We start from the raw sequence: 237,950 nt of genomic DNA on the forward strand, positions 1-237,950 counted from the left end.
ATAACCTCTACTTGCTAGGGGTGGGATTGGGGGAGTTCCAAACTCATTCTGCTCCTTCCTGAGGCTGCTAGGTTGCTGGTTTTCATGGTTACCAGGTATAAACCTGTCATTTTCCAAGGCTACTATGGGGAGAGCAGTGAGTAGGAACAGAGCAAGTTGAAATGCCACAAACTCACTGTTCTTTACTGAGACTCAGTCATATTCCTTGAATAAATACTCCATGAATTGTTGCAAATCTTTGAGTAGTTTATGGAGTTCTGAAAAAGTTGTTTTTGACAAATTTTGCCAGTTTCTCATTGTCTTGATGGAGACTTTTTGGAAGGCCTTACTCTTGGACTACATTGGAGGTGCTTCTCCAATGCTGACCTTTTCAAAGGGCTTTTTAGAGATTGTACCTTAACTCACAGAGGAAATTGTAGTCATATGATGTTTCTTAGGCATCCTGGCAGTCCTCTGTGGGCAGCAGTTTTAGGAAGGGGATGCTTAGTGCCTCTGGGATCAGTTAAAAGTGTTAGATACTGGCTCAGTCAGTAGAGCGCAAGACTCTTGATCTCAGGGTCATGAGTTCAAGCCCCACATTTGGTGTAGAGCTTATTTAAATAAATAAGTAAGTAAATAAATAAATAAACAATAGCATTTTTTAACAATGAAAACAAAACAATAACATTTTAAACAGCATTAGATAGTTATTGCACTTATTTTTCACACCCCCAGTAGGCTTTTATTACTTCCTTGCCGTTGCATATAGTCACTGAATGATTACAATTGATATTACCTGAATAATAAAAGATAATGGTTTACATATCCAAAGTAGATGAGTCAGTAAGAGGCAGAGTTTTAAAAACTGGTGGTAATGAAGTACAATGGGAAACGATTAAGAGTGAGTTTATGAGAGGAATCGTTTAAATATAAGATTATTCGAAGGTAATTAATCAGGGAGCCCAAACTTAGGGTCTGTTGGAAATGGGCTAATAGAGCATTATGTAGAAAAACACACCAGGGAATATTCTCTATTGACCTCTGGCTCTTGGAAACATATTGTTCTATTGATATACTAGTTATTCCCTTTCAAACTACCCCATGTTTGGCAACCTAACATCTCTACATGTTGTAAGCTGTAATTTATAAAGAAGGCAGCCATTTTGAGTAATCATATTGAGGTGTTTTTATGTGGGCTTTTATACTCCATAGACTATTATGTGGACTTAGTGAAAAAGCTAGTAAGAATGAAAAGATTGCTTGGGTAAGATTGAAGCACTAACATTAAGTTGAATTTTTAAATGTTTGGTATCTGCTCATTAACAGTAAAGATGACCATTTCCTTTCAAATAGAATCTGAGAGCACAGTAGCAGACCGGGATAATTAATCTTATTTTTCTAGAGCATCCTGGTAAAAACAGTAAGAGTGATCACATTTTTTAGCAAGGTCCCATTTTACTTGAATTATTTTCCAAAGCAATAAAAAATCCACCCATCTTCCCACCAGACCCTAACAACAACAAAAAAAACAACAACCTATATTTCATAGGGTTAAAAGGTCAGCCTCACTGAGAAACATCAGTGGAATCTGCTGTCTCTCACTGTGACTGAGTCTGGTTTCAAATATATTATATAAAGGGTGAAAATAATGGTCTTTGGGTTCACTCAAGCTGGTCATTCTTCCTGAATTGAATAAAAGTCAGCAAATGCGGAAATTCATTTGCCATTCACCAGTGTCTCACTGTTCTATGCCGTTAGGAATGCAAATACTCTACAGCAATTTGCCAGTTTTAGAAGAGACCTTATAGTTAGTGATCCAGGTTTTCTTAAGGTATTTACCTGAAATTTGAGATGGACCTTCAGAAGAAACAGTCTACCAAGTGGCTCCAACAAAAATGCAAATTTCAGGCACATTTCAGATATATCACAAAGAACAGCCAAAAGGTCTGGCCCAAATGCTCCTTTGAAATCAGATTGACTTGTCTCTTTTCTGCTAAATGGAGCAATTGTGGGAAAAGGCAGTATCACATAGAAGAAGTAGAAGCTTTAGCTTGGTGGCTATGAGGAAACTGCTAAATAGGTTTGTTTTAAATCTTTTGAATTTTTTGTAATGTTACAATTTTAAGAAAAACCTGGCTGCTTTAAGAACTAAGAGTCAAGATTCTAACATTACATAAAGGGCAAGTGTATAAGGAAAGAGCCAGGCTGTGCTAATAATACTTTGAACACTGTTTCTCAAGGTGCACGGGTCACAGAACTGTATGAATCAGCCAGGATGCTTGTGAAAGTGCAGCTTCCTGGGGTCTTTCCCTGCCCTAATAAATTGAAATTTAGGACTTGGGATTTGAATTTTAAGTCAGAATTTTGTACACTGTAAAGTTTGAGAACCACCAAGAACTCCTATTTTCCACTTATAAGCAACTTAATATCCCAGTTAGCACAAGAGTTAAAAATAAAAACTAGCTTCTAGCAAAATATTAAACGTTTCTCTCCTTTCTTAACTATTATAACCTCTATTTGCCAGGATGTTTTTCTTTATGCAACTCTCACTTGGGGTCCTTTAAACTGTATTCCTAACTCTTGGCTGGTCTTCTCTATAAAAATGTTCATTCTTGGGGCACCTGGGTGGCTCAGTTGGTTGAGACTCCAACTCTTGGTTTCAGCTCAGATCTTGATCTCAGGGTTGTGGGATGGAGCCCTGCACTGAGCTCCCCGCTTAGCAGGGAGTCTGGTTGGGATTCTCTCTCCCCCTCCCCTTATACCCTGCCCCCTCAAATAAATAATCTTTTTTTTTTTTTTTAAAAGGAAAAAATGTTCATTTCTCTGTGATTTTTTAGAACTTTTTTATTGTTCATTTGTCTTCTCAGACTAGAAGAAAAAGCAAACTTCATTTCTTGCTGTGCTTGATGCATGACAAAAGATAAGGGCAGTTCTAGAATCCCCTACAACTAGAGCTGGGAACATTTCTGTCTATGCTAATATTAAAAGGACAAGTAGCTAAGTACAGGTCCCTGGATCTCTCAATTACCCACATATAAACTGAGCTAAGTCACTGCATCTAAACCAGTTCATCACACGTCATCTTTCACCTCATGGCAACCACCTTAAGTGTAGAGCTAAGGCACAGATCACTGCATCTGGGTGCCTGGGTGGCTCAGTCATTAAGCGTCTGCCTTCGGCTCAGGTCATGATCCCAGGGTTCTGGGATCGAGCCCCATATCGGGCTCCCTGCTCCGCGGGAAGCCTGCTTCTCCCTCTCCCACTCCCCCTGCTTGTGTTCCTTCTCTCGCTGTGTCCCTCTCTTGCAATGTCAAATAAATAAAATCTTAAAAAAAAAAAAAAAAAATCACTGGATCTTAAACATCCATAGGTATAGGAATAACCTGGGTTCATTCAAAATAGATATTCCTGGGCTCCAACCACCCAGCTTCTGATCAGTGACTATGGAGTAGGAGCCAGGAATCTGCCTTTATCAGGCACATCTCCCACCCCAGGTGATTCTAGAATCTGGACCCAACCTTTGGGCAAACTTTCATAGAGGAATTTAACTCCCACATTCAAGGGTAGCTTTGCAGCTCTTACCAAATTTAGCATTGAAAAATTGCAGTGGAGTAAAGAGAATCTACTTCACACACCCAATAGCCATCTGAGAACAGGTCTATGAGGAGAAATCAGGCACCCCTGCATCACAACACATGAAACTCACAGGACAAATGTGACCTGAGAGTCACAATTCCAGTGAGTTTAAATGAGATTTAGTGAAGCTTGTATCTCGCTGGTGATTGATATGTGTGATGAAGAAAGATGTACTTGACAAGTTGGATTTATTAGGACATTAATAAAAATCTGTGCTTAAATTTTTGGTGGGGTTTTTGACACAAGTAGCTCTGCTCCTCCCCTTTGCCCCATACAACCTTCCAGGCCCCATTCCCAGACATGCTCACATCCACTATATTCACATGTGTACTTTCATATTTTGATAGTTCTAGATGCAAAATGAAAGATATTATTAAGAACTCTGAATTTAAGCAAGTGGAGATGGCTCTTCAGTAAATGTTTCTACTGCTCGTAAGAAACAGACCAGAACCCATAATCATTTATATTGCAAAAGTATATTTTGTCATTCAGTGAAGTCTAAAGAAACATTTGCTTTTTTTTTTTTTTTTTAGATTTTATCCATTTATTTGACACAGAGAGAGAGAGAGCACAAGCAGGGGGAGCAGCAGGTAGAGGGAGAGGGAGATGCAGGCTCCCCGAAGAGCAAGAAGCCCGATGTGGAGCTCGATCCCAGGACCTTGGGCTGAGCCAAAGGCAGTCGCTTAACCAACTGAGCCACCCAGGTACCCCGAAACATTGGCTTTTAAGTAAAATGCCAAAAAATTGGAAGATTTCTTGTCTGCTTGAGATTTTAACAGAGATGTAAAAAACAAGTAGTTGTATTTTCTTGAGGGGTTTTAATAAGAAGAGCTGGGTTATTTTCTTATCTTAGCCAGTCACTCAGTACCCATACACCAGGGTTCCTCGAGAGAGTCTGACATCCTCTGGAGGTATTAAACCATTTCCACACCATGCTCTCCTAGGCCCTGTCATGTGTGTTTTTGTCTGGTGCTCCCAGCATTTGGGTCTCACTCTTGATGAGGTATACATGCAAGCCTTAGGGGAGGCAAGGGGACCTGATATGGCCCCAACTGCGCTCAGATGGCCTCTTCCCATCCCAGATGTTGCCCTATGGTGCGGGTCCACTCTTTGGGGTGCAGATGTAAATAGTGGATGACAGCAGAGGCCAGACTCCCCAGCTCCAGGAAAATTCTGGAACAGACCTAGGACGTAAGGTTTTGGAGAAGAACACAAACAGGGTTGACACGGACACCTTTTGGCTGACAAGCTATTATTCCAACCTGTCCCAAAGCACTATTGTGTTGCAGTTTTTCAGTCACAGAGATGTCTGTGAACCTCTAGGTAGCATGATCATGAGGACTTTGGAAGTGCATGGTGTCTAGTAGTGGGAACTTGAAGTTAGCCCAGAAAATTCAGGTTTTGTTACATTTAATGATTCTGCATAAATAGTTCTTCTTGCTCAAATAGTTGTGAAAAAACACATGAACATTTTTGGAGAGAACTGGATAACTTGAAAACTCTCCCAGTACAAGATATCTTAAAATCATGAGTATGGAGTAGGATACAGCAAAGTAATGCGATCTGACAAAGTTAAGAGGTGGGTGCACAGATGTTTGCTGCTATAGTCCCTATTCTTTCAGTATGCGTAAAATATCCAGAATAAATAAATAAAACTCACATTTGTGAGAGCCTTTTCAAACTCATTGTGTAATCCACCTTATTGCCCCATATACGTTAGGGTTATCAAAAAACAGAAAATAACAAGTGTTGGTAAGGATGTGGAGGAATTGGAACCCCAGTGCACTGCGGTGGGAAAGTGAAATGGTGCAGTTGCTATGGAAAAGAGTATAGCAGTTCCTCAAAAAATTAAAAATAGGGGCGCCTGGGTGGCTCAGTCATTAAGCGTCTGCCTTTGGCTCGGGTCATGATCCCAGGGTCCTGGGATCGAGCCCCGCATTGGGCTCCCTGCTGGGCGGGAGGCCTGCTTCTCCCTCTCCCACTCCCCCTGCTTGTGTTCCCTCTCTCGCTGTGTCTCTCTCTGTCAAATAAATAAATAAAATCTTAAAAAAAAAAATTAAAAATAGAACTACTGTTTGATCCAGCAATTCTACTTCTGGGGATCTACCCAAAAGAATTTGAAAAAGGGTCTTAAAGAAATATCTGCACACTCATGTTCACAGCAGCATTATTCACGATAGCTAAAAGGTGGAAGCAAGCTAAATGTCCATCAGTGGGTGAATGGACAAAACAAAATGTGGTCTATGCCTACAATGAAATATTATTTAGCCCTAAAAAAGAAAGAAATCCTGTCACATGCTAAAAGATGGAGAAATAAGAGAAATAAGCCAGTCACAGAGGGACAAATACTGCATAATTCCACTTATATGAAGTACCTACAGTATTTCAACTCATAGAGACAGAAGGTGGAATGATGGTTGCCAAGGGCTGGGTCAAAGGGGGATGGGGATTATTGTTTAATGAGCACAGAATTTCATTTTTGCAAGATGGAAAGAGTTCTGGAGATTGCTCACACAACAATGTGAATGTACATAACACTACTGAGAACTGTATGCCTAAAAATGGGTAAGATGGTAAATTTTATGTGTATTTCATCACAACTTAAAATTATAATAAAATTTAAACCCACCTTAGATAGTCAATAAAATTATACTGGCTATTGGATGAATCCAAACTCTTCTCATCTGGGGATACAGAGCTCAAAACGGCAGACTTGAAACATGCCCTCCTTTCCCTACATAAAAATTTGGCTCCCGAGGTTAACTTTCCCAGCTATACTTTCCCAAATGAGTTTTCCCTTCCTAGAGAATTGCTTTTGATCAGTTCACTTGTGGAAGTTAACATTCCTGTCTTTGAAATGGGTCTTGTCTGGTGGTACCAGACCCACAACACTGCTTTGTCAACCATGTTCTCAGGACAAGAGCCTAGATGTCAGGGCTCAATCCAGAGCTCTTTATTCCAGAAGAAATATATCGTGATAACTACGCCTGCCTCTGAGAAGCTGCATGGGTGATTTTCCATCCTATCCTTTTTTAAGTGTACAATTCAGTAGTTTTAGTAGATTCACAAAATTGTACAACTATCACCACAGTCTGACTCCACAACATTTTCATCACCCCCAATGGAAACCCAAACCTATTACCAGTCACTCCACACTTCTTCTCACCCCAGGCCCTAGCAATCACTAATATATGTTCTGTCTCTATGGATTTACCTATTCTGGATGTTTTATATAATTGGACTCATACAACATATGACCTTTTGTGACCTGTGTCTTTCACATATTTTCAGGTTTCATCCATATTATAGCATCTATCAGCACTTCATTCCTTTTTATGGCCAAATAATATTATTGCATGGATATATCACATCTCATTTATCTATGCATCTGTTAATGGGTATTGGGTTGTTTCTACTTTGGGGCAATTATTAGTAATGCTACTATAAACATCTGTTTACAAGTCTTAAAGTAGGCACATATTTTCAGTTCTACTGGGTCTGTATCTAGGAGTGGAATCGATGGGTGATATGTTAACTCTATGTGTAACCTTTTGAAGAACTGTCAAACTGTTTTACAAAGCAGTTGTACATTTTTCCATTCCTACCAGCAATGTGTGAGGATTCCAACTTCCTATCATCCTTATAGACACTTGTTACTGTTCATCATTTTGATTATAGTCATCCTAGCAGGTGTTGAAGTGGTATCTAGCAGTGGCCTTGATTTACAATTCCCTAATGAGTAATGCCATTGAGCATCTTTTCATGTGCTTATTGGCCATTTGTATACCTTCTTTGGAGAAATATCAAAAACTTTGCCTATTTTTTAATTAGGTTATTTGTCTTTTTATTATTGAGTCATAAATCTTCTTTATGTGTTCTGGTCACTAGTCTCTTATCAGATATATAATTTACAGGTGCCTAGGTGGCTCAGTTGGTAAAGCGTCTGCCTTCGGCTCAGGTCATGATCCCAGGGTCCTGGGATCGAGTCCCATACTGGGCTCCCTGCTCAGCAGGGAACCTGCTTCTCCCTCTCCCTCTGCTGCTCCCCCTGCTTGTGCTCTCTCTCTCCCTGACAAATAAATAAATAAGATCTTTTTAAGAAAATTTTTAAAAAAGAAAAATCCAGATTTGGGGGAATTCTATGGGTCAAATGACCCAAGTTTCTAAACAAATAAATTAGAAGAAAAAGAATGGGATCAGGAGTAACCTGCAGATTCAAAGAATTTTTAAATTGTCAAGATGAAATTACTGTGTCTGTGAATGGACACTTGGAAGAAAAAGTGACAAAGAAATGCAAATAAATGATTACTGTGAAAATCAGGAAAACTGTTACAATGGTGGAAGGGCTGTGATTGGCACAGGGCCCAGTGAGGGGCTTCTGGTGTGGCCGGCAAAATTCCATTTGTTGAGCTGGGTGCTGATTATAAGCATTCACCTTATCATAATTCACTAAGTCATATTTTGTAATGGCTTTCTCTATCAGTGTTTTATTTTATAATTTAAAAAGTTTTTTTTTTAAAGGAACCTACGAGTACCTCATCAGAGCACGATGCCTCTGACAAGATAATTTCTTATGATCTATGATCTTTAAATTTCCTTACCAAACCTCTTTACTAAGTGACATCTGTATTCCCCACTGCATTAACATTTAAGAAGATTACACTCTGTTCGCTCTGAGGTACCGAGGAGCTCTATAAAGGAGAAAAAAGTTACTTTCCATCTTATCCTGCTGTCAGCCTGTGCATTTCGCTTTCAGGTGAATTTACTTTTGTATAGCTCACCCGTCTTGAAATGTGCTCGAGGAGACCTTGTTCTCAACCCTTTCTCTCCACTATTTCCAATGGAGCATGTCACTTTTTACATTTCTCTGTCTTGTAATGATAGAATGTTCTGCTGAAGACTCATGAAGATCACTGATTCCAGTCAACCCTCCTTAATATTCACTTCTGAGAACTGGGGGCCCTGAGAAGGACGGGACTGTTTGCCAAAAGTCATAGAAGTCAATTTGGAACAAGGCTGGGGCCAGAACTTTGATTTTCTAGTCCCACAGCTCTGTTTCTCTTCAAAAAACCTACATCCAGACCAGGGCAGATTTCAGGTAAACTGAGCTTCTCCCTTCTGGGTTGCTCATAATTTTCACCTTTGTTGTTAAGATTCATCTTTACTGTGCACCTTCATCCCCGTCTCCCATCCCCTTCAAGGAACTCCTGCCTTTGAGAAACTGTTTTGTTTTGTTTTGTTTTTAAAGATTTTACTTATTTATTTGAGAGAGAGAGAGAAAGCACGAGCAAGGGGAGGAGGAGAGGCAGAGGGAGAGGGAGAAGCAGACTCCCTGCTGAGGAGGGAGCCCAACAAGGAGCTCAATCCCAGGACCCCAGGATCAAGACCTGAGCCAAAGGCAGATGCTTAATTGGCTGAGCCACCCAGGTGCCCCAAGCAAGTGTTTTGATAGTAATTTCAGTGATGCATTCATGCATTCTTTTGATTTCAATGGGTTTTATAGCATTGAGAAGGAGAAAACATCTATTTATGTGACCGACAGTATCACAGCATTATTAGTGGGAAATATGACTACCATAAGAATGCATGAGTAATATGCAATAAATACCTGCTGGATGCTCTTAAAGGGAAATTCACATACATTTGGGGATCCACGTGAAATTGTGCAACTAAAGTTTAAGTGTGATTTTTGGTGCCTCCACTCCTTTCGGTGGCCTTGGCCCCTTTTCCCCCTCCCCCCCCCCGCCATATAGGCGGTCCTGAGCTCCTGTGCCCACACTGTGCAGTTGCTGTTCCCATGGGCCAGTCCCCACCGATGACAGGTACTTCCCATCCCGGTGCATCCTTCTTTTCCCTGAAGATTTAATCTGATATAATTCTTAATTTAAAAAGCCTTTTTTGGGGGCACCGGGGTGGCTCAGTCAGTTAAGCATCTGCCTTCAGCTCAGGTCATGATCCCAGGGTCCTGGGATGAGCCCAGCATAGGGCTCCCTGTTCAGCAGGGAGCCTGCCTCTCCCTCTCCCTCTGCTCCTCCCCCTGCTTGTGCTCTCTTGTTCTCTCTCTGTCAAATAAATAAATAAAATATTTTTAAAAAGCCTTTTTTTCTGGCTGTTGAAATACATACCTATTATAAAATCTTGAAAAATACAAAGACCCACTATTAACACCCAACACGATTTTTTTGTTTATCAATGCCTGCCATTGCTTTCCTTCTGTTCTTTACTCCACTTTGCTCTGCTCTTTCCTTTTCCCACCTGTTCCCTTCTTTCCCCCACCTCTCTCCCTCTCTCTTTCTCTCTCTCTCTCCACACACACACATGCACATACTCAAATATAATTTTCAAAAATACTCTTAAGTTTAATACTATGACATGATGATAAATATATGTTTAGTCTACCCGCCTTCCTTTCCTGGTACACAGCTCCTAAAGCCCTTGAAATCTCCAAAATGTTAAGTGTCTTTTGTATGCTAATGAGATATGACTGGTGGCTGGTCTCCTGGATAGCCTCAGGATGGAGGCTGATAACAGGGGAATCAGCCTGGTGCTGAGAGCCTGGGAACTTTCAGCCCTACCCCTGGGAGGGGAGAGGGATTGGAGACCGGGCTAATCATCAATGGCTGTTGATTTTATCAGCCAGGCCTACATAATAGAGCCTCTGAAGTATGGGGTTTGGAGAGTTTCCAGGTTGGTGGAGGTGTGAGCTGGAGGGTGGCCCACCCAGAGAGGAGCGTGGAAACTCCATACTTGGTCCCATGTGTCTCTTCCATTTGGCTATTTCTGAGTTTTGTTTTGTTTTGTTTTTTAATTTAAATAAACTGGGAATCTAGTAAATAAACCTTTCCTGAATTCTGTGAATCTTTCTAGCAAATTATCAAAAGGAGTTGTAGGCACCTCCATTTTATACACAATCGGTCAGAAGCACAGGCGACAAGCTGGACTGGCCATGGCCTTTGAAGTTGGGGTGGGGGCCAGTCTTGTGGGACAGAGCCCTTAATCTGCAGGGTCTGTGCTAACTCCAGGTAGATAGTGTCAAAATAGAATTGAGTTGTTAGACACCCAGCTGGTCTTGGAGAATTGGTCAGTGTGGGGAAAAACCTTTATTTCTTCATACAGATGTGCCTTGAGCATTTTCTACATTTGGTTAAGTAGTTTATTCTCAATTTGAGAGTACTGTGACCATTGCTATGCTTGATTTTTTCATGTTTTATTGCTACTTGTGGTTCGCTTATGTTTTGCTTTCAAACTACATTTTTGTTTATTTATTTAACCTTGTTTAATACTGCTATGTGTTCAGGTCATCTATTTGTGTATGTATGTGCGTGTGGTAAAAGACATATGAAATTTAACCATCTTAACCGTTTTAAGTGCACAGTACAGCAGTGTTAGCTATATCACATTGTTATGTAATGGATCTCCAGAACTTCTTTATCTTTTAAAGTTGAAACTCTATACCCATTGATTGACCAACCCTCATTTCCCTCCCTTTTACCCCAGCCCCTGGTAACCACATTGCATTTTCTGTTCTTATAAGTGACCACTTTAGATAACTCAGTAAAGTGGAATCATGCCATATTTGTCTTTTTGCAATTAGCTTATTCCATTTAGTATAATGTCCTCAAGATAATATCCATGTTGTAGGATAACCGGGATTTCCTGCTTTTGTAAGGCTGAATCATGTTCATTATATGTGTATACCACATTTTATTGATCCAGTCATCTGTCAAGATGGACATTCAGGTTGCTTCCACCTCTTGGCTACTGTGAATAATGTAGTTCTATGTACACGGGAGTGGACATATCTCTGAGATCCTGGTTTTGATTCTTGTGGATATAGCCCCAGGAATGGGAATTTGACATCATATGGTCATCCTATTTTTAATTTTTTGAGGAATCCCCACTGTTTTTCATAGTGGCTGCACCATTTTACATTCCCACCAAGAGTGCACGAGGGTTCCAAGTTCTTCACAACTTCCTAGCACTTATTATTTTCAGGGTTTTTTTGGTAGTGGCCATACTCACAGGTATAAGGTGATACCTCATTGTGGTTTTGATTTGCATTTCTCTGATGATCAGTGATGTTGAGTGTCTTTTCATATGCTTTTTGGCCATTCATTTATCTTCTTGAGAGAAAGATCTATTCAAGTACTTTGTCCATATTTTAATTGGGCTATTGGATATTCAATGTTGAGTTGTAGGAGTTCTTTTTATATTCTGGACATTAACTTCTTTTCACTCTATTTATTGTTTCCTTTGTTGCACAGAAGTTTCCCCCCTCAGCTTTATCGAGATATAACTGACATATAATTTTGTGTAAGTTTAAGGTGTACAATGTGGTGATTTGACATATGTATGTATTGCAAAATGATTACCACAATAAGGTTAGTTGACATATTCATCATCATACAGTTACCATTTTTGTGCGTGATGAGAACTTTTAAAATCTGCTGTCATAGTAACTTTCAAGTATACAGTACAGTATTGTTAACTGTGGTCACCATGCTGTACATTAGATCTTCAGAACTTACTCAGCTTATAGCTGGAAGTACTCCTTGACCAACCATTTTTACCCATTTTCCCCACCCCCCTGCCACTGGCAACCACCAATCTATTCTGTTTCTATGAGTTGTTCTGTTTTGTTTCTAAGATTCCACATATAAGTGAGATCATACAGTATTTGTCTTTCTCTGTCTGACTTATCTCACATAGCATAATGTCCTCAAGGTCCATTTATGTTGTCACAAATGGCAGGTTTTTCTTCTTTCTGTGGCTGATATATGTATGTATGTATGTGTGTGTGTGTGTATATATATGTATATATATAATCTCACAGTTTCTTATCCATTCATATGTTGATCTGTTGATGGACACAGGTTATTTCTGTGCCTTGGCAATTATAAATAATGCTGTGATGAACATGGGGCTGCAGATATCTCTCTGAAATAGAGATTTCATTTCCTTCAGATATATACCCAAGTGGTATCACTAGGCCATATAGTACTTCTATTTCTAATTTTTTGAGGAACCTCCATACTGTTTTCCAAGGTGGCTGCACCAATTTACATTCTTACCGACAGTGCATGAGGGTTCCCTTTTCTCTACATCCTCACCAGCGTTTGCTATCTTTCATATTTTTTATAATAACCATCCTAATAGGTATGAGATGATATCCTGTTGTGATTTTAATTTGCACTTCCCTTAGGATTAGTGCTGTTGAGCGCCTTTTCATGAAATGTTGGCCATTCATATATCTTTAGAAAAATGTCTGTTTTTGTCTTTTGCTCATTTTGTAATCAGATTATTTGTGTTTTTTCTATTATATTATTTGTATATTAACCCCTTATCAGATTTTTGGTTTGCAAATATTTTCCCCATTACATAGGTTGCCTTTTCATTTTGTTGATTATTTCTTTTGCTGTGCAGAGACTTTTTAGTTTGATATAGTACCACTTGTTTGTTTTTACTTTTGTTGCTCGCACTTCAGGTGTCATATCTGGAAAATCATCATTAAGACCAATATCAAGGAGCTTTTCCTCTATGTTTTCTTCCAGGAATTTTATGGTTCAGATCTTACATTTAAGTCTTTAACCCATTTCAATTTAATTTTTGTGAGTTGCTTAGGATGGGGGTCCAGTTTCATTCTTTTGCCTATTAAAGATTACCTCTTCCCCATTGAGGATTCTTGGCTCCCTTGTCAAATACTTGTTGACTGCATATGCATGGGTTTGTTCCTGGGATCTTGATTCTGTTCCACTGGTCTGTGTGTCTGTTTTTATGATTTGTAATACAGTTTGAAATTAGGATGCACTTTGTGTGGCTCCATACTAACTTTAGGATTATATTTTCTATTTCTGTAAAATATGTCAAATTGGATAGGGATTGCATTGAATTGGCTTTGGTAGCATGGACATTTTTTTAAGATTTTATTTATTTATTTGCCAGAGAGAGAGAGAGAGCACAAGCAGGGGGAGCAGTAGGCAGAGGGAGAAGCAGACTCCCCGTTGAGCAGGGAGCCCAACACTGGACTCGATCCCAGGACCTCAGGATCACAATCTGATCCGAAGGCAGATGCTTAACCGAATGAGCCACCCAGGCATCCCTAGCGTGGACATTTTAACAATATTAATTCCAATGATCCATGAGCATGGGATATCTTTCCATTTATTTGTATCTTTTTCAATTTCTTTAATCAATGTCTTACATTTTTCAGGGTACAGGTCTTTCACTTCTTTGGTTAAATTGATTCCTAAGTCTCCCACTCCCCCTGCTTGTGTTCTGTCTCTTGCTGTGTCTCTCTCTCTGTCAAATAAATAAAATCTTTAAAAAAAAAAATTGATTCCTAAGTATTTTATTGTTTTTGATGCTGTCAAGAATGGGGATTATCTTCTTTGTTTCTTTTCAGGTAGTTTGTTGTTAGTATATGAAGGCACAACTGATTTGGGTATGTTGATTTTGTATCCTGCTGCTTTACTGAATTTGTTTATTAGTTCGTTCTTACAGTCTTTTGGTGAAGTCTTTAGGGTTCTCTGTATATGAGATCATCTATTCTGCAGAGACACTCTGTGATGAACATCTCAGAGAAATGGGTTCATTTATTCTCCAGATGAGATTCAAATGTTGTGTGTGGGGGGAAGAGAGGAAGGATTAGAGGAGGAATGAGATAAGATTTTCCTGTAGGAAAACCCACATGTATCTGTATGTGTATATATCTGTAATGGAGAAATTTCATCCCTTTTCATGGTTGTAGCATCCAGAACTGCCACTTCATTATTCTTGTAGGGGAAAAATAACAAAGGTGTTCCCCTTCTTCTGCATTTCCATTTTTTCACTTCTGGTTATTAACCGAGTAGGAGTTACTCTAAGTAGGGCTGATTTCAGCACTTTTCAGTGATTACTTAGTCTGTTTCCTGCAGCCTTTCTAATCTCAGTGGCCTTAAATAATCCTGCTATATTAAAAAAGAACACACTGGAAATGAAACTCCCTCTCAGCTAAATTCTGCGTCAGCATGTCCACTACCTACCTGCTAATGATATTTTATTTTGCAGCATCAACTTACCACCTTCCTTACCCAAGTACCAGCCAATCCCTTAAGGAATCTTTAGATTCTAGACTTCTAGAGTATAACCGGATTTGATAGAATCAAATTTGATTAACTAGTGGATAGAATCTAAATTTCAGTTTTCCAAAAAAAAGGGCATCCATACAGTTTTAAGCATATCTGCTGTTCTACTTAGCACTTACAGAAGTTTTAGGGCATTAAAAAAATTGCAGCAGTTTTTGGGTACAACTTTATACTGTAGTTATAGCACAAAAGCACACCACTAATAGTAGTGACCATGTGACAGTCATCCTCCATGTGACCTCCCCAGGTCACCTCTATACACAGCCTTAAGCAGGGACTGGAGTAAGGGCTCCTTTCTTGTATCACGGATCTCATCAAAGCACAGAATAAGTACAGCTCACTGACAACTTGCTTTATGAACACATATTCTCCTATGAAGGATTTCGTGCAAATCACTTCTGGCAAATTGAATTTAAATTTAAATTAGCTGCTGAAGTCCAAATTAAATATGACCTGGCTGGGTCAACAACTTTTCTGATTTCCATTGCATCTCTGCCACAGAAAGCTTTTCTGATAAAATCTAATGCTCCAGAAGAATCTTTACCCCCCAGAAGGTCTTGCTTTGATGTGAATTTTCTCCAAGACTTTAATGGCATTTCCATTAGGTAGTAAATGTTGACACAAAGAGCTGGACTCCTTCAGGTGCTAGAAATGCCCCCATCTAGATCTGGGCACAAAGCTGTTCTATAAAAATGTGTCCCATTTTGTTTGTTTTTCTTTTATCTGTACTCTCATTTTATTTTATTTTTTTAAAGATTTATTTATTTATTTTAGAGAGAGAGTGCAAGGGGAGAGGGAGAGAGAGACTCCCCACTGAGCATGGAACCTGATGCGGGGCTCAATCCTAGGACCCCAAGATCATGACCTGAGCTGAAATCAAGAGTCAGATGCTTAACCGACTGAGCCACCCAGGAACCCTGTTCTCTCATTTCAAATTATTTATTTATTTATTTTGGCTAGAGTATTTTAGGGTTGGCATCTTATTATTTCACTGTAAACACTTTATTGTACATCTCTAAGAAATAAAGATTTTTTTAAAGATTTTATTTGTTTATTTGACAGAGAGAGACACAGCGAGAGAGGGAACACAAGCAGGGGGAGTGGGAGAGGGAGAAGCAGGCTCCTGGCAGAGCAGGGAGCTCGATGCAGGACTCGATCCCAGGACCCTGGGATCATGACCTGAGCCGAAGGCAGACACTTAATGACTGAGCCACACAGGCATCCCTCTAAGAAAAAAAGATTTAAAAGAAAATACATAACCACAATGCCATTTTATTCCAGAAAAAAATTAACAGTGAAAAAAAAATTTTTTTACTATGTGTCGTGGATACTTCCATCTATAAGGGAAGAGAGAAAAACAGATAAACCGGGGCTAAAGTGGGAGGATGAGAGAGGAGGGGCCAGAAGGGGAATGCGGGGGAGAGAGGAGGTAGAGGAGGAAGAGGAGGGCTCTTCTGTGTACAGCTGCTTGACGTTAGCCTCTGAGCCTCACTTTTCTAAGTGGGAGATGAGTTCCTACTGCTTAGGGTTGCCCAGAAGATTAAATGAGACCATGCAATATAGCACTTGGCCTAGTGCCTGCTGTAGGGTTCAATAGACGGTAGCTATTATTATGAATTATATCTATCCTTCACAGTTTTAGAAAAAAAAATTAAAAATTATAACCACCATTCTCAATTTATATTCTCTTTGAGCCATGTTTATAAAAACAAAAGCCTCTTGGTGATGTATCTGCTGGCACATAGGGAGAAGAAAGCAGGACATTGTCTCTTCCCTTGCCACCCCGAGCCACACACACAGGTCTTTTGACCTTGTACAGCTGTGCTGGGAGGCAGAGCTGTGGGGCCCGGGGCGGTGGAATGCATTGCCAGGCACTGTCCCATGAGATGAGCACTTTGCTGCCTTCTTATCCAGCAGCTGCATGAGTTCAGTGAGGAATCCGACCTGTCAATAATCTGGGGGCTCAGATGATGGACTGATTAATAAACTAATATTTATGAAACCTTCTTGACTAACATAACAAGGATCAAGACGTCAGACTCTACAACCAGACTCGGCTCAAATCCCACCTGCCACTTACATGTCATGGCTCTTGGGACGAGTTGTTTGACCTCTTTGGGCCTCCGTTTTTACATCTTTAAAATAAGGATAATAATGGCACATACCTCATGGATTATTATAAGAATTAAAGGAGTCAATTATACATAAAGTATCTGGCACTATATACCATGTTTGTCATTATTATTTTCTGTACTCCAGGCCCTGTGGTGATAGGGGGATACAAATGTACTTTTAATTATTTTTTTTTTAAGATTTTATTTATTTGAGAGAGAGAGAGAGAGTATGAGGGGGGGGGTGGGGCAGAGGAAGAAGCAGACTCCCTGCTGAGCAGGGAGCCCAATGTGGAGCTCAATCCCAGGACCCCGGAATTATCACCTGAGCCAAAGGCAGATGCCCAAGCAACTGAGCCACTTTTAATGATTTTATAAGAGAAATTATTCACATGAAACTGTTAGAGAGCAATATATAACAAGTTTGAGAATGTCCACTATATATGTAAATGCTAAGAAAATTCCAGTAGGGAAAGTCCACCTTAAGGTGAATAGTTTTGTTTTGTTGAATGGTATAATGATCAAATGGAACCTCTTTAGGGAAAGAGTTTGGTGTTTGACAAAAAGGATGAGTTGATTTCACTTCATGTTAAATTAAAGAGATCCTTCCTTGTTCCATCGGTCTGTAAAATCAAGAAGTGATTTGGTCTACCCAATTTTTAAATAGGTTTTGAGGAAAATACTTAAAGCAGGCATAAATCTACCCATCCTTACAAAACTTTCCCTTAAATATACATATAAGGGAAAGTGTTTTATATGTGCCTACATATGCAAGGATCTTGATCTTCATGGATAGACATTAGGCATAGAGACAATAGTTTCTGAGAAAGAAAAAACTATTCCTTTTTTTCTTTGTAAAGATTTGATTTATTCATTTGAGACACAGAGATACAGAGAGAGAGAGAGAGAGCATGAGCAGGGGGAGAGGCAGAGGGAGAGGGAGAAGCAGGCTCCCTGCTGAGCCAGGAGCCCGATGTGGGGTTTGATCCCGAAGGCAGATGCCTAACCATTTGAGCCACCCAGGCGCCCCAGGATTCCTTTTTTTTTCTTCAATCATTTATTCACTCATAGTGATGATGATAGGGACATATGGAATGCAAATAAAGTATGAGATAAAGGTCCTATCATTGATGAGCTAAGAGTCCAGTTGTCAAGGCAGAATTAATTGAGCCTCTGTCTAGATAACATAAAAACAGTACTTTGCACATAGGTGCTCAGAAACCTGTATTTTAATATTAATTTATTAGTTAATTAATGTGTTAAAATATTGATTGGCTTCCTCTGCCTACAGTCCTAATTTCTTCACCTGGCTCCAACCTACCTCTCCAGCTTCATTTCTATTTGCTCCCTGTCGTGAGCCCCCCAGCTTATAACCAAAGACTATGCCATACTCTGTACTTTGTGTTTTCTAGTCCTGTCTTCTAGAATGATCTTATCTCTGTTTTCTCTTCCTAATGAACTCATATTCATTATTTTTTTTTAAGATTTTGTTTATTTATTTGACACAGAGAGATACACAGCGAGAGAGAGAACACAAGCAGGGGGAGTGGGAGAGGGAGAAGCAGGCTTCCTGCAGAGCAGGGAGCCCGATGTGGGGCTCGATCCCAGGACCCTGGGATCATGACCTGAGCCGAAGGCAGATGCTTAACGACTGAGCCACCCAGGCGCCACCTCATATTCATTATTTTAAGAGCTTCTTCATTGTCATCTTCTCAGCTCAAACTTGCTTGCTCCCAGGTGGAAGCCACTGGTCTTTTGAGCTCCCACAAAATGTCATTCAAACCCCCATGACAGTATTATTGGCCTGTTTACAGTTTTTTTGCATGTTAACTTCTGCTCAGAGGCAGGAGCCACCCTGGGATCTCCAGCACCAAGCCCAGTGTAAGGGAGCATTATGGAAACTCAATAAATACATGTTGAGGAATGGAAAAAGCAATGGGTGGTATATGAAATCAGAGCTAAAAATAAGCCCACAGAGTATGTGTTGTAGGAGAATAGAAATGAAAAGGATAGAAGTGTAAAGAACATGCAAGCTCTCTGTTACAGGCTGGATTAGGTCTCCTCTCCCCCTCAAATTCATATGTTGAAGTCCAAATGCCCAGTATCTCAGAATGTGACTATATCTGGAGATAGGGTCTTTGAAGAGGTCATTAAGTTAAGGTGAGGTCATTAGGATGGGCCCTAATCCAATATGACTGGTGTCCTTATAAGAAAAGGGGATTAGGACATAGGCACACACAGAAGGAATGCACATAGTCTTTAGGCATAAAGAGAAGGTGGCCCATCTACGCCCCAAGGAAAGAGGCCTCAGAAGCAACCAACCCTGCTGACCCCTTAATTTTGAACTTGTAGCCTCTGGAACTGTGAGAAAATAGATTTCTGTTGTTTAAGCCCCCCAGTCTGTGGTTAACACCAATTAATAGAAATCTCCCATCTTTCATCTTTCATCTGCTAGACACCGGGAGTTATTTTTTCTCTAAACTCAACTTTTCTTTGTATATGAAAATGTGAGCCATTCCGCCATTGAAGTTGGTGGGAATCATGATGGATTTTTTGTTTCCTGTACTTCCTCTCACTTGGCTTGAGCAGTTGTGCAGCAGAGACCAGCCCTGTTGGTGGATAAGTTAGCAGTCAGTCAGCTAGTGGCATTCACAGAACAACACCCGCATTGTGTTTCACTGGGTCTAAGTACCAACAATTCAATAATTGTTCATTTCCAACATGGACTCTGCTGGTGCTGGGGCCCATAGAGTTGGCTCTCACTCTGGAGCAAATTTCACAAACAAGTTCAAGGTGAGGGCCATGTCCACTTTACAGAGATTCCACATTGCAGGTATAAAACCAAGGAGCTGCTAAAAGAAATGGGGATAGTAGGTAATCTTGTACAGAAAGAGACAACAAAAGAAAAATCTTGTTCCTAAATTCATTACAGATTCCAGATAAAGCAGATCAGGTGCATTTGAACAAATGTGGGAACCTGAATTCAAAAGGTAACCATGTGCTAAATGTCTGTGGGCCATTCTGAACATTTGAGGAATTGACTGATAGGATTTTAGTTGCATTTCCTCTCTGAAAACTATATTTCTGGGAACCTTCAGATTAGAAACAAACATGAAAGGAAGATAAAGGCAGAAAAAAAGGGGGAAGGGAGGGACTTTACGCTTGCCAGAGTAGTGGAGGGAATAAATAAAGCTTTCACAACTGTATCAGGGGAAGGAAATACTAGAAATTAAAGCAGATATATTAAGTAAAGGAGGAGAATGAAATATGAGATCACAAAATGGCTGGGTGCTCAGATGCTCCTTTGAAGTGTCCCTTTCACAACAAAATATTCTAAGGCCCTGGGTCTCTGTTCAGCCCCAGTTCCCTGGGTAATGACAGTGAAAATGTCCTATGTGCATAGCGACAATGAAAGCAGGATCCAGAGAGAGGAGCATTCATAATCAAAACCTCTACTGTGTAGTCCCAAGAAGCCAGGAAAATGGTTTGCCAAACTGAAAAAACCAACCTAAGGCCCCAGTAAGGAATAAAAGCAAAACTAAATGCGCTAGCTTTTGATTTAAGTAAGCTGGCTCTCTTGGAAAAAAACTAAAAACAAGTGATGTCAGTTCTGTGTTTCTGGAAATTCATAGAGAAAAATCATCCTCTCACCAAAGGTACTTCAATGCGGACTCCAGCATTTTTATATTAACATGTCTCTGAATTCCACATGAGAAATAGAAAAGCCCAATGATAATCTCTGTATGCACTTCCTTCCCTTTACTTTCAAAATTTTACTGAAGCTGTATATATATGTGGTAAAAAAAAAAAAAAAAAAAAAAGCAGTGAGTAGGGAAGAGGAAACTTGTAGTCATTTCTGATTTAGACCTTTCGGCGGTAACTCTCATAACTCTATAAACAAGATGCATAAGTTGTTCATTGACTGATAACATTAATATATCAGTTCAGGTGGTATCTTTTCAATGTCTAGTATGAAAGAGGTTCATTTGCATTCTCCTTAGTTCTTCTCTCCTTTTTAACGACTGCTATGTTCAGTCCTTCTGTCGGTTACCTTTGCACCTTTGTTTGTACCTAGAAAACCTCAATTTCTTGTTCCTTCAACATTGAACTTGACCACTCAGTGAGATGTCGCCTGTTGATATGTCAGAATAAAGGCCTCAGTTAATCATTCTGGATGCTTGGAGCTGAGGCGCTGCCTCTCTTGTTAGGCAAACCGTCTATGGGGAGTTTGCCTTTGGGGCAGGGACTTGCTTCCTGATGAGTTTGTGCAGACACTCACCCTTGGAGAGGGAAGTCTCCCTCCACGGTTCATTTAATTTCTCTTTAGAAGAGCCCTCCTGTTGGAGGTGGGGAGTAATGTCGGCTCCTCTCCAGTAACACACAGGACTAGGGGAGACGTGGGCTGTGGCTCTGTAGGCAGACTTCCAATTTGTTCCTGCTTTTCAGCACCTTCCCTTGTTCTTACTCTGTAAGCCCACTGGCCCCAAGCCCAGAGCTTCCCTGGGGCTTTGCCAGAAAGACTGGCTCCCACTTCCCACTACCTCACTCCCTCACTCCCTCACTCCCTCACTCCCTCACTCCCTCACTCCCTCACTCCCTCACTCCCTCCTGTGAGTATTCTGGGCTGCAGTTTACTCCACTCAGAGTTTTTTGTCTTGTTTTGTTTTGTTTTTAGGATTTTATTTATTTGAGAGAGAGAGAGCACGAACAGGGGAGGGGGAGGGGCAGAGAGAGAGGGAGAAGCAGACTCCTTGTTGAGCAGGGAGTCCGACTGGGGACTCGATCCCAGGACCCTGGGATCATGACCTGAGCCTAAGGCAGACGCTTAGCTGGCTGAGCCACCCGAGCACCCTTTCTCCACTCAATTTTAAGCAACAACATGCTAGCATTTGCTTTGCCTTCCAGAAATGTTTAAAATCTCTCTCCTGCCAATGACAATCCCCTCTCCAGTACATCTACATGATGTACTTGTCCTGAGTCAGCCGTCTTGAATTGGAGCTATAACCTATGGAGCCCTGAAAAAGAGAGCTCACATTATACACACCCTTTCGGAGCCTCTTTCCCCCCATTTAGCCGTATGTTTTGAAGTATTTCCTACATCATTATTATCTTTTTAAATGTGCATAGTATTCCATTATATGGATAGACTGTAATTTACTTAATCAGCACCCCAAAACTGGGCATTTAGGTTGCTTGTAAATTTTACTCTAGTAAATTAATCTGCATTGAATATCTTTGTTAGTATCATTTGCAAACGTCGCTGACCATTTCCCGGGAATACATGTCTAGAAGTGAAATCACTACATCAAAGGGTTGCACATTTGTAAGACTTTTGATACACATTGCCAAATTCCTTTACAGAAAATTTATATCAAATTTCACTCCCATTCAATCCTAGTACTAATTTTCTTCCAACCGTAGATGTTATTATACTTTTAAACTCACAAATTTGATGGGCAAAAATGCCTTATTTTAATTGTTTGCTGACTTTGTTGTTAACTATGTAATTCTAGCTATAGGAGAATAATGGCACTCAGTTTCTTTCTTGTACTGGGGGCCCACAGAGGAAGTGGGGAGGAGTCAAAATTGGAGCATATAGAATCAGTGCAGCCATGTTCTGCTGGCTAAGCCTGCCTCTCCTAGAGCCCCCTCAGTTCTTCCAGGCTTGCGAGCAGTGGTCAAGGAGAGGGAACGAAGGGAGGAAGATGGGTCTAGATCAGACTTCATTCCCCTTTATCCGGTAGTATCTACAGGAATAAGGGAAAAGTGAGAACGAACCTGAGGAGTGGACTGCATCTTAGGGCCAGGACTGATGGAACTAGATCCCAACTCACTTAAGATTGAAGTAAGTCTGTGGGTCAACTGCACACTCTTGGACCTTCCTGAGCTTTTGTAGAGACTAAGTACTTCCCTTGAAATGCATTAGCCCTAAGATTTGTTACCCCTGATCTAGGCTTAAACTTTGCTAAGACAGAGAAGACGGTGGGAGAGAAACAAGGTTTGAGAATAAATTCCTATTTTTTGTTCGTCAAGCCTTTACTGAGCTCCTACCATGTGCCAAGCATTGTGCTAGATCCTGGGGACACAGAAATGAAATAAACACATTCTTGCTGGTGAGGTGCTTAAAAGCTATTTAAGGAATAAATATTTAATGTCTGATAATACAATGATAATTTGATAGCCCATAAACTAATTACACATAGGAAGGGCAAATCTTTCTGATCAATAACCAACTTGAGGTAAGGATGTGAAGAATTGAGTCAGCGAACACCGAGGCTTTTGGACCTCTGCTAAAGAATGAATACATTTGTATTATCTGTGATTATAACATAATTCTTGACTCTTTTATTAATAAGAATAAGAAAAGAGACTAGGGAAAAAAACATTTCTAATTCTGACAAAACAAACTATAATATCTTGCATCCCTTCCACCTTTATTGCTGTTATTTTAATTCAGGCACCCATTATTTTATCTCTCTAACATGGATCTTGCCCCCTTGGAAGCCATCCTTACATGGGGGCTGTATCAAATCTATCATTTTTTTTCTCTGTCATTTGTGCTTTCTTTGTCTTATTCAGAACCCTCTTTCCTCAACCCCACTGTTATGCACATTCCATTTGCTTTAAAAGTTTTATTAAAGTTTCAGTTTTAAACATTTAATTATGTCTCCATTTGGCTAGAATTATTTTTATTTATGGTATAATTATTTCTACTAAGTTCTAATGCCATCTTGCCATGCACTAACTTATCAAATAAACATGGGTCCATTTTGGATTCTCCATTTATTTCGTTGGTCTAATCGTCTCTTTCTATCACCATACTGTTTTATTACTACAGCTTTATTGTAAATCTTAATTTCAAATAAGACAAGTCATACTCACTGCTTTTTCAAAGTTGTCTTTGGTCCTTTACTTTCTACATCCATTTTAAGAGCCTGTAAACTTCTTCAAAATATCCTGTTAGCCTTTTGATTGAAGTTGCACTGAATTTTAGACTATTTGGGAGAAAATTGCCCTCTGTGTGATATTACGTCTTTCCATCCAGGAACATTGTAAATCTTACTGGGTTTTGGTTTTTTTTTTTGGTCTTTTTAAATTAGGCTATCATTTTCTGTGAGTAATGACACCTGTCTCTTCCTATTCAATTTTTGTCTTTTTTTCCCTCTTCTCATCTTATTCTGCTGGCGAGATCACTTTTATAATTTTGAAAAGAAGTGGCGATAAGGTATCTTTGCTATTTTCTTTAAAGGGAAAACTCCTAATATTTTACCTTTAAATACAGTGTTTGCACTAGGCTTTTGATGGATGCCCTATATAAAATTCATCAACATTGCTCGTGTTCCTAGTTTGCTAACAGTTTTTATGGTGAAATCAGTGTTCAAATACTTTTGCTGCATTTAGTGAACCATGCTTTTTCTCCCCCTTTATCTCTTAATGAGGTGAATTGCATACAAATTTTCTAATATGAAGCTATTATTACAACTCCTACTTGGTCGTATCTTTTTTTTTACTGAACTATCGTTGGCACACGATGTTATGTTAATTTCACGTACACAGCCTAGTGATTCTGTGAGCTCTGCTCACAAGTGTAGTTCCCATCTGTCACCATACACCACTATCACAATAATGATAGCTTTTTAAAATACATTTTTGAAATTTATTTGCTAATATCTTATTTCTGCTATTTTGCCTGCATGTTCCTAATCCAGAGCGACTCATGATTTTATCATTTATATTATCCTTGTTTGAAATTGTTATTCAGGTTTTATAAGATTTATCCAATTAATGGAAGAGCATTCTCACTTTTTCCATTCTCTAGATCATTTTTATATAAAGATTTTATTGATGTTTCTTAGAGAGAGAGAGAGAGAGCGTGTGTGCCCATGAGTGGGGGGAGGGGCACAGGCAAGGGAGAAGCTCAGTGGAGAGCCCATTGCAGAGCTCAATCCAAGGACCCTGAGATCAGGACCTGAGCCAAAGACAGAGGTTTAACCGACTGAGCTGCCCAGGCCCCCCTCTCTCGATCATTCTGAATTACTTAAGGATTACTGTCCTTGAAGACTTGCTAAGTGATAGTTCTTGGGTCTCATCTTCTATCACTTAGCCGCAACAGTGTAGATGGTTGGTTACACTTTTCTCCTTGGCCTCCAGGATGCTCTTATTTAAAGTAGCAGCGTTTCTACCTTTCTGTGTTCCTTTCCACTGTGCCTTCTTGCAGACCCGTGACCACCTTCATGGCAGGACACCAGTGAAGACAGGTTGGCTTCTCCTCTGGCACTGCAGACAAAGCCATATGGTTTGGCCAAAACATCTTCTACTCCCAAAGAAAACCTCCCCAGAACTTGTCAGGTCAGTGGGCTACTCTGCTCTTGTTGCTCCCACAGCACTTCATACCTCTGCAGCACTTACCATGCTGTGTTATAATTAACCGTACACATGTCTTATCTCCAAGCAGTATGTCAGTGCTAGCACACTGTGTCTTATCCATCTTCGCGATTTCCATGCCTGGCATTGCACCAGGCACCAAAAAAGGCAGGCGATGTTTGTTGAATAAATGAACTAAACGTTCTGATCCGTTAAACATGAATAGCTCATTACAGATCTAACATATGGTTTGCTGTCCTCCCAGTTTCTAACCAGGATGTTCCACTGCCACCTTGCCATAGATGAATTTGTCCCATAAACAGGGGTCAGTTTTGGAGTCCTTATTTATTCCCTTGGTCTGATCGTCTCTGTTGTTGTTACCATACTGTTTTAATTACTGCAGCTTTATAGTAAGTGTCGATCCTACACACTGTTTTCTCACTTGTGATCTGCAGTCTCTCTCTGTTCCCTGTCTCCTTGGGCTGGGGGCTCAGACTCTCTCTGCAAGTTCTTCAGTGTCTAGTTGTGGTATCTGATCTTGGCGGCTCTTGCTCCCAATCCTCCCCCATGCATTTCCTCTCTTATGCTATTTCTGCTGCTCTGTCGCTAAGGTCTCCTCTTTATGGTTCAGATATCCTGAGTGCTTTCTAGAATTCTCCTCTTTTATAGTGAGTTCATTCTCACAGATGCCGCCTAACAGGATGGGCTACTAACTGTGATGACATACAGACAAGGAAGTCTGACTTCTTGGAGGCCTGGGTGCCTGGGGACGGCATCTCCCAGGAAGCAGGACAGATGCTGTCTCTGAGGTCCTTCCTGGTTCTCGTCCCTAATGTGTTCCTGGAACGCTCCTGCAGAGGTCATCTGGACAACATCCATTTTAAGTTTTAGTTTTGTAAGCCAATTTGTGCATATACCAAAACATTTTTACCTCAGTTATTGCATATTTTAGGCAAAAGTTATTTTGGTTCAAACCATTGTTAATGGTGACATCAACTCTTTTTTTTTTTAAGTGAGTGTTTAATAAATTACTTCTGTAAAGTAACTCTGTCATCTTTTTAAGTAAAACAAGAAAATAAAGCAAATTATATAAACACCAGCTCAAGGATGGAGGATGTGTTCTAAGTTTGCAAAGCATTCTCTGCGGTTATGGGTTTGATCTTTCATGCAGATGGCTTGAGTCATGAAAACGTTTTCTACGTGCCTGAATGTGGAAGAATAATTTAACTTCTCACAGGGCTCACTTGAGAAGCGCACAGTTCATATGGGGCAAATGCAGACTTAGGTTAGGTTTTCTGATTCAGATGTGCTACAAGACTAGCATGGTCTCCAGAAATAGCTTTTGGACTGGAATAGCTTTTGAACCGCTAGTCAGTTCCTTGAAAGTCTACAAAAGGATGATTGTTGTTCCTCTTTCTGGTGGTCTGTCGAATCTGATCGTGAATTTTCCTCATTGCTCCCTCAGTGCTGGAACTGACTGGAAAGTAATATGCGAGGATATGGAAGGTAATTCAGTGTGTGTGTGTGTGTGTGTGTGTGTGTGTTTATGTAGCAAGTCAGTGCTTTACCTCAACACAGGAATATAGTACTTTTACGTCAGGAGACCATTTAGTGAACAGAAAAGAAGGAACAGCACACACTGGGGCCGGGGCCTCCCTCCAGTACCCCCTCCTGGTGCATCAGGCTGCTACACTGCTTGAAGAACACTGCTACATCAGTCGCATTTTTATGTTTTAGATTCACATGATTTCTTTCATTTTTGATTTCTCCTTTTGGGGAAGCCACTCAAGATTAGTTATACTTTTCTTGGTTTGCTTTTGAGCCCAGCCCAGGTTGGGTCCTGGAGACTGACCAAGAAGTTTCTAGAGACATTCTCTCAGGGGAGAAGGTAGACATTTTGCCATGTAGGACATGGAAAAGGAAATGATCATGAAGGTCCTCTTGGTCTGCACTTTGGGTATGGTAAAAATCAATAAGTACATTTTTTAAAAGACACTTGAGAATTTTTCTCATCGAAAATACCGCAGAGCAACAAACTTAATTTCAAATATGAGATAGGTCGATCCGGTACCTCTCCTAGTAGTGATCATGGCACTGGTGACAGGAAACTAAATTCCCTGAGTGTAGAATCATTACCAAATACACATCATATGTGTCCCATTCATTCTGTCTTGGCCCTCAGGCTTCAGTGGGCACCTGGGGGCTTGTAAATGGCAGAATGCTGGCCCCGGCCCCCACGGGTTCCAAGTCAGTGGGTCTGGGGTGGGGCCTGGGCATTTGCATTTTCAAGTTCATATTGTTGCTGGTGATGCTGCCTTGGGGACCAGACCTTGGGAAGCACTGTGTTCGTCTGTTTCTTGAGAGGAGGGGCCACACTGTGGTCTTACCCATCTCTAGCCCTTGGCCTAGTGCCCGGCACATAATTACCTCTCGATAACTGACAATATAGCAACATTACCGAGAACTTTTATTTGGAATTCACCATGCACTAGTCCCACATTAAGAACGTTACAAGGATTCTCATCTAATTCTCACGGTTCCATCGGGGATATTCCAACCTATATTCCCATTTTACAGAGAGAGCCATGGAGACTTGGAGAGAGAACGGTTAAGTCACTAGCCTACAGTCACATGGCCAGTGTGTGGTGGGGCCAGGAAAGATGTTGGGGTGGGGGTTGAGTTGAAACACTAAGAGCCTTAAGCAGTGTTCTCTTTTTTTGTGATCATTTTCAAGTTCTTTTTTTTTTCTTTTTTTTTAAATACCTTATTTATTTATTTGAGAGAGAGAGAGAGAGCACATGAGATGGGGGGAGGGTCAGAGGGAGAAGCAGACTCCCTGCTGAGCAGGGAGCCCGACGCGGGACTCGATCCCGGGACTCCAGGATCATGACCTGAGCCGAAGGCAGTCGCTTAACCAACTGAGCCACCCAGGTGCCCCATTTTCAAGTTCTTATCAAATCCCTGACAAAGATAAACCCAGAACTATTTTAAAAGAAGATAATTCTATTCAAATTCAACAGAAAAGCTCTCAAATTGATATCAAAAGAAAAAAATATTGACCAAATTTGCCTTTGCAAATACTCATTTTTTTTCTCAGCAGCTGCTAGACATTTTCTCATGGACCCAGACGTCTAGGAAATCACCTTTGTGGGCCATTTATCAGAACCTCTTCTAAAGACTCCTTTTGCTCCAACTGCGGTGAAGGTCATGATAACCTTTGCTTGGTGTGAGCAGCTGTCACTAGAAAAAGGTCCTTCAAAAGCAACCGATGAGTCACTCAGCAAAACAGAACCTCTTTGCAAGGTTTTCTCAGTCTGTGCCTTCTCATTCAGCCAGGAATCTGAATTTGTCCCTATTGTGGAGTCTTATCTCCTGTCTTCACTATAAATAGTTCTCCTGAGATCTGAACCACCACCAACTGGTCAGAGCTGGGGAAGGCGACCTCAAAAGCCCAAGACAACTTGGGCTTGCAGGGCAGATAAACTACCTCTCTGTGTCACTAGAAGAACGCTCTGAGAAACTGTCCTGCTGGGAAATACCAGGGTGTTTAGACAGAATTCCCTTTAGCATGATGAGTATGGATCAAATGCCCAAGTTCTCTTTCAACAGCTTGTTAGTCTCTTACTTATTTCCCCCTCCAACATAGCAACTAGAAACAATCACCAAATGGCCCCTTGTTCTGTTGATTTGTTTATTCCAGCTGTCTTTAGTGGGAAACTGATCAGATCCAACCCTGCTGTAATCTGTAGCTGGCCCTAAGGCAGTTGGGAACGCTAGCCTCCGTCTGTTCCTCCCTCCCCACAAACTCCTGGGATTCTGTCTGTTCCTCCTTTGTAAAAGTCAGGCTTCTACTTTTCCACTGTTTAATTTCCTAGTTAATGATTGTCAAGAAATTGGTGTGTGATGGCAAGGAAACTTTGCAGAATGCAAAGAGCTTCTTGCCTTTGCAGATGAGACCTCCAGGTGAGTCGCCTAGGTTACTCACTTTGGTCCTGTTTTTATTTAGACTCTGGGAAGATTTATAGTATAAGTGGTTTTTCCTTGCCTTTGTCCCTACTATGCAGAGCCGCAGTAGGAGCCTCAAGGAAAGTAAATGAAGTTTATGTACATTTTCTACATGTAGAACATGGTCTTTGGGGTCAGACTGGATTCAGACTCTGGCTCTGCTGCTAATTACTATATTGTTCTCTGCCTCAGTTTGCCCACCTGTAAAATGGGGATCATAGTAGTACTCAGTTCCTAGGGTTCCACGAGGAGTGTTAATGCTTATGAAGTGCTTAGACAGATTCTGACCTAAATACTCCATAAATGCTTGTTATTATTACTACAAATGCTTGAAATCAGAATCAAAGTATCAGCTAGAAAAACTGTGCGTATTTAGGAGCTGAAGGGACTACCCAGCTCCCGTGTCCTGGAATCCTTGCCCACCGGGCATTTAGAGTTTAATAGGAGAGACAGGACCAAACGTGTAATGAGAGAAAGTTCACTGAGTTCTTCCTAGCGATGGGAATTAGGTGCTGCCCCGTCCTGAAAATGAGTGACACTGACTGTGGGAACCTTCCTGGGGCCGAAAATTGCAAGATAACAAATGATAAAGAGGAAGTAGGAGTCGTTCTCCCGCACCTGGTTTTTTTGCTTTTTTAATTTATTTTATTTTTAAAAAATTACAAAAGCAATGAAGGCCCCCTGGGGAAAGTTTAAAACAGAAAATAAGTCACTTAAAACTCCTCCACCCAGAGATAACCATTGTTAATTCCTTAACAAATTTCCTGTTCGGGCTTTTGAGATAACTGGGGCAAATTAGTTATGGGAAAGGAAGGCTCCAGTGCCAGTGCCCCTGAGATACATCCCCCGGCCGCCGGCCACCGCCCTGGGTGCGGTGGGATGCGCCTGTGGCTCGGGATCCTGGGCGGACGGGCGGGGCCGCACCAGCGCGCCTGCGCGGAGGGGTGGGATGTGTCAGAATTGTCACCAATTACAACCAATCTCCTTTGCCGAGCACAACCTGCTGAGGCGGAGTCATCTTAGCATCAGATCACCTGTACCTTCACCAAAGAAAGCAGTTACCTGAGTTCTTAGAAAATAGCCAATGATAAACAGGGCTTTGGTTTTTAAGAAATTGGCGGGGGGGAGTTAAATTTTGGGGTATTTTATCTATGCTGCGGCAGAATCTCTTTCTCATTCCCCATCTATAGGCTTAGGAGGACCACGACCACTCTTTTCTCTAAGTTACAGACTACCAGGAGGGGCGGGCTGTGGAAAGCCCTCTCGGAATCCGGTCTAGACCAACAGCCCCTATTTAGGTCTGAAATAACAGAAAGACGAGGGGCGTAGGAAATGCTGGGCCCTGCCTTTCCAGTGCAGCAGCTGGATATCTGATCTTCTCCCCTCTTAGGCTGTGCTTTTTCATAGACTCTGCTGAAAATGGCAGTCCTGGGAGTGGATTGTTCAAAGTCTAACAATATTGGGCACTCAACCTCCTCAAAAGCTAAATAAACCATTTGACTAAACTTCCCCAGTTTTGTTTGGTTGTTTTGTATTGTATACATCGTACTTTGTCCCCTGAAACAAACAAGAGGGTGTTTACTCCAATTTTTGCCTTTTTTATTTGCATCTTTATATAATCACTGGTTGGCCCATTTTGTTAGTTTCTAACATTTTATACAGACTTGTCCAAATGTTTGCAGTGGGACCAGATGTTACTAGAATGTTATCACTTTTTTTTTTTTCTTTCTCATCCCAGCCTGTCTGCCCAGGTTTGTAAGAGTGAGTCCCTCATTGGGGCCAAGGATCTGAAAGGAATTGAAACTCATAGTGCAAGAAAGGGTGGGGGCAAAGGGAGGTCTTAGAGGATCTCTCCACCCTATGCCCCATATGACTCCACTGTCTCCTTCTTCCTCCTCCCTTCCTGCGTCCACTGTAAGGCTCCTCCCGGTTTTTGCTCGTAGCTTGAGCTTGCACAGTGTGTAGAGGTGGCCACAAAGGTATTGGCTCTGGGGCTGGTGTTTGATGGCTCAGAACCTACCTCTTCTGGAATCTTCAAGAGAAGTCTGTAGGCTCCAGATGAGGGAGCTGCTTCCTCTAACAGAAGTGGGGAGACAGGACCCTTGATGCAGAGTAGGGAAACATCCTCTCATTCCTAATGAGAGTCTCCTCATTGCTCTGGGAAAAGAAAATTGGAAGGGATATTTGGAGCCTCAGGATCCAGGGAAGGGGCAGAAGAGACAGGGGTGAGAGGAAGAGTGGTTTCCCTGTTTAACAGAAGCTGGTGAGTGATCAGGTTAGGAAAGGGGGGAGGAGTGTCTCCTTTTCATTTCTCCTTCAGCACAGATAAAGAATGTAAATGATCCCTGGAGGGCGGCACATGGAGCAACCAACTTTCTCCCATACTTTGTAATGGTTACCAGTTAGACATCCAGTAGGTTTAAGGTCCTCCCAGATGAATTAATTATCAGGGAATTTCTTCCTCATATGTGGCCAGGATCTTCAAGAGTCAAGGGATGGGAGTTTTTCCTGCTGGGAGGAGGAAGGGAGAGAGAGGTCATTTTGGAGATGCGGAATAAGGAAGAAGGCAGAAGTGCTTTGGGCTACCTAAGGGAAAGGTGCCAGAAGGCAGGAGAAGGACACGGGAAGCCCAGCACTGTTCTTGAAAATAACAGATGCTCAATAAACATCTGGTCAATTAATTGGCAGAGTCAATAAAGGATGAGTAAGAGGTGAAAGGGAGCCCACTCTGGAATGTGGATTTCACATGCTCGCTTTTCCCAGAGAGGAATGTCCCCGCAGCTGGGAGCAACCATCTAGTTCTGCTTGAGGCCCACCCTGTGGTTCCTGGAGAGGCAGGGATAGAGCAGGTGCCCTGTCTCGGGCAGATGACAGTCTTGCACCTTCCCCTCTGACCCAGCCTAGAAATGACAGGAGGGCATCCTTCCCTCCACCCCGGGTCTATTGTAAGATCCTGCTGCAATTCTGCCCCCTTCTCTGCCCTCTTGTGCTGCAGGGGCTGCCTTGAGGGGTGAGGCAGTGGGGGGCAGGTCAGGAGGGCCGTGAGGAGGTCAGGAGCTTTTGCTGCTGTGAGTGGGTCTGGGAGAGGCATCTAGAGGTGGATGCAGCCTAGAGCCTCTGAAACACTTTGTCACAGCATTAAATTAACTAGAAACAGAGGGGCTTGAGGTCAGATCTTGGTCTCATGACTGCCATGCTCTAAGCAGCTGGGGACACTGACAGATTACTCCTCCATAAATGTTGGACTTGAGTCATTGTCTAAAGCTGGTGACAGGGTTCATTCTGGAGTTTCCCTGGACAGGAACAGGGGACGGGGGGCAAAAAATAGACTTATTATTTTTATTATTAATTTGGCAGCTCTTCACTAATCTGTACCACGAAGCTTCTCTCTCTCTCGAGATTCTAATAGGAAGACCAGAGGTTATGAAGCCAAACAGAAATGGGTTGGAATGCCGGCACTTCCATTATCTCTTACCCGTGGCCTTGGGAAAATCCCCAACTCACCTGAGACTCAGTTCCAGGATCTGTAAAGTTAGTAATGCTTACTTCATTGTGTTGTTTGACGATTTAATTAAATAATACTCAAGTCGCAGTAGAAATGCTAGTCATGTCATGGCAGGAAAGAAGGACACTTGAGAATGTTTCATAATGGAGTTATTTACAAAGGTGGAGGGAAGCCTACCCAGGCCAATAACAGCGGGGACACCATCTCCAGGCCAGAGGAGGGACCTGAGAGGTCATTGCCAGAAGCTGCAGGCAGAGAGGGATGCCTTGTAGGTGCTGTGACCTTTAGTCAAGGGCAGCCAGCCCACAGCGCCTCCAACCTGACCTCATCCCTTCCCTCCCTCCCTCCTTCCAGTCTGGGCTGTGCTCCCATCATGCAAACCCAACCAGAAGCCCGAGGGCTTGGAGCCCCTGAATGTCGTCCATATAGGCCAGCCATTAGAGACACAGCAGGCTGGAGAAGGGGAAACTGTAGGTGAACCCAGGAAGGAAACAGAAGATATCCAGCACAAGAAGGGTTCAAGAAATGAAAGCCACTGTGACAAGTCCCTTCAAGTTCAGTTTAGACCCCTTTACACCCGTTTTCCAAAAAAGCCTTAGTCAATCCCCGCACATATAGGATGTGCCTGCCAATCAGTGTTTGCTGAACAGTAGTTAGGTTCCGGAAAGGACATAAAATATTGACTTGTGAGCAAACATAACATTTGCATTGAATGTAATGTTAAAGCATGATGATTTAAATTGCACATCACAGATGGAGATAAAACAGAAAAGCATCAAGTCTGTCATGGCTTTATTCATTCCTTCCTTTTCATTCTGAGTTGAGTTTGCATCCAAGTACTTCTTCCTCTCTTGGTAATATGACAGTGTAATTAACTGACAGCACTTAAATAAATGGCTGTAAATTGCTTTGTAGTCAGAGGGCTAACCCCTGTTGCACATGGTCTCTGGTGTCTGGGATTCTCTTTGAAGTTGTAGGGGGAGGTTCTGGATGGACGGAACCTCTAACAGATCAGTTGCAAACTCTAGGGTCCTGGGGTGTCAGAAGAATAAAATGCCCCTCAACAGGCAACACTGTAGGGGTCCATTCCAGACAGGTAGCCTTGACTATAGAATTGGCAACTCCTCAATGGTCAATTGGGCATTTTTCCCATGCTCTGGGAAGTGATCTACATATGTGCACTTGTCGAGCCCTTAGATCTACATATGTGCCCTTGTTGAGCCCTGGAGAGGAAATGACATCCGGGGCCTGTTCTGACCTCTGCCTCTGCCTGTTCTGTTCCCTGGGAACTTACCTAACCTGCTCTGTAAAGATTTCAAAATATTTTAAAGCATCGACTTAAATTGATTCTAACCTCAATGCTTGGTCAGATTTTCCTGGTTTCTGGGTAGCTGTTTGAAGGGAGGAATAAAGCCGAGTGGTAACTCAATAGTGGGGCAGAGCAATCAGGAGGGTCCCTTGGGTGCTGCTCAGGCCTCAGGTAGCTTATGACCAATGAGCCTGTTCTTCCCTGTCCCAAACTAAGGTTTTACAAACTAGCTGGTCCCAGGTCCAGGAATCTGCACTCTTAAAGCTCCCCGTTGATGTGGACCTACAGCTTGTTTTGGAAACAGGATCTCTGGGAGTGAAAGAAGCGCAAAAAATTAAAAAAAAAAAAAAGTATTCAAGGAGGATTTAAGCATCAAAATGTCCTACCTTCTAAGAACCTGCTTACTTCCCACTAAAAACATAAACTAAAGGCTAGCCTTTAGTTTACCTTATTTCTGGAATGATTAATTTTGTGCTTACCTTTCCAATACAATGACATTTTTACTTTATGCATTGATCTTTAAAACCTGGTAGGAAAACAAGTGATCTAAACACTTTTTTTACCTTTTCTGCCAGCCAAAATCAAATCATATTCTTTTTTTTTTTTTAAGATTTTATTTATATATTTGAGACAGAGAGAGCACAAGTGGGAAGGAGGGCCAGAGGGAGAGGGAGAAGCAGACTCCCCACTAAGCAGGGAGCCCAACATGGGGCTCGATCCCAGGACCCTGAGATCACGACCTGAGCCAAGGCAGACTCTTAAACGATGGAGCCACCCAGGTGCCCCCAAATCATATTCTTTATTTAGGATAATGAATAAGTGGTTACAGTAAAGTTTCAGTAGCGCAACCATCTAATGTGACTGCTGCAGATTCTGTGCTAACTCAATACCAGGGTGGCAGCAACCCCCTTTCGTGTCACCCCGAGGCCCCCAGCCATCCATCTACTGAAACCCTCTAACAACCATTTATGTTATTTTTTTTTTAAAGATTTTTTATTTATTTATTTGAGAGAGAGAGAATGAGAGAGAGCACATGAGAGGGGGGAGGGTCAGAGGGAGAAGCAGACTCCCCGCCGAGCAGGGAGCCCGATGCGGGACTCGATCCAGGGACTCCAGGATCATGACCTGAGCCGAAGGCAGTCGCTTAACCAACTGAGCCACCCAGGTGCCCCATTTATGTTACTTTAAAAGGTGACTTCTGCATAGCAGGCCTGACATCAAAGTCTGGGCGGGGCCAGCTGAAAAGAGAGACTGTCTGGGCTTTGGTGCCCGGGTCCACGTGGCAGAGCCCACGCTAAAACGCGGAGGGTCAGACGACTATCCAGTGATCAAAAAATTTAGTGAGAAATCTGTCCTATTTGGGAGGGCGGGAACAAGAATCCAGCCTGGCTGTAATCCTTAAATTCGCACTGTCTATCCTTTTAACCTTCTGTGTTTTAGGATTTAAAAAAAAAAAAAAAAAATCCCTGCTAAATACACAAATTAGGGCTGGTATGGAGAGATGTTGGGGATGTGACAGAAGAGCCCTCAACCTCCAGGGCTGGGAGTGGCAGGGGCTCTAAAGACCTGCCATTCGATGGAACCCTAAGGAAATGAGAAACTTCATTAGAAAGTGCTGGTTTGTTTTGCTAAACTGCCACCTGTTTGATTCCCCTGCTATTTGCTGATGTTCCAACACATGAACAGTGCTCTGTGGCTGGGACAGAGGGAAGAGCTAGTGGCTTCTGATCCCTGCAAGGATTTCTGGCTGTTTCTGCTCTATATACTCAAGTGTGCCCAAAGGCTGTGTGCTGGATATATATTTAGCATTCAGGACTTAGGACAAATTTTTGTCAGGCAGAACTCCCAGGAATTGAGCCCAGTCCCACCCAACTCCTGGTTGGGAATGACACTGTCTGTGTCCCACTCCTTGGGACTGAAGACCATCAGTAGCTCTGGAACCAAAGTGGTGGGTTAATAGTCCCATGACCCAGGGCACCTGGGTGGCTCAGTGGGTTAAGCGTCTGCCTTTGGCTCAGGTCATGATCCCAGGGTCCTGGGATTGAGTCCCGCTTTGAGCTCCCTGCTCAGCGGAGAGCCTGCTTCTCCCTCTCCTTTAACTGCTCCCCCTGCTTGGGCTCTCTCTGTGTCTGTCTCGCTCTCTGTCAAATAAATAAATAAAATCTTTAAAAAACCCCAAAAGTCCCATGACCCTGGGCCAAAAGGTCAGGACCCTAGAGTCCTAGCCTCTGGTTCCCTGTGCTGCTTCCTGATGATTTATTGTCTTTTCCTGATGCAGAAAGTCACCTCCGGCTCCCCAGCATTTTAGGAAAGTGCTAAGAGGTGGGTAAGGTGGCCTGGAGGCTACTGCACCCCACCCTTTCCTTCAGGATGTTTTCTTTCTGCCCAGTGCTGGCAGTGAACCCTCAGGCTGACCTCATCCCCTGTTTTAGGGCCTGTCATTGCTGGAGGCGTGTTTGCACCAAGTTTCGTGTGTGCCCAGCGCCTTGTGTGAGAGAATCATGCCACGGAAATAAGTCCCTGTAAGTTCCCAGGAGTCTACACTGGAGAGCCACTGGCTGATGCAACAGAGGGTGGCTTTGCACAAACAGGCTAATAGTTCTGGTGACTAAGTGAACAGAGCCCAGACCTTAGGTAGTCAAACGGAAAAATCCTGCCCATAGCCAGTATGAGCCAATATGGACACCTACCTATAACTGCATTAAAAAGGAGACTGCTTAGCAAACATGAATTGACACACTGTCCCAGGGTCCAGCTGGGAGGAGGGAAAGCACATACAGAGAAGAGACAATATGAGAAAAGGTCAGGCATACAGGCAAAAATAAAGCTGAGAATTCTAGAAGCACATGGAAGGAACAGTAACTTTTCTGATTCCCTGGCTACATTTCAACTCATCATTGAGTGTCAAGAGAACAAGAGGTTTATCAGACAAGATGAAAAGCTTGTTGGATTAATCATTCCAAATCCACGTTCCCTAAACAAATAAGTAGATAGTTCCCTGTGTTGACAGCATGCTGAAGGTTTCACCATTTTTTCAGGATTCTTACCACATTTGAAGAAGTAACCACTTCTCGTGTGATTGAGGAGACAATCAACAGGACTTGTAAACGCACTGATGTCCTGGACCTAAATAAAGGCCTCTTCAAATTTGGACTGCTTTTTACATTCTTTACTTTTTTCTCTATAGGTTTTACATACGTAATTAAGGAGTTGGGACTCTGAGCAGGTGAACTGGCTGGAAAGAAAGCTGGGGTAAGCTTTGGAGCAATGTGCTGTCTTGCTTCATCCCGATTCACATGTTTGTCTCCATATGAGTCACCGTATGTTCAGAAATAAAACCCGTCCTAAAGGACAAGGATTTTTCAGTGAGCAAATTCAACAAATTTTTAAATACACTTGAAAGTAATCCAGAAAAGGAACTGCATTTGAACATACTGCATTTGAGAAGAATGCTTTGAATAAAGGCTGCATTATTAAAGTCCACTGAGGGGGGCGCCTGGGTGGCTCAGTCGCTAAGCGTCTACCTTAGGCTCAGGTCATGATCCCAGGGTCCTGGGATAGAGCCCCGCATCGGGCTTGCTGCTCCGTGAGAAGCCTGCTTCTACCTCTCCCATTCCCCCTGCTTGTGTTCCCTCTCTTCGCTGTGTCTCTGTCAAATAAGTAAAATCTTTAAAAAATAAAAAATAAAAAAAAATAAAGTCCACTGAGGGGCTGCTTTGAAAAGACCAACGTCTATGTGGGTTTTTAAGTTCTCATGCACTTACTTACAACAAAAAAGAGTAGAAGTCATACCACGTTCTGAAAGAGTAGAAGTCATACCACATTCTGGACTACCTGTCCATGTCGGATCAAAAGGTCCTCTTGCCTGTTCCCACAATGCTTCCTGGATTCCTGCAGACGCCCCTCCTCTCCCTGGGCCCGTGAAGCATGGACTAACTCACAGAACCATCTCTGCTTACCTGACCGGGATGCTGGACCATCTTCCCGCCCAGCACCTGGAATGCAGGGGTCTTGTCTCATTCATCTCAGCATCCCTGGGGTCTGGAAAGAGCTCAATATCAAGACATGTCAGAGAGAGGGAGTTTGTGCTACTTCCAGAGATCCAGGAGGTAAAGTTTGGATGCAGAAATGTTGGGATTTACAAGCCATTCCAACGGTTTATGAGAACGTGTATTTTGGTTTATGGAAGACCACATATTTGAAATGGGAAATATAACAAAATCCAGGGTGAACCCAGCTTTCATAGAGTCATATTAGTTACTTTAATAGAGTGTTGGCTTTTTAACACTTCTCTGAGGAATTAGAAGTTTTGTTGAAAAACAGGGGCAACAGTTACGGAGCCTGGCTCTCTTGGGATAGTGTAACACATTTAGGGGTGGGGAACTGGGGTGGGAGAGGACAAGGAAATGAGGAGGCTGGACTACCATGTGGCCACCTAAAATAAGGGAAGGCAGAGTAGAGACGAAGGCTGTCACAGCAAACACAGTGGACCATCTGCTCCTTAGAGTAGCTCTGATTTGGGTCAAGGTGGCAACGTGCCCAGCTTAATACCCCATGCCCCCAGACTCCTTTGCTGCTAGGGTTGACCAGGTGACACCGTTCAACCAATGAGGTGCAGGAGGGGTCACTGGGCGGACTTCCAGGGAAGCTTCTTTAGGGGAAGAGTAACTGAGAGCTATCATTTTGACTTTTGCTCTTTGCCCTTCGTGGAGCACAGAGCTTAGAGGTGGGAATCATTTTGCCACTGCAAGGATGAAAACCACATGCCAGGTATGACGGAAAAGAAATACAGAAAGAGCCTGGAACCTGATGACATCGTGGGGTTGCCATGTCAGCCTTGGGTGGCTTATCTCCAAATTTCCAGTGATGGGAGAGAAATAGACCACTCTTTGGTTAAGCCACCATTCCCCGTCTCCAGTTCCGCATGGCTGGCCAAATGCAATCCTGATTTATGCTGGGCTGTACCGAAAGGACAGAGGGCCCGAGTTCCACTCCTGCCTCTGGCCCTTATTGACAGGTGTGCGACCTCAGGCCGTCATTTCCCTGAATGTGAAACTGGGGATAAAATCGCTGTCTTACCAGCTCACAGGCCATGTTAAAGACCAGAAATTATTTGAAAACATTTCAAAAGCATAGAGAGTTTTATATAAAGTGTTATTAATACCTTTACTAATAAGGTACAAAAAGGGATTAATGTGAGGAGGCCAGGCTTGGAAGATATTAAGAAAACGTGGTATTTGGGATTCAAAGTCTAGGAAAGGAAACTTAAGGGGCTTCAAGGGATTTCCATAAAGGGAAACTTCTTAGAAGTCAGGGCCAGAATTCTTTTATTTTTATTCCCTCTCTCATGACTATGTGCCAATCGCAAAGTAGGCACTAATAATTTTCAGAGGCAGAAATGGGTACTTGCCACTGTTGGAAGGCAGGACAAACCTAGGACTTGCCTGAAGGACAGGAGACACCCTGGCAGGAAGTCCTGGGAAAGGAGGTGGGCGGGAGGCAGAGGAAGAAGTTGCTAAAAGGCTAAGGACTGACAACAGAACCTCTGCAGGTTCTTGAGCAGGAAAGGGAGGGCATAAAGGAAATGACGTTCTAGAACTGCAGTCTGACAAAGGGTAACCAGTTCCTAGAAGAGAGCAGAGAAAGGGGGGAAAGTCAGAAGGTAAACTAGGCCATTAGCATTTGCATGTGGATTCACAGCTTACAAAACTGTGTTAGATAAAAGGTAACCCGTTCCAGGGAAGAAAAGCTTATAGTTGGACATACGGTAGCTAGGTTTTGATGCTGAGATCTAGGGAAAGTCACTGATGGACCCAAATCATGCTCTGTGTTCTTCTGGCCCTATTCTTGGGCCTCAGTTCTAGGAGCAGGCCTCTGTCTTTATCTTGAGGTCTAGGATTCACACTAGACCCTAGTTTTATCAAACAGTCCCTGTACCTCGGTCCCTTTTTTGATAATTAGCCAAGCACTGGAGTCAGAAACCTTGCCTCTGATCCCCAGTCCCATGGCAGGTGCCTGGCAGCCCTGCCAACTTTCCTGATGTTCACTGCCTGCCTGCCTGTCTGAATCAAAGAGCACTTCCAGCTCTGGGAGGCCCCATCATGGGGTCTGTCTGCCTTGTCTGTCTGCCCAAGAGCTATGAAAGGGGACTGAAACACCCTCAGTGTAAGAAGCAGATATTTAGAAGCTCCAAGGAGGTCAGAGAGGGATCTAAAAAGCAGAGAGGGCTCTGGTCCCAATTCTCATTTGTGTGGCTGTCTGAGGGTAGAGATGGGGGGGTCATGGCTTCCCTCATGTCACATGTAGGTTCCCATGGCTCGTAATTGAGGCTGGGGGAGGGAGGATCCAGAAGTTGCTACATCAAAGCATGTAGAGAAATAAAGAGAGCTAGTGGGACCATGAAAGATTAAATGTTGGGACAAGGAGGGGATGTTACCACTGAGGCGAAGGAGGGAAGCCAACATCATCGATGGACTCCCGCACATCCCAGTGGACAGGTGGATCCAGCAGCAAATGTAACCGAGAGACATGGGTACCCAGAGACCCAGGGGATAAGACTTAGTGAGGCCTTTGTGGACCAGATGGTAGCACAAAGATCAACCACCCCTCTGAAACTTGCCCTGTACCCAGATGCTGCACAGGGAATGGGAAAGAGAAACTTAAAAGACTGAGGATTTGCCCCAAGGAGACTGAGTTAACCTGGTAGGCCCAATTAAAACCACAATAACTATGCTACACTCTTTTTTCCCTCTAAGTGGAGATAACAGCTCTTAGGACATTTGAGATCAATTCTAGGAAATAAAGTTCTATTTCTATATGTCGGCAACATTGCATGTAAATTTCAACACTAGCACCCACAGCTTCAGAAGGGTTCATTTCAGTGGGCACAGGGAAGATGGAGTTAGAAATGGAACCAGATACTCCTACTGAGGTGGGGCAGGTGCTAGATATACCTGAAGGTCGGGGAAGAAAAGCAGGTCATGTGGGTACAGTACAATAGCCAGGGATAAGCAACAGGTGGTAGGCAGACCAAAAGGTGTCCTAGGATTCCATAACAGGTGGGGAGGTGGAGAGGCTGAGCAGAGAGCTCTAGCAACTTTAGCAGATGGCTGGGGCTGGGGGGCTGGCCCCACCCACAGAACTGGGGCACAGGGCAAATAATAGCTCCAGGGCCACACAAAGAAAAATGGGAAAAGGAAGCAGAGGTTTGGTCTGAAGGGGCAAGGGAACAAGACAAGTTATCAAGCCAGGGACATAAGAACTACATCTTGTATGAATGTGGCTTGCAGGAGAGGCTACAGCCCAGTGTTGGACTAGACAGCACATCCACTGGGTGTTTCATTAGAGCTGCTTAGTTTTTCTGGCCTAGGAGGCAGCTGGTTCCAGAACCTGGTGTAAGACTGATTCCACATACTTTCCAGGGGCATGTGGAATTTGTGGTGGCCTGCAGGAAGTCGAGAGTGGGTAAGGAGAGGTATCAAATGGTTCACAAATGGTCCAAAGGGAAGAGAGAGGTAGAACAGTGCTGGGTGGGACCCTGCCTGGCAGAATAAGCAAAGAGAACTTCAAAAGCCGTGTGACTGGGGCGCCTGGGTGGCTCAGTTGGTTAAGCGACTGCCTTCAGCTCAGGTCATGATCTCAGGGTCCTGGGATCGAGCCCCACATCGGGCTCTCTGCTCGGTGGGAAGTCTGCTTCTCCCTTTCCCACTCCCCCTGCTTGTGTTCCCTCTCTCGCTGTCTCTCTCTCTGTCAAATAAATAAATAAAATCTTAAAAAAAAAAAAAAAAGCCGTGTGATTGGTTGTGGCTTCAGGCCCGATGAATTTCCCTCCTGTCCATGAGGATGTCTGGGCCTTTTTCCGAGCAGTGAGTAGGCAGACAATGCCTGCTGGAGTTGTTATGTTGGTCTCAGGTATCCAAGCCATGAATACCCAAGTGCCCAGCCACCTTCCCAGTGAGGAGTTCTGCTGTGGCATCCCAGGGATCTGGAATGCAGCTCAGCGGACAGATGAACGCTGGGGCTAACTTCCGGCTGGGATTTATCACCGAAGCAGATGGGGTAACACCTGCTGCATGGAGGTTGAAATGATACCCAGAATGGCAGGTCTCTTTTTGGCAGGCCTAGATCAGCACAGGGATCCCACTGGGAAATGCTTCCAGGAGAGAGGAGACGAGATAGTTTTTAGGGGGAGAAGAGTAAAAGGGACTGACGGACATGCCGTTCTGAGAGACCAGAGGTTCTCACTGGCTTAAGGACCACTGACCTCTACGAGAAGCTGATGAAACACTAAAGACCTTTTCCCAGAAAAGCAAGCACATTCACTCGCTCACTCACTCACAAATTTCAGTGGGGTCGGAAACATTCTGCGGAGGATCTTCACTCACCAAGAGACAGTGTACTTGAGCAAGGCAGTTAGCCATCCAAACTTTTCTGCCTCATGTTGCCATTACAGATAGAATAAGTAGGGTCAGGAAAGAGGCTCAAATTTTCACCCACGTTCATGAGAAGTTAGATGTGACATTACATTTTGAGCTGAAAGTGACTTTTGCAATCTGCAGGAAACCTTTGTCTTCGAGTTGGAGAAGTAAACCCTGGATGTGGAGTTGGGCGGTAGAAGCTGTGGGTCATAGTCTTGGCCCTGGTACTTGTTGACGCTAAGACCTTGGCTGGTCACTTGACCTCTCTGGGTCTTAACTTCCTCACCTGAAAGATGAAGCTACTCTCTCATTTATTGGGTCCTTTTCAGGTTTCATTGAGATGACACAGATGACAGTGAAACTCTTGGTAAAAGGTAATGTTCTGTGGAAAATGTAAATTGATATCACCCAAGTCACCTGCTAGCTTGTGGCACCCTGGGACAGAGCTTGGTCCTTCTGAGCCCAGCAGTGTTTCCTGCCTCCCACCTTGTTCCTCAGGCAGCCAGAGGAGAAACCCTGCATTTCCTAATTGAAAGTCACTGTCCTAGCCATTTGTAGCCAACATTGCCTCCTGAGCCTATAAAATACAAAGCTTCGGTTCAGTGGTTTTATGAGCCTCAGGATAGCTTTACTCATTGTTATGTGTTGAATTGTGTCCCCTAAAACCTCACATATGGAAGCCCTAACCTCCAGGACTTCAGAATGTGACCTTATTTGGAAATAGAGTCGTTGCAGGTGTAACTAGTTAAGATGAAGTCCTTAGGGTGGGCCCTCATCCAATATGACTGATGTCCTTATAAAAGGGGAAGATTTGGACAAAGAGATAGACATGTAGAGAGGGAAGAGGATATAAACAGACACAGGGAGATGGTCATCTATAATCCAAGGAGAGAGGCCAGGAACAGATGCTCCACTCATGGCCCTCAGAAGGGACCAACACTGCCAACACCTTGATCTGATCTTAGACATCTGGCCTCCAGACTGGGAGAAAACAAATTTCTGTTCAAAACTTTAGCCATTCAGTTTGTGGTACTTTATTACGGCAGCCTTAGCAAACTACTACACTCATTATCAGCATCATAAAAAAGGGGGGGGGGGTTGCGCAAGCTACTTTCCCTTTTTGCCTTTCTTTCCCTCAGATTTACAATAATTGGCTAGGAAACAGCACATCCACCTTAAATGAGTATGTATTTTCAATGGAGGTTTAAAGTCCGTGTATCCTATAAAATCCTGTTGGTTCAAGGTTAAAATAATCTAAATTAGGAGTTCAGCTCCTTTTACAAAAGACCATCACTCAAAATTGCAGATTACATCCTGTGCTTCACTTTCCCACTTTCTCAGTAATGTCAGATAGAACTCCTTTTCCCCAACCAGGAGCTTTTTGCTTAATCCTGAGAATTACTGCGGGGTAAAGGGAACATAATGAAATGCTAATGGTATTTACTGAGGGTAAATACTCGCGAGTTTAGGAGCCTCTGGCTTGATTCCTTCCCTGACTGAGACAAGCTCATTTTTCTCACTAAAGTTTGCAAACCTAGCACAATCTGAAAGACAATGGGGACAGGGATACTTCTTTTTAGATAAATCTTTTGATCTGCAAACAATGTGTTCACTTTCCTGAGCCAAATTAAGAAGTTCTGGGTTGCCTTTAAACAGCAGTCGGCCTCAGAAGCTGTGCAGGGAGCGTTAAACTCAGCTGGGCTGGTGTGTGGGAGAGAAGTTTTCCTAAGCAGATTATTAACAGGAAATTATTTGCCTGAGGTTCCAAATGGTCTTTCATTGCCAGGCCACAAAAATGCCTTATTTTTAAATAAATGATCCTGGGCAGAAATAACTAGAATACTCAGAAAATTCATTAGATAAATTCTAATTCTAGACCTCCCAAAGCTAAGTTGACAGGCTCGGCTTTGGGGACCACAGCGTCCACCAATGTTGTTGACCTCTGAGTCCACTGGGCTTGGACGGAGAGCCCTCAGTGCAAGGCTGGTGCCCAGTAGGTCCAGATAGATTGGTTTAAGGAACGCTGGATGGATTTAGGTGCAACAAATCCGTGTGAGCTGATGGAAATTGGGTGGAATATGTTTCACTACCTATGAGAGATGCAGTCATGCGGCACAGAGACAAGATTGCACACTTTGTCATTGCCACGTGAACCTGGCAACATTATCTAGTCTCCTTGGGCTTCAGTTCCTCGTCTGTAACTTTGCTTCTAAGTCTTTTTTAACCTTGAAAAAGTCAGGGCAGAGATTTTCCCTGTGTCGTGGGGGAGTGCAAGACGGCTATGAACTGAAATGACAAGATGTGGGTTCTAGTCCTGGCTTTGCCACTAGTGAGCCCAGAGGCCTCCTTCAAGCTGCAAAATGTTTCTGTGCCTCAGTTTCCTCTTTGGTAAAATTGGGAGGATTTCTGTGAGAAATTAATTCTATAACAGAGGAAATAGCTTTTACTATAAAGGCTGGTAGAGGGGCATCTGGGTGGCTCAGTCAGTTAAGTGTCTGCTTTCAGCTCAGGTCATGATCCCAGGGTCCTGGGATCGAGCCCTGAACAGGGCTCTCTGCTCAGTGGGTTTTCCTGCTGCTCCCCCTGCTTGTGCGCTCTCTCTCTGTCAAATAAATAAATAAATCTTAAAAAAAAAAAAAAAAAAAGGCTTGTAGAATGTAATGTGTATTATGAGTTTTAAGACCAGATTGGGAATTTTGGAACAAGGCCTCTTTAAAATTCAGCTTAAGTATTATCAGGAAGGGATATTAAATAATAATAATATTCTCAAGAAGTAATGTTAAGTATTATCAAGAAGTGCTGTGCTCTTGGACTTTGTTTGAGAATTTTCCATGCCTCATCAGAGAGTGGGTCCTCGGATCCAGATGGGTCACATGTTATATTTTATAAAGTCTGACACAGATGTGTCCCCCTGTCTGTTGCTACTGTGTGTTCTTGAAATTGTTTCTCACGAGGGTTTTACTGATTCTACACTTCCTCTAGGACCGGTGTAGCCTGTCATTTTTCCCACGACTGGGCCTGCATTGACTGTTGACATTAGGCTGAATTTTGCTGCTTGAATAAAAGAATTACCACACTGGTCTTTTAAGGGGCATTTCTTTAATAAATAGCAAGGTTGAATATATTTTTTTCTTTTTTTTTAAGATTTTATTTATTTGACAGAGAGAGATAGCGAGAGAAACCACAAGCAGGGGGGGCAGCAGGCAGAGGAAGAGGGAGAAACAGGCTCCCCGCTGAGCAGGGAGCCCGACATGAGACTCAATCCCAGGACCCTGGGATTGTGACCTGAGCTGAAGGTAGACGCTTAACCAACTGAGCCCCCCAGGCGCCCTGAATATATTTTTTTCAATGGTTGTTTTAATAGTTGTTTTCTTGTTTTGGTCATAAAATACCTTTTTATTTCCTTTACCCATTGGGGTATTAATGGATTTTAGCATCTTATTTAATAACATGCTTGTATTAATTTCCAAGGGGTGTCAAAACAAGTTGCCATAAACCGGGGGCCTTAAATAAGCAACATACATGTATTCTCTCACGGTTCCAGAGGCTGGAAGTCTGCATTAAAGTATCAGCAGAGCCACACTGTCTCAGAAGGCTCAAGGCACTTTCCTTCCTTGCCTCTTCCAGCTTCTGCTCGTTGCCAGCAATCTCTGGTGCTCCTTGACTTGTAGACATATCACTGCAATCCCTGCTTCCATCTCCACACAGCCTTCTCCTTGTGTGTCTCTGTGTACAAATTCCCCCCTCTTCTTTGCAGGACACCAGACAGATTAGGACCCACCCTAACCCAGTACGACCTCATCTTAATCTTACTGCATTTGTAAGGACCCTATTTCCAAATAAGGTCTAAGACATTAGGACTTAAATCTATTTTTTTAGAAGGGGGGGAGTACACGCGAGCGGGGGAGGGGGCAGAGAGAGAGGAAGAGAGAATCTTAAGCAAGCTCCATCCTCAGCATGGAGTCCAACACATGGCTCGATCCCACGACCCTGAAATCATGACCTGAGCCAAAATCAAGAGTCAGATGCTTAACGGACTGAGCCACCGGGGCACCCCTAAACCTATTTTTTAAAAATTTTCTATTGTTATGTTAATCACCATACATTACATCATTAGTCCTTGATGCAGTGTTCCATGATTCATTGTTTGTGCATAACACCCAGTGCTCCATGCACTACGTGCCCTCTTTAATACCCATCACCAGGCCAACCCATCCTCCCACCCCTCTCCCCTCCAGAACCCTCAGTTTGTTTTTCAGAGTCCGTCGTCTCTCATGGTTTGTCTTCCCCTCCAATTTCCCCCCTTCATTCTTCCCTTCCTGCTATCTTCTTTTTTTTTTTTTCTTAACATATATTGCATTATTTGTTTCACAGGTACAGATCTGTGATTCCACAGTCTTGCACAATTCACAGCGCTCACCATAGCACATACCCTCCCCAATGTCTATCACCCAGCCACCCCATCCCTCCCACCACCACCCCCACTCCAGCGACCCTATTTGTTTCCTGAGATTAAGAATTCCTCATATCAGTGAGGTCATATGATACATGTCTTTCTCTGATTGACTTATTTCGCTCAGCATAACACCCTCCAGTTCCCTCCACGTCGTTGCAAATGGCAAGATCTCATTCCTTTTGATGGCTGCATAATATTCCATTCTATATATATACCACATCATCTTTATCCATTCATCTGTCGATGGACATCTTGGCTCTTTCCACAGTTTGGCTATTGTGGACATTGCTGCTATAAACATTGGGGTGCACATACCCCTTCGGATCCCTACATTTGTATCTTTGGGGTAAATACCCAGTAGTGCAATTGCTGGATCATATGGTAGCTCTATTTTCAACTTTTTGAGGAACCTCCATACTGTTTTCCAGAGTGGTTGCATCAGCTTGCATTCCCACCAACAGTGTAGGAGGGTTCCCCTTTCTCCGCATCCCCGCCAACATCTGTCGTTTCCTGACTTGTTAATTTTACCCATTCTGACTGGTGTGAGGTGGTATCTCATTGAGGTTTTGATTTGGATTTCCCTGATGCCGAGCAATGTTGAGCACTTTTTCATGGGTCTGTTGGCCATTTGGATGTCTTCTTTGGAAAAATGTCTGTTCATGTCTTCTGCCCATTTCTTGATTGGATCATTTGTTCTTTGGGTGTTGAGTTTGATAAGTTCTTTATAGATTTTGGATACTAGCCCTTTATCTGATATGTCATTTGCAAATATCTTCTCCCCCTAAACCTCTTTTTTTGAGGGGGGGCAACTTCCAGCCCACAACAAGACTTAAAAAGAAAATATGGGCAGAAGTTTCTTCTGATGGGGAAGGAGCAAAAAACTGGCAGGTGGGTGATAACTCAGAGGAAAATCTGTGTAGGTTTATTACCATCTGTTACCTCAAGGTACTGGAGAAAGTCATGCTTTCCAAATTATAAATGATTTGAATTTGAAAAACATAGAAATTAGGTCTTAAGATTTCAGAATACTGGTTGCTACCACTGGAACTATAAAAATCAACTCTGGCGGGGTGCCTGGGGGGCTCAGTCGTTAAGCATCTGCCTTCGGCTTGGGTCATGGTCCCAGGGTCCTGGGATCGAGCCCCACATCGGGCTCCCTGCTCGGCGGGAAGCCTGCTTCTCCCTCTCCCCCACTCCCCCTGCTTGTGTCCCCTCTCTTGCTGTGTCTCTCTCTTCAAATAAATAAATAAAATCTTAAAAAAAAAATCAACTCTGGCAATCCAGTAAAGTAGAAAGCACAGGCTACATAGAGTCAAGCACTTGGGGGTTTTTCCTGGTTCTGGACTGCTCTGCTGTGTGACTTCAAATCATTTACTTGACATATCTATTCTTGTTCCAAAATCTGTAACATGCTGGATAGAGACCACCTTTAAGACTTTTAATTCTAACCCCAGTCTAATAACCTATGGCTGCAAAGTCCATAATAAGTTAAATCCATTTACTTCAGTTTCCACATTATATTTGTAGTGGTAAATGGCTCTTCAGTTTTATGTTTAGTAAACAAGCCTAGTAGTTTAGGTTAAAATTAGTTTATATTTAAGCCATTGGTATCCTTGAATACTGTGTTGGATTTGGGGAAGGTCAAGAGCTCTGTCAGATGCTGAGATGCTCAGATAATCCACACTTTGTTCTTTCTACAGGAAGAAAGGATATTTTCCAAATATAAAAGGCTCATTGATGTTGGAAGTGTAACTAGTGATTCAACTATAGAGTTTTCATCTTCAAAGCCCTTTATAAATCAGAGATTTGGTGGGACCTGGGGTAAGAGATTCCGGAACCCAACACAAATAGGGTCAGATGTAGAAGGATCTAGAGCCAGCCTCTCTCTGCTGAGGTCAAATGTGCTTGTTCAAAAGTTTGGTTTTATGTGTATTTCTGTTTGTGTGTAGGTCCTTCTGCAACAACTATCTGTGGTTAATTAAACATTCAGGACTAAAATTAAGCTAGATGTTGTTTGTAGATCTCTGCAGTTCACTCATGTGAAAAAGCCAAGAATGATAATATAAAATGAGGGGGGTGGGCCCACAAAATCTGGGTTAATTTTCTTTTTTTTTTTTTAAAGATTTTATTTATTTGACAGAGAGAGACACAGCAAGAGAGGGAACACAAGCAGGGGGAGTGGGAGAGGGAGAAGCAGGCTCCCAGTGAAGCAGGGAGCCGGATGCGGGGCTCGATCCCAGAACCCTGGGATCATGACCTGAGCCGAAGGCAGATGCTTAACGACTGAGCTACCCAGGTGCCCCTGGATTAATTTTCTAAGTGTTTTACTGGTAAGGACCAGGATTCACTTCTCTGATGAATTTCTGCCACATTTTTAACTCTACGATCACAAAAGCTTCTCTGTTTCATGGAATCTTGAAGAGAAGTGGTGATAATATTTTTAAAATGAATTAATTTGGTGCGTGTGGGTGGCTCAGTCGTTAAGCGTCTGCCTTCAGCTCAGGTCATAATCCCAGGGTCCTAGGATCAAGCCCTGCATTGGGCTCCCTGCTCAGCTGGGAGCCTGCTTCTCCTTCTCCCTCTGCCTGCCACTCCCCCTGCTTGTGCTCTCTCTCTCAAATAAATAAATAAAGTCTTTTAAAAGAATAAACAAAATGAATTCATTTATTGTTCCAAGGAAATCTAATGAAGGTCACTTTGTTATGTTGGGCCATGGTAATGCTGTTTTTTTTTTTAAGATTTTATTTTTTTGAGAGAGAGATTGCATGCAAGCGGGGGGGTAGGGGGGTGGGGCAGAGAAGCAAACTGCACTGAGCACAGAGCCTGAGGCGCGTGGGACGCACTCCCAGGACCCTGAGATCATGACCTAAGCCCGAACTAAGAGTCTGATTCTTAACCGACTGAGCCACTAGGCACCCCCATGGTAATGCTTTTGAATCTTCCACCATTCCCTGCTTGCCTGAACATTCTAGTCACCCTCGACTTTTGAACATGTCACAAGTCCACACTCCCTTCTGTACCCGACAAACTCCTCCTTATCCCTCAAAGCCCTACTTGACCCCTCTAACTGAACTAATTCTTCTCTCTCCTAAGTACCAAAAATACTTTACATGTTCGTCTCTTAAAGAGATTATCTAAAGACATGTATCATATGATCTCACTGATATGAGGAATTCTTAATTGCAGGAAACAAACTGAGGGTTGCTGGAGTGGGGGGTGGGGTGGGAGGGATGGGGTGACTGGGTGATAGACACTGGGGAGGGTATGTGCTCTGGTAAGCGCTGTGAATTGTGCAAGACTGTTGAATCTCAGATCTGTACCTCTGAAACAAATAATGCAATATATGTTAAGAAAAAAAAAAAGAAGAAGAAGGTAGCAGGAGGGGAAGAATGAAGGGGGGGAAATCGGAGGGGTAGACGAACCATGAGAGACGATGGACTCTGAAAAACAAACTGAGGGTTCTAGAGGGGAGGGGGGTGGGAGGATGGGTTAGCCTGGTGGTGGGTATTGAGGAGGGCACATTCGGCATGGAGCACTGGGTGATATGCACAAACAATGAATCATGGAACACTACATCTAAAATTGATGATGTAATGTACGGGGATTAACATAAGAAAAAAAAAAGAAATAAAAAAGACCAAATATTAAGTCCCAAAAAAAAAAAAAAAATCATATCCTTACACCTATTTTTTTTCAGATATCCTTTTGCTGCTCAATTATTTTTGATCATTTGCTGGCTAGGTATTATAATTTATAAGGGCAGAAAAAAATGTTTTTTCCTTTATTAATTCTTCCTGATTTGGGGATCAATCCTAGCTCAAAATGTCATAACAGAGATCTAAGTCAAAACTCTTTTCAAAGCCACATGATTTTTAAATGTCAAATAAACATACAACCAAATTATAATTTTTAATCTCTGATAGTCAAGGGCTGAAGGAAATGTTAGGATAAATGAAAGGGGTTTTGCAAGATATTCCTGAAGGTGGTATTTTTAAATGTACTAACCCTGTAATATCATATGTCAAATGTATCATAAGCATTGCTGCAATCTTCTCTGAACACTACTTGTTAAATTTACCTCCATTAAAGCATAATCTGCTGGAGGATTGGCTAATTATAAATAAAGGCAGAAAGTAAAAAAAAAAAAAAGAAAGAAACTTAAAAGAGATTATCTATATAACATAATTAAGGTAGTCTCTGTTAGAACCTGAATACTTCAGAGGTGCCTGGCTGGCTCGATTGGGGTCATGAGTTTGAGCCCTGTGTTGGGTACAGAACTTACTTAAAAAAAATAAAAACCCCTTAATACTTCATGAGTGAGTAGTCTGAGGTTTTATTTTTGCAGCCTAAATGCCTTGTATACAGGTGGTATTTAATGGATGTTTGTTAAGCAGGTAAGAAATAGGGCAACCTATTAAAGTTGTTGCTTTTTTTTTTTTAAGATTTTATTTATTTATTTGACAGAGAGAGACACAGCAAGAGAGGGAACACAAGCAGGGGGAGTGGGGGAGGGAGAAGCAGGCTTCCTGCTGAGCAGGGAGCCCGATGCGGGGCTCGATCCCAGGATCCTGGGATCGTGACCCGAGCCGAAGACAGACGCTTAACGACTGAGCCACCCAGGCACCCCAAAAGTTGTTGCCTGTTGTCTCACTAACTGTGGAGCCTCAGTTGGATAAGAAAAAGAGATCCAGATATATCATTAAGTGAACATTGTCAATTATTTTTTTCTAATTCCTGTATCACTTCAAGGGCAATAATGTGCTGTTTCAGAGCAGACTAACCACCACTTTGGGAAAGTCTTGTATTTTCCTTTTCTTCAAAACTGCCATTTAACTTGGGGGAGCTAATGGGGTATTAGGTCTTCATGTAGCTAATTACCCACCTGGCTCAAGTATCTCAGGTGAACCTTGTAGAAACAACCCCTTAAAAACACTGTTTCCCAGAATGAGCTAAATATGACTTAGAAATACTACTATGGATGTTCCAGCTTATGTGGTTATAAAAGATAGACCAGGCAGTGTTTTTCCCCCTTTTTTTTTTTCACTTTTTACCAGAAATAATCCAGCAAGTTTTTCCCAATTATGATTCACAGCTCTGACATTAGAGCAATTTTGGACAGTGTTAATCATTTGTAGGGAAAGATTTTTTAGCCTTTATGTTAAAATAATTTTATACTTACAGAAATGTGGTAAAAATAGAACAGTTCCTGCATGTCCTTCACCCAGCTTCCCCTAATGTTAACATGTAGCATAACCACAGTGCAATGACCCAAATCGGGATATTAACATTGATTCATCTACAGGCTTTATTCAGAATTCACCATTTTTCTCACTCATGTTTTTCTGGTTCAGGATCCAATCCAGTACTGCTCATTACATTTTGTTGTCAAACTAAACTGTTTTCTCCAAACTGTTACAGTTCTTCAGTCTTTCTTTGTCTTTCATGACCTTGACACTTTCAAAGAGCAGCAGCCACTTATTCCCTCAATTTGGATTTCTCTGATGTTTTCTTTTTTTTTTTTTAAGATTTTATTTATTTATTTGACAGAGAGAGACACAGCGAGAGAGGAACACAAGCAGGGGGAGTGGGAGAGGGAGAAGCAGGCTTCCCACCGAGCAGGGAGCCTGATGTGGGACTCGATCCCAGGACCCTGGGATCATGACCTGAGCCGAAGGCAGATGCTTAACAACTGAGCCACCCAGGCGCCCCGTCTCTCTCTGATGTTTTCTCATATTAGGCTGAGGTTATGCATTTTGGGCAGAAATACCCATGATACCATGCCCTTCTCTGTATATGTAAAAAATTTTCACATTCACATTTTGTGTGAATGTTGAAATTTGCTCCTTAAAAGATAATGACTTCATTTTTTTTTTAAGATTTTTTTAAATTTTTTTTATTTATTTCAGAGAGAGAGAATGAGAGACAGAGAGCATAAGAGGGAAGAAGGCAGAGGGAGAAGCAGACCCCCTGCTGAGCAGGGCACCCAATGTGGGACTCCATCCCGGGACTCCAGGATCATGACCTGAGCGGAAGGCAGTCGCTTAACCAACTGAGCCACCCGGCGCCCCAATGACTTCATTTTTTTAAAGATTTTATTTCATTTATTTGTCAGAGAGAGAGCACAAGCAGGGGGAGCGGCAGAGGGAGAGGGAGAAGCAGGCTTCCCGCTGAGCAGGGAGCCCGATGCGGGACTCGATCCCGGGACTCTGGGATCATGACCTGAGCCAAAGGCAGATGTTTAACCGACCGAGCCACTCAGGCATCCCAGTTACTTCATTTTTAAAAAAGATTTTATTTATCTAATTTGAGAGAAAGAGAGTACACATGCACACGTGTTGGAGAGGGGCAAAAGGAGAGAATCTCAAGCAGACTCCAAACTGAGTGTGGAGCCCCACTCAGGGCCAGGTCCTATCACCCCGAGACCACCACCTGAGCCAAAACCAAGGGTTGGACGTGACTGAGCCACCCAGGTGCCCTGAGAATCACTTAAAAAAAAAACCTATATGGGGTGTCTGGGTAGTTCAGTCAGTTAAGCATCTGACTCCTGATTTCAGCTGGGGTCATGATCTCAAGGTCATGAGATTAAGCCCCATGTCAGGCTCCATGCTCAGCAGGGAGTCTGCTTGAGATTCTCTCCCTCTCCCTTTCCCTCTGCCCCTCCCCACTCTGGTACTCTCCCCTCTCCCTCAAATAAATAAATAAATCTTTAAAAAAAAAAAAACATATAGTCTCTGTATTTCTCAGGAATTTGACAGCCCCTTCAATGACTTCGAGTTTGGAATCATGATTTATGGAAAGATTCCCTTAGAAGACTATTTGTTTCCCTACCTCTGGGGAATTTGAGAAAAGATGGGGCTGGCAGTTCTTCTCTTTATCACAATAGCAGAGACTCATGGTCAAGCAGGGACCTTCTGCTGCTGAAACGCTGGCGGTCCATTTCCAGGCTTTGGCTGATTATAAACTGCTTTTTAGTTTGGGCTCGTCCAGAAGCCAACCCTGAGATGATGATTTGAGTGTAGGTCACTTATCTGGTGGGAGAGCAGGCAAGAGAAGGGAGAAGCCTGGGGCGTTTAATCTGTAGCCCCCAATAGTCATTCAACGAGAGCTGCTCCAGGGCACTTTTTTTCTGGCATTCTGACCCATTCCAAACCAGAGATTACCTCCTGGTAGAGAAGAGCCTGCAGTAGAATGTCTAGAAAGTCCTTAGGGTTAAAGGCAATTGCAAGAGTCTAGAGATCTGGGAGGGACACCCCAATGCCCTTTCTGCTTTCCCCTTCTTTCTCTTTTTTCCCTCCCCCCATTCTCCAATATTAAAAAAAAAAAAAAATCCCAAGTGGTGGATGGAGTGGGGATGGCATCAGAATAGAAGTGTTGTGTAAGTAAAAATCCTCAGCAACTGGCAGGGCTACTATCATTAATATACTCTTACATTTTTGGATTAGTCGATGCTGAGTTCTATTTTTAAAAGATGAATGACCCAAGGCAGAAAAAAAATGCATGTCTTCTAAACTTAAAAAAAAAAGCCATTGTTTTCCAAGTTGTGGTTTTTCTTCCCAGGCTTTAAAACAGTAAGATCAGGGGCGCCTGGGTGGCTCAGTTGTTAAGCATCTGCCTTCGGCTCAGGTCATGATCCCAGGGTCCTGGGATCAAGCCCTGCATCGGGCTCCCTGCTCCGCAGGAAGCCTGCTTCTCCCACTCGCCCTGCTTGAGTTCCCTCTCTCGCTGTCTCCCTGTCTGTCAAAAAAATAAATAAAATCTTTAAAAAAAATGTTCAAAAAACTGTGAGATCAGTTATAAAGAGAGATGCATTACCTGAGCTTGGGGATGTCATGGTACCACCCACACTTCATTTAAAACACCCTACAAATGAAAGCATAGAACACCCAACACTGGGGGTTTACTGTTTTCAGAAGTTTTCTGGCGACTTGATGTCACATCTTGTAGTGGGATAGTCCCAGAAGTTCTGAAATGGCCCCCCAAACTAGAGGAAGGGCCTAAAATGGGGGTCGGAAACATGGAACTTCAATATTTTTCTCTCTGGTCAGATGTCTTTATGTGAGTTGTTTATCCGATCCCTCACCCGTAAGATGGCAATAATCATACCTATTTCATGTGGTGGCGCTGAAATTAGATACGGTCACGTCAGTGAGAAGTGCCTGGTCTGGGCTTGGCCAGAGTAGGCTCTCTGCATGTGCGAGTTGGGGTGGGGTGGAGAGGCCACTCCTCCCTGAATCTCAGATATGTCATCCATGTGCTGCGCGTGTTCTATCCCAGTGACCCTCATACTACCCTTATGAGGCCATTAGTATTATCCTCAACTTTGCAGTGTAGAAATTCAGTTCCCAGAGAGGTTGAGCCCCCTGACTCTGGTCACACAACTTTCAGGGGGTGAGTTAGGATCTGAACCCAGATCTGTCTGATTCCAAGATCTATTTTACCACACATTTCCCATACGTTAGGTACATCATACCAACATGAAGAGAGCAGGTATTCACCTTCCTCCAACCTCCTCCCACATCAAAATGGAAGAATAAAGAATGCCTGTAAGCTCTACATCCTAAGCCCAAAGGATAAGAGGATAGGAAGTGAACAGCATCACTCAGCACCGAGGCCCAGGTATGATGCTGGTGCTCCACACAAGGTATCTTGTTTAAGAAGCATGGGAGCCCAGTGAGCAAGCTCTCCATTCTGCCTCCTGCACGGCTCCAGCCGTGCCAGGCTGGCCCAGGAAGGCTTTGTTGAGCACAGTTGAGTAGCTCGTGGAGGTCCTTTGGTCCTTGCAGGTTGTTGCAGTCCAGCCCCTCATTGCCCGGCTCGGGCAGCAGCCGCTGAAGTTCTAATCCCCATTCCCAGGCTAGCCCAGGGCAGGGAGGCACAGAGCCTGCAGGTCCAGCTTCCGGTGGTGGCAGTGTTTAGAACATGGATGACAAGCCAACTTCTGGCTCTTGACCTCTGTGCCCTTGTCTTCCAGTTCCTGCCCAGAGCTTGCTTTCAGATTTAAGGTGCTGACCCCTTCCTGAAATCCTTTATTCCTTCCCAAATTTGGACTAAGATTTTAGTAGACCTGTGACCTCATGGAAGATGAGGAAATGGATGTCCTCTGGGTAAGAAGGAGGTGACAGAAAGCAGAGAGGAAAGGGGCATTGGAAGAGAGACAGCATGGAAGGTACAGCAACTCACCACGGAGAGCCACTATTCAGAACCAGGCAAGTCAAAGGAAACCTATGCCAACCACTTTCTTCTCGACTCCTGGCAATGCTGACATCACTTAGAATTTGGGTGTTGGTGATACGCACGAACAGACCGTGTGGAAAGGCATGGACACGTTACTTGATTAAAGTGTATAAATCTCGGACACCTGGGTGGCTCAGTCGGTTAAACGTCTGCCTTCAGCTCAGGTCATGATCCCAGGGTCCTGGGATCCAGTGCTGTTGGGCTCCTTGCTCAGCGGGGAGTCTGCTTCTCCCTCTCCCACTCCCCCTGCTTGTGCTCTCTGACAAATAAATAAATAAAATCTTAAAAAAACAATAAAGTATGTCCCTTCAGAAGAAAAGACTTACGTCCGAAGAAGCTGACTGCCGCATTCCTTGGTGTGTTCCTGGAGGGTTCTAGGTTAATTTGAGGACAAGGAGGACATAAACCCAGTGAACTGTTAGCAGCCGTAGGGAAAATAATCACAGACTCCCAGAAGAAGAGTCAGAGGGCAGAGGTTGGCATCTGGACAATTTGTGTAGCTAGATTTTGTGCTCGGGGCAGAGAAAGACTAGGAAGTACTTCCTATAATCCTTAATTTATGGGGTCAGAGAAGAAAGGCATTAAGAGCCAAGATGGGATTTGTTAGAATGGGGAGGAGCTGCCTGGAAAGTGGAAAGAAAGTCAGTGCTTGCTGAGGAAAACGGTTAGAGTACCATGTGCTCTTAAAGACTAATAGAATGTGGCTTTGCCTTTTATGTGACACACACAAGAATAAAAAAAGAAAAAGAGAAAAGTTAATGCAGTGAGAAGAGATACAGATGACTTAATCCATATTTCCGGAAGGTCCTTGTCCAGTGCGGGAAGGCTCCCCTCATAATCTAGGTGGAGAAAAACGTTCATGAACAAAAAAAATAAGGAACCACTAAATGCCAAATTGGTGGTGCTAGCCAGGAGGGCATGAGGAAGACTAAGAAGGGAAAATCCTTGTAGATGGCATTGGCCAAGACCTCGCGGAAGACAGAACATTACCTGGTCTTGGAGGAGAGAAGGTTTTATGTTGGCGGAGCGGAGGAAGAGGCTATTCCAGATGCAAGGAAGAAGACTGAACAGGTGGTGTGGGGTCACTTTCTGGAGAGCTTTGGAAGCTAGGAAGAAGAAAATAGATTTGGGAACCTTGGCAGACTAGGCAGGAGGGTGGCGGGTGGGTTAATGGTATTTTAGGCAGTACCTATCCACAGTTGGTTTAGAGTAGAGGGAGCCTCAGGCAAAGATTAGGTTCCCTGATCTCAGTGACAAAGCCTTCCCAGCCTCTCCTAATTCAAAAATGATTGCTAGGGATTCCAGCCAATCAAGTGTAAGCATTCTGGCCCCAGCACTGAGGCCGTTCCTATTGTGGACAGGAGCATCCGATTCTTTAAACTCCATACAGTGAATCATCTAATTCCGCCAACTCCCCTTATCTCCATGCTGACCAAGCCCCCCTGTGATTGTTAGTGTGGGCGACACAGGAAATGTGTCTCGGTTTTAATTCAAGGATAGGAACTGATAACTATAATTGCCAAGGAGATATATAACTAAGTAGTTTATAGTTTTATCTACATAGCCTTAATAAGATAAATAACCTATAAACCGGCATGACAGTTAACATACAGGAATGTAGGCTATAAAATGTTCTTTTATAGATGTCATTATATAAAGTGTATAGAAATTTTTTTAAATTGTCAGTAATTGGGGCACCTGGGTGGCTCAGTCTGTTAAGCGTTTGCCTTCGGCTCAAGGTCATGATCCCAGGGTCCCAGGATGGAGCCCCGTGTCAGGCCCCCTGCTCAGTGGGGAGTCTGCTTCTCCCTCCCCCTCCCCCTGCTCATTCTGTCTCTCTCTCTCTCTTTCTGTCTCAAATAAATAAATAAAATCTTAAAAAAATTAATTGCCAATAATTTTCTTACTTGCCCATAGGCATCTTTAAAACATCACGATTATGTTATACATACAGTTAGCATATCCCCTTGTCCCTAGAGCCCTTCCCACTGTGGTTGGCAATGTGCTGACAGTCCATGTGCCCTCTGCAACACTGTAGGGCAGCCCATCCCCCGAATTTTGACCGTTTGTGCTAGTTCCTCCTTTAAGAGACCTTGTTCAGACATAAAATGCTCTCTTCCTAGAAAAACTATGCGCTCCACATGGAAATAGAGGGAGGGAAACACTTTGGTGTTTGGTCCTTTCCCTTAGGCCTCCCAGGTGAGTGTGTTATCTTCCAGGGTCTGTAACACCAAGCATGTGTTGGGTACAAGATGGTACCTGCTAGATAATGATGTTTTTACCACTAAGAGTGGAATGTTTTCTCCATAAAATAAAAACTGCTTCAAGAAGACCAGTCCGCTTAATGGGCATGGGGCTTGATGCCTCGACACGCGGCTTTTCTAGTAATTTAGGCTGAACCCAAGGCAGGGAAGGTAGAAGGAGGTGGAAGGATGAGTCAGTTGAGTAACTTGGTCATGACAGCGTAGTAGAGTCCGCTTTGCTACGGGTTGAGTTTCTGTAAAATGGTTCAGCTCAGGGCAACTGGCCAGCAGGGAAAGGAGGTCAGTATAATGCAGAAGTTGCCCGGTTCATGGAGATTCCTGACGGGTAGTGTTTGGTGCCTCCAAGAGCAGCAGCTTGTTCCCCAGCCTCCTTCATCCACTGCCTTCTTCTGTGCTCCATGCTTTCATTTTGTTTTTAAGATTGTATTTATTGGGGCACCTGGGTGGCTCAGTCGTTAAGCGTCTGCCTTCGGCTCAGGTCATGATCCCCGGGTCCTGGGATCGAGTCCCACATCGGGCTCCCTGCTCGGCAGGAGGCCTGCTTCTCCCTCTCCCGCTCCCCTGCTTGTGTTCCCTCTCTCGCTGTCTCTCTCTCTGTCAAAAAATAAATAAAATCTTAAAAAAAAAAAAAAAAAGATTGTATTTATTTATTTGTCAGAGAGAGAGCACGAGAGGGAACACAAGCAGGGGGAGTGGGAGAGGGAGAAGCAGGCTTCCCGCTGAGCAGGGAGCCTGATGCGGGGCTTGATCCCAGAACCCTGGGGTCACAACGTGAGCCAAAGGCAGACACTTAACCGACTGAGCCACCCAGGCACCCCTGCTCCGTTCTTTCAATCTGTGTGCATTTTGCCCCTGTTCCCATAACTCATCAGTGTCAAACCCTTACACCCCTTCTGTGAAGCTACCCATTTCTTATTTTTTAATCGTAGTAAAATACCCAGAAGATAAAAACTTACCATCTTAATCATTTTCAAGTGAACAGTTCAGTGGCATCAAGTACATTCACATTGTTGTGCAACCATCACCACCACCCACCTCCAGAAGCCTTTCATCTTGCAAAACTGAAACCCTGTATTCATTAAACAATAACTCCCTTCCCGGCGCTCCTCCCTCTAGGCCCTGGCAAACCCTGTGCTACTTTGTGCCTCTATGATTTTGACTCCTGTAGCTCGTATGAGTGGAATCATACAGTATTTGTCCTTCTGTGACGGGTGTATTTCATTTAGCTTCATTTCCTCAATGTTCACCCATGTCGTGGGCTGTCAGGATGTTCTTAAAGGCTGAATGATATTCCATTGTATGGATAGATCACAGTTGGTTTATCCCGTGATCTGTCAGTGGGCACTTGGGTTGCATCCACCTCTTGGCTACTGTGAATAATGCTGCTATGAACATGGGGGTACGGATGTCTGTTTGAGTTCCCACCCTTCATTCTCCCCCATTTTTAAAGATGAAGTCCTATATTTTCTGTTGTATTTCTTTTTTTTTTTAAGATTTTATTTATTTATTTATTAGAGAGCGAGCGAGCGAGAAACAGCATGAGAGAGGAGAGGGTCAGAGGGAGAAGCAGGCTCCCCGCTGAGCCGGGAGCCCGATGTGAGACTCGATCCCAGGACCCTGGGATCATGACCTGAGCCGAAGGCAGTCGCTTAACCAACTGAGCCACCCAGGCGCCCCTGTTGTATTTCTTTACTTGGAATCTACCTTGCTTTTCATTGTGTAAGTCTCTTGTTTAGGGTTATTACTATTTCGTTCAGGCTCTGGTAATAAAGCTGTGAGGGTTTGAGTGGTCTGCCTCAGCCCTGCCTCTCCTGTGAACCCTGCTATCTTTTGTGCACAACTGAAGACAACAAGGCGGGGGGTGTTTGTTTAGAAATGTGCGCGTGTGTCACCTCCTGGTAGAAATGCCCATCGAGTTAAGAGAGAATAAGCTGGGGTGCACTGGGTACCGCGCTACCCAACTACCTGGCAAGCTCAGAAATGTAACCAAGCCCAGCTTTCTCCCAGTAGCGCCGCCTGCCAGGGCTGCCGGAGGAGCACCTGACGTGAGGCAGCAAATCCAAGCACCTGGTCCCCACATCATAGGAGGTCAAAGTGCCATCATCTGTCACAGGATCGAGCAGAGGCTGACAGCCAGAGAGAGAACCTGGGTGCAGAGTTGAGCTCTGTAGGCAACTGGCTCGGCCCTTCTCTTGTGCCTACACCTGTTTCCGTCGGACACAGGCTTGATTGACCAAACAGATTAGATAAGCAAAAAAGCATGACATTCTGTTCTAACACGAGTGTGCTGCAGAGACTTGGAAAGCTTGAGGAGGCCAGGGAGGGGCGGATGGAGGGAAGGAGGGTCACGGGAGTTGCTGTCAATTCGGGTAGAGTTGCTTGTTTATTATTCATGGTTTCCATGAGTGTTTCAATCATAACGAAAGGCTCTTCTCAATGTGCTGCAGAAAGGAGCCCTGCGATTCACTGGTGCTGGCTAGTCGTGCTGGAATGTAAACTCAGTCTGCAAAGGAGTAGAATGAGGATTCGAATGTTATATTTGACCACTCGGTGAAATTATTTGTGACTGAGGTAGTAAGGGGCCCAGAGACCCACATGCGAGTCCAGGAGTTAGGTTAACCCTTATAATCCTGAGGGCCTAATAAAGATGTCAGTCTCATCCTCACGTAGTTAGGCCCGAACAGTCACCAAAATTGAGTTCTTGGGCTTTCTGTTTTATGGAAGTATTAAGACAAAATTGAAAAAGAGCCCCCTTTTTTGGGTTTTTCAATGATACAACATAGAACCTATAATGTCAGGGTTATTGTATAAATGACATTTCCAGTAGCTTCAAGTTACAAGTAGAACTTGCCAGAGAAAAGGAAACAATACCTATTTGTTAGGAAGGCAAGACGTAAGAGGATCGCTGGCTGAAACCAACTGTGTTTGCACCAGAGGAGGGAGAGAGTGGGCTGAAAAGGGAGAAGGAAGAAAAGGAGCAGAGGGAGGGGATGTCAGGTCTGTGCCCTGTTTACCGGCACACTGTGTGAGTTTTACATTCCCGAGCACTAGAGTTTATCCCGCTATGGGAGTCACCCCTTAGAGAGTCTATCAGAACCGAAAAAAACAGTAACAGATGGGATAGAGTATCAGAACGTATTGCATGTGCTAAGGGTCAGCATTGTTTGTATTTCCTCCGCGTGTCTATATTCATGAAGGTGTTTACTGGATTATAATGTAAAATACTTTTCTCACTGTGGGCTGTGGTAGAAGTTTGAGGAACATTCTGACATTTTGCCTGTCTTCTGCTCCTGGACCTTCCTTCTCAGTCAGTGAAAACTTTGTGTCTAGATTTGGCTACTGTTAGACTTGAAATAGACGGCCCCTGTTTGCCTCAGGTGCTTGTTACGGGTCCACCATCATCACCTCCTCAGGAATCGGGGGATTGCCCCGAGAGCGCCCCACAGTGCTGGCATGTCCATCAGCTGTGCTATGGTGGAAAGCCCCCTGAAATTAAAGCTGAAAACTTGGATTTGAAACTCAGTTCAGCCATTTATCAGTCATATGATCATCAATATTGTTGCTTCAGAATCTCCCCAATCCAAGTCAGTCTTTTCCAGCCCAATTTCATTCAATGAACACTTATTGAATGCCTACTAAATGCGGGGTATGATACTAGGCACAAGGAACTGAAGAAGCTGCAGGCCGATGATGACAATAAACACATAATTCTAAGAGAAGTACGGGAAGAGAGATGAGGGGATACTTAATTCTACATGTAGGAAAGGTGGCGTGTGGTGTGTGAACTGAGCTGTGAATAAAGAATAGTGTTGAATTGCCAAGTGGAGAACTGCAGAGCTGGCTTTCCAGGCGGAGGGACCCCCAGAAGTAGGTCACAGGCATGGGGGAAGCTCCTGAAGGGAAGTATGGCCCCAGGTAATGCTGAGATTTCAGGCAGATGAATGGACAGATGGTCATGTCAGAAAATGGCAGTGAGTAGAAGCATAGGCTGTGAGAAGGCCTAGGCCCTGCCTTCACTGAGTGCCTCTGCTCTAAAATGTCTTCTGTCTCTTCCTCCCTCCCCTACCACAGCTTCGGCCTCTCCAAAAACAACCCGCATTCCCTCCCCTCCCCAGCCCCTGCTCCAGGTACACCCCCTGGCTCCCACAAATCCCTTGGTTGGCATGCTACCGAACTTACTTCCTGCCTGTCAGCTGGAGAGCCGATGATATCCTTAGTTCCATTTTAGCTATCTTTAGTATCCGGAGTGTTCAAATCCTATCAGGTGTCTCTGACTGGTATGTGTATACTCTTCCAGGGGACTTGGTTCAAGCAGGATTTCCTTTTTGAAGACTTTCCAGACTTGCATTCCACTCCTGTATAGTTGGGATTCTCTAGAGAGACGGCATAGAATATACACATAGAAAAAGAGATCCAGACAGACAGAGAGATAAAGAACGGCTCACGTAATCGTGGGTACCGGCAAGTCCGAAATCCATAGGGCAGGCTGCAGGCTGGACACTTAGGCAGAGTTTCTGTGTTGCAGTCTTGAGACCAAAGCCCTTCTTCCTTGGGAACTTTTAATCTTTGCTTTTAATACTTTTTTTTTTTTAAGATTTTATTTATTTATTTGACAGAGAGAGACACAGCGAGAGAGGGGACACAAGCAGGGGGAGTGGGAGAGGGAGAAGCAGGCCTCCCACTGAGCAGGGAGCCTGATGCGGGGCTTGATCCCAGGACCCTGGGATCGTGACCTGAGCTGAAGGCAAACGCTTAACTGACTGAGCCACCCAGACGCCCCTGCTTTTAATACTTTTGATTGGATAGGGCCCACCCACGTTATGGAGAATAATCTGCTTTACTCAAAATCTACTGATTTAAATGTTAATCATATCTAAGAAAGACCTTCAAGGCAACATCTAGACAGGTGTTTAACCAAACAGTTGGACACCGTGGCCCAGCCAAATTGGCACGTAAAATTAACCATCTCGACCTCACCCCCTGCCCCCACATACAAAATAAAGAATTGACAAGTTCTTGTCTGGTACTTCACATATTTTAATCCATCCTGTCAGTAATCCTGGGAAGAGGGATAATTCCCACCATTTTAGAGATGGTGACATTACAATTCACACAGGTTAAGCCCCAAGTCAAACAGTTCTGGAACTGGAAGCCAGGTCATGGCCTCCAGAATCTGGATGCCTCCCACTGTGGCACTGTAGAAGCTGTGCTGTGAATGTGATGGTTGGTCCTCCAGCAGAGGGGAGCTGCAAGACATCCATACTGGGGATGCTGGCACTTTGAAAGTCAAATGCACCTTGACGAATCCTCGCTCTGCTAAACACATGCAGCTGAGGACCTGGGGCCATTTATTTAACCTCTCTGAGCCTTAGTTTCCCCACTTATAAAATGAAGATAATAATAAGCTTTCCCTAGTGTGGTTTTAATGATGAAATATGCAACGCAGTGCCTGGCAGGGAGTAATCATGCAGAGGCAATGATAAAGGCAGGAATAACAAGAACATTTAATCATTCACAATCAGTTTATTTGGAAAGAATGCAAATATCCATTTGTATACCTGAACGTTCTGTCTCTGCCAGGGTTTCATAAAAAACATTTCAAGTTGTGGGAAGCTGGTGGAATAGGAGGACCCTAAGCTCACCTCATCCCATGGATACAACTAGATAGCACTCACATCAGTGTAAATAACCCAGAAGATGATCTGAAGGCTAGCAGAACAGACTCCACAACTAAAAGCAGAGAAGAGGCCACATCAAAGAGGGTAGGAAGAACTGAGACACAGTAGGGAGCAAAACAGAATAGCGGGACCATTATAGAAGGAGCAGAGTAGCGGGCACAGAGAGGGGAAAGAAACAGACCCTCACATTGGGGAGCCTGCATAGGGAATATGAATCCCCATAGCATTTGGCTTTGAAAACCAGAGGGGCCAAATTTTGTGACTTCTTAGAATCAATGGGACTTAAAACCCGGAATTTAAAAAAATCAGTGGGCTAGGCTCTGGGAGACCTGGGACAACAAGGGGAAACTGAGTCCCCATCCTTAGAGATAGCACCAAACAACCCCCAGAGATACAGTGTCAAAGCAGCAGTTTGAAAAATGCCTGGGGTATGGGGGAGGCAGGGTTATTTACTAATCTCAGAGTTGCTGAGGGATTTCTCCAGGAGCTAAGTTGCTGGCAGGCGCAATTTCCTTCCGCTGCCCCCAGGGTAAACACACTATGGCCACCTGCTGAAACCAACAAGGCTTCGCTTACACCCTGCCCCCACCCCCACCACACTTCCTGGATTTGTCCCCTCCAGCCAAACCAGCCTCAGCCACTGTGCTGCTAACACTCCATGCCCTTTCCGCTGAACGTGTTCGGAATCTGCTGCCTCCAGTACGCTGCTGGCCAGAGCCTATCCAAACCAGGGCCACAGCCCGGCGGTGTGCAAGCAGCCCTGACAGGGGCCAGGACCACTCCAAAGTGACTCCTGCCCCAGGGAGAGGGGAAGATAACCACACACACACACACACACACACACACACACACACACACACACACACACGAGTCAGTCAGATGGAGGCCCAGCAGTAGGCTGGGGGTGGGTAGACAGCTGGTCTGATTCTAGGCCCTGCCCACCAATGAAAGCGTCTCAAGGGACAACATAGGGAAAGTGCCCTGCAGTTTGGTGCTCCTACATCTCTGGCAAATGCCTGGTCTGACTCAACTGAAGCCCAAGGTGGCCCCAGACTGGTCCACTACACCACAGGAACCAAACCCTGCCCACAACAGGCAAAGAGAGCCACTGCAGATGACTGGACTAAAGGAAAGAGTGGCTCAGCCACAATACCAGCATGCACACAACACGCCCAGGGGACACCCCTGAAGTTGCAGATTCTGGTAAATAGGGGACACTGCAGGGCACTGTAGGACCTCTTCCTCATAAGGCCACTGCTGTCAAGAGCAGGACATGTAGCTGACTTTTCTTTTTTTTTTTTTTTTAAAGATTTTATTTATTTATTTGAGACAGAGAGAATGAGAGAGAGCACATGAGAGGGGGGAGGGTCAGAGGGAGAAGCAGACCCCCCGCCGAGCAGGGAGCCCGATGCGGGACTCGATCCAGGGACTCCAGGATCATGACCTGAGCCGAAGGCAGTCGCTTAACCAACTGAGCCACCCAGGCACCCTGTAGCTGACTTTTCTAACATCCAGAAACAGACACAGAGAGCTAGAAAAACTGAGGAGACAGAGGAATATGTCCCAAATGAAAGAACAGGGCAAAACCACAGCAAGAGACCTAAGCATGACAGAGATAAATAATATGCCTGATAGAAAAGTTAAAATAATGATCATAAAGATACTCACTGGACTTGAGAAAAGAGTGGAGGACATCAGCGAGACCCTTAACAAGGAGATAAAAAAGAACCAAGCAGAGATGAAAAACACATGAAATGAAATTAAAAATACACTGGATGGCCAACTAGAGGAAGCAGAAGAATGAATCAGTGACCTGGAGGACAGAGTAATGGAAAGTAATCAAGCTGAGCATGTAAGAGAGAAAAAAAATTACGCAAAATGGGAGTAGACTTCGGGAACTCAGCGACACCACCAAGCATAATAACATTCCCATTATAGGGATCCCAGAAAGAGAAGAGAGATTAGGGGGTAGAAATTTATTGTTTCTTAACATAGCTTTGGCTATTCAGGGTCTTTTGTAGTTCCAAATAAATTTTAGGATTGCTTGTTCTAATTCTGTGACAAATGCTATTGGTATAGTTTTATAGGGATTGCATTAAATCTGTAGATTGCTTTGGGTAATATGGACATTTTTACAATATTTGTTCTTGCAGTCCATGAGCATGGGATCTTTCCATTTGTTTGTGTTGTCTTGAATTTCTTTCACCAGTGCTTTATAGTTTTCAGAGTAGAGGTCTTTCACCTCCTTGGTTAAGTTTATTCCTAGGTATTTTATTATTTTGGGTGCAATTGTAAATGGGATTGTTTTAATTTCTCTTTCTGTTGCTTCATTATTAGTGTATAGAAATACAACGGATTTCTATACATTGACTTTTGTATCCTGCAACCTCACTGAATTCATTTATCAGTTCCAATAGTTTCTTGGTAGAGTCTTTAGGGTTTTCTATTTACAGTATTGTTTGCAGATAGTAAAAGTTTTACTTCTTCCTTACCAATTTCAATGCCTTTTATTCATTTTTCTTTTCTGACTGCCGTAGCTAGGACTTCCAGTACTATATTAAATAAAAGTCATGAAAGTGGACATCCTTGTCTTGTTCCTGACCTTAAGGGAAAACCTCTCCATTTTTCACCATTGAGTATGATGTTAGCTGCAGGTTTCTCATATATGGCCTTTGTTATGTTGAGGTATGTTCCCTCTAAACCTACTTTGTTGAGGGTTTTTATCATGAATGGATGCTGTACTTTGTCAAATACTTTTTTTCTGACTCAGTTGAAAAGATCTTATGGTTTTTTATCCTTTCTCTTATTAATGTAATGTATCATGTTGATTGATTTGCAAATATTGAAACAGCCTTGCATCCCAGGAATAAATCCCACTTGATCGTGGTGAATGATTTTTTTTTTTAATGTATTGTTGGATTTGGTTTGCTAATATTTTGTTGATGATTTATACCTCTATGTTCATTGAAGATATTGGCCTGTAGTTTTCTTTTTTTGTAGTGTCTTTATCTGGTTTTGGTATCAGGGTAATACTGGCTTTGTAGAATGAATTTGGAAACTTTCCATCCTCTTCTTTTTTGGGGGGAATAGTTTGAGAAAAATAGGTATTAACTCTTCTTTAAATATTTGGCAGAGGCACCTGGGTGGCTCAGTCGTTACGCGTCTGCCTTCGGCTCAGGTCATGATCCTGGAGTCCCGGGATCGAGTCCCACATCGGGCTCCCTGCTCAGCAGGAAGTCTGCTTCTCCCTCTCCTTCTGCCCCTGCTCTCTCTCTCTCATGCACTCTCTAATAAATAAATAAAAATCTTTAAAAAAAATAAATGTTTGGCAGAATTCAACCATCCTGGAGGAATTTACAGGTCTTGAAAGAGTTTTGTTTCTCTTACCCCAGTGTTCAGGCCTGAATATTGATTCTGTGTTCTTTCTCACATTTACATTTTAAATTGTAATACTCTTTTCATCACTAACTTTTCTGCATTTCCATACACAGGGTAGTTGAATATGATAAAGGCAATGTGCAAAACAAAAAGCAATCCTTAATATGTGTCTGAGAAAAAAAAATCTGTATTACATCTGTTCTCACGTCTAATTATATTCTCTGAGTTGAGACTGGGGCATCCTTCTTAGACAGTGTCCTCAATCTGATTTTTTTTTCATCTGTGTTTTTTCCTCCACAAACATTAAATCAACATTATAACATTCCAGTGCATTACAAACACATTAGCCCTTTGGCAAATGAGCCTTGATGCTAGATGAGCCCAAGTGTCTTTGGGATTTTTTTCAAGTAGATCCTTGTGTGGTCTCAGGACCTCTGATGTGGGAACCACGTTGTCCATCTGCTGTCCTGTCTTTGGGCTACATGGTCTACCTCGCCAGCTTCTCTCTTGCTGCCACCAACACAATCCTTATGGTCCATTTCACTGACTTTATTTGTGAATAGAACGTGTTCTTGTCATGTAGATGAGGAAGAAGTAATAGAGCAAGTGGTCTATTAGCATATGGCAGGAAAGTGAAGAAGTTGACAATTTAGGGACTAACTATAAAGTAAGCTCTTTAGATGAAGAAATCAGCAAAGGCAACCGGGGCCACTTTCAACAGAAGATATTTGGTAGAGGGAATGCGCCACAGTAAATGGCAATAAAGTGTTTGAGAATTTTCTGTAAAAGAAATTGCAAATACCCTTACACTGTGGGGCTGCAAGTCTATTTATCTTTTATGTCATGTAGAAAGAACACATACTTCCTGGGGATCTATGTAGGAGAATGGAGTCTAAAAAAAGAGACAATTTTGAAACATTTGTAGAGATTGATGCCCATTAAAAAACGTCTGGGAAGTGACCTAATGAAAGTATGGTGGAGGGGCGCCTGGGTGGCTCAGTCATTAAGCGTCTGCCTTCAGCTCAGGTCATGATCCCAGGGTCCTGGGATCGAGCCCCGCATCGGGCTCCCTGCTCAGCGGGAGGCCTGCTTCTCCCTCTCCCACTCCCCTGCTTGTGTTCCCTCTCTCGCTGTGTCTCTCTGTTAAATAAATAAAATCTTTAAAAAAAAAAAAAAAGAAAAGAAAGTATGGTGGAAAGAGGATGAGGTTTGGAATTTTTCCCTTGGGGTTTGAATTCCAGCCCAGCCACTTCTACCTGTGTGATCTGAGAAGCAAACTGGAAATAACTATCTACTATTTATCAAACAAGTTCTATTTTATGAGGACATTTGTATATGTTCTCACCTGATGTTCACAACAGCTCTAGGGGGTGTATACTGTTGTTATCCCTGTTTTTTTGAGGCTAAGACAATTCCAAATGTTAATGAGGGTGGTGGAGCACCCAGAAGTCTATTATATCATTTGTGGGAATGTAATGATACAACTATTTTGAAAAAAATGTTTGGCGGTACCAAATAAAGGTAAACATATGCAAACTCTATGACCCAGTAATACCACTCCTGGCTATTTACCCAAAAAAGTATAATTTTTTTCTAGTACAAGCTCAAGAATGTTCACAGAAGCATAGTAACCAACAGTAGAAACAGCCTAATTGTCCATCACCAGTAGAATGGGACATGGTATATTCAAACAGTGGAATACTACCCAGCAATGGAAAAGAATGAACCACTGTTTGTGGAACATGGACAAATCTCACAGACACAATGTTAAATAAAAGAAATCAGAAACAAAAGAATACCTACTGCCTGATTCCATTTATATGAAGTTCAAAAACAAACAGAACTAATTTATGGTGATGGCAGTTACAATAATCTTTATCCTTGGGGTATGGGCATTGCTAACTGGGAGGGCCCATGAGGTGCTAGAGATGTTCTATCTTTTGATCAGCCTTGTGGTTACGTTGATATTGCATTAATTTTCTGTGATGTGAAAACAAATTACCACAAACTTTATGTGGTTAAAACAACACATGGGTATTTTCTTTCAGTTTCCATGGATCAAAAGTTTGGGCACAGCTTAGCTGGGTCCTTGGCTCTGAGTTGCAATCAAGATGTGGGCTGGGTTGTGTTCTGATCTAGAAGCTTGGGTGCTCCCAAGCTCATTCAGGTTGCTGGCAGAACTTACTTCCTTGCAGAAGTAGGAAGCTTATGATCAGCTTTTTTATGGCTATTGGCTGAAGGGCAACCCCCCCCCCCCGACTGCCCAGGTCCTAGAGGCTGCTCACAGTTCCTTGCCACATGGGCCTCTCCAATGGAACCATTTACTTCACCAAGCCAGCAATGAGTATTTCCTTCCAGTCCACTAGGAGAGTGTCTTTATATAACATAACATCCTATTCCTTTTGTCATTTTCTATTGGTTGGGTGAAAATTGCAGATTCTGTCTACAGTGGGAGAGTGGCTTACATAAAGACACTAACATCAAGAGGCAGGCATCATAGTGGGTCATCTTAGGATCTGGCCAACACACACACACACACACACACATACACACACACAACATTCATCCAACTACACATGTAAGATTTATGTACTGTCAGGTATCTAAGTTATACTTCAATTTTTTTAAATATTTGAGGCAAGAGATATGAAGTAACTCACTCTATGTCACTTAGGTACTAAGTGGCAGGGGTGGGATTGAAATTCAGTTGTGTCTTATACCAAACCTGTGCTCTCACTCTAAAGATTGAATGAAAAGATGTAGGGGCTGGCTCAGTTGGAAGAGCATGTGATTCTTGATCTCAGGGTTGTGAGTTTGAGCCCCATGTTGGATGCAGAGATTACTAAAAATAAATAAATAAACTTAAAAAAAAAAAAGAAAAGATGAAATTAAGCCTGAAGTATACTTTGGCTCAGAGAATGACAGCTATCATAATGGTGGTGAGACATTTCAGTCTTATTACTTGTAAATATTACAAATTTAGTTCTAAAAAATGTTCAGGGGGCATTTTGTACGTTTCGAGCAATGCAGTAAGTCCAAGAAGGTGCCAGAATGCTTGAGTCTAATTGACTTTGATCAGTATATGGCTTTACCACTATTTTCTTAAACCTCTATGAATATGATTCTATTATTATAGTTCCTTTTCCTGGCACATCCATTTATTTATATTCCCTTGCTACCCTGGTCTAGAGATTTACTGTGAATATTCCTTAGTTAATATTCTGATCTGTGAAGTAACCCTCTGTTTTAAGATTTACTTTAGCTGCCTCCTTAACTTGTTCCTCGTTATTCAAAGGCTACTTGTAGGTGAACAATGAATCATCTTATTCTCTCCCATTTGTTCTCCTTTACTTTTGAAGTTGGTGGGGGCAGGGGGGAAGAAAGAATTAACTTGGGTTTTAAAATGGAAGAGTTTGGTCAGAGCTGAAATTCAAAACTGGTCACGTGATTCATCTCAAATTATAGTTGTGGGCTCTGGTGCTTATTAAGAGTTTGCTTAGAATTTTGGAGTTGAAAAGAATTATTGTTTTAATGGGACTTATAAAAATCAGCCAAAAAGAGCTGGCAGCTTGCCTAGACCGTCAGAACCCTGTTAGGAGCTGTTTTTTTAAAAAAAAAAAGTTTCATTCTTCAAGTTTGTAATACACCTTAAAGGATATAATAACATCTAATACTATATTATTATTATTATTTTATTGAAGACCCAGTACCTACTATATTCCTAGTGTTGTGGGAGATCCCAAAGTCAATAAATAAAGTAAAAGAAAAAAATTTCTGCCCTTAAGGAGGTTATCTCTTTGATCAGTGGAAAAAAAATTTGTGTCTGAAGTCTTAGGGTGCCATGATAAAAGAAGCAATTAGGGGGGTCTGGGTGGGACAGACGGTTAAGTGTCTGACTCTTGGTTTCGGCTCAGGTGGTGATCTCAGGCCCCTGAGATCGAGTTCTGTGCTCAGTGTAGAGTCTGCTTGAGATTCTCTATCCCTCTCCTTCTGCCCCTACCTCTTGTGCTCTCTTCTCTTTCTCAAGTAAATAAATCTTTTTTTTTAAAGATTTTATTTATTTATTTGAGAGAGAGGGACAGATCATGAGTAGGGGGAGGGGCAGAAGGAAAGGGAGAGGCAGACTCTCCACTGAGCAGGGAGCCTGACTTGGGACTCGATCCCAGGATCCTGGGACCATGACCTGAGCCGAAGGCAGACGCTTAACTGACTGAGCCACCCAGGCGCCCCAAATAATTTTTTTAAAGATTTTATTTATTTATTTGACAGAGAGAGACACAGTGAGAGCAGGAACACAAGCAGGGGGAATGGGAGAGGGAGAAGCAGGCTTCCCGCGGAGCAGGGAGCCTGATGCGGGGCTCAATCCCAGGACCCTGGGATCATGACCTGAGCAGAAGGCAGACGCTTAACGACTGAGCCACCCAGGCACCGCTTTAAAGAACTAATTAATGCTAGCTAAAGTTACATACTGTATGATTCCAAGTATATGACATTCTGAAAAAGGTGGAACTATGGGATGGTAGAGAGATTGGTGGTTGCTAGGGTTAGTGGGGAGGGAGGGATGAGCAGGTGGAGCACAAGAGATTTCTACGGCAGTGAAACTATCTGTGTGATCCTGTGATGGTGGATACATGACATCCTGCCTTTGTCAAAACCCAGAGAACTGTATAATAGGAAGAGTGAACCCTGCTGTAAGGACTTTAGTTATTAATAATGTATCAATATGGGCTCATCAGTTGTAACACATGTACCACACAGATGCCGTATGTTAATAAGGAGGGAAACTGTTGAGGGTGAGAATAAGGAGTTATGTGGGGATTCTCTGAACTTCCTGATTAATTCTTCTGTAAACTAAAACCTGCTCTAAAAAAATAAAGTCTATTGATTAAAAAAATATACATATAGAGATGCCTGGGTGGCTCAGTCAGTTGAGCGTCTGCCTTTAGCTCAGGTCATGATCCCTGGGAGTCCTGGGGTTGAATCCTGAATCCGGCTTCTTGCTCAACGGGGAGCCTGCTTCTCCCTCTGTCTGCTGCTCCCCCTACTTGTGCTCTCTCTCTCTGACAAATAAATAAAATCTCAAAACAAACAAATATATGTATATAATTTTTACTGCCTCAGGGGGCTCATAATCTCCTTGGTTAGGCCTAAAATAACAGTGTATCTGAGGTCTAGGGTCTCACAGAATACAAATAGTAAACCCTACCTAGGGAAGTTAGGGAAGGCTTCTAAGAAGTGAACTTGAGGTGAGCCTTGAGAAAGACTCTGGCATTCACTAGGCAGGTCTGGGTTTGCCTGTGTGTGTACTCTTAGCAGCCATTCATATTACATACTCTATGTAGGTCTGGCAATTCTAAAGTCTTCACAGAGATTATCTCATTTAATTCCCCACCTCAGGGGCGCCTGGGTGGCTCAATCGGTTAAGTATCTGCCTTCGGCTCAGGTTATGATCCCAGGGTCCTGGGATTGAGCCCTGCATCGGGCTCCCTGCTTAGCGGGGAGTCTGCTTCTCCTTCTCCCTCTGCCTCTCTCCCTGCTCCTGCTCTCTCTCTCTCAAAAAAAAATTCCCCACCACAACAGGGTACATGTTATTATTTCTATATTACAGATGAAACTAAGGTTCAAAAGCGCTTATCCAAGGCCACCCAGCTAGTGAAAGGAGGACCTACGGCAGCTCTGCCTGCTTCTGAAGCCAGTGTGCCATCACTAACATGAGATTAACATCCTGTACAGCATACTGTGGCTCAGTGAAGGGGTTAGAGAGATAAAGCAAAGATTGATAGATGAAGGTATCATTCATGGCAATTTAATAAAGAAGACAGGATTTCAGGAGCTGCTTGGTTGAGGCAAAGAGAAAGACTATGTTTGTGGAGAATTGCTCTCGAAAAGTCTCCTCCTCAGTCTACCCACTGTACACCCTTGAAACCTAGAGTCACAGTTCAGAGAGGGGCAGAGGGCTCTTGCAGAGCTTTCAGAACCACTTGGGAACCAGGCTGCTGCAAAAGCTACTTCCCCCTCACACTCATGGCTTTGTGCAGATTCTGGTTGGCCAGTAAGAAAGCTGGGCCATGGTTTTACTGCTCACTCTCCTCTCTTCCTTATGGCTGCCTTGCCCATCATATTCCCTCCAGATTCATCAGATTCCCTCCAGCATCTTTGTGGCTGAGCACACAGGGAGGGCACTACAGACAGATGCTGGAGCTGGCTCCTGGGCAAAGAACAAGGACAATGCTTTTCTCTCTCTGCCCAGATTAATTGGACACTCCTTACCCTCCCTCAAACAGATACTTAGGTGCCCAAATAATTTGACAAGTGCCAAACATTATTCTTTCATCCTAGGAAGCTTAGAGAGATGTCTGCTCTGATAAACTGTGGAGTAAAAGACCGCAAATCCTTCTTAACCATTCTGATCAATAATGACATTCACCGTTCATTGAGCATTTTACCATGTGCCAGAGAGTGAGCTAGGATTTTACATACACTATCACACTTAATGTTCACCACAGCATGTCACAGAGAAGGAGAAAGTCACAGAGGGGTTAAACAATTTTCCTGGAACCACAGGGCTTGCTTTTATACTCTTTCAGGTTTTACCTTCCCCCCTCAGGGGCAACTGTGGGCCAGCCAAGCTGCCTTTTCTCCCCTTCCTACCTTCACAACCAATTAAGAAACAAGACACTGGAGACTGACAGATGAAGATAAAAATGTCAGTGATAGGCCTGATAAAGTCAATGAGAGACTGTGACTTTGGGTCTGTGTGAAAAGTTCTTGCTAATATTCTCTGCATGGCCCTCCTGCTCCTCCAGCTAGATGTAGACCATCAGGTACCCCATCCAGGTGACAGTCTGGCTCTTGAGGCAGAGACAGTGACCTCAGATTGCTCCCTGGAGTAGTCTGGGTTTAGAGGTTCGAAAAGAGTGAAAAGCTTTAATAAATTATTGATAAGTTAGGTGGACCAATGGATTTCTCCCACCAGTCAGGTAACTCTTTAGGCAGTAGAGGGTGGGGCCCGAGGCCAAAAGGGTTACATTTTGGAAGCTCCTCAAAGAAAAATCTAAAACAAGGAGAAAGGAGTTTGCTTTCTGTATTAGTCAGCTTGGCTGCCATGACAAAAGACCACCCTGGGTGGCTTAAACAACAGGAATTTCTTTTTCACATTTCTGGAAGCTGGGAGGTTTAAGACCACCAAGTCACCAGATTTGGTGGTTTGGTGAGGACCCACTTACTGGCTTGCAGCTGGCCACCTTCTTGCCGGGTCCTCCCAAGGGAGAGGAAGAAGGAGAAGGAGAGAACCAAAGTTCTCTTCTTGGTAGGGCACTAATCCCATCATGGCGTCCCACCATCATGACTTCATCTAAACCTGCTTACCTTCCAAGGTCCTACCTCCTACAACCATCTCACTGGGGGGTGGGGCTTCAACATAAGGGACTGAGGGGCGGGGGACAAGCATTCAGTACAGAGCACTTTCTCCCCTTGTTCCTCCTCCTGAAAAACCCCTGAGAGAGAGGACTTTCAGCAGAGGGAACACCATAATGTGTCCTCAGAACCCTGAGGGAAGTCCCAGTACAGCCTTCTTCATAGTGTTTAAAAGCAGGAGCATGAAATTAAATCCTGGCTCCATCATTTACCAGCCGGGTGACCTTAGGCAATTCATTCACCTTCTCTGAACTTTTGTTTTCCCCATCTATAAAACAAGAAGGATAATAGTACCTTGGGGGCTGCTTTGAGGCTTTAAGGAGATAAGGAATGTCAATGACACAGCATATTAAGTGCTCAATAAATACTAAAGAAATACACATTAAAATTTTGGAGACGTAATTATGAGAAAAAAAAGTGCACCTTACACTTGGGTGAGAAATGGTAGCTTCTATCCCTGGACACTCTCCTGCAGAAAGTGCCAGAAATCTTTGGGGAACGCTGTGGATTGGCTACTGTTAAAATAAAAACCTAGTCGGGTGTCTGGTAGCAGCAGATCACGGAGAGGAAAAAAGTTCAAAGAAACCTTGGGAAGTTCTCTTTTGTAGGGAGGGTAGAATGCACATGTCAGCTTTGTTTGCAGGGCAGTGAGTGATGGCTGGTCCTGTGGGCAAAGAGAGAGGTCACTACAGGAGACTTAGGCCTTTTTACTCAGAAGCCACACTGACATTCCCCTTGCAGTGATGGAAGCTGAAGGAAACTTAGAGATCGCTGGTCCAAATCTTTCACTTAATTGATTAGAAAAATGATACATGGAGAAGTTTGGTGATTTATCCACTTCATGCTTATAGCTAGTGATGGTGCTGAGTGTTAAGCGCCCAATCCTTCCATGTCACCTCAGTGAGTTTTTTCTTTTCTTTTCTCCTCTTTTTTTAATTAACATATAATGTATTATCTGTTTCAGGGGCACAGGTCTGTGATTCAACAGTCTTGCACAATTCACAGCGCTCACCATAGCACATACCCTCCGCAGGGTCCATCACCCAGCCACCCCATCCCTCCCCCCACCCCACCCCCACGTCAGCAATCCTCAGTTTGTTTCCTGAGATTAAGTCTCTTATGGTTTGTCTCCCTCTCTGGCTTCATCTTTTCTTGAACCATCCCGCCTTGCTCCAACAAGTTGGTATCTTCTGTCTTAGGAGCTCAAGATTCTCACTAAAACACTAAAAAAGTTGTTTTTTTTTTTTTTTTTTTTAAGGACAGAAACTAATAATTATTAAACACCTGTGTGTGCTAAGATGCCAGGATTCTTATATGGGCTAAAGTTTGGCATTTTCTGACCAATGCAGAGAGGGAGGTTTCCCTTTTCCCTGAGGAGAACACTGAAACTCAGGCCAAAGGCTTGCCTAGGATCACAGCTATCAGGGAAGCTGATACCTCTAACTCTACAGAGATCCATGCACCTGAGGGCCAGGACTCTTTAATCCCCCAAGGACTTGGTTTCTAGTATAGTGTTTTTCTTCACTAGAAAAAGTGTTGCATGTAAATATTAATAATGATTTCCAAGAAGGCAGAAATGATCCGTTGATCATTTCTGAAAAATGATTCTTTTAAAAAGAAAAAATCAAAATTTTCTCCCCAGATGTGTGCTAAAGAGATCATTAAAAAACTCAATGTAGCCCTTAAGATTCTTTTTTTTAACAATACTAAAATAGATTTAATTTAAACATTGATAAGAGTTTCAGGCAGATGTTTTAAAAGTTATATAAAATTGAAATAAAATGGAATATTTGATATTAGCCTCTCATGCTATGCCTCTAAAATTTTCCATAGTTTGTTTGTATAATGTTTTTTTCTGCTTTAAAAATATATATGCTCCTTTCCAAAAATTTGGGGATTTCAATAAAAATTCAAGGAACAAAAAAAATTTGTTCAAATTTCCACCACTAAGAGTTAATTACCATTAATATTTTGGTGTGTATGCTTCAATTAATAGACTTTTTTAGAGCAGTTTTAGGTTTACAGAAAAAAAAAACTTTTTTTTTTTTCTGTAAAGGAGAGTTCCCATATACTCCCCACCAAGTTTCTCCTATCATTGACATCTTACATCAGTGTGGTACATTTGTTACAACTGATGAGCCAATATTGATGCACTATGATGAAGGAGTTTACATTCCAGTTCACTCTTTGTGTGGATTTTGACAAATGCGTAAGGACTTGTATCCACCATTTGATATTATACGGGATAGTTTTTTCACTATTTAAAAAAGCATATATAAAGTTAATTTTGACTCTTCATTGGGTAATTTAATCATTTTATGTTCTTTAGTTTAAAAATAGTTGTTATGGTTCTTTGATTATAAAAATAATCCATGTTTACAGTAGTGTTGATGCATAATAACCATTATAACCATTCAAATGAATCACCTAAAAACTGGCACTTTTTAAAAGTATGTTTACTTTGTAAGTGTCATTAGTTGCATGTAAACAATCACGAGTATTTGGGGTCCACATCGTCGTGGCACAGAAAGGCCTGCTTCGCCTCTGTGGTTTTCATGTGAAATTACTGATTACCCCTTGGGCCACATCGAAAAGGTGGTAGTGCTTTGAGTGGGTTCACTGAACAGTACACATAAGACTCGCCCTAGTTCCTGGGGAGAAGGGTAGTTTTAAAAATCCACACCTAGTGTTTCCTTTGCTGGGAAATGCGCACAGCCTCGGCTCCTTCGCCTAAAGCGAACTCCAAGCCCAGGCAGAGGTGGGGCGAGTGGACTGGGGCGGGGGGGATTTGCTTGGGCGACGAGGCGGCGCCTCCCGCCCTGGGCTCGTGAGGCTGGGGGTTGATGGGGGTAAGGGGAGAGCCTGGCTTAGGGGGGCCGGGCCGAGGGTGGTGGTATGGGGTAGTCGCTGGGGGTGGTTGGAAGGGAGCCGGGCTCGGGGTGTAGCTGAGGGCAAGAAGAGCTGGAGTTGGGGGAAAGCGTAGCAGGACCAGGGGCGTGGCTGGGGGATAACCTGATCGGAGATGGGGGATGCCGTGGGGGCTTGGGAATGGCTGGGAAGATGGTGGCAGCCGGGCTGTGGCAGGGATGGTCTTGGCACGAGGGGCGTGGAAGGGCTGGGGGTGTGGATGGAGAGTCTGGTCGGGGGCGTGGCCTAAGTGGACTGAGAACGGGGCTAGAGGCGTGGCCGATGCGGGTTGGGGGCGTGGCCTGGGAGCCAGGCGGCAGCGGCGCGGGCGGGATTCAGCGCCGCGCTTTCTCTAGGGCCGCCCCTCCCGCCGCCAGCCCAGAGGCAGCGCACCCGAGCAGAGGCTCCGGCGAGAGCCCAGCGTGCTCCGAGCTCCGCGGGATCGGGACCGGCCCTGTATCGCAGAGACGTCTTGGATCCACAGGCTTTGGAGGCTCCGCCGAGTGGGAGCCGCGCGAGGTGAGGCTGCACCCCGGCGTGCAGCTGTACGGAGCGCGCGCGGGGCGTGGGGCAGGCGCCCGGGGCTGTTAGCTGGGAGCCGGGGGAGAGGAATTAGTCCCAAGCGACGGCTCTCAGAGCCCGAGGACGCCCTGCTCCGTCCTCCTGGCCGCTTCTCGGGGCCGCCCGGGCTGCCCACCTGTTGGTGCCCTGAAGTGGTTGCTCGGCGACAGCCCACTCACCCCCCAGGTTCGGCCAGCGGCGTTGCCCCCGGGGAGCGCGTGCAGCCGGTGCTCCTGGAAGAGGCCCTCTCCGGCACGACTCGTTCGGGGATTACCCTGAAACTTTACCCCGAGCTCCCGACTCGCTGGGCCTGGCCCTCGAGGTTGCGCGGGGAGGGAGGACAAAGGTTCGGGGAGCCTGGTGCGGCGGGTATTCCCTTCACGGCTCCGCTCCCTCCGGTGGCGCGACCGGTGCAGCCGGCCCCGGCCCAGGTCTGCTGCAGCTGGCGGCCCTACTGCGGATGCGGTCGGAGAACTTAGTTTTTGAAAGCAAGTTTCTCCTCAGGTCCCAGCTGGGTCTCATTTCACGAGAAAGACCGGTGGGACCCGGAGTCTGTCGCCTCTGAATTGGAGGGAGTTGCTGGAGTTGGTTTGATTCCAGTTGTGGTTGACGTGGTGCGGGAATTTGCATACTAGCCCCAGTAAGGTAGAAGCCCGCGGTGCTGCCCACTTCAGGGGGAACTCAGGTGACTGTGCTGGCGGGCCACCTATCGGACTGCGCAAAGTTACAGAGCCTGAGCAAATTTCCCTTCCCTCCAAGTGCGAAAAAACAAACCAAACCAAAGCAAACAAAACTCTCTGGGTTAGTTGCTTCCCAGCATTGGATGATAATGTTAATAATAGAACAATAATTTGAATTTAGCGAGCACTTATTACCAAGGCTATCCAAAATCAAACCCCAGTCCCCCCTCCCCCCCAGGTTTTCTCTGCACCTCATCTCATTTTCTGTGTTGCCTGGTGTTTTCTTCCCCATAACCCCCCTTTAGATCTCCCAGTTCTTTGCTTTCCTTTGCTAACAGGCACAGAAGCCTCACTCCATTTTATTTTTCAGCCTTTCATAACAAATGCACCTTTTCTCTTCATGTCCCCCAACTTGCAAACCTCCTCACTCCATTGTTCTCCTTCCTGGTGCCTGTTAATTATGCACTCCTCCTTGTGCTGCCGAACCTCGTTCTCTGCCCCCACATCCTCCAGAGGTTTATGTGACTATTTCTTAGCCCATATTGTAATTTTCAGTTACCTCCTTTGGCCCCCAAATTTGCCATCTTCCTTCCACCCAGGATGATTATCTGCTTTTTTATTTGTGCTACGCATGTGCGGGCATCTTGATTCTCTCCCCAGTTTCTCCCACATGGTGCTTTCTTGCCTTTTACTTACTTCTCAGCAAGTGCTTTCCTTGCTGCTGCCTTCACAGCACACCTTGTTTCAGTTCCTTTGGTTGTAATTTTTCTATGCCACCACCAACCCTCGGTTCCTTCCCCTCTTTTCCAATCAGTCCTCCATTACCTTGTGGACATCTTAATTTCAGACCATCTGAAAGGGTTAGGAGGTGGAGGCAGGGAGCCACTTCCCCTTCCCCAGGAGTGCCCTGGGTTTCAGGACCTTCCTTTCTGCTCTAGTATCATATACATAGTTATTGAATTATGTTACTATTGATATCAATACAAATGTACTTATTAAACACTTAGTCTGGGCCAGGCACTCTTCTGAGGGATTTACATGTAATAATACCTCATTAACCCTCCTCAGATCCCTGAAATGTAGATACTATTACTCTCTCCATCTTACAGATGAGACAAGAGAGGCTGAGAGACGTAACGGGCCCGATTTCTCATGGCTCTGTAGTGGTGGAGCCCTCAGCCAGGTGCTGAGCTTATGTGCCGTAGGAACTTCTGAACTCAGACGGGGGCTGGGATTTGGCTTTGGAAATGAGGTCATTAATTGCACGTTTTATTTAGTCTACAGTTTCCACCAGTTGAGGGCATATTATCCATACCTGTAAAATAGTGCAGGGGGAAAACCTAATGCCTAATGTCCTTTGGAAAGACTGGGGACACTACCTGGGCTGTCAATTCAAGCTTGCTTTCAATTGGCTTCCTGAAGAGAATACGCTGGTCCCCTTAGCTACAGGGGTACTAGAAGAAAGATTGTTGCCAACTGTCTCCTGTGCATTGAGAGTTGAGATCCACTTTAGCTAGCTGGCCAGACCTCTAGGGTCCCCCTGTGATAGCCCCGTGATTTTATGAATCTTGTTTATTTCTATTTCATTATATAATCTTAAAGCTTTGTTCAAATACTTCCTTATTGGTATTCACCTTCCTGAAAGTTGGAGGCAGATATTTCCCCTTTTGCAGATACTGAAGCAGAGTGTAGGTAAAGGTTTATGTTTTGTTAGCTGGAAGGGATCTTACACTCCACAGATGAGGAAACTGTGACCCAGAGAAGTAAAATGATGTGTCCAAGGGAAAGCAGCAGTCTCCAAAGGATAGGAAACCTGGCTTTAGATCCTAGATCTGTTGATCTCTGGTCCAGGGCTCTTCATGCCTGCCCCCACAGCTTGGTGGGTTGACCTCTCTGCTTGCTGCTGAAAACAATGAACCTTCTTTCCTCTTCCTTTCCTGAGCTAAGAGGCTTTGGGAGGATTCATTTAAAATAGAAATTGTCAGTGGTTTTTCTGGGTGTTTTTTTTTTTGTTTTGTTGGTTTGTTTTTTTGGGTTTTTTTTGTCTGAAAGCTGAACACTTAAAAATGTTTGCTCTTGAGATATGTAATGGCATAAATGGGATCATAAAATCACGGAAGTATAAATTCAGAAGTTTTAGAAAGAAGTAATTTTGTTATTTCCAAAGCATCAGGAAGGAACACCAAATGTACATTTCTTTCTAGAGGCAAATTATATCATACATGGCAGTTTGAAGATCTGTAACTGTAATGTTTAATTGTATTTTCCATTTGCAGACAGAAATGCATTAGGTACAAAGTGCTCACATGATTCCCTTCATCCTTGCATCTCAAATGAAACAGAAGTGAAGGGGGAGAGCATGTCAGGTTAGTTTTTGTTTCTGTGTTGGCCCTGCCATGCTCTCCCCCTTCTCTTGGGCTGGGACTTCCAGCCATGCCCTCCTGATTCCCAGCTCCTGCCTGTCTATTTAATGCCTTCCCCCTAGGAACCCTCAGGGAACCTGGAGGGTAGTATTTACCCATGCTGCTCAACTCATTCTGTATCAGTCTTTCTTGACAGAATTAAACCTGATGCCCTAAGGTATACGTTGTATGTAATTAACTTCTCTCTGATGCTTCTAGAATGAGAAGGGGGGTTAGGTTCCATCCTTGGGAGAACTGAGGGAATAGTCGCTCAAATAGTTATCTGTGTTCTATGGTTGAGATGAGGATCATTAGAACTGAAGAGCAAGTTAGGTTTCCCTGCTCCCCTTTCGCAGTTGAGAAAATGGGACGTGAGGAACGTTGTCATGGCCAAAGCCCCACAGAAAGTGACAAGATTGAGATTGGAGCACCGGGCTGCCTGGCTCAGGAGATCTGGGTGTATGCTTCCATGTGTCTGTCTCCTCTGTGCCTTGTAACTCCCTCAGGCAGAGGCTTTTACGAACTCCATGGTTCCTGCTTGCTGAGTTGCTGATGCAACATGAGAGGTGGGGGCAGGGCTCATAGGAGTGCCAGGGCCCATCCCTGTCTGTCTCACTTGGGGTGTACATGGCGCTTTATCACTGCCTGAGAGGACACCGGGAGCTGCGGCAATGCCAGGAGAGAGAATGTTATAGGTTTCTAATACATGGCAGTGACTGTGGTCAGAATGTCCACATTTGTGGATACAGGTAATGCCCCAACCTGTGGTCCTAATGTTCAAATGTCCTAGACATAGAACTGTTACCTCATCTTAACTAGGACCTTAAAGGACCCAATTTCTCAGTCAGATACAGCCTCCGCCCGTTTCCCTGCAGTAGGACCACTCTGTGTCATTGTGGAAGAAATGAGAATGCAACATTGTAATTTCAGGGACCATGTGCCTGACTCAAAATATCTTTGAGCACACTTGCCTGCCAGATCTGGACTGGAACCTTCCCCTGCCTCCCAGCCTCACTCTCTGGATTCAGCCAGACTGGGGAGCTCTGAGAGGACTCTGCATGGCTAACTTGGAAGAAGGGGGCAGCCAGTCTTTCCCTCAGTCCCCATTAACACCATGACAGAGTTTGTTCTCTAAGATTGGCAAGCTGTCCTTGGAGAAAAATAGAACACAGGTCTGAAATGACTAGACAGACTGGAAAGTCTTGGTGGAGGGAGGCAGCATGCAGGAAAGTGGGAAACTGGGATCTTTGCTCATGGTCTAGGGCAGGTGCAAGGGGAGGGCGAGTCCAAGATTTTATTGTCTTAAAACAGAGGGGCAGGAGGCCAGGAATGAGATGCGTTCCTGCTACTGGAACTTTGATCACAGTCTTCCGTAGAAATTATCGTTCTATATAATCTAAACAGTGAGCAGTCTTGTACTTGAGTGTTAAAATTATAACAGTCACATTAAACACATTTCTGAGGTCAGGCCCTAGTACTTACCCACCACGTATGATACACAGAGAGATGAATGAGTCCTGTGTCCTAAAATAACTTACACATGTACATTGAAACACATCCAGTTTATACATTGGAATCATCTATAGCTGTGAGAAAACCAGCTCCTACTTCAGAAATCTCCATTTCCACCCTTCCTGGTGGAATGGCGTGCTCACATATGCACACTTATTGTGTACCTTTTATGTGCCAGGCCTGTGCTGGATGCTGAAGATGGATGGAGTCATCAGAAACAGCCATGGTCCTCGAGGAGGCTCACATTCCTGTCCGGTGGGAGAGGTAGATGTGTGAAAGGAAAGTCCTGAAACGTGTAGCAGGTGTAGTGATCAGTTTATGGGGAGGGGGTTTAGGGAGCACATGAGAGATCTTGGATCCAGGAAGACTTCCTGGAGGAGGAGTTAACTACAGCCTGGGCTGAATGGGATGAGCAGGTTGGGGAAGGAGCTGATAGAAGGAGGCATAAGACAGATGGATTCAGCCAGATTGAATAAGCAGAGGTGGGGAGACAGACTTCAGCTTGGTGACCCTAGGGACTCTGAACCCTTCTGCATGGCTGTAGCTCCCAGCTTATCATTTATGACTGTTACAGTATGTTTAGAGCAGTGGTTTTGCCTCAGTATCACTTGGGGATTTGGCAGAAGAGCAAATTCTAGGGCTTTCCCCCAGACCTATTGAGAGCTTCAGAAGGCCAAAGTTTGAGAACCACTGTTCTAGAACATGTGCTTTCCAGAGGTCCCAAACAGTTAATCTTCATGGCTACATGATAAGCTTTTCAGAAAGTGGAAACTCCGTTCCTACCTGGTTAGATTGGGTAGGATTTTCTTCAGGTCCACAGCCATCCTCACGTCCTGCATTTCTTTGCCCAGTATATGTGCATTCTCACAATTTCTTCTGCTCCCCCTACTTCATTTCATCGCACACTACTGATTTATATTATCTCTCTAATACCTCTACCTGACATCATTTCTTAGTGTTTGGCACTAGGCCAACTGAGTTCAGATCCCAGCTCTGCTGTGTGATCTTGGGAAGGCACTAACTTGTCTGTGCCTCGGTTGCCTTATCTGAAAAATGTACGTAGTAACAGAACCCAGCCCATAGGTAAGCATTTCAAACTTTGCTGCACATTGGAATTACCCAGGGTTTTTTTTTTTAAAGTTGATACCTATTCCCACCCCAAATACTGTGATTGGTTTTGGGTGTGACCTAGGCATTGGAATTTTTAGCAGCTTTCCATGTGCAGCGAAGTTTGGGAATCACTGTGGTTGGCTGTTGGGAGGATGAAATGAGTCCATTCTTGCTTAGCAGAGTGCCTGGTGCGTAGTAGTAAGTGCTTCGTATACATCTGTTGGCAGAGGCGCTGATGATTTTCTGGCAGCAGGAGGAGAGATGAACCATTTCAATTGTTTGATGCATACTTGTTGATCGTCAAATGCTTGTTGGTTTAGAGATCTCCTGGTGGTCCCGTCTTTTGTTCTGAGAGTTTAGAGGTGAAATAGCCCAATGCCATGAATCTCCACATCTAATTCTCCAAGCCCTCTCTTTGCAAGGATACAAGGGTCATGCTGTAAACAGAGCGTGTCCTCCCTCACAGCCTCACCAGCACTGGGCACCATTTTCCCACCTCTGTATGGAAAAACTTGAATTTTTGGAATATAACCAGATTCTAAAATCATGAAGTAGCAATGCTTAACAACATGGAGGGGGATTACTTAATAGTTGGGTACCATTACTATCTACATTTTTCAGATAAGGCAGCTGAAACACAGAAAGGTAAATGCCTTCCCAAGGTCACACAGTTAGCAAGCAGCAGAGTTGGGATCTGAACCCAGTTTATTTTGTACCCACTCTAATCTGTCATTTGTACCTAAATGCCAGTTTTCAAACCTGGAATAAATCTTTAGACTTGGTCTCTCTTTGGCACGAATCTCTTTTCTAGGATTTAAGTGTCACTATATCCTAAATTATGTATTTGTAACCATTACGTGAAAGGATGTATAATCTTTTTGCTTGCCCTGTCTTGTCACATACATTAGATCAACCTTCATTCATTGTTTTATTAATTCGACAACTATTGATGAGCAGCTGCTTTGCACCAAACAGCCAAGCTAGCAAGTTTATTCCTTCTTTTCCTCCTGTGGAGGGACAAACCTGTCTCTCTGTCAGCATGTGTAAGTATTTTGGTTTTGATTTGTAACTACAGCCTTTTCTATACTTGTCTTCTTTGGTGACATAATCCCTCAACTTTTAATAATGGAACATCTGAAGGGCATTTTTCCTGTTGATTTCATGGGCCTTCCTTGAACCCTGCTGAGATTAATTACGCCAAACCCCATGCAACAATTATTCTAATATATCCTGGCGGGTTATTAAAATGTAGGTTGCCCGGGACCAGGAGGCTTGAGTAAGTGAGCCACAGTTAGTACCCTCAGAATGAAATCGGTGATGCAGTTTAAGTTCTGTGGGTTTGTCATATCTTTTAGCCCAGAATCAGTCCCAGTAGTGTGGCCAAACTAAATAAAGCAATGAGAAGTAGGTGAATTCATATGTCAGACTGCTGATTTGGTCTCTTTCTTGAAAAAGTTAGACTATGGGCTTGGTTTCGCTTTCTGTGTAGGGCATGCAAGTAATCGGCGTTTACTGTGAGATTGGCCCTGGGACGTTTAAGTGTTTGCTGCAAATGGAAATAATTGATTCACTGTATTTGTTCTGCTGCCCGATCACTAAGTGAAAATCTACCACTGGGGAAACTTTTGTATGGCCAGCACACAGGTGGCTCAGTATTATGGTAAAGACTAGCCTCCATTGTGCGGTCTTACCATTATCACTCCAGTTACTCACAGACTGAATAGGCTTTAGAAATACAGGCCTTCAGAGGACTTGTCCTTGCTTAAATGTTCCGTGGATCCTTCTGAAATAACATCCCCCGAACCTTCACTGAAAACAGTAAAGAAGGCAGGGATATATTAATATCTCCAGTTTTAGTTATATTCAAAAGGATTACATATTTAAAATGAGAACAGTTCAAAGTACATTTAGGTTTTAAACATTTGAGGTTAACAATCCAAAATAAGCTAGGAAAAATAAGTAAAATATTCTCTAAAATGGTATGTTTTAAAATCTGCTAGACCCTGTTTTCCCTACCTTTGACTTTTCTGAAACAAATCTAAACTCCCCAGCGATTGCTTGGCTCATCTTACCGATGAGCCTACTTGTTTTACCAAATCCAGTTCAGCTCTAGCATTAGAGCGTCTCTCTCTGTGTCCTTAGGCCACTTTTCCAGAACTATTGTGTCCTATACTTCCTAGAAAAGGATTGGGTACTTTATGTGCCAGCTTTGGTTCCTGGCCATGATCTGTGGTGTGCCTGTGCGCATGTCCGTCCGTGTGTGTGTGTGTGTGTGAGTGTGTGTGTGAGTGTGTGTGAAGGGGGGCTGTATATGCTGGAGCCAAAGTGACGTACTCTGTTGTACAGTGTGACATGGAGTGAGCTCCTAATTACATAAAAGTTCCCTTCTAAGTTGAGTCTTAGACTCGGCCTCACTAAGTAAATGAATCTGGAATTCTGAATAAGGAAAGTGGCAGCTTCTCTTGAACACTTAGTTTTTTAATGACAAGTCATGGCAAGGTGTGGGTAAGAAGAGTGATTTATAAACTTGCGGCTTGTGGGGTCAGGCTGACTGGGTTATATTCATACCTTCCACTGCTGTCCTTGCCACCCGGCATCGGTATAATCATTTCTGTTCCGTGTTGAGCCATCTGGAAGCAGACACTTGTCTCCAGGCTCAGCTCTTGAAATGCCATGCACCTGGCAGAGTGTCCTGTGCTTCTGCACTGTCAGGATGGCTTCTGGATAATGATGATGCTCTGCTCCTTGAGACGTAGGGACCATTCGTTCATAAACGCAGCTGCAGTTCGGGCCAGGGTGAGGCACTGTGCTGAGCGCAGACTTACAAGGTCGAGTCTGTTGTAACTCTGGCCGAGCTTAGCCCTCCTGCCCCCTGCCAGTCTCACCCTTTCTCATTAGATCTCACTCTTGGAGGGGAGGAGAGTGATGAAGGTTAACTTCCTCTAGGCTTTTCTTTCTGGGCTAGAATCTTCCTCCAGGGCAGTGGGGCTCAGGAGAAGTGACAGAGTATATGTATGCTTTCTTCTGCCTGTCAGTGGTTCTGCTGGAAGATCATCTGTGCTTCTCCTAACTCCACTCAAAATTAGGAAGAATACCCAGGGCTCTGAGAATGGTCTGCTTTCCTTCTAACAGAAGAAACTTGGAGGAGGAAGCAAGAACTGTTTCTGCTTTTCCTAATCTTTATTTCTAATCTGACCCCTCATCCGAGGGGCTCACCCTGAAAGGGTGCTGACCCAGAAGCCTTCAAGTGGTTCATAGAGGCGAGAATGATCTAGCATTACAAGGTCAGTGCTTACAGGTGGATAGGTCAGAGCATATAAAATTGCCACCACTGCCTAAATATGTCTTGATTTGGTAGCATGGTTAACTTACATTTTCATTCTAGCACATCTGAAGGGAGTTTATCGCATTGACTTCCTGGGGGCTGTTTTCAAGCCTGCTGAGATTAATTAAATCAAACCCCATGTGACAATTATTCTAAAGCAAAGTGGTTTATTAAATTTTGGAGCATGCTGGACTACTGAATTGAAATTATTCAAGAAGATGATTACAGTTTTGTTGATTTCATGCTATAGGAGTTTAATACCCTTTTTTTCTATTTTTATGGGCAGATACTGCCAGTCTCTTAGTTTTTCTTTCCTGCTGGGATGAAGAATCTCTAAAGGATGAAGGAAATGGCCTATTGTCAGTAGGACAGTGCTGTTTTCTTGGCTTTCCTGGAAAGGGATCTCTGTAGAGGCCAGGTCTTACTCTCTACACAGTGCAGGTTGGGGATTTTTAAGAACCCTTTGTGTCACTTGGAACACTTTTCTTCTGAGATGAAGATAGTGGGTATCTGTGCAGATCAGTCTGGGATAAAGAACGTTGTGAAAGGAGACCTGTCTCAGCAGGAGGGTTCCCAGTCCCTCGTCATACTGAGCTGGGACAGCCACCTTCTCTGTGTATGTCCAGGTCACCTGGAAAGACCTGGGAAGCACTTTAGTCGTTAGTGAGAGAAGATTTAAAAAACCCACAGAACTCTTGAAATCATGTGTTTTTGTCACTGTTTCTTCCAAACGGAAGAGTATTCTTTTATATGATTGTTTAAAGAGAACTGGATGCCCCAGCGACCAGTTATGACACATGCCTGGTTACAAATCTTCCTCTGCCATTGTCTAAACTCATCACTGCAGGACTCAGAAAGAATAAGCTTGGAATGCACTTCTCATGGATTATTAGTTGGATAGAGAGGCCCCCACTGGGAGAATCCTATAGCTGTCTCCTCAGATGAGTGAGAAATTCAGAATTGTGGCAGGACCACCCACTCACTAACTGCTCGCTTGGAGACCTGGATGGTTTCAGATTCCCAGGAAAGCGACTGTTGTGTCACCTGAGGGCAAAGGGACTTGGGAAGCATTGCCCATTGGCTGCCTTATGTTTTCAGGGTTGCCGTTTGGCAAGGGGGGAAGGAAGATGATGAAGTAGTGATCCTCATCTCAGAACCCACAGGGCAGATCTGATGGCATCGGCTGCTTTCATGTGGAGGACAGAGCAAGGAGAATCGGTGCTGGGAAGACTGTCTCTCACTGATGTGTCTCATGTATGGCATTATGACTACAATGCCCCTTGCTTCTCGCACAGTGTGATGCAGGTAATAGTGGACATGTCTCAAGGGTTAGGTGAATGGTTTCAAAGGAAGTGGGAGAGAGAGAGCTGATAATTACCGATGGCCTAACAGGCAGGTGGCCACACCTGCTTGCGGGTGCATGACTGGGTAATCTATGCTGGAATTCATACAGACTTCTGGTATTGGTCCGAGGCTCTCCTGCTGAACCTGTCTGCATCCATTGTGGTGATACTCAGCAAAAAGGCATACCCAAATCCCAGTGATTGGTTATGTGGATGATAATGGCACATAAGTTGTTTTCATTAACTAGAGTGAGGTTGGTAAAAGTGGACATCTGACAGAGAAGAGGCAGGAGTTTGCTGAAGAAGGGAGTGGGGATCTGAGAGTTAAGGCAATATATATTGTATTTGTGAAGAGTTTTAAATTCTTGTTTATTAATTTTTTAATTGAACTTTTCATTTTGAGATAATTGTAGATATACATGTATAATTGTATGTAGATATACATGTAGGTATACATATACATATATAAATGTACTACAATGATATTTACATGATACAGTACAACATCACAACTGACTGTATCTGATACAGTCAAGATACAGACATTTCCCATCACCCTTAGGATCCCTCATGTTATCCTTTTATGGCCACACCCACTTCCCTCCTGTCCCCACTCCTTTCTTTCCCTCTAGCAACCACTAATTTGTTCTCCATATAATTTTGTCATTTAAAAAATGTTATAAAATTGGAACATAGTATATTTGGGATTGCTTTTCTCACTCAGCATAATTTTCTGAAGATACTAGTCCTTTAGACATGTGGTTTACAAATATGCTCTCTCACCAGTTTTCCCTTTTAGCTCTTAACCAGGTTCTTTGCAGAATAGAAGTTTTTAAATTTGACGAGGTCCAATTTATTGATTTATTTTCTTTTTTATGTATTCATTTCATGCTATAAATTTCCCTCAGAGCACTGCTTTAGGTGTATCCTACAATGATGTGTTTCATTTTCGTTTTCATTCAGTATTTTTTAGAATTTTGCTTTGACTTCTTTTTTGACCTGTGGATTATTTACATGCATATTGCTTACTTTCCAAATATTTGGAGATTTTCCTGTTATCTTTCTCTTACTGATTTCTACTTTATTCCATTTTGGTTGGAGAATATATTCTATATGATTTCAGTTTTTAAAATCTTTTTGTGGATTGTTTTATAGCCCTGGATATTGTCTGTCTTCATATATGTTCCATACACTCTTGAACAGAATATATATTCTGCTGTTGTAGGATGGAGTGTGCTATACATGTCTCATCCTGTTGGTTGATGCTGATACTCCTGAAATGGAGTGTTGTAGTGATGTTGGTAGTAGCTGTTTTTTGTTCTTGTTTTCCTTTTCTTTTTTCTGGTAATGGAAGGGGAATGAGGATTAGATAGCAGAGAATTTGAAGTCATATTGTCCAGCAAAAATAAGGACATCAAAAGTCTATATTGCCAGTTTAAGGTAACTTTGACAACCATCCAAGGAGAGAGTAGAGTTTATATTCTCCACTGAAAATATAAGTGCTAGAGGGCCATTTCATCAAACCATTGTTTTAGAATTAGAAAGTCTGAAGAAAACCAAGTTTGATCTGAAAATCAGAGGTCAGACAGCTAAAGTTGCCAACCAGGACTGGAAGAAAAGGATATGTTTTAAGTTTGTTTGGATTACTTCTTGTTGAATAGTATTTATGAGTTAACTAACTTATTGTTTACTAAGTACTTACTTAATCATTAATTAGATCCAGAGCAGAGAAGTTGCTTATTAATGTAAAAGCTAGACTAATTTATTCTAAAACATTTGTTGTGTAACTCCTCTATTCCTGACGGAGTACTAGTTCTGAGGATATAAAAATAAACTAGAGCAACATGGACTTAAGTATCCTTTTTTCTCCCACAGAAGGAAAACCTAGAAATCCAATGGCTAAGACTGACTTCTAGGAAATATAAGAATAAGTTCAACCTTGAGGAGTATTTTAGTTTCACATGCTACAACTTAAATTTGAAAAATAATACTAAAAATGCTTTGCAGAAGTATGTTTTATTACATGGTTACCTAGTGGCTTTCAATTAAAGCCTGGTATTTCTTGCATGTCTCCTGTGTGCCAGGCACTGAAATGGGTGCAGAGGGTTTGGGTTTGCTTCAGCCCCTTATCTTAAGCCTGGTATAAAGATAGAGGCCAGATATAAATTTCTTGAACTTATATATGTGTTTTATTTCTTAAGAAAGAGAAGCTTCCCGGTATAATGGAAAATTTTATTTACATTTTTTTTTTAAGAACACAACTTTATAAAGAACGTCTATGTAAGTGTTGAACTTAAATGTAAACAGATCTAGTATCGGTATCAATACTGAAGTGACTTCTCCTCGTTTTGTAAACACATCTGTTAGTTTAACCTGTTCAACCAGGTACAATAACAGAAGGGCAACAAAGACCTTGGTCTATTACTTTTCATGTAACACCACAGAAAGTGAGAAAATACAGCTAAATTTATCGTAGTCTTTCCTTTCTTTTTCCCCATGACATCATAGTTTCCCTTTAATATCTGTTTTTCAGATCATGAAAACATGTTATTTTCCCAGACAACCAGTTGCTTTGATTAATGGGGCCAGGTCAGTCCAAGGACAGATTAAACACACAGGAACCTGGCATGATTCCTAGAAATGATCCTCAATCTTCCTTCTCTCACCTTGGGGCTCTTTAATTACTGTGTTTTCTGTGAAAAGAGAGTCTGGTAATTTTCTAAAGAAGCTCCATATATCAGAATACATGATATATGTTTGGTTGATAAGCTATTGTTAACAAATAACAAGCTCATGCTTCATTTTGTATCATGTTATTAACGAGTCTCCTCCTTTCTTCCTTATATAAAAAGAAGGTGAAAGTGGTACTGTCTATTCAACTTTATTATTCCTTAGTTAATCAAAGCATGGTGGTCATAAACCTTACTTCCCTGATTCACCATTTAACTGTTACATTAAGTTCTTAGATATTTAGAAGAAAGTGGTCAGATACTTTCATAATAATTTAGGCATGTATCAGTTAGTGTGGCTGATATGGTTTGCCTTCTGTAAATCATGTAACTTCTTTGAGCCTTATTGTTTCCCTTTCTATAAAACGGGTCTGGCTAATAATAAGTGATCCCAGCTATTTATTATACCTATTTTCATTATAACATGCTCGTCTGTGAGCTCCAGAAGACTGATAGCTGTGGCTGACTTATCTCTGTATCTCTAGTCTGTGACAGCCCAGATACTGCAAATGTTTATGCCATTTGGGGCCGGGCAGGTAACAGAGGAGCTATGTAGTCTCACATGGAGACTCCGTAGGTTCCACTGATAGGGGCCACAGGGAACGTGGCCCAGTGTTAGCAAACCCTCCTATTTTCCAAGAGAATCCAGAAATCTGCATTTTAAGTGAAACCTCTCTATTCTTAAATATTGCAAATTAATCTGGGTTTTAAAAAATCCCTTGTGTAGGCCAAACAAGGCATGGGCAATAGAAAATTCAACCCAAAGCCAATGCTTTGCCACCTGAGCATGCTCTTAAAAATGTTCATTGAATTAATCGCAATGAACCATAATGTTCATTGAATTATTGAGCTCCTTTATGTTATGGCTGCCATGAATAGAGATTGTTTTGATACTTCTGAGGAACATACATCTTTCTTCTTACGGTAAGAGCTTTTTTTACTAGACAATTATGATGTTACTTATACAGAATTATTAAAAGTGCTACTAACAACAAGTACCATAAATGAGCTTACTATGTGCCATGCATTGCTAAGAAGGTATTATCCATATAAAAATATGCACAAATTAAAGATCAGAAAATTTAAATAATGACCCAAGCAGATACATTCTGCCTGATGGCTGAACTGAGATTATAACCCGGCAGTTCATACTGTACCATTCCTGTGTGTTAGCACCTTTTGTCCAGATTAAGAATGAGTTGACACAGCAAAGCAACTAGCCTTATTTTTTTTTTTAAATAGCTTTATGGAAATAGATATACCATATAGTTCATTCATTTAAAGTGTAGAATTGAGTTGTTTTTGGTATAGTCATAGAGTCATGCCAATCATCACCACTGTCAATTTTAGAATATTTTCATCACCCCAGAAGGGAACCCTGTACCTATTTAGTAGTCACTCCCCATTCCCCCCCCAAGCCCCCAGGCACAGGCAATGATTCATCTACGTTCTGTCACTATAGATTTGCCTTTTTGAGACATTTCGTATACAAGGAATCATGCACTATGTGGCCTTTTGTGTTGGCTTTTTTCACTCAGCATGGCATTTCAAGGTTTGAGCATGTATCAGTCCTTCATTTCTCTTGAGTAGTAAATAACATCCCATTGCATGTGTATATCACATTGCATTTGTTCACCAGTTTATGGCCATTTGGGTTGTTTATACTTCCTGGCTCTTATGGATAGTGCTGCTATGAACATTTGTGTCCGTGTGTTCCTGTAGACATGTTTTTTTTTTTTTTTTCCCCCTGGGTGAAACTGACATTGCTTGGATACATGGTAACTCTATGTTTGACCTTCTGAGGAACTGTCAGACTGTTTCACAAGAGACTGCGCCATTTTAAGTTCCTACCAGCGGTGTGTGAGGATTCCAACTTCTCCACTTCCTCACCAACACTTGTGTGTATTTTTAAAAATTGTGATAAAATTCATGTATCAAAATTTTCCATCTTAGGGGCGCCTGGGTGGCTCAGCTTGGGTCATGATCCTGGGGTTCTGGGTTTGAGCCCCGCATCGGGCTCCCTGCTTGGTGGGGAGTCTGCCTCTCCCTCTGCCTGCAACTCCCCCTGCTTGTGCTCTCTCTCTCTGTCAAATAAATAAATAAAATCTTAAAAAAAAAAGAATCAAAATTTTCCATCTTAGCCATTTTAAAGTGTACAGTTCAGTAGTGGTAAGTACATTCACATTGTTGTACAACCATCACCACCATCCATCCCCATACCGTTTTCATCTTGTAGAGCTGAAACTGTGTACCCATTAAATAGTAACTCCCCATTATCCCCTGCTCCCAGCCCCTGGCAGCCACTAGTACATAATACCAAAATTTCTTTATGATTTTGATTACTATAAATACCTTGTGTCTGTTGAATCATACAGTATTCGTATTTTTGTGACTGACTTATTTCACTTAGTAGAATGTTCTCAAGGTTCATCCATGCTGTAACTTATGTCAAAATTTCCTTCCTTTTTAAGACTGAATAATATGCTATTGTATGTATATGCCATATTTTCTTTATCCATTCTATTGATGGACATTTGGGTTACTTCCACCTTTTGGCTATTGCTATGAGCATGGGTGTATGAATGTCTCTTTGAAATCTTGCTTTCAGTTCTTTTGGGTTTGTATAAGTGGAATTGCTCAATAATTGCTAACTTCATCTGGCTGTGTTCAGAGAAGATATTTTGTATGATAGCTATCTTTTTAAGTCTTAATTTATGACCTAACATTTGGTTTATCCTAGAAAATATCCTGCGTGTCCTTGAGAAGAAAGTGTGTGCTGTTGTTGGAGGAAGTGTTTTGTGTCTGTCAGATCTAGTGGTTTATCATGTTTAATTCTCTTGTTTCCTTACTTCTGCTTGTTCTGTGCATTACTGTGAGTGGGCTATCGAAGTCTCCAAGTATCATTGTGGAACTGTATTTCTCCCTTCAATTCCGTCAGTTTTTCCTTCATATATATGTTTTTGTGATCTGAAATTACCAATGTTATTTTTTTTAAGTCCAGTATAGTTAACATACAGTGTTTCATTAATTTAGTTTCAGGTGTACAATATAGTGATTCAGCAATTCTGTACATTACTCTGTGCTCATCATGATGAGTGTACTCTTAATCCCATTCACCTATTTCACCCATCCCCCCACCCACCTCCCCTCTGATAACCATCTGTTTGTTCTGTATATTTAAGAGTCTATTTTTTTGTCTCTTTTTTTCTTTGTTTTGTTTCTTAAATTCCGCATGAGTGTAATCATACGGGATTTGTCTTTCTGTGACTTACTTCTCTTAGCATTATACTCTCTAGATCAATCTATATTGTTGCTAATGGCAAGATTTCATTCTTTTCTATGGCTGAGTAATATTCCATTGTGTATATATATCACTTTTTCTTTATCCATTCATCTATCCATCTATGGACACTTGGGCTGCTTCCATAATTTAGCTATTGTAAATAATGCTGTCGTGAACATAGAGATGCACATACTTTTTGAATTAATGTTTTCATATTCTTTGGGTAAATATCCAGTAGTGAGATTACTGGATCATATGGTAATTCTATTTTTAATTTTTGAGGAAGCTCCATGCTGTTTTCCATAGTGGCTGCACCAGCTTGCATTCCCATCAACAGTGCAGAAGGGTTCATTTTACTCCACATCCTGTCAATACTTATTCTATCTTGTGTTTTTGATTTTAGTCATTCTGACAGATGTCATTGTGTTTTTGATGTTCATTTCTCTGATGATGAGTGATGTTGAGCATCTTTTCATGTGTCTGCTGGCCATCTGTATGTCTTTGAAGAAATGTCTGTTCATGTCTTTTGACCATTTTTTAATTGGATTGTTTGTGAGGGTTTTTTGGTGTTGGGTTGTATAAGTTCTTTATATATTTTAGATACTAACCCTTTATCAGATTGTCATTTGCAAATATTTCTCTCATTCAGTAGGTTATCTTTTAGTTTTGTTGATAGTTTCCTTTGCTGTGCAGAAGCTTTTTATATTGATGTAATCTCAATAGTTTATTTTTGCTTCCTTCATATATTTTGATGGTCTGTCATTAAGTATATAAATGTTTATAATGGTTACATTTTCTTGCCATATTGAATGTTTTATTAATATATAATGTCCTTCTTTGTCTCTTGTAAACTTTATATACTTAAAGTCTATTACGTCTGATATTAGTATAGCCAACCCTGTTCTCTTTTGGTTACTATTTGCATGGAGTATCTTTTTGCATTCTTTCACTTTTAGGCTTTTGTGTCATTGGGTATAAAGTGAGTCTCTTGTCGGTAACATATAGTTGATTATGTGTTTTTATTCATTCTGGCAATCTCTGTCTTTTGGGGGAATTTAACACATTTACATTTAAAATAATTACTAAAGAGGGACTTCTGTCATTGAGCTATTTGTTTCCTATATGCCCGATAGCTTTTTTTGTTTTCTTCCTTCACTTCCTGGATTACTGTCTTCTTTTGTTTATAGTTGATTTTTTGTAGTGAAATGTTTAAATTCTTTTCTCATTTTCTTTTGTGTATTCTATAGCTATTTCCTATTTTTTTAAGATTTATTTATTTGAGAGAGAGAGCAAGTGCACGCACGAGCAAGAGAGGGGCAGAAGAAGAGAATCTCAAGCAGACTCCCCACTGAGCCTGGATCCTGAGGCAGGGCTCGATCTCACAACCCTGAGATCAAGACCTGAGCTGAAACCAAGAGTTGGATACTCAACCGACTGAGCCACCCAGGTGCCCCTCTATAGCTATTTTCTTTGTGGTTACCGTGGGGATTACATTTAACGTCCTGAAGTTGTAACACTCTAATCTGAATTTATGCCATCTTAACTTAATAACATAAAATCTCTGCTCCTTTATAGGTCCGTCCCTACCCCTTTTGGTTGTCGGTACCACAAAATTACAACATTATATGCTCTGAACCCCAAAACATAAACCAATAATTCTTTTAAACGCATTAGCCTCTTAAGTTATATAGACACAAGATTTGGAGTTATAAACCAAAGTTACAGTAATACTAGCTTTTATAATTTCCCATGTATTTACCTTTATTGAGATCTTCATTTCTCCATATGGTTTTGAATTACTGCCTAGTGCCCTTCTGTTTCACCTTGCAGGAATTCCTTGAGCATTTCTTGCAGGGTAGGTGTAGTGGTCACAGACTCCCTTAGTTTATGTTCATCTGGGATGTCTTAATATCTCCTTTACATTTGAAGGACAGGTTTGCTCGATATGGGATATTTGGTTGACAGTTTTCTTTTAGCCCACTGTCTTCTGGCCTCCAGAGTTTCTGAGGAGAAATCTAATGATTTTGTTAAGGATCCATTTTATATGAGGATTTCCTTCTCTCTTGCTGTTTTATTATAATGTGTCTCAGTGTAAGTCTTTGAGTTCATCTTACTTGGAGTTTGCTGTGTTTTGTGAATGTTTATATTCATCACATTTGAGAAATTTTGAGCCATTTTTTCTTCAAATATTTTCTCTGCTCCTTTTTCTCTCTTCTGTGATTCCCATGATGTGTATGTTGGTCCATTTGATGGTGTCCCACAGGTCTCTTAGGTTCTGTTTGCTTTTCCTCAGTCTTTTTCCTTTCTGTTCCTCAGACTATAATTTCCATTGTCCTATCTTCAAGTTTGCTGTTATTTCTTTTCCTTGCTCACATCTGACTTAAAACCCTCTCATGAACTTTTCATTTTAGTTATTTTAATTTTCAGCTGGTGAATTTTTTTTGGTTTCTTTTTAGGTTTTTCAGATCTCCTTACTGATATTTCCATTTCATTCATGTTATTTTCTTTACTTTTTCCACATGTTCCTTTAGTTCTTTGAGCATCTTTAAGACTATTATTTTAAAGTCTTTGCCTAGTAGATCTGCCATCAGTGTTTTTAAGGGACATTTTCTTTTCTTTTCTTTTTTCCCTTTGAATGGGCCATGCTTTACTGTTTCTTTTGGGATTTTTTTTTTTTTCTTTTTAATAAACACTGGACATTTGAATGGAATAATGTGCTAACTCTGGAAATCAGATCCTCCCCCTTCCTCAGGGTTTTCTGCTTTTTGGTATTGTTTTTGTGGTTTTGATTTTTATAGGCTATCTCTGTGCTGGGGACTGGCCTGAGGTATAAACTTAATGACTTCTCATTATCTGAGCCTTTCTGTGGGCATGCTTGGTCACTTTCTAATTTTCCCTGTGTATGCAGTTGTATATGCAGTTGTATTGAGCATCCTAGTCTTTAATGTCTGGCTCCCTAAAAGGAAAAACAAAATATGGAGCTAGGGGAGAAAGGAATACAGGTTCCTTTAAATCTCCTGGAAGACACTTCAGCCAGAGGGGGAGGGGCTTCAACAATGTGGGGGAGGTGGAACAGTAATGGCTGTCTGCCTCCTTGTCTGCACTTCCGTGATCGGATGCAGCAATCAGCCATCAGAGCACAGATCCCTGATATTTAGAGGGATCCCTTTTTGCCCACCCTGGCTCCTATAAACTATGTGCAGGCTGTTGCAGGAACACAGGTGCAGCTGCCTGCCACATAGCTGGGAGTGGGGATGGGTCACTGCTGCGCACGGAACTGAAATTGACCAACATTAATGGCAGTTTACTGTCTAAGTCTTCCCCTGGAAGTTGCAAGCTTTCAGTGGTATCCAGAATTCCAAAATGGTTATATTAGATTGTACCAGTGCAGTTGTTGTCTATGTGGGAAGATGGATTTCTGCTGCTTCCTATTCCACCATATTCCCAGAATTCTCTTTCTCACTTGGTTTTAATTTGCATTTTCTGATATATAATGATGTTGAACATCTTTTTGTATGGTTTTGGGCTATTGTATAACTTTGGGGAAATATCTATTCGAGCTCTTTACCCATTTTTTTTTTAAAGATTTATTTATTTATTTGAGAGAGAGTACATGTGTGTGGGAGAGTGGGGGTGGGGCAGAGGGAGAGAATCTTCAAGCAGATTCCCTGCTGAGCTTGGAGCCCAACCCCAGGCTGGATCTCACAACCAACAAGATCACAACCTGAGCTGGAACCAAGAGGTGGTCACTTAACTGACTGAGCCACCCAGGTGCCCCTCTTTCCCCATTTTTTTTTTTTAAGATTTTATTTATTTATTAGAGAGAGAGAGCGCGCACGAGCACAAGCAGGGGGAGAGGCAGGCCGAGGGAAAGGGAGAAGCAGGCTTCATGCTGAGCAAGGAGCCGGATGTGGGGCTCAATCCCAGGACCCCAGGATCATGACCTGAGCTGAAGGCAGATGCTCAACCTCCTGAGCCACCCAGGCGCCCCCTCCTCATTTTTAAATTTGGGTTATTTGCCATTTTGTTGTTGAGTTATAAGAGTTTTAAAATTTATTCTGGATACTAGACCTTTATCAGATATATGATTTGCAAATACTTCTCTCATAGGTTGTCTTTTCACATATTTAGTAGCGTCCTTTGCATCAAAGTTTTTCATTTTGATGAAATCCAATTTACCTTTTTTTTCCTTGTTTGTGCTTTAAGTGTTCTACTTCAGAAACCATTGCCTAATCCAAGGTCATGAGAATTTACTCATATATCCTCATCTTAGAGTTTTATAGCTTTAGCTCTTAAATTTAGATCGTATGATGGTTAGTTTGTGCGTTTTATGTTGATACACTTTATCAGGTTGGGGAAGTTCTCTTCTACTCATTTGCTGAGTGCTGTTATCATGAAGGGAAGTTTAATTTTTTTAAAGATTTATTTATTTATTTAGAGAGCATGAGTAGGGGGAGGGGCAGAAGGAGAGGGAGAGAGAATGTCAAGCAGACTCTGCACTGAGCGCAGAGCTCGATGTGGGGCTTGATCCCACTACCCTGAGATCACGACCTGAGTTGAAATCAAGAGTTGGGCACTTAACTGACTGAGCCACCCAGGTGCCCCAAGTTTAATTTTTCAAATGCTTTTTCTGTTGAGATAATCATGTGATTCTTTTTGTCCTTTATTGATATGGTGTAGTATATTAACTGATATTTGAATGTTAAGCCAACCTTGGTCGTGATATATAATCATTTTTATATGTTGCTGGATTTGGTTTGCTGGTATTTTGTTCAGGATTTTTTGCATCTGTATTCGTAAGAGATATTAGTTTGTGTTTTTCTGCTCTCGTGATGTCTTTTCCCATTTTTGTTATGAGGGTAATGAGTTCTCCTTTTCTGTTTTTTTTGGGGGGGAGGGAGGAAGACTTTGTAAAGAAGTAATTCTCCTTACCTTAACATTTTTTTTAATTCCTAAAAGAAGTTACCCCCTTCATATTGTCCTTCCCCCCCGTCACTCTTTTTCATCTTTCATGGCCTGTGTAGTTGGATCCAAAGTGCTCTGTGATGCATTCTCTGATTATTTTTGCCTGTGAAGCTGGTTTCATTGCTGGACTTCAGTCTCAGTCATTAATGCTTAAGTCCCATTAGCACACTTAACTACGTACTAGGTTGTTACAGTTTCCTGTGTTTCATGCCTGTTCCTTTTGTCTGCCGTACTGATTGTGAGCTTCACAGCCTCTTGAGAGCTGTGACTGGGTTCTCAGCTTCACACATTGTCCTGACATACCCAGCATCTTGCAACAAGTAAAAGTGGAACATTCTATCCAATTACTTAGATTTAAAGGCTCTGAAAAATAATCTTTTTCAAGATTTCTTAGTATTTATAAGTGTGTGTGTGTGTATGTATGTATTATGTATTTGTATACACGTTTTCACATGACTGTGTGCATTATTTCAAACATAGACCTAAGTGTAGTTAAAAGAGAATTTGGGAGGTAACACTCCTGAGTCCTGATTCTGACTGTTCTAGATAGATACTGGACTCTGAGGCTCGCTGTTTGTCTGTTCTTTCATACATTATATGGAAATTGGTGTGAAGATCAGAATAAAATTAATTATTAATTCAGTACTTTGTGCTAGTAGGCACTCGGTATGTAATGACTATTTAATTAATAGCTTAAGCTCCTTTTAAAGAATGAATCTGATATGAATCATACTTTAATATTTGTATTTAATATTTATCTGATATTAATCATGTTCTGATACTTGAAATGCTAGATGATTTGGTTAAAAGTCTTAAATTTTGTTTAGTAGCTGATTAGCTGAGATTTTTCCTTAATACTTTGACATAAGAGTAGTCTTTTTTCCATTATTATTATTATTATTATTACTTTTTAAAGATTTTATTTAATTATTTGATAGAGAGAGTACAAGCAGGCGGAGCGGCAGGCAGAAAGCGAGGGAGAAGCAGGCTCTCCACTGAGTAGGGAGACTGATGCTGGGCTTGATCCCAGGACCCCCAGGATCATGACCTGAGCCAAAGGCAGACGCTTAATCGACTGAGCCACCCAGGCGCCCCTCTTTTTTCTATTATTTCTTTGGAATGTCTCTAGAAGCTGTTGCTATAACTTTTCCTTGACCTGTGTGCTTGAGGAAGTGCCTAAAAGCGTGGGCTCCAGAGCCAGAGAGCCTGGATTCAATTTCAGAAACTCACTAGCCAGGTTAGTCTCCCTACTTCCTCCTCTGTCTCACAGGAACAAGTACCTGCTTCTTAGGGCCCTTTGGGGATTCAGAGAGATACTCAATGAGAAACCCTTAGCACAGGACCTGGCAGTTGGTCAGTGCTGAATGTTAAGTAATTGTGTTCTTCATATTTATTGTGTCATCAGCACCTTGCGTAGTGTCTAGCATTCGATAAATGTTTGAGTGGACAGTTTTGTTGAAATTATTAACCTACCCTGTGGAAAACTCTTTGGGGTTTTTGTTTCTCTGCAGGAAGAATCCTACACTGGGAAGGAGGCCTGGCTAGGTGAGCTGCAAAGCTATTTCTAGATAGGCTGAGAGTCTGCATTGGGAAGGGTCCTTTCCATCACCGTGAGTTTAAAGATGAGATTAGCAAGGCTGGGATGCTGTGACTTTATGGTTATGTGTTTATCCTGCCTTAGCTGTATCTCTTAATTTTTTTTTAAAGCGTCCTGTCTGGTAAATTTGTGTGTTTCTAATAGGGTTAAATAGTTAGCTGTGCAGATTTGAGCAGCATTAGAAAACTCACTGTGTCGTTCTACTTCATTAATCAGGCCTGTTAAACAGAGCCTAGTCCATTAAAGCAAACCCAGGGAAGCCCAGAGGAACTGCTGCGGTGACCATCATGATCTTGGTCCCTGTGGCGGCATTGGTATGTACAGAGGGTTAGCGGCACGCAGCATGCACCATTATTTTTGTTGCCACGTTTGGGATCAGAGTATGTGAAGCTTCTGAAGAAAGACATCTACTCACAAATATTCCTTATTTATGATAACTCGCCGGAAAGGTAGAGAAGATTGCTACGTACACACATGACTTCAAAGTTGTAAGGGTAAAGCCTTTTTTTCAAGTTATTATTATTATTTCTAGTATTCTCTCAGGTGCTCTGCCTGAGTCTAAATGTTTTCATCTAGTTTTCTTTCGTTTGCATGTGGAGGTTGTTTGAGCAGAGAGCTAAATGTTTCAGAATCACGTAAACTGAACATAGATTTGTCAAATATAATGAATACAAATTTCCTTCAGGATAGACCTAATTCTTCACTATTTCCCTGTGGAAAACTGCCCTCAAACCAAACCAAGATTAATGGTAGAACTAGAAACACTTGACCAGGTTGTCATCACTTCTTAAACTTAGTACGCAAAAAAAACATGATGTTCAAAAGTTGAAACGCTTTCTATGTGGAAAATTGTCAAAAAGCTCCGAGGAGAGGCTTTTGTTACTTTATAATGTTCTCCACTGGCTAATAACAGTGGCTTTACCTGTGAGCCCACCTGGACTGAGAGAGGAAGTGAGGTGACTGCATTCCTCTCTACACTGGGGTTACAGTTTTGCAGAGTTCATTCTAATCCTGATTTTGCTCTGTGTGATTTTTTTTTTTTTAAGTCATGTAAGCTTTCTATGAAGCAGGCATTTTTCCTCCCAGTGTACAAATGAGACTAAAGCTCAGTGAGATAAGATAACTTGCTAAAAGTCACCTAATTAGAAAACCTAATTTTTTTTTTTTTTTTGAGGGGCAGAGAAAGGGTGAGAATGAGCAGTGGGGAGGGGCCGAGGAAGAGAGAGCGAGAATCTTAAGCAGGCTCCACGCCCAGTGCGGAGCCTGATATGGGGCTCAATCTCATGACCCTGACATGACCTGAGCTGAAATCAAGAGTTGGGTGCTTAACCTGGGTATCCACCCAAGTGTCCTTGGAAAAGCTAATTTTTTCACAGGATTGTTGTGAAAAGTAACAAAGAATTGAGTGCTAAATGGAGAGTGGCTAGAGCTCTTTGGATTTCATTATTTGTGGTATGTGTTGACTGCCATGTTTGAATGGCAGATTTTGAGTAGCTGTCTGGTATCAGTGCTTACTGAGAATGACTTATTTTGAGAAATCAATGTTAAATTCATCTGGATGTTGAAATTCATACAATATTCTCTGGGAAGAATTTTTGGTTCTATCTGAACCCAAGTGGTCAGATTACTTATCTCTTGAAACCAAAACCATTCAGCTCCCAGCCTCTGTGCCTGTTGAGTGGATCAGGGATGAGCCCAGCAATCATCAGTCGGAACCTCTTAGTGACGAGCAAATGTCTTCACATTTATGGGAAAGTGTGGGAAAAAGCATACACATAGGGCCAACCAAATTGCACAGATTATCACTTTCTTGTTATTGCCAGTTTTGGTTTTCCTAGAGTGTATATTTAACTTGTTGAGTTTTTTTCTCTCTGGTGTGTAATTGTTGTTATATATTAACTTAATGCCAGGCAACAGCACGAACTTACAAATCACACTGGTGGGTTTTTGTATTCTGTGTAGGACAGAGTTCAAAGCTCTGATAATTTCATGGTCTGAGCCCTCTTACGGAGCAACTGGGCCTAAAATAAAATCATACCTACTGTGGCATGACCTGTTTCGTGGCCTTTCGAAGAATTGGAAAGGTAGAATGGGTCCAGTCTGTTGTTTTTAAATGAAATAGTTCTTTCTTTAGTTATCTTAATAAAGATCAGAGTTAAAGGAAAATCCATTGTTTGGTTATTGTTTGAGTTTAAGGTCAAGTGGTGGTGTCTACAGAAAGTGACCAGTCCTTTACTATTATAGGATTTGAGAATGCGTTAGTTAGTTGTTAGCTTAGGAAATAGCTAACGCCTTTCAGGTCAGGCCCTGGGAATCAGTCTTTTGAAAAGTGCATTCATGTAGCATTATGTTTTCCTTCTCCAGGGTACCTACTCTATAATTGTATTTATTACCAATGTGGGCATTTACCCCCTTTATGAAACTTAATATAGGCCTTTCCTAATAACAGAGACCAGTGTACCTCACTGTGACTTGTGTTTGTGGCACTGAGTGGATGCTAGTTTGTATTACAAAAGACTGTACAATAAATGCTTTTGTTTGTAATAGTTCTCAACACATGTGATAGGCACTCAGTAAAATTCTATTACTTTATCAAAGATTTTTTTTTCCATAGGGATTTTATTTATGGGCAATGTTCTGCCATGAGCATGACTTTTAGGGGCCTGTAATTTAGGTTTTCCTGATTCAAGGCTATAATTTCTTCTGAAGCTACCTGGAGATCCATTCAGTAAGAAATAAACCAATGTAGAGAATTAGCGACTGAGATTTGAAAGGGCCAAATTAAGTTGACTTTCTTGTTACCTCTGGAAATAATTGCTCCTTTAATTTAAAATCCATTAGCAGCTTTCTATAATTTTTGGCTTCATGATTATCGGTAGTTCTGTATATTTAGTCTTTTAATATGGTCTCATTTTAGAAACCTTAAGCAGATCCTTGGTTATAACATAATAGGCATGGTATTTAAAAGATCGCGTGATGAATTTTATTGAAGGTATCTAATAACCTAGATTTATCAAACCTTGCCAGAGAAATAGAACCAATTGTATGTATGTATTTGTGTGTGTATAAGTGTATGTATATATAGAGAGAAAATGAGTGAATGAATGATTGGTTTTAAGGATTTAGTTCATATAGTTGTGGGGGTTGGCGGGTCCCAAATCTGTAGGGCAGCTCATCAGGCAGGGAATTCCAGCAGGAATTGATGTTGCAGTCTTGAATCAGAATGCAATCTTAAGGCCAAATTCTGTCCTTTGCCTGGACCTCAGTGTTTTAAGGCCATCTACTGATTGGATGAGGCCCACCCACATTATGGAGGATAATCTGCTTTATTCAAAGTCTGCTGATTTCACTGTTAATTACATCTAAAAAATACCTCACAGCAACATCTAGACTAATGTTTGATCAAAAAACTGGGCACCATGACCCAGCCAAGTTGACACATACAATTAACTATCACACTACCACATGGGGAAATGTTCATGTTACAATTTACCTGTGGGCATGGGGAAGTCATCTTCCTTTACCTGCCTGCTTCCATGATGTAAAATTAACTGCAAGGTAAGTGTGGAAAGTTAGAAAGTTGGAGAGTAACCCCAGGAAAATTAGATGCCACAGCAGCAGTTAGAGATTAGTTGTGTGATTAAGGATAGAATTTCAAGGTATGACCAGAATATGCTGAGCCCCATGTCATATGGTTGCAGGGGCTGAGAATAGTCTTCAAACAGAAATAGGTGTGGGAGAGGGAACAGTGACAACAGTTCAGCAAAACCGATGACAGACTACGCCAAAGTCCCAGAACTGAACACAAATAGAACTTCCACGGTGCCCTCTGATTTAAGATTCCAGCAGAAATGATGTTAGGTTGTCATCAAGTTCTAAATCATGCCACCGTGCCAGGCCCAATAGCCAGAGAGAGGTCGCCTTCCAGAATTTCTCAGCCTTAAATTTCAGAAAGCAAAAGGAAAGTACAGTCATGTAGCAGGCACATTAATTTTCTGCATGGAAAATCCAGGTTTTGGAGAGAAGTCCTCTGCAAAGCAGCTTGTTTGACATGGGCACCAGAGCCATTGGAAAAAAAAAAAAAATCAAACAAATTGAGAGAAAAAGAAAGCAATATACCAAGAACTAGGATAGCAAATAGCCATGCATTTGGTTTTTGTATATCCTCAGGAAATTCTAATTGGCGAATTTATCAAGAAAGTGATTTCATTTCTGCAAAGCCACACTTAATATGCCCTTGAGTTGAGAGAGCCTTGTATGGGTCAGATGCGTAGGTGTGGGTTTACGCAAACGAAGCAGAATCAACAAGGAGCCTTTTATGAATCCCTTTCCTTTAGGAGGCTGGTCCAGCACACACTGAGTTCTGTGTTCTGACACATTGGCAGGAAACTCCTCTTTTCAAAGCAGGGGTACCTGTACTGTCACTGGTCATGCACCTCCAGGCTTTCAGAGCCCACCAAGTCCTTTACTGTCCACAGGAAGGGGCAAGTAATAGGCAAAACCAGACCTCTTTTTCTGTTGCAGAATCATTCCTGCTTCAGTTGTGCATGAGTCATTCTTAAGCTTGGGTGAAGTCGTTACAGCTCTCAGGACAGGTGACTGCTTTTCCGAGTAGCCCTAGCTCCCTCTGGCCCCCAGCTGGCTTTGTGAACCCACAGACCTTGCCCCGTATCTCTCCACCCACCTCTTCCAGAAGCTTGGCGGGAGCATGGGACACACCTGCCCCTCTTCTTCACTGAGTTTATTTCTAAAGCCCTTGCACATGATGTACTTCAAGTAATGAAAGTACTTTCCCTGCTAAACAGTGATTTCATGATTTTCAAATCCATGGCCTTTTCGTGGTACCTCTTGATTTCTCTGCAGCCCTGACCCTTGTGAATCTCTGCCTCCTTCTTGAAACCTTGCTTGGTGCCTGTGCCTCCTGCTTTCTCTCATTCTGCTTCTTCCCTGTAGGTCTCTGTACCAGCTCTTCCCCTCCTTGGAGGTGTTTCTCAGGATGCTTGTTTCCAGCACCCTCCTCCTTCTCAGCTCCAGCCATTCCCATGGCCCTCCTCTGACCTTGTCCCCCCTTACTCCATGTGTCTCGTTAACACTTGGGTGTTTTGAGTCAAGACCCAGAGTTCCGGCAGGAGTATGTGTTTAATGTGGTGGACCCTGGGTGTGAGTGACAGCACAGCTACCTTTCTGTCCTAGGACCGAGTCGCCTAGCAATGGCATACGTATTACATACAGGCTCTGAGGGACAGAGCTGGTCTGAGTTTGTCTCCCAGGGTGTGATTGTGTGATTGGGGTTAGGGTGGTGGCGCAGCAAAGGCAAGATTTGGTTGTAGGAGGAGGTGTCGTGGGAGGAAAATCTTGAAGATCTCGTAGGATTTTGAGAGGCTAACACAGCGAAGAAAGCCTTCTGCGTGGGTAAAACAGTGTCAATAGGCAGGGGAGCAGAAGACACTTGTGGAGACCCGCAGGTAGTCCAGGGTGACTGAGGCCAAGAGCATCTTCATATGGGAATAGCATGAAAGGAAACAAGTTTTTATTTTTCCTGCTGTTCTCAAAACACCACACACTGTGCCTTGCACCTCATAGGAGCTCCGTGAAGTTTTTGAAAATAGTTGAAAGTAAGAGTGGGTATGAATGATGAGAGCCCTGAAGGCTAGACCAAGGAGATTACATTTTAATCCAGGGAGCTGTTCAGAGTTGTTGAGCAGGATGTTGAGTGTGACTGGGGATGCCCTTCAGGAAACTTCATCTGGCATTTGGGCACTGAATGGACTGGAGAGTAGAAAGATGGAAAACTGATAACAGATCTTGGTGAGAGGTAAGAAAGCTCTGAGGTGGGAGACCAGCAGAGAAAGTGGATGTGAGGGAATGAATCCAAAGATGTGGGGAATGGGGGTGGGGACAGGGAGATGGAGAAGTGCAGGATTCTCAAGGCTGTGGGTATGGGCACCTGGGAGAAGGGAGATTTTGTTGACACTGGGGGACTGCTGAGAAGAGCACTTGAACTTGGTTGCATCTGAGCACGAGAGGGGAATCCTGGTGAAGAGGCTCCCCGAGTGTTAGAGCAGGAGTGGTTCCAAGAGTGTCGGGAGGCAGCTGCTAGATGAAAAACCTAGCTGTTTACCCACACAGAAGTTGTGCTGGGTGATGAAGAAGATCGAGGAGGTCTCATCCTTCATAGGGTTTCCGGGTCGGACACTGTCGGATAAGCAATCAGAGAATTGTAATATGTTGAGACGAGTCTAGAAGGGAGGAAGTACTGAGGATTATAGAAGCATGAGAAGCAGAAATTTGAGAATAGTTTGTAGAGGAGACCTACACTGTCAGTGTTCAAGTTCCGGGCCCATCCCATCCCATCTGTGCATCCATGTTTCAACAGCAGAGTCTTGATGATGCCTTATTAATCTTTGCCACCTTCCAATTACACGAGCTCCAGCGGCTTCACCACACACACTAAGGGTCTTCGCAGGACAAGGATTCTAAGATGGTGACACTGCAGCTGTACATGGTGGGGTCTGGGATGCCATTGATGTCAGATGAGTGCCAATCCAGGAAATGATTTAAACATGCTGACAGGTGCCCTGAACTTAGCGTCATTCAAAACATAGGTTTTTTTAACATAAAGAAGGAAAAGTCCATGCAGCTAAGATCACCTTGGGACTTCTCTTTCTCTGATGGCCTGCAAGAGCAGGCTCTCTGCAGGAGAAGATGCACATTGTTGGAGTATTAGAGAACCAGCCAATGAAATATGACGGGTGTAGATGGGGAGGTAGATGGGTGCTGTAGATACTGGCTGTAGCTGGTTCCTATGGGCTTTCAAGTCGTTCATAGACCATGGAAATGGATAACTGACTTCATCCAACCTCTACTTCTCAAGTGACCTTTTTAAGGATGCTTATTTTATTTTATTTTAAATATTTATTTATTTAGAGAGAATGAGTGGTGGAGAGGGGCAGAGGGAGAGAGAGAGAGAAGCAGGAAGCCCAACTCAGGGCTTGATCCCAGGTCTGGGAGATGATGACCTGAGCCGAAGGCCGAGAGACTTAACCGACTGAGCCACCGAGGTGCCCCAAAGGATGATTATTTTACATCTCAAACTTATAAAAGTGTTAGAACTATGGTCCTTTAGCAACCACATATTCAACATTTCACCACCAACTGATTTGGTCTACTCTATTAGGTTGGAAAGACAATAATTTCCTCTCCTAACACTGCTGTTTATTCTGTGGCTGAGTCACTTGTACACTATCTGCCTAAAGGTATGTGGCATCTTGCCTTCACCTGCAGGACATAGATCAGAGATTTCATTTGTACCTATGCAAGGAGCTCACAATGGTTTTCTTATCTGAAGAACAGTTGCAAAATGTTTGTTTATTGGAACAGGAGGTAAAAACAATACATCTGTAAGGGTGAATTATGTCTGAATTCATAGGAAGTGGACAATACAGACATTTATTTATTTATTTATTTATTTTTTAAGATTTCATTTATTTATTTGACAGAGAGAGACACAGCTAGGGAGGGAACACAAGCAGGGGGAGTGGGAGAGGGAGAAGCAGGCTTCCTGCTGAGCAGGGAGCCCGACGTGGGACTCGATCCCAGGACCCTGAGATCATGACCTGAGCCGAAGGCAGACACTTAACGACTGAGCCACCCAGGTGCCCCGTCATTTATTTATTTTTAAAAATTTTATTTATTTGTTTGAGAGAGAGAGCACATGAGCAGGGGCAGAAGGAGATGGAGAAGCAGACTCCTCTGCTGAGCAGGGAGCCTGATGCAGGGCTTGATCCCAGGACCCTGGGATTGTGACCTGAGCCAAAGGCAGACGTTTACCTGACTGAGCCACCCAGGCGCCCCACAATACAGCTTTTTAAAACAGTTTTCCCATTTCTTCCCCTCTTAGCCTTTGCCAGTCACTGGTCTGCTAGTCTCCATGGATTGACCTGTTCTTGACATTTCATGTAAATGGGAATCATGTAACATGTGTCCTGTGTTGTGACTGGCTTATTTCACTTAAGATAATATTTTCAGGGCTCATCCACATGTAGCATGCATTAGTACTTCCTTTATATGGCCCAATAATATTCAAATCTGTGGGTATGTCCTATTTGGCTGCTCCCTGCATCAGTTGATGGATACTTGGTTTATTTCCACATTTTAACTATTATGTCTAATGTTGTAAACATTCATGTACAAGTTTTTGTGTGGGCATGCGTTTTCAAGTCTCTTGGGAATATACCTTGGTGTGGAACCGCTCGCTGGGTTATATGATAACTATATTTAATATTTTGCAGAACTGCCAAACTGTTTTCTAAAGTAACTGCACCAAGGCACCTGGGTGGCTCAGTCCATTAAGCATCTGCCTTCGGCTCAGGTCATGATTCCAGGGTCCTGGGATCAAGTCCCACGTCGGGCTCCCTGCTCAGTGGGGAATCTGCTTCTCCCTCTGCCCCTCTTCCCATCTCATGCTCGCTCTCTCTCTCTTTTTCCCTAGTGCGTGCTTGTGCCAAAATAAATAAATAAAAATCTTTAAGGTCGCTGCACCATTTACATCCTCACCAGCCACGTAAAGGGGTTCTGATTTCTTCACATCCTCATCAACACTTACTGTCTGGAACAATACAGTATTATAGCAAACTTGTAATCATTTAGGCACTGATTATCTATAAGGTGGGTTTTCTAGGATTTTGGTTTCTCTGTGTCCCAAGTAACTGATTTGTCAGTTTTGGTCTAATCATCTCCAGTTTCACTTTCCTGGGGATAGGCAGGTGAAGAGAACATGGGAGAAGTTTCGCTGGTTAATGTAGGTACATATTAACCCCTGTTGACAAGTTGTTGGCTAGAAAGGTTTAAGGGGGTGAAAGGCTGAATGTATCAACTTCAGTGAAGTTTTGGGTTAGTGACAAGCGCTCCCCGTAGGACTGGGGATATATTCTTGGGTACTATGCTAATTTGTAAATTTGGGGTTTTCCTTTATGAAAACAGTGAAAACTAAGCATGTTCCATATTATCTGGATGACTGCCATATAGGGAAAACTGAAACTTAATTTTAGTGCCTTTGTGTTTGAGTTTGTTTGGTGCCAAGAAATTCAACAGAAGTGACGGGGCACTTAATGCAGAGTTTTAAAACCCTCTCCAGGGGCCTGGGGTAAATTCTAAGAGTTTCCTATATTACTCGAATGTGGCGAGGAGTGGTCATGGTGAGTACTTCTCTGGTGTTTTCAAAGAAGCCCTTGTAATGACAGTGAGATTGAAGGCATACTCCCAAAGGATCGAAGGCTTCACACAAAGAAGCCTGTTGCAAGCGAACATTACTTTGAAGTGTTCTGAGACAATCTTTAACCTTTACGTGAATTTATATTCTGTTTCATAATATTTACATAATCGATAACTAATACTCATTGAAATATAAAATAAAGTCTTAAATTACATAACATCAAATGAAAATAGCTGCCCCTTTCCCCAGCATACTAAAACAACTTCCAATTTATGTAGAACAAATTTTTTAATTGTCCTTTTCATGTCATCCATTCATTTCATAAATGTTGATTCGTCCCTGCTCTGGGGCCGTAAAAAATATAAACGATGTTACCCATTCGCTTTAAGATCCTGGAAGGTCCTTGAGGAAACAGTACCAAGATGTGATCCAAGAAATCAAGTGCAAGTCAACATAAAACGAAAAAGGCAACATAAAATGAAAAAAGAGGTGAGGATGCTATGGAAAGAGATTTTGGGGCAGGGTGCTTAAATATGTGTGAATCAATTGCTGAAGATGACAGTTTACAGCTGGAAGGACCTGAGCTTACATCCCTGTGCTTAAACTTGCCTTATGACTTTGGTCAAATGACTTACCCTTTCCAGGCATCACTTTGTTTCCCCCAAGGGATCATGCATTTTTAAGTTCTTGTTGGAAATTTCTAGAACTAGGTCAGTTTTGAGAGGCAAGGGAGTGTGGTAGAGAAGAGGTCAGATTTTGTTATTTCATCAGGGTTCATCACCTCAGTCCTTCTACTGTGTGGCTTTGGGCCTCTCTGTAAGTCTCTAGGACTCACCATACTCACATATGAAATGAAGGTAACTGGAATTGCAGGTAGAGCAGAGACAAGAGTAATGAGACTGTTCGAGATCTTTTTACTGGTTTGGGCATTTGATATAGAATCTGGAGAATGAGTAGAGCAAAGAGAACATGATTAAGAACCATGGAAGCTAAGTAGGTCTATGTAATATATCGTAATATAGTATCTATACTAATAGCCTACAGAAAAAGAAGAGAGGTAGAAAAGATAGAAAGCACTCAGATGATAGAAAAATAGAGGAGACTTTAAGAATCATCACTATGGGTTATGATGTTCTTAGTCAAGTAAAGATTGCAGTTCATTTTAGAAATAATTCTGGTTTCTTCTTTGCCTGTTTGTTCATATACATGAACAGTCTATTACAATGTCTGGTACCTAATGTTCATTAAATATCATTTACTTTCTGAAGAAATTGTCAGGTTAGTAGGGAGTAGTATATTTCAAGAGACAATAATAGGCATGCTTTCTAAATTAGACTAGAATGTTGGATTGAACAGAAGAAGGAGTTGAGTGTGAAATGAGCAACCAGCTGCCAGGTGTGGGTGAGTAGTGATCAGATATATTGGAAAAGTAGGACTAAGTTATTTGGAAATCTTAACTTTGTGATAAAACTTTATTTGTTTTAATTTTTGTTAATTTTTCAGTCTTTAGAAAAGACTCCTGTTTCAAGGAAAGTCTTTCATTCTACTCTCTGAAACCCCCATATCAGCTACATTAATTAACATTCATATGATAAAGTAGTTAAATGTATGATAATAGTGACAAAAATTGTGACTTAGACAAAACAGAAATGATAAAGATGGAAAGAGTAAGTGGCAAAATGGTGATTAAATATAGATTAAGTATATCAAACAGTTTTCAAGAGGAGCAGAGCTTTATATAGTCTGTCAGGAAAGGGCTGCTGAAATGTTTGCTAAGTTAGAGACAAAGCTAGTTAAAGTCCTACAGGGCAGTAACCTTTGCAGTATGTTCTCTGCAAGGCAGAAATTATTTGCATCGCTGCTGGACAAAAATAATCTACAAATTAACCTGTAACTTACCTAATCAGTGCTAAACAGCAAGTCAGAATAAGGTCCATTCTTCTAGAGAATGGAAGAATCTTGGGTGGACCTGTTAGACCTGCTATGGTGGGATCCTAAAAGGTGGCTATCCTTTACCTTATTTTCATTTCTGGGTAATTAGAGATTAGAGAGGGCCATTAATACCACCCAAATTACTAGGATGTATGGGACTGTCCATTGAGTTCCCTATGTCTCTCAATGTGCATGGAGTCTTCTGGAAGCAGATTTTTGTCCTGGGCTGAAATCCTGCACTAACATGTTTGGTTTCTTTTTCTTTTTGAAGATTTTATTTATTTATTTGAGAGAGAGCAAGTGAGCATGAGCAGGGGGAGGGGCAGAGGGAGAGGGAGAGAAAGTCTCAAGCCAATTCCCTGCTGAGTGTGGAGCCTGACACGGGGCTCAGTCTCATAACCCTGAGATCATGACCTGAGCCAAAACCGAGAGTTGGACTCTCAACCCACTGAACCACCTAGGAGCCCCTATATGTTTGGTTTCTCTAAAACAGAACCATTGCTCTTCCAACAACTAACCTTCCCATTTTTCCTCTCTTGTTTTCTCATTTTGTTTCTAAACTGACTGTACTTAAATGTCAGGTCTTCACAGCCTCTCCCCCGCCCCTTCAACTCCCATATAGACTTATGGAAAGTCACTTTGTAATAAAGCAGCAAGCCTATTTCAGATACAAATTGCTTTGCTGTATGTTCCAGGAACAAGAGAAAAAAGTCTAGAGGTCTCTGAAATGCTTTGCCACTAAATCCTTTAGACTCTGGTTACAAAACCCACAGTATTCTCTCACTGAGTTATTAAGTTTGGTTTGGGATTAATGTAGGAGTACCCCTCTCTCTCATTCTTGTGGCAGTCTACATCAGTTTCCTAAATAACTGTTGTTTGGAACTTAAAACTGGACAGAGCCTTATTCAGGTAAGTAGGTGGGCTTTGTTTTATAGTCTCTTCTCTTTGTCCTTGTTTTACAAAGCCCAGGTACTGTGTGAGCCTGTCTCACATGTGATCTTTAGGACCTGGAAACTAACTAGCTCGGCAAAGTTAGAAGGTTCCCAGGTGAGAACCAGAAGGCATCCAAGATGGGTGGTGTCCCTTCCTACAGGATTTGTCTGCTGTTTATGTAAGGATTGGATTTTTAGGATCTGTATTATATATTGCAGGATCAGAAAACCATAAAGGTGGAGGACACCTCAGAGGTCATGAATCCAGCCCCACACTGTTTGTGGTCTGTGGTCCCAGCTACTAAGCCCACCTTTGGTGGAAAGCATGAACCTCCCTAAATGGCATGTTCTGTTTCCTTGATTGTTCATGAATTCTCTGTCCCAGAATGAAAGCAACCTCATTCTGTGCACTGATTCTACCCAAGGGTACATATCCAAATAAATCTCTATTCCCTCTTACATAGGAAAACCATTGTGATATCTTCCCTAATAGTTGTCTTTTTAAAGCTCAGAATCCCAGAATCCCTCTACTGTTTGTGGAAGGTAATGGGTGGCAGACAGCTGTCCAAACAGATTTGAAGTTTCTCTGTTTCTTTTAAGATGTGGTACTTGGAACTGGATATATTACTCCAAATTAACAGGCCAGTGTATGGGTTTAGGGGAGGGATGAAAAGACTGCTCCGATCAAAAGATCTATCATTTGTGTGGACCAGGAATGTATTGGAATTTCTGATAGCTGGGTGACATTGTCCAGTCACATCAGCTCTCTGGTTCATTATATCTTTGGGTTCTTTTTGAACTAAATTGCTTTTGTGTCAAGTAGTCCCATCTTAGCCATGTGGAAATAATTTTTAACTTTAACCTAATTTTTAAAACCTCATAATAAACAGCACCATTAATGACATATAACTTTCATCAGAGTTATTGGTGGTTAAGAACCTAGCTCTGGAATCAGAGACCCTATAGGTTCAAATCCTATCTCCGTTGCTTATTGACCTTGAGATGGTTCATTGTGATTGTGCCTGTAAGATACTTCCCGTGGCTCTTGGCACGTGGTCAATGATCAACAAATGGGAGCTGTTTTTACCCTCTTTGCCAGACTCCTGCTGAGCTCAACAGGCATTATCCTATTTAACCCAACTACAACTTGAATAATACTCTTACTCCTTTTTTCAGATGGAGGAACTGAAACTCAAAAGAATTATGTAAGGGGCGCCTGGGTGGCTCAATGGGTTAAGCGTCTGCCTTCTGCTGAGGTCATGATCCCAGAGTCCTGGGATCAAGCCCCCCGTCCGGCTCCTTGCTCAATGAGGAGCCTGCTTCTCCCTCTCCTCCCTGCTTGTGCTCTCTCTCTCAAATAAATTAAAAAAAAAAACCAAAAAACTTTAAAAAATAACAAAATAGTTATGTAACTTGTTCAAGGTTATATGGCTGCTGAGTGGTGTGTTAGAAATTTTAGCATAGGGCGCCTGGGTGGCTCAGTTGTTAAGTGTCTGCCTTCAGCTCAGGTCATGGTCCCAGGGTCCTGGGATCGAGTCCCACATCGGGCTCCCTGCTCAGCGGGAAGCCGGCTTCTCCTTCTCCCACTCCCCCTGCTTGTGTTTCCTCTCTCGCTGTGTCTCTCTCTGTCAAATAAAATCTTTAAAAAAAAAAAAAAAAACAACGGAATTTCAGTATAGGTCTATCCGATGCCAAATGATTGGCACACCTACTTAGCTTTATTATGTGGTATGTTATTTGTATTAGTATTTTCTGACCCATTCTTTTAACCCTTGTCTGTCTTTTTTTTTTAAATTTTTATTGTTATGTTAATCACCATACATTACATCATTAGTTTTAGATCTTGTCTGTCTTTTTAAAAACCTATTTATTAAATATTTAACTTATACAAGGAATATTTGTAACATATGTGTGAATTCAAAGATTAACAACACGTATGCATTACCCAACCTGAAATATAAAATGCCATCAACATCTGTAAATATTTTCTCCTTGTCCTCGCCCTGCAACCCCTACCAAGCAGTAACCATTATTCTGAATTTTGGGATTAGCACTTGTTAACTTTGTCTTACTGGTTTTCCACATATAAATATATTCCTAAACAACATATTTTCATATAACTGTCTGGTTGAATAAGCATAACATATGAGATGTGGCCGTGAAACAACTTTATTTTTTTGTTCCCTGTTGTCCCTTTAAGTTAGCTCTGTGATTAGTTCTTGCCACGCCCTCCATGGAGACTCAAGCAGTACCCATGACTTTTCTGGTCATTTTGGGGTCATAAGAATCTCATTTCAAGTTGGAAAAAAAAGCCAAACACAGTACTCTACTCATTCCTTCAATTGAAATGCTCAACTTCATGTAATAATCGAACTTTAATCTTGCTTTAAAATTGAGGCTCCTGACGTTGGCAGGGCATGTCTCACCTCCTTGTCCCCTGCCCCCAGGCCCCCAGGAGTATTGTAGGCCATCCCAAGCCCTTGTTCTGTCACGTGGATTTTAAAGTCAGCTGGTCAACCGTTATGCACATATAGAGCCTGGATTTTGATTGGAGGTATTTTTGAATCTTGATGTTGTTATGGTCGTGGTTCTCCCTTTACCTTAGTCAGGTTAGCATAATTGTTAACCTAAGAGGTGGTTTCTGGGCACTTCTCTAGGTGGGCAAGGACCCTCTGTGCTGTGTTCAAAGCTCTCAAGTAGTAGAAGGTGTGCGTCACTGGCCTGACCGTCCCATTCCCATCAGCGGCTCTTTATTTATGTTTTGAATTAATATACTTTATTTTTTAGATCTTTAAGTTTACAGAAATATTGATTGGGAAGTACAGCGTTTCCAAATACCCCTATCCCCTGCACGCAGTTTCCCATTATTAACATTTTACATCAGTGTGGCACAATGAGCCAAGGTTATTAAATCTGTTATTACTAACTAAAGTCCATAGTTTATGTTAGGGTTCACCTTGGTGTTGTGCAGTCTGTGGGTTTTGACTAATGTATAATGATGCGTATCCACCATTATAATATCATACAGAGTAGTTTCACTGCCGGAAACATTCTCTGTGCTCCTCCTATTCATACGTCCTTCCCCCTTAACCCCCGGCACCCACTGATCTTTTTACTGTCTCCATAGTTCTGCTTTTTTCCAGAGTGTCATATAATTGTAATCATACAGAATGTGGCCTCTTCAGATTGGCTGCTTTTAAGGTTTCTCTGTTTTTCATGGCTGAATAGCTCACTCCTTTTTATGGCAGTAAAAACCACTGACTGCAGTGATATCCCATTGTCTGGCTGTGGTACAGTTATTTATCCCCTCGCCTCTTGAAGGACGTCGTGGTTGTTTCCCAGTTTGGGCAATCATGAATAAAGCTCCTCAGGCCCTCATTTGTAAAATGAGACATTGAACAAAAGTCTCGATCATTTCCAACAGTCAAAAATCCCATCTGTGAAGAAACCTGACTGCCAGGAACAGGAAAATTAATTTGGGCGGCATTTTAAAGTCGGACCTAAGCGGTCCCCTGAGGGGAGGACGCGCACGAGGAGGAAAGAGAAGGGTGGCCGTGAGGTGAGAAAGCAGCTTTGAATGAGAAAGACTGGATAGAGCCGCGAGCCTATGTATTACTTTAATTAATTAATTAAAACGTGTAAAACAGAACCAAGAGCAGCAAAAAGCGTAGCTGGAGGTGGAGGAGCCGCGCCAGGCTGAGAGAATGGAGGAATTTTCCGGAGGGGCTGGTGGTGGGAGCCAGGGCCCCTGCTGCTCAGTTTATGGGACTCGTTTGACAGGGAATAACCAGTTTGCCTGTGGGGCTATTAAGGAAGGACAGACAGCCGCAAACATGCACGAATGTATCTGCTCAGCTGGCCGGACGGCATCATCTACTCGAAACGGCAGAACAGCAGCGATCACGTTTATGGGGCCGCACTCACTACACAGAGCCTGTCATGGCGCCTGGAGCCCGGTTGGTAGCTGCCACCCGCCTGTTCCTCACGCTGAGGTAACTCGCACTCTGTTCTGAATCTGACCCCAGGGGTTGGGCGTGGAGAACTCGCCAGGCCCGGGGGCGCGGCTTCTCCGTGGGAAACGTCTGCACCCACTTCCGGCGTAGCGCTGGCGGCTGCGCTGCCGCCGACCTGTCCGCGCTGCTGCCTCTGGAGCTTGTGCGCGGGTGTGTAGGACCAAGACTTCACATCGTGATGAAGGGGGATCAAGAAATTGTTGGAACACTTCTGGGATTTGATGACTTTGTCAGTGTGGTACTGGAGGATGTCACAGAATTTGAAATCACGCCAGAAAGAAGGAGGATCCCTGAATTAGATCAAATTTTGCTCAGTGGAAATAATGTAACAGTGCTGGTTCCTGGAGGAGAAGGTCCTGAAGTATGAATGGATTTCCTTGACTTCCTCTGTTTTGTCTTATAATGACAACAAGATAGAAATTTTTTTTTTTAACCTTTTAATGTTTGGATTCTGTAAAGCCAAGTTTCCCGTTAAAGGGAAATGTTTTGAAGATGCATTTTTAGTAAATGCCCATTTTTGTAAGTTAATCATTATTATCTTGGAAAAAGAAGAACACTTTGTTCTTTGAAGACTAAAATTAAAGTGTTTTTGGTTAAAAAAAAAAGAGAGAGAGAAACCTCTCTGCCTTTTGGATTGCAGCCGGGGTATATCCCAGAAGATAATTTTTTTTAGAGAGCTCCTGATTGTTCTGTTGTGGGAAGCCTTCTCTCTGGGGCTCTCATGGAACCAGGTTTCCTCTCCTGTGTAATTGAGGGCTGAGCCCTGGAGAAAAGCTCAAGTCCAAACGGGCAAATACTAAGAAGTCAAGATGTTTGTTTTAAAGTCCCTTAAAAAGAGTGACAGAAAAACCATCAAGAAGGAAGACCTTTTCTGAGGTTGTGGGTGAGGAGGATGGAAAAATGGGGAGGCATGTTACCGACTTCTCTGAGGTGGGGATTTGGGAAATATATTGTGGCTCTTGACTGAAATTCATGACCTGGATGCTTGCAGTAAATACATGCTTTACCATGAATTTTGTGACCTGTTGTCTAAATCCTCCTCAAATGTTTATTAGGTTAATCGTAAGGCAATTATGATTCCTGTTTTTTATTTTGTATGTTTAACAGCTTTATTGGTATTTTTAGTTAACTCATTTTAATTTTACAATTCAGTAATTTTTAGTAGATTTACAGAGCTGTGAACAGCCATCGCAACAATCTAATTTTGAAATGTTTCCACCATCCCCAAAAGAAACCACATGGCCGTTTGTAGGCGACACTTGTTTCCTCCCCTGGCCCCTGGCAACCACTAATCAGCTTTCTGTCTCTATAGATTTGCTCTCTGGGCATCTCAGTATGTTGCTAGAACCAAACAGTATGTGGGCCTTGTGTCTGTCTTCTTCTTAGCCCTGTAAGGTTTTACTTAGCTTTTGAGGTTTATCCACGTTGTAGCAATATTTATTTTTACACAAGTAAAATAAGTGACTTTGCAATACATGACTCATGTCTTCCGTACATCTGAATTTATTCTTGCTTTTAAAAGATAATGGGTACAGATATTATTTTGTTGTGTGGTGGTGAGCTTGTTCTTTAATTCTTCTAGGATTAAATCAGAAGGACATTAATGATCTCATTGTGCAGAAGAGTCTGATCTTCCTGTGACTGGGCCCCCAAGCCCTCTTTTGATTGTAAAGCTGTACAGCTACACTAAATGGGCGGCTGTAAATATTTTGCCCGTGACCATAAAGGGCATTTGGTCCCACAGCGAACAGCACATTCTTGAGACTAGCCTGGGGACAAATGTCTGCTTGAGCACTTTCTCATCTGCACCATAGCTGGGCAGGGCATCCTGCCAGCACAATCCCTGGAACCCAGTACTGGCCCTGGTCAAAGACCTAAGTTCCTATTTTTTAACTTTACCTTTCTTTGGGGTACAGTATTGGAATGCTCCTGTGACTTTTTTTGTGTGTGTGCAGATTGGAGAAGAAAATTAAAATTGAGATTTAATACCTGAAGGGAGTAGGAGGAAGAATCTTGGAAAATAATAGATAATAGGTCCAATATTCCTATTGAGAAGATGTAGGTAGAAGACAGTGACAACTCTCTCATTAGGCAGGTTTTTTTTTTTTTTCTTTTGTTCTTCTCTTTTTACATTTCCTATTTTTTAGGATAAGAAAACTTCAGCAAAGGTAGCAAAGCACTCACGAGAGACCAGAATAATGTTACGAACAACCACTTACTTTGTGAACTAAAGAAGAGCATAATGCTGAAGCATTTCACGTGTTTGTCCAGTGTGGTGGTGTTGATAAGGAAATAGTAAGCCCTAACTCAGGATGTAATAAATAGCTCTAAGAATTATGCAGTGATTTTTATTATGTCAAGGTTTCTCAGGAACAGATATTTGGAGTTGCCACTTTCCCAAGTGCCATGCCCTTCCCACCCCCCCACCCCCCCAAAAAAGGGCAAAGGACCATTCCATGGAGGATAAAAATGGGTGCCTGGATAATCATCACTTAATAGAAAAGGTAAAAATACTGATAATATAGCCCTTCAACTTTTTCTATGTCTCTTCTCTAAATTCCACACAAAGAAGCCTTCATTTCATAAAGTCTGTTTTGGTACCTGTCTAGTGAGTCAGGTGTCAACTCAAGAAAAGGGACGGAACTCCTCTGGCCCGTCACTTGTTTCCTGAAACATCACTACTGAGGATTCGATGTGGTACGCGGGTCTCTGGATGTTACGTGTAGATGGACAGTCCCACATGCATGTTGGGAGGGCAGGACTCCAGTAATGTAGGGCTTTCCCTTCATTTCATGGCTGATTCCTGAAGGCAAGAATTGGGATAGGGTGATTTCTGTGGCTTCAGTTCAGTGGGCCCTCCAATTCTCAGACTTATTTCTCTTTCCCGGGGTATATCTATAGGAAAAGCAGCCGGAAAGCCTCTCTTTGTCTCTTTTTTTTGATATTACAATGTACAGGTAATTCATGGGAAGAATTTGGTAGTCTCTCTCACAGATGGAGACGTTTCCCTTGTAGGCATCCAGACCTAATGTTTACAAAGAGACTCTGAATGTTTCATCAAATATTTATTGAGCTGCTATTAGGTGCCAAGTACTGTCCTATGTACGTGCTGTGGCTAGGGATGACTATGACAGGCCCTGTCCTTAAGGGGCTTGTGTCCGCTGGGGGGTATGTCAGTCATGCACAAACCTAACTTAAAAATGGTGTGTGTTAGGTGCGGTCTGCCACGGCATTGTGGTTTAGCACAGGACCTGTTGCTTTCAAGACGCCATCAGGGAAATTTCACTCCTGAGCTGAATCTCATGGGTGACAGTGGCAGGAGGAAGGTCACAGAGGGATAACAGCCAGGGGCTGACCGGAGCACTTGTTATGTCTCAGACACTGTTGCACGAATAATATTATTTAATCCTTGCCACGGTCCTTTAAGGTCTCTGGTCCTGTTATTCCCACTGTGCAGGTGAAAAGTCTGAGGAAGCTTTGTGCGCAGGGATATTTGAAACTGTATAGGATAGTCATGAATTTTTCTGAATCAAGTATATCTTGGAAAATTTTAATTCATTTAATGGGTAAATTTGAAACTGGTTTTTTTGTTTTGTTTTGTTTTTTGCCTTTTTTTTTAAGCCAGAGCATTTTTTAAATGTAGAAAAATGCATGTATTATAAAACTTCGCATTTTAACCATTTTTAGCTGTACAGTTCAGTGGCACTAAGTGCACAATATTGACATTGTTGTGCAATCATCACCACCATCCATCTCCAGAACCTTTCCATCTTCCCAAATTCAGACTCTCTACCCTGTAAACACCAACTCCCCATTCCTTCTCTATCCCCCAAGTCCCTGGCAACCACCATTCTATTCTCTGTCTCTATCAGTTTGGCTACTCTAAGTACCTCAGTGTGATTGGAATCAAAGTATTTGACCTTTCCTGCCTGGCCCTTTTCACTTCGCATAATGCCCTCAAGGTTCATCCATGTTGAAGCATAGTGCAGAATCTCCTTTTTTAAGGCTGAATGATAGTCTATTATACAGATAATACTACATGTTGTGTATCCATTCATCTGCAGATGGTCTTTGGGCTGCTTCCACCTTTTGGCTACTGTGATAATGATGCTGTGTACATGGGTGTACAAATACCTCTTCAAGACCCTGCTTTCAGTTCTTTTGGGTGTATCCCCAGAAGTGGAATTCCTGGATCCTGTGGTAATGCTATGTTTAACTTCTTGAGGAACCTCCAGACTGTTTTCCATAGCAGCTGTACCATTTTCCATTCCCACAACAGGCAACAGTGGTTCTAATGTCTCCACATCCTCACTAACACTTGCTATTTTTCTGTATTTTGGATGAAATTCATCCTTAATGGTTATAAGGTGGAAAGCATTGTTTTTTATAAAAATAAACTTTCTGAAGGGAATGAAAAATTTGCATGACTTGTAAAGATAAATCATGGAACTTGAATTTTCTGCATTCAGTAACCTGCTTCCCTCAGCCTTCCCCAAGGTGTGAACTGGCTCTCCTTGGTCCCCAGGGAGAGGCAATTGCAGTGAGTTCAGGGCTCCATCCCTTTCTCCTCTGTGATCTTAGGGCCCAGCCTCAGATTTGCATCTGTGAAATGGGTGAGGTAGTAGAGGGTGGTTATGAGCATTGAGAATACCTGGCATACAGACTTTCTCTCTCACTGATTGATATTATCAGGAGTAATTTAGAGGAAAAGTTTGAGCAGCACTGCCTGAGGGGAGTTGTTGAAAAGCTTTCAGCTGGGAAGTGGCAAGCCTCCTCCTTATTGTCTGCCAATAATTTTGAGACTGGAATTCCTTTGTCAGCAAGCTGGAGGAAGGCGGTTAATGTCAAGAGAGGCCCAGAGTTGCTGATTGTGTTTAGAATCAAGGACCTGGTGGCCTCTCAGAATGGGGAGGAAGCAACTGTATTTCAGTGATTGCTTGTAATAGGTTCAGCTGCCAGTCAGGTTGAATGACCCATGCTCCATATTCCTGTTGGCTAGATGCATGTTGGGTCCAATTCCAGATTGTTCTACTATGGAATAAAAGAGAATGTGCCTGAGGAAGACTGGAGTTAGAGCATAATTTCATAATCGCCCTAGAATTCCAGATGGGGAGTATCAGTAGAGCCTGAGTTCTTAGAGAGCCATTTCACCTTCCCATCAGGATGGCATTCACACTGGCTTCTGAATGAGCTGCTCCCAGTGATTCAGTCATGAAACGCCTGGTGTGGGTGTGGAGCACTTTCCAGATTGATCTTTAGCTGCAAATAGGTTTCACTCTCTGGGTCAGAGGGTTCCCAGACTTTCTCAGTCCATGAACCCTGGTGTCTTAAGTCTGTTACAGAACCCATAGGCCAAAAGAAATACCTAATAATTCCATTTACCTAAATAGTTTTAATTAGCTGTCTGAAAAAGGGTGTTTCCAACTGTAGAGAGAAAGAAGAAAGCTAAGAAAAACTTCAATTTCTTCAGAAATTAGTGTGCTTGGTGCAATTTGAAGTCACATGGAAGTCTTGAGATGAATCATCTCAACTCCATTGTTGAAGGTTAGATATAGGTTTTTTTTTTTTTTTTTTAACTAAGTTTCATAAAATTCGTAGAAAATAGGGCTCTCTAATTATATTTGTGTTATTTCCTGGACAAGATTGTAATTCTGCAGAGCAGGCCCATGTTGAATGTGGCTTCCTGGGCCTTGCCCAGTATTGGTGAACTGCCAGTTCCCGCATGTGGACCCATTATCACAGTGATACAGGGAGACATGTTGCTAATCCCCAGCTTAGGGGAACAAGAACTATGCTTAGGATCAAGCAAATTTTAGGAATTCAGCTTGAAAATGCACAGTGATCGCAGTAGTATCACCAGTATTTTAAAGGACCCACTCCTCTTTTTCTCTTAAGCCCTAGTGATGCTTTCAGTTGGACGGGTAGACAGCTGGACAGTCTCAGGTGGAGAGAGATCTGAGACCTTAACTTCACTCAATTTTTATTTTCAAAAGATCATTGTTTTTATTGAAGAGCGAATTGAAGGCGAAAAGACAGTTCTTGCCAAAGGGCTAGTCGATAAAATGAAGTGATGATCTTCATCCTGCGGTGACAGTATCGACATCCATGTTCTTGGAGCTCTAGATTCTGACCTAGACTTTATACTAAATCCACCCTGTTTGCTATTTCCTTTTCAGTTCCCTCTTCTAGGCCACTCATCTCTAGCTGTCACTTAGGGGTGCTTCTCCTGCGCCTTTCATGTTATTCCTCCAAAGTGACAGGATAACCTTGGATCTGCGACTCGAGCCCAGCCCTGCTGCCCACTCCAGGCCCAGGGTGACCCGCAGCTGCTGCCCGGGCACGTCCACTTGCATGATGCAAAGGCAGCATATTTTGATTGGAAGTCCTTATCTTCCCTCCCGTTCTGCTCCCCTCTAGGTCTGGGTAGTTCAGTAAACGGCACCACTGTTTGTCCCAGCCTGTCACCTGGAGTCACACTGACTCCCTCTCCCTCAAGGCACACACCCAGCTGGTCCCCAGGCCATGGCATTCCGTCTCCATCACCGTCCCCATCTCACAGCGCCCGTGTGAGTCCAGGCCACCGCTGCCTCACCCTGGTGGCTCTGGTGGCTTTGTAATTGCCTCCTTGGTCTCTAGTCTTGATGCCTCCGGATCTGTGTAGGTCATCTGCTGATCCTCAGAATAAACCCTGAATCCTTAACATGGCTTACAAGGCCCTAGCCTCTCCCTGCCCACCATCCTCCAGCCATCTTGGTACCCTCCACCTTCGATATCTGTCAGGTCCTAGTGCCATGTCACTTCCAGAAGGAGGCCAGTTCAGGTGTTATAGCAATGCAGAGTTCATCACAATTGCTTATTATACAGTTGGCCCTTGAACAACATGGGGTTTAGGGGCAACCGATTCCCAACATAGTCAGAAATCTGCATATAACCTTGGATCCCCTACAAACTTAACTACTAATAGCCTACTCTTGACCAGAAGCCTTACTTACTGAGAACATAAACAGTTGACTCACACATATGTGGTATGTTAGATATATTATATACTGTATTCTTACAATAAAGTAAGCTAAAGAAAACATATTATTAAGCAAATCATAAGAAGAAAATACATTTACGTATCGTACTGTATTTACTGAAAAAAGTCCATGTGTCAGTGGACCCTTGCTGTTCAGCCACGTGCTGTTTAAGGGTCAACTATGTGTCTTTCCTCAGCCGGAGAAAGGTCTGCGGTGGCCGAGACGATGTGTGCTGTTCACCACTCTCCTCCTGGTGTCTCTTCCAACACCAGCCAGACAGGAGGAACCAAGGGAGCATTTGCCGAATGGACGGATGAATGGATGAATGAATGTGTGAATGAATAGATGAGTGAATGGATGAATGAACGAAGCCTCATAGGCAGTTCTTTCTTTTTTTTTAAAGATTATTTTTATTTTTATTTATTTGAGAGAGAGAATGAGAGAGAGAGAGAGCGAGCACATGAGAGGGGGGAGGGTCAGAGGGAGAAGCAGACCCCCCGCCGAGCAGGGAGCCCGATGCGGGACTCGATCCCGGGACTCCAGGATCACGACCTGAGCCGAAGGCGGTCGCTTAACCGACTGAGCCACCCAGGCGCCCAAGGCAGTTCTTTCTTGTTAAAAGACAAAGTTTCAAAACAAGCCACAGGAACTTCATTTACATTGAGGCCATCAGTGTTTCTTCCTAATTTATATTCACTCCAGTGATGACAGACTTAGTTGACTTTGCAGGTGTTCTTACCTGCACGTGGCCCTGTGCTGCGTATGTGACCACCGCAGAGGCAACCGAGGCACCGACTATTGCCCAACCGCCAGACTCTTGCATCAGAGCAGCCGGTCTAGGTAAGACTGTTGGGCTCTATAGAGTTGACTGCTGTATCATTATAGTTCTGAAATCATAATTAGAAAAGAAACGAACCAGCAGACTTCGGCAGGTTGTTTTTTGGCGGAGGAGTTGTGAAGCAGGGTTGTTTTGAAATGAAATTCAAATGTAGTTAAATTGGTCACATTGAAGCACACACTTGCAGAGCTACCTTGCCAGATCTTGAAAAAGTGAAAGGCGGGCTTTGTTTTGCGGACAGGCAGGCTTCGACTCACAAACCTTCTCCCTAAGAAGTAACTGCTTGGCGGTCCCACTCCTTGTCCCTGAGCCTGAAATCGCTGCCCGCCGGGGAAGCAACAGTCAAACAAGACAAGCTCAGGATGTCAAGATGCCATGAATACAAGCAGTGTGACCGGCAGGCTGGTGTAGGGCTGCTGACTCCATAGTGGGCCTGACCTTAGTGCGGTAGCGAGTTACAGCCCAGGACACGACAGCGGGTTTTCTTCCGTGTGCTGGGCTGTGTGGCTTTGCTCATGACTCCACGGCATCAAGGACATTCCTGGCCCGAGAAATCAGAGGAAGGTGGCCAAGAGGCAGAAGTAACCTCTTATGTAATGGAACATGCCCCGGGGTGGGGAGTGGGGGTGGGAGTAGCTCACAGAGGATGATGAGTGTAAAGAGAGGAAGGTCAGAGGATGCCAAAGACAAACATTCCTATTTCCAAATATCACAAGGGCCTTTCTCGTATAGGGGGCAAAACTCTTCTTCCTCTCCTTTTTCCACTTCTACCATCTGAACCACTAAGCCAAAAAAATCAGGTTCCTCTTTTTATTAATTGCTATTATTAATTTAGTTTAATATACTTATAATTCAGTTATTAATATAGCAGTCATATTACTATTGGAAACACTGTTTACATTATGAATTACGGGAGATTGGGTAGATAATAGGCGAATCTTACAGGAAAATGTGTTTTAAATTCTTTTTTTTTATTCTTATGTTAATCCCCATACATTACATCATTAGTTTTAGATGAAGTGTTCCATGATTCATTGTTTGTGCATTCTGCTCCATGCAGAATGTGCCCTCCTCAATACCCACCACCAGGCCAACCCGTCCTCCCACCCCCCTCCCCTCTAGAACCCTCAGTTTGTTTTTCAGAGTCCATCATCTCTCATGGTTCGTCTACCCCTCCGATTTCCCCCGCTTCATTCTTCCCCTCCCGCAATGTGTTTTAAATTCTTAACACTTGACTCCTAAATTGACATTTAGAATACTACTTGTCAAAATTTTGAGACATTTTGTTATTTATATCTCACTGTCAGGGTAAGGGAGAGTCCTAAGGCATATATTATGTGTGTGTATGGAGAAAAGTTAGAGCTGATTTTAAAATGGAATAATGGAATTTAATATATATTTTGGTTCCAGATCCATCCTTTGGGAAATACCCACATTTAGGTATTCCTTGGCTGGTGCTTACATGCGCATCTGGCAGTGACCTTTTGAATTGGCAGCATGGCTATGGGGAGCAAAATGGGTTTCCATCTGTGGGTCACGAAGCAGTGACTTGCACACGTGTGTACCTTTTCTGCACCCCCATGAACTGCATGGGATCCCTTACTTTTGCCTAAGTCTAGATACCTATATAGTAGGCATAAATCCATTGAATTCCTAACAGAGTATTTCATTTTCTGATCTAGAAATTTTGAGCTGGAATTTCATTTCCTATTAGCCATTTTTATACTAACCTCTAACTATAAAATGTATGCTTTACAAAGAAAGGTGTCATGCTACGAGCATAGTTAAATTTCAGTGGGAATATTCTGCTTATAATGCATTTGCTTCTCATAACAACCTTATGAAATACTCTCAAAGAAATGTGAAGATCACACTGGGAAATCTGAGGTCGGGACGGGATGTGACTGGCCCAGGTTCCCAAAGGTAGTAAAAGGCAAAGAACCCAAACCCAGGAATTCCAAGCCTTAGACTGATGCCCTTTCTCACCTAACCTGCATTCCGCTGTAACTCTTTGAGGTGTGGACTTACTGAGATGGCCGCTCCCTGGGTCTCGGCTGGTCAGCCCTGGTTCTTTGTGACGGCTCTCAGAAGGCACATCTGTTCCTTTCCTACTTGCCTGGACTCAGAGGGTAACCTGTGTCTCATCTTGCACACTACTTCACTTCCCTTGTTTTAGGTTCCAGATACTTAAGTCTTTCTTATCCTTTAGTTTTTTGTTTGTTTGTTTTTTAGCACCTAAACTAAACTGGTTTTAAACTTTCCACAAAAGACAGACTATAGTATTCATTTCATTTCAGGCCCTGCGGAGCATCTGGCATATCTTAGGACATTATGACCTAGACTTAGACAAGTCTAGCTCGGCTTGTCTCTTACACTCACTGCTTTTCCAAGCCATGGGAGAGTGTGAGAATATGGTTCCACCATTAGCAGCAGGAGGTTTTCTTTATGTTTCAGCACAATCCTGAAGTCCTCAGTGTTACTTCTGTTGGAGGAGCCATGTCTGTGGGATGTGATGCCAGGGTATTCCTGAGTCTGATACCTGCTCCTTTTACATTCTTTCGGGCATCCAGAAGCGTCTGGCTTGTGAGAGCCGGAACATCATGTCAGGTGAATGAAGCTGAGGAAAGAGTGGTGTGGCCATAGTGATGGCCGCGTCTCCTCATAGGCTCAATGTCGGAGGCGTAGGTCAAGTTGATGGGCTATGAGGCCCTGCAGGCTGACAGGACGGACCTGACTGGGAAGACAGAACTGCTGCAAATGGAAGGAAAGGAAAATCCCTGGGGTAGGGGTAGGGTGTTTTGAAGGGTCGAGATTCTGAGAGATAGGGCCGTCTAGCACGGCTTGTCTCTTACACTCACTGCCCCCTCAGGACACAGTGGATCAGTGCAGAGAATCGATGGGAAGCACAGTCGTCACTAGAGACTGTATGCAGAGGATTGCTTTCAGTGAGCACCCAGAGCTGTGCCCTTCCCACAGCAGGTGCCCTAAACAGATAGATCAAGTGATGAGGGAGCAGGTCATGTGATCCCATGGAAGCTTCTGGCCACAAATCTTTGTGTGGAGAAAGAATGGCAAACTCTAAAGAAGCCACTAGGAGCCCTCTGAGTTGCCAGTGAGTCCCTCTTTGGAGGACAAATATGTGCAGAGAAATTGGCAGCAACAGTGAAAGCCTTTGAAACACACGCCTTTTTTCTCCACCATGAATCTTCCTTGCCAGGGTTCTGCTCCTCTGTCCTCTGTCAGGTTTTCCTTGCAGTTGAGGCCAGTTTGCTTTTCCAAGCCATGGGAGAGTGTGAGAATATGGTTCCACCATTAGCAGCAGGAAGTTTTCTTTATGTTCCAGCACAATCCTGAAGTCCTCAGTGTTACTTCTTCATCCCCCAGAGGTATGAATGATGTCTCGCGAGGATGGGCTCACCAGAATAGCCTCCTCCTCGAACAGAGTGGCCACAGATCAGCTCCTGCCGGGCTGGGCCGTGCTGTCCCCCGGGCAGGGGGCCTCTGCTCAGGAGTAGTTGCCCGGTCACCACTGGCTTTGTTCATCGGTGGTGTCATCCCACATTGCTACCCAGCATGGAGCAAGGAGGATGTCTGCCAAGAGGTGGGAAGGGCTGACAGGGAAACAATATCCAAGTGTCAGTTCAGTTAGAAGACAATTTAAATTAGGCAGTGTAAGGCATTTTGGCAACTGCTTTAATGTGGGAAACAAATGTGAGAATATGAGTTACCTGGTTGAACAGAGCAAGGAAAAAGTGATGGCAGAATGGACTGCTATGGCAACTCCCAATTTAAAACCTGTTTGGCTGCTGGATAGAACAGAGTTGAAAGTTTGATCTCGTTTCCCCAATATGCAGTGTTATAAATTGTGGTTCTATGCCTAGAAACACATTTCACGCAAAACACAAAAACAAAAAACTTGAGCAGAAAAAAAATGCAGGGAAAATACAATGCAAAGATACACTCTTGTAAGCAGTTAGTAAGTATGTTTTCCCAAACACTGTATTTACAAGCTTCATTGAGCCGTAGAGGGGGTTTTCTCTGCAGCCTGCACCAAGTGTTTTAGACTGAGTCTGATGACGCTCCAGATTCTGCTACCCCTGCCTCTAGCAAGCAGAAACATTGTTTTTGCTCCAGTGACCTTCAAAGTGCCTTCAAGATAAGGGCCATCCATCTGGAAAACTTTCTTGCTCTGAATAGTAAGTGCAAGGGAAGTCCAGTTTCTGCAGTGACCTCAGTTTTGGCGTTGGTTGCAGGCATTAGGTAGTCCTAACCATGAACTTTGGTGGTTGCTGCTGCAATCTTACTCACAAGGAGAAAGACTGTGAACAGGGGACGAGGTGTAGGAAATCAAGGCAAGCTATCTTCAGACCTTTAATTTGGCAGTGATTCTCCCGAAGTGTTCCAAAGCTCTTTCAGCTCTGCGGTTTAAAGTGGGTGTGGAGGAAGGGGAGGTTCAGAGGCTGGGACTCTGCTGAGTGTTGGGGCGATGGCAGGACAGTATAGTACAGAGGATCACGTCAGCTGTTCCACAGATCCAGACCTACCCCGAGCATGTCTCGCTAGACCTGCCTGACCCCCAATTCAGAGATCAAAGGAAGGTTTTCCTGTCTTTGGTCTAAGACCTGCCTTGTCAAATCCTCATTTTCTCCACGCCTTCCGCCCTACTGAACTGACAGAGCAAACACCTATCCCCATTGGGAAGCCCCATCTCACCCACAGGAATGTGGTTTAGCCTAGTAACCCAGATAAGGCAAGCCAAGACAATCGTATGCTTGTATGAAATTGACACCTTTCCCAAAGATACAGTGATTCAATCTCATCCACAGTTACCTTTTTATATACACTTCCCATTTTTAAACACTTAAGTGATTGGATTTTTAAATGAAGCCAGAGCTCTGGCTTTTTTGAGGCATCCTCCCCCAGTTCTTCAACAGAAGAGACCCAGGGATACCAGATCCATGGGCAAGGGACATTTGTCCTTTGACAGACAGGTACACATGGGGGTTGGGCAGGAGAGGGAGAGGGAGGGAGAGTGTCTTATATTAAGGACTGTGGGAGTTTGGGGGTGGGAAGCAGCTTCCTCCCTGGATCTAGAACCCACAGTTGAATCTTAGATACATTTGTCAATGGAAATGTTATAAATTATGGTTAAATTCAGTGGTAGCCATATTGTTAGTTAAATATAGTTTCATGGACAGAGTCTGGGGGTGGGGGAACCAGATTGTCTGTTGTACCTTTAGAGTACAACCTGTGCATAAAATGTAGGGTGCTAGAATTTCCAGCTTTTGCTCAGAGTCTTGATTTCAGTAAGGCTCTGGGAAAGGTATTGGAACGGTTAATAGAAGGAAAAGGCCTGACAGGAAGAGAAAGAGGGAGAATCAAATGGGCAAGTTCAGCATATGAGAAAGACTTATTACTTTCTTTTTATCAATCCCTAAACTGTAACTTACTGAAAATAAAATTCTGTATAATTGCAATGAAGTAAAGCATTTATTATTGTCAGATATTTTGAGATTAATATTTACCGGAGTGTCTTAGTTACACATCTGTGATTTTTTTTTTTTTCACAGCCATCTTGGTTTAAATTATAGAAGTTAATAATTTGGGTACTCAGATTACACAAAATATATATATCTGACTTAGGTTAATATGGTAATATGTGGCACGAAATAGAGAATCTTACTCTCTACCCAAGTATGAATTCATTTAACTTTAATTTCCTGGATAAAGAGATTTATAAAAAGCTGTACCAGCTTAATATTTATGCCAACTCACTTTTGTTTTACATTTAATAAGTTAAAATAATTTCTTTGAACTAAGAGTAGGGAAAATATTAAAGTATGGGTTGCACTGAGGCGCCTGGGTGGCTCAGTCGTTAAGTGTCTGCCTTCGGCTTGGGTCATGATCCCAGGGTCCTGGGATCAAGCACCGCATCAGGCTCCTTGCTCAGTGGGGAGTCTGTTTCTCCCTCTCCCACTCCCCCTGTTTGTGTTCCCTCTCTCACTGTCTCTCTCTGTGAAATAAATAAATAAAATCTTTTTAAAAAAAAGTATGGGTTGCATTACATATTTCCAAGTCATATCTTATAGAAGAAACATTTTATATTTTAAACAGAAAATGTAATTTTACAGAAGAAAATCACTTTTCTAATAATCACAGTTACTTTAGGACCCCCTTTGGACATTTTTATTCAAATTTTGCTGATTAACATTGAGACAGATTGAAGTATATGCTATCAATCTATACATTTCAACATTAATATTAGAAAATATTTTGTTATGAAATATTTATAAAATTCTTCATTGTCATATTAACTCAGATATATAATTTATGTAATGTGAGCATTCAAATTAGTAAACTTCGGATAAATTTGATTACCTATTAAAATTAAATATCTGTATTGATGGTTAAAAAGTGAATGTAACAATTAACATGTCAATATTTACATTCCTATGATATTAAATTTTCTTTTTCACTGAATGTATACAAAACATCTACAAAATTAGATACAACTGTTAAAGTAATAGAACATTACTTTCTATCACAGGAAACTGTAGCTGCTAACAATATTACCATTTTAAAGATTTTTATCAGTACCATCAAAGAGTACATAGAACACTGTTTTATGATTGGAAATGATAAATTTCAATAGTTTCCGGGAAACCATTCTGAAGCTAATTGATAGCACTTCCATGGTTTTCAGAGCTTTCTCTCACATTCTATTTCTTCTTCCTAATAGCATCATTTGAAGGCAGTGGCTGGGAATGCTGCTGGCTTTCTACAATGCATAGGACAGCCCTCAGGGCTAAGAATGATCCAGCCCCACAAGTTTTGTTGACACACTATGCAAAAGAAGTGGTCTTCATTCATTCAGTAACTGACTGAATGCTGAGAATACGGAGTTAAATAAGACCTGGTTTGGGACTTAAAAGAACTTTTCCAACCTTTTCAGAGTTTAGCAGAGAAAGGAGACCATGAAACCAGCATTACAGAGCAGTATGGTAAATGCTAAAATGGAGCGATGTGTAAGAGAGCCCACAGAGAAAGGGCATCTGAATTGGATAGGAAGCAAAGGGTTCCTCTTGGGGAAAAGCTGACGTGAATTGATGAAAGTTAATTAGGCAAAGCACATAATTATCAGTCGGGAAAAGAGAAACATCTCTAGGTATTTCAAACAGAGTATCTAAAATAGGGATTGTGTTTACACAGCCGCGAAACAGAAGAGGAGAGGGTGAGGAACTCAGATGAACAATAATAGCGGGAAGATGCTCCCACCAGAGGCTGGAGGGAGAGGGGAGGATGCCCCTGCAGTGGTGCACACAGAGAGAGAGACCCTGGAGTCTGCCGTCTCCCACACGCATCATCTCCCACCAGTGCTTCCCACTGACCAACTTGGCCAGAAGCCCTTTGTCAGAGGAACCTTGGAATGTGCTTCTCTGCAATACAGAGAGACAAAAATGGCTGGAGGAAGTCTCTGAGAACAAACAAGGAAATAACCCAAAGCATAGCGGTATGAGAAAGCCTCTCTCTGAATAATTCTGCATGGCCAGAGTGAGAGGTATCGTGTGCTCGGCTGAGATCTGACATCTCGAGGTTCCGAGGCGGCAGCCAGTGACACTAGATGAAGTGGCACGACTCCACTGGCAATTTCTGGGAAGGAACTGGCTGGCTTGGGGGTGACAGGATTTTTCAGGAGGTTAATGCAGGTGTCCAGGTGGAAGGCACTAAAGACTGGAAATAAGGCTGTGGCAACCACACTGAGCACGGATTGTCGAGATCTGAAGGAGAATCTCTTCGGCTTGGTGACCAGTGAGATCTGGAAGGAAAGGAAGAGGTCTAGGATGACCAGCAGGTTTGGGCCAGTATGTGGCAGTGTTGGGGCCCAAAGCTGGTGCCTCTGATTCCCAGCCTCACTGTGCTTTCACCTTTGGTGGCTTGACAATGAGCATGTCTCTCAGACCCACTGGGTTCCAGTGCCCTAATCTTTACAAACGGGTTCGATGTTCCTGAAGGCAGTATTCTACAGCACTGTGATTCAAAGATTTATACTTTCAGATTTCAATATATTTTGCAATATGTTCCAATCTGTTTTTCTCCAATGTCACATTTTCTGTAATTTACATGAACAGATTACAAAAACCCCCTTGTGTGTACATTTAACCTGATATATATTTCTGAATTTCAAATTCAAGTATTATAAATTCTTATTTAAAAATTACTGGTCATAGTTGTTTTCAAAGAATTCTCATTATGAGTGAAAAAAAATGTTCTAAAGTTCATATACCCCAGAATCCAGCTTGTAGACAATGAATTTCACAATATTCCCATCTAAAATTGTTCCTTGTAGTTCTGTTCATAAATCTCTCTGGCAGAGCTCCCACTATTTACAAGACTTGCTACAAAACCACTGATTGAATCGCAACCCTTGTTAGTTAATAGAGGTCAAAGTATTAGTTCTAAATAATGCTACTTGGTATGTTTCTCGGAAATTCCAGGAAAAGCCTTTTTCCGTGATTTTCAGTTTCATTCCAAGCAGCACACAACAATCACATCGTTCAGCTGCATGAACCAAATATTAAGTCACTGGACTTTTAAAAAAGCATGTTGCCCCAATCAGAAATCAGATATGTGTGTATTTTATTAGATCTGTATCTTAAAACTTAAGTTTTAATAAATACTTAGACTTTTTAGTGTTGTAAAAATTTAAACATCTTCACATTGGACAAATATCGTGGTATTGTTGATGAATTGTTAATGTTGGTACAGACTTGAGAAGGCAGGATAACTGATACAGTTTTACATCAAGATAAGTAATGTAAGTGTTGCACACCGTTCTTACTCTCAAAGAGTTCACAGTCTTGTTCTGAGGGCAGCTATATAAACCTATCATTATAAATATGTCTTGGTAAAGCAATTTGGTGAGATGCCTGTAATCCACAGAGTAAGGGATCTTAATTATTCCCAAAGAGGATGACACCTGTGGACAGTCTCAAAGTGTAGACTAAAGGGATGTGCTCTTTTTCTAAACCTGTTTTCATCTTAATTTTTACTACCACATGACACTGTGCCATCCTTCCAACTATATTATAGTTCTACTTAATGTAGGGTGGCCAGTCATCCCAGTCTGCCGAGAACTTCTCCGGTTTCAGTTCTGAGAGTCCCATGTCCTGTAAAATACCTCACCCCTGGGCCAACTGGGACAGTTGGTCACCCAAGTTTACTGCCTCTCAATCAGATTTAGGTTCCTGGATCTTTCTTTGCTCATGCCAAGTTCCCATCTAGAACAGTTTATCACCTTGTCACTCTTTTGAGTTTATCATGGGGCCTACACAGATTCTTGTACCTAACAGAGGCTCATGAATTAATTGGTTGGTTGATATACCATATACATTAATGTTGGCACCTATTCTTTTTTTTTTTTTTTAAAGATTTTATTTATTTATTTGACAGAGAGAGACACAGCGAGAGAGGGAACACAAGCAGGGGGAGTGGGAGAGGGAGAAGCAGGCCTCCCGCCGAGCAGGGAGCCCGATGCGGGGCTAGATCCCAGGACCCTGGGATCATGACCCGAGCCGAAGGCAGATGCTCAGTGACTGAGCCACCCAGGTCCCCGGCACCTATTCTTTTATAGATGGCACTGGAGCACAGATTACTGTTCTCAAACTACCCAACATTAAAATCGAGCACTGCCAGCACCCCTTGAGACCTCAGGGGCCGCCTAACACACTGTCATCCTTGGTTATAAAAGGTCTCATAGCGCCCTCTAGTTGTGGTGTCTGTAAGTGTCTCCATCCAGCCGGATGACTAGAGAAGGGTCGTGTCTGCTCCTCTGTATCCAGTGGAAGTCATAACACGGCCATTACAATTATGTAATATGCCATCAGTCAGTGTCTGTGACTGGACTTGATGTTTGCATAAACTGTATGCTTCGTTTCAAGATTGTGAGAAGTTGAAACAACCACAGTCCCCTGTTCCTCCCAGAGTAGCTGACGGTGGACAGGTGGTACTTAGTGTTAGACTCATTTTGCAAACTGGTTATAGATTTACTTCCAGCCTCAGTGCCGGGATGATTCAAGTTTCTGCTTCTATGGCTCATTCAAATGCAACCCACAGCTCTTAAGGCTCCCTAATTTCTCCATGAGAACATTAAACTGCAGACGGCATGTGGTAGCCCCATTAGGCTTCTGAGTAATGGAATTGGGTAAATGGACATCAGAAAGGCTCCAGGGGTCTAAATCTATGCAGCTTCCCTGGTCCCAGATGGAATCAACCCCTTCACTGTGACTCCCTGGGAATTCCTCAAGGGGCACGACGTAGGGGCAAATAAAAATGAACCCAGCAGAGAATTTGGAGAGTAGAATCAGATGAGACCTCTTTGCACGAGGTCCCATTTTCTTCTGCACTTGAGAGGACTAAGCTAAATTGGGACCTAACCTTAATTTTATACACCTTTCTCCTTCTTTTCCTCTTCTGCTTTTAATATTGCCTTTGGAATAGTGGCCTTGACTGGCATAAGGATATCTGGGATTTGACTTGAGTTGGGGTCATATCATAAGGCACTGAACTTGGTGTCACACCCCTGGGGTTCATATCCCAGCTCTGCCTCTCTTCTTTGTTCATTAGTTTGAAGTAGTGGAGAGGAGCATAAGCTTTGGAAGGGAGAGCTGCAGGAACCCCCAGCACCCCCTGCCCAAGTGTCCATTTGATTATCTATAAAATGAAAGTTATTGATCTTGCAGGTTTGTATGAGTACTCAGTGGCATGTTGTTTTTAAAACACTTAGCACAGGGGCCTGACATGTCGTAATAAACACTTAGTGAGTGGTAGTCCTTTATGAGTTATTTCACACTCCTTCCTATCTTCCTTCATTGACTAATCATTCATTGAGAACAGGGTGATTGACATTTAAGCTGGCCCTCCCAGGCTGAGCAGGTCTTGGCCTGAAGGGCAAAGGGTAAGGAGAGCAATATCTTCACTGGGGGAGAGAGCATGGACTGCAGGTGTGTGGTGGGCTTCCAGGCATGGAGGAAGAAAGAAGAAGGTGCAACATTTGTTTAATTTGAGTTTTTGTGTCTGAATTTCTAATATTTAAGTATTATTCTGATCTTTCTCCATTCCCCAGCCAGTAAGAATCCTGTTGACAGAGGCCCCTCACTAATGCGGTTTCATTCACAAAGCCAGACCTCATACAACTTCAGTTTGTCCCTTCCACTCATGTGTCCCTGTAGCACTTTGTCTCTCAGTAGAGTTTCAGGTATTTTGTAGACAGGCAACGGAGAGCATCTTGGTCTCTACTGCAGCTCCTTGTACTCGTGCTTGCATATACTAAGCACTCAATCTGCCTATTAGCTGTGTTAAATTTAATATAGTTTGATATTTCACTGTGACACATTTTGAAATAGTTGTTGCTATCTTTTTAAATTTGATAATTAAAAATTTCTTCTATTTCAAATAAAGAGAAGACCCAGTGTTGAATGATGCCTTGGCCTTTGCATTCCAGCAATTTTTCAAAAGTTTTACTTAACTTTCACTGGATTTGAGAATTTACATTGAATGCACAACCCATAATTATCTTTTTTTTTTTTTTAAGGAATGTGTATTTGCATTCTTCCCTTTAATTCATTGTGAAATGAATTAGGAAAGGTAAATTTTTAATTTAAAATAGTTTTGAACTGATCAGCCCTGTCACAAGGCATGCTTCTTTTGTATTCAGAATTCTTAAACAAAATAACAAGCCACTGTTCATAGAGGTTATTCTGTGGGGGAACATAACTAAATCCCTGCTTTGTTTTCTGTTGTAGGCAGTGGCCACAACTGAGGAGCCTGATGTGCACCGTAGGTGTGAAAGCCAGGCTGGCAGCAGCCTCGGAGATGAAGATGCGCGTCTGGGGCCTGTGGACACGGATGTGCATGTGGGTTTGAACCCAGCTGCCTTGTGGCCACGGGCTCCCAGCCCCGAGAACATGACAACAGCCCAGAACGGCCATGGGCGACTTGCCGCCATCCCATGTTCGGTCTCTGATCCCAAAGACCCCAAAATGGTGACTTACCCAGCATGTCAGAATGGAGGCTGCAGCAGCAGCTACTGCGGGGAGGTGGAAGCCCAGGAGGCCAGACTCAGCCCTGCCAAGCTCATGCGCCTCTTCTCCGTGAGTAGGAAGAGGACCGGCACCAACCCGGAGAGGCCCCGCTCCATGGTCCTGATGGGAAATTCCTCCACCTGGAATGCCCTTGCCTCCTTCCGGAAAATGGGATCTTTCAAAAAACTGAAGTCCTCCGTCCTTCAAGGAATTCAGAACCGAGAGGGGTCAGATGCGGCAAAGGAAGACCCCCCGGAACGTGATCCAGGGAAACCCATCCCAAACGGTGCTGCAGTCGGAATGCAAACCAGCAGGTGCCCCTCCTCGGGACCAGCAAGGGACGCCCCGAAGGCAGGGCCAGGGGGCGCGTCGGACTGCTCCGACCCCGAGGAGGCCGACGACGCCTTCCAGAGGAGCACCCATCGGTCCCGCAGCATCCGCCGCGCCTACGGCCTGGGCCGCATCAGCCTCCTGGATTACGAGAAGCATCAGGGGTCCCAGAACCACGTCCGGCCGCTGGCCCCTGTCACCCAGGAGCCCACCGTGTGTGAGATCCTAGTCAAGGACTCCGAGAACAATAGCATCATCTACAGGAAAAGCAAGAGCACGGATAACTTGAACTTTCTGAAGAAGAGCTCCTTCAAACGGAAGTCCACTTCAAATCTCACGGACCTCAAGGGGGCGCCTGAAAAGCCAGCGCCCCGACGGACGCTAAGCAGTTCGTCTGCCGACTCGGAAAAGTCCGGTGGGTCCGAGAGGAGGACGAAACGCTGGAAGAGCCCACTGCGGGCCAAGGACTTTGACAGAGTCCTGAGGTTTGTGAGCGGCGCCACCGACGCGGCCTGGAGGAGAGAGAGCCCCAGGAGCGGGGCGCCCTCGCCCGGCGAGGCGAGCCAGAGGCTGCAGGTGCACAGCCGGCTGCACGACGCCTACTCCCGCCGCGTGTCCACCAGCGCCGAGCGCGAGTGGAGGAGGTGCGCAGGTGCGCACGGCGGCCCGGGGAGCGGCCCGGCCGGGGCTCCGAGCGCGCAGGTGGACGTGGACACGGCCGCCTCTCCAATGGAAGCCGCAGGCTGCGGGGCGGCCGGAAGCGCCTGTCCTTGCGCTGGCAGCGCCTCAGCGAGTCCGGTCGCCCAGGACTCCGACGAACGCCAAGCGGGCAGCCAGTTTACTTTCGAACCCGAGCAGCCGCTCACCCCCGCAAGGCCTACCACACCCAAGCCCCCTAGCCCTCGGAGCCCAGGCGCGGGAAATGCCACGTGTCCCAGCAGCCTCAGTGCGCTGTCCCTCAGTTCAGTGGACAGCGAAGAAAGGGCAGCGGGGCCTGTGACCGCCCAGGAGTCTGCGCAAGCCGCGTGTGACAAAGGCAGTGAGGACGGCGCCAGCAGCCAGCCTCAGCTGAGCCCCCACCTGGCGTCGGGTCCAGAGGAAAGGAGGGAGGAGGTAAGGGCAGAGCAGGGACCTCTGGTGGGGAACCTGCTGCGGAAGGCGTGCCTGTCCCAGCACTGACCTTTCATCTCTCCTGGAGGTTGCCCGTAGGCTGGGGTGTTTGCCCTGGCATTTACCCTTTTTGCTTCACCTGCCAGAGAGGCAGGCGGCCCTGTGCTGATTGGACTGCCATCGTGATTATTCCTGTCAAGCTGCTGTCATCTTTATCTCCTTTGAAAGGAACTGCTACTCTACCAAATTCCTTGAGATGGCACTTGCCCCACCATTCATTCAAAAGATACTTAACTGAGGACCAACCACATGCTAGATTCTGGGGGGAAAATGTTGCTAGAGACCTCTCTTCCACTGTATGCAGCTATTTAATAGGGGCTCTCAAAATTTTGTTTTTTGAAACATTTTTTTATTACCCATAGTTCTCTTAATATTTTAAATTGTTGCTGTGTCCTTTCCAACAGACTACATATAAATGAGATTCTTTGTGTTAAGACACCATTATGCGTTCTAAATCTTTTATTTTCTAGGAATGAATTAGAAACCTGCAGTTTAATACCTGTCAACCCCTGAGTGATGATGGTTCAAAGAAATTTTTATGACTGTTATTGCAGTTATTTTTAGAGTAGAACATAAGCATCTCATGAATCAGATCAACTAATAACTGTCAAGTCTACAGGAGCAATGTTCTTTTCATATTCTGTCAAGCATCCAGACAACTTTCCCTTACTGTATAATTTTCACTTATTTCTAAATGCATTCAGTACATTACAGAGCTGAAAGATGAGGAAATGCATTCATGTGTATATATTGCCAACTATTCTTCACGTACATTTCTAGACTGTTTTACAGTTATAAATTGGTGCTTGCCATGGAAGATAATCCCCTAGCAGCTGTTCCTTCCCACTGATCCCTGGAGAGGACCTTGGTTTTGTTCTAATGCCTGTAGATGAATGATTACACAACAGCTTCTGCAAACTTGGAAGCCAGGATAGCCTGTGGATGATAAGATGAAGCATAATTCCTTCTACCCAACACCCAACCTGCCCCACTGATGGTTTAGAACCACCCCCACCCCCCACCCCCCTGCTCCATAATAAAAGATTTGCATAGGTCTAGAGGTTCTTTATACGAAACATGGAGATTTTATTTTCTGCTTAATAAAATTAGTAAAGAATCATTAAAATATTTTCTTCCTGAGTGCATATTAAGTGAACATATGCAAGAGATAGTTTCTAACTTACTTTTCAGAATTATTTTGATCATTATATAGCTTTACCCATATGTTTGCCAAGTGTAATTTAATTATATGTAGTTATATATAAATTAATCATATATAATTTAATTTCTACCCACAAGGGATCACCAAAGATAGAAAGCAGGGCACAAGTCATCAGGAGTGCACACATGTGTACAGATAATTCCACAAATTTGCCTCAAGATGTTTATCACATTTTGAAGTTGCATTTATTTCCTCAAAATTCTTATCAAGCGTATCAAGCTTCCTCTTGTGCTTTTAAAGTAAATGTCGTGAAGAAAAATATAATGATGATTTTGCCCAACTTGCATTTTACATATTGGTCATCTTCAGTGTTACTTGCAGAGAAGTAAAATATATATATGATATTTGTCATATATATATACATATATATATATGGTAAAATACACCCTGAAACCTTCTCTTTTATTTTGACATTTAGAAACAAAATGCAAGCATAATGAAACAAATAAACAGAAAAACACCTTACAAAAGGCAGGAACTCCAACCTTTATGATTTATAAAGCAGTTTTTGTCTATCTTATATAGCATTACACAAAATTACATTTCAGTCTCTATATTCTAGCGTACAGTGTATTATTCTGTACTTAATTCATTGACAGTATGGTTCTACTTCTATCTTTAAAGCTAGTTGACGTTATGATTAGTGTTGAGTATAAAAAAAGTTGAAATCTATATATATTATGATATTTAAAATAAGTATTATAATGCAGTTTTCAGTAAGGAGGAATAATTTTTAAATTTAGAACCATTTATTTATAACATGACACTCTCAAAGTGACAAAATAATCTTTGAAGATCTATTAACAGTTTAACGGGATTTTGTATTGCTGTGGAAAAAGGGTGGGAGATATTCCCCTACTCTTCCTTTACGAAGCATTGTAGAAAAATCACCTTGTTAACTTTATACTTCTGCCACCTAGTGGTCAGTTTTTTTGTAAGCGTGATGATCAGTTGAAGGACCTAAAATTGTTTTAGTTTAAAAATGCAACTGAGTATTTATACTGGGGACAGTGCCCCCTGTCCCCTGATAAAGGTATAAGCACACGAATTTAGAGTGTTCTTGCTGGTTTTCCTACCAAGTCCTAGAATAGCTCCATTGGGTGAATTAGGTCACTAGGAAAGGGACCCCGTCCTTAGTCATGCAGTATAGATTCAGAAATTTGTGGTAATGTTGAAATATGCTGTAGGTGAAGCTCTTTTACTTATTTTTATTTTTAAAGATTTTATTTATTTATCTGAGAGAGTGAGCACAAGCAGGGGGAGCTGCAGAGGCAGAGGGAGAAGCAGGCTCCCCGCTGAGCCCGACGCGGGGCTCGATCCCAGGACCCTGACAGATGCTTAACTGACTGAGCCACCCAGGCGCCCCTATGTATTTAGTTTTAAAGATTGTATTTATTTTTTTCGAGAGCAAGAGCAGGAGGGTGTGCACACTCACATACCAGTTGGTGGAGGAGCAGAGGAAGGGCGAGAGAACCTCAAGCAGACTCCGAGCTGAGCATGGAGCCCCACTCGGGGCTCAATCCCATGACCCCGAGATCATGACCTGAGCTGAAATCCAGAGTCGGGACACTTAACTGAGACACTCAGGTGCCCTGGAACTCTTTTAAATGATGAAAATCCATTGTAACTCCTTAAGAGGGAGCTTTAGTCTTTCAGTAGATTTTTTATTTTATTTTATTATTATTATTATTTTTTAGTTTGGTTGGAATCCTGGCTCTGCCGTTCTAAAGATGCCTTCCATTGAGTGAACTGCTGAGCTTCTCCTGGCCCCAGTCTTCTCAAGGGCAGATAGCTTCATCTTGGGATAGCTTCATCTTGCCTTGGATATTTGTTGTAGGAACCAGGGGATTTATGCCTGTTAAATTTATGCCTGTTAAAATGCTTAACACTGGCTCTCAGTGTGCAATGATTACTATCCACTTAGATGATTTTTCCATCCTAGATTGACCTGACTTCTTGAAACAGGGGTGAATTAAGATCAGACTTTTCCAAAAGTGTTTTTTGACTGCGTTATAGTCTTAGGGAGGACTGTGAAGATCTTCAAACAGTTAGTTTGACTTCACATTTTTTTTTTTTAAAGCATGAGAGTTAGGTTCTAGCATGACCTAAAATTTATATGTTCATTCAGTATTGCACCAAAGCAAATTTGTTGAGCACCTACCAGGTATAAGACACTCAAATTAGATGTAGCTCTAGAAGGATGTCAAGGACATTATAAATGAGCTAAGATGTATCTAAATCTTATTAGAACTGTGCAGAATAGATTAAATCTCACAAAAGAGGTAAAACCATATGCTGTGGGATTTCAAAAGAGTTGTAGTTTTTACCCATGTATCAAATCAAGGAAGGAATCTGATTTGAAGAAGGCGAGATGTCTACATATAATTTCAGTGGTCACATATGCAGAGATTTTATGTGATTTGAGAGAATAGGAAGTAACATAATTTGGTTTGGTGTAGGGGAATGATCCAAGTTAAGATGAAATCATTAAGCCCAGATCATGCACACTCTTGAATTTAGAGTAAACAATCTCTATCTATACGTTACTTGGTAAGCACCATGGAGTCAAGGATGTTTTTGAATAGCAAAGAGCCAAGCACAGAACTGCGTTTTGGGGAAGTTAATTCACCATTGGTATAGAAGAGAATTGGAGAGAAAGGTGACCGGGGGAAAGCTATCAGGAATTTATTGCCAGAGAGAGCTCAGAGGTAATAAGGCTCTGAAATGTGGGGATGGAAATAGAATATATAAGGAAGGAAGGAAAAGGAGTGAATGAAACAACACATTATAAAGACTAATGTACCTTGTCATTCGGTATTTACCTACCTGATATATATGCCAGATATAAGGAAAAGAAAGAGTTGAAGAAAAAAGGCTATTCTTGTTCTTATAGATCCACATTCTAATTGGTAGATTGGAATGTATACAAATAATTATGATGTAGTGTGGTGTTTCTGCTGAGGGATGTACAAAGTACCATGAAAGCACCAAAGACCAAATTATTAACCCTGGGTAAAGAGTTGCATAACTGGGGAAAGAGAAGTGTGTGGGGTCTTGAAGAAGATCAGGATGGGGGATGCAGGGGGCAGCAGTTGAGGAGGAGCGGCAGGGTCTTCCAGGCCAACTGGAAGAGCATGGGGGAGGGAGGAGGTACTGTCGACATAGGGAGTCAGCCAGAAGAGTTATCTAAGCCTTATTTTCCTCCTCTGTAAACTGGGAGTAGCTAGAGTACCTGCCTATCACATGGAGTTGTTGTGAAGATAAAATGAGATGATGCAGGTAGAGAGCTCAGCACTGAGCTTTGCATATAGTGTCCACAAAGATGCTGATCTGTGGTGCTAAGGGAACTGCACGTTGCTCACCATAACTTTTGTACAAGGTGGTTGGGTGGAGAAGTGGGAGATAAGATTGGAAAGTTAGATCTGTACAGAGTTAAAAAGGGCCTTGCTTGGAGCTTGGACTTTACCCTGCAGGCAGGAGAAAGCCAGAGAGGTGTTTACCAGGGACCGCAGAAGGGGACCAGCTACATAGAGAGGATTGGGATGGGGGTGGTCCTGAGAGAGAGCATTCCTCAATAGTCTAGTTCAGAGGAAATGAGATCTGTATTAAAACCATGAAAACAGAGAGGAGAGGTTACACTTCAAAATGATTTCACAGTTTATTTTTAATTAGCATTTGAATGTTCTGGGGGAGAGAGAAGTCAAAGATGATGGGGCGATCAGGAGGATACTCTTGTGTTGGAATCAGTAATCAAACAAGCCATGAAAACAATGGACTGGAGCTGAATTCAGGTTATTATCCTAGCCCTTCCACTAACATGCTGGCTCCTAGTGCGAAATCCCTTGCCTTTTCTGAGCCTCTGTTTACTTGAACACTCCAGTGTTTTAGGATTTTATCATTTTACTGTAGCTTCAAAATTGTTGGAAGCCATTGTACAACCCAATCTTATAAAGTTAAAGCAACTGGAGTGCTTGACTGGGAGATTTTGTAGAATACAAATTGTTTTTACCACGCAGGGTTTCAACTTGGCCCGGCCCACCACTCATGGTGTCCTCCAGTCTCTGCAAGTGCTGATTTTAGCTTGCCCACCACCCACTGGGGTGGCCCCCACCTGAGAACCTCTACTTGCGTTGTTGTTCCCGACTCAAAAAAGAGGGTATTTTGTGGCACCACAAGGTACAGTGTCATGAAAGTAAAACTTCCCTCCAACTTCAGTACTGGAGTAATGCAGTAGGTGAGCAGGGACTAAATTCAGGCCCAATTTCAACATGAATTACAAATTTTGGAGTTTGATGAGGATGATGGGTACTTAACACATAACGATAGCTCCAAGGCGCTGTTTTTGGTGTGATTTAATCAGAGATATAGATACATTACCTAGTTTTGACTCTGCAGATTACGTAGGTATGACTCTTTGTGTTCCTCAAATAGCTATTTGGAGACATCAACAATTCTTCTGGAGGTTAGAAATGATCCACAGCTATTTCACAGGACCATCCCTAGAACCAGAAATAGGAGGTTGCATTTATAGAGGAAAATGTAGTGACCCTAGAGAGTCCGCCCAAGGCTTTTTAGGAGTTTTATTGAGATATAGTTTGCATAACATGCAACTCACCAGTTGTGAATATACAGTTTGGTAATTTTTAGGAAATTTATAGAGTTGTGCAGCCCCCACAACAGTCAAGTTATAGAACACTTCCATTACGCCAGAAAGTTCCCCTGTGCCCTGTGCAGGCAATTCCTGCTCCTGTAAAAACCCAGGCCACTACTGATTTGCATTCTGTCTCAATATTTTTTTTTTAAGTGAGCAATTCAGTGATTTGTAGTAAATTTTTTAGAGTTGTGTGGCCATCACCACTGTCTAGTTTTAGAACATTTCCATCATTCCTGAGGGAGACCTCACATCCATTTGCAGTCACTCCCTGTTCCATCCCTGGTGCCTGATCTACTTTTTGTGTCTATAGATTATACTTTTCTGGATATGTCATTGAAATAGAATCATATAATATGGTCTTTTGTGTTTGACTTCTTTCACCTGGTATATTGTTTTCAACACTGATTCATGTTGTAGTGTATATCAGCACTGAATTTCTTTTTTTAAAGATTTTATTTATTTATTTAAGAGAGAGAGGAGAGAGAGAGCACACCAGCAGGGGAAGGGGCAGAGGGAGAGGGAGGAGCAGGCTCCCCGCTGAGCAGGGAGCCTGATTTGGGGCTTGACCCCAGGAACCTGGGATCGTGAACTGAGCAGAAGGCACATGCTTAACCAGCTGAGCCACCCAGGCACCCCTCACTTAATTTCTTTTCTAAGGCTGAATAATAATCAGTTGTATGGATATCTCACATTTTGTTTATCCATTCATCAGTTGTTAGACATTAGAGTTGTTCCCCCTCTGGGGCTGTTATGAATAATGCTGCTGTCAATATTTATGTACAAGTCTTGTGTGGACATATGTTTCCATTCTCTTGGGTAGATAAGTAGGAGGTGAGTTTCTGGGTCATTTGTGATTCTATGTTTAACCATTTGAGGAACTGCCACACTGTTTTCTAAAACAGTTGTCCCATTGTAAATTCCCACCAGCGATGTATTAGGGTGCCAGTTTCTCTGTGTCCTTGCCAGGACTTGGTATCATCACTATTCTGGATTCTAGCCCTTCAAGTGGGTATGTAGTGGTATCTCACTTTGATTTTAATTAGCATTTCCCTAATGACTAATGCTGTTGATCATCTTGTTTATTAGCCATTCTTTTATCTTATCTGGTGAAGTGTCTATTCAGATCTTCTGCTCATACTGTCACTGCATTTTTAGTTTTATTGAGCAGTAGGATTTCTTTATACATTCTAGATACAAGTTCTTTATCAGATATATGACTTGCAAATGTTTTCTCACAGTCTCTGGGTGGTCTTTTTATTTTCTTGATTGGGTCTTTTGAAAAGTAGAAATCTCTGTATTGACAAAAATCGCCAAGATTTTCTCCTGTCTTCTGGAAATGTTAGTTTTAGCTCTTACACTTAGATATATGCTCCTTTTTTTTTTAATTATATTTTTTATTTTAATTCCAGTATAGTTAACTTACAGTGTTATATTAGTTTCAGGTGTGCAATATAATGATTCAGCAATTCTATACATTACTCAGTGCTCATCATGATAAGTGTACTCTTAGTCCCCTTCACCTATTTCCCTCATCCCCCACCCACCTCCCCTCTGGTCACCATCGGTTTGTTCTCTATAGTTAAAAGTCTGTTTTTTGATTTGCCTCTATCTCTCTTTTTTCCTTTGCTCATTTGTTTTGTTTCTTAAATGGCATATGCTCCATTTTTGGTTAATTTTTGTGTACAATGTGAGATAAAGGTCTAGGTTATTTTTTTTCCTTTTTTTGCATATGGACATCCAGTTATCCCACCTTCATTTGTTAAATGGTCCACAGTTTTTACGTTACAGAGAATATAGGTTTCCATACCCCACTGAGTTCTCAATTTTTTCTGACAGAGAAGCCCTAGAACTTGAGTCACAGAAATTGCAATTACAGTTGGAAAGATAATTTGAAAATATGATATATCATTTGTGCTTTTATTTATTTATTTATTTATTTATTTATTTATTTATTTATTTTTTAAAGATTTTATTTATTTATTTGACAGAGAGAGACACAGCGAGAGAGGGAACACAAGCAGGAGGAGTGGAAGCGGGAGAAGCAGGCCTCCCGCCGAGCAGGGAGCCCGATGTGGGGCTCGATCCCAGGACCCTGGGATCATGACCTGAGCCGAAGGCAGACGCTTAACGACTGAGCCACCCAGGCGCCCCTCATTTGTGCTTTTAAAAATATTTTTCTAATGAAGTTAACCTTTTGTTACAAGGACATTTGCTATACCATCAGTATATACCTTAAGTATTAGCAACGCTGGGGGGATATTTGTTCAGCAGCATCCCACACGGGATGTTGTAAAGAGAATTAATATGCTTTCTGTTAGTCATCCTTGTGCTAGCTTATGTTTAGTTCTTCTAAGGTGTTTTCTGTTTTAGTTTTCCTTTTGCAGGCAAAGAACTAAAGAGGAAAAGATTTCTTGCAGAAATACTAAGTCAGAGGTGCCTGGGTGGCTCAGTCGGTTAAGTGTCTGCTTTCTGCCCAGGTCATGATCTCAGGGTCCTGGCATTGAACCCCGAGACAGGCTCCCTGCTCAGTGAGGGGTGTCTGCTTCTCCCTCTCTTCTACCCCCCACCCCCACTCATGAATGCAATGAATGTGCATGTGCTCTCAAATAATTAATTAATTAATTAAATCTTAAAAAAAAAAGAAATATTAAGTCATAAAATGCAGGTCATGAGCCAGAATGTGAAAGCTTTTTTTTTTTTTTTTTTAAAGATTTTATTTATTTAGAGAGAGAGAGAGAACATGAGCCAGGGGAAGGGCAGAGGGAGAGAGAATCTCAAGCAGACTCTGCACTGAGCCCCGGACCTGAGGCTCTATCTCATGACCTTGAGATCATGACCTGAGTGGAAATCAGGAGTTGGGCCCTTGGGGCGCCCAGGTGGCTCAGATGGTTAAGTGTCTGCCTTCGGCTCAGGTCATGATCCCAGGGTCCTGTGATCGAGCCCCGCATCGAGCTCCCTGCTTGGCGGGGAGCCTGCTTCTCCCTCTCCCTCTACTGTTCCCCGCTACTTGTGCTCTCTTGCTCTCTCTGTCAAATAAATAAGTAAAATCTTAAAATAAAATAAAAAAAAAGAGTTGGGCACCTAACTGACTGAGCTACCCTGGCGCCCCTAAAGTAGCTTTTTATTTTAACAATCAAGTCAACATTTTTTGTCTTTTTGAAGTTGCCACTTGCCCTAAAAAAGATTCGTGTTTGTCATTATATAAACAGGTATATCTTTTGCAGCGATATGTTTCAAAGTATTTCTGAATGGGTGCTTAATATTTGACAGGCTGCTGAACTTTATAAATTTAAAAAGCCACTTCTAAAATTATTTTCTAAAAATGTAAAATCTAAAGAATAGTGTAATGTACATGTAATCATGTCATCCTTGAACTTTAAAGTGGCTCATTTCTAGAACAGTTTTTTCCTCTAGTAAAATATCATCAAGTAGGATTTTCCCATTAAAAACAGGATGGGGGGGTGGGCAGAGGGGTGCCTGGGTGGCTCAGTCGGTTAAGCGGCCAGCTCTTGATTTTGGCTCAGGTCATGATCTCAGGGTCCTGGGATAAAGCCCCATCATTCTCTGTGCTCAGTGGGGAATCTGCTTCTTCCTCTCCCTCTGCCTCTCCCTCTGCTCGTGCTCTCTTTCTCTCAAATACATAAATAAAAATCTTAAAAAAAAAATTCAAAAAAATAAGGGGGAAGAGGGAGACAGAATTGCATACCTATATATCTGAGCAGGAGCCTAGTTTTTATAGTTACCATAATAACAATATGTAATCAGGTATAAATGATATTAATGTATCATAATTATAATATAATCAATTATAATCAATAATTAATCATATTAATAATATGAAATATATCAATGCTATGCATATTAAGCTTTCTAAAGTACATGAAATACTTAAATGATACAAACCAATATTATTATATATCTGTCAGGGTTTTAATATTTACTCTTATTTGGTGCTTTGTTTTAATTTGTGGATGACAAAGGCATAATAAGACCTTACAGCAGTCACAAAATGCAGAAAAGTAGTGTTTGTATTTTTAGGGGGAAATTTTAGTTTGATGATTAAGATGCCAGTGTATTTGTTTTTCTCTTGGTTCGTTTTTCTCATCTTAAGCTACCCTATAATAATTAAGATCAAAGAGCATCCAAGGTTGGAAATCACTTTCCAGTTGGCTTGGTGACACGTTCATGTGATACATCATTGCTATGGCAATCAGAAGGAATACTGTAGGTTTAATTGGCAAAAGGGCATAACTACAAATTGCCACATGTTGCTATATAAACTGAATGTTATCTATGTTTCTCCTACAGCTGCCAGTCGGGGGACAAAATGACAATTTGGGATGTTGCCTTCATTTAGAATGTTAGTAGTAAAGCTGAGGTGGGGTGGGGGGCTCAGGTGGGTTGGAGAGGAAAGAACACTCACAGACGGTAAATTCCTAGGAAACTAGCACTGATGTGGTTGCTGGCCATCAATGCCAGCATTTCTGAGTGGTGGAGAAGCTTTGTGGTATAAAATAGGTGCGCTTTGTTAGTAGGGCTGTCTGAGTTCAAATCCTAGTTTCCCTACTAACCAGCTGTATGTCCTTGACCTACTTAAGCCTCAGTTTCTTTAAAAATGGAGATAATAGTATGTACCAGGATTAAATGAAATGATGCTCAGTAAATTCAATAAATGTTGGCTTTATCATAATCATAATTTTTGTTATTAAAATTGCTGCCTTTGGTCAGATACTTCAGTACACACCAGTTAAACTTTGCAAGTGACTTCTGATCTTCTAGCCAGAATTTCTCAAAGTTTGGGATGAAGATCATACCCAGGATGCAAGCTAATGGTGTAGATTCTTGAGTCTCACCAGGAGCTACTGAACTGGAATCACAAGAGTCCAGGTCCAGTAATCTGGACTTTGACATGCTACCCAGGGAATTATTTTTGCCACACTGAAGTTTGAGATCCGCTCTCCAGGCTGAGGCTCTAGGTATTAAGTATCTAGGCTCTTGTAGGTGTTAAGTGTCCTGTTTTTTAGGTTTGGACATTTCTCTTCCAGATCTACCCCAGTTAACTCGTGATTTAGGAAAGAGAGTTATTCCTGAAAAAGTTAAAGGTAGCCTGTAATCCTGTTTTTCTCATTGAACTCTATTATCATTTGGGTATGAATTTTTACAGAATACAAACAAAAATCCCTTTTGGCAAAATAGTGAAATTAAAACTTTTCATCAGGAAATGGTGGAATGAAGAACTTGGTCCAAAATATGTTGAGAAAGGGGCACCTCGCCGGCTCAGTCAGTGAAGCATGTGACTCTTCATCTCAGGGTCGTGAGTTTAAGTCCCATGTTGGGTATAGAGATTACTTAAAATTTTTTAAAAAAATCTAAAAAAAAAAATAGGTTGAGTGTCAGTATAGCAATTGCTCCAACCACTGCTGGAAACTGGAATTTTACCAGCTCTCTTGGAACTCTAAAAATGTAAATGTCTCTTAAAAATAAATGTATCAGAAAAATAAAATAGGGGTGCCTGGGTGGCTCAGTCGTTAAGCGTCTGCCTTCGGCTCAGGTCATGATCCCAGGGTCCTGGGATCGAGCCCCACATCGGGCTCCCTGCTCGGCGGGAAGCCTGCTTCTCCCTCCCCCACTCCCACTGCTTGTGTTTCCTCTCTCGCTGTGTCTCTCTCTGTCAAATAAATAAAATCTTTAAAAAAAAAAAAAAAAGAAAAGAAAAAACAAAAATACAAGTACCAGTAGTAACCTCTTGCATTTTTATATGACGCTTTTGCAGCTAATTAAAGTCCTTCACATAACATTGTTGCATTTGATTCTCACAGCCTCCCTGCAGAGTAGGCCAGCATTGTTGTATTTGTTTTAAAAGATGGGTAAACTGAGGCTTGGGAAGGTCACAGGACCCTCCTGTCAGAATCACACAGCTGCTGAGTAGCAGCTCCCCAGAGCTAGGTCTCAGAATGGGGAGGAAGGCCCAGAAACATGTAGACCTAAGTTCTAACCATTTGCTGTTTCCTGATGGTTGGTGGAACCTCACAGTTTTTCTGATCTGTAAAACAGAAGTGTAAGTATCTACTGCAGAGGGTGTTTTATTTTATTTATTTTTAAAGATTTTATTTATTAGAGAGCACAGGCAAAGGGAGAGGGAGAAGCAGACTCCCTGCCGAGCAGAGAGCCTGATGTGGGGCTCAATCCCAGGACCCTGGAACCATGACGCGAGCTGAAGGCAGACTCTTAATTGACTGAGCCACCCAGGCGCCCTGCAGAGGGTGTTTTAATTAAATGAGATGGGATCGGTAAGTGCTGGTATCACAGGCCTTTGATGAATTTCCATTGTTTTCTCTTTTGACTCCACGACTAGCCTTCTTTCCACTGAGCTTGGGCCACTTCCTGCCACAGCTGGTCTTGCCCAAATCAGAGTCTTTCCTCTAGATTTTTTTAGGTGGGTTTTTTGGAGACTACTTAGGATGGGCTTGGCAGCTCAACAAAGGGGTTTCAGTCCCTTTTCTGACAACTTCTTTTGTAGTTTACTTTCTGACACAGGATTGAAGAAAGCCACCTCGGACAGTAGGGCTGGTGTGAACCCAGGTCCATAGTATGGCATTTCTTGTAGATCAGCGCCACAGGTGGGGAGATAGGAGGCGTGGAGCCTTAAATACGGTTTATGACTAAGGTCCATTATTACAGCCCCATTCTCTCGTGTATGGTATAAATTTTTACATATTTACTTATAGCAAGGTTCTGTTGTACACTTTGCTTTATGTTTTTACTCTTTGTGGTATAAATTATTCATCTGTAATTCTTTCACTGCCAAGTTTCGAATTAAACATTTTCAAGGTATTTTGCACTAGGACACATTCTCATATCCCTCAATAGAAATAAAAAAGAAACACCACTGGTGCTGTCTGTAAGTCTTGCCTTATGTGACAGTCCCTATACAGAGAGGCTGAGCTGCTCTTCTTTTTTTTTTAAGATTTATTTATTTATTTTAGAGAAAGTGTGCAGGTGCGGGGGAGAAAGAGCGAGAAAGCAGACTCGGTGCATAGCACGGAGCCCAACCCCAGCTCAGTTCTATGATCTCATGATCTCATTGTCTCAGGATTGTTGGGATCACACCTGAGCTGAAACCAAGAGTTGGACGCTCAACCTACTGCGCCGTCCAGGTGCCCCAGGCTGAGCCACTCTTCATAGAAGCATTCTTGGTGAACAGCAGCTCTAATTTGGGGTCACTGTTTTCTTGATTAGGTTCATATGCTGGACCCTTGCAAGTTTAAAGGAGAGTGACACAATCTGTCATCAGTGAGTGTTGCTGGTAGAAAAACAGAATCCTCATGAAGTCATTACTTTCTCTGACTCTTCTGGGTTCTTTTTTCCAACTTCCCATCACTGTGCCCTCTTTGTTCCCTGCCTCCTCTTCATCTTACCCTTTCAATCCTGCCAATACAGTAATGCTTCAAGCTTAAACTAAAATATAGAGGGCCACCTGGGTGGCTCAGTCGTTAAGCATCTGCCTTCGGCTCAGGTCATGATCCCCGGGTCCTGGGATCGAGCCCCGCATCGGGCTCCCTGCTCGGTGGGAAGCCTGCTTCTCCCTCTCCACTCGCCCTGCTTGTGTTCCCTCACTCTCTGTGTCTCTCTCTGTCAAATAAATAAAATCTTTAAAAAAGTAAGCTATAGAAAAGAGATGTTTTAGAAGTCCTAAATCTTTCTTTTTACACTTTGTGCCAGCAGCAGACACTTCTTTGTTGGAAAAGACCCCATTCCCATGTACTTCATGTCTCTGAAACGAAATAGGAGGCCTTCAAAACAGGGTTGTCGATAGTAAGGGAAGGAAAATTGTAGTCCGTTTGTTTTCAGGTTATGAAAGAGACAGGAATGGATGGTTGTGTCCTGACCTAAAACATGGTTATTGATTTTGAAACACATAGTTTTAATAACTAAGCAATAACTTAAATCAAGCTCATTTTTATAAAATCATACATGAATGTGGGGAGGAAACAGCTTCCTTGCCATCCAGAACTGTCCATTTATTTGCTCATTTATCCACCAACTCAGCATTCATCCCTTTCCACATGCATGAAGCATCTTTAATTACCTCTCAGGCTCTCAGACTGTGAGGACATTGCCATAGTATTGGGGAGTTTGGAAAGAATAGGAACAGCTGCTTTTGCGTGATGTTGAGACAAATAAATAAATGCTATGTAAACATTGCAGTGGTTTTAAACAGAGGCCCAGAAAGGAGCAAAGAGCTCTGAGCCCAGGGGAGTTTATGAAGTTTTCCTACAGCAAGTAATATTTCAACTGAGTTTTGAAAGGTAAATTTTACAGTTTCACAAAGGCAAATGATAATCTGAGAGCAGAGCAACTTTTATCTCATTTACAATTGCATAAAGTAAGTATGTGTTAAATGGTGAATCATTTGATATGGGCTGGAGAATAATTGTATGTGAAGATAGAGCTGGAGAGACCTTGGATGAGATTTTGAATGGCCTCGGGTTTGTTCCAGGTAATGGCTAGCTAGAATCCAACGTGTGTTTCAGTAGCATAGAGTAGATTGGTGACAGGGAAACCAGTTGGGCTACTATTGGAATAGTTCTATGAGAAACGATGAAGCAGAGTAATTGAATTGAATCTAGTAAACTAGATTGAGTAATTGACAGAACATGGTGACTGGGGCTGGGGCTTGTGAAGATCAGGGAAGAATCAAGAATGCCTAGTATGGGGTATATTGGATGGCCTTCACTAATACAAGAAAGCAGTTTGGGGAGAGAGATGATTCATGAAGGTGCCATCCTGCATTCTAATCCAGAAACACTTAGTTTTCTTGATTCTAAAGGCACTTGGGGCCATTGATTTGAATGTTTGTATGCTGTCATGCATGACTTGAAATGCAAGTAATGCTGTGAACAGATACCTCTTTCCATTTTTGTCCACTAGAGAATCAGCCGGGACCTTCTTCTATGCTGCCCGTTCTTTTTTCCCTTCTCCTCCTGCTTCCTTCTAGTCTCTCTGTACAACAGAAGTCAAAACAGCATTAAGAAAAAACCTCTGATGTTCAGAAGAGTTTAGAAAAACAATGGATTTCTGATATATTCAACTCTAAAACATTTTTTGATTTTGGAATATTTTGTTGTCCTCAATAAGCAATTGGAAAAGAGGAAAGTAAGCCCATTTATATAAAATCATGCTTTTTATAAGTTAAAGTTTAAGTAGACCTTTGTATTCCTCAGCATGTGTTTCAGAGATAAAATACATTTTTTAAAGAATTTATTTATTTATTTATTTATTTATTTATTTATTTATTTATTTATTTTATTGAGAGAGCATCTGTGAGCAGGTGAGAGAGCACAAGAGAGAGGGAGAAGCAGACTCCCCACTAAGCAGGGAGCCCAACTCAGGGCTTGATCTCAGGACCCTGAGATCATGACCTGAACCAAAGACAGACACTTAACCGACTGAGCCACTCAGAGATAAAATACATTTTAAGATGTTAAGATGGAATTGTTATATACATTTATTTTATAATATGATGGTTTTAAAATGTGTCTTTACTCTTAGTGAGTCCAGGCATAAATTGCAGCCTACAGTTCTATTATTTTCTCTGCTTGGGTGTTAAACCCAGCATTGTGGTGTTGTTGATTTGAAGATGGTAGGATGATCTAGGTTTTTGGATAAACCCAGAAAATGGAATTCCCTTAAGTGATTATTACGAAGGCTGGGGGAAGAAAGCTTATTACTGGTCCTGTGTTTGGGCAGGGTCAGTGGTAACCACCCTCCCACGATGTAAGGGAGACGGGAGTTAGGGGCTCAGGGTGTGGTCAGAGGGTCCAGGATGGGGTTTATCACAGTCAGACAGACTTCATTTCTTTATTTTCAATAAAGAGAGGATGAGCTCAGCTACACTACTTTCTCCTCAGTATAGTATTCTAAGTCTTCAACGGTGTTTAAAATGTTCATGGTTATTTAAGTACCTTCTTGTGCTTATAGAACTAGGCTAAGAATATTAAATTGTGTTCTCCATGAACTTCACATATTTGCATTTTTAATAAATTACCTTTTCTGCCTATAAAACAAGTTGTAGATTTATTAACTATGTTTTAAGTATATTTTATCATCAGTTTTACACATGCAAGGGCAATTGAAGTCCACTATACCCCCCTCTTACTTCAAGGGCCTTAAGAAGCATTAATGTATTTTAAAATATTTTTAATACTGTGTCATATATTTTTTTAGCAAATGGCCTATCTATTCCCTGAACCCAAAGGACAAGGCCACAGCATTCCAGATTACAATAGTTCCTCTTCTTCTCTCTTTTTCTTTATTTTTGAAGAGTTACATCAAGATTACTGATGTGTGTGTGATCTCATTTGATAATAATCAGAACAGTTTTTGGTTAGTCATTCGCATTTCATTTGCTCTCAGAATTCCAACAGCCACTAAGGTTCTTACAGCTTGAAACCTTGTATCTTAAGCATTCAGCCTGTTGGTAGGAATGTTACCCAGCATTAATATATACTTCTGCCTCTAAGCCAGGGAAGGAAAATCTCAGTAAATGAATGGGTTTCTACTTTCTCTTCTGTTTCTGGCCCAGGCCCTGTCCAGACCTGGGCTAAGTCCAAATCTGGTGTCTGAGAAGGGGGAACAAACAAGTTGTTGTTGTTGTTTTAAGATTTTATTTATTTATTTGACAGAGAGAGACACACAAGCAGGGGAAGTGGGAGAAGAAGCAGGCTTCCCGTTGAGCAATGAGCCCAATGCGGGGCTCGATCTCAGGACCCTGGGATCATGACCTGAGCCGAAGGCAGACTGAGCCACCCAGGCACCCCAACAAACAAGTTTATGATGGTGTCTCTCCCTTCCCAGGATGGTCCCTGAACTAGAGGAAACCTTGGAAGGTGGAAAGGAGCCAGGCTGAACATGCATGATTTTTTTTTTAAAGATTTTATTTATTTATTTGAGAGAGAGAGAGAGAAAGCAGGAGAGGGGGGAGGGTCAGAGGGAGAAACAGACTCCCTGCTGAGCAGGGAGCCCGATGCGGGACTTGATCCCAGGACCCTGGGATCATGACTGAGCCGAAGGCAGTTGGTTAACCAACTGAGCCACCCAGGCTCCCTGAACATGCATGATTTTTAAGGTGGTCTTTGGTTAAATGATGGGTGTTTGGCTATTTACTTATTTCAGACCAAGTCTGAGGTTGCCGCTCTCCTCTCCTCGCTTGGGCAATTTCAGAAGTACCCCTACCTGGCTGTTTATTCCTTAACTAGCCTAAGTGTGGTAGGAGAAGATGTGTGAATCCCTGGAAAGTTAGGAGGAGGGAGAATTAGCACACCCAGATGATAGGTGGTCCATTTCTGGTGGACCTCCCTTTACGCTAGTACAATTCCTACCGCGCGCACATGCACACACACACACACCATCAAGGTCTATGAAAGAAAAGGCAGCTTTGGAGAAAGAAAGATTATTCCACCCATTTGTTCTAAAATTTAAATATAAGAAACCAAACATGATTCAGTAAGTTCAACAAAACCAACTGTATTTGCATTGCACGTGTGATCAGTTGAAGGGAGACGTTCTGCTCCAGGAGGAGAGAGAAGGGAGTGGAGCCTAGAGCAGGAGTGAAGGTGCGGTATGCTGCTGGAGGAGGGAGTAGAGAGGAAGAGTCAGGGAAAATGCAGGAATGCATGCACTGATGAGTGAGGACCCACAGACAGCCCAGAGAATTCATCAAAGAGGAAGTATAAACCGGAAGTGGAGAGATGTAAAAGGGATAAGCACACGGAGGCTTTTTGTGGAGCAACATTTCAAGGTCTAGTATTTGTGGAAGTTGCTGCTCTGGGATTTTGCAATAAACCATGTTGCAGTTTTCTTATGTACACCTACAAATGGGGGGGTCATATCTAGTGCCTTGCAAAGATGAGATTAAATGAAACGCCTGATCTCTCTCATGCACTCTATCTTTCATTAAATCCATTGCCTTCTCCGTGCCTGAGTTCTCTCATCTCCAAAATAAGTATAATAATGCCTTCTTTACTTGCCTGAAAATATGACTTTATGTAGATTATAAATGTAAGTTGATGACAATTTAAGATTTCTAAGTAACTGAGAGTATCTTTTGGTGTTAAAGTAACAAAGACAAAGATGTCATTAGCACACAAGCTTTCATCTTTCTAAATATATAAAGATTTTCTTGTTCTTACCTTAAAATATAGTAGTTGATCTGGGATCTTATGAGTTCCCTCCCTCTCTTAAAATCCTAGGGCATGTATTTACAACCCATCCCATTCCAAGCACTCGATAATCCAGATAACAAATCTGCACTAAAAAAAAAAAAGAGAGAAGAAAAAAAGGCCTATGCATAGTCTTATGACACATTAATTTTCACTTAAGGGAAATTAGTGACGTATAGCTTTAAATAGTGAGATGCCACTTTTTAAGTTTTACAATATATAAGTCTAAAATTTCATTTTTCTGGAGTTGGAGCACAGAGCTGGGACCATAGACTAGTCTTAAGCGAAACTGTGTCAACTGGGAGTTTTGAACCTTAGTTCATCCGAGGGTTCTGTCAACAGAAATTGAGGCGTGGGGCTTTTATTTTCACTACCTTGTAGGTAAAATGTAGCATTTCCTTCAATTATGATTATAGGCAGCAAGCCAGAGCACTTTTATCTTACCAATACCTGTGATTTTGTCACTCATAGAAATCACAGATCTTCTTCACATCATACAGCAGTTTTTGCTGATATCTTAAAATCTGTTGTATTCATCAGTACTTCCAAAGTATGGCAGTTTTCAGACCAATTGCTAGTCTTCTTAATTTATGTGTTTTATATATATTATTGTATCAATTCTTTTAATATTTTGATAATTGTATTTCAAAATAATCTGATTATGATTTTAGCTTAATTTTTATTTTATGCATTTAAAATGTTAATTTTATAAATTTTTATAAACTATAAATTTTTATTTTATTTAATTTTTATTTTATGCATTTAAAACGGTGATTTGGGGGGCACCTGGGTGGCTCAGTCGTTAAGCGTCTGCCTTCGGCTCAGGTCATGTTCTCAGGGTCCTGGGATCGAGGCCCGCATCGGGCTCCCTGCTCGGCGGGAAGCCTGCTTCTCCCTCTCCCACTCCCCCTGCTTGTGTTCCCTCTCTCACTGTGTCTCTCTCTGTCAAATAAATAAATAAAATCTTTAAAAAAACAAAACGGTGATTTGGGGAAGGTGTCTCTAGCTTTCCCTAGCTTGCAGGGGTACCTACAGAGCCTTTCTTCCTGTCATTGCCCTCCCGGCACCCCCACCCCCTTCCAAGCAGCTCTATAGCTAAAGGCAGGAAGACTACCAAGTTTTGTCTTGCTTCTGTAAAAGTGTATGCCAAGGATGTGGGGCTGCAGAGCGGAAAGGACAGAGATTTTGAAGTCAGACAGACTGAGTTGTAAATGGGCCTGTCTCCTTTGGCTCTGTTAACTCGAGCGAGTCATTGCCCCAGTGTCTAAATGGTAAAATGTCGTGAATAGTTACCTGCCTCGCGGGGTGGTGGTGAGGATTAGGTAAGGTAGCCCAAGCCTCCACAGCTGTCATTGCTAGCATTATGGCCGGCCTCCTGCAACGTGAGCTGTCTGGGTGTGTTCTTGTCCCACCTCCAGTTCTGGGACTGCACCTGAATTCCCTGTGGTGTTCAGGATGCTGAGGCAATGTGGGAGGCTTGCTTATTGTGTTAATGCACATCTTGAGAATACCTTTCTTTTTTTTTCTTTCCGTTGGAAAAGCTCTGCTTTGGTTAATTTTTTTTTCAGTCTTCCCAAAGCATCTTAATTTCCCTGCTTGTAGTAGTTTCTTCTGAATTGCTTTGCTGTATGAGTTTCCTAGGGCTACTGTAACAAATTTCTAGCAACCAGGTGGCTCAAAACAAAAGGACTTTTTCCCATTGTTGTAGAGGCCAGAAGTCTGGGGATCTGTTCTGGCCTCTGCCTGGGATTTCCTGGCTTATAGATGCATCACTCTGTCCCCATATGACTGTCTTTACTTTCGTCTTTGTGTCTAAATTTCCCTCTTTTTCTAAGGACAGCAGCCATTGGATTAGGGCTCCCCGAATCCAGCATGACTTCATCTGAACTCGATCGCATCTACAAAGACGGTATTTCCAAATAAGATCATATTCACAGGCCCCGAGGGTTAGGGCTTCAATGTACCTTTTGCAGGGGACATAATTCAACCCACAACTCTTGCTGTTTGACCCATTAAACTTCCCTCAGATGAAGCTTCTGAATGGATAGACGTGACACCAGGGCTTTTCGTCAAGTCTTTTTTCCCTCAGTTAATAACTTAACTTGCACTGTGGCTTCAAAGTGTGTTTTGAGGTGTCTCACTGGAGGTAATAAGATCTATCTTGGCTTCTTACTTTTGTGAAGCAAAGAAAGGAATCTTGTATAGGAAGAAGAAATGCAGGACTCCTGACTAGCGAAAGTACTTTAAAACAGTAATACAGAGAAGCAAGAGTTAAAAGGGCAGCCACTCAGCGGCAAAGTTTGTTTAGAAGAGTTTATGACTTGGGTGTGAATCGGCCAATCAAGCTTAGCGCCCTGGATTGATCTGAAGCCCAGGCTGCTGGGTTGTGAGGAGAAGCGTCAGTAGACACAGCTCTGGCATGACCACTTACGCCTTCACTGTCCTGGTGTAAAGGCAAGAAAGAATCTCAGAGAGCATGGATGTGGTCAACTGCTTGTTCCTTCAGTGTGTCTCTGGGCCGCCCCTGCCGGTAGCAGAATCCGGGGTAGGTTATAACTTGTGGAGGGTGGTGGTGGTGGGTGTTTGTAGTTGCGGGTATAATCACAGTCAAACTATGTTCCCTGGAATGAACCTCCGTTGTATTCTGGAAGTACGCAGACTCTGCTGAAAGGAGATTCAGTTTTAGAATACGCATCGAAGCTCAGATTTGTTTTACAAGGAATGTAAGTCTCTTCTGGCCAAGGATCATTGTCTCTCCCTCTTTTGTAGGAGTAAAGCGGAACTTTCAGTTGTATGTATTATTCTGTTAACTAATTTTTGCACTTCCTAGGACATTCAGTACCACTGGGAAAGGCTGTTTTCTCCTTTTGTATCTTCAGTGGGACTGTATAAATAGTTCTAGGAGAATGACAGTCGGTTCTTAATGCGTACCCCCCGATGGGAACCGTTGTTGGAACTTGAGGCATGACGTGTTAAAGAAATCATCCTGTGCACGTCTCCTGCCCTCTCATTTCCTGCTCTGAGCATACCTGCCTTTATCCAGCCTCCTCACTTCCTGGAGTATGTTTTGGTCTCAGAAGGGTCTCTTACCTGAACAACTAAGACAGCCTCCTGTCTTCCTACACCCATTTCCTTATTTTCCTGTCTGCATCAGTAAGGCTTCAGTGAGGCATGCTGCATGTTGCGTAAGTGCAAAAAAAAACAAAAAAAACCAAAAAAACCCAAAGAACAAAAACAACCTCAAAAAAACTGCACGTGGTTAACTGTTACCAGTTAGACTATTCCTTGCCTGTAATTTTGTCTTGCTTCTGTGTTTCTAACACCTTGTCTGAACCTTTTTATCACAGGGTGATAATATAAATGGCTTATTCTGTGTGCTTAAATTGTGCCACTTAGTTTAAATAATGTAGTTAAACTCTCCACAATATCCTGTTTTTTATATGTAATGCAAAAAATATTAACTTTTTCATGATTTCTCATATTTTCCCATGATGGTGTCAGAGAGGAAAACCTTTTTCTCCGCTGTCTTAGGCTTACTATGTGGGGGTGTGTGGAATTGAACTGACAAAAGACAGATTAGAAAAGACAGGTTTTTATTCATGTGAGTAAGTGGGAGTTGACAGGAAAAAGTGACTCCAGGAAGTGGTTAGAATTGGGGGCATTTATACTTTCTCACTAGGGGAGGGGAGGTGGAGAAGGGCGCTTATGGGAAACCCAGTGATTTAGGGAAGAAAAATGGGAGGTCTGATAGTTTTGTGGCCACTGTCTGCTGAGGCCAGGGCTTCTCTTCTCAACTGATAAGAGTCAAATCTTCCCTGGTTGGAAGAAGAAAATCCTATCCCAGGATAGGATTGAACCTGCACAATTATGGATTTATGACAACGGAGTTCTTTGGGGAGGCTCTGCTTTAAGGCAGATAAGGGAGTTCAGTGGGGAAAAAAAGTCTCTTCTAGAATACCTTAGCTCAGGTAGAGGGTAGAATACCTTGAGCTCCGGTAGAATATACAGGGGTGTATTCTAGATCCCTCACTGGTGACTTGATTTAAATATGAAGTTCCTTGCTGTCAGAAGCTGCAGACAGCATGGTAAGTGGTGACTGCTAGAACTTACTAGCTTTGGAGCAGAGGTGACTTGGTACAGTGGGAACAGAAATTACAAGGCCCACATTTCAGTGTCTCTCTTACTGTGCGTGGGCTGTGTGGCCCTGGGCAAGTCCCCTCACTTCCCTGGGTTTCCGTTTTCCTAATTTGAAAAATGATGGCAATGCAGTGGAGTGTCTGTAAATCCCTTTCTGCTTTCTTTGCTCTTCATCAGATTTTTCATAGTACAGTGGGTCCTTGAACAACACAGGTTTGAATTGTGTGGGTCCACCTCCACGTGGATTTTTTTTTTATAAATACAGTTCAGTACTGTAAGTGTATTTTCTCTTCCTTATGATTTTCTTGATAACATCTTTTTTTTTTCTTTAGCTTATATTATTATAAAAACACAGTATATACTATGTATAGTATACCAAACATGTGTTAATTGACTTCCATCCAACAGTAGGCTATTAGTAGTTAAGTTTGGGGGAAGCCAAAAGTTAACATGCAGATTTTTGACGTACGAGGGGTCGGTACCTCAAACCGCTATGTTGCTCATAAATCAGCTGTGTATGATCTTAGGAGCATTGAGGCACACGGGATTGGAAATTACAGGAACTGTATTTGAGCTCTTTGTTGCCACTGATTGGCAAGCAGCATGCCCTGTTGAGCCAGTCCTGGGGGCAGGGCCAGGCTGCCTGGGGCCGTTCCACTGGTGGCCTCCAGGCCTGGGTGGCCTGCTCTGCTTGCCCTGCCCTCCAGTACAACTCTGCTTGTTCTTGTCCTCTTCCCTGGGCCCTGGACTATTTTTATTTTTTATTTTGTTTTTAAATAATAACCGGGGGGGTGGTTCAGTCGGTTAAGCGTCTGCCTTCAGCTCAGGTCATGATCCCGGGATCCTAGAATCGAGTCCCACATGAGGCTCCCTGCTCAGCAGAGAGTCTGCTTATTCCTCTCTCTCTTCCTCTGCCTCTCCTCATGCTTGTGCTTGCTCTCTCTCTCTCAAATAAGTAAATATAATCTTTAAAAAATAATAAAATAAAAATGTGTTTAAAAAAAATAATAACCAGGGATGGGAGAAACCTCCTGTAGAATTAGGCAGCAGCCCTCCTCTGAACCCAGACTTTGAGGGGTGTGCTGACATAGAGGTTATCTGCAGGCAGGGCTGAACCTGGGCATGGTTAGTCTACACAGGGCTTTTTAAGAGCAATAATTAACTGTGGCTGATAAAGGCTATCTCACTTATCATTGGTATAGCATTTCATCCACACAAGGACCCATTCTTCCCCAGTGAACAGCGGCAGAACCAAATCCACAGACCTTAAGTAACTGGATTTCCTGCATTTCCCCATGTTATTGTTATGTATATTTTGTATTTTGGGTGATACCATAGAAGTTCTTTCTAGCATCTCACAGTGGTATTGATTTTCTTAGTATCTTTTATCATAGCTCATCCTCGGTCACCGTATATCACTATTTAAATTATGGTTTTAATTCAGCCTCCAGTTAAAGCTGAATTGCTTATTTTAGTGCACATTTCAGTTATGTCTTCCTGTTACAGAAATAACTTTTAAAAAAAACAAACAAGTATACCAAGAAGGCCTCAAGGCAGGGCTGAAGAGGATGGATGGGAGGGAGTGTATGGCTTGTTCTTTTTCAATACCTTCCTGGATTTTGGTGCTCACCTAACTTGTTCGCATTTGAAAAGGTTGTGACAGAGGAATCCTGGAGGCGGGACTCATCCCGGGATGAAGAAAGGACGGAGTCTCAGAGGATCACCAGGAGGAAATGGGGTTCTGGGAGGAGATCAAGGCCCCGACCGCTCTCTGACTATGGCCAGCTGGCCACCCGGAGTCTGTCTATTCCCGAAGACTCAGTTGCTGTGGACCCCCAGAAAGAGGACACCGTGGAGGGAGATCGCCAGCCAAACACGGCCTCTGCAGACGCTGCAGACCAGAACCCTGCCATGGGCTCCCCCAAAGGAAGCTGGAGAAGACGCCCCATCTCCGTGATAGGCGGGCTCAGCTTCTATGGGAACAGCCCGACAGAGGAAATAGAGAGTCTTCTAACCCGAGTAAGACCTGGCGTGCTTCTACCAAAGCTAACAGAGCCCTCCAGTTTCCTGGCCTTTGTTCTCCCCTATGAACTAAACAGGCTGCTGCTTTTCTTTCTTCTGTCTGCCTCAAGGACAACAGACTCCCAACCTTTCTTCCTGACTCTGAAAACACTCATGAATTAATCTACCATCTGACATGTGGATGCCTTTTACTAATCTCTGTCTTTCCTGGAGTCTCAAACACTCAAACAATACAGGAAACTAGTGTGCTGTTTGTCCTAAACCACCTGAGATCTGAATAAGGAGAAGGTAGCAGTGCATATTTAGTGAGCTTGCTGAAAGAAGTTCTTGAAAGAGAAAGTATCCTCCGATGTTAAAAAATAAAGATAAGAAAATAAGAAACCAGTTTTTTAGGGGCTAAGGAAATCGGTTTCCTACCATTTTTTAACTCTTTACATTCAAGTTGCTGCTTTACCAATAAAATTTTTATATTTTCCCCTTAGTATCTCAACAAGTATTTATCAGTTACCCAACGAGCACTCTGGGGCCACAAAACATTTAAATAAAGGCCCTGTTCAGGAGGAGTGTTTGTTATTTGGTGAGACCTAGCCATGGTCAGGGGTTCCCAGAGCAGTACCTGAGTAAGCATCCAGTTTTACTTTTTGAGCTTGCTAGCTGACATCAATAACTCCTAAAATTCTCTTAAAAGGGGAGAAAAATCTATGTTAGTATTGGATTTTATGTTTACATTCTCCCTAAGCCCAGCCCAATGCCTTGTTTATAGCAAGCACTCAGATTCCTCTTGAGTTAAATTGAGTTGCATTCTAAAGGTAAAAAAATGAAGTGGAAGAATCCCTTGAACTTTTTGCCACAGTAGGATGCGCTGTATGCTAGGAAATGATTCTGAACCAAAGCAAACCGTGTATCTGTTTTAACTTGAAACTCAGTATGGGGACAATCAAAAGCACTGAGAAATTATTTCACTTCAGAGCATTAAGAAGGAATGTGGTAAGATCACTTTATGCACTGTAGGCTCATTTAGGGAACTGGGTGGGGAAATACGAAGAAAACCTAAGGAAAGCATAAGCCAGCTTGGCCTTTGATTTATAGAGATGGTTCACGGGGAAAAATCAACAGGGTACATAGGTGATTCTAAAGAGACCTGGGTAAATTCGTGGAAAGTGGAAAACCAACTCTTCTTTTAAACGAAGCTCAGTTGTCATGATAGTTGAGGAAAGGAGCATTTGTATCCCACAAAAAGCGTACCTAGTGGCTGCACTTGGATGTGCCTGGCAGGTATGCCAGTCCCAGTCTGTCCTCCAGGACCGTCTGCTCGCCCTGGAGGCTGCTGCTGGGAACACATCTTCTTACCTTTCCGCCCCTGACTCCGTGTGAGAAAGCCACCACTTCCTAAATCTGCTTCTCTTGGACGCTTTGCTTTTACTGAGCGTTACCCCTGGTATATTGCTGACAAATAACATGAAATGTGTTGCTGTGAGGTAAGAGCCCTTGAGTCAGTAGTGGTTGTTTAAAATCTTGGTTGTTTAAAGTCATTGCCACCGTGCCTGGGTGCAGCCTGAAGCTCTTGCCACGGTCTGGAGAAAGCGTCTCGAGTGTGTGAGTGGCTTGGAGGTGACAGTGCCGAGCTGCTCAGGGCTGTGTGTGTGAAGAGCTTTGCAGGAGGTGCCACTTCCTGGCATCCCCTCACAGTGTTTTGCTTTCCTTTTGTAGCCGGCAGCCAGGCCTCCTGTGCCTGCTCACCAGGTGCTGCCCTACAAGGCGGTTTCGGCCCGGTTCCGGCCCTTCACCTTCTCCCAGAGCACCCCCATTGGGCTGGACCGAGTGGGACGCCGGCGGCAGATGCGAGCATCCAATGGTGAGTCTCCCAGGCCCACCCTGGTTGGGGCTCCCTTTTCAGAAACTGGTGTGGACTCCTCAGTTGGACTGTTCCCAGTGAAACCAAGGTGGCCATTCAATTGTGCACCTCTCCGCTGCCTCTGGGCCAGGGCGTTGCTCCCCTGGGAGTGCGGAGAGCTCATCTCAGGGGCTGCAGACGTGAGGGTGTCATCAGCCCTCTGGAGTGAGTGCTGTGTCATCACAGTGACCCCGTTTGAGAAGTTTGCTCCCCTTATGTCTGTGTACCTAAGTTCCTGTAGGTGGAGAGCTAAGAATGGAGTCCCAGGCATTTGTCTGAACCTTTCTGAAGCTCTTTCTGGGTGTCTGAGATTCACTGATGCCAAAGAAAAGTTGGTCTGTTACAGTAGTAGCTAATATGCTCTCACAGTACTTACCCAGTAAACACTTGTTGATTTGAATTAAAACCACATGTTTTTGGAAGGATGTTTACGTTCTTTTTTTTTTTAATAAATAGAATCATTTCATTTTTAATTTTTTTTTAAAGATTTTATTTATTTATTTGAGAGAGAGAGAGAGAGAGAATGAGAGAGAGCACATGAGAGGGGGGAGGGTCAGAGGGAGAAGCAGACTCCCTGCCGAGCAGGGAGCCCAATGCAGGACTCGATCCAGGGACTCCAGGATCATGACCTGAGCCGAAGGCAGTTGCTTAACCAACTGAGCCACCCAGGCGCCCCTCATTTTTTAATTTTTTAAAAAGATTTTTATTTATTTAAAAGAGAGAGTGAGCACAAGTAGGGGGGAGGGAAGGAGCGAGGGAGAGGGAGAAGCAGACTCCCCACTGGGCAGGGAGCCCAACGTGGAGGGAGCCCGATGTGGGGCTCCATCCCAGGACCCTGGGATCATGACCTGAGCTGAAGGCAGAAGCTTAACCGACTGAGCCACCCAGGCACCCCTGATGTTGACATTCTTAAAAAAGAAAATCTTCCCTTATACTAATTCACGTCGGTGCCAGTCAGCTGGTCAGATAAGAATGGCGTGGCCTGTTGTACACTGGGCAAGAGTAACGAGTTAATATTTATTGAGGACTTACCATGTGGCAGACTGTTCCTTGTGCTCTGATGTATTAGCTCATTTGATCTTTGTAGCTACCTGTCATGTTAGATGCTATTATTATCCTCATTTTTACAGATGAAAAAGCTCAGGTATACAGGGGTAGACTGCCCTAAGTCACTCACCCAGGAGGGGGCAGAAATGGGATTTGAATCTACAAATAGAACTTTTAATACCAAGTGGTTCATTTTTAACCACTGAACTATATTGACTCTTTAAAGAAGTGCTATGATTATAGCTCCAACGGCAGGGTTTCCTGTCTTACTTTTAGAAATGAATATCATGCGGTGAGCACAAGAGTAGGAGCTGGGCATTGGGAAACCCAACTACTGCCTCAGCCGGGCCACCACCTCACTGTGTGGGCAAGTCCTGCACGTGAGCGTGGCGACTGAAGCTGTAAGAAGGGGTGAGGTTTCAACAGCCTTGAAGAAGGTGGAGGGTGTCATCTGAAGGACTGAAATTCTAGGGAGAGGAGGAGAGGGAACAGGATGGGTTGAGGAAGGGAAAGAACAAGGAGGTATGGACTCCCTGGTCAAGGGAGGCATTTCTAAGGACAGGTAGAAGAGGATGATGGCTAGTGACCAAAAATGGTAACAAGAAGGTCACTGATGGATTCTGACAGAAATCGTTGAGGACCATGGCCCAGGAGGTCACACTGGGTGGTGAGAAGTCAGAGAGTTGGTGAATGGTGAGAAAATGCTGTCACCCCCAATTGTGTTGCCATGGTTTCTAACTCATGTCACATACACTGAGAGGACTTAAGGTGGGACTTGCAGGTGGAGGTTGAGGGAATTTGTGAACATCTCATGCCTTTGTCAACCCCTCAACCAAGGAGGCTAGACACCTGGGAGTCCTTGCCCCCCTCCTCGGGGAGTCACTAAATCCCATCCTTTGGCTCTCAGGGTCACCTTGCTTCTCAGGCTCCTTAACCCTTCCCCTCACAGCCACCCCCTCACCTCCTCAGGCCAAGTTTTCATACACACTGTAGTCAGAGTCACTGTTTATGTTCAACTCTTTCCAAGCATTAGAATCAAGTCCCAGGTCCTTAAATGAGTTTATAGGCTTTTGTGCAACCCAAGTCTCACTTTCCATCTGTTTCTCTCCTTTCTCCCTCCAGAGCTTGCCATCCAGTGTTCTGCATCTTCTCTAGGCTTTCACACTCCCTCTGTGCTTCTCAATTGCCCCTTTGCCTAGAGCTCCCTTCTTTCCCATTACCTTATGTCAACATTCTCATTCCCTTGTATGCCCTTGGAGACAACGGTGCATTCATTGTCTTCCTCCTGCAAAGCCGCTCAGCGCCAGGCCCCATGTTCATCCGCTCTGATCCAGTCATCCACCTCTGGTGATGTGTTTTCAGAAAGTCATCCAAAAGGAGAAAAAAAGCTGTATGCCCAAGATACTCTTCACAGTGTTGTGATGGCACGAAAGTCAAAGCACAGTAAATGTTCATTCACAGTGGAATAGTGAGTTGGAGTCCTGCGTGGGCCACTACCTCAAAACAGTTTACAACACAGATAGGAAAACCCTGCAACAACATGAAAAGGGACGGCTACAGTTTTAATGTGAGAAGAAAAATAGGAAATAAAACCATGTTTAACAAAGTACCACAAACCCAGTGGCTTAAACAGCAGAAGTTTGTGTTTCAGCACTGGAGGCTGGAAGTCAGAGGAAGGCGTTGGTGGGGTGGTTCCTTTCGAGGGCAGGGTCGCGGAGTCTCTGCTGGCTCCCATCCCAGCTTCCGGTTGTCTAGGGTGGCTTGCGTCTTGGCAGGTAGATGTACTGCCTTTATCCCTGCCTTCATCTTCATGTGGCTTTCTCCCTGTCCTTGAGGTAGGGCCCACCCTAATAATCTCCTCTTAACTTGATCATCTACTAAGACTTTATTTCCAAATAAGGTTACTTTGATGGTACTAGAGGTTAGGATTTCAGCATCTGTATGGGGGACATAATTCAACCTATAACGTATACCACGATCATAACAATATATGACATGAGTACATATGTTCAAAGATTTAACAGGAATAATGCAAAAATGAAATTCATGTGGTTAGGATGGAATGTAGGTGATTTCTCCTCCAATCCTGTAGACATACATACAAACAGCTATTTCTGTGCTTTCTGTAATAGTGTTTTGTTTTGACTTCAATGTTCTTTTGTTGAGAAGCAACAAAAACGAACTCTGACCAGCTGAAGCAAAAAGAGAATTTATTGGAAGGGTGTCCGATGTCCCCAGAGTTGAAAGAATGGCTAGAGAACCAGTCTAGGAAATGGATGGCCTTTAGGGTTGTTCCTGGGAATCAAGGAACCACTTGGAAGAAGCTGAGGGAAGCACGTAGCAGGAGGGCATAGGAATGAGTGAAGGCCAACATTCCTTCTGTCACTTAAAAGTCAAAATCCCAGGATAGGGAAATCAACCCTTGAAGCTCAGGTGAGGTGTCTACTGCCTGGTGGCCCTGGAACAGGGAGAAGGGCTGGGGGCCTCCAGAGACCCTTTGCCTTCCATATTGGGACGCAGGTACATGGCACCCTATCACCGAGGCTGAACACAATGGAAAGGAGGTCATTCCCCTAGAGGAAATCCAAGTAGTGTTAGAAATAGAAGTAGATTCTGGACAGATTCTCCATTTGTTCGTTCATTCATTCATTCATTCATTCACTCATTCATTCATTCATTCATATATCCAGTAACTACTGAGTGCTCACCATGTGCCAGGTGAAAGCAGGGAACAGAACAAAGCTCTTAAATCACTTATTCCAGTGAGGGGATAATGAATTAACAAGTGACTATGTAACCGGGCAGGTGGTACTATAAAGAAAAATGAAGCAGGGTGGAGGGTGTTCCTTTTTTTAAAAATGTCAATCTGACGTGATGTACCTACTCCATGTATAATTAAAAACCCTCTCGCTCCTTCCCTTGAGGGAGACAACCCAGAGGCTCATCAGTTACTGCAAACAGCTCCGAGTCTAGGCCCTCCGGAGCAGTAGCCGTTTCTTCCTTGGTTCTGTTGCAGTGCCTTTTCCACTGTGTATGCCCAGAGGGAAATTTATGCAACACACCCTTACCGTGGTAGTGGAAGGAGGTGGGGGAGGAAAGGAAATAGAAAATAAATAAATATTATGTATATATATGTGATACCACACAAGGAAATCTCTTTCTTCTGCTTCTGGTTGCAAGGCCATATGTGCTATTGTTGACTTTGCTCCTCTCGTGCTGGCCGCACATCCCCCCTCTCCCCGCCCCCGGCGCCTGCCCAGTACCTTACCTGGTAGTGTCCTTTGCCAGGTGAGGTGGCCCAGACCTTCACCCCATGGTGTGGAGCTGTGAGTGGTCCTGCTTGCTTAGAGTTGCCATCGTCTTTTTTCTTCCCCTCCCTCAGTCAAAAGCAGTCCATCTATAAAAATGTGTGGGGCACCAACTGGAGCCTGCCAGGCACTGGTTTTACCATGTGGAGTGGAGTGGAGGGTACAGCATCACCAAGTTCACATTCTAGCATTGAATCCAATCCAGTAAGTCAGTAAATACCCTTCTCTCGGGCAGTAATGATTGCTCTGGGGAACATGAATGTGGGTAACGTGGTAGGGAGTGTCAGGAAGGGCACAGCAGAGGGTGACCCAGTGTCCCTAAGGAGGTGACGCCTGAGTGGAGGCTTGAAAGATGAGCAGGAGCCGAAGATCTGAGGGAGGAGAGGTCCCCGTGGCAGGCACTTCAGGTGCCCAGAGGTAGGCTGGCACTTGATGTGTCGGAGGTTCAACGAGAGCGCCCTTGACCAGAGTTCAGGAAACAAGGGCAGGAGAAGAGGGCGTTGCAGTCTGGCTGGGAGGCTGCGGCCAGATAGAAAGGGCATTGCAGGTCTCGGGTAGGACTTGGAGTGAAACGGAAAGCCACTGCCAGCTGGGGAGTGATAGGCACTGATTGAAGCTTTAGAGAGGAAGGATGGTTTGAGGGAGAAAAGAGGAAGGGAGACTGACTTGGAGGTTATTGCATAAGTCCAGTTGAGAAACCGTGGTGGCACTGACCACAAAAGAAGTCCATGTCTGTCTTGGGTGCTCATTTTCCCAGTGCACGGGGAGGCGAGAGTGGCCGGCCTTGGTTCTAATCCAGTGGGGCCGGGCCTGTGGATTCCCGTGGAGGTCCTTCTCTCTTGGAAGAATGACAGGGCAGAGTTACTGAATAGGAAGAAAATATTTTGCAGATGTATTATCAAGTCATCATAAGAAGCGGCCCCTGTGCTTGCCCTTTGTATTCTGGCTGTGGGTGCACATTGCCTTGTCACGCACGGTTCGGTGCACATACCCCATCCAGCACCACATTACAACGTCAAGATATGTCCCCAAGCCATCTCCGTAACTTTATTTCCCTTCGGCCATGATTGCGTGCTTCGGGACAATAACAGGCTAACACTTGTGACCCTCGTGGGCACGGCCTGTCATCACACTTCCCTCACTGGGGTCCTTTGGCAGAAGCATGGCCGTGCAAGGTGCCGTGACAGTGAATGAGGCCTTCAGTGAGATTCCAGCAGAGGTCTGACAGGTAAGGAAAACAAATCCAGGTCTAGAATAAATATCTTTCCCACTAAGGACAGATCATCTACCCCTCTATTATGAAAAGGGTCCATTGTAATCAACTCTCCACAAGGAGCTGTCTGGTTCCTTCAAGGAACCATATCATTAACTTGGTTGAGGGGGACACCCTGTGGTTTAGCCCAGGCTTGGCATCCATTTCTGCCACCATGGCCTTTTTTTTTTTTTTCCTCCCTGAACCTACTGAGTAAGCATCAAGATGACTAGGAACAAAGATTGGCGTTTACAGAGTGGAACACAGTGTTCACACAATTATTAAACGGCCTCTTTTGCAATCGGATTCATGTAGGATACAACTGGGCATTCATATGGCACAGATTATTTCTCATGCTTTGAGTGTATTCTGGCTTATCTAATCATACTCCTTCCCCAAACCAGTCCGTTACCTATTTTGTTCTTTCCACATTCCTCCAAGCCATTCAGCCAAGCCATTGTCCTAGCCATCTATCTACACAAGCTAAATCCCTGCTGAGGCCCTCTCTCCTCTCCGTCAGAAAGGAAGGATTAGGAAGAATTGTCGCTTAGAGTTTACTACGGTGGGGGGAGGGGGGGCCCCTTGCCAGGGGGCACAGTTACCAGGTAAATGGTGGAAGATCCCTTTTGGGGAGGTTGGAAGGAAGAGTTGTAACTGTGGGATACCTACCCCAAGGTCACCTGGCTTCCGCTTCATGAAGAGGCTCTAAGTGTGGAAATCAGCTGAGATCTGGGAGCTGTGTGAGGGCCCTGAGTCTCTGTCATCAGATTTGGAGATTTCCTACTTACAAACCAAGTAATACGTTAGTGCAGTAACTCATCACTTTTGTTCCTGCAGACCCTATGATAAGTTGGGCATAGCCAGAGATCATGTGGGTCAACCATTCCCAGGACTGAGCTGGCCCTGCTGCCTAGTGTAAGAGCGATGCCCTCTTTTCTTGTAATACAGATGTCCCACCTCCATCGAGGTCCTGGACTTCACTGCAACAGAAGTATCTCTCACTGACTTCCCCACTGACTTCCCTTGCCTGGACAGATTAGCAGTACAGCACATATAAAAGTCACTGCCACTTCCATCATCTGAATTGGGAGACACAGCCCAGGGGATGATGAGTCCATGACAGACTAGCTCCAGCATTTCCATCTTCTGTTTTTTGTGCTGCTTCCTTCCTATGTGCCAGGAGCTGGCCTCACCACTGCTTTAAGAGTGGGCCAGTACTGGGTCCAAATCTACAGCCCATCAAAGTGCTGGGATGACAGTCAGCTCCATGAGTCCATGTGTTGAATGCGTGATCTCTGGTAGATGTTACCCAAATGGATAAATTTGGTTTAATCCAAACTGCATTTGGTAAGTGGAGTGTATGTACCGTGTTTGAATCTTGACACCAACAAATAAAAAGATGATTTTGAGACAATGGAGGAAATTTGCACATGGACTGAGAATTCAGTGAAGAAATTATTGTTCATTTTGTTAGTGGGGATAATGATAGTGTAGTTATTTTTAAGTCCTTATTTCTTATAGGTACATACTAAAATATTTTTTGCACGAATCAATACATGTAAGTTTTGCTTTAAAATACTCCAAAAAGCTGCTGAGGAAGGTTGGAAAATAATTGGTAAAGTATTGATAATCGTGGGTTCATCATTTAATTTCTCTACTTTTGTGTTTGTTTGAAATTTAGCACAAAAGTTTTAAAAAATAATGAAAGTATGTTTCCTCCTCTCTGGGCAGGTGCTCCCCAAATTTGCAAATCAAGAAATGCCCACAACTAAATTTTTCTCAAAATGTAGAAATTTGAATATTAGCAAATTGATTTTTGTTAAAAAATGAAGACCTCCTCCTTTCAGGTGGAGGTGAGCTGTCCCTTCTCAGAACTTGACAGCGCCATGCTGTGCTCCTTTCTAGCACTTCTTGCTTGCTTGCTTTAGTTAGAGTACTGTCATATCTCCTTACTAGCCTCTTACAGTCTGTGAAGAAAGGTCACAAGGAGCAGTCCTCCGTAATGTGTATTGATCAAATGGGTGTGGTATTGAAATAATTGAATCCGGATCAGGAATCACAATGGCACTTCTAAGAGCTTTTATAAAGCTCAGGAATGGGAGGCTGCCAGCCTATAACAACCTTATTGCTTTACTGGTGATGGTGGTTGTGGCCCTTCTTTCTCCCTGGGTCTTAGCAAGCAAGCCTGTGCTGTGATAACTTGCTCTTAGGGAATTATCTTTGTTGCCTTTTGCTTTCTTTTGTAAGCTTTTTGTCTTACATAGGGGGCAACTTATTATATCACAGCCTACCCATGCTCCTGACTTGCCCATATTTACTTTGGGTTCCAGCCTTACATTCTCCCTTACTAGTCTGTATTGATCAGAAGTCAAATTTGATCGCTTTCCAAAATTCTTCTTCTCATGTCTACTCATCCTTGTCTTTCTACTCATCTCACCCATCGAGTTCAGATTAGCTTGCTCATGTGAGATAAACCCAATGATTATCTTAATCAGAAAGGAAACATTTCCCAGAAGGGAAAACATTCAGTTTCCTCAGCTATCACATTTCTGTGGAATCTTTATGGGTTACAAGCAAGGAGCTAAAGCATGACCCTGAAGATCAGTAGACTTGGGGGTGCCATTTTATGAGACCAGTGCTCTAACCCCTGAGCTACAGAGCCTGGGGGTGCCATTTTAAAAAAATATGTTTGTTGGGGGCTCCTGGGTGGCTAGGTTGATTAAGCGACTGCCTTCGGCTCAGGTCATGATCCCAGGATCCTGGGATCGAGCCCCGCATCGGGCTCCCTGCTCAGCGGGAAGCCTGCTTCTCCCTCTCCCACTCCCCGTGCTTGTGTTCCCTCTCTTGCTGTCTCGCTCTCTCTCGGGCAAGTAAATAAATAAATAAAATATTTAAAATAAAATAAAATAAAAATATGTTTGTTATATATTTTTTTAAGATTTTATTTATTTGCGAGAGAGAATGAGAGACAGAGAGCATGAGAGGGAGGAGGGTCAGAGGGAGAGGCAGACTCCCTGCTGAGCAGGGAGCCTGATGTGGGACTCGATCCCGGGACTCCAGGATCATGACCTGAACCGAAGGTAGTCGCTTAACCAACTGGGCCACCCAGGCGCCTTGTTTGTTATATTTTTAAAAGCCTTCTCCTTAACCATTAAGTATTGTATTAGAGTGTTTTTTAATAATGCTACACAAAAGAGAAAAACAGGATTAGGTACAGTAATGATTAAATGTGAAAAATAAGAATATGGTTTTCTAAGGAGATACAAAGTTGACAAGTTGACCATACTTTTTTTTTTTTTTTAAATAAACTCTACACTACACATGGGACTCGAACTCATGACCCTGATATCAAGAGTCACATGATCCTACTGAGCCAGCCAGGTGCCCTGAATTGATTAGACTTTTTATGGCTTTTAAAAATATTTCTAAATTACTCAAATTATTGCTTGATTTGATTTTTTAGTAGTTTTATATCTTAATTTCTTATGAATATAGTCACTTCTGGCAAGCTAGGAAAGAGAATCAAATTAAGCCAGTGTAGCGCTCTGATGACCTAGGCCAGAATTGCTCAGTCTTCAGCAGAATGATGTAATAATTGAAGTTGTTAACAATGGCATTGTGAAACTCTAAATCATAACCCCCCCCATCCACATTTTTCATTAGGAAAACAACCAAAAAATCCAGTCCTTAAAGGCATGATGTATACAAAGAACATGTTTCTTTTTTAAATTCCAGTTAGCTAACATAGTGTTATATTAGTTTCAGGTGTACAATACAGTGATTCAACAATTCCATACATTACTCTGTGCTCATCATGATAAGTGTCCTCTAATCTCCTTCACCTATTTCACCCATTCCCCCACCCACCATCTCTCTGGTAACCATCAGTTTGTTCTCTATAGTTAACAGTCTGTTTTTTGGTTTGTCTCTTTTTTCCTTTGTTCATTTTGTTTCTTAAATTCCACATATGAGTGACATCATATAGTATTTGTCTGTCTCTGACTGACTTATTTCACTTAGCATTTTACCATGTTGTTGCAAATGGCAAGATTTCATTCTTTTTCATGGCTGATATTCCATTGTGATATTCCACATCTTCTTTATCTGTTCATCTATCGACGGACACTTGGGCTGCTTCCATAATTTGGCTATTGTAAATAATGCTGCAATAAACATAGCGGTGCACATATCCTTTCAAATTACTGTTTTCATATTCTTTTTGTAAATACCCAATAGTGCAATTACTGGATCATATGGTAGTTCTTTTAACTTTTTGAGGAACCTCCATATTGTTTTCCACAGGGGCTACACCAGTTTGCATTCCCACCAACAGTGCATGAGGGTTCCTTTTTCTCCACATCCTTGCCAATACTTGTATATAAAAAACATCTTGATCTACAAAGGACATAATGACCCAAATTGTACACTGGCCAACCTGTCTGAGCAACATTAGAGCCGGCTAATGATTGGTGGAAGGAGGAAGTACCCTTGAATAATGTGGGGGTTAGGGGCATGCCCCCACACCCACCCTGCACAATCCAAAATCTGCACAATCCAAAATCTGTGTGTAACTTTTGGCTCCCCCTGCTAATAGCCTACTGTTGACCAGAAGCCTTCTTGGTAACATAAAGCAGTTGATTAACACGTATTTGGTATGTTATATGTATTATATACTGCATTCTTACAATAAAGTAAGCTAGAGAAAAGAACGTGTTATTAAGAAAACCATAAAGAGAAAATACATTTACAATATTGCACTGTATTTATTGAAAAAAATCTGTGTATAAGTGGAGCCACCCAGTTCAAATGCATATTGTTCAGGAGTCAGATGTGTCTTGAAAACCTGCTCTGAGGGATTAAAAAATTCCCGGTTCTGGTGTCAATAAGAAAGCAAGTAAAAAATAGTACAGACTGCACTCACATTGATCATGGGTCTTACCAGGGGCTACCCCCAGAAAACAAACATAAGTGAAGAATAAAGATAATGTAGAAATTTCCAAAATAAATTACTTAGTGATAAATCCGACATACTGCTTTTTTCGCTTTGGTACAGAATAAATTGAGGACTTTTTTAGAGAAACATTCAACCCTGAAAAGGTGATGGCAGTGGTGTTTACCACTGAATAAGCTCCTGCTTCCCAGTTAACGTTGCTGTTCTTGCACTGCGCATATCCCTGTGGAAACGTTTGTGGAAACCTTATGTCAGGCCAGGAGATGGAAAGGAGAGCTTATCCTAGTTAGCGCGTTACAAGCTCAGTTAGTATCTTTTGGGGTAGTCCCCACTGGCCAGCACAATGTGGTCGAACACCTGCTAACTGCCCATAGGCATTGGCTTCTGCCCAGGGCCTTAAAGCTGGTTCAGCCCCCTCTGTGACTTCTCCTCGCAGAGGTGGGCGCTGGTCCTCCGCGAGTAGCCCCAGGAGGCTCGGGGTGCCCAATAGGCGTTCTGCCGGGGTGAATCCCGCAGCAACACCGGGAGTTCTCCTTGCTGAATCGCTGATCATGTGAAAGGCTCAAGCAGAAACGATGGGGCGTGGCTGCCTCTTCGGGGAGCCTAATAGGGCCTCTTCTGAAGCTGAGGTCAGCGTGCGTGCAGCTGCGCCTGCACCAGGGCGGACCCATCCCGGAGCCCAGGGGGCTGGAGAGGCACCCCGGCCACGTGGCCTGGCGGTGCACGTGGCCGCTGTCCCCGCATCCTGCCCCCCACAACTTGCCTCGCAACGGCCACCCCCAGAACGGCCCCCAGGCCTTGCTTGCCTGCGTCTGCGGCATGTTTCCTACACAGATTTAAGGTTGGTTTGTCTAAAAGAAAAAGTGTACTAAGACATCGACGGCTGTCTTGAAAGCCCGGTGATTTTTAAATCCCCAGTGGGGATTATTACTCAGGGGTGACATTATTTCCATGTCTTCAACTTCTCTTTCTTCAATTTGATTTTGTACTGAATGTATTTGCTCAGAAACGGAAAAGATTTCCTTAGATGTATTTATCTACTTTTCCCCATTGAGGAACTGGTATTGGTCGTAAAAGCAAGTTTTTTCAGCCTTATTGTGCAGTTGATAGGACTGGTATTATTGGTGAGTGATATAGGGTGTGCCATTATGACATAATCAAACAGTGATATTTCAGGAAATGCCCAAGGTGCTCTGAAACTCTCAGAGTTGGGCTTTTAATATGCTCTTGGTTTAGGAGATACCTCATTTGCATTGACCCACTTAATAAATATATGTGATGTTGTATATCTGTTATCTCTGTAGCTCTGCCCTATTATGAGTGAGGCACTGCTAGAGGCTGGGTGGTCCCGAGGAAGCCAGAGACTGTTCTCATAAACCTCCAGTGTGCTATAGGGACTTGTAAAGCCATTGCAAGGATAAAGGAGCTCTGGGTGTCAGGAGAGCATGCAGATCAGATCTGGGGAGTCCCAAGACCTCCTGGAGAAAATGACATCCACGTTGAGGATTTGTTACTGAACCAATGTGGGTCTGCTCCTTGGCGAGAAATAGACTGACTACAGCAAGTGGAGTGGCCTCACAAGGTTATCTTTATTTATAGTAAATAAGGAGGACACAGGATAATTTCCAAAGCCATGCCTCCCCACACGGGTAAGCAGGCTCCTTCTCTTGGAGTTTGGGATGAATATTCAAAGGGGAGACCTTATCCTTGCATGTAATGGACAGGCATAGTTACACATACGGACTCAGAAAACATGCCCATACCTATATTGTATGTTATGCTAATGAAGCTTATGCCCCTCCCAGAGCAGGGATTTTAACATAATGTCCCGAGGTAACTGGGGGGCACTTCCATCTTCACAGACTAGTCCTGCTTCAGGCCGGGGGAAGGTGGTCATTCTCCAAATGTTTCTTTTCCTATTCCAGCAATTAGTTAGCTAGTTTCTAAAAGATAAAATTGATAGGCACAGGCTTCTAGGAGTTTGCTGGGCCCAGGGAGTCTCGCAGGTGACAATGTGAAGGATGAATAGAAGTTAGATTAGGTTTGTTGCTAGGGGAAGGTATATTCCAGGAGAGGGAACAGCATATGCAAAGGGTGGAAGCCAGAGAAAGGAGAGCACATTTGGGAAACTGAGGTTAGGGATGCCCAACAGAAACTTTCTTACCCCATCCACAGGCCTCTCAGATTCAGGGTGTCCTGCACGTGCTGACTGATGCCTGCAGCATGATGAGTGCTTGCCTTAGTAGGCTACTCATTCGGTACTGCTTGAGTTGTATCCCTACCAGGAGTCAAGGGCATGCCTCCAAACCCATTTATGGCAGCTGTATTTATTATTATAATTATAGATCTTACTTAGATATTCAAACAAATGAAATGTAAGACTGAAGAGACAACTGTGAAAACTAAGCTGAATACTTTGTAGAGATTCAATAAAGGTGAATTGCCAAAAAATTATTTTCTGTCCAATTAGATGAGAATTGATAGCTGTAAAAAAAAAAAAAAGAAAAAAGAAAAATCGAAGAATCTTTACTCAGAATGCTTCACAAGTGTCTCTGGTTATTATTGTACTTGAAAGAAACCAGAACTGGAAATCACAGTTGACACATTCTGGTGTGACCTAGGCAAGAAAGAATGCAGAGTTCCAGTCAGATGATCATACCCGAAGACCTCTGGTCCTTTGTGATAACAAAGATGAACCCATTGCACTTTTATATGTTTTAAGTTAAGATGTTTATAGCATAAATGCAGGTGTGATGTTTTTGAGTTAGGGCTTTCAGGCAGCCTGACTGCACCTATGGGAGAACCCCTTCAGTGGGTCTCCTCGCTGTAGCAGGAGGAGGTGAGGGAAGGCTTGGAGTGTTGAGAGATGAGTCTAGACCAGAGATCAGAGGTAAGGAGTCTGCCCACTCTGGGCTTCCAGGTGAGGGGATTAGACTAGCCCAGGGGGCAACTAGGAGCCATAGTAGGGTTTTAAGTGGAGTGAGGTGATCAGATTTGCATTTTAGAGACATGGCTGGCTAGATTGTGTCCTTCCTGGAGACAGGAAGAGTCTGTTGCTAAATCAAGTGGACAGAGCCCTGATCTAAGAACATGACCATAAGTCGAGGTGCCTGGGTAGTGCAGTCCATTAAGCCTCTGACTCTTGGTTTCGGCGCAGGTCATGATCTCAGGGTCCTGAGATCAAGCCCTGTGTTGGGCTCTGCACTTAAGGCTTAAGACCCTCTCTCCCTCTGTCCCTCCCCACCTGCATGCTCATGCTTGCACTCTCTCTCTCTCAAAATAAATAATCTTTAAAAAGAGAGAACACATGACCATAGTCCTGGAGAAATGAAAACTTGGAGGTCAAGCCAGTTGGATGTTTTGGGTGCTGAAACCCAGGTGCCTGGGTAATGGGGAGCATAGGAGAAAAGCACATGAATGGGAGACTTGTTTCCATTCCAGGCATGTTGAATTGGAGGCACAGGTGGGACAGCCAAGTGAAGATGTTCTCACCATGGCCTTCATCATAATAGTCTGATATTGGGGAGGAAGGAGACCCAGGAGAGAAGACTTGAAAGTCCTCAGCAAATGAATGGTTGTTCTTAAGGCTATTGGAAGCAGTGTTATCATCCAGGGTGTGTATGAAAAATTACAAGAGGACCAGCAACATTTGGGGACCAGTAAAGGAAAACAAAATCCACAAAGAAGATAGGAAAGGAATGGCCAGACTGCTAAGTGGTTTCCCAGATGTCAGAGGAAGCCCGGCTTCAGGGACGGAGTGGTTAGCAAGGTCAGATACAGCCAGAGGGAAGTTGGGCATTCTGAAAGATACACGTTGGATTTGCGGCAAGGAGGAGGACAGTGTTGACCTTGATTGGCAAAGGCAGCTTGAGTTCACTGGGAGGGCAGAGCCAGAATGCAGCAGGAGAATGGCTGCAAGGCCGCGGGGGAAGTCAGGACTTTAAGTTTTAGTACAGAGGTGTTTTATCAATTTTGTTTCTCGTTTCCCTTAAATGTTAATTAAATTAACATTAACATAAATTAATTAAAAAGCTTTTGTCTTGCTACCTTATTAAAAAATTATTTTGGCTTTACAGTATCTGAAAGCTTATTGATACAGATGGGTCTCTGTTTATTTTTACTAAATGTTTTTGGAAGAAATAGTAATATTAGGTATGCATCAGAAAGTTCCATTCCTTGGTTTAGCGTTATGAAATAACACCCCAACCTTAAGGAGGCGGAAGAAATTTAATCAGAAGAGTTTATGCCATTTTAACTCTTGATTTTTTAATTAAATAAGTTGTAAGAAATTACTGAAGCAATTTTTTTGAAAAGTCATGTGATGAAGTTAATAAATTTATTAAAACACTTCAGATTTATTCTTTTACCTGGTCAAAACAAAGAAAATACTTTTTTTCCCTTTGCCTTAATTTGCTGTTGTTGATCCTCTTTCTAATTTGTTATTCTAATTACTGTTATGAAAGTTAATTTTCTCATTGATAGATCTTTGGGTCAAAAACCAGAATTGAATCCTAATCCTGTTGACTAGCTATGTGACCTTAACCTCAGAGTCTTAATGTCCTCCTTTGTAAAAGGAAATATTAATGTTCTGTACCCCACGGATGTGTGAGAACAACGTGGTGCACAGTAAATATGTAGCAAATATTAGCTATCATTCCTGCAAAAAACCAGAGGGATGTATTCATTACACAGGGGACAAGTAGTGAGGACCAGTGGGCCATGTTTATTGCCAGAGTTCTGAGTTACTTATTTGACTGCACTAACCAGCAGTTTAACCTTAGACAAGTCACTTAATCCAATGAGTAAAGCCCTAGAGCACTAGAAGTCTTTATGGAACAATATTCTGTTTAATTATTATCCAAATATAGGTTAAGCAAATTTAAAATGCATACACTCGGGTTATTAGCAAAAGAAAAAACTAGAAAGAATTTTTTCTGTTGATTCTCTTGACCCAAGATTTTAGGCATTATCTAAGGATGTTCCAAAGTATCACTTAGAGACTACACCAAGTTTTTTTGTTAAAGCAAAAGAGAAAAAGAAACACAAAGCAAGTGTTAAGGCGTATGTGATGCCTTGAAGTTATTATAACCACGCCATTAAACCTTTTTGTCTGATCTCTTATTGTTTGGATAATCTTTCTGCGCGTGCTTTTCAAAAGTTTTCTTTCAATAATGAATCAGAGAGAAAATACAAAATCAGATCTTGTTTGCTTAGCACCTACTGAGAGTGATAGTCACAGTTCTTGGGAAAGCAGGTTTGAAGAATTGGGGATAGTGAGTTTTGGTTGTCAGGTGTGGACGTCATGAGTCTGGTCTAGTTCTCTTCTCTCCATCCCGCTTTTGTACTCTATTTCCAAGGGACACTGGGCATTGCTTGTATTTATTTGTGAAACAGGATGACTCAGTTCACTTGTCTTTAGGCACGTACTTGCAGGAAAAATGTTTTCCTGCCTGCTAACACTGAGCACGTTAAAAATCTCTCTCTTCTGACCATGCTGTGAGACAGTGTGGATTCCACAGTCAGAGGAATTTAGAAATTATTCCGTATACAGGAACAAGTATTACAAACATGGACATCAGTGCCTTGAACCACAGTGCCTGCAAGTCTTAGACATGCTGTTAGCTCCAATGGGAGTTTTATCTGTGCTGGTATTTCATGCCTTAATCACTGCCTATAATCAGGATTTTTTAAGAAGGAACTTAATGTTTTAGTCTGTCTCAGAAAAATAACAAAGCTTTTCACCTTTTCCCAGCAAATTCTTGAAATTGTTATCATCTTAGCAGTTCAAACATTCTCAGTTCTAAAACTTGGATTTGTTCACATCTTTCTAGGATTAAAAAAAAAGTAAAAAGTCTTTAAAATATCCTGTGTCCAATTCAAGTTTCAGAAATTGGATTTTAAAAGTAGAAGAAAGAATATTACAAGTCACAGAGGAGAGCCAAGATATCTAAACATGTAGCAAACAACCACACAGGGCCTGTACTCTGTGCATGCTGTCGTTCCCAAAGCTGAATCCAACAAGGCTTAACACTACGCAGACCTTCTTCCTCCCTCAGTTCAGCAAGATTTCAGTTGTAAGTAGTGTAGCTGGCACTGAGACCAGATCGGGCTGACTTGGAAGCCCAGATTGCTTCCTTTCTACCCCCTGTCTTGCAGGTGCTATACAAAACACAAAATGATTTTTTTTTATGTGTACAGAAGTATACCTGTGTGTCAGCTTTTAAGACCATGCCCTAATAATTGCCTTTAATTAAAACAAAAGAAGAAAGGGAAATTCATCCAGTACCTATTTTGCTCTTGTTGTTGAAACCTGCTCAGTCTTGAGGACGCAAAGACAAATACATAAATACAGAACAGACATGAAATATGTACTAGGTGCAGAAGGATGAAAAAAAAAAAACCACAAAAACATGTTGTTTACAGAAGATGGGAGAAGCAGAGGTCTTAAAATGAAGACCTTACTTTTCTTTTAAAGGGCAATTTTTATTTGTTTCTGAATTAGTCTAAACATTGTGATAAATAGTGCCCAGGATCAATGTCTTTTTTGGAGAGGTTGGGGCATGGAGTGGGGGCACATGGGTGGGTTTTTAAGCCACTGAGAAAATTTTCCATCGTCTTGTGTGTTTGAGTCTGCGTTACCACAGATTGAAAAGCAGTAGCTTTGAAAACACAAAGAGAGGCACATTTACATCCTCTGTATCGTCAAGTGTGCACTGGGTGGTTCTCACCCAGCAGCTTCTTATAACTTGGGCTCCACTTCCTGTGTGCTCTATGTGACAGGGTCCTCCCCTTCTGTGGTGAGGAGCCCGGCTGCTGAAGGATGTTTCAGTAAGACCTCAATTGAGCCTGCCTTAGCCATACATGAGCAGGCAGCATATACAACTTTCAGAAATTGGTTATATTTTCTTATATTTCTCTGGAAGATAGCATAACTGGTCTGTAGATGAATAATACAGCTTGTTTATTGTGATTAAATCCATTCAGAATAAAGGGATCCCTCTGGATACTCAGTTATTTGTGCTAGTGGACAAGGGAGCATTGGTTTGAATAACTGATAGCAAATGTAGCAAATTAGTTCCTGTTAAGGAGTCCCCCATTCCAGCTTTAGGAACTGTGGCCCCATATCAGCAATGGAGAAGAGCAAGTGAGTATACACAGAACACATGCTGCAGGGGCGCCTGGGTGGCTCAGTTGGTTAAGCGTCTGCCTTCGGCTCAGGTCATGATCCCAGCGTCCTGGGATCGAGCCCTGCATCAGCAGGGAGTCTGCTTCTCCTTCTCCTTCTGCCCCTCCCCCTGCTTGTGCTGTCTCTTTCAAATAAATAAATAAAATCTTAAAAAAAAAAAGGAATGCATTCTGCGTTACTCTTGATTCTGGGTAGTTGTTGCTCACATGGGAGTTTGTGCTGTAGCTCGGTCCAGCCAGATGTAGGGAGTTCCTCCGTTCGTGGTGACGTGGTACCTGATCTTGAGCCCATTTTCTAAAACTGACAGTATTGTCATGCCAAAGGATAGTGTTACTCTGTCTTCTGGGGCCGTCTCCTATCTTGTGCCTGTCCTGTAGCTCTTGGTGATGGGGCCATATCGAAACCTAGCGGGGACATAAAGTTGCCAGGATATTCCTAGGCTAAGGACGCCTCTGTCATGTGGGAAAGGTTGCTGCTTTCAGCAGCAGCAGGGAAACTTTGAGCAGAAAACCAGTGCTGGTAATCTTTCTGCACAAAGCAGAAGGTGGTCATGTAAGAAAATCTATACCATACTGTATTTAAAGGAAGAAGATCTCAGGGGCACCTGGGTGGCTCATTCATTAAGTGTCTGCCTTCGGCTCAGGTCATGATCCCAGGGTCCTGGGATTGAGCCCCGCATCAGGCTCCCTGCTCAGCGGGAAGCCTGCTTCTCCCTCTCCCACTCCTCCTGCTCGTGTTCCCTCTCTTGCTGTGTCTCGCTCTGTCAAATACATAAATGGAATCTTTAAAAAAAAAAAAAAAAAAGAAGATCTCAGAAATTCAGAGCTAAATGGAACCTTAAACGACCACCTAGTCAATCTCAAGAAACAGTCCTGGAGAAGTAGAGATGACCACTGGTTTGAGTTTGAGGTATCACTACTAACTTACCCCAATTGTTTTGTGGCATTTCCTTTCCACATAGGTGTGTGTAAATATATATGGGTCTTAGGACCACTTTGCCGAAAATCACCTTAATTTCTGTATCTTTAATATAAGAAAAATCATCATAACATTCCATGTGTTTTCAACTTTTACTTTATTTTCACTGATTTCTAAATATTTGATAATAGGATATAATTTGAATTTCTCTCCTCCCCTGTGGGACGGATCACTTACTTAATTCTTTCAGGGTTGCCAGTAATCAATGTTTGTAATTCCCAGTCCTGACCGTGTAATGTAGTGGTGTCTTATCCAAGGAGAATAGATTAATGTGTGTGTTTGGGTGGGGGTGGAGTTTAAGACTTTTTTCAACTATGCTTAAGTTCTTTTTTTTTTTTTTTTAGATTTTATTTATTTATTTGACAGAGAGAGACACAGCGAGAGAGGGAACACAAGCAGGGGGAGTGGGAGAGGGAGAAGCAGGGGGAGTGGGAGAGGGAGAAGCAGGCCTCCCGTGGAGCAGGGAGCCCGATGCGGGGCTCGATCCCAGGACCCTGGGACCACGACCTGAGCCGAAGGCAGACGCTTAACGGCTGAGCCACCCAGGCGCCCCTATGCTTAAGGTCTTTGCTGTAGTATTCTTATTCTATACTTACTGTAGTATTCTTGTAAATACAGGCTTTAATCACTAAAAAAAATTTTTAAGCTGAAAGTCAAACCTCTGTGTTACTTCTTCCAAAAATATCTTAAAAGGGTTGTTGGGTCAGTATCCTTCGATAAGATGCCTCATTTAAACACAGTTTTTGTTTACTTTTTTCCTTCTTTTTATCTTTGTTTTGTTTGGGGTGTGCAATAAAGTAAGTTTACTTAGTAGATGCCTTTGATTTAAGATCCTAAACTCCCAAGGATCTTAGTGTAGTGCCTTGACCCTATCTCTGGATTTGGAAGAAGTCCTTGGGATATAAGAGCTACCCTTGTACCAGCTGCCAGTGAAAAGCAAAAGTGAGCAAACAAACCCTTAGGACAATACCAAGGAAATGTGGCAAAGAGATCTTTTTCTTTTTGACATCTTGCAATTTTAACCAACCAAGCAAACAGACGAACCCCAAATTTAAGAAAATGAAAACACTCTAGATTTTATTTGCCTCCTGCTGGAATTTAAACTTAGAAGGGATACCCATCAGAATTAATTCCAACTTTTCACTGGTCAGTATCTCAGCATTTCACCTCTTTATTCTAACTAAAACCACATCTATCCATTCATTCCATCGTCTTCATTAGTTTCTGAATTGATTTTTTTTTTAAAGATTTTATTTATTTATTTGAGAGAGAGAACATGAGAGGGGGGAGGGTCAGAGGGAGAAGCAGACTCCCCGCTGAGCAGGGAGCCCGATGCGGGACTCGATCCTGGGACTCCAGGATCATGACCTGAGCCGAAGGCAGTCGCTTAACCAACTGAGCCACCCAGGCGCCCTGAATTGATTTTTAAAAGGCACACTAGCATTCACGATATTGCCTCAGAGGAAGGAGTTTCTTGAATTGACTAGAACAATACTTCTGAAACCTGAATGTGTATTTGAATGCCCCAGACCTTGTTAAAATGCAGGTTCCAGTTCTACATACGTGGGTGGGGACCCAGAGTCTTCACTGCTAACCACCTGCCGGGTCATGCCAGTGCTGTGGGTCTGTGGACCACACCCCAAGTGGCAAGACCCTAGCACACTTTCTTTGGGAGTTTAGTAATATGTGTTACTATTAAAAGAGAGTTTTGTGACCCAATAAGGTTGGGAAATTCTGTTATAAACAATGTTACACAGCTGTCATTTGGATTTATGGGAGCCTGTGGCTACTAATGTATCCTTGTGCATTTCCTAGAGGTAGACTTTTTGCATGGACCTGCTATGCAACTAGTATTCCCTGTGACATATATATAGGAAACTTTACCTTATAGACTCTGTTCTGAAAAATAATTTCAAGGAGTCTTTTGAGTCCATAATTTAATTTAGTACCACCTTTTTAAAGAAGCGATAGGCCCCTTTTGAATGAGGCATTTTACTAATCATTTAAAAAATCTGACTCTTAAATCATTTTAAAAAATACTTGCAAAGGGAAAATTTGAAGCTGATCTGGTGTTGTGAGTGTGATTTTGTGTGTGTGTGTGTGTGTGTGTGTTTTCACTGCATTTCACCTTTGTTATGGATTATTAAAGCTGTGAGTTCTCGAGAAAACCTTCTTTAGCTGGATTTAAGGATGGGATGCATCAAGTCAGTAGAAACAGCCCCAATACTTAAGAACAGTCTACAGTATAGCACATAGTCAACATGGGTAGTGTATTAATCATGCGGTTTTGCCTAGTGAGTTCATGCTGTGTGGGAACTAGCACCTTTTTGTGGACCTTGGGTCTTTTGAAGTTGAGATAGCATTATTGGTGACATTTATTAATCTCTAATGAAGTGCTGGTATTGTTCTAAATACTTTTTAATATGTTCTCAATCACCCTCAGAGGATTATTGGTGCCCCAGTCATACCCATTCTACAGACCAGAAACTGAGATCCCTAGAGACTTAGAAACTTTTCCTAATGTAGTTTGGTAGAGCAGATTTTGAACCCAGGTGGTCTGGGTGCCATCAGTGTAAAACATGCATTTACTAATTGGTTCTGTTACTGTTTTAACCACCGTTTATTGACGGATGACCATGTGATCACTACTTTGCATACATTATATCTCGTTCATAAAGTTAAAAAGGCAACGTCTTCCTGTCATGAAGAAATTGAAGGAAGTGTAGTTTGTTAACGATTGTTGTTTCACAATATAAAAGAAAGACTTGCTCATCGCACATAACTTGGAAAATGGTGAAGGGTATGGGCGAAATAAATGACCTGTATGTCATCTGGAGAGATGCTGTAAGAAACAGCAATTCTCTTCATTATAGACGATATACACTTTATATATTGTGAAAGATACACATATTACTTTCACATAGTAGACTGTACACATACATACATATATATTTTTTGAACAAAATCCTTCCTTTAAGGTGATTTCATAAATTTACAATTAACATAACTCAAATTTTTGTCATGAAATCCTAACTCCATTTTTGAACTTAGCGACCTCTCTGCTTTTTCCCCTGTGAAATAGATACCTTTTTAAAAGCTCTCTGAAAGTCTAACTCAGCCTTTGGGATTGTAATTAAAAGCAGCAAACGCATTTCTCCCACCTTCGGCGAAGGCTCTTGGCCACACCTGATACGCTGGCGAGTGTGTTTGGGTTTGGTACGCGGAGGCTTTGCTTGAGTTTAGAGTTTCCTCCCTGACGTCCCTGGGACGTCTGGAGCCACCAACCTTAGCGGCTCTGAGCAGTGAGCGAGCTGTCAGCCTCCGAGCAGGCTCTGGCCGGGAGTGCACCCAGCGTCAAAGCCGTGAATAAGCGATTTCTGCAGTTTCCGTAGCTGAGAGCCTGTGTGATTCTCCGTGATGCTCAGTCACACCCCAGTCCTGCTCTGAATGTGGCTGTTTTTCAAAGAGAAGGATGGTAGCTAGAGGGGAAATAGCAAGATTTTGGAGTCTGGAAAGCCTTCACATGGGTATGTGTGCACAGAATGAATTATTATATTGTGGCGATGTTGCTGATTCCACTGTTTCCTTCCAAGTTACGCTGCTTTCTCTTTGCTGCTTCTTGTCAGTTTAAGTGTGTCTGTGAAAGCTCATTCATCCTAGTGCAGCGTCCTGAGGGTACTTTTAGTTGTGGATACAGTAAATCAAGGAAATTGGCTTTGTTTATGGTATAGCTGTTAGTGTGAAATGGAAAATAAGAAGCAAGCATCCTGTATGAGTTATGGATCTGGTTTTTATTGTGCTGGTGTTTCTTCTGTTACATGAAATTCTTTTATACAAGAGTTTATTGTTGGGCTGTATATAAAAATGTTCCTTGCTAATTTGGGGTATGTAAGGCTCTCAGTTGATTTCTGAAAAAGACTGTTTACTGTTTTCAAAAGTGTATTGCCCTGTATTTGGTTACTGCACTGTTCTCCCTCTTACTTTTCAGTACTTTTGTGAGTGTTGTCAACTAAAGTAGTTCCTCTTTAAATGTGAAGGAAATGTGGTGCTCTCACCCTAAAAAGTTATAGATTGTGATCCATGTATTCTTTAAAAGGAGTAAGAAAAAAAAAAAAACTACTTCACAGGAATAATTTTAGCCAACTGCTACAACGTGGATACAGTAGGATGCCTTTTTAAAAGTCTTGTCTCTGTTTTTGCCTTAAGTCAATGCCAGTAACTCAGACTGAAATGAATGAGAATTGCAGCTGACAGCTTGAAGGCTGCCTTGGGCCTCACTGGGGCAATACAGTTTAGAGTTTGTGCTTCTTCCTTGTTTTAATTGGTTTTCTGTGTTGGCCGAGAGCAGACAGGGATGTGGTTATGGCTTGTGTGTCTGGCAGACTGAAAAAACAAGACCAGCGTGTACGCCCGTTTCACTAAAAAGTTGCCCACTGATAACTGCATTCAGAGCACAGACCTGCCTACCAGGGGCTGTGCTTGTCCACTTCAGTAACTGGGTACCATGATCCTGTTGTCTGCTGCGGACCAGATGAGGCTGGAATGGAGAACAGGGGGTGCTGGCTGCCCCACTCATCCTGAGCACCAGTGGGTGGATCTGTGTGTTTATTACAGCCGAGCCAGCCACACCAGCGCGTGGGAGAGCAGAGGTGGCCAGGCGGGCAGTGAGGGGAGCCCCCGCTGTCCTGCTCCTCTCAGCATTCCTCCACTCCCTGGGCAAGATTCCCAGTCTTTCTTCCCACACTCTTGCAAAGGCCGAGGGAAGGCCTGACCTAGCCTCTGGCTGTGAGTGGAATGCTCTCGATGTAGCTAAAGAAAGAGGCGCAGCATGGCAGAATCTTCTGTGCAAGGCTCTGCGCTCGCGTGCCGCGCCCCCCTCCCCCCCCCCCGCCGTGTTGCATGAGGCTCCCCTGCTCCTGCCCTGCCGCCGCAGGTGGCTCTGTTCCTTCGATGAGCCTGGCTGGAAAGAAAAGGAAGGAACTCTCTTTAACTGGGAAGGCTGGTTCTGTAGGAATTTTCTCTTTTCCGGCTCTGAATGTTTACTGGCTCAGTGTGTTCCAAAGACTTTTTCATATACTTGCTATACTAAGCATATATATATATAATGGAAATGACAGCAAACACAGTATTTAGTCAACTTTAAATGATATGCCAGCATAAGATAAAATACTGAGTTTGCTAAATTCTGGGTTCTGTTTTATTTGAGCACCCAGATTGGGCGGGGGGCAGGGGAGGGGTTGGGGGACCCTGAGGGACAGCCTGATGGCCCTTCTCTCAGGAGGAAGCTCCAGCCAGGGACAGGCAGGGAGAGGGTGGGCCCTGGGCCGTGGTCCCTGTGAGCCAAGTGAGGGCAGGACTGAGGCAGGTGCGTAGCAAGATTGCTTTGGAGCCAGACAGACCTGGGTTTGAATTCCAGCCCCACCACCTGGGAGCAGTTACTTAACCTCTTTGAGCCACAATTTCGTCCCCTAAAAACGGACAGTAATAATTCCAAGATGCTCACAAGGCTTGACCAAGATGATTTATATTAAGTGTTTAGCGCAGTGCCTGGTACACACTAAGAGTTCATTCCGGGGATGTGGGGAAACCAGATAGGTTCTTGCTCAGGATTTGCGCAGCCAGCCAAGAAGCAACCATCAGGAGCTGCGAGGGGGTGGTGAACCCCGCCCAGAGAGCCGTCGGGGGGTAGCCAAGTGGGGGAGAGGAGTCCAGGACAGATCCACGGGTGGCAGCATGGTGGACCGGGGAGCCATAGTCAGAACCAGAAACCCAAGGAAGAGCAGCAGCTTGCTAAGAGGATGCCAAGGGACAAGCCAAAGGTAAAACCTGAGGGTTCATGGCAAGACACTGAGAAACTGAGAGCCTAAATCCCATGTCTGAATCGGAGACGGGACAGAGGGCAAGCTTCCAGAGTGGGAGGAAGCTGGGGTCTCTCCATCTGCTCTGCTCCCAGGGGAGAGTGGAGCTCCGGGAGACCTCGGGGGTGTTGTCTTGGGGATACGAAACCCTGGTATCTGAGGGCTCTGGATACCCACTTGGCGTATGAGCACAAGCAGACTCTTTTCCAAATGATACAGAATATATGTATATGACCCAACTCTAGGGTAAGTTTTGGCCTTAAATTGAGAAGAGGGAAGATGATTCATAGGTAGTTTAAAACAAAACTCATTAAACCATTTGCAGAAACAAAATCCACTGTCGGGGGTTTGGTGTAAATGAAGCCCAGTTGTGATGTAACTTATTCGCATCACCAACCACTCCAGGCAGCAGAAGTCAGCAGTGGCCCTAAGTTGAATCCAGATGAAAAGCTATATGCTGGGAGAATTATTTTCAAAAGACCCATAGACACTACTAAAGGTTATCAGTGAAGGCTAGCATGTCCATTTCTAGGACCCTTTTTGATTCTATTGTCAATACATTTAAAAGGCTCAAAAATACTATTTATGGGAAATGGTTTGCAGGTCTTGATTAGGCATAATAGTGACTTTCGTGACGGTAACATTTTAAATTCTAGATATGAAAGCTAATCATTCAAGCCTTTCACCCAGTCAAGTGACAGTGACTAGTAAGCATGTTTCTTTTCCCTAAAAAGTTCTTTTACCTGGGAGAGGGGTGGGGGCAGATATAAAGAGATAGGTACATGAACAACTAACCAGAATATTGTAGTTAAACAGCTAAAATATAATAACATAAGTGTGATGAATATTTTAAAGGTGGTAAGCCCTACCATGCTTCTGGAACATCAGAGACAGAGATTGTTGCTGCAGGGGATCAGGGAATAACAGGGAGGAGAGCCAAAAAGTCATGGAACCCATCACTAAGAAGTGGGAGCCAAGCTGCCTCAAAGTCGACGAGGCAGAATCTGATTGGCTCTTTGGATGAGAATGTTGCTCCATGTGGAGAGGGTGGCATGGACAAAGGGATTTTGTCCTTTTTGTTAATATAGGGAACATTCAGTGGTACAAAGTAGCTAAAGCAGAGGTTTTCACCAATGAGATCAGGGTACGTTGCTCTCCAGATTGTGACTTGCTGCATGGCCAAGCCACAGAACCCATCCATCCTAAACAAATCCATGTGGGTGGTTTACGTAAGTTTGGCCTTCAAGTCCCATGGTTCCCACAGTTAGCCAGGCATCAGAATCACTTGGCATGCTTTTGGAAATCAGTTCTCAGCAAACATCCCACTCTCCCTGAGCACTTGGTTCCGTGGTCCAGCGTAGGACAGGAATCTTTATTCTAAACATTCCCCAAGTGATTGGGAGCCATCCCCGTTGGATGCACGGGAGCCACTGAAGAGGAAGGAGTGTCTCGTGTTTTGACACTGAAGCGAGCCCCCTGGAACCGGGTTTGTCCCCTCTGTGTGCGTCTCCATGGCTCAAGAGTGGCTCTGGGTCGTTGGGGTTTCAGCCCCTGCAGCGGTGGCTCTGTGAGAGCTGCTCACACCCTGAGCCCAAGCTGCTGGCCTGCCTCCCTCCCCTGAGTTTGCTATTTCTGGTCTGAAGATGGGAAGCGAGGCGGGCTTATCTCGAACCTGAGGAAGTCTTGAGTGACCAGCAGGAGGTTTTCTAAAATATATGTTTTGAACAGATTATTCAAAGTGTAGGAATTCCCCTGCAATCAGCCAGGTTTGGTGAGGGGAAGTCCCCCCAGAGGAGTTGCCCCGCGGTGGGAGGAGGGCTGCTCGGTAGGTAGTCCGTGTTGGGGTGAGGTGCATCATGACAACGGCTGACATCCAGTGACCTTCACATCAAGTGGCTGATGGTGAAGCCCGCTGTGTTCGTTCTTACCTTCTTTTTATGTAACAAAACACTTCCACATGCACCCTGTCACTGGCCCTCCCCACGGACGCCTGAGACACATTAAGAGATGCGTCATTTTTCTCCATTGCAAATGAGAAAGTGAAGACTCAGGGAGCTCAGGGTCTTTTTCTGTGTGGCCTTGCTTGGACCCACACCAAGGTCTCTAGACTCCCAGACCGGTGCTTTTGAAATTCCATCCCTCTGCTCAAAAGCCCTTAAACATGCAGAAATAAGCCAAACGGGAAATAGACGGGTTGTGTGTCCTGAGAAAAGCTCCCACCAGGACATGTTTTCTGTGTGCGTAAATCAGACTCCTATAGGAAGTCCTTACCCTTTGGCACATGTTATAAAACAAAATTTTCCATTGTTGGTGATGTTTGATATTTCCTGTCATAAAAATTCACCTTTGGAGTCTGTAGCGAGGTTTCATCCCTTCACCAATGCAAAATATAAGTCCAGACAGAAGAATGTCTGTTGCGTCCCTGAGGAATGTTTCCCTTAGGAATGTGGAAGCTGTTTATTGTTGGCCTTTAAAAAAAAAAAAACAAACAAAAGGAACCTTAGGTCATCTCTAGTTGTATTATCTCTGTATTTGCAGCGGTCCTGCTGACTTAAAAATATTCTGTGCTCTATGGATGTGTGGCTCTCTCCAGTTGTTCCTAAAGCCACATCTGGCCGGGCTGTGCATGTGGCCTGGGGAGGTGACCGGTTCACTCAGGAAGTAAGCAGGGAACCGGGGCGGGGGTGGGGGTGGGGGAGAGGAGAACTCAGAGCTGAATCTCAAGGTACGACTGCAGAAGGGACAGGGCTAGGTAGGGGATGCCACAGGAAGAAGGTGGCCCAAGTGCAGTGCCTGGGAGACCCCCAGGGAACAACAGCCTTTCCAGAAGGACGCTGACTGTGACAATTCAACAAGAATGTTAAGAATTCATTTTATACAGACTTAGAATATTTCTGTGGATTCACTCTATGGAAAAAGGTGTGTTTCAGAATTGATCCGAGCCAGAGCTATGTGCTAAAAATCAGTATGCAGAGCTTTTAGATAGGGAAGGATGTTCTCTTTGGGCTTGAGTGAAGCTTTTTTTTTTTTTTAAGATTTTTTATTTATTTATTTGACACAGAGAGCACGAGCAGGTGGAGTAGCAGCTAGAGGGAGAAGGAGAAGCAGGCTCCCTGCTGAGCAAGAAGCCCGATGTGGGGCTCGATCCCAGGACCCAGGATCATGATCTGAGCCGAAGGCAGTTGCTTAACCGACTGAGCCACCCAGGCGCCCCTTGAGTGCAGCTTTAAGAAGTGCTATGGAAAGAGAACACACCGTGTCTGCTTTCATATTACTGTATCTAGGGCTTTGGGGGATTTTAAAAGTGACTTCAATCCACAACAATCTTTGCTCCATGTTTCCAAGATTGTATTCAAAAGTGGCTTTTCCACACCTATGTATTCAACAGAAGAAATACATTTGGTGAGGATGTGGAGAAATTGGAGCCCTGTGCATTTTTGGTGAGCATATACAGTGGGGCAGCCACGGTGGAAAACAGTATGGAAGTTCCTCCAAAAGTTAAAATAGAGTTGCCATGTAATCCAGCAATCCCCGTTCTGGGTATACATACCAAAGAATTCAAAGCAGGGTCTCAAAGAGATCTGTGCATAGCCATGTTCACTGCAGCATGACTCACCATGGCCAAGAGCGGGGAGCAACCCAGGGACATCCACAGATGAATGGATATAGAAAACACGGTGTGTACATACAATGGAATATTATTCTACCTTTAAAAGGAAGGAAGTTCCGAGAACATGCTACACACACGAACCCTGAGGACATGATGCTAAGTGAAATAAGCCAGTCACAAAAGGATGAATGCTATATGGCCCCACTTAAAGTATCTAAAGTGGTCAAAATCATAGAAACAGAAAGTAAGAAGGTGGCTGCCAAGGAAGGGGGTAGGAAGAAGGGAGAATTAGTGTTTAATGGGTATAAGGTTTCCATCTTGCAAGATGAAAAAGTTCTGGCGATCAGTTCACAACCATGCGAATACACAACACTGTTGAACTGTACAGTTAAAAATGGCTAAGATGGTTAATTTAATGTTATTGTGGTTTTTTTTTAAACACAATAGAAAGGAGGAAAGGAAGGAAGACATTAAATTTACTCTTTTTATTATTAGAATATATTCATTTCTCCTAATTTTGCTGAAGGTACATATTGAGAATTTATCGTAGCTCCACATCATGCAAAATTCTCCCAAAGAAAAAGTCACCATGACTGACCTTAATCTATAGTTGAAGATTTTGAGGCCATTAGGTTAAATGAGACTACACTCACTTAGTGAGGAAGTGATCAGGTGGAGTGAAGAAGCCTGCGATCCACGTGGCCCGTGGCGCAGACCTGCTGTTTGTGCAGAGGCCTGCCCGGTGGAGGTGACCGTGGGCTTCGGCACACAGTGGGAGAGAAGATCTGCTAAGTAGAGTGGGGTCGGATTGCAGAGGGCCTTGAACTGCTGCAGGAGAATTTTGTCAGGATGCAATTGATAACTACGATGTAGTTTCTAGTGAAAATGATGAAACCGATGTTTTAAGAAGTTCACCTTGGATAAGTCTCGGGAATAAAAGGCACAGCATAAGGAATATAGTCAATGATATTGTGATAGCGTCCTGTGGGAACAGGCGGGAGCTCCACTTGTGAATATAGCACAGTGTTATCAAATTACTATGTGGTGCACCTCAAACTTAAGGAACATCGTGTGTCGGGCGCCTGGGTGGCTCATTTGGTTAAGTGACTGCCTTCGGCTCAGGTCATGATCCTGGAGTCCCGGGATCGAGTCCCGCATCGAGCTCCCTGCTCGGCGGGGAGTCTGCTTCTCCCTCTGATCCTCCCCCATCTCATGCTCTCTCTCTCTGTCTCATTCTCTCTCTCAAATAAATAAATACAATCTTTAAAAAAAAAAAAAAGGAACATCGTGTGTCAACTATACTTAAAAAAAGAAAGAAAAGGTACAGACAGAAAACCAGTTTACCTTGGAAGTGAGCTGTAGGATGGCTGGCAGGGAGCCAGGTGGGGACGGCAAGCAGGAAGACCACCGTGTGCATCTGGCCTTGCACCCAGCTCTGTGTAGCCCTGTTAAATAGTGAAAGATCTTGGAACTTTAGCTTTACTCATCAGCAATTTGCAATTCAGTTAAAAACCAATATTTTGAGCGCCTTTTCTCTGCCAGGTATTATGCGAGGTGCCAGGGATACAAAAACGGACTCTGTCCCTTCCCTAAAGGAAGTTACGGTCTCAGAAGGGCAACACACATGTCAAGACAATGTGTATGCACGGAGGCCACATCAAACTGTAGCACTAAAATCCCTCCCATCCAGACAGCAGACACTGAAAACCCCAACTCCATAAAATTTGTGTAAATTATAGGACAGAAACAAGGAGTCCTCAACTGAGAGGGACTTGAAAATTGTGAAGGGAAAAGGATAAAACAGAAAATCAGATCTTGGCAGACCCAGTTGGGACCCGGGATCAGGAGTAGGAAGAAAAGGGAGGCAAGAGGGACAGGAGATGGGTGAACATTGCTACGCTCCGGAATGCTGTGGAAGTACCAAGATTGAGATAGTAAGCCATTTTTATTCTGTCCAGTCGTCTTTGCCTTATCACTTAATAGCAAGGGTAGTCCTGGCAGAGGCAGCGCCAGCAAGGAGGAGCGAGGACATTGGCTTGACTGCTGCCACACACGCCGTGTCCTATTGCGGCGTCAGTTACTCATCTGGAAGTTGGGGAAACCAGCAGTACCCACCACATAGCATTGCCGTGAGGATTATATGGGCCGAGTCACGTGAAACAACACTCTGTGCCTGGCGCATTGTGATGCTGAGGGAAACCATCTTGCACTTGTGCAATGTTTTTCAGTTTATTCAGATAGTGCTTTTATGTATCATTTCACCTGAGGTTCACAGTAATGTAACAATAAGTTACTTGTTGAGGATTTACGAATGACCCCGGGCGATGCCTATTACTATCTGTATTGGACAGTTTGGCAGATGAAACATTGAGAAAGAAACTTGACCAAGGACGCAAACTACTAACAAACAAAACACCAGAAATGATTTTTATGCAGCACTGTTATTTGAAGCCAAGTCTGCCTGCCCCAAAGCCCTGCTCTTGGACTATGTGTTGGTTGTATTTTCATCCATCCAGCCAGGAAATAGTGCCTGTGTGTGCCAGGCAGTGGCCGGATACTAGAAATACAGTTAAGAACAAAGCTGACAGTGGGCACCTAGGTGGCTCAGTTGGTTAAGCGACTGCCTTCATTCGGCTCAGGTCATGATCCTGGAGTCCCGGGATCGAGTCCCGCGTCGGGCTCCCTGCTCAGCAGGGAATCTGCTTCTCCCTCTGACTCTCCTCCCTCTCATGCTCTCTGTCTCTCATTCTCTCTCTCTCAAATAAATAAATAAAATCTTTAAAAAAAAAAAAAAAGAACAAAGCTGACAAAATCACTGCCTTTATGTAGTTTGCATTTTAGTTGGAGAGACAGACAACACACAAAGTATATTAGATGGTCAGAGATGCTGTGGAGAGAAATGAATCCGGAAAGAAGAGCAGGGGTGGAGAGAGGGGTGGTTTTGAACGGGCTGGTCAGGGAGGGACTTGCCTGAGTCTCGTGTGCTTGGGGGAGGATATCAGGCCCAGGGAACAGCGACCCCGGATGGGGGAGAGCCGGGCCAGGAAGAGAGCAGCCAATAGAGCCAGAGCTGAGTGACAGGGCTGGGAAGTGCAGAGTGTGTTTGCAGTGGGGTTGGGGGGCCCATCTTCAGGGTCTTGGCCTTTCTCCCCTGGATGGTTTGGAGTGGTGGAGTGACAGGATGGCTCTAGCTACTTTGGGGAGAATCACAGCTAGCAGGGAGGGGCTGCTGGAGTGACCTGGCTGGAGAGATGGGAGAGCAGTGAGAACAAGCCAGATTCTGCACCTGTTCTCAGGGGTAGTCAGGATTTGCTGATGAGCTGGATGTGGGATGTGCGAGGCAGAAGAAAAAGAATGACCTCTGAGTAGATAAAATGTGTAAACTTACTCCCATTTTACAGACGGGAAAACTGAGGTTGGAAGAGGATAAGCACCTGGCGCCAAGGTCATTTAGCTAGAAAGTCAGTAAAGCTAGGGTATTTGCCCAGGTATTTTTACTCCACATTCCTTAGGCTTTCACCGCAGGCCTCCTGCCCTACCTCACTTACCCACTGGAAGGCTAAGTCAGCTGACCCCACCTAGCCCCTAGAACCATCTTGTTTCTGTAATGATTAGTAAACATTAATCCACACTGTGGAAATCTTTCTCATGGTGCAGCTCAACCAGAGATAGTTTTCTAAGTGTTTATGAAAGCAACTCAGATCATTCAGTAGATGAAAATTTCCAGACAGCTTTATGCCACTACCTCTTGTGGAGGTTTAGCATTTTTTCAATGGAATCCCTTTCTCATTAGACTCCTGTAAATTGTGAGTTTGTGCGTTATCACCACTGGCTTATTCCCCCCCTTACTGATTTTCGTAGCAACAGCCAGATCAGATGGTAAAGACTTCTCCCTGGAAAATGGTGTTCAGTGGGTGTTTGAGGGAAAAAGTGTCATTTTCAGGGCTTTCTTGTGGACAGGAGGCCCAAGTACCTTTCTTTTCTTGGCGTTTCCCTCCTTTTGGCTCCGTAGCCACGGGTGAAAAATGATAGGACGAATGCCATCTGTACAGGTTGTGCCAGATCAGTGTTGGCTAAGGCAAGAGCAGTAGAACAGTTCAGCCGTTGGAGGGTAGCTGCTGGGCCTGGTAGTCCAGCAGCCACTCCAAGGCTTCCGGTGGTTTAGTGGGGTTTTTTTGGTTTTGGTTTTTGGTTTTGGTTTTTGTAGTCTAATAAGAAAGACTCATGCGTGTACAAAGTTTATATTTGCTTCCTCAAGACTTTCTCCCTCCACCCCTCTCCCCCAAGTACACACACCAGGAAAGTGCCCTAGACTGGGTGACCTCATGTTCTCTGCCTGCAAGCACTCTGACCACAGCATAGGAGGCCGAAGTACCAGATGGTATCCAGGTTCTTACACAGCTCACGCACATTTCTCAGACAAGGTGGCCTTTCTCCAGGGCCCCACTCAAACCGCCCCCCCACCCCCCAGCATTGGGCAACAGACACACCTCCAGCATCGCACTCCAGAGGAATGCCCTGCTGTGTGGCATCGCCTCCCACTGGGGACGGACACACACTCGGGTGCACACGCACACATGCAATTGGCTCCCCGCTGCCCACTTGCCTGCACTCCCCTCGTCTGGACCACCTGCATTGCCATGGCCAGGTGCTGCCTCTCTTCCCTGATGAATCAGTCAACAAGCTAGGGGTCTGCCAGGCATTGCCAAGGGTCTGGAGAGCTTCCGTCTGCTTCTAGACTTTGTGGTCAGCCCCAGGGACGTTCCTCCCCTGCATCCGTTCATCCTTGAGGCAGCTCACTTGTAGGTACCCCTCTCAGATACAGGCTCTGATCTTCCCTGAATGAGACTGAGGAGACGGAGGGTTGGTTGGAGAGACTGGTACCGAGGTGCCGCACCAGGGAATGACGAGGAGAACTGAAATTCAAGGATGTTGTTTGTGCAGGTCGAGCTGACAGCAGAGCAATGGAGGATGAAGTCAGTGATGACTTGGAAAATCCCGTTACTGGTAGAATTAACAAGAAAGCAAAGTCAAAGAAGATAGTGTGGGGACACCTGGGTGGCTCAGTCAGTTAAGCCTCTGCCTTCGGCTTGAGTCATGATCACAGGGTCCTGGGATCAAATCCCGCCATCAGGCTCCTTGCTCAGTGGGGAGTGTGCTTCTCCCTCTGCCTGCCACTCCCCCTGCTTGTGCTCTCTCTCTCTGACAAATAAATAAATAAATAAAATCTTAATAAAAAAATATTTGTAAAACAAAAAAAGAGGCCAGTGTGCTGGGAAGGAGGAAGGCTGGTTTGAGATCGCAGTGGGAGAGTGCTCTCTGCTCTTGCCTTTTGCAAGGACTTGCAAATCTGGATTTCTAGTAACTACCCTCAGGGGACAGGTCTTGTTTCTCAACTAAACAACTTTTTTTTTAAATGAGATATTTCTATTCCTAATTTTGTACTAAGTCTTCAAAATCTGACATGCCTTTTACATTTGCAGCCCATCCCATCTGGACGAGCTGCATTGCAGGTAGTCCACAGACCTGTCCAGCCCCAGACCATGGCCCCAAGCTCTGCATACCAGGCCCCATGGCTTCCCTCCTGTCACTTCAGCCAGGCTGCTATCGTGAACAACTTTTTAAAAGAAACATAGTCTGGGGGCACCTGGGTGGCTCAGTTGGTTAAGTGTCCGACTCTGGATTTTGGCTCAGGTCACGATCTCAGGGTCATGAGATGGAGCCCCACCTCGGGCTCTGTGCTGGGCATGGAGCCTGCTTAAGATTCTCTGCCTCCCTCACCCTTTGCCCCTCCCCCCACTCCATTTGCACACACACACTCTCTCAAAAAAATTAAAAATAAATAAATAAAAGCAACACAATCTGTAAACTGAGCCTAAAATTCTTACACTAAAACAATGATAACTATTGAGAAAGATTTGCAACAATGGGTGGTGATCAACACCATGAAAATTAGTTCTAGGATCATATTACCTGTGTCAGATTCTTAAGTTTTCCTCACCGCGCACAGACAGGACTACAATTATGATGATGAATTCAGGCCAAGTAAAGGAAACTAGGGAGATACAGGGAGTACCTCCAGCCCCTCCCTCACCCGACTGTGGCAGGGTCCTTCTCTAGCCCGGCTCCCACCACATGCGCTGCCATCATCACAGAACCCTCTTTTAGGGAGTCCCAACCATGAATCAAAGATGCTAGGAACTTGACACACACCACCACCTCATTCTCCAAAGAGAAAGAAAATAGTTTGTACAATAGAAGGAGGAAGCTCAGAGAGAGGAAGTTGCTGGGTGTCCCATGCCTGTAGGGGGGCAGGGCTAGAATTCAGACCAGGCTCTGGGACTCTCAGACCCGTTCTATAGTGTTAGGGGGCCTGTCTTCAAAACCTGTTGCTTCCTACTCAGAATCCTGAAGGAGCTGCCCCACTGCTCACTGTAGATCCTTGAGGCACCCCTACCCCCCACTTTACTTTTCAAGTCTCATCTTCTATTAGATGGACGGGTGTCCATATACCGTGTGCTTCAGATCGAGCCACATTTTGTTCTCAAGAGTCATCTCAAGTATCTTAACAAGCCAGCTACTACCACGAAGGCTTCCTCTGTCTTCTTCACAAGGAATGTTCTTTCTCTTTATAATTCCCTCTGCTGGATGACAGATTAGCCATGGTGAGAGTAGCCCACTGTCCCAGGAAGAAGAGAAATCTGAATGCCAAGGTGGGCAGTCCAGAATGCTGTACCTATCCTTAAAAGATCTTCTCTCCTTTTTGGCAAAGGTGCTATCTCATTCCTAACCCTGGTATCGTACGTTTCAACCTTTTCATATTATGGACACCTGGAAAGAATGACTACGTGTTTCCACTTAGGACACTATCAACACCTTTTTTTTTTTTTAAAGATTTTATTTATTTATTTGAGAGAGAGAGAATGAGAGAAAGCACATGAGAGGGGGGAGGGTCAGAGGGAGAAGCAGGCTCCTCGCCGAGCAGGAAGCCCGATGCGGGACTCGATCCCGGGACTCCAGGATCATGACCTGAGCCGAAGGCAGTCACTCAACCAACTGAGCCACCCAGGTGCCCTATCAACACCTTTTGATTTTAGTAGCACCACTGCCTTGAAGGTGAAGGATGGAAGCCACACGCTTTTTAAAAATGATTATATTTTCATTTCTTTATCTCCTCAAGCTTACCAACACAGGACTTAGAAATATGATCTGTGTTTTATGTATTTTATGTCCACTGTGTAGCACAAATTGCCAGGCAGATCACACATAGTTTACTCAGTATCCTAAGTGACAAAATAATGCTCTGTGTTAACATCGGCAGTCTTCTCTGAAACGCTCTCCTTCCCGCTCACTGTAACACTCGACCCCGGCTCTGCGCGTGACTGCTACCTTTGGATCGATAGATCTGTAGGAGTTTTCTAAAGAGGCCTTATTCTGGGTACGACACAAATGATTGCTTCCCCTTGGGGGCATGTTCTCAAAGGTCATTTATTTTGTCATTAAAATTTTTTTTTGTTAGCTGTGTCCTTTTAACCATAAACCATGCCATTTCTTTTCTAGTTTCTTCAGATGGAGGTGCAGAGTCTGCGGCCTTAGTGGATGACAACGGCAGTGAGGAGGACTATAGCTATGAAGACCTGTGCCAGGCCAACCCCAGATACCTACAGCCGGGTGGGGAGCAGCTGGCCATCAACGAGGTACTGGGGTCACGCTCAACAGTGGCGAGCCTTGGATGCTCCATTTTCAGGGGGCAGAATCACTTCAGACTTTGCCCTCTTGGTTCTTCTTTTCCTCTCTCTCTCTTTTTAAAAAGATTTATTTATTACAGAGCGAGCGAGCATGAGTTGGGGGAGGAGCAGAGGGAGAGAATCTCAAGCAGACTCCCCGCTGAGCATAGAGCCCAACGTGGGGCTCGATTCCTTATCCCTGGGATCATGACCTGAGTCGAAATCAGGAGCCGGATGCCTGGCTGACTGAGCCATCCAGTGGTGCCCCCCTTGATTATTTCTTACCAAACATATTCTAAAACCTAGAACTCTGACATTCTAGCATTTTCGAGGATCGTTTAAGTTTTCCAGATAACTAAAGCTCGCTCACCGCTCTACTTAATAAAGGCAGCGACTGCTGCTTGGTGTTTGGGGAGTGCTTTTCAGTTTACAAAATGCTGTTCCTAACATTATCTCAGAAAGATCTCACAGCCAATCTAAGAGGTAGATGTTAAAATTGCAGTTATTACCCGTATTTTAATATTCTGAAACTAAGAGGCTGTGTCATTTGCTAGTAAAAGGCAGAGCTGAAATTAACCACGTATTTCTCACTACAAATCGGGTGTTCTTTCCACCACTGTGCATCTTCAGCCCTTTTTATGGAAATCTTTCCAGAAGGCACTTACTAGCTTTTGGAGTTCTTGAATTGAGCATGTGGAGTGTCAGTTCTCAGTGAGTTAGCATCTCCGTTAGTAATACCAGTTGTTGCTGTAGAATATGATGATGTCCCGGGGTGCTGAGGGGACCTGCAGCCATCCACCCCTGTGGCTGACTAACAGGTGAGTTGTGTCTATCCTTTCCTTTTTAAAGTAGCTGTTAAATATTTGTAGATCAGGCTGTGTTTTCTTGAATGGTTGTAGATGATAAAGTTAGATTAAAATTTTATTCAGACTGTGAATGAAGTCTGAAGAGTAAGTTCTAGGGGAAGTCATGAGGGTCTGGCAATAAAGCATGTGCATAATCATTAGAGGCCTGGCTGCGTGTTGTCTGCTCAGAAACCATTTTGGGGGTGAATATTCCAGATATTCACATTCATTAGGTAACTGACATATAGATCAGTGAGCCATTTTTATACTGTCTTACAAAAAAAAAAAAAAGTAGATTTGGGGTTTCCTTTAAGAGCGTATGAGAGACGCCCACCTCGTTTTGTTTTCCATAATACGGAAACTCATTTTGTGTAACAGTCAAATGTGAAGTATTGACCACAAGCCAACAGTGTGTGCACGTATGAGGTAGAAAGTGGCCATGCCCCTCCTGGGAGAGCACGTCCCTTGCCCTTCTGCCTGCCTGGTTTTGCACTAAGCACGTGTCCCCATTACAGCTGATCGGTGATGGCAGTGTGGTCTGTGCAGAAGCCCTGTGGGACCACGTGACCATGGATGACCAGGAACTGGGCTTCAAGGCAGGAGATGTCATCCAGGTTCTGGAAGCCTCTAACAAGGACTGGTGGTGGGGCCGGAATGAGGACAAGGAAGCCTGGTTCCCCGCAAGCTTTGTCAGAGTAAGTGTGCGGCGCTTACAAGCCCTTCTCACGACGGTCTGTGGGGGAGCGGCAGAACCGTGCTGTCAGGCTCAAGTCCACTCAATCAGTGCAGGTTCAGTTCTCTGTAATCATTTAAGTGAAAGCTTTCAGAAATTAGACTGGATTGAAGGAAACATGTCAACCATGGTCATCTGGTTGTTTGGCATTGCTGCCGTGCTTGGAGCCCCGGGCCCAGCCGTGGCTCTGCCGAGGACTGGAAGACTTAGCCTCGGGCCAGGCTGTCTTCCTCACGGCCTGGAGAAGTGGAAGTCTGGGGGGCCTTCCCCCAAGTCACTTGTCACCTGTGTGTGGCCCGCAGTTGCGTGTCAATCAGGAAGAACTGTCGGAGAATTCCAGCAGCACCCAGGGCGAGGAGCAGGAGGAGGATGCCGGCAAGAACCGCCACAAACACTCGGAGAGCAAGCACCAGATGAGGACCAATGTCATCCAGGAGATCATGAACACTGAGCGGGTGTACATCAAGCACCTCAAGGACATCTGTGAGGTGAGACCCCAGGCCCGGTGGCCCGGCCACGGTGGTCCTCAGTCAGACCCTCATTTTATATACGTACTTTTTTGTAGTCTTCCCTTCTCCTTGCCCCTTTCTGCCCCTGTGGTCCCTGCACAGACTCCGCCCTCATTAAGTACTTATCTGCCCTGGTGAGCATCGGTGGCTCTCTGTTGTAGTCCGTTTTCTTTTCTGGGCACTATGCAACTATCTCTCTGAGGACTGACTTCCCGAGGTTATTCAGAGTGAACGACTTTCAGAGGAGGCAACACCCTTTCAGTGAAACCCACGTAATTTTACAAAGGTCTGTCACTGTTTACAATCCCACTACATCTAATCACTGACTCACAGATTAGGTTCTGAGTCATGTAGATGCAGACCAAAAAGAAAAGAAAAATCGGTTTTACTTAGTGACATCCTAGGCCATGTTCTGCAGTGTCATGGTATTCTACTGTGCGGTAAATTCTATTTCTCCCGTGATATTCTTTGTCTCTGTGGGTTCTGTATGAGCCTGATGCTACACTGGTGTTGGCCCTGTCTCCTCATTCCGCTGTCCTGGCTGTGAATGCTGAGTTCTGCACTCTCAGCTCAGCTGCAAACATTCAGCGCTGAAGACAAGCTGAAGCGAGACAAGTGCCCATTTTGGAATCGGGTTAACTGGCCCCATAAAGATTGAGCAATGTTTATCTTATTGATGCTAACAATCTTGTTCCATGTAAGTGTCTAGTTAAGGGAGTTTCTTTAAACTGCCATTTTAAGAAAATAAGTCATGGCTAATGATTGTTGAGCTTTGACTTTGTGCCATCCCTCAACCTGGATTAACTTCTACAAACGCTCTCATCAGCTGGTCCTATTATCACCACCCCCCCCCCATTACAGATGAGGGAACTGAGGTACATAGCAAGTAAAGTGGTGGGGTTGGGATTTAAACCAGTCTGCCTTAGAGCCTGTATTTTGAACCTTTACATTGTCTTTCTGTTAAAGTTCATACCAAATAGTCAGCGGTATGTATTTTATCAGCCAGGCCACTTAGGCTGTGTAATTACAAGATGCTGATGTGGGGATAAGTATTACACATATTTATGGCCTTTCCTTCCCACCACACTAACTCCTACCCCAGCCATAGTACAACTAGGGGGAGAATGAATAGTACACTAATCCGTGCAGGCCTTGGATTAAAGATCTGCAGCTTTATGCTCTATATAGAAAGTAGGTGATGGTGGAATCCTTGGGTAAGATCTTTTTGGCTCTTTGCCGTGACACTGAGCCGGCTGCATGAGCTGTTCAGCAAGCTGTGGCTTTCTGTATTTGACAGGTCTTCTCAGCTGTGAAATGAAATTAGGGATGGGAGAATGATTATCTTAAGAGTTTAGAAAAAAGTGTGACAGTCCCAGTGTTGGAGCTTTAATATTTGAAACCAAGCAACTTTGTTTCAGGAGCATAATCTGAAAACTTTATTATATAGTTTCTTGCTTTACACATCCAGCCACATGCACCTGTTCTCTTCCCTTTTGTTTTTAAAATATTCATAGCACCCTGGAGTCACGGAGGTATGTTTATTCCAACAGGGACCCGTAGGGTTAAAATAATTTTCTTTCATTAAAATCCCTTCCACGGGGCGCCTGGGTGGCTCAGTTGGTTAAGCGACTGCCTTCGGCTCAGGTCATGATCCCAGGGTCCTGGGATCGAGTCCCGCATCGGGCTCCCTGCTCTGCAGGGAGCCTGCTTCTCCTTCTCCCACTCCCCCTGCTTGTGTTCCCTCTCTCACTGTGTCTCTCAAATAAATAAATAAAATCTATAAAAAAAAAATATTTAAAATCCCTTCCACGATTAATGGCTTTGGGCCCGAAAAGCTATATTATTCAACTAAATAATTTCTGTGACTCTGCAGATTAATTTTTAAAAGTTTACTTTGCTGTTTTGCAGGGCTATATTCGACAGTGTCGCAAGCACACGGGAATGTTCACTGTTGCACAACTAGCCACCATTTTTGGAAACATTGAAGATATTTACAAATTCCAAAGAAAGTTCCTAAAAGACCTTGAGAAACAATACAATAAAGAGGAACCTCATTTAAGTGAAATAGGATCCTGCTTTCTTCAACATGTATGTCACCTGTTATTTCTTATTAATATAACATCCGGTTAAATAATTTTGAAATGTTTCTCCATTCTAGAAAGGAGTCCTTCTTGTTCTGTTTTGTTTCTTGCTTTGTTTGCTGGATTAATCTCCTAGGGAATGGAGATGTCAGCTGTAAATTAAGTTGCTTGGCTTATATGGTTAGTCTTTACCTAAATACCTCCAGATTTCAGAATCTTCCCGCTTTTATGCAGCTTTGAGGGTTTTAGGAGGTTGTGTTTGGAGTAATTTCTCATAATACCTATTAAGGGACTATTGTATGTTAAGCAGTGTTTCCAGGGTTTGCTTATATTAGCTCGGGTACTGCTACGGAGAAGGTATGATTATTTTCCCCATGCAGAAACTATAGCCCAGAGAGTAACTGACGCAAGGTCACACCTGAGTAAGGGGCAGGTGTGGATTCAGACCGAGGTGTGTGGCTCTGGGACCCCTGCTTGGGGCACTGAAAGTGCCTCAGAACAGTCTTGTGATCATGGCGAGCTTAAAACTGGGGAGCGACTGCCTGTGTCTAATACTAAGAGGTTTCAGAGGAAGGAGACTTTATTCCCAGCCCAGTGGGTGTAATCATTGGACTAGTGACAGCAGTGACGACAGCTACCTCCTTGGGTGGCGGTACTGACCACAGTGACCACACAGAGGCAGTGGAAGCCGAGTGGACCCTCCGGAGTGGGTTAACTTTAAACAGCTGAAAATAACACTGTGGTGGCCGCAGCAGCCCGAAGATCAGCCCCACGAGCGCACCGGGCCTGTTTGGCCAGAGCAGAAGGTTCCAAGAGAGAGGCTTCAGAGGTCAGCGAAGGTCAGGCTGCAGGCGGGGCAGGGCCTAGGGAAGGTGGAGCCTCTGGACTGTGTGGGCCTTGCGGCAGAGTCTAGCTGAGGGACGAGGTGTGGCTGCTGTGTTCCGGGCAGAGGGGGCCGGGGTAGGGGTGGCTGCAGTGGGCATGCGGAAGGCCAGCCATGTCGGCGTGGGAATTTCTGAGAACCAGCTGACGAAACTGGTCTTGGGGAACATCGAAAAGCGGCAGTCCGAACCGCCTGCAGGTTGTTGGGTCTCAAAGAATTGATGGGTGGGTTAGGCAGGTAGGAGTCTGGTGGGAGACCTGTCGTGTTGAGCATGGATAAGGACAAACCGTGGGGCGGGCGCAGGCTGCAGGACCCACAGCTGTGGGCAGGGGAGACGACTGCGAGCCGGCAGCCCGGCCGCCACGGAAGCCAGGGGAAGCCCAGGCCGTGTGCACGGGGCTGGCAGGGCGGCGGCAGCCTGCGAGCGAGAAGCGGAGGAGAAAGGAGGTGGGCCGGGGGCTTTCGATCGGACGTCAGAGGGGACAGTGTGTGGAAGCCAGGTGGTAGGATGTTAAAGAGGGGCGCAGTGAGGGGAGCGGGTGGTGGCTTCGAATGCTCACTTGGTCATGGGCACGACCACGTCTATCAGAGGACGACGGGGAGAGAGTTGGATTTGTGCCTAGTGCCTGCCTTTTCCTTAGAGCAGAGCTAGGGCGGACACGGTGGTGCAGCGGGTGCCGCTCTCCCAGGGAAGCCACGTGCGACTTTTGGGGTACACGGAAGGGGCCTTCGAGTGGGACCAGGGCACCGAGTCCTAGAGCCCCCACCCCGCAAAGATAGCCCCTCCTCCCTTCCAGCCACTCCCACCCCAGTCTGTACATTACCCCCCCTCCCCCGGCCTTAAGACATCATGGCCCAATGCCTGCCGATAACCTGACGCCGCTGCGCTTCCCTTCCCAGCAAGAGGGCTTTGCCATCTATTCCGAGTACTGTAACAACCATCCGGGCGCCTGCGCCGAGCTGTCCAACCTGATGAAGCAGGGCAGGTACAGACACTTCTTTGAAGCTTGCCGCCTGCTCCAGCAGATGATCGACATCGCCATCGACGGCTTCCTGCTCACCCCAGTGCAGAAGATCTGCAAGTACCCCCTGCAGCTGGCCGAGCTGCTCAAGTACACCACGCAGGAGCACAGGTGAGGGCGGTGCGCGCGCCACGGCCCGACGCGACGCAGCCTCTCTCGGCCGCGCGCCCTGGGTCCCCGGGCCGGCACTCAGGGCTGCGCGGAGCGGCGGCGGCAGGCGGGCCTAGGTGTCCTCCTGACACTCTCGGTTAGCCTCATGGAAGAAATTGTCACCTTGCTTAGAATGTTCAAGATTATGAGGTCTTGAAACAGGGTCATTGAAGAGGCTCCAGAATATCCATTCCTAGAGATACTAAAAAATTAAGAATAATTCTTAAACTGTGTCATGAGCACACAGGGATTTGTATTGTACTGTTGGTCCTTAAAACTGATGTCTGATCCTCTTTTGTAGCTACGCTGTAGTTAAAAGAACAATTTTTAAAAGACACCAATGTGAATACAGTTTCAGAAATACTTTGCTTCCCCTCCTAGGGCAGCTCACCCTCAGAGCAGTATCATGTATTGCAACAAAAAGTTACTTTACAGAAGGGTGAGGACTACCGAAGTTTAAACTTCTGAAGAGTGGGGAATCTCAAGGATACAGTTAGTGAAGGGTTAGCTTGGAGAAGCATCCCGCTGAGGTCCTGTTCAGCTCTAAGCCCTTTCTTTTTTTTAAAAATTTATTTATTTTAAAGAAAGAGAGAGGGAGAGAGCATACATGGCAGGGGGAAGGACAGAGGGAGAGAGAGAGAGAGAGAGAGAGAATGAGAATCAAGGCAGATTCTGCTGGGCGCAGAGCCCAACACAGGGCTTGATCTCACAACCCTGAGACCATGACCTGAACCCAAACCAGTTAGACACTCAACTGACTGAGCCACCCAAGTGCCCCTAAGACCTTTCTTGCCCAATCTGGGTGCTTGCTCCGTCTCCGTGATCTGTTCCGCCCCATCCCCTTGTGCTTGGACACGGGGCTTCTCATCATGGTTACCCAGATGCTCCATTTCCTTGTGGGTCTTGCTTTGTCCTTAACTAAGTTCTTCTAGGGGAGCCAAAAAGTTATCCATTGCTTAGTTAATAACAACTCCCTGTTTTCCTGCATGTGCAGAATAATGTATAACCATGCTGTGGTTTTTTGTAAGATCTCACCCATTCAGTGTTGGAATGGGCATGCCATCCTATGCCATTCCCCGAGATGTGCAGTTCCCAACTGTGCGGTGCCTTTAGCTGGCACTGGTTGGGTCATTGCTGTGTTCTCACCAGGCCAGAACCGGAATGCCAGTGGGCAAGGTTTTAGGATAAAGCTTACTGTTTTAGGTAAGAACCACACTTCACCCGTGACATCCATGTCACTGGTACAAAGCTTTCAGTGCACCTGCAGCCCTTGAACAGACGATCTTGAGAGGTTCTAGTATTGGGGGCGGGGTGACAGGGTTGTACCCAGAGGAAATTTGCTGTGCCAAACCACAACAGTTGTGGGTTTTAACAGCTAAGTGTCGCCCTGAGAGCAGTCAGATTATCCATGGCAGCGCCTGGCCCTGCAGGGTGTGCAGAACGGAGCTTTCTTTCATCCTGTCTGCTGCCGGACTCCTGTGGAGCCACGGAGCTTGCAAAAGGGATCTTTTTGCAATTAGAGTGGAAGCTGGAAGGAAAAAAAGAGCTAGGTTGCCAAACAGTAGAACCTAGATGTGGATGTCCATTTAAAAAATTAAGATTAAAGGAATAAGAGAAAGGAGTTCATTGAAATAGATAAAAGGGAAGAGAGCTATATACATATATTTTTTTTCTTTTTCTGATGGAAAAATCAGAAAACATGAGTGCAAGGAAAATAGCAAAGTCAAGAGAGCCACAAATTTGCAGAAAATGTTAAAGAATAAAAACACACGATGATGAGGAGCTAGAGAAAACATATAAGAGAATAAGAAGCAGAGACATCCTGACAGACGGGGGCAAGCAGATTGGTACATTCCAAGATGGGCAAGGTATGACCAAGAGTCTATACATCATCCTTCAGCAGTTAATTTTTCTCTTTTAAGGGCATTTTTCACTATGAGGCATTTGCATACTTTGGCTATCCCCCCCCCCGCCCCAAAAAAATCCTTTTAAAGGAAATGACAGAAAACCCATTTCCTTGTCTTCAGGAAAACAAAACAATTTTTTTTCCCCCCAAAAAACATTATACTCTGCCTCTTTCCTAGAATTGACAGGAAAACTCGTAGGAAAAATGTACAATTATTTTGTACACTTTCTTCATTGCTGGAGGCCTGGGGTGACTGGTTGCTCCATTATTTGGACAGTCCCCTTGTGTCTATTTTGTTCTTCCTTTGTGCTCTGCTGCTGAGTGTGAATAGGCCTGTCTAGAGGCAGCAGGGTCTGCCTTGTGGGGGAATGTCCAGGGACTTCCCAGGGGCTGAGTTATTTGTGTTTGGTAAATAGACAATAGAATCTGCTTCCAAGGCTTTCTTTCCTTGCTGAGCAGGAGGATCTAATTCGGTGCCACTGAGATTCAAAGGCTCTGTCTATCTCATAAGACACAGGAAAGTGCTGGAAAGTAAAGAATTCAGCTCATTAGCTAGATGATTGGTTTATGTGTCCCCAAATTATTAACGCTGAGCAAAACCTGAACGTCAAACTTTCCAGTACAAGCCATGCTCTGCTGTAGTCTGTGTGGTGATTAGAACTGTAGTTTGTTTTCCTGGTACCTACAGTTTTAGAGGCTAGTTCACCACGTCAGGCCTCTGTGGCTTGTGTCCTCTTTGTGTCCCTTTCTTGAACATCTTAGAAGATGAGACTCAGAGCAAATAATTACTCTTGGGAATGGTTAGTGATTATTAAAGTACTTTATATAGCAAAACTGGCTATCTGAGAACCAAAACAGTCATAAAGACTGTCCTTTCTTTATTAGTGAAAATAATCCATTGTCACTGTGACTAAAACTTATTTCTTGTGGCCTTTACTTTCATTCACTGTGATTTCTGGGAAATGAATGAAAACATTCTTATTCCGAAGAATTCTGGATTGCATTCAGTCAGTTCCCTTAACCTATGGAGACTGTGGTCTATTCATGGAGGAACGAGAAAAAGGAAACAATGGCCATTATTTAAATGCTACTTTATCTAGACTATTAGTATACAAAATCCAGGATGGAGTGTATTACTTTGTCGGCCCTGCTTTGTGAGTTTCAGGTTATATGGTTAAAATGAACCTCCTACTTTACAGTGACTACAGCAACATAAAGGCAGCCTATGAAGCCATGAAGAACGTAGCCTGTCTGATCAATGAGCGCAAGCGCAGGCTGGAAAGCATAGACAAGATAGCACGGTGGCAGGTGTCCATCGTCGGCTGGGAGGTAAGTGAGCACCCCTTCCTGCACCTGCCCCGCCACCCAGCACTGCTCACGCCCTCCCTCACTCTGGTCTAGTTTGATGACATACTGTGACATCCTGTGATTGATTCGTTATATTCTTGGCTTTAATGATATATATATTTTGAAGCAGGTGGTTGAACTTAACAGTCAACTACTTTACCAGTAACTCATTTCCACCAAAAAATCAACTCTGAAGAGTGTTTGTAATTAATTTATTGTTTACGCTCTGTCTCTCCTGCTAGAAAGTACGCTCCATCAGAGCAACTAGAGAACATTTTTAAAGTCTTATTTATTTGACAGTGAGAACGAGTTGGGGGTGGGGAAAGGCAGAGGGAGAGAGTCTTAAACAGACTTTGATCTGAATGCGGAGCAGGACATGGGGCTCGATCTCATGACCCTGAGATCACGACCGGAGCCTAAACCAAGGGTTGGACCCTTAACTGACTGTGCCACCCAGGAGCCCCTGGAGAACATTTAAAATACAAACAGTGTGGTAGGAGTATGGACTCTGGACTCACACTGCCTGTGTTTGAATTGGGTATGATCTGGGCAAGATTAAGATTTTCATCCTTAAGATGGGGTTGAAAATATTAGCTATATCCATAGAGCTCTCATGAGGATTATATAAGACGGTGGCAAATGCAGTGCTTGGCTCGAGCTGTCATGATGGTCCTGCGTGCATATGTGCGCACACATGCACAAACATTTATTTATAAAAACAACGCTGATTGTGTTTACCACATGCCTGGCACTGGTCTAAACCATTTTTATATGTGAACTCATTTAATCCTCTCAATAATCCTATGAGGTAGGAGCTACTGTTACTCCCATTTAACAGATAGGGAAATGGAAACATGGCAAGATTAAGTGGCTTGCTCGAACAACTAATGTTGTTCTGATTTTTTTCAGACCAAGCACAATTCATCGTACATTAAACTAATTGGTCAGAACTCACTGTCCCTAAGGATTAAGAGAGTTTGGATTGAGAAGTTAGGTTTTTAACTAAAGTAGGTTATAGCAGTGAACGTTGGAAAGAAATACGTCTATTTAAGGGGCCGTAGAGCCTTCTGGAGCTTGGATGGGCCCTTAGACATCACTGTGTTTAACTCTCTTACTTTGTAAGTGAAGAATCTGGGGCACAGAATTGCTCTAGGCAAGCAAGTAGAAGAACTATTTTGGAGTCAAGCTTTTTTGCCTCTACAAAATATTGTATATGACTAGGATTGAAGGAGGATAAAATCTTATAAATCAAAGGCCAGTGTTGTACCAAATACCACACAGTTCCATTGGGTTAGACCCAACCTAATACTGTAAAGATGTGTTTTTCCCTTGTGTTCTTGGACTGTGACATTTAGGGGATAATTTATTGTCAGAAGTTTACCGATACCTTGCTGGCAATTTGCTGTCTGGTCTTTTATTTCCGAGATCCTAAGCTAGTTATTACTCTGGGAGCCACTCTACATACCAGACTCAAAAGCCAGAGCCCCAGAGTCTCTAGCATTAAGTGCCCCCCGTAGAAAGCCTCCTTGGTGTCCTTATTCTCTGGGGAGCAGCCATTCCAGACTGATTGGAGCCCATTCATCCAGCGCATTTATCACCAGTCCTTCCTTGTAAGGAAGGCCCTTTGGATGACACAGAGGGCACTGTAACATTTTCCCACAGGGTAGGAAATAAAAGAAGTTTCACACACAAGGAGACGAACCACCCGAGGTGTAAGTGGCCTTTTTTTCGCCCTGCTGAGCTGTGACTGGACCTCCTGTAACTGGAAAGTCGGAGAAAGACTGTGTGTCAGGACTTGTTCTTGTATCCGTGACACATTCTCAAGGAATCCAAATGGGAAGGTCTTAAAATATGTGTCCATCCTTGCAGGGGCTGGATATCCTAGACCGAAGTTCCGAACTGATCCATTCTGGGGAGCTGACCAAAATCACCAAGCATGGCAAGAGCCAGCAGCGGACGTTCTTCCTGTTTGACCACCAGCTGGTGTCCTGCAAGAAGGACCTGCTGCGCAGGGATGTGCTCTACTACAGAGGCCGCACGGACATGGATGAGGTGCAGCTCGTGGACCTGGAGGACGGACGGGACAAGGACTGGAACCTCAACGTGAAGAATGCTTTCAAGCTTGTCAGCAAAACCACTGACGAAGTTCATCTGTTTTGTGCCAAAAAGCAAGAGGACAAGGCGCGGTGGCTGCAGGCCTGCGGGGATGAGAGGCGGCGTGTGCAGGAGGACCGCGAGATGGGTGAGCAGTGCCTCCGCCTTCCGGCCTCAGGCGCTGGCCCCAGAGGCCAGCCCCCTCCCAGAGTGAAACGCCCCCCCCCCCCCCCCGCCGGCAAAAAGAAGCAGGATCCGCAAATCCCGAATACAGTTGACCCTTGGACAATGTGGGGGTTGGGGCGACCCCCCCACATGGTCAGAAATCCAAATGTAACTCTGGACTTCCCCAGAACTTCACTCTCCTAGCCCACTGCTGACCGGAAGCCTTACCGATAACACAGTCCATTAACACACATCTGTGTTATATGCATTATATGCTCTATTCTTACAATACAGTCAGCTAGGGGAAAATGTTAAGAAAATCATAAGGAAAGGAAATGCATTTACAGCACTGTCCTGTATTTATCAAGAGAACCCCACGTATAAGTGGACCCATGCCGTCCAACCCCATGTTGCTCAAGGGTCAGCTGTGCTTCTAAGCCTGCTGCGGGACGGGCGTGGCAGCTAGAGCTCCTCCGGGCGGCGTTCGGTCGGCGTCTGTCGTTGGTGCTCGCGCTGCCCCACAGCACCCGTTAACGTGTCCTGCTTGGCAGGATGTCGTCCTAGTGTCCATCCTGGTGACAGTCCTTGCTCCTTCTCCATTTGTAATCTTTTCAACCTCTAACAGTTCCTCGAGGAGTAAGGTTCTTTGCTGTGGGGTATGTTGAACACCTCAGGGTTAGTATGGGTTCTGGTTCTGGTTTTACTCTGTAATGGCATCACTTGTTTGTTTGGGGTTTGTTTTTGTTTTTTTTTCATTTTATTTAAATTCAATTAATTAACATAGAGTGTATTATTAGTTTTAGAGGTAGAGTTCAGTGATTCACCCGTTGCATAGAACACCCAGTGCTCATTACATCACATGCCCTCCTTAATGCCCATCACCCTGTTACCCAGCCCCCGCCCCCTCCCCTCCAGCAGCCCTCAGTTTGCTTCCTATGGTTAAGAGTCTCATATAGTTTATCTCCCTCTCTGATTTCATCTTATTTTATTTTTCCCTCCCTTCCCCTATGATCCTCTGTTTTGTTTCTTAAATTCCACATATGAGTGAAATCATATGATAACTGTCTTTCTCTGATTGACTTATTTCACCTGTTTTGAATGTTTCTCATGTCTATTCCTAAATCCAGGAATGGAAATTTCAGAAAATCAAAAGAAACTCGCCATGTTAAATGCTCAAAAGGCAGGACACGGAAAGTCAAAAGGTAAGTTTTGAAGAAGGCTTCATCTCCTTATCTCCTTCATGTATATCAGTATGGGAATTAAAATCGCGAATGTCTGAGGTCGTCAGCGCACTGAGGACCAGCTCTCAACAACAGAGAGACGTACAGGTGAAACTCAAAATGATAGACACCCCCCCTCCCCCCGCAAATGGGTGGTTTAGAATAATCTGCATTTGGTTTTGAGTGTGAGTATGCTTCAGTATTTGCTGACATTTGAACATGAGCCTGTAAGATGTGTTTTGAATTGGCACCGAAGAGCTTCGGCACCTCCCCATCCTGAGGTTGTGCTGGCGTTCTGCCTCCGGCCAACCAGTTCCTGCGTGTCTTGGGCACACGTGGAGGAAATCTCCAGCCCCAAACTCCTTATCAGTGCAGGCTGTGTTCTAGTGTAGGTAAGAAAAAAGGTCTAAAAATCCAGTACATCGAGAAATGAGCTGAAAAGAAGACCCAGTGCTCATTACATCACATGCCCTCCTTAATGCCCATCACCCTGGGCATAGCTTATTTAGAGTAAGGACTCCCTACCCTCCGTGCACATTAGAATTGCCTGAGCAGCTACTGAAGATGACCAATACTCAGGTCATGCCCCATCGTCCTGATGTGCAAAGATTTTTTTACAGTGCCGATAATACACATGATGTCACCCAACAGGAATAAAATAATAAGGATTTTTATTCCAAAAATATTTGTTATATTCTTAGAACCTTTTTTTCAGATTGACTTCCTACTCTTAAGAACAATTTATCCTCTGAAATATGTCCCATTCAGGATTTTCGTAACTGAAAGTGCAAAAGGAAGACGCAATTAAGCCCAGGATGGTAATGTGCCATCAGCTGAGGGCCAAGAAGAATTCATTACCAAAACAACCCTTAGCATTCCCATTTCCCTGTTCGCTCCGCTCAAAGGCAGAATTCCGCCCACCCCCCCACAAAGTGATAAATACCTTTGAAGAGAAAAAAACCCTGTCTTGTTCTTTTTTTGAATCTCCACTTCAATGGCAGGTGACCAGTAAATATCCATTTGTTAGACTGTAGTAGTTGGTGTCCACATTTTCCAGGAGTCACTGGCTCAGCAACTAGGCACCGAAATGGAAAGAACATGGGTGGTGGTGGGTGGTCCCCTGCCAGGCACCTCTCACCGAGGAAGGCCGGGAGAGCCTTGTGGCAGATCAGGGCCAGGATGCCTTCTGAACTGAGTCCTGGCTCCTTCTAAGAGCACACTCCTTCCTCCTGTCACTCTGACTTTGACGGTTAGTTTGTGATCCTGGAGCTCATTGTGCTAGGCCTTTCTCATTACCTCTGCGCAGATTTAAAATGCCTATTCCAATGAAACCGTTTCGATTAAGCGTTCTCAGCGCGTTCCTAGCTCCCTTCATTCTCACAGCAACTGGTAGGTGCTGTTATGATGGCTTCTAGATGTACTTTGCGTTCATATGAATTAAGGATCAAGTTAAGAATCAAGTCTTCCTTTTCGGCTAACGAGTGACGCTGGGTCCATGTTCCACCCTTCTCCCCTCTCGAGTTAGGCTACAGCGGATGCCCCGTGGCCCCGCCGCACCAGAGCCTGCACCCCCTTCACCAGCGCCACGTCACCGTGCCCACCAGCGTCCCCCAGCAGCAGGTGTTTGCCCTGGCCGAGCCCAAGAGGAAGCCGTCGCTCTTCTGGCACACGTTCAACAAACTCACCCCTTTCAAGAAATGAAAACGGGAGGCCATGTGTTGGCTGAGGTGTCTGTAAAGAGGAGAACCATTTCTGTGTGTTCAACCCAGTGCTGAAAACTTCCTTTGGGGATGGGTGAAGAATAGAAGGTCTTGGACGTGACCGAGGTGCCTCTGAAGACCCAGCTCCTTGGAAGGGAGATGGAGGTCATGACGCATGGCCCTGACGTCCACGAGACCCCTCTGGGACCTGTGCCAAGGTGGCTGGGCCGCGGGAGCCCGTGACCTGCTCTGCAGTGAAGCTGAGCTGTGACCCCAGTGGGCATCGCTGATGATGGGCGCGCTCCCTGCTGCCGTTCCTGAGGAGGGCCTCGATTACAGTGCTACTTTGGCATGTGGATTCCCAGGGGACAGTCGTGATGGGGTTGGTACGGTAGCGTCTCGCCAGCACGGGCAAGCTGTAGCTGTCTTCCACAGTATTAGGCAACGTAGCGCCGCAGAGCAGATGGCCGTGGTGTCCCCTGGTGTCCCCTGAATTGTTACCAAGTGGTAGTGCCAGCTTCCTCTGGCGAGGTGCGTCCCCGACAGGCTAGAGGGAGAGGCGCAATGAATCCCTCCCGTGGAACACGGGCCGGGCGCCTTCAGCATCCTGAGGAGGCAGCTGCTTTCCAGGGAGAAAGTACAAAACCCTACCATGGGGTGGACTGTCCTTCTCGAGTCAGGTCCCCTGCCGCGGTGTGTGTGCAGCATGTGACTCTCCAGACAGAAATCACACCTGCTTGCACGTCATGACCTAAGGAACTAATCAGACCTATCCGTTTGCAATATAAAAACCCATTTACTTAATTTTCTGGTAAGCGAGATACGCACACGCGCCTGTGGAAAGGCATGTTCAGAGCGTCAGTGCGTTCTCCCCACCCGTTGTTTCTGGCGTCCCCACCAGTTAAGTTACAGTGACTTGAACATTCCACCCAGAAAACATGCGGTTCCCAGCAGCCCACCTTCCTCAGGATTCGAAGCCGACTTTGTTGCATAAACCCCAAATGGTAGTGCTAACCCCGCCCTTATTAACCTGTCAGGAGGGTTCTGAAGGTTCTTTCTCTATTAAGAGACCTTAACAACAGTACATCTAGACTCAGACATGGCTGTCTTTTTAATGAAGGCCATGTGGGCTGATACGTGGTGACAGTAATCTCCTTCTCTTTGTCTATATTGTAAATGTTGATGAAAATAACTTTTAAATATGTCTGGAGAAGACAGGTTCTGCAAGGGAGAGGCCATTTAAATGTACTTAGTGCACTGGATGGGGGTATCGTAGTCCACACTTCGGTTTTCTATGTGAGAATCCCCTTTTCATACACTACTCTCAGAAAGTCCCATTTTCCAGTAGGCCTGTGCTGGAGCGTAAACAAACCCGTAACATCCTAGACAAAGGTAGAACGTGTGCCTCCAAACGTCTGGTCCCTCCTTCCCTCCCCACCTTCCTCCCTGCCCAGGACCGGTCCCGAAGGAGGTGACATCACGCATCAAGAAGACCTAATCCTGGACGTCGGAGTGGGCCTTAGAGCACTAACTGGAAATGTTTTCTGGTCAGCCTCAGTGATTGCTCCCTTGTATGTAGGATGGCTGCAAGGTTGTGCTGCCCTGGGGTCACTGACCCCGGGGCGGCTTCTCTGGACCGTGATACCCAGTGTCCCAGGATAGAGGTTGCTTCTGTGAGGAAGCTTCCCAGGAGGTACTGTGGCTCCGAGCGTATGAGCACGCACACGTGTGTGTGTGTGTGTGTGTGCACGCACGTGTTGTTTCTTTTTGGCTAGACCTCTCGATTTTAGTTGCATTTATATAACTGACCTTTTATTAAGAAGATGTAATGATCTATTTTGAAAACTACACTTAAAATGCTTTTTGTGGACCCCTCAGCAATAATAACTCTAGGAGTCTCTGTGCTGAACAGAGTTGTTTGTATATACAACAATTTTGAATAGTTTTTATTTTTTTTAATAGTAAGAAAATTAGGGAAGAAAAGAGAACCATTTGCTTATGTTACATTTTCAGTGAGGGTTCAATGCAAGTAAAGAACTTAATGGGCTCCCATTTACTAATGTTTCCTAATGCGCAGTGAAGTGCTTTCAGTTCTGTGACAAGTCCCGCTGTATTTCCCACCTGAGCCCAAACTTCCGGTTGCCCCCTGTCCCTCCGGGGACTCTCCAGCAGAAGCAGAAAGCTGGGGCCCGGCGCCGCCCCCGTGAGCTTGGTGCGGTGTGAAGAGTCAGTTGATACAGTACCCACCCTGAATGGGTCCTGCTTGGCCTTTACTGGTGATTTTGAAAAATGAGAAATTGTTTAAAATCTATGTAGCTTGAGTTTTATTACCAAATGCATGAGTTCAGTAAAGAATAGTGGCTCAAGTATTCGAATTTTAGGTTTGCCCCACTTTCCTTCTTGATGTAAGTCCTGTGTTCCACTTGGTAAGAAGACGAGAGAAACCAAGAGCTCCCAAATGGATTTTGTATGGATTTCATTGGGAATCTTGCTTTCTCCCTTCTTTTTCCTCACTCTAACCCCATATTGCATAATATGGATGTCCCCACAACACACACACACACACACACACACACTCTCTCTCTCTTTCTCTCTCTGTCTCACAAAGATAGCAAAACACTTTGACAAATCTCACCTAATTTATTATTTATGTTTCAGAATCTGTTGGAAGACAGTTGAAATGGCCTTGGGTCAAAAGCAACCTTCTTGATTTTCATCATACCTAAAATGCACAACCACCTTGCAGTAAATCGTAAACAGTCATAAAATGGAATTTTTGTAAAATCTTAGAGAAATAGCATTCTTCGTCTTTGGCCTACAAGTAAGCAAAAGACTGGCAGCAATGTGCCAGAGCTTTCCTGGGGTCCCTTCTTCCTAGTTTTATTTTCAGTAGATCTCCTCTTTTCCCTGGTAGATCTGATTTTGTCGTTGAAAACAATTCACCCCCATCTCCATGCTATTTCTGAATATTGTTGTGCCTTTTTATACCTAATCCAGATGAAGACCAACTCCATGCCTGTTCAGAAAATCCCCTCAATCCTACACCTCTGTTGTCTAGACACAAAGCAGAAGTGCATTTAATTCGAACTTTGTTTCACAATAGAAATCTTTTCTAAAATCCATGGTCCAGCATTTATCTGCTGGAAAACTCTCCATGCCCAAATGGCTGATATTTCTCAGTACACATCAACTTAGTTATGTAGCCAGAATAGAACAGCCTGATCTACTTGGAGTTAAGGAGAAAATTGATGTCTTGTTATTTTATGGAAGAGGGGAGATATAGATGTGTCCCTCACAGGACAGCACTACCAAGTATGGATACATGTCCTTCTGATGGCTGACAGGCCAGGGACTCTGGGCACAAATCAGCTGGGTCAAACTGCTCAAAAACATTGGTCCCTATAAGCTTAACGTACACATGTTCTCATTAAAATTCCACTTGGCTAATGCTGTTATTCTCAGGATGCATGCAGTGAAAGTAGAGATCAAACAGTTTTGAGAAGAAGAAGTAGCAACTATCTGATCTTAAAAGGAAAAACCCAGAAACTTACATATTTGATGCAAATGTTTTTAGTTACAACACACTTGACGTTACTGTCCTTAGTTATCTCCTAGGCATCGACATTTGTATTTAGAAAATACTTTAACAGATTCTGTAATTTAGTAATTGGTCTTTTTTGTAAATATTAGCATCGGTTGTGTTTGACTTACCTCTTTTGCAGGCTTTTAGTAACCTTTTCCTTGAATTTAACACAACATCAAGACAATGTTAAGTCACGTGACAGCTTCCAAACTGATGAATTCGCTGTTGACAGCTGAAGTATGTTGTACAAGACTGCTATAACTTGACCTGTATTTCTGTTGAATGAAGTTTTTGTAAAAAAAAAAAAAAAATATTATTTACAATGTTATTTGAATGATTTCTTGTAAATGTTGTGAATCTATATTTGTTGTTTTGTATCTGTATATTAAAGTTAATTTGCCAAACTGGTTCCAGTAATGCATCTGAGTAGTAAAATAAGACATATATATGCATATATTTTAAGTAGAGAGCAAGTGTTAGGCGGGTTTCTGGCATTTAGAGCTCATTTCCTGTCTGGACATCAATAGACTTTTTTTTTTTTTTTTAAAGATTTTATTTATTTATTTGAGAGAGAGAGACTGAGAGAGAGAGAGCACATGAGAGGGGGGAGGGTTGGGAGGGTCAGAGGGAGAAGCAGACTCCCCGCCGAGCAGGGAGCCCGATGCGGGACTCGATCCAGGGACTCCGGGATCATGACCTGAGCTGAAGGCAGTCGCTTAACCAACTGAGCCACCCAGGCGCCCCATCAATAGACTTCTTTTCAGTAAAAATTCATCCATTGGTGAGCAGGCTAAGCCACTAGATAGGTATGGGAGAAAGGGCTCCCAGGGGAACAGGGAGGAGCCACTTGCCTGAAAAAGTCACCACAGGTTGGATAAAGCCAAACCCAGAGTGCTACGGCCTGCTTGCTCTCCTGCTCCTGATGATGGACCAAAGATGAACCGCGTGTGCCTTTATATACACTTTCCATTTCAGAGCTGCTACCCAGTGGGGATGAGGCCACTTCACCAGGACGGCTGCTGCTTACCCTTTGGGGGCAGGGAACGTTCGAATTTCCTCTCTAATTAACAGCTAGAGAAGTTAAGTAAATAGCCCATTGTTTGCTGTGACTGTAATCAGAAAAGTATTCCCGTGAAAGTTGCCAAGCCACGAGCCCCTAGTCCCCACTGCTTGTTTGTTTACTCTCAACATCCACCTACTGAAACCGATCTGCTCCCCCTCCTTGGGCTGCACTGGGAGAGAGGGTTGGCTTAGGCGTGGGGAGGGGGAGCACTGGGAACCTGAAAGCCTGCCTCTCCAGGGTGGCTTCCAGGGACCAAGCTGGTGCCCTGTGGAGGAAGGGGTGAAAAGAGGGTAGTGAAACTTTCTAGAAGAGCTGAGGGGGAGAGGGCCTTGCATGACAGCCACCTGCCCTGTGCATTCAGGAGGCAAGCTGAAATGGGTAATCCTCCAAAGGAGCACGTGGTCAGAGAGGGAGGCAGGCACAGAAAGGTGTGATGAAAATTCAGCGTGGATTATGCAACACTAGGGGTGTGTTCAAGTTACGGCCTATGGCCTTCGAGGAGCTGAGTCCTCTCATCTGGTGTCAGGGCAGGAAGGTGGCCCAGGAGGCATCCTGGAGGGCTAACCCAGCACGGCAGGGCCCCTGCGTGTGTTGCTTGAATCAACATGCCACGAGGTGTATGAGAAGCCACAGTGGTGGAAGCTGGATCCCAAAGGGCCTGCCAACCAGGATGAGGTGCTGGGACTTCATTTTGTAGGCAGAGAATTGAAGGCAAGGAAAGCTGTGCCCAAATTTGCTCTGGAGCTCAGGCCAGTGGCAGAGGAAAGGGTGGCTTTAAAACCAGAGGCAGGAGATGACTTGGGAGACCGTGTCCAGCAAAGAGACAGTGGGAAAGGAGGGGAGGCTAGCTGTGAAGGCTGCCAGCCATGGCCCGTCACACAGGCCGTTGGGAGGAGATGTGGCTCTCAAGTTCTGCCTTGGGGTGACGGCGGGGTTGATGGCTGGGTGCTGACACCATTGATGGATTCAGAAAAGAACAGCTGGGATGGCGGGACCCGTGTGACCGTCTGGTCCCACCCGTGGGTGCAATGCTGTGTGCAGCTCCAGAGAGAGGTGAGCGCGGGAGAGGCAGGTGGAAAGGAAGCAGAGAGCAGACAGCTGAAGGAGGGGATTGACCTCGGAACACCCCCAGAGGGTGACCAGGTAGAGGAAGAAAACAGGGAAGAAGCCTGGAGATGAGGACATGGGGCAGGGCAGGGACAGCAAAAGCAGAAAGGAATTGTCAGCAGGGCAAAGCCTGCTGCTCCCTCCCTCTGAGAAAGGACTGAAGGTGTCTGGGTGCCTTCAGGGATCAAGAGGTGCGCCTGCCATGGGATGGTGGGAGAGAGACCGCCTTGACTCCGGTCACCGAATTAAATCCTGCCACTTCCCTGGGACGTTGGGACTGCTTTGCCTGCGGTCCAGATGAGGACTTTGAGGCATGGTGAGTAGAAAGGGTGTTGCCTCTGTTCAGGGGGACTTGCCCTACACCCTTCATACCCCGTTCTCTGTGTGGCCTCTGCAATCCGACTAGGTTCTCTGAGTTGGTTCTCAACACAGCGTTGAGTACATTTGTTCTCCTGATGCTATTTTTAAGTTTGAGATCCATGTTCATAGACTCTGATCGGGAAAAATTAAAAATTAATGATTATATGGCATCAAAAAAATCATCGCACCATGCTTCTCTCAATGGCCGATGGTGTGTGTGTGTGTGTGTGTGTGTGTGTGTAGAGACGAGCATGAAATTCTAATGTACACAAGTGTCTAAAATCAAAGGGTCTACACAGAAGTTTGAGAGATCTAGTTAAATGATGTCCATTCCAATGGTCCGGGAATTCAAATAATCTGTTCATCTTCGGTTTTGTCCTGTTGGCTCGTAATTGGCCCAAGGTCAGCAGGGAAGCCGCTGAAGCAAAGGCATAAACATCACTTTCCGGAAAGACACCTGCAGTGTGGATTCCTTCTTCCAGACTACTCGAAAGTGCACCATGCTTTCTCTCCCTTTATTAAAAAGGACGGGGGAAAGGAGCTAAGTTTTCTGAACCGGCACCAGTAGAAGATGCTACCTGACTCAAGCAAGTGTGGCTGCAATTTTTGAAGTTCTTCCAAGACATCTTGTGCCTTACTCTGTTCCCTCCCCTTCCTGCTGTTTTGCAGCTAAACCCACTAGGGAATTGTATGGCAGGAAGGCATGATTTTATTTGGTTAGCCCTTGATTCCTGGTTTGTGCAGCACCTGGGTGCAGCCTGCAGCCCTGGGGGTCAGGTAAGTGCAGTAGGAAACAATTTCTTTAAATTCGGTTTAAGGCATCAGAGTCCGAAGACCGCTCTTCCATTTTTGGTGTGTGATGATCCTGCTTAATTGTTTGCAAAAATAGGCAGATCCTACAGAGTTTTGGGTTCAAAATTCATTCTTGAGGAAGAGAGTGGACAGGAGATAAAAGCAGATTTTGAAAGTCTTCTGCCGGAACATTGCACACTGCCTGGGAGGAGGGAAGGCGCTGTAGAAAACCTTGTCAGAATAGCAGACTTTTCGAGAGAGCTTTCTAGAGAAGCTGGTAGATTATTTGGCACAAATTTCGGTGTTACGTTTTTATATATTTATGTAAATACTAATTTACAAGGCGTAGCTTAAAAACAAGCCCCTCCACGTATGCTGAAGAAGACATACATGGAGTGTACAATGCGTAGGGCATGTGGTAGAAAATATTTGACAAGGAATCATCTTGTAATGTTTAAATCCTTAAACTGTCGAATGTGGGAGGGACGTTAGGGCTTGTTTCAGCCCTTGGATTCGCTGCACAGACGCGGAGGCTCAGAGGCTGGGACACCCACTACAGATTGCTCAGCCGGCCTCTGGCAGGTCTTTCAGTAAACTAACATTTTATCAAGAAATTCAGGAGTGAGGGAGAAATCTAGGTCCAGCATAGGAGAAACAACCTAGAAATCAGGAACTAAGTAAGGAACTATTGAGGGGGTGGGGGGTCTAACTCCAAAGCCCTTTGCAGTCTGTGTGCCTCTGCCCTGAACCGTGTCAGCAGGTCAGGTTTATGAGATCACAGCAGAATGCCAGGGTCCTTCGCCCCATGAACTTGACGTTCAACAGAAGGATTGCCTCTATTCTCTATGATTCGCAGGCTTATATGGATCTGTCTGAGGCAGTGACTATTTTCAGTTTTTTAATCTGTTGCCTGAAGGGCTGTATATCGAGGGAATGCTCAGCTACTCTGACGATTGGGTGACTGCACATGGCCACAAACCTCCCTCACTTTGGGTGAGTGCTCACACTTTGACAGCAGGAGCCTTGCGCTAGTCAAGACGTGGGCTTAGCATCTGAGACAACAAATGTAACTTTTTATTTTTATAAGTAACATATTAATATAATGTTTACTATAGGCGTTCCTTGTGCAAGCCCTCAGGTCCCTCATTTCAGTTTTCTTACAGAGACAGTGCCATCACTTATTTCACTACTTATTTGGGAGCAAAGCCTATTCAGTTATTCAAAATCATTTGTTGAAGGTTGCCTACGTACTCGGCATGTGAAAGAAGCAAGTACACAAAACTAGAGAAAGAAATTACGGAAGGATGAATGCTTGCTTTTTTTTTTTTTAAGATTTTATTTATTTATTTGACAGAGAGAGACAACACAAGCAGTGGGGTGGGAAAGGGAGAAGCAGGCTTCCCACTGAGCAAGGAGCCCGATGCGGGGCTCGATCCCAGGACCCTGGGACCACGACCTGAACCAAAGGCAGATGCTTAAGGACTGAGCCACCCAGGGGCCCCTGAATGCTTGCTTTTATCTTGGTTCTTCTCTAGTTGGAGGACAAAACGGAGTTTATCTTAATTTGACACCTTTATGATCTTGTGATCTTTGTATTATTGGAATAATTGTAACACACGTTTTTTAAAAATGAAAAAGGAACAATTAGACCCCTTAACAGAGGTTGGTCTGGGCCATTTACATTCGACTACTACCAGTCACTTCTGAGTTAAATAGAAGAGGATGGTGTAGATTATTTATGGAATTTGGCTCTAAAAAAACAACTGAATTTCCTGAAATGGCGTAAGTGTGTGACTTCAAAGGGAAACAGCTGTATTTCCTTTTTCAAAATTACTTTATTTGCATCAAAGTGGACCCTGTGATATTTAGAGGCTTCCATAAGATGGCGATATAGTCCTTTGGATGACAAGTCTAGCTGGTTTTAAATATATAGATCTAGAAATATTTTAATAGACACGGCAAAAAAACATTTTTTAGGGCGCCTGGGTGGCTCAGTCGTTAAGCGACTGCCTTCGGCTCAGGTCATGGTCCCAGGGTCCTGGGATTGAGCCCCGCATAGGGCTCCCTGCTCCGCGGGAAGCCTGCTTCTCCCTCTCCCACTCCCCCTGCTTGTGTTCCTGCTCTTGCTGTGTCTCTCTCTGTCAAATAAATAAATAAAATCTTTAAAAAAAAAAAACAACCATTTTTTAAAAAGGAAAAACTCCCATAACCCCACAATTCTAAAGCAACTATGTTCACTTGGCTATACGTGCTTCTAGTTTTTGTCACTACTAACACATAATTACATAGGTACCCTCATCATGTGCATGGCATTTTTCAAAAAACTTTTTTATTGTTATGTTAATCACTATACATTACATCGTTAGTTTTTGATGTAGTGTTCCATGATTCATTGTTTGCGTGTAACACCCAGTACTCCATGCAGAATGTGCCCTCTTTAATACCCATCACTAGGCTAACCCATCCTCCCACCCCCCTCCCCTCTAGAACCCTCAGTTTGTTTTACAGAGTCCATCGTCTCTCATGGTTCATTTCCCCCTCCGATATCCCCCCCTTCATTCTTCCCCTCCTGTTATCTTCTTTTTTTTTTTCCTTAACATATATTGCATTATTTGTTTCAGAGGTACAGATCTGTGATTCAAGAGTCTTGCACAATTCACAGTGCTCACCATAGCACATACCCTCCCCAGTGTCTATCACCCAGCCACCCATCCTTCCCACCCCACCCCCCACTCCAGCAACCCTCAGTTTTCTGAGATTAAGAATTCCTCATATCAGTGAGGTCATACGATACTTGTCTTTCTCTGATTGACTTATTTCGCTCAGCATAACACCCTCCAGTTCCATCCACATCGTTGCAAATGGCAAGATCTCATTCCTTTTGATGGCTGCATAATATTCCATTATATATATATATATATATATGTACCACATCTTCTTTATCCATTCATCTGTCGATGGACACCTTGGCTCTTTCCACAGTTCAGCTATTGTGGACATTGCTGCTATAAACATCAGGGTGCACGTACCCCTTCAGATCCCTACATTTGTATCTTTGGGTAAATACCCAGTACTGCAATGGCTGGATCCTATGGTAGCTCTATTTTCAACTTTTTGAGGAACCTCCATACTGTTTTCCAGAGTGGTTACACCAGCTTGCATTCCCACCAACAGTGTAGGAGGGTTCCCCTTTCTCCACATCCCCGCCAACATCTGTCATTTCCTGACTTGTTAATTTTAGCCATTCTGACTGGTGTGAGGTGGTATCTCATTGAGGTTTTGATTTGAATTTCCCTGATGCCGAGCGACGTTGAGCACTTTTTCATGGGTCTTTTGGCCATTTGGATGTCTTCTTTGGAAAAATGTCTGTTCCTGTCTTCTGCCCATTTCTTGATTGGATCATTTGTTCTTTGGGTGTTGAGTTTAAGAAGTTCTTTATAGATTTTGGATACTAGCCCTTTATCTGATATGTCATTTGCAAGTATCTTCTCCCATTCTGTCGGTTGTCTTTTGGTTTTGTTGACTGTTTCTTTTGCTGTGCAGAAGCTTTTTATCTTGATGAGATCCCAACAGTTCATTTTTGCCTTTGTTTCCCTTGCCTTTGGTGATGTTTCTAGGAAGAAGTTGCTGCAGCCGAGGTCGAAGAGGTTGCTGCCTGTGTTCTCCTTTAGAATGTTGATGGACTCCTGTCTCAAATTTAGGTCTTTCAACCATTTAGAGTCTGTTTTTGTGTGTGGTGTAAGGAAATGGTCCAGTTTCATTCTTCTGCATGTGGCTGTCCAATTTTCCCAACACCATTTGTTGAAGAGACTGTCTTTTTTCCATTGGACATTCTTTCCTGCTTTGTCAAAGATGAGTTGACCATACAGTTGAGGGTCCATTTCTGGGCTCTCTATTCTGTTCCATTGATCTATGTGCCTGTTTTTGTGCCAGTACCATACTGTCTTGATGATGACAGCTTTGTAATAGAGCTGGAAGTCCGGAATTGTGATGCCACCAGCTTTGCTTTTCTTTTTCAACATTCCTCTGGCTATTCGGGGTCTTTTCTGGCTCCACACAAGTTTTAGGATTATTTGTTCCATTTCTCTGAAAAAAGTGGATGGTATTTTGATGGGGATTGCATTGAATGTGTAGATTTCTCTAGGTAGCACTGACATCCTCACAATATTTGTTCTTCCAATCCATGAGCATGGAACATTTTTCCATTTCTTTGTGTCTTCCTCAATTTCTTTCATGAGTATTTTATAGTTTTCTGAGTACAGATTCTTTGCCTCTTTGGTTAGATTTATTCCTAGGTATCTTATGGTTTTGGGTGCAGTTGTAAATGGGATCGACTCCTTAATTTCTCTTTCTTCTGTCTTGTTGTTGGTGTATAGGAATGCCACTGATTTCTGTGCATTGGTTTTATATCCTGCCACTTGACTGAATTCCTCTATGAGTTCTAGCAGTTTTGGGGGGGAGTCTTTTGGGTTTTCCACATAAAGTATCATATCATCTGCAAAGAGTGAGAGTTTGACTTCTTTGCCGATTTGGATGCCTTTGATTTCTTTTTGTTGTCTGATTGCTGAGGCTAGGACTTCTAATACTATGTTGAATAGCAGTGGTGATAGTGGGCATCCCTGCTGTGTTCCTGACCTTAGGGGGAAAGCTCTCAGTTTTTCCCCATTGAGAATGATATTCACTGTAGGTTTTTCATAGACGGCTTTTACGATATTGAGGTCTGTACCCTCTATCCCTATACTCTGAAGAGTTTTGATCAAGAAAGGATGCTATACTTTGTCAAATGCTTTTTCTGCATCTATTGAGAGGATCATATGATTCTTGTTCTTTCTTTTGTTAATGTATTGTATCACGTTGATTGATTTGCGGATGTTGAACCAACCTTGCAGCCCAGGGATAAATCCCACTTGGTCATGGTGAATAATCCTTTTAATGTACTGTGGATCCTATTGGCTAGTATTTTGGTGAGAATTTTTGCATCCATATTCATCAAGGATATGGTCTGTAATTCTCCTTTTTGATGGGGTCTTTCTCTGGTTGGGGATCAAGGTAATGGTGGCCTCATAAAATGAGTTTGGAAGTTTTCCTTCCATTTCTATTTTTTGGAACAGTTTCAGAAGAATGGGTATTAATTCTTCTTTAAATGTTTGGTAGAATTCCCCTGGGAAGCCATCTGGCCCTGGGCTTTTGTTTGTTGGGAGATTTTGGATGACTGCTTCAATTTCCTTAGTGGTTATAAGTCTGTTCAGGTTTTCTATTTCTTCCTGGTTCAGTTTTGGTAGTTGATACATCTCTAGGAATGCATCCATTTCTTCCAGGTTATCTAATTTGCTGGCATAGAGTTGCTCATAACATGTTCTTATAATTGTTTGTATTTCTTTGGTGTTGGTTGTGATCTCTCCTCTTTCATTCATGATTTTGTTGATTTGGGTCATTTCTCTTTTCTTTTTGATAAGTCTGCCCAGGGCTTTATCAATCTTGTTAATTCTTTCAAAGAACCAGCTCCTAGTTTCGTTGATCTGTTCTACTGTTCTTTTGGTTTCTATTTCATTGATTTCTGCTCTGATCTTTATTATTTCTCTTCTCCTGCTGGGTTTAGGCTTTATTTGCTGGTTTTTTCTCTAGCTCCTTTAGGTGTAGGGTTAGGTTGTGTACTTGAGACCTTTCTTGTTTCTTGAGAAAGACTTGTATTGCTATATATTTTCCTCTTAGGACTGCCTTTGCTGCATCCCAAAGATTTTGAACAGTTGTGTTTTCATTCTCATTGGTTTCCATGAATTTTTTTTAATTCTTCTTTAATTTCCTGGTTGACCCATTCATTCTTTAGTAGGATGCTCTTTAGCCTCCATGTATTTGAGTTCTTTCCAACTTTTCTCTTGTGATTGAGTTCTAGTTTCAAAGCATTTTGGTCTGAAAATAGGCAGGGAATGATCCCAATCTTTTGGTACCGGTTGAGACCTGATTTATGACCTAGGATGTGATCTATTCTGGAGAATGTTCCATGGGCACTAGAGAAGAATGTGTATTCTGTTGCTTTGGGATGGAATGTTCTGAATATGTCTGTGAAGTCCATTTGGTCCAGTGTGTCATTTAAAGTCTTTATTTCCTTGTTGATCTTTTGCTTAGATGATCTGTCCATTTCAGTGAGGGGGGTGTTAAAGTCCCCCACTATTACTGTATTGTTGTCAATGTGTTTCTTTGCTTTTGTTATTATTGCCTTATATAATTGGCCGCTCCCATGTTAGGGGCATAGATATTTACAATTGTTAGATCTTCTTGTTAGAACCTTTAAGTAGGATATAGTGTCCTTCCTCATCTCTTATTATAGTCTTTGGCTTAAAATCTAATTTGTCTGATATAAGGAATGCCACCCCAGCTTTCTTTTGATGTCCATTAGCATAGTAAATGGTTTTCCACCCCCTCACTTTCAATCTGGGTGTGTCTTTGGGTCTAAAATGAGTCTCTTGCAGGCAGCATATCGATGGGTCTTGTTTTTTAATCCAATCTGATAGCCTGTGTCTGGGGCATTTAGCCCATTTACATTCAGGGTAACTATTGAAAAATAGGAATTTAGTGCCATTGTATTGCCTGTAAGGTGACTGTTACTGTATATTGCTGTTTTCCTTTCTGGTCTATGTTGTTTTTAGGCTCTCTCTTTGCTTAGAGGACCCCTTTCAATATTTCTTGTAGGGCTGGTTTCGTGTTTGCAAATTCCCTTAATTTTTGTTTGTCCTGGAAGCTTTTTATCTCTCCTTCTATTTTCAATGACAGCCTAGCTGGATATCGTATTCTTGGCTGCATATTTTTCTCGTTTAGTGCTCTGGATATATCATGCCAGTCTTTTCTGGCCTGCTAGGTCTCTGTGGATAGATCTGCATTTTTTTTTTTAAAGATTTTATTTATTTGTCAGAGAGAGAGCACAAGCAGGGGAGAAGCAGGCCCTTCACTAAGCAAGGAGTCTGATGCAGGACTGGATCCCAGGATCCTGGGATCATTACCTGAGCTGAAGGCAGACGCTTAACCAACTGAGTCACCCAGGCATCCCGTACATGCATTTTAGTCTACTTTTTGAAAATTCAACACAACGTAGATCTTTTACATATTTCTACATGAACTACATAATTATTACAGTGGTTACATGATATTCTACTTATGAACCATTTACTGTTACGCGTTATGTGGTATGCCCTTTTTCACTATTACAAATAAGGCTGTGGTTAATATCGTTAGCACACAGATTCTGGATTATTAAGAAGAATTTTCGGGATGAGATCACTGGGTTTAAGATGTCTTTTCTCTTTAGCTTTCTGAAGTCCTGGGCAGATGTCCATTGCCTTCAGCACTGTATGAGAGTCTGAATTCTGACCTGTTGCACTAGCCTTGTGTTATTATTTTTCTATGTCCTAAGATACCTGCTACCACACATTCATTTCATTTGACACATATTTATTTAACACACGGTTCCAGGCTTAATACTGAGAACTGGAATACAATAAGAAGGAAAACACAGTCAGATGGAGAGCCAGATTTTTAGCCCTACAATGACATGAACAGATGCAACCCCATACTATGGTGTCATGAAAGAGAGGGATGCCATGCCCCTCCCTGGGGAGATTTGATGTCGTCGGGAGGGTCCCTGAATCCTGTGTGCACACTAGCCTAGGGTCTTGCCTGAGTGTTCCCTTTGTCTAGAACACTTGGTCTAATTAGCTGCTCTGCTCCTTCAGATCTCACTGCAAACTTCACCACGCAGCACTGCCTTCGCTCCTGATGGGGTTGGAAAGCAAATCAGGAACTTGGGAGAGGACGTGCAAGTGTGCTTCACAAACGGGGTGCCCTGTGGTGCATGTGTGCGTGCCCTTCGCAGCAGTCTCCCAGAGAAACAAAAGCTTAACTCAAAGAACACATCTGATCATAGTAGGACTGCTTGGAACGTTTATACTTTTTCATTCCATTTTTTTTTTTATTGTGGTAAAACAGACGTGACATAAAATTTACCACTTTAGCCATTTTTAAGTGTCCACTTCAGTGGCATTAAGGATGTTCACATTGTTCAACTGTCCCCACCATCCACTTCCAGAACTTTTTCATCTTCCCAAACTGAAACCGTCCCCTTTGAACACGAGCTCCCAGTCCCCCTCCCCTGGATGCTGCCTCTACCATTCTACTTTCTGTTTCTGTGAATGTGACCACTCTGGGGGCCTCATACGAGTGGAATCATACCATACTGGTCCTATTGTGTCTGGCTGATTTCACTTAGCATAAAGTCCTTAAGTTCATCCCTGGTGTAGGATGTGTCAGAATTTCCTTCCTTTTTAAGGCTGAGTAATAGTCCACTGTGTATATCACGTTCTGTACAACCAGTCATGTGTCCGTGGACACATGGGTTGTTTGCAACTTCGGGCTACTGTGAATAAGGCTGCTATGAACACGGGTGTACAAGTAGCTGCCAGAGCTTGCTTTCCTAGTGAAAACGTGCTTTCATGCACATTGTGATCAAATTTGGTTTTTACAGCAGTCCTGGGAGACAGGTATTAATCTCTTCTCTGGCTCTGAAAAGTGGTTTACCCAAAGTAGAGTGATAAATGGAAGTATCTGACCTGGAACTTGGCTTTCTCCTCGACCACTCACCATTAAAAGCAGTCCCGGTCACATGTGTTCCTTCCAAGAACAATGGCCTTCTGCTTCTTCTTCCTTTTTTTTTTTTTTTTTTAAGATTTTATTTATTAGAGAGCACAAATGGGGGAGAGGCAGAGGGAGAAGCAGGCTTCCCACTGAGCAGGAAGCCCGATGCGGGGCTCGATCCCAAGACTCCAGGATCGTGACCCAAGCTGAAGGCCGACGCTTAACCAACTGAGCCACCCAGGCGTCCCTGAACAATGGCTCTCTGATTGCAAGCAGCTTGTCTGCTACCAGGTCCTGCCCTTATCTGCCCTGACCATTCTGTCCAAGGCTGACTCAGGCTGGGTCCAGGTCCCACAGCAAGGAAGAGAGGGTGTGTCTGTGGCCCCAGCAACAAAGGCTTCTCCTTTTGGTCTTTGTTTCCCTCTTGCAGTTCAGCTCCGTCATCTGAACCATGAGGATCTGGTTGCTCCTGCTTGTCACTGGAATCTGCACGGGAAATGTGAACTCACAGGACACGTGCAGGCAAGGGCACCCTGGCATCCCTGGGAATCCTGGTCACAATGGTTTGCCTGGGAGAGATGGACGAGATGGCGCAAAGGGTGACAAGGGCGAGGCAGGTACTCAGCACCGGGCGGCCTTCAGCTGCCCTTGTGTTTACCCCTCTGTTCCTCTGAGATCATTCATTCATTCATCACGAGTGTAGCCATCACCTGCCCGCTCCCCCCTCCTTCATTTGTGCAGCCCTTGCCCAGAAAGCAGTGGCCGAGATCCTGCTCCAGGTCAGATTCTGGGCGACAGTGCAGGAGCAGACCAACAGGGCCCCCCTCCACGGACGTCCTCATCTAGAGGGGACAACTGTTAGCCATCACCTCTGATACTGCAGGCCGTCTTCAGGAGTATATGATGTTATAGATGTTTCTGCCTCAGATGGCAGGGATGGTGGGTCTTTGGCACACGGGGCCTATAGAGAAATCTGACTGCTAAATATTTAGCAGAGAGCACCCGGCTGCAGTGCAGGGAAGAGTTAATGCCTTGTCACGCAGTGAGGCAGGTGACATGGAGTGACAGAGAAAACAAAAGTAGACGGTAACTGAAGCCACACAGCGGTACTCAGGTGTGTATGCCCTGTGTTGGGGCCTGCCCCAGGGTTTGGGAATTTGGGGACAGGATCCAGCCTCTAGGAAGGAGATTTGCAAAAGCCAGGATATGTGAGTGGTTTCCATAACACGAACTGATAGGCTTGGTTCTTGAATGGGGTTCTTGAGCCTGGGTCCACCATAGGGTCACATACCTGAGACATACGCAGACTGATCTATCTCAGTGCAGAGAGAAAACATCAAAACTACTACTGACATTTTATTTATTTATTTTTAAAGATTTATTTACTTAGAGAAAAATGAGTCAGTGGGGGAGGGGCAGAAGGAGAGAGAGAGAGAATCTCAAGCAGACTCCCTGCTGAGCACAGAGCCCAACATGGGGCTCAATCCCAGGACCCTGAGATCATGACCTGAGCCAAAATCAAGAGTCGGACACTTAACCAACTGAGGTACCCAGGCGCCCCTACTACTGGCATTTTAAAAGATAAATTTAGATGAAGAAAAAAATTGAGCTTTAAAAATATTTAATATGTGAATTGGCTTGGGTGGCTTCACTTGGTCCCTTTGCAGATGGACCCGTGTCATTTGAGGCCTGAAATATGTCCTGTGCCCTCACACACTCTGTCCATCAGTGTACTGTGGCATATTGTGGTTACGGCCCAGCCCAAGGGATTTTCAAATTGTCCTATCAAACTATCACAAACAGATGGGTGCCTGAAATACTTCTGCAGAGAAACTGAAGATTGAAGGTTGACTTGATAATGCAAACATTAAAGAATCCCATGAAAATAGGAGAGCTGTCATCTGTCTCCTTAGTGTGAACTCTTCAACTGTACATGAGTAGGAGAAATCAATGATGAACTAATCAGATCTGACAAGAAGTCTGACAAAAACCTAGAAATTTTAGGAGTCTGGACATATGAATTTACATTTATATTCATTAAGATGAACCTCATCCTCACTGTAAACTGTACTGTGAGATGTCAGTTATTAATAGAAGCACCCCCAATTAGACATTTCAGGACTCTTTGTGGAATTTGACCACAAACGACTGTCATTTTTCCTCAGCTATACGTTATAGTATGAAAACTTCACTAAACTTAATAATGAACATTTAGAAGGCTTCTTGATATTTTATAATCGTATCAGAAGATTAGACATTCCTCTGGCTATATTAACAGTGGTTGAAATAATACAGAGAAAGCAACTTCAAGATGGACTAAAATTAGTGCTTTGCCAGCAAATGCTGTTGGCATATGGATTTTTAAAAAGTCTTTGTTAATCTGGAGAAATGAGTATTAGAACAAATTACTTATGGGAAGTCCGCTGTACAGATGAAGGAAAGTCTAGGTGTTTCTAGGTGTCTCCCTGTTTGTGGCATTTGGTGATCCAAGGGATTTGTTCGGTGGGCTGGATGAAGGAGACGGTCACCAACCATCTCTCCAACCATTGCCCTGCAAATCTACTCTGGGGATCTCCAAGGGGTAACATCTCCAGGGAGTCCACGCCACTTTTTGGCATTGGACCAGTCTTATTTCTGGGTAGTAAAAAGCCCAGTCCAAGTTGATGGCAAAACCTCAATGTCAATGAAATCCATTCTTTTAGCCTCCTACTGGGACCACAGTGTGCATGTATGTGTGGATGTGGGTGCACACGTGTGTGCATATGTGTGTGTACATGCACAGGATACAACTCTGACTTCATGACTCCTTCATCTTTTGCTTCCACTCTCTTTCCTTACAGCAAGAACTGCCTTTGATTCTAGAGATGTTAACTTATAACATGGGAAGTTGGAGCTCGGGGTTGCCTGCTCTGAGTTCAAAACTGATGTGTGGTAGGCAAAACCTCACTCGCCTGATGTTCCCAATGGCGTCTGCCATGGCAACTTGATCAGTGACATTTACTACCACTCTAAAGTGCTGGATCCTTCCAGAATCCTCCCTTCCATCCCAAATATTGCCAGGTAACCATAATCATCTGTGTTTTTATAGGAGGCTAGTGAACCTTCCATTCCACTCTATGCAAGAGTGACAGAAAAGGAGAAGTGAGAAGGCCACCCAGTACCTCCAATGATCAGTCACTACCCGAGTTACCCTCACAAGAGAAAGATGTAATTGTGATCATCTGTGCACATATTCCTTTCCTGTTCTGCCTTCCCAGAGCTGGATGCTTGGGAGGTCCACCCAGTTCATCTCATAATTCACTTCTTGTACACAACTCCACACCCCTGGTGCTCACTCACGTCTGCCTTCTGTGAGGGGCAGTGTGTGTGTCAGGGCCGGCCACACACCCAGGACTCTCTGGTCTACACCCCCGATTGAGACCAATGTCTAGGAAATGTGGAATTGGAATTTTAACTCTTGTCTGTTTTCTTCTCTTCCACCTAGGAGAACCAGGACATCCTGGTGGTCCAGGGAAGGATGGAATGAATGGACAGAAAGGAGAGCGAGGTCAGAAATTGTGTTCCATTTTACCATGCTCTAATTCTGAGCCACCGATGACTTAATAACCATTTGGTGCTCACCAAGGACAAGTCCTTTGCTAGGCTCTGAGGACGATCTAACAATAGGGCAACATGGCTCTTGCTCTCCAGGAGCTTGTGATTCTTTTTCTGTAAAGGGAAAGACTGTAAGTAATTTCAGCTTCTCAGGCCATGCGGTCTCGGGCACAACTGTCATGAAAAGCAGCCAAGGATGCTACATAAGTAAGCGGGGCTGTGTTCTAGTGAAACTCTATGAAAACTGAAATCTGAATCTTATATAATTTTCATGTATTGTCGAATATTATTTGTGACCATTTAAAAATGCAAACCATTCTTAGCTTGTGGGCCATACAAACAGGTGGGAGGCTGGATTTGGCTCACGGGCCATGGTTTGCTGAAGCCTGGGTTAGTGGATGAAGATTGAGGAGTGACATTAAATTCTGACTCAGGGCTTCTGGCAAGACTGCATGGAGAAGGTGGCACTGGAATTGGGCCCTGAGGGGTAAAGAGGGCTCCGGTAGTTGCGACTGATGGGGAGAGAGAATAGTCACAAGAGCAAACACAAATAATGCTCACTTTGTGCTAGGGTGTTCTAAGTGCTTTTCACGTACTGACTCAATATGACAGGCTATACATGAGGTAGTATCATTATCCCAATTTTACAGACGAGGGAACAGAGGTGTAGGTGGCTCATCAGCTTGCCTAACATCGCATTGTGCCTCCGTAGAGGAGGCAGGATGGAATCCTGGCATTTAACTCCGGACTCTGTGCTCATAACCACTGCTGTCCAGTCGGGGAGGAGGAGACAGGGAAGCACCGAGAACGTGTGCGCAGTGAGGACCAGCGTGAGACAGTCGATACAGTGGGCAGCAGAGAGCGGTGACTGCCACACTTTAGGAAGACTTTATTCTGTGCTCACTCCCGTGAGCAGCTTTGTAGGGGATGTCACAGAACTGGGGCTGAGTTGTCAGTTCATCTGCCTTTGGACGGTCTTCCCTCTTCCAAAGATGTGTTCTCAAGGCTTGGCATTGCTTAGTGGTCAAAGACTAGGCTGTGATGGTAAAGAGCTGTAATTTCGAATGTGAACCCCAACACTAACACAGTAGACAGGAGTCAGAAGGTGTTTTGCAGCCACACACGTGTGTGTGTGTGTGTGTGTGTACGCTGTGCACTCAATTTAGGAGTAAATTAATGTTCAGACCCCGAGCATCTACTGATACTGGGCACTGCTTTATTTCATATGTATGCTCACCAATGGAAAAGCCAAAGTTAGTTTTAGAAGTTGATGTTTCACAAATCATCTTTTCTTTTATTCTCTCTTTTTCCACCTAGGAGCAGATGGAAAAGTTGAAGCCAAAGGCGTCAAAGGCGATCACGGCTCACAAGGACCCCCAGGGAAACATGGGCCAAAGGGATTTGTTGGTCCCATGGGAGAGAAGGGCCTCAGGGGAGAGACTGGCCCTCAAGGGCAAAAGGGGGATAAAGGCAGTGTGGGGCCCACCGGCCCAGAAGGGCTAAAAGGCAGCACTGGGCCTTCAGGCCCAATGGGTCTACCTGGCCCCATGGGCCCCATTGGGAAGCCTGGACCCAAGGGAGATGTTGGGCCCCTGGGACCCCAGGGAGATCCAGGAGTCCGGGGAATGAGAGGCTGGAAAGGGGACCGAGGCGAGAAAGGGAAAACTGGCGAGACTCCAGTCTTGCCCAAAAGTGCTTTCACGGTGGGGCTCACGGTACTGAGCAAGTTTCCTACTTCAGATGTGCCCATTAAATTTGATAAGATCCTGTATAATGAGTTCAATCATTACGACATAGCCACGGGGAAGTTCACTTGCCACATTACCGGGGTCTATTACTTCACCTACCACATCACGGTTTTCTCCAGGAATGTTCAGGTATCTTTGGTCAAAAATGGGGTGAAAATACTGAACACCAAGGACGGTTACATGAGCTCTGAGGACCAGGCATCGGGTGGCATGGTGCTGCCGCTGAAGCTGGGGGACGAGGTGTGGATGCAGGCCACAGGAGGGGAGAGGTTTAACGGCTTGTTTGCAGATGAGGATGATGACACGACTTTCACAGGCTTCCTTCTGTTCAGCAGCCAGTGATGGGGAGGTGTGTAGGGACCTGCCTCCCCACCCCTCGGAGCTGGCTTGCTGGACATGTTCTCAGATGATTCTGCTCTATGAATCATTCTCATTATTGTAATAATCATAGAGGGGCAACAATACGACAGTTATTCCCAAAGCTGATTTTATGTGACTTATATTATTGTTTCCAACAGTAAGTTTAAAAATGCTTGCATTGGGGCGCCTGGCTGGCTCAGTCGGTGGAGCATGTGACTCTTGATCTCAGGGTCGTGAGTTCGAACCCCATGTTGGGTGTAGAGATCACTTAAAAATAAAATCTGGGGGTGCCTGGCTGGGTCAATTGGTAAAGCATGCAACTCTCGATTTTGGGGCCATGAGTTGGAACCCCACATTGGGTGCAGAGATTACTTTTAAAAAATAAAATAAAAATCATATAAATAAATAAAATCTTAATGCTTGCATTGTTTATTATAATTTATTTACGATTTTTCATCATTCCCCTCATCTGAAAAGTGCTTTGCATGTATGTTTCTTGCGGGACCCGTGTTCTGATGTCATTTTAGTGCTTGAAGGAGGTGTGTCAGGACTTATCCCTCATCTGAATTTCTGAGGACACTGGGAGAAAGGAGAGGGAAGTGTTCCAATGTTCATTCCATTTGGTAGCTAATAAAAGTTGTAAGCAGGTGATGACGAGACATCCCAGAAAGCTGCGGAATACTTTGCTTATTTTGTAACCTAGGTTTTAATCATCATTCAGCTCAACAAATAGTTCTTGAATCTGCGCTCGGTTCCTGGGACTGCCGTAACAAAGTACCACAAACTGGGGAATTTAAAATAACAGAAAGTGATTATCTCACTGGGCTGGAGGCTAGAAGTCTAAAATCAAGGTGTCAGCAGCACCAGTCTCCCTCAGAAGCCTCTGAGGAGGGTTCTACCTTGCTGCTTCCAGCTTTTGGTGGACCCAGGCATTCCCCGGCTTGTGGAAGCATCCAGCTCTACCCCAATCTGCACATGGCAGTCTTCCCTCCATGTCTGCCTGTGTGCAAGCATCCCTCTTCTGATAAGGACACCAGTCATTTGGAATAGGGACCACCCTAATCTACTATGACCTCATTTTAACCTGATTACATCTGCAAAGACCCTGAGTCCAAATAGTCACAATCATAGAAACCAAAGGTTAGGACTTGGATGTATCTGTTTGGGAGACACTGTTCA

General features: G+C 43.5%; 3 protein-coding genes across 10 annotated transcripts; all 3 read left to right on the plus strand.

Annotated features, from left to right (window-relative positions):
* Nucleotides 1-77,984: 77,984 nt before the first annotated feature.
* On the plus strand, nucleotides 77,985-219,526 carry SPATA13 (spermatogenesis associated 13). Of its 4 annotated transcripts, none has more exons than XM_035003674.1 (13): nucleotides 77,985-78,301; nucleotides 137,039-138,760; nucleotides 162,705-163,070; nucleotides 164,784-164,928; nucleotides 200,718-200,854; nucleotides 202,245-202,424; nucleotides 202,765-202,950; nucleotides 204,880-205,059; nucleotides 206,836-207,068; nucleotides 210,213-210,342; nucleotides 212,230-212,602; nucleotides 213,747-213,821; nucleotides 215,361-219,526. In XM_035003674.1, the coding sequence occupies exons 1-13, from the start codon at nucleotides 78,065-78,067 to the stop codon at nucleotides 215,612-215,614; spliced, it is 4,218 nt and encodes a 1,405-aa protein (XP_034859565.1). In that variant the 5' UTR covers nucleotides 77,985-78,064; the 3' UTR covers nucleotides 215,615-219,526. The 4 variants fall into 4 exon arrangements, with proteins under 4 accessions (XP_034859565.1, XP_034859566.1, XP_034859567.1 ...); XM_035003675.1 differs by having other exon boundaries at nucleotides 215,365-219,526; XM_035003676.1 differs by lacking the exons at nucleotides 77,985-78,301; nucleotides 137,039-138,760; nucleotides 162,705-163,070; nucleotides 164,784-164,928 and adding an exon at nucleotides 186,267-187,216.
* Nucleotides 117,382-117,985, plus strand: LOC118009577 (U6 snRNA-associated Sm-like protein LSm5). Its single transcript, XM_035003678.1, has one exon. It carries the CDS (start codon nucleotides 117,559-117,561, stop codon nucleotides 117,745-117,747), a length of 189 nt encoding a protein of 62 aa, XP_034859569.1. The 5' UTR covers nucleotides 117,382-117,558; the 3' UTR covers nucleotides 117,748-117,985.
* A 1,933-nt stretch (nucleotides 219,527-221,459) lies between the features above and the next one.
* On the plus strand, nucleotides 221,460-237,035 carry LOC118009579 (complement C1q and tumor necrosis factor-related protein 9A). 5 transcript variants are annotated; one of them, XM_035003682.1, is made up of 4 exons: nucleotides 221,460-221,608; nucleotides 231,500-231,686; nucleotides 234,554-234,616; nucleotides 235,981-237,034. In XM_035003682.1, exons 2-4 carry the CDS (start codon nucleotides 231,521-231,523, stop codon nucleotides 236,751-236,753), a joined length of 1,002 nt encoding a protein of 333 aa, XP_034859573.1. In that variant the 5' UTR covers nucleotides 221,460-221,608; nucleotides 231,500-231,520; the 3' UTR covers nucleotides 236,754-237,034. The 5 variants fall into 5 exon arrangements, with proteins under 5 accessions (XP_034859573.1, XP_034859575.1, XP_034859570.1 ...); XM_035003684.1 differs by lacking the exon at nucleotides 221,460-221,608 and adding an exon at nucleotides 222,122-222,429 and having other exon boundaries at nucleotides 235,987-237,035; XM_035003679.1 differs by lacking the exon at nucleotides 221,460-221,608 and adding an exon at nucleotides 222,122-222,429.
* Nucleotides 237,036-237,950: the final 915 nt, after the last annotated feature.

The sequence above is a fragment of the Mirounga leonina genome, unplaced genomic scaffold (assembly GCF_011800145.1).
Source record: "Mirounga leonina isolate KUSES-001 unplaced genomic scaffold, KU_Mleo_1.0 Mir_127, whole genome shotgun sequence".
NCBI classification, from domain to species: Eukaryota; Metazoa; Chordata; class Mammalia; order Carnivora; family Phocidae; genus Mirounga; species Mirounga leonina.

Bases quoted from the DNA above. Each gene is read 5' to 3' on its own strand.
- SPATA13 (XM_035003674.1), top strand. From the start codon at position 78,065: ATGCGGGTTGGGGGCGTGGCCTGGGAGCCAGGCGGCAGCGGCGCGGGC. The intron at 164,929-200,717 runs GTGAGTCTCCCA...TTTCTTTTCTAG, and splicing joins GCAGATGCGAGCATCCAATG to TTTCTTCAGATGGAGGTGCA. The intron at 202,951-204,879 runs GTGAGACCCCAG...GCTGTTTTGCAG, and splicing joins ACCTCAAGGACATCTGTGAG to GGCTATATTCGACAGTGTCG.
- LOC118009577 (XM_035003678.1), top strand. From the start codon at position 117,559: ATGAAGGGGGATCAAGAAATTGTTGGAACACTTCTGGGATTTGATGAC.
- LOC118009579 (XM_035003682.1), top strand. From the start codon at position 231,521: ATGAGGATCTGGTTGCTCCTGCTTGTCACTGGAATCTGCACGGGAAAT. The intron at 231,687-234,553 runs GTACTCAGCACC...TCTTCCACCTAG, and splicing joins GGGTGACAAGGGCGAGGCAG to GAGAACCAGGACATCCTGGT. The intron at 234,617-235,980 runs GTCAGAAATTGT...TTTTCCACCTAG, and splicing joins TGGACAGAAAGGAGAGCGAG to GAGCAGATGGAAAAGTTGAA.